The 288,358-nt window shown below is 39.4% G+C and overlaps 2 protein-coding genes across 5 annotated transcripts; one reads left to right on the top strand and one right to left on the bottom strand.

Moving 5' to 3' along the window:
• Positions 1 to 63,718: 63,718 nt before the first annotated feature.
• Positions 63,719 to 224,707, top strand: PHF21A (PHD finger protein 21A). Of its 4 annotated transcripts, none has more exons than XM_063289666.1 (18): positions 63,719 to 64,270; positions 108,133 to 108,174; positions 108,848 to 109,003; positions 121,291 to 121,323; positions 122,869 to 122,934; positions 184,988 to 185,164; positions 188,901 to 189,152; positions 190,348 to 190,434; positions 192,438 to 192,737; positions 194,813 to 194,911; positions 203,988 to 204,039; positions 204,980 to 205,059; positions 205,724 to 205,784; positions 210,247 to 210,269; positions 216,253 to 216,408; positions 218,506 to 218,581; positions 218,862 to 218,965; positions 222,767 to 224,707. In XM_063289666.1, exons 3-18 carry the CDS (start codon positions 108,950 to 108,952, stop codon positions 223,019 to 223,021), a joined length of 1,875 nt encoding a protein of 624 aa, XP_063145736.1. In that variant the 5' UTR covers positions 63,719 to 64,270; positions 108,133 to 108,174; positions 108,848 to 108,949; the 3' UTR covers positions 223,022 to 224,707. The 4 variants fall into 4 exon arrangements, with proteins under 4 accessions (XP_063145736.1, XP_063145735.1, XP_063145734.1 ...); XM_063289665.1 differs by having other exon boundaries at positions 63,720 to 64,270; positions 190,345 to 190,434; XM_063289664.1 differs by lacking the exon at positions 210,247 to 210,269 and adding an exon at positions 210,321 to 210,484 and having other exon boundaries at positions 63,723 to 64,270.
• Positions 224,708 to 231,183: 6,476 nt separating this feature from the next.
• On the bottom strand, positions 231,184 to 269,137 carry LARGE2 (LARGE xylosyl- and glucuronyltransferase 2). The gene is made up of 15 exons (XM_063289662.1): positions 269,074 to 269,137; positions 248,006 to 248,151; positions 247,196 to 247,455; positions 246,074 to 246,156; positions 245,581 to 245,704; positions 243,273 to 243,444; positions 242,675 to 242,779; positions 241,688 to 241,800; positions 241,351 to 241,476; positions 241,027 to 241,173; positions 240,437 to 240,600; positions 238,482 to 238,760; positions 238,122 to 238,268; positions 235,739 to 235,934; positions 231,184 to 235,635 (listed from the first exon to the last, which is right to left on the bottom strand). The coding sequence occupies exons 2-15, from the start codon at positions 248,091 to 248,093 to the stop codon at positions 235,438 to 235,440; spliced, it is 2,202 nt and encodes a 733-aa protein (XP_063145732.1). The 5' UTR covers positions 248,094 to 248,151; positions 269,074 to 269,137; the 3' UTR covers positions 231,184 to 235,437.
• Positions 269,138 to 288,358: the final 19,221 nt, after the last annotated feature.

Here is a 288,358-nt window from a genome sequence, read left to right as displayed (position 1 = left end):
GGTGTCACAATTTCGAGACAGAAAATCTTGGAGTCTGACCATTCCATAAGAATGTAATAAGTATGTTATCAATTTATATAAAATATCTAAGTAGAATTAACATAGACATCGCTCTTAAAATATGTACTAATCATGAGGTTACATTCATTTTCACAACATTTATTCTTTCCCATAAATTCATGGGTATTTTCAAACCTCTATTAATTTCATAATTAATTGGTTTTATACAATTTAAATATTCACTTGTAGTAACAAATTTATTTTTCTAGAAATAATTATTCACCAATATTTAAGAGAAACCAAAACCTCATTTTGTACATATTATTATTGTTATTATTATTAGCCTAAATCAGTCTCCTAAATGGTGAATGCCTCTTCACTGAAGAATCTGAATCAGCCATACTGGTCCAACGGTGGTTGGTAGACCGATGTTTTTCAACTTTCTAGTCTAGGACTGAGAGGGAACGATTGGCCCAAAATCAGCCAGTTTCCATGCATAAGAGAGGACTAGAACCTGGGTCTTCCTGCTCCTGGTCCAGTATTTTAAACACTACACCACACTAGATCTCCATTTTGTGCATATTTCCATTGAAATCTTATTACTAATTAGCAATGTACTAGATTTGTTCTAGACTGTAGTATAACCAGAAAATTTATCATATTGTTAAATCCACAAAATTTAGTAAAGAAATTTAATAATAATTGATAAAACCCAAAATATCATCATATATTCAGTTGCAGCCACCTGTAACTATGAATATTACCAGACTGTCTTAATAAGGCATGGCAAAGGAATGAAATTAAATTTAAAGGGAGATAAAGGACCTTGATGGGTTCTATGATACATCTTAATTGGTGGGGAAATAATCCCTTTTGTAATAACTCAAGCAGAAGGCTACAATAATACATTTCAATCCAAGAAATAAAAGATAAAGAAAACATACTCCAAAAATTTAATTGTACCATATCACAAGCTTTTTCTATGACTAACGAAGTGAGTACAGCAGTTTCCTGATTCTCAAACTGAATTGCTAAATTATCCACAAGTAATCTAAGATTATTAGAAGCTCGACATCTTTTCACAAAACCAGATTGTGCAGGATGTATTATTGATTGTAACACTTTCTACATCCTACACACTTAAATTGCAGTCAAATTGTTTGCATCTACATTTAACAAAGATACAAGCTTACCCAGTTTCAGAATAATTGTTACATAGGCTTCATAAACTAAGGAAGGATTGCATTTTTGAAAGATTAATTATCTAACACTAACAAAATAGAGGCCAAATTTTCTTTATATTTTTTAAACTATTCTGTAGGGAACCAATCTGTTTTATAGAATTAATTGTATCTACTATTTTCTACACCTTTAAAAGATATGGCTAGGTCCTTCAAATGAGTTGGAGAAATCCTTGGAAGATCTATTTAATTTTAAAAACCTTTTCATTCTGCTCATCTGGTGTTCCTACCTTGAAATGATATAACTGAGGATAGAAATTCAAAAATTGAAAACTGATTGCCCCTGAGTAATTTGAACTATATCTAAGGAATCTTTAATTGTAGATATATACTATGCAGTTTTAATTTGTTTTCCTTCTTGTTCCCTATAAATCTGCTTAATATGAATATTAATGAATGAATATTGTATTTCAGAAGCATTTAGTAGTTCGAGTTCCAACTTAGCGGACCTGAACCTGTTATAAAGTCTCAAAGTGCATTAAATTTGTAAAAAGTCTTTCTCCTCTTAGACATCTATGATCTTGGAAATTCTATGAAACAAATGTTGAAATCATTCAAAATATAAAGGGGTTTTTTTTTCTGTTCAAGTCCAGGACAAGGAGCTGCTGGCAGATACAGAAAGGGATGCCAAGTCTGGATCTAAAGTATCTTTACCAACTTTTGATATGAATACTGCACACCTCTACTGATCAATTAAAATGGATTGGAGAAGTCTGATCTATACATTTGTGGCTGTAATTACAGAACACCATTAATCAGGTCAGGGAAAGATCAAGGAACTTCAATTAATTAAATGTGCAAAGCTCATTTAATTTTTACTATATTGGGAAGCTTAGAGTGTTACATACTGTATATCCTTCCTATCTGGTTAGTTTATGGTCTAATGCATTCCATAATTTCAGAAAATGGGTTTATTGAGTAACCAGGTTAAAGGTGTTGCATGAATGCAAGAAGTAGTTTGATCAGACTTTTAAGGGCCACAGTTTTACTTGAGCACACAAACAAACCAAAATAAATTAGTTTTGATCATTCATCAAAACTTGTTATACTCACTTTAATGCTCATTAATATTTTTGGCATAAACTGCTGAAAAGAACTAGCAGGTCCATAAGAACCTTATGGCTTTCAGGTGAATAAAGAAAAGGTCCCAGGGTGTATGAAAATTGAACTTTTTTTTAGAGGACATGGCAAGCAGAATCTGCTAAGAATATGTCTTAGTAAGCTCAAGGATAAATATATCTGGTTTGCCCAGTCTCTCCAGTAGCAAATCAATCAATGATACAGAATACATGTCAAATGAAGAAACAGAATTATATTTCTACAGTCAAAACAAAAACTAACATTCTAATTCATCTTGGGTACTCATAAAGCTTGACGTTGCAAAGGACTGTGGGATTCCATAATTATCTCTAATTGGAACATTGCTTCAACTTTTTGACCCATCACCTCCAACAGAGATTGACCATTGCTTCTTTACAAGCCCCCGGCCATGTTTTTTCTCCTGCTTTCTTCTTGACACTTCAGTCATCTTCCTGACTATTTTGAAGAAGCATACTCCTTCCTCTTCTTAAGTAAATGAATGCAATAAATATATGGAATTTCTTTAATTTATATAAGCTAATTCTAACATCAGCAATAGGAACCAATCTCATGTCAGCTTCCCCAGAGCAGGACTCAGCAGTATATCTCAGTTCCTCACCTTTGCTTGGCTTAACTAAGCTGCTAGGCTTGGACACAGCTATAGTCTCTCTGTCACATGACATGGCTTAGCTAGATAAGAACATTAATTGCAAATTATACTGAAGCCTTATTAAACAGCTAATTACCCTCTATCAGTGTGAGAGTACAAATCCCTTTTATGCTGATTGCAGTTTAAAGCTATTGCTTCTTCTTAGTGTCCTTTCTATGGCAGTAATGGCCTCCTCCTGCCTTTTAGATACCCCCTAACTGAGAATGTCAAGATCCCAAACAACTGTTTGGGATCATGTTATGGTTGCAATTGTTTCCTTTTGGTTCATTTGCTATAGATGTGTGTGAAATATTGTCCCTGTGACATGAATCCACTATTCCAGTCATATGCCTATCCTTACTTGACTCTTGGGGGGATAACATCCTAACAGATAATGCCTATGCTCACCATTAATGTGATCCAGACAGCTTAACTGATTCTTTGAACAAAATTATCAGATAAGAAAGGTGCCGGAAAAAGCCTATATTAACCTACTTACAAGGAGATTCAACTTTAGCAATTGAGCTTCCTACTTTATCTTACCTTTGAGATTCCTAGCATCTTACCCTTGTGTAATTGACCAAGCTGCAACTTCTCTTTGGCTCACAATAGATAAAAATTCAAGGGTTCTTTTCAGTCAGACTGCTTGATAGGGTCAAGGAGATAGCATATTGTATGAACAGGTAACCCCAGTTAGGGATGGATTAAAGAGAGATAATTTCAAACTGAAACAATCCTGGGGTTAAAATTAACACTGTCTAAGAAGCCATGCTTTATAAACAGGCAGAAGAAAATTAAAGGATCTAGCTTCCAAAGTCCTAAAAAAAAAAAAAATCTCTGGAAAGATGGGCATTACATCTCTGTGTTCTGTTTACTTTTACTTACTTTACTCTGTGTCCCCACCTGGATAAGACATCCCTGATGTTGGTGATTCATGCACAGGTAACCTCAGTGTTAGATTTCTGTTACCCCTTCTTTATGGGATGGCTCTTGAAAATGGTACAAAAATTGCAGCTGACACAAAATGCAGCAGCATAGATTTGGGTATCTCATGATAGAAATGGTGTTGATATTAATATTTGGCATTTATCTTCTCATAAATTAAAAATCAACAACAATTATTTGCTTTCAAGCTTTCAGAGCAGTTTCCACAACCATGTTATCTTCCAGATGTGTAGACATCCGTTTTCAGAATTCTCAGCAATGCAGAGTGTCCAGATTGGGGGGAAACTGTTTCTGAGTATTTCGTGCAACCTTACCCAACTTCTGTACCTGATTTGCATGTCTGCAAAGTCCTCCCACATACCAACTAAGAATGTAACATCGTACAGACTTGGCTTAAATAACAACCACTTTTCTCCCCTTGCTTACTGTCATTTTCCTACTTTTTAAATCATTTTGCCTGAAAAAAAGTGTGCTTTGAAACTATAAACCTTCAGTTGGCCAGATGAATGTATTTCTTTCATATGGATTTGGGATTTTTTTTCCCTCACCATCACGGTCAAAATGGCTGCTTCTGCTGTCTTAAAATATGCATTTATTATGCACATATATCCTGCTCCCCGAGGGCTCAGAACCTGTTTCAGTTGGACTGCAGTATCTAGTGGCAAACCACTCACGGTAGTGTTGGTTTTGGTGCTTGGAAATGCACCACACAAATATCCTAGAACCATAGTGGAAAAAGTAAGACAAAGGGGATATATCAGAATACTGTATCCCTCCCTCCGAGGAAAAAAAATACAAATAAGTGAAGAGTTTGCCATACATCTACAGCACCGATCAGCAATGCATCAAACTAGAACAAGGTTTTTGTTTTAGTTACAGTACAGATATGCCACAAATCTATCCTTTTGCACTGTTTAATTTAAAATCATTTCTCCTGGAAAACTGCCAGACAGCAGTATTAGTCTTCTGTTCCCTGAGCCAAAACATATTTTGAGTCTTCAACTTTTCCTCATATCGCCTGTATCCTGCTCCCATTGCCTCTTAGCCTATTTTCTCTTAGCCTATATTGTAGGAGGAGAGTTGTGTTAGACGGTGGTAGCCAAAAATCAGAAGTCTGGTAGCACCTTTTCCAACTACCAGATTTTATTAAAAGGCATAAGCTTTTGTCTGCTCCAGCTCCCTTCATCCGATGCATCAAGTGGCTAGACTGATGTAGGATTTCAAGTGGAACGAGGTGGGGGAGGGCAACGGAGGGGAAGACAGGTTGGTTGTGCAGATGAAGGTTAGACGTGAGAGAGATTACAAATACCTTATCAATTAATAATTTCAATGTGTTAAAAAGCCATTGTGTCTGTTGAAACCTTTTGAGAGAGCCTGAAACCGTTTGAGGTATGTGAGGTCAGCAATCTCTCACTTAGTTCTGCTGTTAAAGACCTGTTTTTTTCCAAAACAATCACTTTGAGATCAACACTAGAGTATTCTGGGAGGCTGAAATGCTCAGATATTATTTTGTCCTTGTTCTGAGTCCTGATGTCAAATTTGTATCCATGAATTCTTTTGCTGGAAGGGAAGAGAAGAAGAGGACAACCAGCAGCAAGGTGGATGGACTCAATTACAGTGGCAATGGGTGCATTTTTGGAAGATCTGAAGGACCAGGTTAGGGACATATTATCATGGAGAAAATGTATCTATGTGCCTGCTAAGTGCTGGCAATGACTTGATGGCACATAATCAAATTCTGTTGCACAAAGTTTGTCCCACTTGTCCTATCTAGAATACAGAGGGCATTGCTTGCAGATGATAGCATATATCACATTAGAGAAAGAGCACATGAGGGTGCTTTTAATCTTGCGTGTAACGTTGGTGCAGGGCCGCAACTAGGGGGGAGCAACTGGGGCATGTGTCCCGGGTGCCACACTGGGGGGGCACCAAAATGAGCACGGGGGGGGGGGGGCGCCAAAATGGGTGTGGAATCCATGTTTGCCCTGGGTTGCAACCCTAGTTGTGGCCCTGCGTTGGTGTAGATGTTGGGGCAAAGTAATCATCTGGGTAAAGTTTGTTGCAGGGTATGGTGCTCATGTTAGCATCACTGTCCTGTTGTTTCTTGTTGCTTGTGATCTGCTTCAGGTTAGGTGGCTGTCTGTATGCAAGTATGAGCATGCCACCCAGTGCTTGAGAAAGTGCAGTGTCATTTTTCTTAGCCTGCATTTCACTCAGGACACCTTAATCTATCCCACCTAGCATAGATTGCCCCATGGATAGTATGGCTGTGACCAATTCATATTACAGCCTCTTAGATCCTAAATCCTCTGAAGATTAGCTAGGCCTCAGAGCAACCTGATCTCAGGAGACCTCAAAATGCTCTTCTTGTACCAGACATCCTAGAAATCCTCCATTATCGAGATGTGTTCATCAGGACCAGCAGCTGTTGGTACCAGCTAAGGCACACGTTCTTTTTTACTTCTTCGTTCTGTATATTTTCTAGCAATCTACCCATCCTTTCATCCTCTCATCTCATCTCTATCACAAGTGACCAGACCTGCATCAGCACTCCCAATATATATGTAAATTGAAAACCTTCAAATTGAACTTGTATTAACAATAAACATACTGTGAACTATAAGAAGATACCATGGAATGAAGTGAATTAATGTTGTCTGAATAGTACAGATAAATAATAGAGATTTTAGATCTACATTCTCATGAGGTCAGAACAACCTGTCATTTAGGTTTTCTCACCACCTTGATAACTTAACTTTTAAAAAATCCTTTCCAATGTGCTAATTTCTAATATAGCTCTTAAAACTGAACCCCCAGTACTCCAAATGAGCTTTTAGTAGACTAGTGTAAGATTGCTGAATGAACCAATACCTCCAATTCTTGAGATATTTTCAAATAGAACATATATAATGGAGGGCTACTATTTACTACACTATTAACTTTATACGTTTTGATTCTTTATTTATCATTACTTGCATTTTATTAAAATATCTTTGCCACCATGTTATCTGAAAAATACTAGCAGCAGTGTACATATGGACAATATTTCACAGCATCATGTCCTAGGATTGATTCTGTAATGTTTTTCATTGAATCATCATCCAGATTTCCTGGTGCAGTCATATGTTCAGCCTGAGTTACCAACAAAAATCTGCATGACTCATGAAAGCTGGGATGATGGCAAATCAGCTGAGGTAAACTTCAAATGTGAATTACTAAGCCCTCAAGAATGCAATGTGTGTTGACTATCCCCTGTGTCATTTGGAATTCCATACCCTGGAAAGGCCAATTAAGTGGAAAAAACCCTGCACACTTACCCTGCTGGATTGTACAATGCAGTTCTGAGAAGTTACTGATGCAGTGTAGATATTATTCTCAGTGCAAATAGCAGCTTGGAAACTAATGGGATTATGCCAGGAAAATAGTGAATGAAGGTTAATTTATACACTGCTTTTCAAATGCAGCATCCCAAGGCTTCCTAATAAAATTGTTGTTGTTCTTTATTCGTTTAGTCACTTCTGACTCTTCGTGACTTCATGGACCACCCCACACCAGAGCTTCCTGTCGGCACCCCCAGCTCCCCCAGGGACGAGTCCGTCACCTCTAGAATATCATCCATCCACCTTGCCCTTGGTCGGCCCCTCTTCCTTTTGCCCTCCACTCTCCCTAGCATCAGCATCTTCTCCAGGGTGTCCTGTCTTCTCATTATGTGGCCAAAGTATTTCAGTTTTGCCTTTAATATCATTCCCGCAAGTGAGCAGTCTGGCTTTATTTCCTGGAGTATGGACTGGCTTGATCTTCTTGCAGTCCAAGGCACTCTCAGAATTTTCCTCCAACACCACAGTTCAAAAGCATCGATCTTCCTTCGCTCAGCCTTCCTTATGGTCCAGCTCTCGCAGCCATATGTTACTACGGGGAACACCATTGCTTTAACTATGCGGGCCTTTGTTGTCAGTGTGATGTCTCTGCTCTTAACTATTTTATCGAGATTTGTCATTGCTCTTCTTCCAAGGTTTAAGCATCTTGATTTCCTGACTGCAGTCAGCATCTGCAGTAATCTTTGCACCTAGAAATACAACGTCTTTCACTGTAATGATTGCCTATCCTAATAGACTCAGACTCACAAGCAGGGGCTTAATAATATCTGGTTTATTAAAGAATAGTATGCAAATACAGAGAAAGCTGAGAATGAGCAAAAGCACGCCAAATACAAACTAAAAACCCTCGGTGCGAACGTGATCCCTCCCCTCGCCCAACCGTTTCAAATTCCCCATCCCAGGTGCTGGCAGCGAGTTCTGCTGATCTCCTGGGAAGAAAACCTTGAACACACGAGATAACCCAAACGCATTCCATTCAACTGAAGACAGATAACAAACCCCAGAGAAGGAGTCCCCGCAACCCCTCCCAACCAGAACACGCATCAGCAACTTGGCATGCGAAACGTTACGATGTACAATGCACATTGAAACGGTGAACATGACATTCACTGCTTCTACATTTTCTCCCTCTATTTGCCAGTTATCAATCAAGCTGGTTGCCATAATCTTGGTTTTTTTGAGGTTTAGCTGCAAGCCAGCTTTTGCACTTTCTTCTTTCACCTTCATCATAAGGCTCCTCAGTTCCTCTTCACTTTCAGCCATCAAAGTGGTATCATCTGCATATCTGAGATTGTTAATGTTTCTTCCAGCGATTTGAACTCCAGCCTTGGATTCCTCAAGCCCAGCATGTCGCATGATGTGTTCTGCATACAAGTTGAATAGGTAGGGTGAGAGTATACAGCCCTGCCGTACTCCTTTCCCAATCTTAAACCAGTCTGTTGTTCCATGGTCTGTTCTTACTGTTGCTACTTGGTCGTTATACAGATTCCTCAGGAGGCAGACAAGATGACTTGGTATCCCCATACCACTAAGAACTTGCCACAATTTGTTATGGTCCACACAGTCAAAGGCTTTAGAATAGTCAATAAAACAGAAATAGATCTTTTTCTGAAACTCCCTGGCTTTTTCGATTATCCAGCAGATATTGGCAATTTGGTCCCTAGTTCCTCTGCCTTTTCTAAACCCAGCTTGTACATCTGGCAATTCTCGCTCCATGAATTGCTGAATCTTGAGCATTACCTTACTGGCATGTGAAATGAGTGCCACTGTTCAATAGTTTGAACATTCTTTACTGTTCCCCTTTTTTGGTATGGGGATATAAGTTGATTTTTTCCAATCTGATGGCCATTCTTGTGTTTTCCAAATTTGCTGGCATATAGCATGCATTACCTTGACAGCATCATCTTGCAAGATTTTGAACAGTTCAGCTGGGATGGCATCGTCTCCTGCTGCCTTGTTATTAGCAATGCTTCTTAAGGCCCATTCAACCTCACTCTTCAGGATGTCTGGCTCTAGCTCACTGACCACACCGTCAAAGCTATCCCCGATATTGTTATCCTTCCTATACAGGTCTTCTGTATATTCTTGCCACCTTTTCTTGATCTGTTCTTCTTCTGTTAGGTCCTTGCCATCTTTGTTTTTGATCATACCCATTTTGGCCTGGAATTTACCTCCGATGTTTCTAATTTTCTGGAAGAGGTCTCTTGTCTTTCCTATTCTATTGTCTTCTTCCACTTCCGCGCATTGCTTGTTTAAAAATAATTCCTTATCTCTTCTAGCTAACCTCTGGAATTTTGCATTTAATTGGGCATATCTCCCCCTATTGCTGTTGCCTTTTGCTTTCCTTCTTTCTTGGGCTACTTCTAGTGTCTCAGCAGACAGCCATTTTGCCTTCTTGGTTTTCTCTTTCTTTGGGATGTATTTTGTTGCCGCCTCCTGAACAATGCTGCGAACTTCTGTCCAGAGTTCTTCCGGGACCCTATCTACTAAGTCCAGTCCCTTAAATCTATTCTTCACCTCTACTGCATATTCCTTAGGAATATTAGTGAGCTCATATCTAACTGATGTGTGGGTCTTCCCTAATCTCTTTAGTCTGATCCTAAATTGTGCAATAAGAAGTTCATGATCTGAACTACAGTCAGCTCCAGGTCTTGTTTTTACTGACTGTATAGATGTCCGCCACCTTTGGCTGCAAAGGATGTAGTCAATCTGATTTCGGTGTTGTCCATCTGGTGAAGTCCATGTATAAAGCCGTCTCTTAGGTTGTTGGAAGAGAGTGTTTGTTATGCAGAGTGAGTTGTCTTGGCAAAATTCTATCAGCCTATGTCCTGCTTCGTTTTGTTCTCCCAGGCCATGCTTACCTGTAATTCCAGGTGTCATTTGACTGCCCACCTTAGCATTCCAGTTTCCTGTGATGAAAATAACATCTCTTTTAGGCGTGTTGTCCAGTAGGTGCTGCAGATCCTCATAGAACTGCTCTACTTCAGCTTCTTCAGCATCTGTGGTTGGGGCGTATATTTGGATCACTGTGATGTTAGATGGCTTGCCCTGAATTTGAATTGAGATCATTCTATCGTTTTTTGGATTGTATCCAAGCACTGCTTTAGCCACTTTACTTTTAATTATGAAGGCTACTCCATTTCCTCTGTGGTCCTCTTGTCCACAGTAGTAGATCTGGTGGTTATTTGATGTGAAGTGGCCCATTCCAGTCCATTTCAGTTCACTGACACCCAAAATGTCTATCTTTAATCTTGACATCCCACCAATAACCACATCCAATTTGCCCTGGCTCATAGATCTTACATTCCAGGTTCCAATGGTGTGTTGATCCTTAGAACATCGGATTCGCCGTTCACCACCAGCACCGTCGGCCGCTAGCCGCCCTTTCGGCTTTGAGCTAGCTGCGTCATCACGTCTGGAGCTAGTTGAACTCATCCTCTGTTCCTCCCCAGTAGCATTTTGACCATCTTCTGACCTGGGGATCTCATCTTCCGATGGTATACCAACATATCTTTGGTTGTACTGCTCCATTTAGTTTTCACGGCAAGAATACTGGGGTGGGTTGCCATTACCTTCCCCAGGGATCGCATTTAGTCTGACCTCTCTGTCATGACCTTCCCGTCTTGGGTGGCCCTTCACGGTTTAGCTCATGGCATCATTGAGGTGCTCAAGCTCCAGCACCACGACAAGGTAACGATCCTTTGCTGAAGACATAACTCAGTATCACTTAGAAAATGCAATCACTGAAAAAAATGATATTGGTCTGAAGAAAAAAAAATATTAAGGGGGATATAGTTTGAGAAGAATAGTTGGTGGCGATACCAAGTACTGCGTGAATGAGCAGATGTCACAGAAACCAGGAAAAAATACAAGTTCAGATTGGTCCCTTACCTCATTTGGTCCTTGGGGACCTTCTGACTCCAGAATCTATCTTAGGTTATTCTTGTAACTGTGCTTTCGGTTGCAGGAGAATCAGCCACAAAGATGTGCCTTTCTCTCATACGGCACCTCCGTGTACTTGCATTACCTATCAGAAGAGTAGCAGCACAATAAAAACAAGCTCAGACCTAACTGAGCACTACTGCAATTGTTATGCAAAGTAACCTATGGATTTCTTTCTTCCAATAAAGCTTGGAAATGGTCTCACAAAAGAAATGTATAGGATGCAAAACAGCATAAACATGGAGAGCTCCGAGGTAAAACTCTTTTAGCCAACAGCAGTGAAATAATGAACAGGCCAATTCAGCATGGCAAAAGAAACACACACAAAATAAACTCTGTATAAATATCAGACCCCCATTATATATAATCCATATAATTTAAAGCTATAGAGTTTGCATTGCACTGAACATTCAATCTATATTTATAGGATACAATTTCAAGAGAGTCATGGTCTTCCTTGGGTGGGCCTCCCTATTTTTTTCCAAACATTCATCTTTGAGCACCTGGTCCCAGAAAGATATGCTGCTGCTTTTATGCTGTTTCTCCTTTTCATGAGGGCTTCTTTGTCACATAGTATGTGAATGTAGACAGTGAGGGATATGATGATATTGCATGACTATGTGACCAATTTCAATGGATGCTCCAGTAGACCAGATCACTGAGGAAGAATAGTGTGTAGATCAGTGTTTCTCAACCTTGGCAACTTTAAGATGTGTGAACTACAACTCCCAGAATTCCCCAGCCGTCCAGTCTCTAACCTCTCCTTTTTAGGGAAGGTTGTGGGAGAGTGGTCACATGGCAGCTGCAGAGGACCTTGGATGAAGTGGATTATCTGGACCCTTTTCAGTCAGGGTTCAGGCCAGGTTATGGGACTGAGATGGCATTGATTGCATTCTTAGATGACCTCCGGTAGGAGCAGGGCGGGGGCAGTGTGACTGCCTTCCGGTGACAAGATTTTTCCACTGTTGGTCCTGGATGCGGTGGCATTGCCTCAGATGAACCCAATGCACAATCTGGGGGTCCTCATGGACTTACGGCTCCTGCTTGAAGAGCAGGTGGCAGCCATGGCTAGGAGGGCCATTGCACACCTTCGGGTTGTGCACCAGTTGCACCTGTTCCTGGACTGGGAGGCTTCGCTCACAGTCACTCATGCCCTTGTGACCTCTTGTCTTGCTTACTGCAATGCGCTCTGCATGGGGCTGCCCTTGAAGAGCATTCAGAAGCTTCAAATGGTGCAGAATGCAGCTGCACAGGTAGTAAATGGTGTCAGATATTCAACACATGTAACACCACTACTATGTGAGCTGCATTGGTTGCCGGTGTGCTTCTGGGTGCAATTCAAGGTACTGGTTGTCACCTTTAAAGCCCTTCATGGCTTGAGACCAGGTTACCCACAGGACCATCATCTCTCAGTTGTTTCTACCTGTCCAATTCAATCCAGCAGGTTGGACATGCTACAGGTCCCGTCAGCCAAGGAATGTCATTTGGTGGGGACTGGAAGGCATGCCTTCTCTGCCATAGCGCCTGCCCTCTGGAATATTCTCCCTTCAGAGATCAGGATGTTGGTCTTCTGTAAGGTCATGAAGACCCAGTTATATGCCTGGGCCTGGAGCCCCAAGCGTGTTAAGGGCCCCAGTTATAGAAATCAAATAAATAAATAAATGTGCTGCAGCAGGTTTTTAAAGTGCTGTCACTACTTGCTATTTAATTTAATACAAAGTTTTCTCTTGTTTGCTTGTCTGGGTTTAGTTGTTTTAGGTGCTACCCCTGAAGGAACAGGCTGGTCCTCCTGGTTTCATGGCTATTGCTGGATGGGCAAGTGAAGACTGTGGCTACCGACTTAGTCCAGATTTGACTGTAGCACCAAGTGAGGCCTTACCTGGGAAGTCCTTGTAACGGTATCTCCTCCTCCTCATCATTTGCCTGGACTACTGCAATGCACACTCTACATGGGGCTGTCTTTGAAGACCACAGAGAAAGAGCAGTTGGAGCAGTATTCAAAGGCCTGCTTGTTAGTGGGTGTCTGCCTTGAGCATATTACACTAGTATTGTGAGTGTATGGCTTCTGGACACATTCCAAGTGCTGGCTTAAACCCAAAAGGCCCTATATGGCTTGGAGCCTAGATACTTGTAGGACACCTTCTTCAAGTAGAAATCAGTTAAAAAATGTTTGGGGATCCTACTTTTGTAAGATGATATGGCCTGAGGCCCAGAGATGCTGTTTTCAGTGATGGCACCTTCCATGGAACAGTCTTGCCAGGAAGTGGGACTAACGTCCTACAAGCATGTTAAAACTAAACTATTCTGGATATAATTTGGGGATTAACTGGGATGCTACTATCTTATTTTATGTTTTTTCTTTATTGATCCATTTTTATTATATTGTTACTATTTTTATTTTTTTTTAATGTGGATGTTCTGCTATTTTATATTTGATTTTTGTTACTGTTTTGATTACCAGGAATCTTGGATTAATATATAAATATAATGAATAAATAAATAAATAAATAAATAGATGTCATATTGATTTTTTTAAAAAAAACTTTGAATAGTCCCCTAGTGGAAGTTTAATGCATCCTTTTTGCCTATAGAAATGAGTGAAATGTTGGAAGTAAATTATATAAAAGGTTAGTCCTGTTAGTGTAACTCTCTAAAATTTGAAAAGAACAGGGCCAAACTGGAAAAAGATAAATCAACTTTGAAAATGAGCTGGATCGGGCCACAGGCTGCAAAGAAAAAACATCCAGGAAAAAAAAATGGGAAGAAGCTTGGAATGTGGCCAACTGCTCCATTTTAAGCCCCGTACTACTTCCCTCTTGATCACATCACCCAGAGCAGAGCTTATGCAGCCCATCCTGTACTTCCCACTGGATACATATGGACAAAAATGGACAGATGCAACACAAGGAGAGAGCAGAAATACATGCACACACACATACAGACAATGCATATACACTTGCCTTGATCAGAACTCAAAAACACATATAGGTGCACACAGGAGCAACACATACGCACACATCCTGATTGGTTCCTGGGGAGAAAGTCAGTGTAAAGTACTTGCGTTCACACACACATACACACACACACACACACACAAAATGCGACATCTGACTTTGTGATACAGAAGAAAATAGATGATTTCTATTTTTATATTAATTTTATTTGTTAAAATGGAGGAGGAGGAGGAGGCAGCTAGTCTAAATAGTGATTCTACAGTGAAGAAAAATAAATGCCTAAATATGTAATTAAATGAACTAAAAGTAACAAAAATACCTTTATTTAACAGATAAACTGGCTCATTCATATTAATAAGTATAAATGAGCCAGTTTTGTGTAGTGGTTAAGGTACCAAGCTAGAAACTGGGAGACTAGGAGTTCTAGTCCTGCCTTAGGCACAAAGCCAGTTGGGTGATTTTGGTCCAGTCCCTCTCTCCCAGCCCTGGGAAGAAGGCAGTGGCAAACCCCTTACAAAAATCTTGTCAAGAAGTCTGCAGGGACTAGTCCAGACAGCCCCCAGGAGTCAAGGCTGATTCATGGCACAAGAAAAGAAAAGAAAAGAAAAGTAAAGTAAAAAACCAATACTAATACCAATACCAATCCAATTATTAAGCTTATCATTTAGAATCTGGATCATATAGCAACATATTATGTCATTTTCTCATTTTTAGAGCACAAAGACTTTTTTAAAAAAAAAATAACAAACTGGATCTAATCCTTAAAACCAGGAGTGATTTTTCTGTCCAATTATATAGAACTGTCCTCTTTGCCCTATCCCAGGATCAATAACACCAAAGCCATAGTCCATGTTTTAGAAATATAACAATGTTACACTGAGATCCTATAATATTTCTTCCCAAAATTATATTAGTATATGTATTGATTTAAATTAAAACAAAGCTATAACAAAAGTGGACCAAATCACAAGAGTTAAAAAACCTTCACATCTCTTACATCAGAAGAAATCTAATGCCATCCCTTTTTAAACATTTCTTGAGCGATCTGATAATATTTTCTGATTAATTTCATTTTTAAATCGTTGGAAGTGTATTTTACATTTAACATCTGGACCCATGGATTTTTCAAAAGTAAATATTCCAGTTTTTCCTTTCACAGATCAAATATATAACTGATAGAGATGTTTCCTATAGCCACTGCTAATTAAGGGGTTGGAAAGAATTCAAGAAGACATGCTCGGCATGCTTTCTGTCATGAGTACTGATGGCGAGCAGGAGGGGGCCTCTATCCAGGGGGGAAAACGCATGCATAGTACTGAGGAATTAAGCAGCCATTCAAGGAGACACAGATCAGACCCGCCTTAATTTTCGGGGTTTATCGGTCTGGGTTTTCTCACGCTTCTTCAGTTTGTTAGGATTTTCTGTCTAATGTAGCAGTAATAAAACACTAGAGACCTACTCCTCGTCTCAGCGTGATTTCTGACTGTTAGGACACTTTCCCTGCCTTGTTTTATTTTTTATTACTGAACTGGCTTTTATCCTATAATTGCCCTTGTATTGTTTTAAATACATGAGAGATGTCACAGGATGGTCATTTGAAGAGCATGATATCTCCCTGTAAATTGACTTCCATCCCAACCTATCTGCCATAATCATCAGTCAATATAACTTTTGGATATAGTTGAGGATTTATATACAACACAACTCCATTTCTTTTTTCCATTCCTGCTGAAATAAATTCTTCACCCAATTTTTTGTGACTCAAATATTTTATATCCTTTTTCCTAATATACGTTCCTTGTAAGCAAATCACATCTTCTTTTAACTGTTTCAAATAATGATTTTTTTTCTTTCTTTTGAGAAGCATTTGCTCCATTTATATTCCACGTTAAGCATTTATAATCCATAGTTATGCCATGGTTTAGAAAAATCAGTACCTGTAGCGCCCAGCATGGTAGCATCTTCAGGGTCCTGTTGTATCTGTTGTGGCATTTGTTTAGTCACATCTGTCAGCGTCACTTCCATTTGCACTTCCTTCAATTCTTCCTTGAAATTTCCTAGAAGGTCTCTTGCTTTATGCACAGAGTTCAGTCTGACTCTCTGCTGTTTAAAATTAAAAATCACCCCTTCCAACTTATCCCATCTAAATGGAATCTTTTTTCTGTTTGAGTTTGTCAGGAAAAAAAAAATCTTTTCTCTTGTGCAGTATTCTAACTGGAATTTCCTTAAGTACAACTACATCTGTATTATCAGACTTCAATCTAGTATTAAAATGCTGCTGCAGAACTTGATCTCTAGTCTTCTTCCTGACAAAGTGCACAAGGACTTCTCTCGGAACATTTCTTAATTTTGCAAATTGTGTATTGATCCCATAAACTTTATCAGTCTCTGCCTCGGTGTCATCTTCACCCCAATCCAAAAAGTTAGACAGGGACTTAACAATCTTTTCTCTGATATCTTCCCCATTCTCTTGTGAAATTGCTCTAAATCTTAAACAAAATTCTTTTTCTCAATTCCAGTAATGCCAAGTTATCTAAATCTTTCTCCATCTCTTATAAATTCTGTCATACTTTCCAAAACTTCCACTTTGTCATTAATTTGTTTTACATCTCCAGCCAATTGCCCTACAGATTCTTCAATCTTCTTAACTTTTTCTTTCGTATCCTTTTTTTATCCCTGCAAATCCTTCTTCCATTTCCTTTTTAAAAGCATCCAAACTATTAGCAACTGTTTCAGTCATCCTTTTGCCAAATCCCTCAAACATTTTCTGCAATAAATCTGGCGTGATGCCCTTATCTGTAAGTTGTTCTAGCGAACCTGTCCTTCCTTCTCCTATTTTTGCTGCTTTTCTTGTGATTGCCATTGTAATATTTAAGGCCCCAAAATGAAATTACTAGGGTGAAAGTAGAAGGCAAGCTTCTCCTCCCCCACCCCGCCCATTTTGCTTTTCTCTGTCTTTAACAACTTAGTCACAATTAGCTCTCCGTAGCTACAGTCACACAGTCTGGCTCATATTACTCTTACCTTCTTATTTTGTAACATCCACCAATTATCTACTTTCCTTAAAAATAAACCATCAACATTCCAACAAAGGTCTGGTCTGTTTGTCTAGTTAATTTTACTATTTTCAAAGGCTCTTTCATCAAAGAAAAAAAAAAATCTTCTGTTTGCTTAGTGTCCCCTTTATCTGTTTAAAACTTCCTTAAATCACAGTCTTGTTAAGCTTTTTGCTTTTAAGTCAAAATCCTTTAAGATAGTATTTTTTTTTCCTCTTCTTAATTCCAAAAAGAAGGCAACTGGCCAAGTGTTTTTATTCTTTCTTGCTGGTTGGAAGATGTCTCTTAAGTTGTAAATTAATTGTATCCAGAAGTGAGGCTTTTGCAGGTCATAAAGGCTGCACAGCGGTTTTGAAAGCAATGGTAATCCTTCAGCTCCCAAACCGCTCAACCCACAGTCAACTGCAAGAAACTCAGTTCCTGTGGTCTCCTTGTGAGGAACAGCTATCCAGAGCACAAGCAGGTGATCTCTCAATCTCTCCTTCTCTGGAGAGAATTTTGTTGGCCAGACCTTGCTGCCTGGCCACCAGTCTTCACCACGGTGCTGTCCCCACTTGCAGAGACACTTGCAGGAACATCTAACCTGGCATTGGTCCTCACCCAGAAGAGGTAGAGTTAGAAGGGCATGACCTGAGGTTTGAATGGATATTTATGGTACAATAAAGTTAAACTTAATGTGGATTTTAAAAACCATTTTATTAGATGTGCCATATTGAGAATATGGAATAGATATAAACCCAGGCTGTGCCCGAAAACATCTTTATATATCTCCGCACAAGAAGCATTTTACAGAAGAGAAACAACAGGCAAAGACAAATACATACCGTATGAATTAACATACCAGCAATTATTGGAGAATCACCAAGGGGAATATAAAATTAAATCAAGAGAGCAACTAATGGCAGAAGGATATAGTTGTCAATGGTTTTCCCATTTACAGTTATCAGAAAGATTTAAAATGGATAAAAAGACATGGTATGAAGCAAAGTAAGAGCTATTGTGTACCGATGATGAACATGTAATTGCTAAAATGTATAAACTTTTGATGAAATTTGAAATGAAAGAAAAGGTGAAATAATGTATGATAAAGTGAGCTAAGGATTTTGGTTATACAGATGGATCAATGGGAAAATATGTGGCTAAAAGGGTGGAAATTTACATTATGTTATGATCTTAAAGAGAATTTTTATAAAATGATGTATTGTTGGTACCTGATGCCAGAGAAATTATCTAGAATGTATACAGGCATTCCAAATGTATGTTGGAAATGTGAACAACGTGAAAGGACATTCTATCATGCTTAGTGGACATGTAAAAAAGCTTTAAAAAGTGGATTCAAATACACACATTGCTACTTAGGATTCTAAAGATTAATATTCAATTGAAGCCAGAACTTTTCCTTTTAGGACTGATGCATACACCGTTAAAAAAGAATCGTGGAAGATTATTTCAGATATGATTACTGTGGTGAGATTATTATATGCACCAAGATGGAAAGATTCGGCATTACATACCATGGAGGAATGGTTGCTGAAATTGACCGAACTTGCTGAGATGGCCAAACTGACTTCGTTGATTAGAGAAAGGTCATTACTGATATTCGTCAATGAGTGGAAACCCCTTGTGGACATTTTGCATAAAAAAGAAAATGATTTTATGACTTACGGTTTTGATGATTAGAAAGAATAGGTTATAGGAAGAAGGGAATTATGATGTAATCTTACAGAGAAAGTTTGATTGTATAACTGCCAAGAGGAAGATCGAAAGCCACTTCTTTATATTTTTTCATGTTTTCATATTTTTTTTTATTTTTCTTTTTTCTATCTCCTTTTTTCTTTGTCTCTTCTTTTTTTTCACACTTACTATATTTTTCTTTGAATGTGTTCCTTATTATACTGTATATGTAAAATCTTTTAATAAAAACTATTTTTTTAAAAAGAGCATGATATCTTTCTCCTTACTATTGTAGTCATTATTGTATTTATTTAATTATGAACTAACAGATGAAGGATTTCTACAGACAACTGATACTCGCTTATAACTTGGTGCCTCATGAAGAAGTTGCAGAAAGAGGTCCAGTGTCCAGCTGCCATCAACCATGATGGTCTTCATAAAGTTTCTAGATTACCATCAGATAATTGACAGCACATCAGAATAAACAAGGCTTTCTATATGGCAAATCGTATCATATAAAAATAATTTTGTAGATAATATGTGTTCATATATTGCAATTCTTATACATATAAGAACTGAAGAGGGGCAGTTCTAGGGTAGTTTGAGGTTTAAGAAGTACAGAGATGTGATTTATTGTAATATTAATAAAACATGTTTTTTAAAGATTCCCAGGAGAAAGATACTCAAGATTGCTAAAATCAGTTATATATAAAAATATTGATCTTTATAAACAAAATCCTTCGAACACTGCGTACTATAATGTAACTTAGTAAAAAATGAAACCATTCTTGAGCCTTTTCCATTACTGTACTTATTGTCTGATACAATTCATATGGGCCTGTGACAGAATGGAGTACGTGAACACTATTGGCCATCCTGCTGTGTGACTGTCTAGACATGCAGATTATAACTGGGTCTGATAATCTGAGGAAATAGCTGGGTTAAGAACCACATAAGGGACTTTACAAACCAAAAATCTCTTGTAGAGGAGGAAGATTGTAATAGACTAAGAAGCTGGCAGACAGGTTTAGAGTCGAGAAAGAAGGAAAAATGACTAGCAAGCAAAGGTGGAATTAGGCAGTTTCAGTTTGTTGAGCAGATGCAGGTTCCTAGAAAACTCAAGGCCACCAAGGAGGCATTGCAATGCAAGGAGGACAACACAGCATGGGAACTATCCATCCCATACAGATATCCAGAGGGAGAAGAGGAATTGGAGGCATCAGAAAGAGAACCCAAGTGTTGCTAACGGTGAGAGATGGCCAGTTCTGTTTAACTCAAGCCCTTGATTAATGCTTTAGGAATGTAGCAATGGCAAACCATCCCACTATAGTCTGCCAAGAAAACATCGCGAAAACGGCGTCCCCCCAAAGGGTCAGACGTGACTCAGTGCTTGCACAGGGGACCTTTCACCTTTCACCTTTTAGAATAGGCAACCTGTTTTTTTAGCAGAAGTGGTACTAGAACCAGCAGAGAGGGAGTTCATGTCTGTACTGTTCAGCAGTTAGGTCATAAAGTAATTTATTACATTTCAACCTCCTCTGAATGTGGACAAAGGAGGGTGGGAAGAACTGAATGTTTGTTTGAATGCACTAGATCAGTGTTGTTCAAAACTTGGCAACTTTAAGATGTGCGGACTTCAACTCCAGAATTATCTGGCTGGCTGGGGAATTCTGGGAGTTGAAGTCCACTCATCTTAAAAACATTGCATTAGATGAATTGTGCTCTCTTAATGGTCTGACTGGAAAAGTCATTCAGAGAAACTAATGTCTTTCTAGTCTTGTTATGCTATGAATTAAAAAAAAATGGAATGTTTCACAATAAAGTCCTTGTGTGCTATATTTTATCTCATTAGTCCTGAGACTAATGAGAAAATGGTGGTAGTTGTGTGGGAGTGAGCAGATCAACAGCAATTCCTTGTGAATGGGAAAGCCAGGAAAAACAGAGCATTTGGGCTGAGATCCAGAGGATGGAGATGAGATCACACCTGTGTCCTTTGGGAAGGAAGTCAGCTGACATGAGAACAACAAAAAGCAGGCACGGCAGGGTTGAGGGGAGTAGTTTGGAGGGTGAAAGACCCTGGTGTTCAGGCAATGGCTGGCAAAATCCTTTCTGCAGTCAGTGAGGAAGGAGAAAAGCCCAAAACTGACAAGCCACTTCCTGCCCACAGGTCAGACATAAAAGCAGTAGTTGGGGCAGTGACAGACCTGGCACTAAGAAAAGCTGACCAAGAACTTCCTCCAGTTGATGATGGAAGCCCATAGTTTTTCCAAATGCTGTAACTCCAGCTCTACCAGAAGTTGCGTGGACTGGGCAAAGGAATCCTTTACAGGGAATCCTTAAACAGCAACAGAAGGAAAAGGAACTTACTAGGCAGATGGTTCAAGAAGAAAAAATCCATAGGAAGACAGAACATAAAGAGTGTTCGAAGAACAGAGAGAGAGAGAGAGAGATGCAGACTGCAGTATCAGGATTTAATCCATGTTGTGAAGTTCAGAGATAGACAGGTAGGGCAGTATAAGAATGTGAAAAAAGTTTTTCTGCACCAGTATGAAATAACCAAGTGCACACACCAATAGAGATGCAGGGAACCCTTGAGGGATTACAGAACTACAGGTCAGGTTCATGGACTTACAAATCAAACAGCTTCAACCCAGCTTAAAAACCAGTCAAGAAGCAGTAGAAGAAATCGTCCTCAAACATTTCGTGCATCTCCTACCAAGTCCAGTCACGTTCTGGATTCAAATGCATCATCATGGGAAGGGAGAGCAAGAGAACTAGTTGAGGAAGCATGCTGGGGGATGTCTGAGTTTGGCAAAAGCTCCAAAGCAGAGGAAAAGCAAAGGCTCAGAAAGGAAAACCTCTTCAAGTGGGTGATTCAGAGAAAAAAAGAAACCTCAGAAAATGAAAGGACAGCGAAAAGACCATAGTGCGGCCAAATGCCTACTATACTTATGGTAAACTAGGATATTGGGCAAAAGGTTTTCCTAGAAAAATGTCAAAAGCCACAACCCTACCTGTCCTGCACAGTTCCCAGTTTGGTAAAAGTATTTTTGCAATACTATTTAATAGGGGAAAAAATCTAAAGTATTTTACAACCGTCATGAAAAACATTAAACAATTTATGACCATAGTCATATAAACATTGGCAAAAGCAGGAAATAAAACCAAATAATTGAGGAACAAATATTAGGAGGAACTGATGGTTGCATAAAAAGAGACTTTTAAAAGAGACACCTAAAATGCTTCATTGTTGGGGTCATCAATGTGTAAATCACCTTAGCCAAACTATATGGGTCCTGGTATAAGCAGAGGTGATACACCAACTGATAGGTGGTGCTCCAAGCTTCTGATCTCCAGTGACAATCAGGGGTCTGGGAACACCCCTATGTTGTGAACTGCCTCCTTCAAGGTACTGCCATTTTACCTACAGCATGCAATTCCCATAGATCCCCACACCAGAAAACTGACCCCCAGTGCTTTAATCTAACTAGGATTCAGCTTACCGGCCCTCATCCAGTCCATCGCTACCTTATAAGTGCTAGCTTAAATGTAGCAAGGCATGTCTCTTGATTTGGTTTAACAGAGAATGAGAACTGAAATCTCTTCTCCAATCCTCTAATGATCACACCAGCAGCTTCATATAGATATTAAATAGCAGTAGAATCTGAGAACAAGACTGCCAGTAGGAGAGCAGAATCACTACAAACACCTCTAAGTGCAAAGCTGACCCAGAGGATACCATGGTTCATGGTATCAAAAGCTGCCACAACAGAATTGATAGATCAAATAAGATTAACTGATTCATACTTCCTCTGCTGTCCCTCTCCTGATAAAGGCTGTCCATCAGACTGACCAAGGCCAAACTCTCATATGAAGCCCAGACTAGAATGGATCCAGATGACAGTTATTAGGAACATTCTCATTGACCTCCTAAGCACAGCCTGTTCTGTCCACATACAACCTCTTGAAGTTTCTGAGGCTCTAGCAGGTGACATACTGTATATAAAAAATCATATTTTATAAGAGTTCTGCTTAAGACTCTCACCTAATTATCTGATAGTCAAAGAGCTTCCCTCCCTCCCTCCCTCCCTTCCATGATGCTAGGAATTAATATATTTCCTTTGCACGTTGAATCTTCAGGTAACAGTAGGATGCAAATGACTTTCTGTAGAAATTCTTGAGCTTACAAAGTATCTGTTTACCGATGTGTGTCATTCCTCTTATAAGGCAGAATCTTGAAGGCAAAATGATCTATCTCATTTGAAGGAAAGCAGACCCAGAAGTTGTAATTTGGAGCAGAAAAGCATGTGGAGAGGGCGGTATAATGCCTAAACCTTCCGTTCTATGTTGCTTGTTGGCTGCAGCTTTTCTCTTTTCTTTTACCAGTAATCAGCCTATAGGGCCTATAGAATTCCATGTGCATGTTTACCCTTCCAAATACATATATAGATCTGTGGGGGGGGGGGGGAAATCTTGTAATGGAAATGTGATGGGAAAATAGAAATCTGCTAGTTTTCTGTTGAAAACTGTTGCCTTTCAAATGTGCTTTTTCTACAGAAACATGGTTGAGTGTAACATCAGATTCACAATACTACTCCTGAACTAGAATTAGATCTTATAAATTATTGGGGGATGAAGGGGTGTTCTATAAATAAAACTGGGTGTAATTCTGCCTTTAAAGAAATGCCTGTGTTCAAATAGGTAAGCTTGTGAATCAGGCAAAGCCAGAGAATCTTTATTTCCAGTGATGGAGGCTTAGCATTGCAGCCTGCATCAAAAACGTATGCTAGTTTTTGATGTTTGATTTATTACTGTTTTTATGATGCCACAATTGTATATCTTTTACAGTGTTACTTCACTGGCATGAAATGCAGTAGAATATAAAATAAGTAAAAGCAATGAGCTCTTAGCTGAAGAAAGCTAAAAATCATAATTATATATTTATGTTTAGTGCCTTTGAGTCAGTGTTGACTCCTGGCAACTGCCTGGACAGGTCCTTGCAGTTTTTTTGGAAAGATTTTCAGAAGTGATTTGCCCTTGCCTGCTTCCTAGGGCTGAGAGAGAGTGACTGGCCCAAGGCCATCTAGCTGGCTTTGTGCCTAAGGCAGGATCAGAACTCACAGTCTCCACCTTTCTAGCCTGATGCCTTAACCACTACACCAAACTGGCTCTGTATAATTATATTAAAATATGCGCAATGAGCTGACATTCAGCATTTGTTTAGTTATTTCTGAACAGATAGAAGCATGGAAGAGGTTGAAGTTTCACATGGAAGTTATTGTTCAACAATTGCAGTGTGAAGGAACTTGAACCGCCATAGATCAAACCATCATAATTTCATCTTTGGCACACTACACATTAAAGGGAAGAAATGCAAAGATTCAGATGCAAGTTATCAAGAATATTAAGTGGGGAGATCAAGTATCAATTGTATATGTGTGAAATAACCATGGTTAGAAGCTCAGAGCACCAAAAACTGGCATACTTCTTTGATTTTGGACCATCATAATACATAAAATAGGGTTTAAAGATCCTGGCACAACTCTTATTTTACTTGCAAAGGGTCATAAAGTTTCAAGCCTCAATAATCCTCTGCTGATTTTTTTTCTTGTCCTGAATATTTCCTTTTAAAAAATGTGGTATGTTGTTAGGGAGAAGGCTATGGGAAGGAGTCAATGTCCAGTGGTTTCAGTGCATGGCTGTTCTATTTGCTTCAGAGTGGGAGCCTTTTGGACACCTTCTCCAATTCCTCAAAATATATTCTATTTTAGCAGCTTCAGCATGTCCCCATTTATATTGCTGCTGAGATCTTTAGGATCATTCCTTTGAGGCTCAACAAGCAGGGCAGATCTCAGACATTTTGTGATGCCGATTTTAAGGATGGTAAATCTGTAGACATAAGCCCCCACAATACATATGACATTTTTCTGTGAGTGCTTCATGCGGTATTTATTTTTGCAAACATAGAAATTAATCTCTGTCATGAAGAGGAGAGTATCATTCATGTCTGTATATGTGTGTTGAACTCTCAGTACAAATCCTGAATGAATTGTGAATAAAATTATATTTAGGAAATCAAAGCATACAGAACAGCCCTCCGGTTCAGGCAATAAAGTTTGCAAAAGGAGGTCAGACATTGACATCTCAGAAGATGGAAGCAGATGGATGAAAAAATGGCTGTGCAGAAATGAGGCAAAGAGATACTGTATGTAACGTTACAATTATGTCCCAATTATCCCAGGAGTGGATAATCTGTGACGTTCCTGATACTGCTGAACTACAGTGCCCAGAATCTCCCACTGCTGCCAAGCTGACTAAGGCTGCTGAAATTGTAGTTCAGCAACACCTAATCTCCTGCCCTAGGCCATAGAACAGGGTGGTAATAGCACAATAGAAAGAACGTGGATTTCTAAGCCACAGAAAGTTCCTGGCTGCAAGCAGTACATATTCCTAATGTTTTGAATATGTTTTATGTCTGACTCGGGAAATATTTGATGATAACTTTCCATCCCAGTTTAAAGATAAAAATAACTGATTCTAATACTGTGCCCATCCATATTCTGGATACTAACCTCAACAGAACAGAAAATCAAAAACAAACCCAAACCAAATGAAACCCTAAACACAGTTCTAAAAAGTCTATAAAGCCATTTATAACATGTTGAAGTGAATTAACATTGCCCTTTTAAAAAAGTAGTTAAAATTACCTCATTGCACCACTGATATGCAAAGCTGCATATTTGCTCAACACCTAATTGTTGCTGTTTTCCTCTCGGAATGGAATGGAGTGGGGAGATATTCTAACCCTCTATTCCTAGATTCTGGCCTATATTTCAGGAGGTTTATATTTTCTTCTTAGCTCAGGAACACATTTTTGTAGAATTATGAAAAAAAAAACTGAATCCTGCCAACATTTTCTTGGAAGTAAATCTCACTGATTTCAAGAGTGCATTGGATTGTAGTCTTAATCACCTAAACTCCTCTTATTTGAGTTCCCTACTTATTCAGTACTGATAAAATTTGCTGCATTTGTGATTAAAAAAAAATCAATGTTTAAAATATATGTGAATTAAAGAACATTAGAAATTAAAGAAGTGAATTGCCCAGAAACAGAACAGCCAAGAAAAGGATGAGTTTGGAGCAGGTTGCTATGTGAAGGGTCTAATGACAAAGAATCTAATATTGCTCATGGTTAACAAAAAGAAAAGTCAAGTGTGTTTAGGTTTTCACCTGTGAGGGAAAAGATAATGTTCACATGTGGTAAACAAAGACATATTAACAGAAAGAAACTAGCATGACACACTTTATTTTAAATATTTTCATTCGGCTTTACATTCCAAAGTTCTTCAAAGGAAGTTACAACACAACCTAAATCAATCTACGATATTCACTCACTAGGAGCAAAAAATAGTAGTAGTACTTTAAAATTTAAGACCATCTAGTACATTTAGAATAAACAGAATAAACAGAATGTGGAAAATATCGAACAATTTCATTTATTTCACATGCTAGCAAAATTTTGCTGAAAATAATTCAATGTTTGCAGCCTTACATTGACAGAGAACTACCAAAAGTCCAAGCTGGATTTAGAAGAGGATGTGGTATGAGAGATATCATTGCTGATGTCAGACGGATCTTGGCTGAATGTAAAGAATACCAGAAAGATGTTTACCTCTGTTTCATTGATTACGCAAAGGTGTTTGACTGTGTGGACCATAACATGTTATGGTTAATATTACGAAGAATGGGAATTCCAGAGCACTTAATTGTACTCATGCAGAACCTGTACACGGATCAAGAAGCAGTCGTTAGAGCAGAAAACGGTGATACCGAGTGGTTCAAAATTGGAAAAGGTGTGCGGCAAGCTTGTATACTTTCATCCTACTTATTCAATGTGTACACTGAACCAATAATTCAAGAAGCAGGAATGTATGAAGAATAATGGGGTATCAGAATTGGTAGAAGACTCATTAACAACCTGCGATATGCAGATGATACAACTTTGCTTGCTGGAAGTGAAGAAGACTTGAAGTACTTGCTGATGAAAATCAAAGATTGTAGTCAGCAATACGGACTACATCTGAACGTGAAGAAGACAAAGATACTCACAAATAGATCAACGATCAATGCCAAGGGAAGTAGTAATCAAGAAATCAAACGACGTATCGCTCTGGGAAAATCTGCAATCAAAGACCTATCTAAAGTTTTCAGAAGTAAAGATGTCAGTTTAAAAACAAAGGTGCGTCTGACTCACGCCATGGTCTTCTCAATTCCACATATGCCTGTGAATGTTGGACATTAAAAAAGGAAGCTAGAAGAATTGATGCATTCGAACTGTGGTGTTGGTGAAGATTATTGAAAATACCATGGGCTGCCAGAAGAACAAACAAATCTGTTTTAGAAGAAATACAAACAGAATGTTCCCTAGAGGTGAAGATGACTAGGCTTAGACTCCTTCAATGCGATGGACTGATACAGTTACAGCAACAATGGATGCAAACATTGGAACAGTCAAGCATAAGGTGCAAGACTGAACAGCATGTTGTTCTGTTATACATAGGGTCGCCATGAGTCGTAAACGACTTGACGGCAACTAACAACAACAATACATCTAGTACATCATACTAGTAGAAAGAAAATTTAACATCATCTGTCCCAGAGCTATTTCAGGAGATACATGAAACAACTGAGTTGAGTAAACTGAGTATGCACAAAAGAAAAAGCTCTTAATAGCATATGCACATACCAATAAGGAGGAGATCAATAAACTTCCTTGAGAATGAATTCCATACCCTGGGGACCAGTATACAGAAATGTATGTGGGTGAAACAGTAATTCACATATCCTGCCCTGATCCCAAACTATTTAGCCTTTCTAGGTAATAACCAACAAGTGCTGTCAACAGTGGCTGGAAATTTTCTTGGGAGCAATATATATATTTAGGGATCCCTGGTTAAGTGGTTTGTTTCAGTGAATCTTAAAAGAATGAAAGAAGACAAAATCTCTGCATGATACAAAGTTAAATATGACAGTTTGCTGCAGCTTTACATGGTACTATTTAAATTTACTATTTATCTGAAGTTGTTTACAGATTCAAAATAAGAGAACAATGAATATGACAGATGCAGAAGTTTAGACAACCTTTTAGCCACTACTTCATAATACGTCCTTTAGCAAAACAACAGCTTCCAAACATTTCCTGTAGCCAGCTAAGAGTCCTTCTATGGTTTCTTTTAGAATTTTTCCCTACTCTTCCTTGGAGACCTGTTCTAGCTCAGAAATATTCTTAGGTCTCCTTGTATATACTGCATGTTTGAGATTTCCCCACCCATTTTCAATAAGATTCAAGTCTGAAGATTGTAAAGGCCATCCCAAGCCTTTATCTTTCCTTTCTGTAAGTATTTCATGGTTGATTTGGATATATGTTTCAGACCATTATCTTTTTTTCAGAAGCTCAAAATCAAATAATTGGATTTTATTTCCATTTTCTCATGTGTTTTTTTCAGCACAAATTGTACAATTACTTTTCTGTGAGTAGGAAATACTTTCCAAATGAAGTAAGACAACCTTGGAAACAACTCTATTATTCTATGAATGGATTAGCATTAACTGGCTATCACTAATGTATGATTCTCAAAATTCTAGGTGATGATCACACATTTAGATCCAAAGTCTGCTGGAGTGGGCAGCCATAACAAACTTAAATAACAACAACAAAAATAATTTAAAACCAAGCTTATTGTATTTTATATGAAAAGAGATATGAAAAATGCTCAAAGGTTCCAGAGTTAATTAATTTGGATATCAATATAAAGCATCTTGGGCTTGCAATTAACCTCATTAAAGTTACTAGCCCCTAAAATTATTACAGTTTTTGCTGCCTTCACACAGTATGTTAGTCAGCCATAGTAATTAACCATGACTGAAATTTTTGGGACTTCTGTCTCAGGTCACATTTGCCACAAGTAATCAGGCAAATACGGGTAGTCTTCACTTAATGACCATTCATTTAGTGATGGTTCAGAGTTATGATGGTGCTGAAAAACTGATTTACAACAAGTGCTCACACTTATGACCATCGCAGTGTCCCTGCAGTCACGTGATCACAATTTGGGCACTTGGCAACCGGTTCGCATTTATGACCATTACAGCAACTAAGGGTCATGTGATCACCATTTTAGACCTTCTCCGCCAGCTTCTGGCAAGTAAAATCAATGGGGAACTGCGTGATTCACTTAACGACCATGTGGTTTGCTTAATGGCTATGGTGATTCACTTAATGACCGCTGCAAAAAAGTTTATAAAATCAGGTCAGATTCATTTAATGATTGCTTTGCTTAGCAACCAAAATTCTGGTCTCAGTTGTGGTCATTAAGCAAGGACTACCTGTAGTTGTTTAGAAGCTTTGAATATCTTAAAGTTTCTACACACATTGATACTCAATGGTATATCTTCTTACTTTTACTCTGCCTATATAACTACTTCTCCACAGCACTTACAATATTACTATGCCAAGATTTCCATTTAATAGTATTTTACTAGGAAATTCCTTCTCTATTTTCTACTTTTATATTCTACCTTTTTCTCAAGAAATTCAGGTCAATCAAAACAATAACATTCCCCCAGCAGTGGCAAATTTTAAAAGTTTCAAGTTCCAAAATCTCAGATATTGAAAAGCTTCTAAGAAGCCACTAAAGACCTCTCCAGCATGGGGAAAACCTCACCAAGATCTCCCTGTGGTGCTGGAGCAACTACAACGTAGTCCCAGGTAAGAGCCTTGCAGCCTTGTGTTGGATTCATGGGTGTTTCCAAACCATTTTCAAAGAGGGACCTACATACAATGCATAATTTGCATGGATCTTAAGTAAGGTTTCCAGAGCATAAGTAACTATGGCCAAGTGTCATGTTCTCCGTTTCAATGTCCTGTATACATCGTAACGTTTCACATGTCACTCTTCTAATCCGTGTTTCCCTATTGGAAATTTCCAGCCCTGCGAGGCTGTAATCTCTGGAATGCATGTTTGGGTTGGTGACTCTATTCAAGGTTACTTTCCCAGGCCGGTGTATGACGATGGTTGACATCTGGGATGGGGTGGTTGCTACGATGAGGCACGGGGCGGAGTTGGACTGAAGCAACAGTATTTGATTTGTATTTCGCGCGCTTTTGGTTTATTCTCAGCTTTGTCTGTATCTGCACACTATTCCTTTATTAAATCAGTTATCTTAAAGCTCGGGCTTGTGAGACTGAGTATATTGGAGTAGGCAACCATTACATAAAGCTGAGAATCAATCCCTTTAACCTTTCCGCTAGCCCCATCCAAGTATTTGGTGAAGAGGGACGCTAGCGATGTCAGAACCCGGACTGCAAGCGTGCGAGGAGGGCGAAGGAGAACCAGACACCACAAGAGCGCTTGTGGTCCTGAGCTCCCGAGCTCAGAGGGCAGCCCGACGGGATAAGCAAGGTGCCCTGACAGAGGAACGGGGTTTACCGTCTGAAGTGAGCAGCGCTACAGGGGATGACTATCGAACCGGGGAGGAGGGAGACTCCGAGGTCGAATCACCCCAAGCATCCTGGGAACCGGAGATCCCGCTGTCGCCGACAGTGGTAGTGACTACGGGTCCATTGGAAGCCCCGGTCACCCCTGCACGTATGAGGGCATTGGAGGAAAAAATTACACCAAGCTCATTCCACAGATAAATTGCAGTGGCTGAGAGAGTCACCAGCCCAAAATCATCCATAGGGATTCTTCTGATCAACTAACTATGCCTTGGTATAATTAATGCACTGATTAATTAAGTATAATTAATATACTTAAGAAGGATACAATAATTTCTAACAAAATTGAGTGTGCTAATATGCTAAAAGTAACTGTGGGTAGTGAAAAATAAGAAAATAGCTTGCAAGATGACTCTGATTTATTCAAAAGTTAGAAGAAACTGTCTTTTTTGTTGTGGCTTTAAAAGGTTATTTTACCCTCGAAGTGCAGATTCATAATCCAAAATATGATCATCAGATTTAAGACAGCTGCATTCTAGTATTTTTTTCTCTGACAAATCACTGGATGCTGGATATGTTTTTATGTACACTTAGTTTGGGGTTATTCACACAGCTGGCCTCCTTTATAATTTATTTTTGTTCCTTACCATATCCACCTCAGATGAAAAATGAAGTCAAAGAACTATCTGCAAAAGAAGAGTAACAGTCATGGACAACTTCAACTATTGTCACACAGACCGAAAAATGTCTTGATACTGTAACTGACCACCCTAGAAAAGCTATTCAAGGAATCAGCTACAGGGGAAGTGGCCTGTATTCAATCCTAAGTGATGCCCAGGATATTCTTCAGAGCATTGGTATTACTGAACCAGGGAACACAGCACTATTATATAAAGCATAAAAGTGAAAAATCATTGAAAAAAATCCAACAAAGTCACATTTGATTTTAAAAGAGCAAAGTCTATCTAGCAGGATTTGTCTTACATTATTGTATTCTTTTACTTTCAGGCAAATCTAGAATTAAAATTTACTGTGAATGGTTGCATTGTTGCCTTAAGAAAGGGGCAACTAATTTCATGTGGCATAAAATCATCCTAGACAACCTCAATGTTTTGACAGATATTGCCTTCCTCCCACCCCAGTTTCGTGTCACCTACCAGATCCACTCAAGAAATACTGCTAATGAGTTTTCTTTCCCATTTTCCAGTCATGCAACATTGCAAGAGTTGTGTAAAAAAGGCAAAGACTAACACTGAGAATCATCCACAAGCCTTTCACGGTCTCATTGATAGAGACCAAATGACAAAAGTCCAATGTCAGAGTCTTCAGATAAACATTAAAACTAGTCTAAGGGGCTGCAAGAGACACGCAAATGTTAGATGCAACAACAGTGTTACTTTTTTGCAGGCAGCCCATCCCACAAACATCTGAGTATCTTCAGCAGTTTGGGGTTTAGAAATAGAAATTGACCAGATAGTGCCTTGATACAACATAATGCTTTAACACGATTGCATGGTTGTAATATTGGTTGGGTTAAACCGCTGAGCTGCTGAGCTTGCCGATCGGAAGGTCGGCGGTTCGAATCCGCGTGGCGGGGTGAGCTCCCGTTGCTAGTCCCAGCTCCTGCCAACCTAGCAGTTCGAAAACATGCAAATGTGAGTAGATTAATAGGTACCACTTCGGCGGGCAGGTAACGGCGTTCCGTTTAGTCATGCTGGCCACATGACCACGGAAGTGTCTACGGACAAACGCCGGCTCTTCGGCTTTGAAACGGAGATGAGCACCGCCCCCTAGAGTCGGACACGACTGGACTTAATGTCAAGGGAAACCTTTACCTTTACTATGCACAGGTGGATCCTAAACTCAGGTTGGTGGTCTCCAATATAGGAGTACTTTGACAGGTTTAAAGGTCAGTCATCTACAAAATAAAAATGAAAAATAACAGCATTCACCATCTTTGTTTCCACTGGAGAAAATGTATTCATTGGAAGTGATGGGAGGGAATAGATAAAACCTTCTCAAAGGATGGCCTAAATTGATCCCACCTACTCCCATCAGAGTCTTTGGTTTCCTAGTTTTCCACCATGCTCTGAAACTGGAAACATGAATGTTAAGCTGCCTAAATTAGTCTTCTTCCACTATTGGCATTTGGAAGGAACATTTTTTAAATGTAATTTAAAAAGAGCTAACTTTTCTTTCAATTGAGATTAGAACTATTTTTTTAAAGTCTATTGTTTTACATTTTATTTCTAGTTCCATAAATTGCTTTCAGTCTGGTTTCCAGTTTTTACAGTTTCCTTATTATTTATGTAACTGTATTTTTCTCTCTCTTTTTCTCTCTCTCTCTACACACAAACATGCATACACAGATACCCACACAGACTTTTAGGATGTGAATCCTACTAAAGTGTCTTACAAGAAATTTTAACAGTCATACATACTTAATATTTTTAAAATTAACTAATTGCAAAAAACAAAGAAAAAAGACCACACAAAATTATAAAAGAAAAAACTAAAAAAAGAAAACTAAAACATGCAAATATGTATTTGTAGACATACATATATCAATAAAATGAAGCTATGATTCATTATAGTCATCCATGGTTGATCTATATTAATTAATTCTGCAAACCACTAAATAGTTAGAATCATATATTTGTGTTTCCAATGCTGAACCATATGTCTTTTGATTATGCATTCATTTTCTCTGTCCAAAAGTCAACTCCCATGTGATTGAGATAAATCTCAGGTTGAGTTAATACATGTAATTGCTTTTCACCGAAATGGAACAAAATATTTAAATAAAGCATTAGTTTCACTGCATCTCCAACAACATAAATGCAATATGATCATTTCCAAAATATTGTTTCTTGTTTAATCTAAACATCTATTGAACTTTTTGTTTTTAACCTCTTTTTTTAATTGGTTAAATAAAACATTCAAGCAAGAAAAACAGACAAAAAGGAAAAGATACATGTAAAAAGGAATTAGAGAAAAAAATTAAAAAGCTATGTATGTATGCATATATGTATGTTAGCTCCCCCCCTTTCTCTCCCTCCCCACTGCCCCTCTCCCCCAGGCACTAATTTGGATTGGATAATTGGATTTTTTTATACTTTACCTTGATCATTATTACTCATTTCTATTCAGATCATTTTAATTATTATTGTTGCTATTATTATATTATTATTATTATTAAAAAGGAGTTTCTCTTTTTCTTCAAAACCAAATTCTAAGTATCTTGCCTTGCTGTGTGTTATGTTGTATGTTAGGGAACCAATCCCACTTAAATTTGGTTAGGCTTCTGCTGTGGATCGTATACCATCAATTTTTCTATTGCCGCATATTCTTCAATTTAGTCTCCCAATCCTGTACTGATGGCAAGGTTTCTCTTTTCCAATTTTGTGCCAGATTGATTCTTACCACTGTCCCCATAAATTATGATGCTTTTCATTTATTTTCTCTGGGATCATACTTAATATTTGTGGTTTTAATTCAAATTTTATTGTCAGAGTGTTTTGGATGTTTTGGCATATTTCTTTCCAGAACTGTTCAAAGTTGTTCTAGCAGTCAGGACAAGAAACAATCATTGGATATCTGCAAAAATGTCATAAGAAATATTCAGCTGGACTCTCCTTTGCTAGCAGTGTTCAAGAGAGGCTGGATGGCCTTCATTTGGGGATGCCATAATAGATTTCTGCACTGGAGAGGTGGTTGTACTAGTTATCACCAACGCAGCTTCCACTCCTTATATTTCATGATTTCATAAATATTTGTTTAAAGCAAAAAGAACAGTATATGGGGTCACTCCAAAGAGCAGTTTGTTGGTAAAGGTCTAGAGGAAAAGATGAGTCTAGCAAGAGCAGGTTTCTGGGGTGGTCCTGGCCTGCCTACCTCCTTCTATCGAATATCATGAACCTAAAATAAAATTCAAATGGCCACTAATTTACAGTAATCCTTGCTATTCGTTATACATATTTTGTTAACTCATTTTTCTATAGCCCATTATGTAGATTTTAACACCCTGTCCACATGAAGAACAGAAAAAGAGGGTTGCCCTTCTCTTTGTCTACTCTTCCCATCCTTTGCTGTCCAGTAAGATGTGGAAGAAATTAGAATTACACTATGCACCTGCGAAAAATCAAGACTAAAAGATGGAATTCACCTCATTACTAGCCGAAGTACTAAAACAAACAAAGAACAAGTTTTGCACAAGTGAAAAACAAATTGAAAGACAATCCTTAGGAAGGAGAGACACCAAAACTAGCACCATGAAAAAAGTGTCTGTTGGTGCGTGGGAACAGAACAGAATGGAGAGAGGAGCAGAATGTGTATTCTGAACGAGGGCTTCACTGGCCGGCTGGCATGCCAATATACAATATTTTATCGCAAGTCTTCTATGTAAACCATAATCTAGAACTGTCACTTATACTCTTCAGCTACCTTGTATGTTCAAATAAGAATCCACTACCCCAGTTTTAAATCTAATCATCATGTTCAAACACATAAAAGAACATAAGGAAATCAGGAGGAGAGACAAACCATCCTCGAAGAAAAGTCATTACTGAGTCATATGGGACACTGTGCAACAGTGATTCATGTATCTCAGTCTACAGTCTTCAAAAAATTTACATATTTGGGGATAAAAAATATCTGGTGATGAGCTTTGGAAACATGGGCAGTGGTGGCTTATAAGGGGATGGTCATGATTAGGAACCAAAGCGCTGGCTGTGGAGAGGCTGTGGGGAGGACTGGGTGGCAGTTGTCTTCATTAAGGTTAGGTTTCCTATAGAAGAGAAATCTATAAATCTGAAGTGGGTTATCATTGAAAATGCTATTTTATTATGCTGATCCAAGCTATTTGACCAAGCTGAGTGGCAGGAGGGATAACCACTTCTTTTTTTTTCCTGAAGGGCTGCTCTACTCTTTGGATGGTGACGGTGGGAGTTAGATGTGTCATTTGCAGTATGAATCACATGAGCCAAATATTTCATGGCTAGTCAGTATTCATAATCAAGCTGGCATTTCACAATTAAGGAGTACATGCATTTGCACATTTTACTAGAAGGCTGTACTAAAAATTGAGTGCTGATTTCAAACCATTATCTTGATGCCAGTCAATTTCCCCCTGCATGTTGATCTTTGGTCTCCCCATGTCCTCTGTGCACTGCTCCAAAACCTGCTCCAGACATGCACAGTTCCACACTGGGTGGTGGTGGTGGTGGTGGTTTTGTACACTAGGCAACTGATTATTTCTGATCCAGCCATGGCACATCCAGAATCACACTGAAGGCAATTTCCCATTAGAAACCCTGAAGCTCGCCAGAGCTTGGTGAACTGTTTCCCTGCTGGTGGAAACTTTTCTCTCAACCTACCTCCTGGCACTTGGCTCCAGCCAGTCTCTCCCCTTTCCCCACAGCTGCCAAGTTTTCCACATCTTTAAAACGCAGTGAAGGGATAGTGCCTTGGTGTTTGCAAATCCCTCCTTATTGCAACCAGTCCAGCTACCATTACTCCCAACCAATGTGACCAAAAGTGGGTGATACGAGGAGTTATAACAGTATCTGGAGTGCCTAGATTTCTTACCTTGCAACCGTATTTTCTGTAGTTTACAGACTCCTGGTCCCTAGCTTTCTAACTCTTCCTTATTTTTCTGTCCCCCCCCCACCTGTCATGTTCACTGTTTCAATGTGCACCGTACATTGTAACGTTTCACATGCCGTGGTGCTGATGCGCGTTTCTGTTGGGAGGGAGCTGCTGTGAAACCTTGTGCCAAGCTCTGTATCTGTGTTCCTTACAATGGAATGTGTTTGGGTTATGTTCTCTGTTCAAGGACTTTTTCCAGCGGACCATCAGAAGCCGTTAGGAGCACCTGGGATTGTGAGCCTGGGAAGATTCTACGGGGGGAGGGATCTCATTCACACCGAGGGTTTTTAGTTTGCATTTGGCGCGCTTTTTCCATTCTCAGCTTTCTTTGTGGTCTTGCATACTATTCTTTAATAAATCAGATATCTTTGTGATCCTGCTCATGAGTCTGATGGTGTTCTAGAATAGGCAATCATTACATAAAGCTGAGAAACACCAAAGTTGTACCGTTAGCTCCTACCAAGATTAGTTTCTTGTGAGGGAAAATAGTTAACGATGGCCGAGTCCAAGCTCACAACCGGAGGACTTGAGGAGCTGGCTAGCTTGATGCCCAAGTCGACGGTCAGGAACGGAGAACTGAGTCTCCCCCCTGAACCTTCAGATTTGAGTTCCAGCCCTGAGGTGGAGGAATCTAACGATGGGGGAGAACCAGAGCAACTGGCACCCAGCGAATCGCCCGCAGAGTTGATCACCTGGGATGAAATGGGAGAATTGCATTGGTTCCCGCTGACCCCAGACGTAGAATTTACCACGGTGTCAATGGAGAGACAGCCTAACACGCAAGGGAGGGAGGAATCTCAAACCCCTGAAAGGCTAAGAGTGGTGGAGGCCAAAATAGAATTGATGGAGTACATGTTAAGAAACCTGTCTCTATCATTGGGGGGCAGGGGAGGCACGACGGAGGTCTCAGCTTCACGCAACCATCCCCCATCCTCCCACCCGGACCGGTGGCGGAGCAGGGCTGGAGACGGCTCTGGGATGAATCTCCACCCCGCAGAGCGACAACTACCACTCAAGCAGCCCCCAGTTCTGCTCCAACAGGAGTGGGGGTGAAAGACTTCTCTGTTAAGTTTGATGGGAATCCAACCAAGTTATCTTTCTTTCTAACCAATGCCAAAAGTTACATGAGGCAGTTTGGAGCATACTTCCCTTCCGAAGAGGCTAAGATAACTGCCATTGCCACCAAGTTGAAGGGCCGAGCGGCTGACTGGTATGTTCAATTAAGTGAGGCTGACTCCCCTGAACTTGAGTATTTCGAGGACTTCTTGTGGGCATTAAAGCTGCATTTTGAGGATCCTCTGGCCAAGGCAAGAGCTAAGAAGGCGCTGAAGGATCTTGCCCAGGGCCAGCTGTCTGTAGCTGATTACGCCCTGGAGTTTAAGGCTTTAGCGGGGAAAATCCCCGACTGGTCTGAGTCAACCTTAATAGAACGGTTTAAAGAGGGACTCAACCAGGACGTCCTATGATGGGCGTTGTGTAGAGATGACCCAGAGTCATTGTAAGAATGGATCTGTCTGGCCTGCAAGGCTGAGCATGCCCAGCATACCTTCATGCAAACCAGACAACCTGAAAAACCACCAGCCACCATGAGGGGACCCCAAAATGCTGCAACTGCTGCCCAGCCAGGCTATAGAGCCTGGGAAGAGGAGAGAGATCGGCGCTATGTGAAGGGTCAGTGTCTCTGATGCGGAAAGGAAGGGCATCGAGCAGCGAATTGCCCAAAAGCCAAGGCTGGAGATCGAGCGGGCAAGCCGCTGGCCAAATCCCCCCCCCCTCGCGGCGGATGACAGCAGCCAAGGGGGCAGCTGATGCTGAGGAAGTATTCTACTCCTCGGGAGAGGCTGACTCTAAGGAGCCAGCAGGAAACGCCAGCCACCTGCCATGAAGAGCGCCTGCGGGCAGGTGGGGGAGGATGGGCACGAGGATGCTATGGTGAGTGCTGACTGTCCCACTTTAGCAGTAAAAGTGAAATTGGGCTCCCGCACAAAGACTACAGAAGTCTGGGCTTTAGTTGACTCTGGGTGTTCCAGGTGTCTAATTCACCCTGATCTGGTTGCTGCTTTGGACCTGCCTAGCTTCCCCCTCCAGCAGCCTTTGATCTTCACACAGTTGGATGGTTCAACGGCGGGGGGGGGGGGGAGCAACCCATTTCACTGGAACTGTCGCAATGCAAATAGGCAGCCACTGTGAGACTTTAAAATTCGTAGTGGCACCTGTTGGCAACCCCTTGGTAATTCTGGGGATTCCCTGGTTGACCTATCAAAGCCCACATATAAATTGGGAACACAGAACTCTGACTTTTAAGGATGAGTTTTACCAAGCCCCTACCATGGAGAGAGCTTCAAGTGCGGGGGTTGGAAGGGCTGCAATTGCCACACCGCACCCTAGTTTGGCACGTTTAGAAGGCTTGCCCGATCAATACCAAGACTTTGCAGACATCTTTGGGGAAATGGAAGCAGATCAGCTACCCCTCCATCAGAAAACTGACTGCAATAGAGTTGGTTCCCAACGCTCAATTGCCCAAGCCAAAAATTTATCCAATGACTCAGAAGGAGCTTGAGGCATTACGGGACTTTATTGACAAAAATCTGTCAAGGGGATTTATTGAACCTGCAAATTCCCCAGTTGGGGCCCCTGTGCTATTCCGGGAAAAGAAAGATGGCACGCTTCAACTCTGTACGGACTATCGGGGGTTAAATTCCATCTCAATTTCCAACAAGTACCCTCTGCCGCTCATGAAGGACATGTTAGCTCACTTGTCTAAGGGCAAGATTTTCTCCAAGCTCGATCTTCATGAAGCCTATTTCCGCATCCGCATACGAGAGGGAGATGAGTGGAAAACCGCTTTTAATTCTCCACTGGGTTCATTTCAGTACAAAGTCCTCCCTTTTGGGTTAGCAGGGGCACCTGGAGTCTTCATGCAATTGATTAATGAAATATTACATGATCATTTGTTTAAAGGAGTCCTGGTTTATTTAGACGATGTTCTCATTTACACTGAAACCGAGGAGGAACGCGAATGCCTTCTCAAACAGGTGTTAAGTAAGCTTAGAGATGCTAAGCTTTATGCCAAGCTTTCCAAATGTGAGTTTCACAAGACCCAACTTGACTATCTAGGCTATAGGGTGTCTGACAAGGGCATTGAGATGGACCCTGAAAAAATTCAGGCGATTTTAAGTTGGGAACATCCCCACACCCGGAGGCAATTGCAAAGTTTCCTCGGGTTCAGTAATTACTATCACCAATTTATCCAGGGGTTCACTGAGATTGCTTTGCCCCTTACTGATTTACTCTGCACCAAGGGCTTGGAGGAGACACGCAAAGTAAAAAACCCTGGGGCAGTGCTGAATTGGACGCCTGAATGCCAGGCAGCATTTGAGAAGTTAAAAACCCTCTTTACTGCTGAGCCTATTCTATAGCACCCTGATCCTGAACGCCCCTTTGTGGTCCAAGTTGATGCTTCTGACTCCTCAGTTGGGGCTATATTGTTACAGAAAGATTCTGAAAATCACTTAAAACCCTGCACGTATTTGTCCAGAAAATTTTCTGAAACTGAACGCCGGTGGCATGTTTGGGAAAAGGAGGCTTTTGCTGTAAAAGGCGCTTTGGAAGCCTGGCATCACCTCCTGGAAGGCACTAAATGCCCTTTCGAGGTTTGGACCAATCACAGGAATTTGGAAGCCCTCCGCACCCCCCGGCGTCTCGGTCCTAAACAAATTCGCTGGGCTCAATTTTTCAGTCACTTTAACTTCCAGTTAAAATTTATTCTGGGAAAGAAAAACTTTCTGGTCAATGCTTTGTCACATTTACCTCAGGACCTCAACCAAGTAGCAGATGTGGTTGGGACTGTTCTCACTGAACCACAACTGGGCTTAGTTGCTGTCACCTGGAGCCAGACTCGTGCGCAGGCATCCCCACCCCCAGCCCAGTCTGGGAAGCAGAAAGTGCAAGTTCCTTGCCAATTACAGAAAGACTTTCTCCAGGCGCTGAAATCTGACACTTGGTTGCTAGCTAATAAAGACACAGTTTCTTTTGAAAACAGTCTGGCATGGGTGGAACACTGCCTTTATGTGCCTGAAACTTTAAGAGCTGATGTTTTGCAGCGTTCCCATGATGATAAACTTGCTGGACACTTTGGTTTTGTCAAAACCTTGCATTTGGTTCGCCGTCAATTTTGGTGGCCAACCTTAAGGCGTGGTGTAAAAGACTATGTTACTTCCTGTCCTGTTTGTGCCATGTCAAAGCGAAAAGGAGGGAAACCACAGGGGCTTCTACAGCCAGTGGCCAGCCCATCCCGTCCCTGGGATGAGATTTCTATGGATTTTATTGTGGACCTACCTCCCAGTCAGAAGAAAATTGTCATTTGGGTTGTAAATGATTTTTTCTCCAAACAAGCCCATTTCATTCCATGTGCGTCCATCCCGTCGGCTCCGCAAATGGCCTATTTCTCATCTACATCTACCGTCTCCACGGTAGCCCCTCCTGTTTGGTCAGCGACCGCGGGACACAGTTTACTTCCCAGTTTTGGAAATCATTTTTAAAATTGATTGGCACCAAACAGGAGCTATCCGCGTCGTCCCATCATGAGACTGACGGATCTACTGAGATTTTGAATTCTGCCCTTGAACAATTCCTTAGAGCATACATTAACTACCATCAGGACAATTGGGTGGACTTGCTGCCTTTTGCTGAAGTGGCTTACAAAAATGCTGTCCATCAAAGTACCGGGCAAACCCCTTTTCGTGTGGTTTCTGGTCACGACTTTGTTCCCATCCCTGAGCTGCCACAACCCCCTCCCCAATCCTGTTCTGCCTCTGACTGGGCTGTTAAGCTTGCTGATTCCTGGCCGGTGATTCAACAGGCTTTGGCTGATGCCCAGGCTGCTTACAAGTTTCAAGCCGATAAACGTTCTTTGCAACATGATTTCAAAATTGGGGATCAAGTGTATCTATCTACCAAATTCATCAAGCCTCCACAACCCTCTAAAAAACTTGCTCCCAAGTTCATTGGTCCTTTCCCTATTGTTGGTGTTATTAATCCAGTTACTGTTAAGTTGGACCTGCCTCACAATTTGAAACGCTTGCACCCTGTTTTCCATTGCAGCCTGCTCAAGCCTGTCCACCACTCTTCCCGCTGGCATCCCCAACCTCCTCCTCCTGCTCCAATCATGATTGACGGCCAACAGCACTTTGAAGTCAAGGAGGTTGTTGATTCTCGCAAGCTTCGAGGCACCCTCCAGTACCTGATCCGCTGGAAACGCTTTCCTCATCCTGAATGGGTGCCTGCTTGCCATGTTAACGCTCCTGATTTAGTTAACCGTTTCCACTTGGCTTACCCTTTGAAGCCTGCCGCTTAGTGTTTTCTTTCTTTTGGGGGGGCAGTATGTCATGTTCACTGTTTCAATGTGCACTGTACATCGTAACATTTCACATGCCAAGGCGCTGACGCGCGTTTCTGTTTGGGAGGGAGCTGCTGTTAAACCTTGTGCCAAGCTCTGTATCTATGTTCATTTCAATGGAATGTGTTTGAGTTATGTGCTCTGCTCAAGGATTTTTCCTGCGGACCATCAGAAGCCGTTAGGAGCACCTGGGATTGTGAGCTTGGGAAGATTCTTCGCGGGGAGGGATCTCATTTACACCGAGGGTTTTTAGTTTGCATTTGGTGTGCTTTTTCCATTCTCAGCTTTCTTTGTGGTCCTGCATACTATTCTTTAATAAATCAGATATCTTTGTGATCCTGCTCATGAGTCTGATGGTGTTCTAGAATAGGCAATCATTACACCACCCCCATTTAAGGTTTTGATCTAAACCTATTTTATTCCCTTCTTTGAGGGCTCCAGTTCATTTTGTTCATTTAGTTCCCTCCTCTTATGACTAGCCTCTTGATCCCCCTCCAACAGGCAGCTCCTCCTGATTTTAAGCATTATATTAATCTTCTAAATTTCATTCTTGCTACAATATTCTATCTTCTGTTCACATTTCCTCATACCCTGTTCCTCACATTCCCTTTGCTGCATTTCTTTTTTCCTCTGTTAATGCTTAACTGAACCCTTCTTCCAGCCACCTTGTTTCTGGTGTCTTTGTTCCTTATATTCTATAATCCTTGAGATTCCTTTTTAATTTGCTGCTGGCTGCACAAGTTAACCCTGTCCCTAAAACCTGTGTTCTTGACAACTTTCCCTTTCCTCACAGAATTTGGATTAACCTTTTTGTAAATATTTTTTTGCTTCCTGAGTAGTCAGAATGTTTGTGAAAGATAGTCCATTATATTATGTTAGCTATGACTTCACTATTACAATTGTTGACATAAAAGTAATGCCTTCAGTGTTATACATTGGCAATAGATGGCAGTATTGATGTGCTAAATGCTCTGACATGTTCTTTATTATCATCTATTCTTTCACTTCAGTTGGTGGGGAGTTTCTGTGAGAAAAAAATTGTGTTGCAGTTATACATGAAATGGAAGCCTTTAGTGAGAACTCATCAGTATGCTTTAAGCAATGCATCATGAATGAACTTTTTTAACTGCCGTAGAGTCCCTCCAATTGAACTTTGCCTCTGAATGCATGTTGTTTATGATTATTACTATGTTGCCTGAGTACTGGGCTTTGCTGGGCCAAAAAATATAAAGATGGTGAGCAAGGAAAAGCTGATTTGTATGATCAAGAACAAAGTGGATGACCTGTGACAGCAGCTAATGAGTTTCACATGAGAAAGGTAGATGAACTGATTAAGGATGATCGGCAGATCACTCAAGGGGAATTGCTGTCAAAGTTGGCATTTCTCAGGAATATGTGGGTCACATTACTGATGTTCTTCAATATCAGAAGATTTGTGAAAGATGGCTTCCTCACATGCTGACAGGAAAGACAAATGCTTCAAGAGCTGAAATTTGTCAGCACTTGTTGTGATGCTGTGAGAATGAAGGTGAGGAACTTCTTCATAACATTGTGACAGCTGACTAAACATGGGTCATCATTATGACTCAGAAACCAGGCATCAGTCATGGAATATCACCACAAAGTTTCATCTGCAAAAAATAAAAAATATTTAAAAATTGGTGATAAAATCTCTCCAATCCGGTTCAAGTTGGACTCCAAGCATGAGACGGGGTCTGTGGAGGTGCCTGGGGAATGTACTTACCCAGTTAACTGGGAAAAGTTTGATCCTGTTGGGCCCGAGGAAGTGGACAGGATCCTCCAGACTGTAAATGCCACCACTTGCCAGTTAGATCCATGTCCCTCCTGGCTGGTGAAGGCAGCTTGGGAGCTTACGTGTGGGTGGGTCCAGGCAATGGTTGATACATCCTTGAGAGAGGGGGTGTTTCCGGCTGCCTTTAAGGAACTGCTGGTCCGCCCCCTCCTCAAGAAACCATTGCTGGACCCTACTGTACTGGACAATTTTCGTCCAGTCTCTCACCTCCCCTTCTTAGGGGAGGTGGGTGAGAAAGTGGTGGCATTGCAGTTCCAGAAGATTCTGGATGAAACAGATTATCTAGACCCCTTTCAGTCAAGTTTCAGGCCCAGTTATGGGACGGAAACAGCATTGGTCACACTTATGGATGATCTTTGGCGGGAGTGGGATGGGGCAGTGCATCCATCCTGGCTCTTCTTGACCTCTCAGGGGCTTTTGATACCATTGACCATGGCATCCTTTTGGGGTGACTCAGGGAGTTGGGGGTGGGCGGCGTGGTTCTGTGCTGGTTTACCTCCTTCCTCCAGGGCTGGTCCCAATCGGTGTTGATAGGGAATGAGAGATCCAGCCTGCGGCCCCTTCTTTATGGGGTACCGCAGGGCTTGGTACTCTCTCCGCTCCTTTTTAACATCTACATGAAACTGCTGGGCGAGATCATCCATCACCATGGGATAAGGTATCATCAGTATGCAGATGACACCCAATTATACATCTCCATCCCAGGTAAAGCAAGTGATGCTGTGACCACCCTTTCCGGATGCCTGGGTGCTGTGGTGGCCTGGATGGGGAACAATAGGCTTCAGCTGAACCCTGGTGAGATGAAGTGGCTGTGGATTAATGGCTCCTCGGTATCTGGGAAATTGTCATCTTTAGTTCTGGATGGGGTGGCACTGCCCCAGGCAGACCCAGTGCGGAGCTTGTGGGTCCTCTTGGACTCACAACTCCTGCTTGAAGAGCAGATGGCAGCTGTGAGGTTTCAGCCCACTTCTGACTCTGAAAATGAAACTTATCCGGAGTCAGAAGGGGAAAACGAAACTCATCAGGAGAGAGTTGGAGAAGCTGAACCAGGAAGTGACTCAGCAGAGTAGGAGAATTCGCAAATGTGGATTGGACAAACTCCAGAGGGGGATTTGAACTCTCCAATCAGCTCTCAAGACAGGAGAGCAGAGCAGCACATGAATCAGAAAGCAGCTCAATTGGCTGTTGGAGAGAAAAGGCACGGAAAGGATCATCTTAAAAGGCAGACATGTGAAGAGCAAGCTGCTGGAGACAACTGATTCTTCAAGCTCACAGCACTTGAGAAAGAGTCCTTACCTATATCAGAAGCCTTGCCTGTAGCCAGAGTGGAACCAGCACCAGTGTCTTCTACCTCTGTGGAACCGCCTTCTGCACAAGCTGCTCCAGTCGAGCCTCTCCTTGCCGTCCCTGCCAAGCACAGCCTTGCGCCTAGCTCTGGACCTCGTCGCTGCATTCCAGCATGATCCAGGTATGCATCCAGCCTTGCCTTTAGCTCTCAGCCTTGCCTAAGTTCTCCAGCCCAGTCCAGCCTTGATTCCAGCTCACAGTCTTGCCTAGAAATTCCAGTCCAATCTTGCCTTGCTTCTAGATCCCAGACTGGCACAGAACCTCCAGTCCAGTCTAGTCCAGCCTTGCTTCTAGCCCTCAGCCTTGCCTAGGATCTCCAGTCCAGTCCAGCCTCGCTTCCAGCTCTCAGTCTTGCCAGACTCTCCAGTCCAGCCCAGCCTTGTTTCCAGAGATCAGTGTCACCTTGACTCTCCAGCCCAGTCCAGCCTAGCCTCCAGAGCCAAGCTTCGTCTAAAGGTTCCAGCCCAGTCTTGCCTAGCCTCCATGCTCCAGTCTGATCCTGAGTGCCAGTCCACGGAACCCTGCATTCAATTTTCTCCTTGCCTCGCATTCTAGCATCACCAAGTCTGACAGCTTCAATCAGAGAGTTAGCTGAATTCTGCCTTGTGGTTCTGCCTCAGTCTGACACCACAGCATTGCCTGTTCATCTGCCATTGCCTGGGTGGCCTTGATTGAACTTACTTGCTTAATCGTTCACAGACTTTACTGTTGTAAATAGTCATTTTTAATAAAGAGTTTGGTAATACTGCTGTCTGGCTGCCTCACAGTCTGAACAGGACAGCAGTCGTGGCCAGGAGGGCCTTTGCTGTTGTGTACCAGTTACGCCCTTTCCTGGATCGAGAGGCCCTTCAGTCACTCATGCCCTGGTCATCTCCCATATAGACTATTGTAATGCACTCTACATGGGGCTACCCTTGAAGAATATCCGGAAGCTACAACTGGTCCAGAACGCAGCTGCGCGGGTAATCTTAGGTGCCCCAAGGTCAGCACGTGTAACACCTTTGCTACGTGAGCTGCTGTCATGAGTACTGATGGTGAGCAGGAGGGGGCCTCTATCCAGGGGGGAAAGCGCATGCCTAGTACTGAGGAATTAAGCAGCCATTCAGAGAGACACAGATCAGACCCACCTTAACCTTTGGGGTTTATCTGTCTGGGTTTTTCCCACGCTTCTTCAGTTTGTTAGGATTTTCTGTCTAATGTAGCAGTAATAAAGCACTAGAGACCTATTCCTTGTCTCAGTGTGGTTCCTGGCTGTTAGGACAGCTGCACTGGCTTCCAGTTTGCTTCTGGGTCCAATTCAAGGTGTTGGTTATGACCTTTAAAGTCCTACATGGCATGGGACCAGGATATCTGAGGGACCGCCTCATCCCTATTACATCAACCCGCCCCATCCGGTCATGCAGAGAGGGCATGCTACAGACCCCATCTGTAAAAGAATTCCATCTGGCAGGGTCTAGGAAACAGCCCTTCTCTGCAGTGGCTCCTGCCCTCTGGAACATTCTTCCCCCAGAGGTGAGACAAGCCCCCTCGCTCCTGGACTTCCGCAAAAGCCTAAAAACCTGGTTTTGCCAGCATGCCTAGAGTGGGAAGGGGAACAGTCATTCCTGGGAATGGCAACTCCCTAGAATGGCCCTAGAATGGCCCTTTTACTCACGGACTGATAGAGAACCTTTAGCCATCTGGATTGTATCATATTTTATATTTTTATTGTTTATTTATATTTATATTTATTGTATTTATAATTGCACTGAATTTTAAAATTTGCTTTTATTGTAAACTGCCCAAAGTCCCTCCTTTGGGGGGAGATGGGCGGTGATAAAATTTGACTAAATAAATAAATAAATAAATAATTTTTAAAATCAAAATCAAAATCCAGGTTTTGGCAGAATTCATGGTTACAGGTTTTTGGCACCGAGATGGCATTATTCACATGGATTTCCTTGAACCTGGCATCACTATCATTTCAGAGCACTACATTGCAACACTCAAAACTATGAAAGAATGATTAAGCAGAGTTTGGAAGCACAAGAGAGAAATTTTGCTGCAATATGACAATGCTAGCCCTAATACCTTACAAACAATAGTGAAGTTGGGTTTCACTGTCTTACCCCATCCATCATACAGACCAGGCTTGATGCCATGATACTTCTCCTTTTTCCCAAAATTGAAGCCATATCTTTGTGGGACTCAGATGAAGAGGTCAAAAATATTGGCTGGAGAGACAAAGTGAGGATTTCTTTTGTGATGGCTTTAAGAAGTCACATCCATTCTTGACAGAAGTGTGTAGTGAATAATAGTAATCGGTGATTAGTGAGGTGGTGTGCCTTTTCCACAAGAGACCGTCCTTGGACCCAACTATCTTAGACAAGATAGTCCAGTATCCAACCTTCTCTTGTTATAGAACATGGTTGAGAAGATGGTTGGGTTGCAGCTGCTGACAACTCTGGAGGAGGTGGATTATCTAGACGTATTTCAGTCCGGTTTCAGGCCAGGATTCAGTACCAAACAGTCTTGGTTGCACATGTTGATGACTTTGGTGGATCCAGTTTGGAGGTAGTGCATTCATCCTTGTGTCTTTATCTCTCAATGGCTTTTGATGTTGTCAACGTAGCATCCTTCCGAACTGGCTCCAGAGGTTGGAAATTGGGGGGGAACCATATTGAGGTGGTTCTCTCCCTTCGAGGCTGGGTCTAGTCAGTGTTGGCATGGGGGAAAGACATTGTTCCCTAGGGGTCTCCTTTGTGGGGTGCCAGAGGGTTAAAGGATCTCTCCCCTCTTGTTCACCATCTACATGAAACCACTGGGTGAGACCATCTACCAGTTTGGGGTCTGTTTTCATCTGTATGCTGATGATGCCCAATTACATATTTCAACCTCAGGCTGGCCAAGTGTGGCTGTTGAAGTGCTGTCCCAGCACACAAAGGCTGTGTGGACCTGAATGGGGAGAAACTGACTCCAACTCAATCCTACCAAGACCAAGTTGCTGTGATTGTTAGGACCACCTAGATCAAGAGATCTTTCACCTTTATTCCTGGATGGTGTGCAATCTGGGGGTCCTCTTGGACTCACAGCTCCTCTCTATCTAATGCACCAACTGTGCCCCTTTCTGGGTCGGGGAGCCCTCCAGACAGTCACTCTTGTATTTGTTACTTCACAGTTCTGCTACTGCAATGAGCTGTACATGGGGCTACATTTGAAGACCACTCAAAAGCTTCAGTTGGCCCAGAATGCAACAGCATGTGCAGTGGATCTGTCTCAGCATGCCCATGTAACACCCTTGCCTTGTGAGCTGCACTGGCTGCCAATGTGCTTCCAGGTGTGATTCAGGGTATAGATTATCACTTATAAAGCCGTTATATGGCATGGGGCCTGGTCATCTAGGCAACTGCCTATTTCCTGTGGTTTCTGCCTAGCTAGTAAGAGCTGACAGAGTGGGCACACTCTGGGTCCCCTCAATCTAACAGTATTCTCTTTCAAGACCCAGGATGCACACTTCTCTGTTGTGCCACCTGCCCTCTAGAATGAGGTCCCCCTGAGATCTGGATGGTTCTCAACCTGATGGTGTTCTGGAAGGCTTTAAAGATCTGACGTTTCTCCCAGGCCTTGGGGTAGGGTGAATAGAATCACTTATTACATGTGTTTGATATATGGTGCATATATTTGGTGTTAGCTTTCTGGATTTGCCATTTTGTTTATTGCCTTAACTGTATTTTTATTTATCTTATGGATTTGTGTTTTGTTTTTTATATTGTGAGCCATCCAGAGTTGGCTGGAGTCAGGCAGACCATAGATAGATAGGTATATATCTATCTATGGTCTAGATAGATAGATAGGTAAAAAAGCTCATTTCAAGGATTATTTGCCTGTTTTATTATTAAGATATCCTTATTTAAAGTTATGGAGGTGGAGTGTTACTTTTCATTCAATACTCATGGATGAACACTGAACTACAGAATGTCTCAGTCTGTCAAAAATTTAAAAACAATGTTATTTCCTAAAGGAGTTACATGATAGGCAAAAGCATTACCATGCTCTGAATTAATTCTGGAAGGCTACTAGAGAATTTTAAAATTGTTTCAGTCCACAGTGTCAAGTGTCCCTTCCTTTCTACATAAAAACCTATTAATTATTTCAGAATGTCATTATTCACCAAAAGTCTGTAATCATATTACATTCCTGTAGAAAGAACACTCAGTGTCTCTAGCATGTCCTTCAATTTGGTAATGTTGATTTAGCTATTCTAGCAACTTTAATCAGGCAAGATGATACAGAAAAGAGAGAAGCTGACTTAAAAGCAACTACATGGCAGTAATTGAAAAATCTGTGCACTATGTTTTATGTTTGTGTGCTACTTCCTATTGATTTGTTAATTCTGGAGAAAGCCCTTACCCTCTCAGATGCAGAAGTAAGGACATGAACTGAACTACTTTTTAATAGCTTTAGATTTATCAATATACTAAGGATGGTAATGCCTCATGGAATTGGACTCTAATTTATCTGATCATTAAAGGGTGATTAGAAAACCATAGGTATAGTTGAACCCCATGTCTACATCTGGTAGGGCCAATCTACAGATCTGACAGTTGCCCCAGCCAAGGATATATTTAGTGACAGTCTTCACCTAGACTGTAACTGGGGCAGATATGGCTTTAGCACTAGCTACCCCCCTCCCCTAATATCCTGTCTGATGAAAAGTTCTTGAAAATTAGGAAGTTCTATCTTGAAAATATTACAGAATGTTGATCCATAAGGCATTTTTTTTCATTTCTTTTTTAAAAAATTGTCCCAGAAAAAGAAAAGAGGAGAAAAAAATCCAAATGAACAAACTAAACGAAACTCAACTACTAACTCAACTATCTTACATATTAAATGTATCAATAATCACTGGTTTACTGATAAATGCCATATAATACTATAGTACAATCAGATACAAAATATTATTGTAAAATATCATAAAACCTCTGCCATAGTCTTTCATACAGCTTCATCCTTTGATTAGTGGAGAATATTGCCTTTTCCAGGATGAATAAGTTACACATTTATAAAAGTCATTCCTTAACATCTGGAATAATACCACTTTTCTAATTTCTCAGTTTAACTGCCCACCCCATCATGTTCAGTACAACCATAATTCCAAAGCTTTGGTATATAATTCACCATCACATCTTTAACATTAAAAGGTTTTCCCACAAATATATCAGATGGGTCAATGAACCCTCAAATTTTTTACACCTCCAATAAAGAAAATCTGATGCCCATTCTTTCAAGTACATTGTTTGGGGGAGTCCAATACACTCTGAATACAATTTTTGATGAATAAACTTTAATCTCAAATCCAGTGATACCATTTAAACATTATTTAAAATGTGAAGCCATTGATATATATTTTTTATTTCTTGAATTTATGTCATCCCAATCAACATGAAGCCATCATAAAAGCCCTGAACTTGCTGTACTTTTACAAGAAAAATTCCCAAACAATGGACACTTTCATATTTTTCTCTGTTTCTAACACCCAGGCCTTCTGTGCCAGTTCTGTACTTCATTGCAGTGTACTTTATGTGGATTACACTTGAAAAGTATCCGGAAATTGCAGTTGTCGTGAGAACTAGTTTGCTAACTGGCACAAGGTACAGGCCTAACATAATGCCTGCACTGGATTGGTTGCCAATTGCTTACTGGGTGCAATTTAAGGTGTTGGCATTTGGTCATTAAACTGTTCAATGGATAAGGGCCTGACCATTTACAAGGCTGCTTCTCCTGTTATGAATCTGTCTGGCTGTTAAGATCAGCAGGAGAGCCCCTTCCAAAGATGCCTTGCTGTCAGAGATCCAATGTCATGTTCATCGTTCCAATGTTACTGCTGTATCGTAACGTTTCGCATGTCATTTTGCTGATGCGTGTTTCCTTTGGGAGAAGAGGAGGATTCCGTCTCGTGGGATTGTTATCTGTTGGCAGCTGGATTGGAATGTGTTTGAGTTATCTCGTGTGTTCAAGGTTCCTTTCCCAGGACATCGGCAGAAACGGTTACCAGCACCTGGGGGGGGGGGGAGTTTGCAACGGCCGGGCGAGGGGAGGGATTACGTTTGTGCCGAGGGTTTTTAGTTTGTATTTGGCGCGCTTTTGCTCATTCTCAGCTTTCTCTGTATTTGCATACTATTCTTTAATAAACCAGATATCATTAAGTTCCTGCTTGTGAGTCTGAGTCTATTAGGGTAGGCAATCCTTACATCGAACTTTCTGGCTTAGGAGAAAGGCCCTTCTCCTATGCTGTTTCCAGGCTGTGTTTGTGGCCATCTGCTCCAGGGTTCTATGACAGAGAGATATCTGTATAGTGTTTGTAAAGCACTGAGAGTTTTACAAATTCTATACAGATACAATACATCTCTGTCATAGAACCCTAGAGTAGATGGCCACTTGGGTGCCATCCAGTCATAGAGCATATGGCCATTTAGATGGCCATCTAGTTTTCACCTGGATTCACCCAATGAAAAGGAGCTCACCACCTCTATTCTTATTGTTAGAAAGTTTCTAATATTCAACACAAATCTGCCTTACATAATTTAAATTCAATATTGTTTTGTATTTTGGAATGAGACAGGTCTCTCCTGACATCCTTTCAAGTGCTTTAGAAGTGCTATTATATACATTTGTTAGATTTATAGCCTGCTTTTCCTTCAGGATGGCATGCATAATGCTCTGTCCTCCTGTTTTTCCACACTAAAAAACAACCCTGTGAGGATGATTAGGTTAAGACAGAATGATTGGGATAAAACCACCTTGAGATCTTCCATGGCTGTGAGTGGAGTCTTGATCATCTTTGTTGAGTTTCTCAGTGGTTTAAAGATAATGAAAACAGGGAAGGCAGGTAATTCAAGGCCTGCAAAGACAGGAGCATCTGCTGGGCTGTCATTTGTTACCCATTCCTTGCCCATGTTTTTCACAAACCTGATCACTCAGGGTAGGGCTAACATATCTGGGCTGCAAAAAATCTCAACAGCCACAAGGTAGAAAAAATTAAAATTTTCTGTATCATCTTGCTGCCTCGTTTAATGGGCTGCCTGTAGTTTGATGGATCTGTTTTCCACCCTTTTTAAAGCTTGGGACAACATTTGTTCTCCTCCAGTCATCTGGCACTTCACTAGTTCCCCAGGACTTCTCAAAAACTTCTCAAAAACCATCAGCAAATTCCTCTGATGTGCAAGGATGCAATTCATCTGGTCCTGAAGATTTAAACTTGTTCAGAGTAAAGAGGTATCCCTTGATTTTGCTCCTATCCATTTCAGACTTGAGTCTTTCCTGTTTATCCTGCCATTAACAATGTCCTTGTGGGACACACAGGGTTGTGGTTGTTGTTGTAAACTGAAACAAAAGAGGAGTTTTGCTTTTTTTTTATTGCTTGTGAGCATTTTGCCTTCTTTGCTGAACAACTGATATATTATTTTTCCTTTTTTTCTAAATTATAACATTTAGCAAATGTTAGCATCATCTAAATGGTTTGTTTTGTTTTTATCATCAGAATTAGCAGATCTCTTTCGTTCTTGCACACACATGTGTGCACACACACACACAAACACACATCTGGCACTTGAAAGCCATTCGTGTAGGAACTAGTTATGTTTTCTAGCAAGAAAGTTCTCCAAATGAGATGCCAATATAGAGAAGGTTCTCTCTCTGGTTGCCACCTACTTGACTTCAGAAAATAAAAATACCCACTGTTGAGCCTCCAGTAATGATCAACTGCATTTTGCTGTAGGCTAAGGCCTTTCAATTTTCTCAAAGCTTTTTATCTAAGATACTTTATTTTGATGAGATTTTTATTCTGCTCTTTTAAGATTTTGCATCCTGCTGCTTTTAGTCTTTAGGAATTTTATTTTGAAAAGTGATTTTTATTGTAGCTTTGATACCATAAAGCCACACAGTAAATTTATCTGAAGGGAGGGATGCATATACTTCGTTCATTCCCTTTTGAAATTTTATGCCCGTGCATTCTAGGATGGCTAAAGCATGAGCAGTAACTAGAATCATACTTGGGAGTCATTTGGAGTTAGTGTCATTTAGGGTTGGTCAGGCAGTATGTACATGCAACAAACAACATGACAAAGTCCTGCAGGACCTGGGAGAGCTCCCAGGGACACTTTTTAAGAACTACTGATCAATTAAAACATGATGGACACATGTCGTGCGCACACGCACACACATACACACATTCTCACCTTGCTAAACCATAGTTTTGAAGAGTTTTTGCCAATGGGATTTTAACACTATTCAGAGCAGCTGCTAATTTTTAAAATAACCTCCATAGCTACACCATTTATAGTAACCTGAGGTTACTTGTCTCTGCGCTATGAAGCGTTGGCAAGGTCTTTTTCTTAGTTATTTAGGAACTTTAGTTTTCAGTTATACTTTGGAGCTTGTGAATTATACAACAGCAAGTGTTATATTGGGCAGTGATTTTACTAACAGTACTTTTTTTTTCTTAATACTGTGATCAGAATTGTTTTAACATAGTAAATATAACAATCATTAATTGCATTAACATATTGATTTTTATTTAAATTATTTTACTTGTTTGGAAGTATCTGAAGCCTTAACATGCAGGGGACTTATTTTTAAACTATTTGGATTTTAGTTTTTTGCAATTTAAATTCAATACTCCCCCATCCCAGCAAAGTAAGTGATTTATATTTATCCACTCATGAATTAAGGATTGGTATAAATTATCCCAGAATACTTAATGTTGATTGACTAAACATTCTGATACCACCTGCAAAATAATAAATGGCATCTCCTGCAGTGGGGTGTGAACATCTACAGTAAGAAATGGCAGTGTGAAACAGAAATAGTTGTGACCTCAGGTCAAGGGGAGTTGCATCTCATAGCCATCTTCTTCCCAAGTAATACCACTATTTGTTATTTCTGCAGCCCAGACCTGGGCCAGATAGTTTATAGCTCTTACCTATCACACAATTAATGAGTGACATCTTTTCTCCAAAGTTGCTCTGTGTTATCTACTGTGGAAGGACGGCTAGGTGCAACAAATTGCCTTTTTTATTATTGGGGAAAATTTTCATATGCTGAATTTTTGTCTGGCCTATAGTTGCTAGGCACACACAGTTATTTCAAGGACAAAAGAGGAGCTATCCTGTAACTGCACCCATTCATCTGGTCACTAGAATTAATAGTTACAGTTTGCCAATTTATTACTCCAACATTTACAGTACAATCCCATATATGTCCACTAAAAAATAAAACCCCATCTAGTTTGGTGGGGCTTACTCTCAAGAAACTGAGCAAAGGACTGCCTCCTAAAAAGGCCTGAAATAATTCTCTTGCTGCACTTTAATAAGCACTGAATGGAATAGGAAAGATACCCAAGCTAGCATATAAATTGATCAAAGTTTAGCAAAGCATTGTATTTTGATAGATAATTTAGCAGTAACTAAGGAAACTACATTCCTCCTCCTCCTCCTCATCCCTGCCACAGCATAAGCAATCTGAGGCCTAAAGGTTGCCTGAAGCCTTAAGGCCCCTTTTTTGTGCCCTTCAACCACAAATGCTATAAACCAGCAGCATGTTTCCTCTCCATTTTGAGGCAGCCTCTCCATCCCAACAAGCCATTTCTCCCTAAAAACTCAGTGGGAAAAAAAAAGTCCAGAAAATCCAGGCTCCTCCATGTTACATCATTCAACGTGAATTAAATGCAATTCCCAGCTTACTAAAAATGGTGTATACACCATTCTACTGTCGTTATTGGATGCTTTAAGGATAATATTGAAGCTCTCCATAATATTGAATGCTGGATGGGGAATTCTGGGAACTGAAGTCCACAGATCTTAAAGCTGCCAAGGTTGAGGAACACTAGACTGCAATGATTGAGTTACCTTGAGAGAGTTTTACTTCCAGACCTGCCAATGAAATGGATCCTATCATTGGACTGAATGAGGTAACCACTTCAGTGGCACAAGCTAGGGGGAAGCAGCAGCTCCTGACTCATTCTTATGGGTCCTCTTGGCTATTTTCCTCAGTTGGAAGACTGAACAGTGTGAGCCACATGGCCTGTCAGTGCTCTCTTGGCTAGGTTTTCATCAGTGGTCTTCCAAGACAATCACTTCTAATGCAGTGTATAATTTAAAATGTTTCAAAAATATACTACCACCAACAGAATTACTTAACAGAGATCAGTTTTGGGATAAAGCAAGAGCCAGAAAGAAATTCATACAAACCCTAACAAGCAAAAACAAATACGCTGTAGGCTGTGTCAAAACTTGGTAGTGGGGTATCAGGGGAGAGGGATAAACAGATTTCTTCAAAGCAGGAACTCAACAGATACGGGTTTATCAATAGGTTTCTGTTCTCGATACTCACCATAAATTACTCTTGTCCCCAGGATTTCTCACATCAGTACCTGTATTTTGCATTTCAGATGCAGATTTTCAAACATAATTCAAGCACAGAATCTGAAGATGAGGATTAGTTTAGATCTCTGCTTTTGCCAATGGCTGGATATACACCTTGCATGAAGCCATGATTTTCTCAATCATTGTTTGCTCAATAAACCTAACTCCCATCTAGTCTACCTCCTTTCTTTTTTAGCTTCTGCACAAGCTGTTTGAAAGTTCTCCCCTGGGTTTCTAGTTTTCTTTCCCATTTCCTTTGGTCTTGCTCAAATTCCTCATGAGAATCACCCATCGCTGCCTCTCCTCCCTTTGAGTTGCTACCATGGCATACGTGGCATCTACCATTTCCTGCATGCTTTGCATCTGATCTTCCATCTCCCTCCCCAGAGAATACCAAATGCCTTGGCAAACTTCTGGTAACAGGTTTGTTTGGATTCAGTAGCTTGGCAAGCACTCCCCCATCTCATTCATCCGCTGTCTGTGTACACAACTGCCACCTTAATACACAACCAGCCCCATGTTGGGTACCATTTATATGTCACAGTGTGACTGGGTGTATTTTGGTTTGCAAGAATGGCAATTGACACAGACAATCCAAGACAGTGGAGACTTTTATGCTTTTTTCTTTTACTATATACAGTGAACCTATTTACAATAGATAATTTACAATAGATATTTACAAGATCCCAGCTTTTACCTGGTGTCAGGTTTACTCTTAAACCTCTCTCCCAGAGACCATTCCCCTCTAACTCTCCTGCTAACTTTATTTCTTCCCCTTCACTTCATCTCCCTCCCATTTCTGAGCATAACCAGAGAGAGTGAAAAGAAAGAAATGTGCTGGAGTTACAACTAAGGTGCTCAGCACCGCTTGTCTCCTTTCTTGGATCTGTTCAGCCAAACCATCTGCATCTCCTTTGTTGGGGAAAGAACCTCCTTCAGGTTCTTCTGCCCAGTCCTTCCCAGAGACCAGGGCTTCTCCAAGGACAGCTGTCTCCCTCTTTCCCATCTTGGGTCTTGGGTGACAATGCTGTCTCTCTGGGATTTGTCTTCTTCCAGGGAAGCTACCCATGGACTCTTCTTCCTCTCTGACCAGGAACTGACAACTGTTCCGCACCCTCACATAACTACTTTCCAACCTTTCTCTCCTCTCCTTCTCTCTCTCTCTCTCCAATTTTGGGTCAATCCAGCAGCAAGTCCTCCAGCAACTGAGGAAATGGGTCTAGTCTCTAGCACCTATATACCAGGCTGGGCCAATGGGACTGCTGTCTCTACATCTCCTCACAACAGCCCTGGCTAGCAGCCAGGTCAGCTCATCAGATTGTGTGACAGCACAGCCGTAGTTCAAGGCCAGAAGTGAGCTTCTTCTCCCCCTCTCTGTCTCCATTGCCTGACTCACACCAGCCCAACAATACCCATGCTAGGCCACTAAAAGCCATATGCCACATTGGCATATCCTGCTGAGGCATAAAATATGGCTTTTAAATCATCAGAGATGACCTCACATGTTCCACTATGCCACAGTCAAGCAAACTATCAACAGAATATGTGAATCTAGACACTCTATAGAAAGAATACTTAACCAATTTAGAATGTTGTAATATTTTGATGTAAAATCTGTTCTTCTTATGGCTTTCAACCAATCTATTAATTTTAAAAAGTTACGAATAATTGTCTCTGCCCTTGGCTTGGATGCTTTTCTCCGATCTAGTTGAATGGTATCATTGCAGCAGTTATTACTTGATAGAGAGAAGTGCTGAAACTCTTTGATCTGCTGTTGTTTATTACATAACCCCATTTAGAGAAGTGCAGTATGAGCTCAGCCGTATGAGAAGACCTCTGCTTGTGCCATAGGATCTTACCATGTCCTCCAACCCCTGTACCCCAGAGATGACATGGGGATGGAAGAATCCCATCTTCCTACATTGTCAATTCTGATAGCAGACATGTGTCTTTAGATTTAAGCCAAAGTGATACACTGTCCTACCTTAAACTCTGAAAGTTAGACTGGTCACAATTTTTCATTGGCTGAATTTAAACAGAAGTTATATATAACTAACTGTCCCAACACAATACAAAGCTATGTTTATATATTACTCTCTCTCTATAGGCCTTCAGATGCTGATTAACTACAACTCCCATCACCTCTGCCCTTAAACAAGGGCTGATAGGGTCTGGAGTCCAAAGATGTCTGTAGCATCACCCTGCAACTTTAAATACCTATAATACCACCCTGCACCCTGTAGATCCTCACCCTGCAACTTTAAATACCTATAATACCATAATTAAAAATATATTGGAACTACATGTAAGTTTAATGGAACTAAACATAATTAAAAGACTTAGTTTTTTATGAAGATGAAAAATAATTTTTGCTCCCAAGCTCAAAGGAAATATTGAAGATGTCTGGAAATGCAAATTTCTTATGAATTTCTGTGCTGTTCTCACAATGTACAACATCACAACATTGCTTGCTTTTGGTTTAGCTTGTTAAATGAACCTAGTCACTGTAGCCTGTAAACTTATTTTTCGCTGTATTATGTAAGCCTATTTGGGCTTATTCAACAAATTATGATTAAAACATATTATGGCTTAGTGCAGTATGTGACCTTAGTCTGAGAGTTCGACACAAGGGAGGAGGAAAAAAAGATCGCAATAGGAACCTGGTATGGAATGCAGACTTCTGGGGAAGCAATGGCAAACTGAAGACAGCTCCATGGAGAGTGGAGCCAGTGTCCATGAAGGAACAAGGAGCCAGAGAATGGATCAGCTTCCTGGAATTCCTCTCCAGACAAGGAAAAGGGCTTGGAATCACCCACACGAACTCCATATAGCAGCTCCCCAAAAGGAGACCATAAAACAGTGGTCTCCAGTTTAGAGCGTTAGGAGCTGAAGGGCTGCCTTCTTGCCCAAGCTGCAGTTTGGAGCCTTCAAATGGACACTGAGTTCGCAAACTTTCTCTCATAATCACTTCTGCAAATTGCTTGTTAACGTTTTTTTGGATATTAAGAACCTTCAGAAAGGCAAGTTTCATCACACCAGGCGAGCCTCCTTCAATCCTTGCTCAAAAAAGTTTTATGCAAGTTTTAAAGACTTAAAAGATTATTTTGGAATAAACAGCAAAAGGGTGATTAGAACGTTGATTTTGGAAAGTTATAAATGGACTAGGGGGCCAGATAGAGTTGAAATAAGACTTTTGAGATTAATTACGAAAAGTCTCTCTGTGAGTTGTTTTGAATTTCATAAAATAAATATATGAAGAATTTGAAATTTATTATAAAAAGTCTTCCCATGGGAAAATGTTGTTGATAGAGAAAAATGTAATTAGAGGGGGTATTGAAGTTTGGACTCCAGAGGGAACCAGAAACAACTAAAGATTATAATTAAAGGAGAAGAGACCCATTCATACAGAATGGAACACAATACTCTTAACCGTGGAAGACCTCAAGGTTATTTGGGAACAATGCACACAAGTTTCTCTCAAGATTGTCTGCTACTATAAAAATGAGACTTAAAGAGGTTATAGAAGAGGAATGGATCTCACTGGATAAAACTGAGACTGATTCAGATGCGGATATAAAAACAACAGGCTACAAGAATGATACAATAACAAGATGTTACACTGAATTTACAAATGAAACCAGCTGATGTCTTAATAATTAAAAGGGATATACAAGTAGCATACTAAAGGGTGACTTGGATAACCTTTTTGTTTTGGATGTACAAATGAGACCTGTTAAAATTTTGAAGGAGTTTTTGAGAAAAGAGAAAATGAAAAGAAATCAAGTGCTGAGACATTAAAGGAGTTAAATATCAAGATTGTTAAAAGCAAAGGGGAAGAATATAAAGTTGGGTTGTTCAATCAAGGTTAAAATAGGTATGTTATTGTTTCTGGTAACTCTTAATGGACTTTTGCTGACCAGGACCAAATGATGAGGTTTTAAAGATTTGTTCATACATAAGAGATGAGATATGGGAAGGCAGGATTTTTTGTTGTATTTTTAGAGAATCTGATAAGTGATTATGTTAAAAGTAAAGGAATATAAAATTGATTTATTGGATTAAGGTTACAATACACATATTGTTATTTCTGGTAATGAACTTTTGCTGATTAGGAGTCAATGACAGGGCTTTAAGAATTTGTATAATGATAAGAAATGAGATATGGGCAGATGAGATCCTTTGTTGTAGTATCAGAGGAGGTGATATGTTACTCAAATTGTTTGTATTTGTCTTGATGGAGGGGGAAGTCATTTCTTTATACATCCTTTTTCTTTACTAGATATATTTTTTTCTTTTTTGCACTTTTTAACTTTTTAAATATTTTTCTTAGTATTAGTTTTTTTTACCTTTGTATTTGTAAACTGTAATAAAAATTATTATAAACTGTGTATATAAAAAGGAATCTAGTATGGAATGTCTAGGTATGTTTTTCCATATATGTCCATAAGATTTTAATAAGAAAGTAGAATAAAACTATCAATATAACATTGAATATCTAGCTTGCCTATGCTTCATCTAGGAAAGGAAATGCCATAGAAATTACCTGTATGACTTTGCAAAAACCTCCTAGATGCAGAATGGCATTACAGAATCAGTGCACTAGATAAAGGGCCTATAATGCAGTAATTATATTTGAAAGAAAACTTCAGAAATAAAAGGAATTCTAGTGCAGGTCTGCTTCAGCTTGCGTTTTTATTTATCTTAGAAAGGTCCATTAAAATGAACTATGGTTAAATGCAAATAAAATGATTAAAAAATTGGAACTGTGTGTTCCTTAAAAAAATTAATTTCAAGCAAAGACTAGCTTAGTACTTATTTAAAGTACTTTTATACTGCCTTATAATACATTTTCTGGGCAAAATCCTCTACAAGTCTGTGTGTGTGTGTGTGTAAAGTAAAGGTAAAGGTTTCCCTTGACATTAAGTCCAGTTGCGTCTGACCCTAGGGGGCTGTGCTCATCTCCGTTTCAAAGCTGAAGAGCCAGCGTTTGTCCGTAGACACTTCCGTGGTCATGACTACACAAAACGTTGTTACCTGCCCGCTGAAACAGTACTTATTAATCTACTCACATTTGCATGTTTTCAAACTGCTAGGTTGGCAGGAGCTGGGACTAGCAACGGGAGCTCACTCCATCACAGATTTCAACCGTTGATCTTCCGATTGGCAAGCTCAGCTCAGCAGTTTAACCCGCAGTGCCGTGTCCCGTGCGCACGCGTGTGTGTATATATATACATATATATTTGTATGTATGTATGTATGTGTGTGTGTGTGTGTATATATATATATATATATATATATATATTTAAAGAGCAGAAATCATTACTGCAGAAATTATATCAAGAGATAGCAAAAACATAAACCTATATACTAATTGGGAAAGGATTATATACTTTTTTTTTTAATCACCTGACAAAATATACTTACAGAAAATTAACAAATATTCACTTAAAGAAAACCTTTATATTTATTAACCTATTTCCCACCAATATGAAACAACACAGGAATATTTTCTAAGATTATTAGTTCTTTTGGGATCTGTGGCTTCCCCTGTACTTGCACTTGTGATAAACAAAACTGAATCAACATGCCTGTAGTTTCTGGAAGCTTTACTATCACAGAATGCCATAAGCTACTATTTTAAACATCAGTAGAAAGTCTAAGATTATAAAGTGTTCATCCTTTACTCGTTATAATTGCATTGTAACTAGTTGCACAATTAAATAATGAATTCATCCCGGTTTCCTGCATAATGTATTGATTGAATAGAGGACACAAACTTGCAAAATCTATGATGAAGGCAGCTTTCCCTATTGCAGCCCCAAAAGGCAGTGGGCTGGATCCAATCTTTGGAGATTTACTGAAATTAATAAATCTATCTGGGAGATGCCCAAGCCTGCTTTGTGTTAACCAGGGTAGTTAGTGAGAATGTAAATGTCATCATCTCATCCCTGTCTCATATAGCTCTTTAACCAGTTTGTAGCTTATCTAAAGCTGAGCATAGTATCTGAAACATTTTTGTTAAGTGTGAAGTTAACTTAAATTTAGTCACTGGTGCATTCTAAAACTGAACCCAGCTCAATTAAGAGGTTTACGCATCTTGTTAAACAACTACAGCAGTTCGGGATAATATGTATTTTGTGACCCAAAGCTTTCTGATTTATAAACCATGGTATATGGCTTAAGGTAATGTGTGAATCCAACCATGATTTATTAACAAAACACTGTTGTATTAAACCATAGCCTCTTTAACATGTGAACCACTATTATTCCCTAGTAGCTGCTACTCAATGACCTACTGCCTTTGAAGTTGATGGCTATATGATCTAATTATTGTTTATTATTTATTTATTTTTATCCCACCTTTATTATTTTTTTATAAATAACTCAAGGTGGCAAACATACCTAGTAGTCCTTCCTCCTCCTATTTTCCCCAACCACCACCCTGTGAGGTAAGCTGTGTGTGTGTGACTGGCTCAAGGTCACCAAGCCGGCTTTTATGCCTAAGGCGGGACTAGAACTCACAGCCCCCTGGATTCTAGCCCAGCACCTTAACCACTAGACCAAACTGGTTAAATGGTTAGTAATTAACCATTTGTTAGTAATTCATGTTTTATCACACTCACAACAAAAAACTTTAAATGTTCTCATTTCAATTTGTGCGTATGTTAAGTATATTAAAGTTTTAGCTTTCTATTAAGAATCATAATCATAATGCATAGTTGAAACTGAAAACAAACCACATCTAACATTATTCTAAATACATCTGCTATGTAGTAAGTTCTGTATGTACTGCAAATAGTTTGATACAATTTGGCAAAAATTATGTATGAACTGATACTTTATTCATAACATAAACTATATGAAATGTCACTGATCTCTTTCATGTGAATTTTAGCAATATATTTAGAACCCAAATATTAGTTTAATCAATATTAAAATTGTTCTTTGAGTAATTAATTCAAAATATACAAGTATACAGTCTATGTAAAATATATTTTTAAATTGTGAGTTATAATAAAACTCTCTATTTTATTGCAATTCCAACACACAATTTCAAACATATAAAACATTGTGTATCAAATATAAGTCTTATTTTCACTTTTTGTTAATTTAATTTCAAACAATTACAAACATTTTCTATTGCTCAGAGGACCCTATCAACAAAAAAGGCTTATAAGCTTCAATTAAAACCTAATATTTAGATAAATAAAAACATGGCAAGTAAGAAAAGAATCTTAAAACCAAATAAGTAAACATATATATTGATTTTACACAGTACACACTGCTTAGTTGTGCCTGGGATGCTAATATTATACGTCTTTCTTTCACTTTGGTATACTAGGAAGGTATCTCCCCAGTGGTGTTTGCACAAGATGCTTTCCATGGTTTACTAAATGTTCCAACTGCTTAGGTTCACACAATACAACCATTAAATAACCCCACTGGCTCAGTTCACACAATACACTCAGCTAAAACATGGTTGGCTAGTTTGTGGTTGGCCACGGTCCTATAACCTCAGCTTATTATGCAGTCACTCAAGAACTCGCCCTCTTCTTTTACATAGCCACCCTAAATATATTAACTTCGTAGCAATGACCTCCATTAATTGCAACGATATTTTCTTTCAGCTAGGTAGCGTCTGAGGGCTCTTTCCATTGTTAGAATGGTGCATGTATAGTTATTTTTCTCTCCCTCCCTACCCCCCCAAACCTTGCAGCCCTTGCTGCCCTGTTGCATCAACTTCCTGTACAAGCTCCTCGCTTTGGGATGATGCTGAGAATTCTTGGTCTCTCACACCCCTTTCCCTCCTCCGGTATGTCAGCTTCCTGTGCAAAATCCCGTACGCCAGGCTAAAGAAGCCTGTGTGTTGCCGCTGCCCTTGGTGCATCAACTTCCTGTGCAAAGCCCCTTGCATTGGGGCGATTGTTCTTTTTTTTTTATTATTATTCCTGCCCTCGGTGCATCAACTTCCTGTACAGATTCTTTTGCAAATGGGTGAAGAGCATGTTTGCGAGGACACTACCAGCTTGTTCGCTGCTGCTGCTGCTGTTCTTTTCCTATTGCCCTGGTGCATTCGCTTCCTGTGCAGAATCCTTTACATTGGGGCGGGGTGGGGGGGTGAGCGAGTGAGGATGCTCGGCTGCGTTTCTCCACATTCCTTAGTGTATCCGCTTCCTGCGCAGAGCCACTTGCAATAGGGGGGAAAAAAAGATGCTCGCAGTTCTGGTTTCCTTTTGCTGCTGCTGCTCCCATCGCCTGCCCCAGTGCATGAGCCCTTCTTCGTTTCCTCCCTCCCTCCTCTGCCTGCCCCGGTGCGTGATCTTTTCCTGCCACCGCTGCTACTGCTGCTCTGCGAGAGTTTGCTGCCCTACTTCACTCTACTTTAGTTTCACTCACTTTACATCCGGGTTTTTTCCCTAGGCAATGGGTGCCGCACCACAGCCCGTTCCTTAGGCAAAGGGAAATAAATTCGCTGCACCGACACGTCAAGTAGTCCCTCTGGAGAAGCCTTGAGGCGCCCCCTCCTCTCCTCAAGCAGGCCGGCCACCCCTCCTCCCTCATTCATAGGGAGAGAAGGTGGGGAGCCCGGTTGAGGGGGAGGCCGCCTCCTCCTCCGCTTTTGTCCCCACCCTCCCCTCCTTCTTCGCTTCGAAGAGCGGCCGAAGTAGCCGCGTTTGTGTGCGAGAGAGTTGTGTCGGGGGCGCGCGGGCAGCGAGGGAGTCGGGAGCGCGCGCCGCTGGCAGGCCAGGCAAAAGCAAAGCAAAGCAAAACGGAGGCCGGTGGCGGAGGGATTCAGGCGTGCGGGTGCTGCGGCCGGGCCGGGTGAATGGGATTGAAGAAGAGTTCAGCTTCTCGGCTTGTTTTTGTGTCACAGTTTCTCTTCTTCTGCGCCTCTTCTGCTTCGTTCCTTTCTTCCTGCCTGTCCCCTCCTCCCCTCTGCAGGAGGAGCCCCCCGGGGAGAGGGGAAGGAAAAGGACCCCTCAGAGGAGAGAGAGAGAAGAGAAAAGCAGAAGGAGGAGGAGGAGGAGAAGGGAGCAACCAACCAACCATCTTCCACTCCCAGCTTAGATTAAAGAAAGTGAGAGGAGGAGGAGAGAGAGAGGAGCCAAGAAGAGGGGGACAGGGAGGCCCAGAGGAGCAGCTGCACCGCCTTCTCCCTATGAAGAGGACTCCTTTCCCCTCAAAGAGAGGTCCTGCCAGGGGGACCCCAGCCAGACCACCTCGGCGGCAACATCACCACCACCAGCAGGGTGTAGTATCCCACCTTTTGGATATTCTCTCTCCTCCTCCCCTCTTTTCCCTTTCTTTCTCTCCCCTTCTCGGCCCCCGGTCCTCTGCTGCCTGCCTCGGGAGTTTCGGGGGGGAACAGAGAAAAGGGTGGATGGTGTGGGTGCGCGCTGGGAGGAGGGAGTCCACCATGGAAGACTCCGGAGCCAACTTGGAGATAAGGAGCCACAACTTCAGGGTAATCCCCCCCCCGGAGATATAACGCCTAGAGATGCGGGAAGGGGGCATGTCCTTTCTCTGTCACCTGTGAGGATTGAAGTAAGTTTCTGTGAGAGGAGGAGGAGGTGGTGGTGGAGCGGGAGGGGTTAGGTGACACATTGGAGTGTGTGTGGGGGGGGAGAGAAATGACACATTTGCAAAGAGAGGAAGAGAGAGGACGATTTTCCCCACTCCTTCGCCTTCTCCCCAGGATGATCTTTTCTAGGCCGTTTACTGTGGGGTTCATTTTCTTCCCTGATGCTGCCACCGAGGAAGTTTTATTACCTTGAAGATGCTTCTGCTTTGATGATCGAGGCTTCGTAGTAAAGCTGCTGCGGCGGCGGTTTTTCCTCTCCTCCCTTCTTTTTTCCCCTTTGCCTTTAATTTGTCTTGGTAGCCCGAGTAGTGCTGGGAAAATTCCGTTTCTTCAGCAACTTGTTATTCTGAAGTCTCTCTTGCCCCCCTCACCCTGGGGCAGCCCTTTTTGCATGGATACAAAGCTCAGTGCAAGGACACCTTTGGGATTTCACACTCCTGCTCTGGCACATGTTTGCAGTGACTGGAGATGTGTACCTTCTCTCTTCTCCCTCTTTCCCTCCCATCCTCCCATTTCTCTGTATTAGGTACAAGGAGTAGGGTGTATGTGGGACTGCCATTTGGTCTGGTTGTCTTGTGCAAGTGTATCTTGTTACTTTTCTATGTTTTTGTTTCTTTGTTATTCGGAGGTTACTACAGATGGGATTCTGTCCCTCCCCCTCTTTTCATCTCTGCAGTTCAGTTGCTACTTTCAGGATTAAACAATTAATACTTTTTGTTGTGGATAAATATGAATTAGATCAACACAATTAAACCAAGTGACAGAAAATGAGGTTTTATGATCAGTATGTATTTATCTGTGGTGCTTTTGGGATACTGTAATGAAGAGGTTTGCTAGTGACAAGGATGTTCTGAAAGGTGTGAGGATGTCACTCCATTTAAATTGCAAGTTATAAGTCCTTATTTTAAATGACATATTTATGTAGAGAATAAATTTTTAATAAAATCAGTGAAAATTGCTCCCAAATAAAGGTGCCCTTGCCAGTTACTTTGTCACGTTTATAATGAACTTCTCTAAGTAATGATTTGCACATTATAATGAATTAATACTTAGTGAAACCTATGTTCTTGATTATGAATACTGCTGTAGAGATTGGGTTCTTCAGATGTATTTTCAGTAAGGAGGTATTTTTCCTTAAAAAGTTAAGACTTTGTCATATAAAACATAGTAATATGAGGTAGGATATTCTAAACAAAATGATAAAGCTATGTGTTTTTCCACTGAATAACATTAGATTTGAAATTAGTAAACCTAGAGATGCAAATCAGAGTAGATCACTTATTATTATAGTACAATGTTTAGTAAAAAGTGCAGTTGCAACTCATTATTGTTGAAATATTATTACTCTGTAAGACTAAAGGGTAGCAACAGCTTTAGGACAAGTGTTAACAAACAACTTTCAAAATACCTGTATGATAATTCTGTTAATATCATAGGCCAGTATTTTGTCATACATACTGTCCAGTCTTAAACAGATTTCTGATGTATTCTTGGAATTTCAGCTTTTTTGAAATAAAAACTTTGAAGTCAGAAGGTTTTATAGGAGGGAAATAACAGTTTTAGGAGCTCTTTTTAATAGAACTGCTTGCTTGCATTTTATTTATCATTTCCTTTGGCAGCACTTGGGTGTCTGGTTTCACTTTCTAACTATTTCTTTCCTTTTTCCTTTTTTTTTCCCCTTATGACCCAAGTATAGTGACCACCACAATCTAAGTATATTAGTTATAACTATAAACTATAAACATACAATATTCTGTGTTTCTTTCTTATTGAAAGTAAGGTGAAATAGGATTGAAAGTCTTATTTAACATGCTGGTATTTAAGGAGAAACTGAAGTGAACTATCATGAACACTTTAAGTGATCTTGTTAAACATGTGAGGAACTTTGCAAATCTTTAACTTTGAATATACTTTAGATTTTAGTTTTTTTTAAATGCTTTTCGCAAAATATAGTCTCATTATATAAATGGATACTGATTTTAAATAAAAGCACCATTTATTTTTACCCATTCTAAGAATTTTCTCTCAATTCTGAATTCTTACTATAGATTTGAGTAATGTACAATAAGTATTCCATGGTCAGAATACTTTGGAAAGAATTGTTTATCTCTAAAATAATAGTAAAAATACATTGTAGCAGCTGATATAATTGTTCTTGAATGACAAATTCAGGCTTAACTTCTCAGATCTATTCTACAATAGTAGCTGTAGTAGTCTGGAGAAATGAAAATAGTACATTGCTATGCTACTTTTAAAAATGGACCATTTGGCCGGAGGTTGCAAGTTTTGTTCTTTCGGTTGGTATAATAGCTGCCAAGAACTTAGGCTACTGGCCTAAGCTGGGGTGTTTACAGGAAAATAAGGGGCAAAAGCTATCCTAACATTTCTCTGATACACAGCTTAGAAGATTTACTTTTTAAGTAGAAGTGCATCTTGACCTGGAGTTCAAGATGCAATATTCTGTTTTACTACTTACATATGATGTTTTTCAAAACTGAGCAAATTGTTCGCTTCCTTAAGGTTGTACTTCTATATAAGCTTAATTCTTTGGGTTTGTCTTCTGAGTAGACATGTTTTAAATGCAAGGAAACTGAGGCAGACTTTCTTCTGCTTTTTTTGTTTATATTCTTTCAAATTAAATATGGTGAATTATAACATTTTACATCAAGGTGCATAGCATAGTGCTTTTGCACTGCAAACACAAATGTATGTGATATTTGCTATAAGCTTTGGGGCATGTTTTCAAGATCAGCTTCCTCAGACTGGTTAGATCTCGACTCCCACTGGCCATGCTCACTGGGGTACTAAGGCTGTTGAACTCCAACAAATTTGGAGCACCAGTTAAGTGGAGGTAGATCTAGTCTGTATTTGAAACAATAACTGAGGGTGGAATCAGCTTAGTTTCTTTTTCAGTGTGTTGAAATTATAACCAGTAAGTTATTTTGATATTGAAACACTTGACACTTTTGAAGTAAAATGTTCTGTAGTAGTAAAACAGAATATACTGAATAAGTGTTCACCATTGGGCTTCAATATTTATTTCTTGTAAAAACCAAAGTTGTTAAATTCCAAAAATTACTTTGTATCTAATCCACTTCTTAAACTCAGTTCAATTTTAGTGGGAGAAGATTTGACTGTGTGCTTAAGTATCTAATTGGAATAATGCAGCTTGAATATAAGTTCCGATGGGGTTTTTGTTTTTTAACTTTAATTCTGTAAGGAAAAAGTTTTATTTTTGGATCATATATGTCTTATAATATAATATTAAAGCAAAGTTGTACTATTTCATTTCACATGTGTATGGAAGAAATAATTATTCTAAGAACTCATACCCTAATTGTAAGGGCTGACACTTAGAATTTAAATTGGGGTTAATTTGTTAATATTTCTGGAATAGCTTTAGCACTAAAATTTATTGTGAACTTAAATATGCAGGGCATTTCTTTGCATAGCTTAACTCCATTCCATATTAGTCCTAATTAAAAATTATTAAACTATATATGTACTTAACTAGAAGTCTGCTGAAATCAATGAGAATTATTTCTGAGTAGACATGTATAGAATTGAAATATGAAGTTAAAACTCATACAGTTAAAAGACACATGTTTTCATTCTTTCACTTTTAATGAATAATACAAGTGGGCAAACTTTCAAACTTTTTAGAGAATGATGTGATTTATAATCTTTGTAGTATGTGGGCTAACTTAATAGAGAAGCAGTAGTTAAGTCTTTGTTTCATCAGAATGTTTTAACATTTGGACATTTAAATTCATAGTGCTGTTATAAAAATACAGCTGAATGTAATTTTATAATAGTTCTACAGTGCTGTTTTACATGGTTCCTTGGAAATTTTGGATATGAATCCAGTTCTTCCTCACCTTGTAGTAGCCTTTTGACTACTTTTTCTTTTTTAAGCATGCATGGTGTAGAGAGAGATCAGTAGTTCTTCACCAACCCAAGTTTCACATTTTATTAACAGTTGTTGAAGTCCAGAACTTGAAGTGATATGATCTGATATAAACTGATAACAGTTTCAAGGATTAAGGTATGTTTTGGGAAAAGATTTTTATTTATTTACATATGTTCTTTATGTTATCTACTTTTGTAGCCTCCAGGTGGTAGTCTTCACAATATTAGCACCCAAAAGCTCTATGGAAAAGTCAAGTTTTGAGAGGGGTGTTTTGAAGACCAGGAAGTTAGACTTATTCCGTACTTCAGGAGGCAATCACAGCATAGGAACCTCAGGAGTCCCTCTTTGTGAGAATCCATGGGGTAGGTTAAGTCCTGTTGAGAGAGATGGTGCTGAAAGTACATTAGTTGCAAGGAGAAATAATTGCTTAATTTGTCTCCAGCTGAAAGTATTTTGGGGATGGTATATTTTAAGTGCTGCATAGATATTTAGAGAGTGATATGTCTGCAGGTAATTGGGTATGCGGTAGGAGTATATTGACCACACATTTATCAGGGAAAGAGAATGAAGAAATTCCTAAGTTATTTTCTGTATTGGTTCTGATGTTAGACTGGGCACCATAAGTCGCTTCTTCACTATTAAACTTACAAGTATTGTTGATTTATTTATCATGGTTACAGTTGCTGCTCACAAATATTAACTTTGTTAAAGTATTTAAAGAATTAATTAAACTTACCTTGATTTGTTTATAGACCCATGGATGATTAAAAAGAGGGCCAGAAACAATTCCAACAGTAGCCATGGTATTTAAAAATCCTGTGATTGTTAACTTGTGCCATTCATGAGGAATCTTTTAAGAAGAAAAACCTCTTTGCTGGGTTTTTGCAAGTTCTTAGACTGAGCTGTTTCTGAGAGCCTTCCCCTGATTTGATTTGATGTTGTCACCTTTTTAGTTTGTTTCAATTCTTGTTTTTTTTTTTGTATGGAGCTTGTGTTTTTTCTGTGTGAGCTTCTAAGACTCATTTTTGATTGTGGTGATATAGAAATGTTTAATAAATATGGAGAGAAGTGAAATTTTTAATATTTATCTTTGTTACGTGTTCTAAAATTTTAATCTTATAAGTATTTTTATTACTTCTTTAAAACTAAGAGCTTGGAAATGACTTAAATGTAAGATTTCAAACTTTTAAAAGAACCTGAGGCCTGTATAGAAATGACTATGTTTAAATACTGTGAAACTGTTCATAAAACAGACCTTTAGATTTAGAGCCAATAAAACTGAATCAGTGGATTATACTGATCAATTTTTAAAACATTTTTTTAAAAAAAAGAAAAATACAGGGCAGTTATTTGACATGTTAGTACAATGATTTTGTATAGGGTATTGTTTATAGGAAACTTAACTTTGGAAAATGTGAGGAGTGGCCTCATAGTTAGTGCTTTACCTCACTACCTTCTATAATCAAACTCTGGCAGTGCTTTATCTAAAACCAGAATCCATCTCATGCTGGAAATTAAAGCTGGGAATTTTAGGATTATAATATGTAGTACATCCAAGTTACCCAGAGTGGACAATAAAAGTGTGCATTTATGAAAATGCTTCGCCGATTGGAAACTTATTCCGTACAGACTGTTTTAGTTGCTCAAGACTCAACTAGTATTTTATCAGTCTAGATAGATAATAGATTCAGTATTTATTTTCAATATAGAAATGCAGGCATCTGGCAGTCAAGTGATCATTGGCAAGGGGCTGGTCCATTCCTCCTGCAATGTACTCTCCAAATCTTCTCTATAAGATAGAAGACTCAAGCAAATGTAGAATGGGCTTGGGAAATGTATATGGAGAAAAGGGAAAACTAGTCTTATATGTGGAATTGCTTGTCAACACTATATCTAATTTGCTGCAAGATGCTAACCATTGCTGTCTTCCCATTTCACTTCTAAATGTTATACTTCTCTTGTCTTTTGGTGGTAGAACAAGCAATGTATGGCAACTGAGTGAAGTTTAATTTCTATCCTTTCAATGAAATAACACAGTTCTCACCATGAAATTAGAAATGGGTTTTAAATCCCCTCTTGTATTGAATATGGAAAACAATGAGAAAAGATGAAATGTATAAGTGGTAAAATGAAAAATTATGAGGCCTAACACTCTGATCACTCTTTTTGACTGTCAGGAGGGAGGGAGGGAGATGTGTGTGTGTGTGTGTGTGTGTGTGTGTGTGTGTGTGTGTGTGTGTGTATATATATATATATATATATATATATATATATATATATATATATATATAAACCAACCCTCACATAAGCTGAAAATATGGTGTGTGTTTTGTTTTCTGACTGCATATGGAACACAAACTGTCAGTACTTGAAGAGAAAGAGCACTAGCAGAAAGGCATTGATTCTTTCTTTTCCCCTCCTGCTGTGTATCCAAGTATTGTTAACCATGGCTATTCGAAGACAATATACTTGGATGGAGAATCATAGTTGATCTCCTCAGTCAATTAGCCATCCAAGCTTAAGCATCTTTTAAACCCAAACTTCTGAGTAATCACAATATTTTTTTCTGATAAACTGACTTATAGTAGCCATGGCAACAGCTGTCTTGGCTTTTTATGGACAGTTCTGTTGCTGCATCTGCAGGCTTCATCAATACTTCTGCTGCCTACAGAGGAAAGTGCAATAGAATGTCTCCCTTATGGGTTTAACAGCATTGCACATTGTACTGTTGCAATATACTGCTATGTACTTTCCATGTTCCAAAACTTTATAGATGGTTCTTCTTTTGCCAAATAATTGTTTAAATGCTGGAGTTTAAGTCTGCCACTCTAGTGAAATGCTGTGACAACCATGTCAGGCTTTTGATCATAGATTGTCTCTAGGTTCTTCACTAGCCCTGAGGGGGTTATATTAAAGAAATAGATACTATAGAACAGGCATTGCCTGTTGTCATCTTAAAGAAACTACTTAAAGAACTTCCCTTTCCTAAACATCATGGTGAATACTTTCAACATGTCTTTCTGTTGGAAAAAATACAGCTTCCTATTTTAGCATATGATGAAGGGGAAAGAGGAATTTAAACATGTGTTTTAGCATGGGAGCAACACATGTCTTTAAGATACATGTTTTAAGTGATGTAATTGGTATGTTTACCAGAAAACTTTAAATTGGAGACATTTCTACTGCCCTAATAAGTGGAAATAAGATTTAGTATTTTACATGGCTTTCATTTAATAAACAAATTTTAAAGTATATCCTTCTGATTTTATGTGCTATATACTATAAATATCTTAGAAATTCCTCAGTGAAAAGTAATATTTCAGTTGAAATATTTGATGATGAAACAGTCGAAGTGTTGCTGTGGTAAAATGTTTGTTTTCATACATATACAAGACTTTACTTAGAAATTACTTTTATTGGAATATTTGATATTTTAGGGCTTGAGAACTTAAGGTTTCATTTATAGCAGGCATATATAATTGAGTGTATAAACTTCTGAATTTCCTAGGAAATATGTTGATTTTTTATTGTGGTTGTCCATTCACAAGTAGAACAGATTCAGGATATTCTCCCCTCCATATAGGTCCCAAATTGACTCCAAATGGTATGCCCAGAATTTTGTCCATCTGATAGACATAGGGTTAGGTAATTTGTCTTCTCCTTGCAGCCCTCATCTCAAATCTGGAGCAGATTAAGCTGGGTGTAAGGAGAGGAAAATAAAGGGACATCTGATGGCATCCACGTGTCATATGGACTGTAAACTCTGGCATATATGCATTATGTTGTGAATTGTTTTAAAATAATAACATTTTAAAAGTAGAAAATTCCAGAATGTAGTTGCTTATGATCCGTTTTTCATTTTGTAAATGTGATAGAAGTGCAGTGATCAAAATTTATGCCAGCTAAGATGCTATTTTAGTTATAATTATCTAGTGCTGTTTGGAAAAGACAATGTCTCTTTGAGGTAATTCATATTTTGATATGCGTGATTTATTTGGTAATTTATCTATGTGAATATGGTTGAAGGCAAGCCCTTGCACCTGAATGTAAGTGTGTGTGTGGAGAGAGGTGAGATCCTTAAAAATGAATTTGGAAACATTGAAATTTGAAAATCAGTGCTTTGGATCTATTAATTACTTTGATTTTTGCTCCCTTAGAACAGGTAGTTCTAATGTTCGCTAAAATGTGATTATAAAGAAAGCTGCAAACTGAAGGGTAGAAACTTGAGTTTCATTTTCAGGGACTCTTGGTTTGGTCATAACACAAGCCACATAGTTCTATTGGGCATGTCACTAACCTCAACTTCAAGGTGGAAAATAAAAATTTTCAGGTTGTAAAATGTTTTAGGAAATAATGTTCTACTCAGAATAAAATGTGAAAGCCCTGAGAACACCCCACCCCCAATGATGCAAAACTCTCAAGATTGGAGGGCTGCTGTGCTTGTCGGGTAACTTGAATTTTTCTGGGTAGTTCTGAATATTCCTTAATTCTGGCCTCCAGTCTGCCCTTTCACATAATTGTGTTACTTTCTTCAAAAAACTATGTGAATATATACCTAAGTAGTTATGGTTCTTTTGTTCAACATTATCCATTAAACTGAGTTGCTTAATTCTCATTGGCTGTTTTGTTTGAAGCATCTGCACACACAAATTTTGAATTAAGATTATATGGTATTGATTTACATGCTTGATTCCAGAATTGCATATGACACTTGTCACTTGAGTATTCTTTTATTATTGATCCTTCATTTACTGCCCAGAGTCCCTGTTTTGGGGGAGATGGGTGGTAACAAAATTTGAAAAATAAATAATATAAAATAAATTTAGCTTGACTTCAATTTTGGAGGGTATAGTATATAGATAATTCCACACTTATACATACAATCAGAGATAACTCCCTATTATATCCCAAACATATTTTATGTGGAAGGAACTGATGATCATATTTAGCTTTTATAGATGAGCTAAACACAGGTTCTTGACCTATCTCTAGCAGATTGAAGGGTTAATACTCTCACCTATTACAAATGAGGAGTTGCACCTCTGTGTGTTTAAACTTGCTTTATTAATATAGAAAATGTTTCCATTTAATTACTTTTCCTGTAAAGGTAAACTTGCATTATATGTAAACTGTAATGTACTTTGTATCAGTGCAGTTATTTCAGTATCAGCAAAATTGTGGTTTAGATAATAACGTCTACACATCCATAGAATAAATGTGGTTTTGTGCTTATAGCTAGTCCTCATTTAGTGACTTCCTTATTTAGTGACTGTTCGCAGTTACAGTGATGATGAAAAATAACTATGACAAGTCCTTGCATTTATGACCTTCACAGGTCTGTAAAGCAAAGGAAAGCTGAAAAAAGATCATAAGCACAGTTGTGGTTTCACTTAGTGACCTCTTTGCTTAACTGAGTTGCCAGTACCAATATTGGTTGCTGAACAAAGACTACCTGTATTTTGTCTGCCCATCTCTACCTTTATTTTTATTTTATTATTTGTGATAAGTTGAGAATTTCTTTTATGAAGAATGGGCAACAAATGGTAATAATAAACAAGTTAATAAATTTCATATCTAAGAACATTTACAATGTCATTTTTGGTTTGCATTAACCATAAATTAATACCTAGATTGTGGTTGACTTTCTGAATATATAGCAAACAACCCTGTATTGGAGCACAGATGGAAAGGTATTTGAACTTCAGTTCCCAATAGATTCAGCTGATGTGGCCAATGGTGAGGGATGCTGTGTAGTGTAGAGTAGGAATGTGCAAAATGTTTTGAACTGAATTGGCTCAAGTGCAACACCCATTTTGGATGCAAAATAGGCTGTTTCAAGCATTTTGAAGCTGTTATGAGGTACGAACAGTGCATCTTGCACTCAGAGCTGTTTCAAGCTGGAAAAAACTCCCAAAATGTTCAAGAAAGACTATTTTGCCCTCTTTCCCCCAAGCTGTTTCTCATTTGAAACAGGGCAGTTTGAATTTGCTGTATTCAAAAGTTTTGCATATCACTAGTTCAGAGTTACCTTCCCACTGGTTTAAATGCTCATTGTTTAGTTTTTTTCCTCACTGCTTTGTAGTTCACTCTGCAGAACAATGACTATAATAATAACTGGACATCACAGGCATTGAACTAAACTTGAGATAAAAGCCCTTCCCTTTATTGTCTGTGCATGTTTGCATATGTAATATTGTAGTTTTATGTTTGGAATCTTTGAGGAAAATGGTTTATAAAGACTTAATTTAGAGCAAAAATTATAGTGAATTATTTTTCAAATGCCAAAGCTAATACACTGTATGTGTAAAATATTTTATGTACTTATTAATGGATATAGAATATTGCTTAGCTTTTAAAGGTTTCACATTGAGAAATTGTTAATTGTCTTTCTGCTGAGTAATATGGTGAAAACTCTGATTGCTAGATCACATTTGGTGTGATAAATTCCTTGCTATGTATGTATTTATATTAAATCAACAAGAAGCTTCAAGTTTCAGGATGACAATGTTTTAAAAGTTTTTTTTAGTGCATATTATATTGGCTGCTTTCAAATTTCTTTAAATAAAAAGCCAGATGTGTTTGTGTGTGTGTGTATGTACATATATTTAAGTGGTGAAATACAAAAAAGTCTACATCAAAAAAATAATGTTTAAACAATGAAGAATATCAAAGCTAAATATATTATAGCCGCTAAAATAAAGTAAATGTGACAAAAAGGAAGAAAAAATTAACAGGAAAAAAATATCCATATAAAACTATAACTAAATAAAGTTAATTCAGTTGTTAAACTAATTGTTTAATTAGACTGTGTTGCAACACATTGTGTCATCTTCTCATTTTTAGAATGCAGATACTTTTCAAAAATAGATAAGTAATACATTCATATCCTGGATCCATTTTTTAAAATCAGGAGTTACGTTTCTTTCCAATTATGTAAAATTATCTCCTTACGGTACCCCAAGCTCACCAAAGCCAAGCTCTTCGTGAGATGAGAAATTCCATGTTTTAGAAATAAAATTAAACATCACATTGAGATCCTTATCTATAATATTTCTTCCCAAGATTATATTAACGTATACAGTAACCTTAAGCCAAAACGAGGCTGTAACAGAATAAGACCAAATCATATGGGCTAAAGAACCCTCACATTTCTTACATAGCCAACACAAGTAATCTAAGTGTCCATTTCTTTTTAAACATTCTTTTAGGGGTCCAACACAAAGTAAGGCTTTGAGTTGAATTAATTTCTTTTTTAAATCATAAGAAATTTATTTTTTAACAACTAGACTCATTGATTCTCCAAAATTGAATATTCCATTCTTCATTCCAGAATTGGAATATGTAAGTAATACTGATTTTCATTCTACTTTTTAGTACGTTATAAAACTGAAATGTGGATTTCCATTCAAATGCTGTTTCTCTTAAAGAAGCTAAAATTTCATCTACCTTGAAGGCTGTAAAACATCTGGGCCACACTATTTGGTTAATATGTATTTCAACTATATATATTGTCAAGCATGTATTGCAGGTAGATCAAACTAAACATGCAATCTATCAATTGTTTAAATCAGTTGATTTCTAATTGTTGTGTTAAGTATTAATCCTTTGTTTAGCCCAAGCATTACAATACAGCTTCCCTGCTATTTTCAAATTTGAGTTATACCACAACATTAATTTCTCATGTGATTTGGGATCAAAATATAACTGCTTACCAATTTATAACCAGTTATGACTATCAGTTTCCAAATCAGGAAACAAAGATCTCAGTTTAATATATCTGGACCCTAAAACTTCCAAAGATTTCAAAGGTGTTACACACTTGTTCTTCAAATGGGTCCAAAGGGGAGAGTAAGTCTTATTTTAAAAAAGAAGATAAAAGCAGAATGATATAGTTGAAAATCTGGTAGGTTAAAGCCATCATCATAAGATAGCCAAATTTAGCTAAAGATATTCTAGGGGCTTTAGTCTGCCATAAAATTTTTCTCATTAACTCAACTATTTATGTAAAATATCTAATGGAAATTATCACTGGAATCCCTTTAAGTTACACATTAATCTTGATGTAATGTTCATTTTGGTAATATATATTACCCCAAAGATACATAGTTGAATAAAGCAAAATGACAGTAAGAATATTAGATTGAAGAAACATTGTATCTTACTGTGTTAAAGGGAAAGGTTTTAATTTCAATCTTGTTGTCAGTAATAAATATACTAGGATCTGTGCATTGTTTTAGCATAAATTATGATCTTAAATGATTATGTGAAAAGCCTCATGAAGACATTTAAAAAAAAAATCAAGATTGCTTTTATTTCCAAGAGATCCATTTATGCTGTTGTGATTAGGATATGGCGAAAACATGGATTTAAAATACTAAACTGCTGACCTATTGAACTATTATGCTATAATAGGATATTATAGCACAATATTACGTATCTATAGGTATGTAGGTTTGGTATGGATTTCTTTTCAGTTTTTAACACCAATCCATGAGCGTTTATGTACTATATCTTGGGATCCAAAGAGGTGTCAGTATACCTGCAGATAACTCCCTTGATGTTTTGCCAGATTGCTGCCCCATTAGACTTCTTGTATTTTTCATATTATGTATTGTGAAAGCTGTTTTGATTTTTAAAACTGGGAAGCTGGTAGGATGCATCATCTTCATATCTTTTTTTAATAAGAATTTTATTAGATTTAAGACAAAAAACTACAAAAACGCAAAAAACTACAAAAAGAAAAAACTAAAAAAGTGAAAACACAAGAGAAAAAAATATTTAAGTTACAAGAAGAGGTAACTTCCAACTTTTAACAGCAAAGATATACAACAAATTTTCCATAATCAATCCCTTACTCTATATTAAACCAAAATCTCATTATTTCTATAAATCATTCCATTGGCACATTATAAAAATCACTAAATACAGTTGCTTCACCCCCTTATATTAAAAGAAAAAGAATATATATATATATATATATATACACACACTATACATTAACAATCTCAGATATGCAGATGATACCACTTTGATGGCTGAAGGTGAAGAGGAACTGAGGAGCCTTATGATGAAGGTGAAAGAAGAAAGTGCAAAAGCTGGTTTGCAGCTAAACCTCAAAAAAACCAAGATTATGGCAACCAGCTTGATTGATAACTGGCAAATAGAGGGAGAAAATGTAGAAGCAGTGAAAGACTTTGTATTCCTAGGTGCAAAGATTACTGCAGATGCTGACTGCAGTCAGGAAATCAGAAGATGCTTAATCCTTGGGAGAAGAGCAATAACAAATCTCGATAAAATAGTTAAGAGCAGAGACATCACACTGACAACAAAGGCCCGCATAGTTAAAGCAATGGTGTTCCCTGTAGTAACATATGGCTGCGAGAGCTGGACCATAAGGAAGGCTGAGAGAAGGAAGATCGATGCTTTTGAACTGTGGTGTTGGAGGAAAATTCTGAGAGTGCCTTGGACTGCAAGAAGATCCAACCAGTCCATCCTCCAGGAAATAAAGCCAGACTGCTCACTTGAGGGAATGATATTAAAGGCAAAACTGAAATACTTTGGCCACATAATGAGAAGACAGGACACCCTGGAGAAGATGCTGATGCTAGGGAGAGTGGAAGGCAAAAGGAAGAGGGGCCGACCAAGGGCAAGATGGATGGATGATATTCTAGAGGTGACGGACTCGTCCCTGGGGGAGCTGGGGGTGTTGACGACTGACAGGAAGCTCTGGCGTGGGCTGGTCCATGAAGTCACAAAGAGTCGGAAGCGACTAAACGAATAAACAACAATATACACACACACACACCTCTCCTAATCAACTTCCCCCCCAAAGATAACATTTCGTTCCTACTACTATTCTATAAATTTCTGTCTACTATAATAAAAATCAAACTAAAAAGCATATAAATTGCCTGCTATTATAATTAATAATACACCAATTATAATAATCTTAGTCATATTAAGCCTAAAACCAAGCATTTATTATACCTTGTTAATCTTAATCCAAATCATTAAAGATGAATGAAGTCAAACCAGCCCTAGAAGCAATCCAGATAAATATTCTTAAGCCCTGACCCCACTTCAAAATAAACCAGAGCATTTATATATCCTCATAATACAGAGCTTTTTAAATAAATCTGAAAGCCCAACTGCCCCCCCTTAAGAACTCCGACTTCTCAACAAAAAGCCTCCCATACATAATAACCCCTTCTTTTCCATAGCATTCCATCAATTCAGTTCCATTTATGGCTTGCAATTCGAACCCTTTAATTTCTTCAACTTGACTGTTCGATCATCATCCAGCATTTTGACAAAAGCCCCGATCATGCTATTAGAAGAAAATCTCTATCTTTGTTAAGCTCTTCAGTTTCTTCCACGACATCCCCAACCAGATGACACATTTTAAACCTCATGTTTGCCACAATGTCCTGAATACCTTGCAGAGAAGCTTGGCAAGACTCAGAAAGCATCTCTTTAAGGTCTCGGTGAAAGTCGGAAACAGTCTGATTGAAACCCTCCATGTCTCACGCAGTAGATTATGGCACCCCCTAGGTACTTATCCAGTGAAAGTGGGAGATAATAGAAAAATTCTGAGATGTTTACAGAAGTGAAAGGATGATAACAGGCCAAGTGAAAGAAAATTCAGTCCAAGTATTGCATCAAACAAACAACATAGCAGTCTTTGAGGCATATGTAGTTATTTTGTATGCTTTGAATATTATTATATTCAAATCAGATTTATTGGCATTTACATTAATTTAGGATTTTTTGCTTATGATATATATTTATTAGGCGAATTCACACATCATGCCTGGCCATGTTTAGTTTTCCAATAGTTCGTTGAATAAGCTTTAATGGCTTGCTTCACACATGTTACTAAAGTATAAATTATTGTCTACAAACCACAAGGGCTGATTGACACACATCATGAAGCCAAAATCAATAAACTACATTATGACTTTGTACAATGTGTGAATCTGCTTATTAGTCAACACTGTAGCTAAGAGGGACACTATTTTCACTGGAAAAATTAAAAAAGAGCAAGTGGACTATTGTCTAATTATTAGAACTAATAATTCAGTCAGTTTTTGGAAAATAGTCCAGGGTTTCCAGTGAAGGAGTATGGCGGCAGGTCGAGCTCTGTAAGAGCTCGGAAAAACTGACACAACGCGGAGGTCGAGAGTTCTGTGAAGTTGGAGAGACGGGCAGACCTCGTAGGCAGCGTTAGAAAAGGAGCGCTGCCGGCGAAAGACTCCAGCGGCTTCGGAGCGGCAGGCAAAAGCTTTGCTTTCTCTTTCAACACTTTCACTTTCGCCGCAACAACAAAGCCGGGAAGCCTGGAGGCACATCTGTAGAACCCGCATGAGTAGCCTAGCTTGCTAGGCAATTCTGCAGCCCCCTTCATTTCTATTACAAGAAACAACAGCTTTTGACCACAGAAGAGAAAAAGAAGAAACTTTCTAAGCAGAAAAAAAAACTTTACTATACTTTGGAGACAAAAAATCTTTACTGCCAATCCTCACTTAAAAGGAACTGAATTAATTAATTAATTTCTAATGCCATATTGGACTATATTGTGGATGTTTAGAAGATTGTTTTGAATTGTATGTTCTGTATGTTTTGGTATAAATATTATACATTGCTTTATATAGATAAATATAACATTAGGTGTAGTGATTAAGATAAGTAAATAAAGATTTCTATAAGAACAAAATGAATACAAGGAGACAGAATAGGAGAGGCTCAGAAGCCGGGGAAGGAGAATGGCTGAAAGCCATGTTTGAAGATTTTACGCAAAAAACAATCCAAAATATTACTCAAAATTTAACGCAATTATTAGAGGAGAAAATAGATGGATTTGAAAAAAGGTTAGATCATAAGTTAGAGACAATGGACAAAAGAATAAAAGACATTCAAGAGGTAAGAGAAAGAGTGGAGAAATTAGAAGTAGAGAATGATATAGAATTAGACCGATTAACTGTGTTAGAGTTAAAAGAAAAAGAACATTGTGTTAGACTTAGAGGTGTACCTGAAAAAAAAGAGACAGAAATAAGAGAAATAGTGGTTCAAATGCTTGCAAATTTAATTGAATGGGAGGAAGAAAGGTTAGAAGAAGATATAGAAAAAATATTTAGAATTAACTCGAAATATGCAAAAATTAATCGGAAACCAAGAGATATAATAATTGAATTTGTTAGGAAAAAGACCAAAGAATTGATAATACAGGCCTCCTATGGGAAAAAATAATAATATTGAAGGAGAGGAGATTATGATATTGAAAGATATACCACTGAGAATATTAAAAAAAAGAGACTATTTTTTTCTCACTGAAGTCCTTAAACGAAATAAAATTGCCTTTAGGTGGGAAATATTGGAAGGAGTTAATGTTACATTCCAGCAACAAAGATATAAACTGAATACTATTTTTAAGGCTCAGGAATTTCTCAGAAAATATAAGAAAGATTTAGAACCAGAAACAGATAGAAGGGAAAGGTCAGAAAGTAAAGAAAGTAAAGTGAAACGTTTAAATATAGAGGAACAAAGTGCAGAGGAACTAGCTTCAAGTTCTAAAGAATTTGCAATACTCCAATGAATGAATTAAAGTGCCTTTCATGGAATATAAATGGAGTCAATACCCCAGCTAAAAGAAAAAAAGATTTCCACTATTTATACAAATTAAAACAAGATATCTGTCTTCAAGAAACTCATATTGCGAAAAAAGATAGTAAATATCTGGTAAATAACAAATTAGGAAATGAATTTATAGCAGCAAATGAAAAAAAATGGAACTGTAATATATGTAAAGCCCCATCTAAATCCTAAATTAATAAGTGATGATAAAAATGGGAGATATTTAATAATAGAATTAGAACTACAAAATTCTAAAGTAATATTGGTTGGAGTATATGCCCCTAATGATAATCAGAATAAATTCTATCAAAATTTATCAAATGAACTTTCTGAATTATCCTATAACAATTGGATTATGATGGGAAATTGGAACGGAGTTAACTTACCAATTATTGACAGAAAATCTGAACAACAAATAAAAAAAAATCAAGGAAAATTGCCCCAATCTTCTTTTGATATGTCAGAAAATTTGGCTATTATAGATGCCTGGAGATATAAAAACGGTATGGCTAGAGATTATACATTTTATTCAGACATTCAAATCGTTCTCCAGAATCGATATGATATGGTTATCTAAAAATTTGGCAAATAAAATTTTAAATGTATCAATTCTTCCCCGATCTTTCTCAGACCATAATCTAGTTCAATTGGTTATAAAACTCCACTCAAAAAGTTATAGGTGGAGATTAAATGAAACCTTGTTGAGAAACAAAGAACTTGTGGAAGATTGTCAAAAGAAACTAAAAGAATTCTTTGAATGGAATTTAAATAATGAAGTGAGTATTGGGACAGTATGGGATACTAGCAAGGCATATATGAGAGGATATTTTATGTATTTAAATAGTTGCTTAAAGAGGAAAACACAAAAAATTCAAATAGTTCTTGATCAAATTAAGATAAAAGAAAAAAATCTTCAAATAAGACCATCAGATGAAGGTATAAATCATCAAATAAAAATTTTACAGCAGCAACTAAAAATACAACAGATGAAATTGAAAGAAAATTGAGATATATTAAAGAAATTTTGAATATGCTAATAAAGCTGGAAAATGGCTAGCATACAAATTAAGAAAAAAGGAAAAAAAATATTACTAAAATCCGAGAAAATGGGAAAGAATTAGTTGACAATGAAAAAATTAAAAAGGCATTTCATAATTTCTTTACAAACCTATATAAGAAATAAGAAATTTCAATTGATAAAATTGAAGACTATTTATTAAAACAAAATTTAAAGAAATTAACTAAAGACCAAAAAGCATTAATTAACAATCCCATCACAACCCAGGAAATCATAGAGGCAATTAGAAAATTGTAAACAGGCAAAGTTCCAGGTCCAGATGGATTTTTAGCAGGTTATTATAAATATTTTCAAGATCAAATTTTGCTACCACTTAAAGATTTAATGAATGCAATTCTGTTAGGAAATCCAACACCAAAATCTTGGTCAGAGGCAAATATTATACTAATCCCAAAAGAAAAACAAGACCCGTCACTATGTAAAAATTATAGACCTATTTCGTTATTAAATAATGATTATAAAATATTTACTCTAATTCTAACTGAAAGATTAAAAACAATACTTCAAGAAATAATTAATTATGACCAAAATGGTTTTTTACCTCAAAGATATATAAAAAACAATATAAGAACGGTTTTAAATATAATAGAGTGTGCTCAATTTCATAATGAAAAACAGATTATGTTGTTATTTTTAGATGCTGAAAAAGGTTTTGACAACCTAAATTGGAATTTTATGCTTAAGACTTTAGAATTGATGGATTTTGGCGATATATTTATAAAAGCAATAAAATCAATTTATACATTTTAAAAAGCCGGAATTGTGATCAACGAAGAGATAATACAAGAATGTCAAATAGAAAAAGGAACAAGGCGAGGTTGTCCGCTATCTCCTTTATTATTTATATTGGTATTGGAGGTGCTAACAGAAGCTATCAGAAAGGATCATCGAATTGAAGGGATAAAGATTAAACAAACATATAAATTAAGAGCCTTTGTGGATGATTTAGTTATTACTTTACAAAACCTGTTAATATCAATTGATTACTTATTAAAGACAGTACAGGAATATGGAGAATTAGCTGGTTTTAAAATAATCAAAAAATGAAGATGATAAATTTAAACATGTCACAAAATAATCAGAACGTATTAGAAATTAAATCAGGATTTAATAGTGTTAAAAAATTTAGATATCTAGGGATAGAGATTTCAGCCAAAACTAGTGATTTATTTCAAAACAATTATGTTAAAATACGGAAGGAAATTAAACAAGATTTATTGAGGTGGGAAAAATTAAACTTACCACTTATGGGACGAATCTCTGCTATCAAGATGAATATTTTGCTGAAGATGCTATTTTTATTTCAAACCATTCCAATATTTATAACTGATAAAACTTTTAAATTATGGCAAAAAGATCTTTCAAAATTTATTTGGCAAGGGAAAAGACCAAGAATTAAATTCAAATTACTACAAGAGGATAAGGAAAGAGGAGGCTTGGGTCTTCCCAATTTCAGGTTATATTATGAGGCATGTGGTCTATTATGGTTAAAAGAATGGATTACCCTACAAGATTATAAATTATTAAATTTAGAAGGACATGATTTAAAATTTGGATGGCACTGCTTCTTACGGTATAACAAATTGAAAGTAAATAAAACATTTAATAATTGTATTAGACGGCCCATTCTTAAAATTTGGGAAAAATATAAATCTATTTTAACATCGACAATACCACTATGGATTTCCCCACAAGAAGCTTTTGTAAGACGAGAAACAATAGGAAACCATAAGTGGTTAAAATATTCGGATTTAATAAAAAGGGACCAAATTTACAATGAAGACAAGAACTGGAAAATGAAGGATATTCATGTCAATGGTTTACATATATTCAGTTAAAAGAACAATTTAAAATAGATGCCAAAAGTTATAAATTTACAAAAAAACTACCTTGGTGGGATGAACAAATATATGCTTATAATGACCACATGATCTCTAAAACATATAAAATGCTATTACAAATGAGAATATTAAATGTACAAATTAAGCCATGTATGGACAAATGGGAGAAAAATTTTGGATACAATATTGAATATGATGTTTGGGAAAGAATGTGGACTAAGGGATTAAAATTTACATTAAATTATAATTTAAAAGAAATTTTTTATAAAATGATGTACATGTGGTATATTACTCCTGAAAAATTATCGAAAATGTTTCGAAATACGTCAAATGTTTGTTGGAAATGTAAAAAAGAAATTGGAACTTTATACCATATGTGGTGGACTTGTAAAAAAGTGAAAAATTTTTGGTCATCTGTACACAATATAATTTGCAAAATGTTGGCAGTAAACATTGATAAATCACCGGAACTCTACTTATTGGGCTTTATGAACAAAGATTTGGGGAAAAAACTATGGAAAACTTCTACTGTATTTGATTACTTTGGCCCGAATTATTTATGCCGCAAAGTGGAAAGAAGAATTAATCCCATCTGTGGAAGAATGGATACTTAAATCCCTAAACTTGGCACAAATGGCAAAACTAACGGACCAACTAAACGATAAAAATATGGAAGACTTTCAAAAGGACTGTATACCCTTTTTTAAATATGTGGAATGGACTCAAAAAGTTAATATGAACATATAATATGTAAATAGCAAATTATTTTAATTATATAATCTTTTATTAGAGTTAATGTAGGCAATTTAGAGAATTAAGGAAAAATAATACACTAGGATATTAAGCTGTACCGTCTAGAAAGTTGGAAACCCAAACCTTTCTATTTATTTATTTTTCATTTTTTTCTTCTCTTTCTCTTTTTTTGTATTGTAAGATATTATTGTTTGTATGTAATTTTATGTTTATTTAAATAAATTAATAAAGATTCCAGTTTTTGGAAAATAGTCCAAATTTATAAAGTTCTGAGTGTTTAACTTTTTTAAAAAGTTGTAGACTGGTGACTTATTATTTTTGTCTTAAGGAAATGGACTGTACATTGTAGTAGAGGGGACTGTACATTGTAGTAGAGGGGAGTTGCCTCCATCTAAAATTAAACAACCATAACACTGTCAAAATCTCATTTGTGTTTAATAAGGAAGAGTCTTGTATCATTGATGGCATAGCTGTTTGAGACAACCTATAGAGGATAGAAGTAATCACAAAGAAGGAAACACAAAAATAGTGTATCAAAGAGTTGACTGTTAGTGAATAAAAGAGGAATCATCATCTTGTCAGGTCTAGCAGCCAAAATATTAGTCAGAACTCCAGTCAAAGAATGAAGTCTCATTATCTTCAACAATGTCAAAAGAGAGAACTCCTATGTAGTTTGTAGAGAAGCTTCTTATAGCTCAGCAGGTTTGTTGTGTTTCAGTGTGTATTTCTTGAATGTAGAAAGTTATATTTTATTTGTTTGACAGTTTAGCCTAAAGAACTTAACTAGCTAATCTCCCCTGAACTTTTGGGAACCTATTTAAATTTTACAGTCCTGTCGTTTGAACTTGCTTTATTTTTTGTTCTTAAGTGTTCTGTGTTCTGTAAAAAGAAAAAAACCATGTCCAATTACAAAACAACACAAATACTTATTAAAGGAATTATTGCTCAGTTTATGCAAGATTTATTTGACACAGAAGTTTAAAGCATACAGGTAGTCCTAGGTTAATGATGGCAATTAGGACTGGAATTGCCATTGCTAAGTGGCAACTGTATAGTTTTGCCATTCTCAGACTGAATGCTCTCCAGATATGTACATATCACAGAGAATTTCCAGTCAGATGACCAGTACTAAAAAGTCTGGAGTTGAAATCTATGTATCTGAAGGGAACTCTAGAGTAGTTGGGGATATTTGGCCTAATTTAAATCTCTAAATATGACTAATTCACATTTGATAATCCAGAATGGCTTTTAAAAATACAGTTACGTACATACAACTGAAATTAAAGTAGATATTGTACACAACAAGTTAAAAGCAACATAATCACGAAATCAACTTCCGGAGAAGAAATGGCGGATTGAAGATGGCTCCACAAAAAGAGCTGATGACCACAGTGGAATGAGGAGCCGGTGAGTAAACTGGCTCTTCGATAATTCCTCTCTGGACAAGAAGAGGACTTGAGATCACCCACAAGTGCTCCAGACAGCTGCTCCTTGTGAGGAGACCTCAAGATAGTGGGTCTCTGGCAGGTTTAGAGGTTTGGGAGACGAGGGAATAACCATCTTACTCAAACCACAGTCGGCACAAACCAGCTAATGTCTTAATAATTAAAAGGGATATACAAACAACAAACCAAGAAGGTGACCTGGATAATTTTCCTATATTGGACTTACAAAAGAGGCTTATTACAGTTTTGGAGAATTTTATGAGAAGGGACAAATAAAAAATGAAAAGAAATCAAGTTCTACAACATTATTTGAAGGGACTAAAGATTAAGATTGTTCGAAGTAAAAGGAAGGAATATAAAGTTGGTTTATTTGATCAAGGGTTAAATAGATAGGTTGTTATTTCTGGTAACCCTTAATGGACTTTCGCTGACATCAGGACTGAAATTACGATGCTTTATGGATTTGTTTATAGATGAGACTTGGGATATGGGAAGAAGAGATCATTTGTTGTATTTTAAGAGAAGGTGATAAGTTACTAAAATTGTTTATACTTGTTGGGATAAAGGTGGGAATATATATTTCTTTACTATATTATTTTTTCTTTTCTATTTCTCTTTCTGTTCCCCCCTTTTTTTCTTTTCTGTACCTTCTACTCTTATTTTTTTCAGTTTGTATTTTAATTGTTGTAATTATAATCTTTAATATATATATATATATAGAGAGAGAGAGGGAATATCTTGAGGAAGATTGGGACATACTTGCTAGCTCAGGTCCCTCTATCCCACTACTGTGTCTGGTTCTGTAGATCTAGCTCTGCAGAGTTCTAAATTAGGAGGGGTGCACTGTTGAGTACCTCCCTAATGGAGAAGATCACTATGTCATGTATCGTGGAGCTAGCCTGTTGATGCAGTGGAGAAAGGTAGGAATACCCACTTTTTCCCCATGAGTGTTCTTTGCCAAATAGCTTAAATTCATGGATATAAAGATCAAAGGCAGTATCTCTGGTCTATGAAAGCATGCAGGTAGATAAACGTAATATTTAAATATTATTTCTTTATTTGCTTGCTTGGCTTTATAAGGGTGTAAATCATAATTTAGGAGAGGACATAATTGATGTATCAGATGAAATTTGTGAAAGATGTAGTAAGCTAAAGATACTGCAAAATACAAAGAGGAATTTTAAAAAGAGTTTGCAAGTGGGCAGTCATATAAATAAAATAAATAAATAAATAACTTAAATAATTTAAAAACACGCTGTACTGGGAGCTTGCTGTTAATGGTATTAGCAACTCATCTTGTAGAGGATACAGACCAGCATTTTGGAGTCCTTTAAGTTGTTAGTCATGCTCTGTGTGCCATACTCTGTAACATAAATACTGGTGAGAGAGATTATGATTGAATATAATACTTACATCGATTATTTTCCTACTGTGGCTTGTTGGTATTCTTAGCTGGGTTGCTTCCTACTCACCTGGAAGACATAGACAGGGTTTTTTTTCCCCCCCTAGGATCCCTAGGTGATATTTGAGACCAATTTCCCAGTTCTTTGATACTGTCTACTTTGTTAAACAGGTTGTTCTAGCTCCCCAGGTACTTGTTTTCTCCTTTACATGTCTTTATTGTTCTGGGCACTGAAGGCCTGGGAAGTCTTTCACTCTTCTTGGATACATTGGGAAAGCTCTTGGATGGGCTCGATTCTCAGGACTCAGCTCTGCAAGCAGCAACTCACAGGATGCATAACACCATCCCAGGCAGCTCTCTTTTGTGCTCACCCAGCAACTATCCTTCAAAGATAGTTCCACATCAAAGATGACAGAGTTGGCTTGATTTATTTTCTTGAGGCCTCTGGGGTCATCTTCAATCTTTTTGGGGAACAAGGAACCCATGATTGGAAGGGATGGAGCAATGCAAGAAGCTCAGCAGTTCTGCTTTCCTCAGCCTGGCCCCTCTCTCTATATTCTGCTTAATAAAGCAACTGGTCCTTGCAGAGCTTTCTCCCTTCCTATTCCAGTGGTCCTTCAACTCCCTAATGTCTTTCTCCTTAAAGAAACATAACCATGCTCATGTAGCCATGCATCTAGCAGCCTTTATCTTGTAGAAGCCTGGGAGAGTGTTGTCTAACTCCCACAAAGTCTCCTAGCAAGAGTTGCTTTTAAAAGTGCCTTTGGCACACATGATACTTCTCCTCTGGATCTTAGTTGTCTTCCTAAACCCCAGATGGTTGGCTGGTGCTCATGCTCTCTCTTTCTCATGTGTCTGACCCTTGGCCACCTATGAGTGAGGGGCAGTGCCTTTTCAGAGCTTATATATAGGTTCCCCAGCCTTTGATACTTCCACTGTCTCTATTTTCCCCAGCTTTTTGATAGGGAAGGAAGTGATCTGACTATGAAGAAATGATATCCATTGATTCTCTGAGGATGTTTTCTCACAGCAGTTTTTGCTGATGGCCAAAAAGACCTGTAAGACCCCCTTCTCCAAGGGATTTCAGTGATTTACTGATTCTTTCTTGGACTCATATGTCAGCCTAAAATTTTCCTGGTAGCTTCAGTTCTGGGAAGTAGGATTCTATTCCTCAAAAAATCATAGTGTCAGTCCACCAAAACATTAACAAAGGCCATGGCTTTTGTAGGTGATTCCAGCCTAAATGCATTAGTGCTCTTTTCTAGGGCCAGGCCACAAACATAGCCATGCACAGATACCTGTGACTTAAGTCCTGGAACATGGATGCAAAGTCAGTATTATCTGCTAGTGCCTTCAGGGGTACAAACTTTGGTGACTCTTGGAGGAGGTCATGTTTGAAACCAGAGAAAGAGAGAAAGCCTTTCAGCCATCTCTACCGGAAGGGAGGATAGGCAACTAATTTCCTTTAGTGCTGTCCAGTTCTAGAGATGCAAGGGGGCATTGAGCCTTGTTGTGATGCTTGAATTGCCAGCTGCAATAGCAAGTAATCCACCAGTAATCCAGGGGTAACATCTCTAACTTGCCCAAAGAGTGTCACCAATTACAAAATAAAATTCCACCAGACAGCCTACTTGCTGAGCACTGGGTGTTTCGCAGAGTTTCTCAAGCTGTATCATAGAATTCCAAAACATACCTCACTATCAGTTTATATTTTCCTCTATGTAATAGCAAAAGGATAAATACTTCTAGATGCTCCAAGCCATTATTGATTTGTTTTCCAGAGACTCAATTCTATATCCCAATAGAACTCAATACTCAATATTTTTCTTATTTTGTAGTACCACAAATGAAGAAATTGGAGAACCATCCTAGACTACTTGTGGGGCAGTCAGTATGCACAGCACTGCAAGTTTCATGTGGAAAGATCCAAAAATCCATTTGAGATTGCCTTCAGCTGAGGTCTAAATCTCATGTAAGCTTATCTCTAGTAGTGGCCTCTACAGACATGGAGTTCACAGCATTCCAACTTAAGTGACCTCACCTATTCTTCTTTTCAACAGGGACTGCATGGCATCCAAACAGTAATCTAACATTTGTTTTATCTACACTTCCACATTGATTAGGTGAAGAGTCATTTGTCCACTTAACCATGCCTTTGATTTTGCTGTGCTTGATGATTTTGCATATCATGATAGTCCTGGCTCTCCTTGTAGAGCCCAGGAAACAAAAGATACAGGACTTGATTGGTATTCCGTCCACTGTACTCATAATGCCAGACAATCATATTCCTGGTTGGTTCCAAGGTCTTGTAATTTCATGCCTGGGCTCATTCACACAACTTATAATGGATGGTATTTCTCTTCCCAAGGTAGATAATGATGTTATGATATCTCATTAAATCCAGCCATCAAGCGGTCCTTTCAGTAGTGGCCTTCCAAGGTCTTAGATTGAAGAAAATCCACTTGGCAGGCATCCCTACCCATTGTAGTCATGACTGATGTCAGCCTTCAGGATTGGAAGCCTCACTGTTTGGGTTGCATAATCCAGGGGTATATACAGCAAGAGACTCCATAAATTCATATTGAGCTCTTACTAGTATTTTTTGTCCCTGAACTGGCTGGGAGGTTGCCCTCTACTGTCACTTAGAGATGCCAGTCTTGGCTCTACCTGCTGGAGTGAGTAGGAGGAACTTCCCAACTAAAAATACCTACCAACTTCTGTAGAAAAGAAAACTACTTGGTAAGCCTAGTGTTCTGTGTTAGTTTTCCCCTTTTCCTAGCCAGTACAACTACTTTTGGCTACTGAAATCGTTGATCTCTGATGCTTTTCCAAGATGTAAAACTAATTGTTTTGCTTAACAAATATGTCATATTAAATATATTACAATAGATTTGATTTTTTTTTAACCTCCCAGGAATTTTTCTGTAAATTTTTTTCTGGGAAATATCACTGGCTGTAGACAATAATTTTGAAATATTCTGAGAGGGCCGGGATAAAAGGAAGTCTTGTTCAAGTATCTGTCTCCTGATGTAGATTTCAGCTAAAACAAAGATAAGAAAACTTCAGTAACAAAAGTAGGAACAGTTTAAGAGATGTCTTTTTCTAAATAGTCTATATTCTATTGATTAAGGTTAAGATATATTAATTTTAGTATCTTAACTGTAAGATGGAAATTTGTAGCTTTCAGTTGATGTCATGATTATTGACCTTTGATGAAGATCCTATTTTAAAATGAGTACAACTGTGCCCTGCTTCACTGAATGTACAGTTGAATGGACTTAATAGGTACACCACTTTAATAAAATGTAATTTAATAAAGATAGAAGGTAGACAAATCATTAAACCCCAAGTTTTTTTTAAAACAGGTTGTAACAACTTTATCCAACTTGGATATCTACCTTTCTCCGTTGTGGATTTGCCAGCTGGGAATTCTGGGAGTTTGATGTCCAGACATTTTAAGGGCACCCAGTTTGGGAAAGGCTGGGTTGCAGTAACTGAAATTACTGCAGAACTGACCAGATGGGATTAATGGATATTTGGATTCAAAATCAACAGCAAAGTGCTAAACAAATATATTACAACAAGGTGTTAGATATTCCATGTGATCTCCCCAAGACTATGTTCCAAGTATGCTTTTCTTTTTCAATGTTTTATTGCTTTAAAGTGAAGGCACTCTCCAAATATAAAATATTTTTTAGAGAATGCAAAAAGAGAAATTGATAAGAAAAAATCAAACACACAATGACGTATTTTCTATCTATGTTTGTGAGTGGTGTATGTATGTATATATAAACAAAAACAAAAAACCCACAGTTCTTAAACCAGCAATTTTCAGCCAAGTATGCTTTTCATTCTTGAAAATAGTTCTGCATCTGGAAATTCAGTGAAAGCATAGTCACAAAATGGAATCTAATGTAAACAGTGTCAGTTAATACCATCCCAATCATCTACCTACTTTTAGGCTGTTTTCCCAACTTTTTAACTTTTTCATCTTTTAGCCATGATTCCCAATTCTTTCCTCTTCGCCCTATATAAATTTTTTCTCTTAATTTCTCTTTATCAGTGTTAAGCAACTATGATTAATACCAGATTTTGCAAACCAGTGTCAAATCTTAGTTTTAAACTCTAGTTGTAAACCAATGATAGGGTAAACCAGAGAGTAAGTGGAACAATTATTAATGGCAAATAGAGAAGGATTTTGAGAAGAATGGGAGCTATAGTGAGTGTAAGGTCATAGGATTCTCTTATTATCTTTATGTGCTTTAGAAAGGGATGGCCAACTTTTTGATGATGAAGGGCTATGCATAACATTTTGAGTGGCCTCAGAGTAGGTGCATAATTTCACATATGGATAGGGCTGGGTTTTCATACTATAGTATGGAAACAACTATTTCTATTGTTTCCAAGAATCAACTTGGGAATTATTTTTGTCTTCTGCCATATAGATGCCATCTTTGTGGAATTATTGTTCCATTGTGTGTACCATTTCTTAAACAAAATTGACAAAGCTCCTCTTGAATGAATGATATTATATGTTCGATGCTAGAAGGAATGCTTATCAGGATAGCAGACTTGTGCAAGCTTTTATGGTAAGAGGAAGACTTGTTTGGCAGTTGTTGAGTTGTATTTGAAATATGAAAATTCATTATCCTCATGTAAATGTTTTTCAGTGAAAATACACGTTTATTTCAAAATGCATTTTTCATGTCCAGATCTAAATCTCAGCTCTAATCATAGCCTGCAAATGGACTCATTTTTAGGACTTTATTGTATGTGTGAGATTGTTAGTTTAGTTAAAGGGTAATGTCAGAACAGGTATCAGTCAATCCCTAATGGTCGTAAACAGCAGAGAACAGTTTCTTTGCATGAGTTATTTGCTCCTTTTTTGGTAGTTCACTGGGGAAGGGTACAGAGAGGGAGGAAGTGGCCTGTAATAGATTAATCTTGCAGGAATACTTCCCTTGACAGAAAAAAGTATCTTCCATTTAAAGGTTAGTCAGAAGGTAGACTTTTAAAAGAAATGTGTTCAAGAAATCTATTACGTTTCAAAAAATTAAGGGAATAATTTGATTTAGGCCAAGTCAGGGTAAAAAAAAGTTGCAAATCTGAGTGCTCCAGAACTCTTCATCAGGTAAAATGTGCTAAGTACATACATACAAAAGGAGGGGAGGATGAAAAATATGGCTAGTGTTCAAGTAAAGGCTTGCCTTCTTGGCCTTAAGATGGTATGTGGAGTAAAACATAGAAATTCAGAATTGATTCTCCCAGAAATTTTGCTAGGGATATTTGGATGAAGAAACTACAGTATAGTTCATTTTTTTAAAATAGAGCTCATCTCTTACTTGACAAATATAACTTCAGTACTTAAAATCTTTAGGTAAACTAATACAGATACTGACCTAGTAAGAGTGTTGGATATTTTCTTACTACCATTACTGTCTTTGGTATTTTTATTTTCTGATGGAGAAAGGAGATACTAGCTTATGGCTTACTGTATTTGACTTCTATATTACTTTTCCTACAACTTAGCTATTTTCCTCATTAGATAAATGGAGGTGTTTGAATTTTGAAAAATCTCTTCAGGTAGATAGGGAAAATTGCTAGAAATATGACATCTCCACTTGTTTAATGCTGCTTTTGCTGTGTTTTCAGCTTTAGCCTTTTGTCACTATATTTTTAAATAATGGCCTGTAATTCTCTTCTCTGACTTGCCCACTTGGGACAGACATTACTGTAAAAGGTTAACAGCCCTTTTTCATTATTTTCCCAAAGTTTACTATCTCATTTTCCTCCAAGAAAAATAAAGCATATGGATGACTTACACTGGACAACTTTAGGCCACAGTGCTGCAAGTGGCTCTTGAACACCTTCAGTGCAGGCTTACAGAGCTCCAGAAGTTGCTACCAAATTGTATTTTTTAATGTAAGTAGGGATGGATCATATTAAATATATTTAATTAAATTTAAATTTAAAAAGAAATGATTTTAAAATTAGTTTTTCTTCTAGCTCATATATCACTCTTTGGAGTGTACCGCCGCCATACCACTCAGATGGCAAGATGTCCCTCATCCCATAATAAGTTTTACACTTCTAGCCTATGTATACAGCTACCATATGTCCTTTATTTTAGAAAGCTGTTCTTTATATTTATTTAATTTAATTATATATTTTCTTGGTTTTGCTCTTGAATGTTCCTTTGTAGAGCAGAATTATCAACTTAAACATTTTTTTTTTATCCTTATGAATCTCTTTCAGATTTGTCCCTTTTTCAGGTTTGTCCTTCATTTTTTCCAAGAAAGTATGGTCACTGTACCTATGTAGGACAGAAATATCTCAGAGGAATTTCATATAGGGACATTTGCACTGAGAGCATGCAGTTGAAATACAGTATAAAAAACTTTTGGTACAGACAGGTTTATTTAGATTGTCCTTCACTTCCAGGTTGCAACTTGAGAAAAATTGGCTTATATCGTTCTGCTCTTACTATATGGACAGATGAACAAGAATTCAACACAAGTGAGATCTCTGAATTCATTATCCATGCTGCTTTTTGCATCACCCCAAAAGTTTACAGAATTAAAAAAAAGTCTTCCATTGATTTGATCAATGTTTGTCAATAAACAACACTGTTAAAGATTTTAAAAATACTGATATTGAATTAGCATATATAGAAACTAAAACCAGTGTTTTAAAAATACAGGCTGATTCATATAGTACTATTTTTTTTTCTTTGTAGGTTTCTCAGGTGTTTCTTAATTTGCATTATCATCCTCACTTGGGAGTGGGTGTCCCTTTGCAAGATCTAACCCACAGTTAGTAACTTGTTAGGTACAAAAAAAAAGTACTGTGATTTAGGACTAGGGTGATCATGTTAATAATTTAAGAATGTCCATTAGCTTGTCAATTTTATTTGGAGTAGAAAATACTTTTAGATATAAATTCCTCCATTTAACAGGTATTCATTTAAACATGTTTCATTGTACTTAGTTTCCATGGAAATAGTGTACAGTTAATGTTATTTATAAGGTGGAAGTAAAATAGGGTGTCTAATGGGACCCCCTGTTGCTCTGATGAGGAGACTTTGGGAGGAAGGATGAAGGCTCATGGGATTTTTAACAAAGTTTAATGGAAATCTCTTGTAACTGCATGTAAGAGATCAGCATTAACAATAAACAAATACTTCTCCACTAGAAAAATATATCACAATGTTTCCTGTCCCTTTCATATTTGATTTTCTAAATGTTAAATGTATATATAATACTAAAATATTAATAGAAAATTTGAGAAAGCTTATAGAAATCTCCATTAGTGTCTGGTTTTCACATATCTATAATTGTCTGAAGCAATTTTTATGGCATTCTCAATTACTGGTTTTCTTTTGAATTTTTTAGTCCACAACTGATACATAAAAACTATTCCATTTAAAAAGGGTTAGATTATTTCTGCCTCATCAGCCTTATATCAAATGGTTTTTCTGAATATAAGTATTTAGAAAATAAGTAGTATTTTATGACTTGTTCATATTCCCCAAATTGCTTGCCATGCTGTCCCAAATCCATACTGCCATACAGTAGTAGAGTAACTTGTTTTCTTTTTGTCATTGCAACAGAAAGGGATCTTTATGACCTTAATAGGACCTCTTCCTGAATGGAGGCTTCTTCTCATCCAGTTTGTTTCATTTTAGCATTTCTATTCTAAGAAGCAGTGTTTTAAGAAACCTAATGATTCCACCTAATAACCCTCCTGTATCTTGATATTTTCTCAGTGCTTTTGTACACCAGTTCCTCTTGCATAGACCACATATCTAGGTGCTTTGTTGATTTATGTGGTGAAGTATGGATTCTATGCAGAGTAGTTGCAGTTTTGCTCAAACTGGTTTTTTTTTGTCCTAAATGTGGCATATGTTCTGCTGTGATTCCTTGGTGACTCCCTTTCTAAATTACTTTTTACACCCAGGGACTGAATGGAGATTCCCAGTGCAGGGATACCTTTGAAAACATTACAAAAAGGTTAGTGTGTTTCTTTCCAACTTCCCTAACAAATAACTCCATAGCTTCCCCTAATCTGAAGTAATGCCATTACTTACATGCACAGTTTCTAGTTCATTCCTATTGTGGAACATTTAGAATGCTTTTAAATGAAAGAGTGCAAAAGTTTATACAAACTGGTGATCTCGTAGTACATCTGCAGCATTTAAAATAATGAAATAATTATTCCTGTCTATATTCTAGCTCTAAAATATATGTAATTCTTGTGCTCAGATTTTAATTATTGACACTTTGATTTTTTGATTTGGTAGATTGTTTTGTACTCAATGAGATCAAATTCAGATTTTTTTTTTAGTTGTGTCATGCAATATGATGTTACAGTGGTCTCATTTTGATTAGAAATAACTTTTTCTTCCTGCCCTATGGCTAAATATATGTACCTAGTTCCTGATTTGCTACTTCTGTGAAAGTGCTTATTATATGCACTCAACATTTCCCATTTGCCCAATGGTCCAAAAAGGTGCTGGCTCTTGATCTAACTGGTATTATATTTTCCATCTAATGAAAGAAATAACATTTCTGATTTAAGTCAACTCCAGTTGAACTATCAAGTTGAGTTAGGGTTGTTAAGCAAAGTGTATGAATACCTTGAAAACTGTACATCCCAAACATATAATTTGTGTCATTTCTGCAACTTCCCTGAGAGATAGCTGTGGAACCTTTGATTAGATACTTCCAAGATAGAGAAGCTACCATCTTCTGAGAAGACTCTTCCACTGCTGAAAATACTGAAAGATTTAGAAAGATTCTAGTTCCTTCAATTTTGTACAGGAACTCAATTATTTTTCATTTAGAATCAGCCTATCCTCTGTATATTAGGGTGGAGACTTTGTATTATCTGATGTGGATGGGGTCTTTTCACTGATAATAAAGAAACTTGCAGTTGGCTGTGGGCATAACAATTTCCTGAACTGGATACAAACCATTACAGGTAGTACTTGCTTAGTGACCACAATTGGAACCGGCAACCTGGTCATTAAGGGTAGCGGTTGCTAAGTGAAACCGTGACTGTACTTATGATCTTACTCCAGCTTTCCTTTGCTTTACAGACCTGCGAAGGTCGTAAAAGCAAGGATTGATCATAAAGTTACTTTTTCATCATCGTAATTGTGAATGGTTGCTAAATAAGCCAAGTCGCTAAACGAGGACTACCTGTACAAGTCAAGGACTAATTATCATAATCATCTGTCCTGTTCAGACTAAGAGATGGCCAGGCAGAATTACTAATAAATTCTTTGTTTACAACAACTATTTACAGCACCAATAGATTAGGCAGTGCAGTTCAATCAAGACCACCCAGGCAGTAGAGGACAGCCAGGCAAGGCTGCAGGATCAGATCATGGCAGAACAGCGAGGCAGAACTCAGCTAATTCTCTTAACGAGGCTGCAAGACTCGGTGATGCTAGAGCATGCGGCAAGGAGGAGGCTTGAGTTACGAGTCTCAGAACGGGCACGGAGGCTAGACTAGGCTGATCCACAAAGGCTAGGAAGACAGAACTGAAGCATCAAGATGAGGCTCGGGTCTGGAGACAAGACTGGACTTGGCTGAAGCATCAAGGCAAGGCTCGGATCTGACGACAAGACTGGGCTTTGCTGGAGCATCAAGGCAAGACTCAGATCTGACGACAAGACTGGGCTTTGCTGGAGCATCAAGGCAAAGCTTGGATCTGAAGACAAGGCTGGACTTGGCTGGAGTGTCAAGGCAAGACTTGGAGCTAGAAACAAGGCTGGACCTGACTGAAGCGTCACAACAAGGCTGGAGGCAGGACTGGACTGAACTGGAATGACAAGACGTGGAGCTGGAAGCAAGGCTGAATCGGGCTGGAACAGTGAGATGAGGCTTGGAGCTGGATGCAAAGCTGTGCTCAGCTGGAACGGGAAGAACAGACTCGACTGGAGCGACGTCTGCAGGAAGCAGGTCCATGACAGCAGATGGAGCTGGCTCTAATTCCGCATAGGCTATAGGGAAGGCTTCTGACTCTGGTAAAGACTCTTCCGCAGGTGCTGTGAGCTCGAAGGATTGGTTGTCTCCGGCAGCTTGCTCTTGGCATGCTTGCCTTTTTAAGCAATCCTTTCCGCATTGTTTCTCCTTTGCAGCCAATCGGACTGTCTTCTGATTTGCGCGCTTCTCTGCTCTTCTCTCTTGAGCATTGACTGGAGAATTCAAACTTCCCTCCGAAGTTTGTCCAATCAGTGCCTCCAATTTCTCCCACTCTGCAGAGTCACTCCTAGTATCTGTTTCTCCAATTCCTTCCTGATAAGTTTCGTTTTCCCCTTCTGGCTCAAAATAAGTTTCATTTTCAGAGTCAGGATCAGACTCAAACCTCACATCATCATTTTCTTCCATGGGGTACTATGAAACAATCTTGGGCCTATTTTGTAGGAGTCTGGAAGTCTCCCACACTAATCCCTTCTTCCCTCAAAGCCCCCCCCCCCCAAACCCCTAACAATTCAACCATACCTGACCTGGTGATGTCACAACATCACTGGATGATCTCTTGTTGCTTTTCAGAAGGTTGGAAGCTGAGTTGCAGCTTCAAATTGTTCATCCCTGTCACATATAAATAATTTATTCATTTTTGTACCTATTCTGTTTCATTTCTGTATGTTGTGTGAGCCATTGTAGTCCGTAAACCATAGTGTATGATTTAACATGTTTGGATCTGGCCATTGTAGCTAGTTCAGAAACCATTGTTAAAACAATGTCTTAGATGCTATATGAAGTAGTTCTGTACTATTGAGGTGATTATTTCTCCAGAGTATAACAGAAGCAAAAGCAGATGTCTATTAGCTACTAACCCTTCATTTTTGTCATATTCTTGCCATTTGGCTTAATCTTACTAGAAGCTAAGTTTACTAATGAATTCTAGTCTTGATATTAAAAATATGCTACATTTTTTCCCAATGTATCCCAGGACCATTCTCTCACAAATGATCTTTCTTAAGCTATAACTATCTTTGTAAAATTGTCCCATTAAGATTATCACTCTTCCATCAAGTGCTTTTGTAGTAATTTCAAAGAGCTGCTTAGATGAGCAGACAATGGAATAATCATTTGCAGCCTTTTAATAAGGGATAGTTTTTTTTCTGAAAGAATCAATTCCAGAAATATTGAATATTGGTTTTAATCAATATTAAAGAACTTTTAGAAAGCTAGTTTTAAAGGTAAGGGTTTTTTCTTAAATCCTTCTGATATTTTGTTGTGTTCCTTGGTTGTAACTTTTATCATAGTAAGGGTTTTAGGAAGGGAAATATAAATACATGCTTGAATTTCAGAAAAGAAAATGGAAGAAATAACTACTGAACGATTTTATAATATACAACCTATTGGTAATCCAATGCTCATATAAGTTTGGGGACCTGTATATAATTTTTTATTTTTACTATTTTTACTCCAGAGAAGAATTGGACATTTTTGGTGTAGTAGCAAAGCAAACAGTGGGTGTAATAATGGGGGGGGGGGGGCTTTCAGTTTCACAATTCTACATTTCTTTTCAGCCTAACATTGTTTGTACTTCTTAGAAGCATGTGTTCTGTATGACTTAATCCTGGGTATGCTTGCATAATGTTAGTTTTGTATATACCTTCCTATAATACGGCTTCCCAAATTCATACTGGATTTTCTGCACAATCAAAATTAAATCATCCTCAAATGCTCCTTATCTTGGATCATAATTCTTTTATCTATTGCATTTGTGCCAAATGGGTTACATCTTTTTCATTTTGAACAGTGTAGCCTTAATAGAAGAAACTACCTGTCTCTCTGGAACAATCTTCTCCAACTTAGTGCCTTCCAGTTGTGTTGAGACTACAGTTTCTAGAATTCCTAGTCAAAGCTGCAATTGGCTGAGTATTTTAGAAACTGAAGTCCGAACACAGATGAAGAAGGCTGCTTTAGATATTGGTTGGCTTCCTTTTGAACAAAGCTTAATTAATGATATTAAGGAATAAGACTTCTACGAAAGGAAGGAAGTATTTATGAAATTTATATGACCCCTTGAAGCTACCAAGACTAGGCAGCTTACAGAAGTTGGCTTCCTTTCTGAAATATACATGCTAGGTGCAGTAGATGCAGAGATCTGGATTCAAGGAGCGAAGTGTGATTCAGAGTGCGTTATCACTGTGCATATAGCACCTCTTGAGAATCCTGGAGCAGCTGCATTGGTGTCTGGGCTTGTGCAGCTACCTTTGCAGCTGATGTGTATTTGTGGTAAAAGACACATTTAGTGCTATGCATGCTCTGAATTACATTTTGCTCTTTGAATCTCTGCGTAGCCAAATATATAGTACTTTGGTAAGGTATTCCATGAATTTATCAACAGAACTATGCAAGTGTTCCATTATAGAACATTCAGAATGGGTCCATTTGAGGTTGGACCACAAGTGAGTTCTTGGAATAGCCTGTTTCAGGATTTGTACTTTCATCTAGTAAACAGTTCAGAAGAGTCTTCATTCCTGTTCCCCATGTGGTACTGTTAAAAGGATTTGTATGTGAAGTACTCTTTTCCCATCTTTACTTGCAGCATCAAGATGATAGAATTTATTTTTGAAGTAATAAAAGATATGATACTTAGCTTAATCAGGATTATTACTTTAGAATTACATTTTTATAGTTTGATATCCATTTAGAAATAACTTGATTTAAAGCAGTCTTTGGGATTGTATTTAATAAAAAAGATTAAAAATAGTTATGAATAAATAAAAATAAAAATTAAATTACATGCGATATAAACAAAATTGCAAAATCCATGAACCTCAGTCAGACATATACAAGTTTAACACTTTTTTCTATGTAAAAGAATGAGCTTGGTAGAAAAGTTGGCTGGCATTAAACATTATAAATATCATTTTTTTCCTTTCATTGTTAAAAATACAAAAAAATGGCATCAGTTTATAACATCATTATGAAACACTGGCTCTGTCCAGTAACTGCCAACTTTCAGCATCCTTCTACATGCACATGTTTATGTGGAAGGGAAGAAGGAGGGAAAGAATGCCAAATATATACCCTTGATTTTATAATTGTTTCAGTTAGCAGATATAGATTTATTTTAAGCCTTTTTTCTAACTTGTGGAGATTGTTTTGAATTCTGTGTTCCAGAGTATTAAGTTTCCCACATAATTTTGTGTCATCTGCCGATTTGATAAACATCTCTCCCCCTCTTCAAGCAGTTAATAAAAATGTTGCGTGGCAGGCCATAGGACTGAATCTAATGTTACCCTGTTTATTCGACTTTGCTGAGAAGCTATTAATACTCTCTGAATATAGTTTTTGAGCCAACTACATAACCAATGAATTGTCATTTCATCCAGCCACATTTAACTAGCTTGCGAATCAGTATCTCATGGGATACTGTAGTAAATGTATTATTTATTTAATTATTACATTTATATCCTCCTTTATTTTTTTTATTTTTGGCAGTTTTGCTGAATGCTTTGCTGAAGTCAAGGTACATCTACTATCATCTGTTAAGGAAGTTGTCTACTCAAAAAAATACAATTAATCAAAGATTTGCTCTTGACGAATCCATGCTTATGAAGTGCTCTAGAATCTTCCCAGGTATTGATGTCAGACTGATTAGTCTGTAGCTTCCTGAATCCTCCTTTTTCCCCCTTTGGAAATCCCTCTGACACCACAGAATGAAATTCATCTAAATCTGGAGATTTAAACTAATTCAAAATAAATACATATTTCCTGACCATTTTTCTATCAAATCTCAGGTTCCATTTTACCCCTTCATTCTGCATTTCACAACTGCTTGATGGGATACATACAATTTTGTTGGGGATAACTGAGACAAAACAGGAGTTGAGTCTGTTATTTCTGTTGAATCGAGTTCTAATGGAGATGGGAAAGAATTATTATTTTGTTATATTGAACGTAACATATGGATATATGTTATACTGAATGCAACCCGAGGATCTGCTGCATGTTCCAGCGGAGGCCCTGGCTGCCACCTGGAATAGGGAGGCAGCCAGGACCTTGGACAAGATTGCGCCCATGCGACTTCTCTTGTCCCATAGAACCCGAAACTCACCATGGTTTACGGAGGAGCTGAGGGTTCTGAAGAGGATTAAGAGACTTCTGGAGCACCGCTGGAGGAAGACGAAGACTGAACCTGACTGAACACAAGCTAGAGCTGCCATTAAGGCCTACCTTGTGGTAAGAGCGGCGAAACGTCAATATTTCTCACACTTACTGCATCCACAGAATGCTGCCCAGCGGCTCTGTTTAAGATTGTTTGATCCCTTTTGGGAAAGATGGGCCCAGTGACCGACCTGCAGGGCCGCGCAGAGGAGTTTTCCGGGCACCTGGAGAATAAAATCGTTCAAATCCATTCCAAGTTGGATTCCAAGCATGGAGATGGAGATGCCTGGGGAATGTACTTACCCGGTTATCTGGAAACAGTTTTATCCTGTTGGTCCCAAGGAGGTGGACAGGATCCTCCGGACTGTAAATACCACCACTTGTCAACTAGATCCATGCCCCTCCTGGCTGGTGAAGGCAGCTTAGGAGGTGACGTGTGGGTAGGTCCAGGCAATGGTGAATTCATCCTTGAGGAAGGGAGTGTTCCCAGCTGCCTTTAAAGAGGCTCTAGTGAGCCCCCTCCTCAAGAAACCGTCACTGGATCCCACTGTGCTGGACAGTTTTCATCCAGTCTCCCACCTCCCCTTTTTAGGGAAGGTGGTTGAGAAAGTGGTGGTGTTGCAGGTTCAGAGGATCCTGGATAAAACGGATTATCTAGACCCCTTTCGGTCAGGTTTCAGGCCCAGTTATGGAACAGAAACGGCATTGGTCGCGCTTACGATGATCTCTGGTGGGAGCAGAATGGGGGCAGTGCATCCATCCTTGCTCTTCTTGACCTCTCAGCAGCTTTCAATACCATTGACCATGGTATCCTTTTGGGTCGGCTTAGGGAGTTGGGGGTGGGTGGCACAGTTTTGCGCTGGTTCACCTCCTTCCTCCAGCACCGGTCCCAATCGATGTTGATAGGGAGTGAGAGATCTGGCCCGTGGCCCCTCCTTTGTGGGGTGCTGCAGGGCTCGGCACTCTCCCTGCTCCTTTTTAACATTACATGAAACTGCTGGGTGAGATCATCTACCATGGGATGAGGTATCATCAATATGCAGATGATACCCAATTATATATCTCCATTCTGGGTGATTTAAGTGATGCCGTGACCACCCTCTCTCGGTGCGTGGAGGCTGTAGGGGTCTGGATGGGGAACAACAGGCTTCAGCTGAACCCTAGTAAGATGGAGTGGCTGTGGGTTGGGGGCTCCTCTGTATCCAGGAATTTACCATCTTTGGTTCTGGACAGGGTTGTACTGCCCCAGACAGACCTGGTGCGTAACTTGGGGGTCCTCCTGGACTCATGACTCCTGCTCAAAGAGCAGGTGGCAGCCGTGGCCAGGAGGGCCTTTGCTCAACTTTGTGTTGTGTGCCAGTTACGCCCTTTCCTGGATCAGGAAGCCCTCCGTTCAGTCACTCATGCCCTAGTCCTCTCCCAATAGACTATTACAATGCGCTCTACATGGGGCTACCCTTGAAGAGTATCTGGAAGCTACAGCTGGTTCAGAATGCAGCTGCGCAAGCAGGCTTGGGTGCCCCAAGGATGGTGCATGTAATACCTTTGCTGCGGGAGCTTCCGGGTCCAATTCAAGGTGTTGGTTATTACCTTTAAAGCTCTACATGGCATGGGTCCAGGTTACCTGAGGGACAGTCTCATCCCCATTACATAAACCTGTCCCACTGGGTGAGGCAGAGAGGGCATGTTACAGACCCCGTCCATGACAGACTGTTGATTGGCGGGACCCAGAAAGAGAGCCTACTCTACTGTGGCCCCCGCCCTGTGGATCACTCCTCACCCAGAGGTGAGGTAGGTCCCCACTCTCTGGCCTTCTGGAAAGGGGTGAAGACCTGGCTCTGCCACCTTGCTTGGGGTGGGAGGAGGGACAATCCTGGGGGTAGTTGGCACCTTGAAGATGCCCCCATGAATTACATGAATTTAATTAAGAACTTTTTAACACCCCCATCTTGGATTTTATATTTATATTGTTATTTAAGAATACTGTTTTTATTGTATTTTAACCTGTATTTATTTTAGTTTTACGGTAAACCGCCCAAAGTCACACTCGAGTGAGATGGGCAGTGATGAAATTTGAAATATAAATACATAAATAATAAATAAGCATTGAATTCTGCATCTATAGGAAATGTGAGCCTTAGTTCTCATTAACGTAAGAGAAATCTGATTGTACCACTACATATTGCAGTTAGGGCTCAAATAACAATTACGTCGTACAGAATATTAACATATCAAACAGAAGGGTTTTAGCTTTGCCATTTCCTTGATACGCTGGTATTCTGTTCATATGACTAAGTGTTCATAGGAAAACCTTCATAATCTGAGCTCACATCAGTAATCTGAACTGATATAACCCAATCAGAAGTTTATCACCTTTGTGAAAACTAGTTTTTTAATGTATCCGCTGAGGAGCTCTTTTGTTGTATGGATGAAAAGAAATCATTTATTTAATAAAATTTATCTTTTATTTTAAAGTAATAGGTTTACTTTTTTTACAGGTATTCAGATTAAAAAAAAGTTTTTTAAACTCCTGATTTAGTCATTGCTGAAAATAAATTGCTTGTTTGTAAGATAATTAGTTAACTTAGGAATGTGTGTTTTTTTTATGTTGTGTTTGAATGAAAATTGAATGAAAATTTTGTTAAGCATGAACTGACAATGATAATTAAAGGAAAAGCCTTGTTTGAACAAAGAAGAAGAGTAGAAGTTAAAATACCTTTTCATATGCAGGTATTATATGTAGTATGTGTGGTAAAAAGATAGGGCTGAAGATGCCCCTCTCAAGCCTTTGAAAAATCACAACAGGGCATTTGATTTTCCTATGCCTTTATTTAATTTCTCACTCAGTTTGCCATAGATTTACTCACAAACCCAAATTCTAATCCAAAATCATTTTTGGGTTTATGTCTTTCAAGACAGAGTAGCATTTGTTAAAGTTATTTTGAGAGAGAGAATGCTCAAGAATATAATGCCCAGCTTTTTTTTTAAACAAAGTGGATTTCAAAAATATTCTCCTAAAGTTTGTCATTATTATTATCAATAGATTTTTATCCCACCTTTGTGTGTGTGTGTATCAATAAACTCAAGGCAGTGAACATACCTAATACACCTGTGTCCAGTTTTTCCCCGTAATAACGCTGTGAGGTGGGTTAGGCTGAGAGACAATGACAGGCCCAAAGTCACCCAGCTGGCTTGCATGCCTAAGGGAGGTCTAGAAGTCACAGTCTCCTGGTTTCTAGGCCAGCACTACAGGTAGTTCTCATTTAGTGACCAGAATTGGGACCGGCACCTTGGTCATTAAGTGAAACAGTTGCTAAATAAAACCGTGATTGTGCTTATGGACTTCAGCATTCCCTTGCTTTACAGACCTGTGAAGGTCATAAATGTGAGGATTGGTTGTGAAGTTACATTTTCATCATTGTCGTAATTGTGAATGGTTGCTAAACAAGGACTGCCTGTACACCAAACTGGCTCTCTCATAGTTGGAATTTAGATGTGTATTTAAATATTATTTAGATTTATTTTTTATTTATTATTTTTAGACATGAGAATTTAGAATCCTCAAAATCAGAATGTAGATGTCACATTTTAAGAGAAATTATGCTATATTCTCTATTAAGTATTATACAAGGTATTAAAAGAGGTAAAAATTGTAACTTTGTTTTATTCCTGTGGCTCTAAAGCTCACAAATAATAGAAACTGCTTGAAGAAATAGTAAGTACTTTGAAGATATTAGGCATTCAATGCCTTTTTTGTGTCCCGTCCCTCTATAATTATGGAATACTTTATTTCTACATACAGGCTCTACCTGTATCTATTAATAACTTGCACCTGTTGTCCATTTCAAGGGTTACAATATGGAATTAAATTTTATATTTTTAATTTGTTGGTGTCTAGTACATGCATTTTGAGGCAAGATGCTTTATAAATCATTTAAATAAATACTGTAACATGTTTTATTGTGATTTTCAAATACGGAATATAATATGCAGAATTAATAAAGAATTTCACTCTGCTTCTTTGCTTGGGTGTACAAAGGTGATAATTGGTTGTGAGAATGGAATAATCAGGATTAGATCATAGATTGTTCAGGAAGTTATATGACCCTTGGAGCAGCTGGCTTTGTTTTTCAGCCTAATTCAAAATTTCTCTTATGTTTTTGTAGTTTGAAAACATGATAAGCAAATATGCACACTGTAATCTAGCATTGAACTGAATAGTGATAATATCTATCTTTAGTTGTACAGTATGTGTAATGTCATTTTAAAGAGTTCCAATTCAAAGTTAGCTTTCCAAATATTTCCTGGTTTGATGTCCTGTTATGTTTTAAATTTGCACTAGTGTTTTCAAAGTTTGAGTTACAGGGATGTAGAATTTCAAACTTCAATAAGCAAAGAGTTCTTAAGGAATAAAGAGAAAAAGAAGTATTCGTAGAGCTATTTAGGTGGTCATTATTCAGCATCTTAATCAAAATAGACTCAGAGTTTAAATGTAAGCCTCACAAAAATGAAATACCTTTATTAATTGCTTAGATCTTGACTACAGTTATAAATAGTGTCTAGAGGCTCTAGTCCAGTGGGGTGTATTTGGACAAATTGCATGTCTATAAATAGCCCCTAGCAGGACCCAGGTTTGTTGATGCATTCTGGATAATTGAGAAAACCAAAGAATACCAAAAAGAAGTCAATATGTGCTTCTTAGATTATAGAAAGACTTTTGATTGTGTTGACTATGTCAAGCTGTGGAATATGCTTATTAGGAAAATGGGAATTCCAGATCATCTCATAATCCTCATGTGAAAGCTATACATAGGAAAAGAAGCCACAGTCTGGATGGAACATAGCAAAACACACTGGCTCCAGATCAGCAAGGAGTAAGACAAGGCTGACTCCAGTCAACCAATATGATAGATATCTGTTGAGAATGGTTGGATTGGAAGAGGATGGGGATGGTTTTAAAATTGGAGGAAGAAACATCAATAACCAGCACTGTGCTGTTGATACTACTCTTATAGCTGAAAATGCAAATAATCTAGAGGCTCTAGTAATGAAAGTCAAGGAGCACAATGAAAAAAATGGGACTAAAATTATTAAATATAAAGAAGACCAAACTAATGACAACAGGTACAATAACAGACTTAGAATTGAAAATTCAGATATTGAATTTGCAACATGTGGACAGCTTCTGCCTTTTGGATCTGTCAGTAGTGTAAGAACCAGCTATATGCCACAGACTAGCATTTGGTAGAGTAGCGATGAAGGCCTTGGAAAACATTTGGATATAACGTGTCTATCCCCACAAAGATCAAAATTCACAGTGGTTTTCCCTTTGATACTCCATGATTGGACATTGAAGAAGCAGGATAGGAAGAGTATTAACATTTTTGAACTCAGGAGAACACTCCTGAGAATACCATGGGTGGCCAAGAAACAAATAGATCATAGAATGAATCAATCCAGAATTCTCATTTGCGGCACAAATGACCAGGCTCAAATTATCTTACTTTGGATAAATTATGCGAAGAACTAGCTCTCTGGGGAAGTCTATAATGCTGGGAATGGTGAAAAGAAAAAAAAAGAGGACAACCAGCAGCAAGGTGGATGGACTCGATTGCAGAGGCAGTGGGTGCACTGTTGGAAGACCTGAAGGACCAGGTTGAGGACAGATCATCCTGGAGAAAATCTGTGTGATCTGTAAGAGTTGCACTGACTCGATGGCTCCCCCTCCCACTCATCTGAGTTCTATTTCTGTCCCTTACCAAGATGAGTTTAAATGAGAAATAATTAAATAGGATTAGGTTTAATCCTAATTTAAGGTTTAATTTGAATAAACTTTATCCATTTAAATCAATTGGAGTGTAAGTAACTAGAGCCAAGAATTGTTTAGAAAGTTGAAGTTATAAACTGCAGAGATCTGGGTTATTTAGGAATATTAGGGCATGTTGGACTTTAGTAAATTGATCTAACAGGGTTATTGAGCAAAATAAAATAATCCCAGTGAACGTTACCATGAACATTTAATTTTAAATTAATTCTTGTTTGGAGTTTGGCTTTGCTTTCACATGTTTTTAATAGGCAAAAGGGAATAATGATTAAGTTCTGTTTAAAATCTTTGTCCATTTGGAAGAAGTTGACCCCTGTTCTGATTTAGCATGATTTCTTAAAGGTATTTCCCCCATTTCCTTGCTACTCTAAATTTCCTTCCGTTCCTTATTAATTTATATTGTCATAATTTCCTAAAAAGTATTTTTGACAGTTGTCTCGTAATTGTATTTTTATTTAAAAACTTAGTATTAAATATATTGTCAACTGATTAATTCCTCTCTCTTTTGTAGGGGGACTAGAGAGCTGAAGAGGACACTTGTTTAGCAAAGTTGGTAAGCTGCTTTACTGTTTTGCAGTTCCTACACAAGTGAATTTAGAAAGTTCACTTTTTAGCTGACATCAGTTAAATAAGAAATCAAAAAATATTGTGTGAAATATTAATTCCAGAACGTAATATTCTCAGAAGAGGATCTTACAGCACCAGTATAAACTTGCATATCACACTTGAAAAGCTGGCAAGAAATGGTCTAGATACAGTAATTTTTAATTATAGGTTTTTTAATAGTTATTTTATGGCTTTTAGAATGGTTCTGAAAATAAAATGTCACAGATCTTTTGTAAATTAATTATTGGAAGAAGTGGTTTAATTCCTCAGTGTGATCTTATTTTCATTTAATACTAAGTTATTTTGCTTAATAACTACTTGAGTATATATTTGTTTAGTATTTGTCATTTGTTTTAATAGAAGATTTTAGAAATACAAATTTTCAATTTTATGGACATTGACTAGGAAATAAGTTACATCAAACTTGTTAGGACTTAGTACCAGATAAGTATGTGGCTCTTAGTTGTTGTATTGTGTAGAACAATTATGCTGCAAAATTATTAAAAGTTTTGAGATAAAAAATAGGATTATGTGCTTACATGTCTTGATCCCATGACTAGTTGTATGAATAGGACTTTAAAAAATTTTTCCCTTTCTTTCATTAAAACACATTTTTATAGGAATACTGTAAAGAACAAAGATTTCCTTTTCACTGAAACAAGCATCTGGAGGTGTGAGGATTTAGTAACCTCAACAGCTCAAGAAAGTGGAGAAGGCAGAGAATGGAGTTGCAGACTCTACAGGAGGCTCTGAAAGTGGAAATTCAGGTTCACCAGGTAAATCACTTTTTTTCTTTGTCTCACTTGCAAAACTTATTAGAAGTGGTTCTAACTTGGCTTCCTGTGGGGAATGGCAGACTGAACAGTACAGCTTTTTTAAGCAGCGTCAACAGTGCAGCATTTCTGGGTGCAGGTTGGGTCCCTGCAGCCTGAAGAATTCTCAGGGTGAGGAGAATCCAGGAAATCACCCCTTTTGTTCTCTGGACAGCATTTTCTTGCCGGGGGTGGGGGGTGTCACAGAAAGGAGTCTCTGTGATCAATCTGTGATTGAGAATGCTGGGAGGCATGGAAGTCATCAAGTTCGGGGCTGCATCGAAGCCATAAAATGGACACTAAATCTTCCCACCCCATTTCTAAAACACCAAGGGTTTTTGTTTTTTTGTTTTATTTGTAACCGAAGAGAGGCCTTTTGCAACAAAGAAAATGTGAAGCTCTTGCTGATTTTCATTATTTTTGGAATTTATTTATTTGAAAAGTTGGCCTTTTTAATATTTAAATTCTAATACTGGGATTTAAAGATTTTTGCTGTTTTGTTGCCATTTTCTTAATGTTTCGAGGATTATAAAAGATTTATCTACATTGAATCTGTGGAGTTGAATTTTGAGCTATCTGCCTCTGTTTTCCTGTGAGAACAGCTCTTGTTTACATCTTTTTTCTCCTGATAACACACTGTGAAGAGACATGGAAGAAATGAAAGCGATCTTTAAAGACATCTATCTTGACGTCACCCAAGCCCTGGATCGTCTCCTAGAGCTTGTGGAGTCTAAAGCCTACCAACAACTTGAAAAAGAAGACGGAGTGAAAACTACTTTGAGAGTAGTGCTCCTTCTTTAAAGAAGAAAATGAGGATTAACGTTTCTAAGTCAAAAAGTGAAGGGAATAAAATTGGACTGTGGAGAGTTAACTTTGATTCTGAAGAAAGAAGCGTTTCAGGTGCAAAGGGAGAAATACAATTCGCTGTTTTCCTGGAAAATCAAGACCAAGAATCAAGGCTGGCTGCTGAATTTGAGTCTTGTAAGGGGAAAGCTTTGTGTGTAATACTGAGATACGTAAATGTCTTAGTCTATTTTGAAGTTGGGTAATTGTTTAAATGTGTTTATCAGGATGGTCTCTTAAAGGTTTAGACTGATGTTTCTGTTCTGGTGATAATGATTTTACCTTGGGTAAAAGGTCATTAACTAAATGTAGATAACTTATCTTTTGTTATTTTAGTAGGTAGAGAGGAGTAAAATTTTAGTGAAGTAAGATAATATTTGAGTATTTGCTTATTAGGTGTATAATTATGCTACAAAAGGTTTTTTATTTTTTTACGAGGGAGAGTGAGTTTGTTTTAGAGGAGAATGTCATATAGAGATGGAAATGCTTTATAGAAATAATGTTTATCTTAGTTTAAATTAGAGTAAGATTGATAATGAGTTATATATATTTTTGTTGTAGAAAATCGGAAGCCACCATGTCATAGTCTTCTCTGTACGTTTACACTTTTTTAGTTTTCTTTTTTCTTGTCGTATTCTTAGTTTCATTCTTTTTAGCTTTTATGTATTTTATGTATATGTTGAAAAAATTAATAAAGCTTTGTAAAAAAGAAAAGTGGTTCTAACTTCAGGAGATCAGGCAGAGAAATACTAGTTTTTTGGTAAGTTTTTGTCTGTTTGTAAAATCAGCATTATAGTTGATATTCATCTGTTTTCATTTCTGGTGTTTGTTGTCTACAATATTTCTGGGTCTCAAAGTAGTGTTCATTGGTTTTCCATAAAATATATACTTCACATACATATGAAGCTTAAAACTGAAATTAATTAGAAGTCTTAGGATGTAAAAGAGGTAGAAAAAGCATAGAGATGAAACAAAAAATATATTTAGTTATCTATGCTCTTTTAACATTTCCTAATCTTCAACCACATTTTTTTCTCAGCCAGCTCAGTTCTTGACCTCTTTCTCAACTTTCTGAAACCATGTATGTTACTAAACTATTTCCTTTTCAGCTCATAAATTATGGTTATTGAATCTGAGTTGATCATAACCAATCCTTCCTTACAGTCCATGCAACACTAAAACAGAAAGAGTGAAATTGAATCACAAAAATTTAGGCCTGAAAACTTTCTGAAATAATTTATAAAGTTTACATTCTAACTGTGAAAGCAGCATGTATACAGATACTACAAGATACTGTAACTGACAGGCATGCCTTTTTTGTCTGGTCTTCCAACTGCAAAGCTGTAAGGACATAATCCTACGATTTTAACCATTTTTTTCTCTAAAAGGTACAGTAATTTGGCTTTGAACTGAAAGCCAATGCAGTCACTCTGGTCTGTATTATCAAGATTTAAGTGGATGAACTTTGAGGAATTTCTTTTTCAGCTTTGTTCATTTGAGTTCTTGGTGAAGTCCTAACATCAACAAAAGGGATTCCAGCTTCAGCTGGTAACCAGAGGTGAACAGAAGTTGCCCCTAGGCTAGTGCTTGAATGCCAGTGAGTAAATAGCTTGTATATTCAGCAGGTTCCTGCAAGAGGGGTAGAACTCTTTTTGTCTTGTGTAAGCTTCCAGTAAGTTAATAACTTTTGCAGGTTTATTTCCAAGTTGCCTGTCTTTTAAGAAGGCATTGGCCTTCTAACTCCAGACATTTTAGATAATACTGACTGGATTATTTCCAACTGACTTGTTTCAAACTCTTACGGTTTTCTTGATAGTGGACCTATAATGAGTAAAAGTCAGGGAGAGTACAATCCTGTTAATTCATTTTAGACTTTTCACTTTAGAAAACTGAGTTTGATATCAGTTATTTTGAGGATGAACTGGCTATACCCCAGAAGCTCATTCTACACCTGCTGCCAAAGTTCAGTGGCAAATTACACTGAAATTTGATGGCAGGATACTAGGAAACAGCCTGTTTAATAGTGGTGCTTTTTTTCCTGTGCGTGTGTATGCCTTCAAGTCAGTTGACTCCTGGTGACTTTATGGACAAGTCCATGCAGTATTCTAGGCAACATTTTTGTAAGTGGCTTGCCATTGTCTCCTTCTTAGGACCAAGAGAGGTACTAGCGCAAAGGCACACAACTGGCTTCCATGTCTAAGGCAGGACTGGAACTCAGTTTGCCCTGGTCCTAGTCCAGCACCTTACCATTAGATTAAACTGGGTCTTTTTGAAAGAGTTAGGGATAGAAGGAAGAAATTAAAATATCCCAGATAGCATATATTTGAGATTTGTGATTACAGATAAACTTTATATGAAGTTTAAAAATACCTTTAAATTAATCCACTTACATTTAAATTGGTGACAAAAGGACGTAGGTGTATGTATGTATGCATTTTACACATTTTAATATACACACACACGAGAGTGCATCATAGAATTAGTACTCTGTGACTGGTTCAGACAACTTGAGTTTGTTAGGCAATGATGGCAAAGGTGTGCTTTGTCTGCTAAGATCTTCCAGGTCTTTCTGAAATACAGGTCAGGCAATTGCCAGTGGAAGAATGTTTGTTTATCCACAAATATTTAACTTGTGGTTTGTTTGACTTTGTTCTGATCCTGACCACATTACTCTTCCACTCTCACCCTTGGCATGCCACACAATGCTGAATGCTACCTCAACTTGGTATAGCATACCTCTTGATATGTGGCTTCTGGGGATTGGGGAATTCCTTTAATGGTTGCATTTGAACCTGGATCACTGTTTCCACAAGGTGGTGCTAGGAGACTATTACTCTGTATTGTGACACTCACGATATGAAGTTGGCCTCTATTTTATCTCCCATAATATTTAAGAACATTGGTTTCTTTTTTATTGTATGGCATAGCAGCTTGGTGTTCATGCTGCTTTTTTTTTTTCTTGCTGGGAAATCCTTGTGAGGTCCAGCAGCCAGATGTGTAGACTATTTAGCCATGACAAGTCACGTTGCCCGGGCTGCACTACAAGAAGGCTAGTCTACATTGCAGAGTTGGGCTGAGAGAGAGTGACTGGCTCAAGGAGAGAGAGTGACTGGCCCAAGGTCACCCAGCTGGCTTTCATGCCTAAGGCAGGACTAGAACTCACAGACTCCTGGTTTCTAGCCCAGCACCTTAACCACTAGGCAGAACTGGCTCTCTAAGAACATTGTGAAATCTTTGAGATCGTCCAGTGATTTGGGGTGATACGTTACCATTATGCTAAATAACATCTAGCTCTGATTTTGAGTGAGTTAGTAAATTAGTAGGCTTGTATATCAATGCCTTATTTAATGGAAAGACTGAATAAGAGCCAGTGCACTGTACCCATGGAAAAGCTAGATTTGACAGTAACAGATTCATCAGATTGTACCAGCTATGTTTAGGGTGCCATTTGTGGCCCTCCCAGTACATGGCATCTGGGCAGAATAAACATCCGCAATATGCTGTATGCAGAGGTCTCTACAAAGACTTCTCAAACTTCAGTTTTTAGGCTTTTGAGTAGGAAATAACATTGCCCAGTTGGCATCCAGAAAATGCTTTAGAAACTGGATTGCCTTAAAGGAGGCATGCATATCAGAACAATTGTACGTAGGATGACAAAGAAGATTTGACGGATGCCTTCTTGAAAATGATTTTGATGGCCATTTTTCATGATTACATATGGCTTGGATTACTTTTGGAAAATTGTTGCAGCTCTTAAAATCCCAATATCTGATTATAAGTGAAATCATGACTATAAATAGGAGATGCGGCCATGCCTTTTAAAGCAGAAGTAAGCTGAAAACCATTTCATGTAAATAGAGCTGATGCAAATTTGAGTTGAGGGCAAACAATAGTTTTCAAAATGTAATGATACAAAGTTCATAAATTAAGTCAGTATCTAGTTACCACATGCATAAAGAGTACACGAGAATTGTTATACAACATACTTGTAGCCATAGTCAGCCATACATTTCAAATTTCAAGCTTCTTTTGTTGCATTTTTACTTTTGTATAATTTGTTCCAAAAAGTAGACAGATGAGATAAGTTTGTTCAGATCATTGGTAACAGGCTCTTTTCTTCCATGCAGGAGTAATTTCTTTGCCTAGTAATTAGCATGCTTAGTTCTGAGCTCAAAAGGATATGATTAAAATATTTAAGACCTTGCAAATACTTGTGTTAGTAGCTGTTGGAGGACATATGAAGTATCTTTTTCAATTTTCTAAAGTACCTGCGTCTTTCCCCAGGTTTGCACAGCTGCTTCAGAAGTTACTCCTGGCTCTTTCCACATTTATGTGCATGCACATTTACAGTACTGTGCTTTGATGGAGAAGAAAAAAGGAAGTGGTGGTGCACATGGAGAGAATGCCAGGGACAGCAGCTGAAGTAACTGTGAAGATTCTTTCGGAAGTGGCTGCTTCAACAATTCAGAAAGAGTTGCTTTGAACATTCTCCTGCACTTTCTGGAGCATCTCTTTTGAGGACTTTTACAAACTAACAATTTTTTCCTTTGATAAGTAATTGTACACTGAAGCAGCCAATACTTTGCTATCTAGGGTACTATACTTATGACATATAAATGTCTGAGTAAAGCTCTTCTCATCTAATATCCCATAGTTATCTTTTCTAGCAGAACTTTTTTAGGGCTTTCAAGGAATTACATTTTTTTGCAACCTGCTCACTTAACATTTTTTAGCAAACTTCTTTATATGTGTTTTGACAGGCTTACGACAATAGCATATAAGGAGTAACACCTTAGTTGTTAGAGATTATCCATGTTTTAATTATTTTTGTGATCAGGCAATGCAACAATAAAACACAACATGTTTATAAGCTGAGATGACTTTAACTTATTTATAGCATCTTGGAGTGGCCTCACAGATACAGAAGATCAGTGGTGTATCAGCCGCCTTGTGGTTTCTTTGAAAACTATAGCAGTCTTTCCTAGGCAGTCATTGTTATGGCAAGGGTGGGTTTGTTTAAATGTTAGGCAACTACACCTTTTGATAGCTCAAGTCAGCATGGCCGATGATGAGAAATATTGGAAATTATAGTTCAGTTGTAATTTCAAGTTTATTTTTCAGCATACTTTTAGGTGTTAAGTCAGGAAGTTTTCAAAGTTTTCTTTGGGCTTCAGTGTCAGCACTACTGTTTGACATTTTGAAAACTTGTTTGTCCTAAGTATCTTTATTCTAGATATTTTTCACTACCTATGCTCCTGCCACAAAATCTGAGAAAATATAGGGTCATGGGCATTGTTTTAATATTTTACTCTTTAAAAGCTTGCACTGGGCAATACTCCACCTTGCTTTATCTCATGAATTTTCTCCTTTTGACATTCATTCTTTGCAGGGCATCATGTGCTACCCAGTACTTTTCTAACAGCATTTGTGTGTCTTAACATTTCTCCATCCATTTTCTTATCATGAAGGTACACAAATACACAGATTAATCTACTCTAACCTCTCTAATTTTTCACCATTTATAACTTGCAAACATTCACTCTTTTTTCTGTTAAACATAACTACTTCAGTCTTTAATACATTAATTTTCAGATCCATACTTCTTGTTGCATGTTACGATATTATTACTATTATTAAGTAAGCCAGATGTTTAGACTGGATTTGGCATTTTTGTCTACCTGTCGAGTGCTTCCTAAGGACCTGGGATAGGCAGAGGTTGTTTCATAATATTAAAGGTATCGTTGCAGGATGTAAACTATTCCAAGCAAAGCTGCCTTTTGCAATTGACTGATGGTGATTTTGTCAATGCCGATGGTGTTCAAGTGGTGCTCTGGATGTTTTGGAATTGCGCCCAAGGTGCCTATTACTATTGATACTATCTTTGCTTTCTTTTGCCATAGTTATTCTATTTCTATTTGCAGGTCTTTGTATTTTGTGATTTTCTCCAGTTCTTTTCTCTTCTCTTCTGCTGCCTCCAGGTATTGCAATGTCCACTATCCAGACTTTTTTGTCTTTCTTATCACAATTGTTAAGTCTGGGATGTTGTGTGGCAGATGCCTTGTCTGTTTAAATTTAAAATGTCCACAGGACTTTAACTTCTTCATTTTCTATTACTTTGTCTATTTTGTGGTCCCACCAGTTCTTGCTTGCAGGCAAGTGGTATTTCTTGCAGATATGCACCATTGTTATTTGTCATGCTGTTGTTTGTAATCAGTCTGTGAGATCTTCTTGCAGCAGCTAACTAGTTGGTCCGCTGTTTCTTCAGCTTCTTTGCAGAGACGGCATTTGCTGTCTGTTGCTGTTTGTTGCTGTCTTCTCAGTTCTGGCTTTATATATATTTGTTCTTGAGGTTTGGTCTTGTTCAGCCAGAATTAGCCCTTCTGTTTCTTTCTTCAACTTTCCTGCTGTTAGGTGTTGCCAGGTCTAGTTGTTTTCTGCTTTGCCTGCTAGTTTTTTATGTACTAGCCATGTGATACTTTGCCTTGCCATGTTGTCTCTTTTCTGTTCTTCATTTGGTCTTTCTTATAGGCCAGTTTGGTCTCTTTGGTATTCAGTAAGCCTTCATGGTGTACTAGCTTAAGTGCATCTTCTTTACTGTCCTTCAGATATTCTTCCAATGACCCTTTTTCTTCAACTGCCTGGTATACTTGCAACATTCCATGCCCACCTATGCTCCTTGATAAATAGTTTGTCAGTGTCACTTCATGGATGAAGGGCATGATTCATTATTTTTCTGGCCTTCCTATCCAGGGCTTCTATTCAGCTTGAGTCCAGTCCACTATTTCAGCTACATGTCTAATGACTGGAATTGCCCAGGTGTTAATCACCTTGATGGTATTTCTGCCACTGCATTTGGACTTTAAGATTTTTTTCACTCTTCTGATGGTATCCACTACTAACCTTCTTGACTTCAGTGTGCTTGACGTTGTGCCTGAAGGATGCCCAGGTATTTGTAGTGATCTTCTTCATCCAGACTCTTGATGTTATTTTCACAGGCCATCTTGATTCCTTCAGTTTTCACTATTTTTCCCCTGTTGATGGTAAGGATGGCACATTTGTCCAGTCCAAACTCCAATGCACTATCTTGGCTGTATATTCAGACAGTATTCAGCAGCAATTCCAGTTCAGATGATATTTTTCCATACAGCTTCAGATCATCCATGTAAAGGAGGTGGGATAGCCTGACAGATTTTTTTGATGTTTGATAGCCATGGCTTGACTTTTTTAGTATTGTCAGAGGAATCAATGCAATGACAAACAGTAGTGGTGATAGTGGGTCTCCTTGAAAGATTCCTCTCTTGATGTTAACCTTTCCCAGTCTATCACCATTGACCACCAATTGTGGGGAGAGATGAGCGGTGATAGTAATTTGAAAAATAAATAAATAAATAAAATTGTATCTTTCTTTGTGCCATTGATCTTTGCACAAAGTTTCTGAGGTTTCTATTGACTCCTGTTATTTCTAAGCATTTGATTATCCAGTCATGTGGCAGGGAGTCGAATGCCTTCTTGTAATCAATCCAAGCTACATTCAAGTTGGTCTTCCTTCTCATACAGTTTTCCAAAATCTTGTCAATTAGGAGCTGATCTTTTGTCCCTCTGCTGATTAGGCAATTTCCTTTCTGCTCAGATGGAAAGAGCTTGTTTTCAACTAGATGCTATTGGACTCCAAAAAACTCTGGGCAGCTTACAACATTGGACTGCATCAGCTACAACACCAGTTGGCAATTTGAAAGTTGTTGGTAAGCAGGTAATTGGCTTGTAGTTGCCTGGTGCTTCCCCTTTTGTTGGATCTTTCATTGTCAGGTAGTTTTTGCCAGATGTTTACAAGCCTTCAGTTTCACCCCCTTGCAGTATGTTGTTAAACTGCTTGGCAGTGAATGGGTGCAGACCAATCGGATGTTTCAACCAAAAGCCATGCAGTTCATCTTCATCTGGTACTGACCAATTCTTGATTTTCCTTGCCCATTTCATCACCATTTCTGCTGTTACTACAAGTTCTTCCATTTCAGCTTTTTCTTCCTTCTTCACCTCCTTTATCCAAGCTGCATTCTTGCTATATTTCTTTGGGTTGTCCCATAGCTGCACCCAGAACTGCACTGTTTCTTCTTTGTCAGGTGTTGGCTGGTCCATTGTTGTCTCTCCATTGATGGATTGGTAGAAACATTTCTGATTTGACTGAAATTGGAGATTCTGCCTGTAATGTAAGAAGAAGGAAGAGGAGGAGGAGGAGCTGCTGCCCACTCCAAAAAAACTCTGGGCAGCTTACAACATTGAAATATACAATTAAAACAATTAGAAACATGACAACAAAACATGACAGCCCAGACTAAAAAACAACTATAACAATAAAAAAAAGTGACAGGAGCTCCACAAATACACTAACCCCAGAACTGGGAACAGAGCCAGGACTTAAGGGCTTTCCAGAACCCCAGGAAAGTGGGTGCCATAAGGATCTCTGGGGGGATCCTGTTCCAGAAGGTAGGGGCAGCTACAGAAAAGGCATATTTCCTGGGGATCTGTAGTGCACCCACTCTATGTGAATGTACCAGTGGGCACAAACTATTGTAACTAGGTGTTCCCACAGATAACCATATATGTTGAAAATCATTTGGGTTCTCAGCCAACAACGGGATGTCGGTTACATACAAAAGTACATTCATGTCCCAAACTAAGACCCCTATGATGTTACCACATGCATTCTTTGTATGTTTGTCCATCAATACATCAAACAACTAAGAAGATGTCACACATTCTTCTTCACTGTTTCCCCATCCTATTTTGTTACATCCAATTTCCATTTATGTTTTCAATATATATATATTTTTCAGTGTGTGTATATAGTGTATATGATTATCAAAGAAGATAATCTGTCTTCTAACACATTTTATTAAAGAGTAATACTTTCTGTCCCTGAAGTTGTTCTACTTTAACTGTTCTTTCTTTCACTTGTCCCTTTATTCTTTGTCTACTTTTTGGCAAAAACCACTCTACACTACCAAAAACTGTCTATTTCACACTCAAAATCTCTCATTACCTTTGTATCCTTCACATATTCTGTCAGTCTTTCATCATAAACAATTAGATCGATCATGCTTTTAGATTTATGTTTATTCCATTGCTGCATATATGTAAATTGTGCATATATAAACATTTTCAACTTAAATTATTTGATCCTGATGCTGTTGTGACTTCTGACATTCAGTCTTTGATTAAAGTTTGGTGTTTTTTACTTGAATATTTTAAAATAGTATCTTTATTAGAAATTGAAAGATGTAAAATGAAATTCATGTAATCTATATGACCTTTGGAAAAATAAGCTTGAATGCCTTATCTTTTTAAATTAATGGTGGATTGTTTTAAAACCATGAAATAAGATTCTTTTGACCTTAAAATATGGTTAATTCAGCAAAATAATCATACTTTGGGTACTTGAGATAATGTTTAATTAAGGCATTCTTTTTGTTATTGGAGATATAATTCAAAAGTTGGAAGATGAACTTAAACAATTCAGGCTTATAATACTTTGGCTACATTTTGGACTGACTGAAAGGCATAGGTTTGTAAGTGCAACTCTATAAGGATTGCTGCCAGTCAGAGATGCACACATTCTTCTAAATTATATCTCTAATAATTGGAATCTGTCAGCGTACCAAGATTAATGGACACTTTGTGCTGGGGTGATAGTTACCCAAATCTTCATCTGACTTTGTTGATGTCTGTTCTTTGTCACCCATAAGATGTAAATTTGATATTGCAGTTGTGATACTGAGGAAGTGTCTAGAGTGCTGTTGAGTTAGATTTTTGGAGTTCCATTTACATCATTGTAGCCTGTGGAAATGGAACACTTTGTGTTGGTTTGATCCTTGCCTATCTTGGTTGATAAGATCTAGCAAAGCAATTATTGACGTGGTGAGCGTAAGTGGCAGTGAATGCCTCATAATCACTTATGAAGAAGACAGTATATGCCTTTTCCTAAAGAGGATCTCCTTGGGTCCAAAATACTTAATATGCTTGCTTTGACTATAATTCCTGGAAGTATGATAGTCAACTTTAATTGCTGTTAAATTATTCTAGCTATCATTGACCTTGGTACTATACTGCAAGGGTAGGCAATTTGGGGGGACTTAAAGGCAAATTACTTTTTAGTAGATTTATATGGCCGCCCGTCTCAAATACATGACTCTGGGTGGCTAACAACATGAAAAAGATAAAGCATGTACAAAAAACATAAAAACATACAGCAGCTGGGAAAACTTACAAAAACATCAGTCAACACAGGCTTGAGCACAGAGCTAATTCTTCAAGGTCTTATGGAAGGTCAACAGGGACAAGGCCAATCTAATCTCTGGAGGGATGCCACAATAGAAGAGGCTCTCCTGGGCCTGCCAGCCTTAACAGATGGGACCTAGAGTGTGCCCTCTTGTGGATCAGATGGGATAGGTAGAGACAACTGGGGAGAAATGGTCCCATAAGTAACCTGGCTCCAGGCCATGGAGGGCTTTGAAGGTGACTACAAGCACCTTGAATTGCACCTAGAAGCCTACTGGTAGCCAGTACAGCTTGTGGGGCAGTGGTGTCACATTTGCTGAAGAACAGGCACTGCTAACTGCGCCCATCGCCATATTCTGCATCAGCTTCCGAATGCTGTTCAGGGGCATCCCCATGTAGAATGCATTGTAGTAGTGCGATCTTGTGGTCACTGGGCCATGAGTGATATTAGTAATTTTGAAAGCATATATTGGGCACTCTCACAAAAATTCTACAGTAATGGGTTTGGCCAGTTAGAATGCTAGTGGTGATATTCCCAGCCAGCCTTCAGGTTGCTTTCGCATCCCAGCTTTTATTTTCCTTTCTTATTTTTCCTTAGGCATTTCAAAACAAAGCAATCAGCTGCAGCTGCCTGCTATATTTATATATATTTTTAAACGTTATGGGGCCATGTTGGGTCCTGTCACATATTCTCAGCCCAACCTACCTTACAGGATTGTTGTAGGGAAAAATGGGAGGAGAGAGTACTATCTACACCACTTTGAGCTCCTACATGGAATACAGGATCTAAAACAAATAAAATGAACAGGCTTTCTTAAAGATGGTTCTGGATGCTGCCTGTAGTGTTGAGAATGGTATCTCTGGGTACACTGACTGACTTATTTTTTTTCTTTTATTTTGTTGATTAGCTTCTGTATAGAAAACTATGGATATAGGATAGGTAAAATATTTCAGTAAATAACAGATTTCAGTTTTCCTAGTAACTTTTTCTACAGCTTTAGGATTCACTTTATAGCTTTATAAATGCACACATAATTTAACATTGTTTCTGAGAATCTTACCTGGGTTAAACCCCATCTTTACTGGACCTTAGTAGGTCACAGAAAGTACTAATGAAATCTATCTTCTGTTTTCAGAAATTGGTTGCCCAAATGAAACAGGATCCACAGGTAAAATATGTTTTATTTGTACTCTTCATTGTATTATTAAAGTTTAATGTAAAAAAATCATTTTTTATATATTTCACTGAATTACTTTTTGGAATTAATTTAAAAAGTACATAGAAATTTATTTAGTATACTGTATAACTGTAGTAGTAGTATGTTTGATACTGTGTTCTGCTCTCAAGAAAACATACTATGATTAATTTCTGGTTTGTGTTAAACCAGTGACTTCACACTTATGCTTGCTTTAAATCATGGTTTCTAATTCTTGTTTGGCAGACAAGCAAAATCATAGTTCACTACAGCTGGGTGAATTATAATTTGCTGTGAACCCAGAAGTAAAATTAAACGAAGTAAAGAGCTAGAGTAGGGAGTGCAGTCTGATGCTTAGTCATGTTACTTCAGAGTAGACTCCTAATTTGTTGTTATGCATGGACTAGAAATGATATAAACAGTATCAAATTCTATAACTAACTTAGTTTGTTGTTTATAATTTTTCAAACAGAAAAAACTCCCTTGAAGCTATGCTCTGTGTAGAAGTTAATGACAGATTCTATAATTCATGTTGTTGAGTATTCTCTTATAAAATAGCTGTTCATGCGCTGAACGTTAAAGGAATACTTCATGATTGTAGCTTTATTAAATATCCTACAATACAGTGTACATACTTTGCAGTAGTATCATGAAGAACAAGGCTATGCAAAGAATTTAATGAAGTGCTTGGTGAAGCACTGAGTCTCAGGTAGTTTGTACTCACTTGTGTACAGATAACTGCATCACCAACAGTCCCAATGGAAGCATTGTCTGTACAAGTACAAACACATGCAGACAGTCTGGGAAGGGTCTTCAAGAAGCTAAGCTGTTTGGAAGCTGCAATTGCCTCAGTGTTTTGACAGGGGTGATTTGCCATTGTTAGTGTGCTTCACAAAGCTCCCTTTCAAGTATATTGAACTGCTTTAGTAATTTATTTCAGAATTTGAAATAAAAATTCCAGATTAATAATAACTTTTATTGAGTTTATCACCGTGCCTTAAATGTAGAGAGTAGAATCCTAGTGCTCTTGATTTTAAGGCACTTGACAAAGTTAATTGAATTTACATAAGTGTATCTACTAACACTTCACTTTTTGAAGGATATCTGCTATTACCTCATGTATATCATCATTGTAAGACACAGGCTGGGGATCAGATTTAGGCGTGGATTATAGTTTTGTATTAAATGTCTTTTGAAATAATTCCATCTTTTTTCTTTGCAAAGAACAGTCCATAGAGCTTCCATACTGTATACGCTTTCATAGACCATATGTTATAAAGCCTTCTTGATGTCCTTATTAATCAATTTTCAGTGAATGACACTTCATATTTTGCCTTCTTCATCAACTCTGACAGTATCCTAAGAGTCACTCAACAAATATAGTACCAGGAAATTCAAATGTTCTTTGTACGTACAGGTGCTTTGTTATTTTAGTATATTTTTGCTTTATTAAGTAGTCTTACTGCAATTCTGTATTAATAAGTGGAATTGTTTTTAATACACTTTTTTTCTAAGCAGAATGCTGATTTGAAGAAGCAGCTTCATGAACTCCAAGCCAAAATCACAGCTCTGAGTGAAAAACAGGTAGGGAACTGGTATATCTTTGACACAGATTCCAAACATTTCCTACCAGTTAGCAATTTTTTGAGTGTATAAAAATAGATGTGGCAAGGTAGCATTTTGGATCTTCTTCAATGTATGTACCAAAGCAGAAATAAGTATTTGGTATTGTGTGTGAGAGAGAGAGAGAGATTGTGAGTGTGTGTATGCATGCCCTTGAGTTATACAGTCTTGACTCCTAGCAACTACATGGACAAGTCCATGAAATTACCTTTGCAACATTTGCCAGTTGCCGCCTTCCTAGGGCTGAGGGAGTGACTGGCCTGAAGTCACCCAGTTTTTTGTGCCTGAGGCAGGACTAGAATTCATAGTCTTCCAGCTTATAGTCCAGTGCCTTTAACCACCAGACCAAACTGAATCTCATTTGGTACAATATTCAAAGTGCAGTTTATCTGGTGCTATGTGGTGCTGGAATCTAGCTCTAAAACTGTAATGTTGTAAAAGAGTAACATGTATAATCTATAAGGTTCAAATTGGAAAAGATTGGTCATATTAAGAGTTTTAAATGTTAGAAGAAGGGTGACTCAACCAAGGGCTGCACACTGCCTCCAGTTTGCCATTGAATTTGAATGTTGATGGTGAACTGCTAAGAAACATTGTCTAAATATTTGTTAAAAGTTAAAGATAGGGAAGAAATGACAGATGACCAACATCCAGGCTGTCACAGATTTATATGAAGATCATCCATAAGTTGTTAAAGTGCAGAAATGTATGGGATTGATCTATTTAACTTTTTTTATCCATTCAATTGTGTCCAGTTCTTGGGGACTGCCTGGACAAGTCCCTGCAGTTTTCTTGGCAAGGTTTTTCAGAAGTGATTTGCCATTGCCTTCTTCCTAGGAGTGAGAGAAAGTGACAGGTGCAAGGTCACCCAGCTGGCTTTGTGCCTAAGGTGGGACTAGAACTCACAGTCTCCAGGTTTCTAGCCTGATGCCTTAACCACTACACCAAACTGACTCTCTTTTACCTTTTATTCTCTCTGAAATAGCACTTTTTCTCATTTTTGAAAGCCTTATTTAATAAAGGATGGTTGAATATTTGAGTTCCCATTGTCTGTGCGTATGTAATCACCTGAATCTGTCAAAAGCATCTGGCTAGCCATTGCCAGGAACATGTTTTTCTCTGTTTATTTAGACATTTATTTAATATATTACTTTAATATATTAATATATTATAAATTAATGTATTATTTTTCCTTTCTGGAACAGCCTTTCCCAATCCCCTCCCCCTGAAAGATCCATATGGTGCCCACACTCCCACTATTTAGGAAGGCAGTGTTTATTTTGTCTTTTACTATATATTCTATGCTGTACATTGCCATGAGTACTTTGGGACTGTAACATTAGGTAGGTAGGTAGGTAGGTAGGTAGGTAGGATCTCTTAACATGCTGCATAAGGCTGAATGTAACTCTTGGCCTCAAAAAAATTGCCCACCCATTTAAAATGAGCATTATCCGACAATATATCTGTTGAAATTAGTCTTATTCTTGAATTTCAAGTTTCTGGTTTTATAACTTCTTCTAACTTTATGTTTCGAGTGCGTTACATTATAGGCTCTAAAGACGCATCACCTGTTTTTGAAATATACTGTACATCAGCCCTATATTTCTGACTGATATTGCAATGTGTTTTGGGGCATATATGTGTGCATAAGCATTCAAGGAAGAAATCTCTGATATGAATAAAAAATCAATTTGGCTAGGAGGGCCTTTGCACAGCTTCTTCTTGTGCGCCAGTTGTACCCATTCCTGAATCAGCAAGCTCTGCTTACAGTCAGTCATGCCCTAGTCACCTCCAGATTGGACTACTGCAATGCACTGTACATGGGGCTGCCCTTGAAGAGTATCCAGAAGCTTCAGCTGATAACAGAATGCAGTGGTGCAGGCAGTTATGTGTGCTCTGAGAACAGTGCATGTTACACCTCTGCTCCTCAAGCTGTATTGGTTGCCAGTTTGCTTCTGGGTCCAATTCAAAGTGCTGGTTTTAACTTTTAAACCCTTCATGGCATGGGACCAAGCTATCTGAGGGACTGGCTCTCCCTGATTACATCAGCCCACTCCATCCGATCTCGCAGAGAAGGCATGCTGCAGGTACCATTGGCTAGGGACCTGAATTTGTTGAGTCCCAGGGGATATGCCTTCTCTGCCATGGCACCCACCCTATAGAATATCCTCCTCCCCATAGATTACAGAAAGATGAGTAATATGATGTAATTTTAGAGAGAGAGGTTAAAATATATTTGTACTTATAACGGCTGTGAAGAATATCAGAAGCGACTTCTTTATATCTTGTTTCTTTCTTTTTTTTCTCCAACTTTTTTTCCTTTCTTGCACTTTTTACTTTTTATTTGATTTCTTTCCTTTTCTTATTTTTTCTTTCCTTTATATTACTTTATATCTGTGTTAGTTTTATTTTCTTATTTAAAAGTTTTAATAAAAATTATATACAAAAATAAAAGGAATATCCTTCCTCCCAAGATTGGATCACCCCTATCCCTTCTGATATTCTGAAAGGCCCTCAAGACCTGGTTATGTGATCAGGCCTGGGACTCCCGGGGAGCCAGAGACTTGCTTAGATGGCTCCTTTGTTGAGGGGGCCATTTTTATCCTCCTTTTGCCTATGGTTTGTATCTTGGTTTTTTATTATATTTATTAATACGTTTTTTTGTATTTTTGTCTGTTGTTTTTATATCGGCCGCTTTATCTGATTGTTGAACACTACCCAGATTTGCTTTTGGTGAGATGGGCAGTTATATAAATTTACTTAATAAATAAATAATAAAATTTAGAACAGATGCTAAATGAATGATTGGAAGTCAAAGGCTACCTGTAATTTATATTTATTTTTTAAATTTGTATATAGGAAATATTCCTAGATCTGTGTCTCTTCATTAGATTTCAAGGCAAGAGACATAATTTTTCCAACTGGTAGAGTCTCTGGGCACTGAAATTGCTTAGCTTTAGCAAAATTACTGTATTGTATGCATTTAGACCTGTTAATATATTGAATGCACCTTGGCTTGCTAAGGGAAAGCAGCTGCTTTCAAAGCAATTGGAGATTTTTGGCCAGAGAACATGAGATGTAGAAACACTTATAGAGAGCATCAAATATCTAACAATGACTAGCATTTGTTTTTCTGTATACTTTTAACTAGTTGTGTTTTTTAAACAGAAAAGACAACTTCATAATGACTTTTATCTACTGTCAGTACATTTTCATTTTAACTTTAAAATGTTGCCTTGTCTATTTTGCCAGGAATTTTGAGAAAGCATTTCTCTGGATGCTCCCACTACAGTTGGCTTTCCTCTCTTCATTTCTCCCTGTAAAGCTTCTCTAGAGGATCATAGGACCCTCATGAATAGCAATCACGAGCCATAGACAGGTGCTGGAAGGAGTGAAATGCCCAGAATGGAATAAAAGCATGTTGGTCATGGATGTTCCTCAGGATAATAATAGTTTTTCTTGATCGGTAGTGTAGAAAAAGATCCAAAGATGTAAATTTGCATTAGGTTAGACCTTTTCTGCAGTGTGTTTATCTGAGAAAAATATTTTAAGGCTGATACTATTAGTCAAGTCTTCTTAAATATGTCAACAAAAATCAACACAGAAATTTGGGAAATGAATAGACTTCTTTATTGTGGTGCATTTGGGAATTTCAGGTCTCGAAGGGGAATTGTAATTGACCTTTAAAGAAAAGGAAGAGCAGCAAGTATCAGGTTACTGCTCTGGGAAGGATTTGGCAGTATCAAAAGTGTGTGTTACATTTTTGCTTTTCTTGGTTGCCAAAGATTGAGCCTACTGGGAAGAATTAACAAAATCCATTCTAGTCAGGCATGTTTCCATTAGAAGAACTGCCCCTCCCTTTCATTCTTAGCTTTGCTTAGCTCTGTCTTCTAGAGAAGAATGGCTTTCCTCTTGACTCGAGCATCAGCCTCTCTCCTCTTCTCAGAAAAGAATGGGCCATTAGTCTTTGATAAGAAGGTAGCTCAGCAGCAACAGGCTATCCCCTTCCATTTCCCTCTACACTCCAGGACAAACCAACTTCCTCCCCAATTCATTGCACTAGCATGGCAACAGAAGGCGTAAGAAGTGACAAAATGGGTATTTTGTTGGAAGGGTGGGAGGATTCCAGCCAGCCTCCTTAGGCCTAAATAAAGGAGCACAGGATGCACAGATGAATGACTTTCTGGCTTCACTGAGGCAGGTGTGCACAGCACCAATGGGACATGACCTGTCAAGAGTAGGAGTGTCTACTTGCTCTACTAGCACTGCTGGTTGTCAGCCAAAGAAATAATGAACTGAATGCCTGCCACAGTCCAGCAAAATAGGAGTTCAGTCTTTGGGAAGAAAAAAGTCCTCTATCAGTATCTTAGGATGGCAACTATAAACATGGTCAACAGGCTTGGCACTGGTCAAGTTAAGAATCCTGTAATCAAACAATCCAAAGGGGATGTCAGGAGACATGATGGGGTGGTATCCAGAGTACTAAGCACTTCACAAGGTAAACAAAGCATTGCTGACGCTTGAAAAGTTCTCAGCATTTTCTTCCCAGGAGTGAGGCCAATAAATCAGCCATGCTGAGCCTCCACCCAAATGTGCAGCTGAGGCACGTTACTCATTAGAGTCTGTTCTTTCCTTGGCCTGTTTTTTGGCAAATTTCTCCAACCTGTGGAGCTCAGCTCCCTGCTGTTGGATCTTTATCGCACCCCTGCTTAGGACTATCTGGATGAACTTCAGAATCTGAGATGCTGTCAGTGAGTGCAGGCAAGGGGTCCTGGGAACTTGCTGGATATGCCTCAGTCAGATGGAGTTAATTGGCTTTAGTTCTTCTGGAATCACCCACTCCAGGACTATTTTCACTAAATGCCCCTGGTTCCACTTTCTTTCCCTCCTCCTCATCTGAAGACATGTCCATCAGGGGCATAACACTCTAGGGAAGAGTTTAATTCACCTTAAGCCAGGCAAAGATTAAAGACTCCAGCCCTAAAAGTCTTTGGTATTTTTCTCGCTCTTCTGTTGCCTCTTAAATAAATGTGTATGATTGCAAGAGGGTATAAATATGATAAATAAATTAAATTGAACATTATTGGCACCAGTATATGCTGTAAAACAAAGGAAGTACAGTATGCAATAAAAATATTCCCATGTACCTTCAGTTCAAAGTAAAATTCTTTTCACAGAAACTAAAAAGGAATCAGGAGAGCTGACTAAGCACAAAGGTTGCATTTCCTTTCACAGGAGACTGAAATATCTTGTGGATCCTACAGAACGTAGAGCATATGGAGTATTAAAATGTATACAATAATGTCTCTTGTTCCTTGCCCTGTTCTAAAGCCAGTTTCAATATCTGGCATCCCCCTGTCCATGTAGGGCTCTAATCTGCATTGGATGATCCTAACCATTATTTTGCTAGCATGTGAAATTAAGGATATTGTACAATAGTTGCACACACTATTAAGTCTCCTGGGCATTGGTAAGTAGACTGACCTCTTGACCACTGTGTCATTCTCCAAATTTACTGGTTAAAATCTTTACAGATTCTTCTGTTTGTCATACTTCTGTAGATATTCCAACAATTTCCGTAGCCTTCTGACTTAGTAATGATCAGAGTTCTGATTTAACTTCATCTTCTAGTACTAGAGATTCTTGTAAATATAGAATATCTTCAAAGTTGGAAATTGTCATCTCTACTATTTTGAATTTTCATATACTCCTTCCATCCTTGTTTTATCATAGTTAACACTTAAAACTGTATAGCCTGAGAGGGAGGTGTACCATTTATAGCATCTGTAGACTTCCCTTCCTATAGGCTGCTGACACCCAGCCAAAAATAGTTCTAGAAGGTAAATGCACTGCATCATATTAATTGAAGTACAGGGCCTCTGAGTTCAAATTCTGGTAAAGGGTTGAATCTACAATATGTAAGACCTAATATATGGAGGCTACCTATCCTGACAAGTTCCAACAAGAATGAAACTAGTCATATTGTGCCTCCTAGTAGTCAGTAGTGAATATAATCATTGTAATACAAAGTATATAAACCCCTCGGAGGTGGTATCTTAAAGCTTCTAGTATGAACTCCAAATTAATACTTAATAGCTCTCTAGCCTGAGAGTACAAACAAATAAAAAAGGAACGTGTATCATTCATAATGTCAGTTACTATTTATCTGTTGGCATCCTTTAACATACTAATTTGAGATTGAAACCTCCCTCTAACTTCAGAGATTTTTTGTAACACTGCTTCTGATATTTTCTAACATTCTAACAACTCTTCTGAAATTCTTTGTTAAGTTCCTTCCTGAGATCTTTGTTTTTCATGTCTTTGTCTTCTGTTGCCTTCTTGGCCATTTCCACTGTTTGTACTGATACCCAGTTTACTTTTTTCTGTTTCTTGGTCTTTTGCTGTATCGTTTTACATTCATCCATAACAACTTACTTTATTTCATTCCACAGTTCCTGTGGTGCCCTATCAGAGAGGTTCAGAACTTCAAAGTGATTCCTGATGTTTTCCTTGAAAACGGTGGATATACTGTATACTCAAGATCATACTGTGGATACTAGTTGGCTTTCTTCTTCTACTTTAGTTTGACATGGAACACGAGCAATTTGTGATTTGTTCCACAGTCAGCCTCCACCCATGGTTTTGCTGTTAGTTCTTCCACCTTGTATCAATAATATAGTCAATTTGATTTCTGTATACTCCATCTGGTGACATTCCTGTATATAGGCATAGTTTTTGTTATTGGAAGACTGCATTAGCAATGAAGAAATCTTTGGGCTAGCAGAAACCAATAGTTGTTCTCCTGCTTCGTTTCTGTTTCCTAGGTCATACGGTCTAACTACATTTTTCTTCTTACTGTTTCCAACTTTGGCATTCCAGTCTCCAACCACAAGCAGCACATCTTGTTTGTACGTTCTATTTAAACATACTGTACACTATTATTGAACTTGACCATTAAGCTCATTAACCTCTTTTTCTGCATCAGAGGTTGGAGCATAAAGTTGGATAATCATTATCCAAGGGTTATCCACCAAGTCCAGTTGATATTATTTGGTCGCTGATTGTATTGTATCAAAGTACTTTCCTTGCTATATCTTCCTAAGTATGAAAGCAACCCTGTTCCTTCTTCATTGTTCAAGTGCTGAGTTGTAAACAGTATGATCTTCTGACTGAAAGTGTCCAATTTCAGCCGGTTTCAATTTATCGATGACTGTCAATGCGTAGTCAATTCATTTCATCTTCCACTGTGTTGAGCTTTCCCATGTTCATGCTTATTATGTTCCCATTGTAATTCTGTTTTTGCAGCTTTGGATTTTCTTATCCGACATGGCAACATCAGCAACTAGACATCCTGAAAACTTTTATATCCAGCCACATTAATCAAATGACTAATTAAATTAGTCAAGCCTAACATGCATGATTCCACTGTAATTCTGCAGCTTCAGTTTTTCTTTTCCTTCATGGCAAGTATTATAGCAACAGTAAGGGTAGTGAAGGAAAACCCCAGAGAAAACCAACCTCAAACTGATGCCGCCAAGGAATAGCCATAGAGATTTTGGCACACCTGGAAACAGACTTGCAGAGACAACTGAGGGCTAGAAGAATTTTGATGGGGATATGTGTCAGAATTCAGAGCATTGCTAAAGAACAGGTTCTCACCAGCAACAAGCAAATCCCTGGTGTCTTAGAGAAAAAGTAACTTTGGCAGTAGAGATTCTGCTAGTAGACATCAGGGTGGCAACCTGGATGGAGGCAACATTGTTTATTAAATTTGGATGCTGCTGAATCATTCCAACTCCTGGTGGTTTATTGTAAAATAAAATGCAATAAAAATATCCACCATAAGAAAACCAAAAGCGAACTTAATTAAAATTCCATGATAAAAAAGAAAAAAATGCTAATGAACAATTAAAAAAATTCTTCACAGCTTCCATAACACTAGAGCACAGAGCAACTCAAAAAACCCAAAACCAGCGGTAAAAGTAACAACACCACCCCCCAACCCCAGGATTTAACACATTCAAAAAAAACCCAGGACCTAATGAGACAAAATGTAGGACAGGGAAGGGGAAAAGTAAATAATTTATGTCCAGATGTTGCTGAGCTGTAATTTCCAACAGTACCATTGAGTATGGCCAATGATGAGCAGTGCTGGAAATTGTAATTCAGCAATGTGGGGGAGCACATTTCCACACCACTTTGCTGCTGAATATTAATGAATAGCTATTTTTGTTGGCCTTTTCATATTGTGCTACATATGCAATTGCATATATTCCAACAGTTCTTACCTGCAAATTTATTTATTTAAAATTTACATGCTGCTTTTCCCTTCCAAAATGGAGGGACAAGACCTAAGGCTAGAAGATCATCTTCCCATTTTTCTCAATTAAGTCCTATCAAAATACTTTTTCTCCACTTCATATTAAAGTCTTTTGTTTGTTTTACCTTTCTTACTGGGTCTCCAGAAGATGAAATAAAACGTTCAGTTTACAAAGCAGATCTTCCTTATTTTTAACGTACTTGTAGTTGGAATGAAATGGCACAGGAACTTGTTGACCAAAAAGTATTTGGAAGGAATATATTCCCAGAGTGAAAGGTAGATGCTGATTTGAGTACAAGGGTTTTTTCCTGTGATATTGGTAGGGAAAGCAAATGGCAGTATAGCGTTCCCATGGTTTTGGGGAAGAAAACAAGAGACGATGTGAAGAAAGAAATGTTGCATACTAAAATGGAAAACATTAACTGAATAGCATTGAGGAGAAACTGTGGGAGTACTTGAGCTGTTAGTCAAATTTGTAGTAGTCTAAGGAAAGTAGAGTAAAGGAAAGCCATTCAATTACAGATATAGGCTGTCCTTCTAAAAACCTATTGCAAGTTTTCCTGCCAGCCTAATTTAGCTATTGTAATGCAGTTTCCATTCCTGGATGTATTTGTGTACTAAGATGAAAGATTTTCTCTGAGATAGTTTTCTTGAAGGCTGTATACTTGGCTCTTCTGTTCACACTCTGAGTGACTATCTAAATATACTACATAAATAACAGTAATTATAGTAAAAGGTCAGAGGTCTGTCATGTCTTTTTATTCCCCCCAAAAAATCATGTTGACTTCACAGATTTTAATATACCAGCTTTTGTTTTTTATTAAATTTATCATTTTTCATGTTTGTCTATATTCATTATTGTAAAATGCAACACATGAGTTAGTATGCACATATATAGGTACACACACACAGGCACCCACACTGATGCAAACCACAGTATAATATAGCATTTTCATGAAACCAGATCTGGAATTGGACACACTAGATCGAGTCCGTATTGGCCTGCTTTATACTCACGTAATTAGGCTTCTGTGAGAAGTAAAATGATTGATTGATATCAAGAACAAAAGTATCTACAAATAATGACTTGTCTTCCAAAATGTATTCTCCTGTCTGTAATTATATTAGTCGATTTAAACTTATGGTTGAAAAAGACCCAGTACAAAGTTTTGCCTGCATGTGGAAAATTAATTTTAAGTTAACTTAAAGTTAAAAGAAAAATGTTTCTTCTGTCACAATATTTATCTAAAGTAATTATTAATACTCTAGGAGAGAGCAACTCTAGGAGTTGCAACTCTAGGAGAGAGCAAGTTACCCAAATAAATTTATAATACTCTGACAATCTGCAACTTGTAAAGTTTCAAAGGTTATAATTTTTGATTTGTCTAAAGTTTTTTTCTTGTGTTCTCCCCTCCTTTTGTGATGGGGAAGAAATCCTTTTTTTGTTGTTACTGCAAATTTATGCTTTATTTTTTAGATAGTAATTAAAAATACTCTAGCTTATTGCAAATAAATGTAAGATTACCTGAAGTCACATTGTATTGTAAATTATGTTTTCTTTTTTGATAAGAATTTTATTAAGTTTCAAGCAAAGATAAAAACTACAAAAAAGAAAAAAACTACAAAAAGAAAAAAAACTTTAAAAGTGTGAAACACAAAAAGAGAATTTTTTTAAAGATTACGTAAAGAAATGACTTCTAACTTTCAACACCAAGAATATACAGCAATTTCCATAATCAATCCCTTACTTTATATCAGACCAAGATCACATTATTTCTATAAACCATTCCATTAACACATCATAAAAAATCACTAAATACAATTGTTCCTTTCCCTTATATTAAAAGAAAAATATATAAACCTCCAAATCACCTCCCCCCAAAAACATTTGATTATTTCCTTCCTACCACTATGCTATGTATTTCTGTCCACTATAATAAAAATCAGACTATAAAAACATACAAATGGTCTACTTTTATAATTAATAATACTGTAACAATCTTAACCTTATTAAACCTAAAACCAGGCAATTATTATACCTTATAAATCTTAAAAATCAAACAAACCTTAAAAGCAATCCAGTAAATTTTAATCCAACTCATTAAAGAAAAATAGAATCATAAGCCTTAAAATCTATCCAGATGAACATTCTTATTTCTTTAACCTACTTCAAAGTATACCAAAGCATTTACATATCTCCATAATACACATAGGGCATTTTTCATACAGAAATCAAACAGTCCAACTGCACCCCTTAGGAACTCAGACTTCTCAGCAAAAATCCCCCCACAGAGCAAAACCTCTTCTTTCCCATAACATTCCATCAGAAAAACAACTCCATTTGTAATTTGCAACTCAAACTGTCCTGTTAATCCCTTCAACATCAGAATGTAATCGTTCCCTGTCATTTCATCAAAGGCATCAATCTCACTGTCAGTGGTAAAATCTTCAACTTCTTTCACAACATCTTCAGCCAGATGACACATTTTAAAGCTGATATTTTCCACAGTGCCCCAAATATCTTGCAAGATAACTTGACAGGAATCAGAGAAAATCTGTTTAAGATTTTCAGAACAAAACTCTGAGAAAGTCTCCTTGAGATCCTCCATGTTACAGGCATTAGATTATGGTACCCCCTAGATACTTGACTGGCAAATGTAGGAGTTAATGAGTTAATGGAAGATCTCCAAAAGTTGTTGACACAAGAGAAAGTATGCTAACAAGCAGCTCCCAGGGAAAGTAAACAGAAGCTGAAGATTCAAAACAGCAGATTCAACATGTACAAAAATATTAAATCTTTCAAATTCAATACAAAAATAATAGGCAATTATTTATTCTCAGTCCTCCTTAGTGTTTAGATGGGAAAACAAGCCAAAGCTTAAAAAGGTTTTTAAAAATTAATCCGGAAGTAACAGTAGGCACCAAGAGAGTTCACTTCTCCTTGCTGTAGAAAGTCTCTCTTAGGGTACATAAACTTGAAAAAAAATATGAATGGGGTGGTTTAGAAATGGGGTAGCTTTAAGGCTACAGCGTGGTTTGGAAATGATGACATCCTGGACTCCCGGCATCTCTTACCGGATTAGCGCTAAGGCTGTTTGCAATCCTCTGGCTGTGAGGTGCTATTTAGGAGTTCAAATGGGATGATTCCAAGCGTTTTCTGTCTATGAAATCACTCTAGGGCTTCAGGAAAAGCCTACCTGAGCCCAGAAAAAAGGCTGCGTCGTCAGATCTGCCCATGGAGCTAGCGGGCACATCTGTTCAGTTGGCCATGTTCCCACTGGAAGTCGTAAATTATGTTCTCAAAGCACTTTTTTTAAAAAGTAGAACAACTTTATTTTTACTTCTTTATAGTAGAGAAGAAAACAAGCTATCTATTTTTCTATTTTACTTTCTTTTGTTTCTATATAAATAGTTTTTGAAGCTTGTTGTTATGAGCCATAAGTATAGGTATAATATAAATGGAAAAACACAAGAGATAAAGGAATGAAGCTTTTTCTTCCCAGTTCACATGCCTTTGTTTACATTTGCCCAATAATCCACATGCATTTGAGTGATATATGTCTGAACACATACATTTTGGCAGTAATTGGGGATACTTAAGTTACAAATTATCAAGGAAGCATAGAGATCAGAACACTTAGAATAAAACAGTTTTATTATTCTAAAGTAAAAATGAGCATATGCATGAGCACTATTCAAATACAATTAGATAAATAGTATTTAAGCAGAACTGACAACTAAAGCAATCTATAGTATACAAATGCTTGTGCTACAATATACTGGTTAACCTATAATTTTCATTTATTCTTTGTTTTATTGCAATATCTATCCCTCTGGAAATTCCAGTCTTGCAGATAATTTTTAAACTTATGGCTTCATTCTGCTTTCATAATTTTGGCTTTCAGTTTAGGTTTATATTTATACTGCTGTTTTAGATTTTGTAAATGGATTGAAGGATGGTACAAAAATAACTGATAAATCCTTTTAGGTACAGGTACACATTTTTAAAAACGGAGGCCTATATACGGTATATGATAGAATAAGTCAACAAAACATCTTTCAGTCATTATATTAAGAGAGAGAGGGAGACAGAGAGGGGCTTGTTTTGAATATAATATAACAGCCTATGTTTTCAGAGTAAAATACATAGAAGTTACTTTGACACATTTATTCTGGAGACATCATGAGAGTAGATCTATACAAAATTGGTTTACACGAGTCACTGACCTGTATGACACTCTGCAAGTGAAGAATAATTTTTTTTCTACTTCTATTTGCAGTTTAAAGGATTATCATTTTTATTGGATTTTTCCTTCCCTGTAGTTCAGGAGGAACTTTAAAGAGTAATGGAAGAAGTGTGACATTAAGCAGACAGTATTTGCACTCTATTTTGCTTTCATCTGTATATGGGGAAGGACAAAATTCAGGGAGGTATGGCTATACTGAACTATGTCCAAAAGTAATACTCTGCCAGTAGAACAGTTATTTGTTTGCAAATTAAATGTTCTCCTCCTCCTGTAGTTCCCTTTAACTCCCAATCTGCTCCAAGTGATTCAAGTGAATCATTTTCCCACATGAACAGCAAATGGAGAAGCTTCAAAGAAGATGGGGAAAGAATGCTGAATAGAAAGTGCCTATAGATTGTTTTTTAGCTTACTAATCTTTCATTTTCAGAAGTTCTAAATATTAAAACATATTCTAACTTTTGGTTGCTCATTTGGCTTGTACACAAGCAGAAGTTATTGAGTACTTGAAATGCAAATTACATAAATACTGAGGGAACTTCTTTTTAAAACTGAAATATCAAGTAATCCATCGACTAAATGTAGAACCGTTGGTCCTTTGAAGTTTGGAAGAATACAGAATGAATTTGTACATCCATTTTTTAGTCTGCTCCAATTGGAGAATTGGATTGAATCAATTCTGAAGTCTAGTCAGGATGGTAGTATTGATTGATTGATTATATGCCATCAAGATGGTGTTGACTCTTAGGGACAACATAGATAGATATTTCTCCATGACAGTCTGTCCCTAACTTGGTCCTTCAAGTCTTCCAACTGTGCACCCACTGCCACTGTAACTGAGTCCATCCATGTTGCTACTGGTTGTCCTCATCTTCTCTTTCCTTCCATCGTTCCCTGATTAGAGCCTTCTGCAGAGAGCTCGGTCTTTGTATAATGTGTCCAAAGTAGGATAATTTGAAGATTGGAAAAGGTACAATTATCACTGTTTGGAAGAATTTCTGTGGTAAAAATGAATGTGTTACCTAGAATGATGTTTTTGTTTCAAACAATATCTGTTTTGAAAAATGATGCATCTTTTAAACAATGGCAAAAATATATATCCAGATTTATATGGCAGAGTAAGAAACCAAGGGTTGAATATAAAATTCTTCAGGATGCAAAGGAAAGAGGAGAATTAAGATTACCTGATTTTAAATTGTATTTTGCAGCCTGCTGTTTGGTCTGGATGAAAGAGTGGATTCTACTGAGAAATAAAAGAATGCTAGAATTAGAAAGGTATAATCTGAGGTTTGGTTGGCATGGGTTTTTATGGTATGATAAAGTTAAAGTTAATGTAGATTTTAAAAATAATTATGTGAGAAGTGCCATATAAAGGATATGGAATAAATACAAACCCAGGTTGTACCTGAAAAATACCTTTATGGGTCTCAGCAAAAGAAGCATTTTATAGAAAAGAAATAGCAGGCAAAGAGAAATGGTTAACATATCAAGATCTATTAATACAGGAAGATGGAGAACTTACGATGAAGTCAAGAGAACAATTATCTGCAGAGGGATTTAGTTTTCAATGGTTTTCATATGCACAATTAAGAGAAAGATTTAATATAGATAAAAAGATAACCGGAATTGAACAACATAAGATGGAATTTGAAAATGAATTGTGTATAAATGATGAACATGTGATTGCAACTATGTATAAACTTTTGTTGAGATTTGAAACAGAAAAGGAACAAGTTAAGGATTGCATGATAAAATGGGCTAAGAATTTTGGTTATAACATACAGATTCTCAACCTTTTGACCCTGGAGGAACCCCTTGAAATGCTTTTCAGGCCTTGGGGAACCCCTGCACATTCAGGCTCAAATATAGGCCACAAGTTACAAAATTACATTAGTTTCATGTGTAGGCCTGTATATATGTATTAACAGTGTTCTTAAACTAAACATAATGAAACTTACCTCTTTAAAGTGAAGTTGCCCAAATTCGAAATAATTTTTTAAATAAATCATGATCTCCCAGGAAACCCCTAGTGACCTCTCATGGAACCCTAGGGTTCCATGGAACCGTGATTGAGAAACCCTGGACCGGTGGGAGAAAATGTGGGTAAATGGGATGAAATTACATTTTGTTACAATTTAAGAGAGAAATTTTACAAAACGATGTACTGATGGTATATGACTCCAGAGAAATTATCTAAGATGTACAAAGATACTTCTAGTCAATATTCAAAATGTAAAAAATCATGAAGGGACATTTTAGCAATGTTTTTCTAGTCAATGTTGGAAATATAAAAATCATGAAACATTTTACATTAAGGGTCATTTTACCATGGACTTGTGAAAAGGTAAAAAAAAAAAATCAAATACACATAATGATACAAAGAATTTTAAAGAATAGTATGAGAAGAAACCAGAACTTTTTATTGGACCTTATGGATAGCCAATTAGAAAAGACTCATGGAAGATTGATTCTGTGTATGGTAACTGCAGCAAATCCAGTAGGAACCTCAGGTGCTGATGCTACCAGTAGTGAAAGCAAGGGTCTGTGCTGCTCGAAAACCAATGAATAGCAACTTGGAATGTCAGAGGAATGAGCCAAGGTAAATTAGATATTGTAAAACAAGAAATGGTCAGATTAAAAATCGACCTCTTTGGCATTAGTGAATTGCACTGGACAGACAACGGCTATTTTCAGCCTGAAGAATTTACCATCTATTACTTAGGACATGACAATACACATAGGAATGGAGTAATTATAGCAATTATCAGAGCTCTGTGCCAGAAAATTTGGGAAACCAACACATGGCCACATAACTGGAAACAAACAGTGTTTATTCCATTGCCAAAAAGGGGGGATTCAAAGGAGTGTTCCAACTACTGCACTGTTGCTCTCATATGTCATGCTAGCAAAATTCTACTGAAAATCATATAACAACGCCTGGCTCCAGTCATTGAAAGGGAACTGCCAGATGTCCAAGCTGATTTCAGACAGGGTCGTGGCACCTGTGATCATATTGCAAACGTGCAGTGGATAATGGAAAAATGTCACAAATTTAAAAAGAACATTTATATGTGCTTCATTGACTACAGGAAAGCTTTTGATTGTGCTGTCCATGACAAACTATGGAGATCCACTGTACGAACTCAATATGGAGACACTGATTGGTTCAAGATTGAGAAAGGTGTGCGACAAGGTTGCATTCTGTCACCTTTCTTATTCAACTTGTACGCCAAAGTGATCTTCGGGAAACTGGAGCTAGATGAATCAAAAATTGGGGTAAAAATTGGCGGAAGAAACATCAATAACCTTCGATATGCAGATGATACAACCCTCCTCTCAGAAACCGAGGAAGGCCTAAATCACCTAATCATGAGGCTCAAAGAAGAAAGTGAGAAGTTTGGCCTCTTTCTGAATATCAAAAAGACCAAACTGATGACAACTGCAAGGGATGGAAACATTGAAATAGTAATTGATGGAGAGGAGGTGGAATGCGTGGAAAAATTCACCTTTTTAGGATCACTGGTCAATCAAAATGGCGAATGAAGCCAAGAAATTAAATGCTGAATCATGCTGGGTTGCACAGCAATGATGAGTATGAATCAAATTTGGAAAAACAAGGATGTCAGCTTGATGACTAAGTGTAGACTAGTCTGCACTATTGTGTTCCCCATAACTACATATGGCTGTGAAAGTTGGACAATGAAAAAGTTGGATAGAAGGAAAATCGATTTGTTTGAACTGTGTTGTTGGAGGAGGCTCTTCCGTATCCCTTGGACTGCAAAGATAATGAAGTATTGAAGCGCATAAAACTGGTCATGTCACTAGGAGGAAAAATAACAAAACTTAGACTTAGTCTAAGTCTAAGTCTGCTTGGTCAGGGATAAAACAGTAAGTACTTTTATAAAAGACTAGAAACTATGGAAGTTTTGCTGAAAATGGAAAAAAATGAAATGATCATTTCTGGATTTGACAATTGGAAAAGGATTGAATAAGGGGCTGAAGGGATTCTTGTAATACTTATGATGGAGGAGAGACAATGAATTTCTTTATAACTGTTGAAAAGAAGGTCGGAAGTTGCTTACTTTTTATGATTCTTGTTCCTTTAATTTTTTTTAATACAGTTTTGCTTTCTGCACTTTTTCTTTTTTTCTCTTTCTCTCTTTTCTTTATATATTTTCATATTTGTCTTTTAACTATGTAAAAAGTCTTAATAAAAATTATATTAAAAAACAAAGAATAATTTTAACCTGGTTTTTTGTGCTTTGAATGAGTGAAATCTAGTGAATTTAGTGAAGTCCTATATGTATGATCCCATGGATAGAAAATATAAAAGATTGATGATATAGTGCTAGATGGTGGTCCACTCAGATTCGATGGCACTCAAAATGTTATTGAGGAAGAGCTGAGGAACTTTCAGTGTATTAATAGAGTTATGATGTGACGTGACTAAAGCCTTCAGGAAGTCTAGTTGAAATCTGAACCTGCAGAATAACAGTGGGATCATGCATGTTAGACTTGACCAATTTGATTACCAGAGGATTCCATATTGGGTTGTAACTGTAAAAATGTGTTATTTTTAGTAATCAATGAAATTTTCAATTACAAGTAAACCAGGAGCCAATTCTATAAAGAAACACTGTTGCTGTTCTTGAGATCGTTGAATCACAGATTTGTGGAGTTGGAAAGAACCATGAGAACTATTAGTCCAACCCTCTGCAATGTACAGGAAAACCCAGTTAAACTATCCACAAGAGGAGGCTTTCTAATCTCTTCTTTGGAACTACAACTTCCAAAGGTAGACTGTTCCACTGTTATATAGATCTTATTGTCAGGATTTTTTTCCTTATATTTAAACAAAATTTCAGATGGCAATGAAAAAATTTCCTGACATTCTTCCCAGTGTTACTTTTTACATACCTGAACACTGATATCATGTGTGCCCCCCCCCCCACAGTCTTTTCTCTGGAAGGAATATCCCAAGTTCCCAAGTTCTTTTAGCTAGTACTTTTGTCCTTATAGGCATGCCCTCAAGTTCTTTTAACATTTTTGTCACCTTTTGCTAAACGTCTTCTAACCTGTTAATATCCTTTTCAAAATATATTGCCCAGAATTCTTCACAGTACTCTAGTAGAGGGAGGATAAGGTCTTCACATATCTTTGGTACAGTGCTTCTTCTAATGCAATCCAAAATACATTTACCATTCTAACAGCTATCTCTCAATTATGGCTCATATTCACCTTTTTGCCAGTTACTACCCTCAAATTGTCCTCTGATGTGCTTCCAACCATGAATTCCCCATCTTATATGTGTGCCCTATATCTTTCTTCCTTAAATATAATACCTTACATTTCTCCCTGGTGACGGACATTTTATGCCTCTTTGCCAAGCTTTCCAACTTGTCCAGATTAGATTGCAGTCTCAGTTGGCCAGACCTCCCAATTTTGTGTCAACTGCAGATTTGGTAAGTGCTTCATCTTTCCTGTTGTTCAGCTCATTAATAAAATAATTAAATAATGCTGTGGCCCAAGGCAGTTCCCTGCAGGACCCCACCCACTGGTTAGCCAGCCAGTTGTCCACCTTCCATGATAGTGTTTCCATCCTTACTTATTGCCATCTAAGTCAAACTTTGTGAGTATCATGTGGAACCTTGTCAAGAGCTTTGCTGAAGTTATATCCATACCACTTGTCCACTAAAGTAGTTACCTTGGCAAAGAAGGAACTGAGATTCATCTCAACTATTTTCAGCAAAATCATGCTGATTCGTAGCAACAACAGCATTGTCTTCAGTATATTTACAAATATTCTTTGTGCTTTAACATCTTTCCAGGGATTGATTGTAGGTTTACTAGTTAATAATTATCAGGGCTCCCCTTTCCTTTCCTTTCCTTTCCTTTCCTTTCCTTTCCTTTCCTTTCCTTTCCTTTCCTTTCCTTTCCTTTCCTTTCCTTTCCTTTCCTTTCCTTTCCTTTCCTTTCGACTAGATTTGCTTTTCTTCAGTCCTTTGACACTTCCTCAGTACTCTAGGACTCTTCAGAGATAAATGACAGAGATCCCAGTTGGTTGTCAGACATTGCCCTCAGCATTCTATGATGTATTTCTTTTTTCTTCTTGAAAGCAATCACATTCACCTTTACCACATTCTTACTGACCTGCACCCTCCTCTATTGTGTTCATTCACAGTCAATCCTACACAAATCACTATTTCATGCATTGTTAAGACAGAGACAAAATAGGATATTAAATACCTTTGCTTTTTCTTCATCAAACATTAAGAGTTTCCCATTTTGAGTAATCAGTAAGTCTACTACCTTGTTTTTCTCATTCCTTCATTCCTGAACATCTCCTGTATTGTTTGTACTGACGTTGCAACCTGGAGTTTGCTTGAAAAATGTTGTTTCTCTTGATGAACTTGTGCCATCAATGGGAAATATTGATGAGATCTCCCTGACCCCACGATAATTCAACTTGCTCCCTAAAGCCATGTGGTCATTCTTGATATGCTGGACTTATTCCTTGCAGTGTCTTTTGTTCCTAAATGGATGAGTAGGGAAGATTTGCGATAAGCAAGTCACGTGAGCCTTCTCAGTCTTTCCGTCACATCTGGGAGAATGGAATTAACTTTTATTGTACCGTATAACTTTAAAAGGTTGTGAACAGGTTTCCCTCAAATTTCAGTTCAGGTTAATTTCTTTAGGATATTTTCCTAGCTTTTGCAGTAAGATGACTATTGGTAACTTAGATTATATAAAGTATATATATGCTGGTAATCTTTTCCTTCCATTGCAATAAATACCTATTCTAACCCTGCCACTGCCAACTGGAGGATTTCCTTGACCTAGAATTCCAAGCTTCTCTCTGACCCATCCTCCTGTCCACATCTCCCAATCCATCTCTCTTCGGTCCCCCTTCCCTCCAGAACTTAAGCTGGGTGATGGTACCCTTTGTTACTGTTTTTTCAGTGACAGTTCTCATATCCAATTATCACAGAGCTCCCAGGCAAAATTTGGAGAACTTGCTTCTTGTTTTTGTCATCCTAATCAGGTACTATCCCCAAGCTGCTACTATACCCTGAGCAGAGCCACAGTGTGCCAAAAAGCCCCTTTGTGTCACGCTTCTGGGCTGGGCTGGGGCTTGCCATTTGTGCTGCAAAAAGAACAAAAAAGCAAAAAGCAGCCTCAGAGCACTGGCGTGCCAAAAAGCCCCTTTGCACCACACTCGTGGGCCATGCTGGGATTTGTGCTGCGAAAAGAAAAGCAAAAAGCCCAGTCCCAGAGCCATGAGGCATCAAAAAGACTTGGGTTGGGCTTTTTGCTTCCCCCACTTCACAGCACAAATGGCAAGCCCCAGTCTGGCCCAGGAGTGTGGTACAAAGGGGCTTTTTGGCTCACTGCGGCTCCAGGGCTGCAAAAAGCACCCTTGGAGCCGCAGCACAAAGCCCAGACCCAGCCCAACCCAGCAACCAGGTCGAGCGTGCCTTGTCAGCAGCAGGAGCAAGAAGATGGCAAAGGCCAGCTAGGGCGATGGAGTGTAGGGTGACGGGTTTCAGAGTTCAGGGTGGTGAGGGTAACTGCGGCTGGGGCGGCTGCAGCTTCCCATGGCAAGCAGCCACAGAGCTATGCAGTTCTGGGGCTGCTTGCCACCCCTCAAGTCAGGGTGCAGGGTGGCCAAAAGGGCAGAGATGTGGGGGAAGATAGGTGGGTGGGGGGAGGTGGAGGCAGTCTCTTACTGAGGCTCAGGGCTGGGAGGGACCAAGCCCAGAATGGCTTGGATTGGGGTTGGTCCTTGGCTAACGATTGATAAAATTTGCTTAACAATGGCAAGTGGAATTGCCAGTCACTAGGTGATGTTAAAAGGAGGTGGAGGAGCTCAAAGATATGGCCAATGCCGAATGTGGAACAGATCAGTATCTACTTGTGCATGTTTCAAGTTAAGGTAAAGAAAAAGAAGAAAGGCCGTCAGTTTCTACAATATGATCTTGAACATATTGTATACCTAACATTTTTGAGGAGAACATCAGGAATTGCTTTGAAGTCCTTAACCTCATTGATAGAGGACCAGAGGAATTATGGGATGAACTTAAAGATGTCATTAAGGATGAATGTGAAAAGTGACTGCCAAAAATAAAGAGAAGAAAGCAAACTGGATGTCGGAATAAACCATGGAAATTGCTGAGAAGAGAAGCCAAAGTCAAGAATGAGAAAAAAATCTCAGAGAGGAACTTAAAGAGTTTCAGAGAGCTGTTAGAAGAGACAAGAAGCCATATTCCAACAATATCTGTAAAGACATAGACGATGCAATCAGACATGGAAAAATGAAGTCTTTCAAAAGATCTCTGAACTCAGGAGATTCCAACCTTGAATTGATATGCTCAGGGATGCCAATGGACAGATAGTGACTGATTCAAAGGAGATCAAACTAAGATGAAAGGAGTATACTGTACAGTAGGGGTGTCAACATCTAAGATACCTTAGAAGATATTCTATACTTACAAGAACCCCTAGTACTACAAGATGAAGTTAGATCAGCGCTCCAGTCATTACCAAGTCAGAAGGTTATAGGAACTGATGGAATACCCACTGAAATAAGGGAAGCAACAAAAGAAGAATCAGTAAAGATTCTGATCAAGCTCTGCCAGCAGATCTGGAGAATCGCCCAGTGGCCAGCAGATTGGAAGACATCATTCTACATTCCAGTACAAAAAAATGAGACTTAACAGTGTGTGTCAACTATCCTACAATATCCTTAATTTCACATGCTAGCAAAATAATGCGTAGGATCATCCAACATAGATTAGAGCCCTACATGGAAAAAGAGATGCCAGATATTCAAGATGGCTTTAGAAAAGGCCAAGGAACATGAGACCTTATTGATGAAGCACACTGAATAATCGAGAAAGCCAAAAAATATCAAAAATATGTGCATCATTGATTACGGAAAGGCCTTTGATTATGTCAGTTATGTCAAGCTGTGGAATGTGCTCAGAAAAATAGGAATTCCAGAACATCTCATTGTCCTCATGAGAAACTTATATACAGGTCAGGAAGCCACAGTACAGACAGAATATGGTGAAATAACTGGCTCCAGGTTGGCAAAAGAGTGGGACAAGGCTATATAGCCTTATTTACTCAACCTATATGCTGAATATACAGTATATTAAGGGAAGCTGGATTGGAAGAAGATGAGTGTGTATTAAAATTGGAAGAAGAAAGATAAATAAGATGTGCTATACTGATGACAGTAACCTGATAGCTGAAAATGCAAAGGATCTGCAAGCTCTAGTAATAAAAGTTAGGGAGCAAAGTGAAAAAATGGGACTAAAATTAAATATAAAGAACAAATTAATAACAGATAGAACAATCAGTCTTAGAATGGCAGTGAAGATATCTGAGTGATTGATAGCTTCTGCCTTTTAGGCTAAACCATCAACAGTAAAGAATAAGCAGTCAAGAAATACACTGCAGACTAGCACTTGAGCAGCCATGAAAGCCTTGGAAAAGATATTGAAATACCATGATCTGTCTATACCTATAAAGATCAGAATCGTGCAAGCCATGGTATTCCCTGTGATACTTTATGGAAGTGAAAGTTGGACTTTGAAGAAGCAGGATAGGATAGTATTGATGCTTTTGAACTTTGGTGTTGGAGAAGACTCCTGAAGATACTGTGGACAGGCAAGAAAACAAACAAATTGATCATTGAACAAATCAACCCAGAGTTCTCACTCAAGACACAAATGACTGGGCTCAAATTATCCTACTTCTGATATATTATATCTAGATTTCTGGAAAAGGCTGTAATGCTGGGAAAGGTAGAAAGAAAGAGAGTAGGCCAGGGGTGGCTGCTGCTGTGTGGAGGAGGGTGCAAGCAAATTACCAGAGCAACATGGGACCTTCTCTGCCAGCTTCTCCATTGCGGGAAGCCGGCAGGGAAGGGCTCAAATGGCAATTGCATGACTGCGGGATGCTGCAAATGATGTTTGTGTGAGCTGGTTTCCAAGTGCCCAGATCATGATCATGTGACCATAGGGTGCTGGGGCAGCTGGAACTTTTAGGACTGTTCATAAGTCCTCCTCATTCGGTGTTGTCATAACTTTGTCGTAATGAGTGGTCATTAAATGAGGATTACGTGTAATGGCAAAAACCCATTTCTGAATTAATGAACAACTGACTGTTTAATGGGGTTTCTTTTCATAAGAAAAATAATTTAACAGTGCTGCTGGTATAAAGACATTGAATCATAAAACAATACCTTCTTCTGTGCCTTTAAAATGTTTTTGGCTATGCATTGCAATTGTCTGTTTCTTACAGTTTTCAAAATATCCAGCTCTTGTATTTTCCAAATTTAAGGTAGTTTCACTCCCATTTCACTTGTAGAAAGTACCTGGGAGGGAGGGATGAATAGATAGATTCTTTAAGAATAGTGATCAGAGTGGCAAAAGTCATCGCCAGTTCTTGAATCTGCTTTTTCTTCTAATGTTTGTGGGATTGCTTCTGAAAATGCAATTTCTTCATAAAGAGGATATGAGATGGAAATCAACTGTAAACCAAGTTTTATCCTTGCTCAATAATTTGGTTTCACTTTGCTTTGCTTTTTTGGTTTCACTTTGCTTTGCTTTTTTCTTGTTCTCATTTGTGAAAACACTATTGATGGAATTGCTGGTTCAATACATGAGAAAATGGCTGTTACTTGTTAAGGTTCTTTGGGGATGATGTCTGGATCACTTATTTAACATCTGTTGGTTGAATCTTTGTAATGTTTATGGAGTTATGTCTGGATGGTCCTGGAGGCCAAATTTCTAAATTATTACTTTGGTTACTATCATTAGAAAAGGCTGGTCTTCAGAAACAATGAACAAAGGGAAATAATGCTAAGCATAACAGTAGTACCCAAAAGTTAAAATAAGCCATACTACATTTTAAATATTAAGATGAGTATGGAATTTCCCAAGCTGATATTTTAGAAGCATGTAATACATTAATCAAATGGTAAGGCATAATTAAAGATCGGCACCTTTGGAAGTTGTCAATTTTGTGTTTTAGGACTAAAATTACGAAATTTGTGAGCTGCTGTTGTTTAAAATTTCTTACGGAAGTTATGCAACTTTCAGAGACTCAAAATAAAGCAGGCAGTATGGAACAGTACAGGCTCTATTGATGTTGCAGGTACTCTTTTTTTACCATCTTGTGCTCAAACAAAATTTCATATTCAAATTGGGCAGCTTTTGATAATAGGTATTTGTAATAAGGCATGCAGCTTTATTGAGGCTATGATAAATCATGCCCTGTTTTACTGCAGGCAGAATGTTATCATAAGATATACTTGTTACTTATATTGCCAGTAAGTGTTTACTGGCTTCAATGACCACTTGTTGAAAGCTGCATCTAAAATAAGTGGCCATTTATACTGGACAGCACAGCAATTCAGTCCATTACTCAGATGTTTAAAATAGTTATAAGCTTTTAAATATTTTAAACTTTTTTTTCCTGCTGTTTCATTGCTTTTCTGGTTCATGTAGAGAAACTTTTTAAAAATATATTCTTTGAGATGAAGAAGAGAGCTACTACAGACCTTAGCTGGGCAAATGAAGACTGAAATGCAGTTCATATTTCCCCCTCTCCCTCCCCCAGAAACTTTGGATGACAAGAAGTTCATGGTTTAAATAATTTCTCTGTACTAAATATTTGTGAGACTACCTGCAAACCCTGCAAATACAAATTCCAATGTTTATTATTCCCAAATTGCAGGATGGAAGAGTTGCCCCTGGAGTGTGCAGTTAACATAACCTTGCAGCATAGTTCACAGTGAATACTGCAGATTAGATTCTAAGTCATTTCATCAATCGTGCAATGTTGTCCAGTTGTATGAGGCCTTTATTTTAGGTTGCCGTAATGTGCTGAGCTGCATATCTCATAGCACGGTGGGGTTATTATAATTTTATCTTTTAATTATGACGTTGCTCACTGAATTGAGAGGGCTATTCTTAGTGTAGTTTTACATCAGCTGTAAAATATAGCCCATTTGAACATTATAGGCCACGGATTCTGAGAGAGCTGTAGGATTGTCAGATTCTAAGAAATCGATTGCATCATAGCTGGCGTGCATCAGTTTAAATGTATTTCACTGAATTGCAGTCATTCTTGGTCCATTTTCAGTATGTCTCTATTTTTTCTTTTGCTATCAAAAACTCAGGGAAATAGCTGTTCTAGGTATTAGCTTTTTCACATAAACATAAAATGCACCCATGATTTCATATTAAAAAAAAACTAATGTAATCGGCTAAATGTAATAACTGGATGATGTAATGTATGTACATTTTTCATCTAGAATATAGCAAATTGAAGTATGTATAAGTAGTAGCAAAGGTAATAAATACTATAGCGTATGTGCCTGATTTGGTGTAATAGTTGCTGGCCATGTTAGTAACTAATATGAAATGGTTAACCTTTTCCAAGAAGAGTTTGTTTTTTTTATGGAATATTTTGTTTTAGTAGAGCATTCACCACCATAACTTAATTGTGGTGGTGGACAATCTTCAGTAGTGCAATGAAGGGAATTTGAGCTTTTTAGTAGTTTCCATTCTTGTAGTTCAGTAATATACATGATTTAATTGAAAACCTTAAAAAGCCCCACTAGATGGCAGTCTCAGCAACTGTTGCTGAAGAGCTTTCATACTTTCCGCACAAGTTTGTAACAATCCATGGACAAAAGTTTATCTTAGACTATATCCAGTGATATAATGGATTTTATGAGCTGGGGTAGTTAAGAAATTGTTTTGGTTTTAATGGGATTTTATTGGAATTTTACCGTGTATTTATTTGAGTTTTTATTGTATATTTATTCTGTGTTGTAAACTGCCCAGAGTCCCTCCGGTCGGAGGAGATGGGCGGTGACAAATTTGATAGATAGATAGATAGATAGATAGATAGATAGATAGATAGATAGATAGATAGATAGATAGATAGATAAATCTACTGATCATATTCAACTGATCTGAAACTGATCTTTCTCCCACTTCCACTCTATACAGCTACTGAGTTTGACTCTCTACATGGGCCGTGGAGAGGAGAGCAAAGAAAGCCCCATCCCATGACTGGAAGGCCACTTCCCTAATATTTGTTGAAATCCACTTTCTCACCCCCCCCCACTTTTTTTTTTGCCAATGAACAAAGAATAAATAGCTTATAATATGAACTATTTACATTTTTTCTATTTTAATTTTTTCTACCCAAAATTGTTGATATAGGTACTGAACTACAGTTATGAAAACAAAATGAAGCTGTTTTTGTTTAGTTTCATGCAGTTAAAAATACATTTCTTGACTGTAGGTTCTGTTTGCTGAATTATATTTATGAATTTAATTTAAATGGACTAGGAAATCAAGATTACCCTATGAAATAAACAGTCTACATTTAAAATTGATTGTGTTCCCTGTATCTTCTATTTTTTATGAGTAAGAAATGAATTACTTATTTTGAAATAGATCCTGAAAGTGGTTTATAGATACTTTGCAGCTATTTTTTTCTTTGTAGATTTTGTGTTTATGTAGTTATTCACTTACAAGATTGAAAAAGTTACGCTATTTGAAAAGTAGTATGAGAACTTGGATGAATGAGAATACTAAAAAATGGAATTATTTCTGAAGAACATCTATCTGAAGATTTTAATAAAACATTTCAAGGCATTTGTCCATTCCATAATCTTTCAGCTCTTTCTCCCAATGTTAATGTTACAATATCTTCAATTGAAAGCATTATTCTTTACTTAAGCCATTAATCTGTTTTTTAACTAATATCACTGTGCAATTTGCTGAAGCAATATAGTTAGTAGAACATTTTTGCTAATGTAAGTACTGTAGTACTGTTTGGTCCATAATTTGATGGAAATAAGGGGGGAAATTGGAGAAAAGTGTGAAAATAAGCTAGTACCATGTTACCTGCAAAACAAATCTGCAAAACAAATTAGTAAGAGGATCTTCCTATAATAAATGTGAAAAAAAGTTTCATGATATATGGGGAAAGGCAGTGTCCATTACTCCTGTGTATTCGTTAACTATGCAAATGACTCAGATATGTCATTTACATCATTTGTGTAATGGCATAATTATGCAAATGACAAAATTGACATAAATGACATCATTTGTATAATGTCATTAAACAAATGAAGGAATTCACTGCAGGTGTTGTAAAATTAAAATAAATTTAACTGCCTTGTTCGGAATGTTTCACATGCAGTGGACTTGTCCATTATTTGGGAGGAAAGTCCAGATGGAAACCCAAAATCCACTAAATTGTGGTCATTAAATTGAGGTTTCACTAACCTTGTTTGCAAGTTTTATTTTCTAATGAGGCTTTTAATCTGAAAACATGTATCACCAAGTATAATTTATATTTGTTTCTTAGGTCTTGAATTTGATGACCTACAGATCCTATGAGACATCATACAACTTCTGTATCAATTGGCATAATCACAAGTGCAATTCTTTTCCATTGGATAACTTCATATTTGGCATCAGTGTTCTACTGATAGGAAATCAAATGATTTCATGTCCGTATATGAAGCTACCCTTTGTTTGCATTTGTCCACCTGCTGTACAGCTTCTTATCATTCTCTTTGTTTTTGATGTGGAGGCTTACCCAAATAAACAAGATGTATATACAATACAGTGTGGTCAGTATATACTAGTTCAGTTCCTTTTTTGCTGCCACTGACACAGCATTCTCTGTCTTCTGAGCAAAGAAATCTCTCTCTCTTGTCTTAATAAAGCTTATATTCCAAACATAAGATGAATAATTTCTTTAAAAAACTCAGGTATAACTGTATGTTTTCAGTGGTGCTTGAGGAAATAAGCTTTTTTAGAGCGAGAAAGAGGATACTTGGATACTGAAAAATTAAAGCAATAAGGGACAGTCCCATGAAATGGACTACCACTTTACTTTTCACTGCAAGTCAGCAGTGATTCTCAATCTTGGCTAATGCAGCTCCCATTTTGTCAGTCTCTTCCAATTTCTTGCTGGGTACCCTATTGGTAGTGTTTGTTTTCCATGATGGCTTTCTTTTGATTGGACACACTCTGTTAAGTCTTTTTTTGTCATCATTGGAATGTAGATTGACCTCATCCAATTGGTTGGCCACTGTGTTGTTCTCCAGATTTGCTAGCAGAGTTTGGTTAGAACCTTGACTGATTCTTCTTCTGTTGCTTGCCATATTTCAGTGGGTATTCCATCAGCTCTTATAGCCTTCTGACTTGGTAATGACCGGAGTGCTGATCTAACTTCATCTTGTAATACTAAAGGTTCTTGCAAGCAGGGTTCTTCTAAGGTATCCTGGATTTTGTCATGTGTACTGTACAGACATTTAGTATACTCTTCCATCTTTGTTCGATTTTCATTGAATCAATGTCTATCCATTGGTGTCCTTTAGCATACCAATTTGAAGTTGGAAACTTCTGACTTGGAAGATTTTTCTGAAGATTTTCCTTTTTTTTTTTTTTTGGTGTCGATTTCCAGCTTCATTTTTTACCACTATTATTGCAGTCGTGTTTCTTGTCTCCTCTAACAGCTCTCTGAAAAGCTTTGTTCAGTTCCTTCCTGAGATCTTTGCCTTTCTTGGCTTTGGCTTCTCTTCTTAGCAATTTCCATTGTTTGCTTTCTTCTGTTTGTTGGTCTTTGGTGGTCTCTTTTCACATTTATCCTTAATATGTTCTTTGATTTCATTCCATAGTTCCTATAGTAGCATATCAATATGTTTCAGGACTTCAAACAATTCCTGATGTTCTCCTTAAAAATGGTGGCATATGATCAAGATCATATCATGGAAACTGGTTGATTTGTTCTTCCTCTCTAGCTTTGCTTGGAGTTTACACATGAGCAGGTTGTGATTTGTTCCACAGTCAACCCTCAGTCACATCTTTCTGTTATAACTGAGCTCTTTTACTTTTTATACCAATAATATAATCTGATTTCTTACTCCATCTGGTGATGTCCATGTACAAAGGCATTGTTTTAGTTGTTGGAAAACTGTATTAGCAGTGAAGAAACCATTGGATTGGCAGAAACAGGTAAGTGTTTTCTAGCTTCATTTCTGTTTTCTAGGCTGTACAGCTGAACTACATTTTCCTCCATACTATTTCTAAGTTTGGCATTCCAATCTCTAACAATAAGCAGCACCTCATGCTTGCATGTTTGGTTGATTTCGGATTAAGCATGACCACACAACTTGTCAGTTTCCTCTTCATCTGCATCAGTGGTTGGAGCATAAACATGAAAAACGGTCATATCTGTGAAGTCTAGTTGATATTATTCAATCGCTTTACCCAAATAGTCTCTTTGCTGTATCCTTCCTGACTATGAAAGCAATGCTGGTCCCTTGTTTTTCATGTCCTGGGTAGTAAACAGTGTGTTCTTTTGACTGAAAGTATCTAATTCCAGTCCATTTTAATTTGCTGATGCCCAAGATGTCAATGTATAGTTGATTCATTTCATCTTTCACTGTGTTGAGCTTTCCAGTGTTCATGCTTCTTATATTCCCACTGTGATTCTGTCTTTGCAGCTTTGGATTTTCTTTTCCTTTATGGCAACAACAACAACAACTAGACATCCCAAAGGCTTTGATATAATCACATCATAAATACCATTAGTATTCTGCTCCTCAGCTCTTCCGTAGGTTAGCATGTTGAGTGCCATCCTACCTGAGGGGCCTCTCATCAGTCACTGTATCATCAATCATTTTATATTGTCTATCCATGTTTTTTGGGGGGTAAAATATAGGAGTGGTTTACCATTTCCTTCTCTAGTGCCATATGAAATGATGCCTTTGTCATCATTACTAAAGTGATCACCTACCTCCAGCATGTGTAAAAGCTTATAGTAAATGTGTCTTTAAAGTACCACAAGACCATCTATTTGAACAAAATGTGTTTTATTATATTTGCTAATCTAATATGCTAGCTGGGATACTTAAAGATTCAGAGAAACTGAAATAAGTGTAAAAGAGCACAGTGAGGGTGATTAGATAGCTGGAAACTTAAGTCTAACAAGGAGAGACTGAGGTAACTGTTATGTTTAGCCCTGAAAACAGATGATTGGGTGGAAGTGTACTTGAGGGAATATGTTGCCAGTTTTCAATTTCATAGTGGCATATAAAAGATTGTCAAGATGTGTTCTCAGCTGACCTAGAATGCAGGATGCAAAGTCTTAGGCTTCCAGGCTTCCATGGAGGGGAATAAAAGTTGGATCCTGGCGCTGGTCAGAGGTAACCAATTGCCTTGAAAAAGGTGCTGGTTTGCCTGTTTCTTAAAAGCCTGCCTTTGATACAGCAGTTCCAGATAATTAGTGTTCTCTATAGATCTACTCCAGACCAAAGCAGAGATACAGTAGAAGTCCTGACCTTATGCCTGGAGATGTCAGGGTCTGGATTGAGAGAAACAGGCTCAGCCTAATCTGGACAGAATGGCTGGTAATTCAGAATTTTCCTGTTTCTGCATTAATACCAGCTTTGTGTGCAGATGGAATTGAGCTCCCTAAAAGAGCAAGTCCTTAGTCTTGGAATTCTCCTGGATTCATGGTTCTACCTAGAAGAGCAGGTGGAGGGCATGGCATTTGCCCAACTTTGGTTGGTGTGCCAAGACAGTTATGCCTTGAATGAGATGCATTAAGAAGAGTAACTCTTGTCATTGTCACCTCTCATTTGTGTTATTGTAATTGGATCTAAATGGGATTGTCCTTGAAGACCACCCAGAAAATTAGGCTGTTGCAAAATGTGGCTGCTTGTGTGCTTGTATGCTAGATCTGTACCATCACTGCTATGAGGCTGCATTGTCTACTGGTTTGTTTCTATGTGTTATTCATGGTACTCGCTTGAGATCTGGATATCTTCAGCACTGCCTAAATCTGGTAGAATATGCCTATCCATTGCATAACAACTGAGTGTGCTTGAGGATCCCCACCTATCAGGATGTTCAAATAAAAGGAGCATGGAAGTGGGCATTCTCTGTAGGAGTTCCCCTCCTGTGGAATGCTGACCCTCAGAGATGAGGCTGTCCTTTTTCTTCTGGAGACTTTCTAAGACTTGGCTACTCTGGGATACCCTTGAAGTTTGTTTGTACATTTCTGAGAGGAATGTAGGGTGATAGATACTGTACTAGAAGATACTCTGTTATTTTTTTCTTGCATTACTTTTACTGTATAACTTGCTGGTTAGATTTGATATGATTGAAGCAATATAATAAATATTAGTAATAATGAATTTAAGTTCCATTATAATTCATTGAGTGGAGGGTTGGACTCAGTGGTCTAAATGATCCCTTCCAACTGCATGATTCTATGATACTTATTGAAAGGTAGCATCAAGCACTTCTAAAGGGCATTAGACTAGAGAAGCTTGGCTTAAAGTGTTCTGTATCAGCTATCTTGCAATAAAATGTGAGAGCAAATTTTACTGTTGAAAATTAAGTGAATTTAATTAATTTTTACCCATTTCTAGTGCATTCTTTAGAGAAATAGCTTCTTCACTATGTTTTTAACAACAGGAAATATTCTTACTTCAAAAGACTGTCCACCTGATAGATTTGTTTACAAGATATTATGCAGCTTCCCATCCTCTTTGTATATGTCTGTGGATTCAGCAGTATTTTAGAGAATATTAATGCCTGGTCTCCATGACAGAGAATCGCTGTAACTTAACCACTGAATGCTGACTGACTCAGCTGCCTTTGTGCCTTAAAGTGAATAGCTAATATAGACTTTTTTTAAAAAAAAGTATTTTCTAAACAGCTTGCTCATCACCAAAACAGCATGCTGAGCCAGCACAGTGTGTGAAGATAGGGCATTCTTAACTTTGTGTGGGGAGCCAGATATTCCTGGAGTATTTCACCAATTTCTGTGATGGATAAAACACAACGCCATACTCAGACTTACATTTCTCTTAATACAGAGCTGGGCAGTATTTTGATAGCTGCTGTCCACACCTGACATGTTTTGGAATGGTGGGGGCCTCCGGATGAGATAGCATTGCAAAATAGGCAAGTCTACATCACATACAGTGGAAATGGAATATTCTCTTTTTTCTTGAATGTATGTTGATTTGTTTTTAAAACTATCTTATGCCTATTATATAACTTTTTTTGGAGGTTTCACACAATTCCTGCCTCTAAATGAAGGAAGACAATTTAGCCACTGAATTTTAATCAGCTTTTTCCTTAATTTAAAATATTTAAATTTAATTTTAATTTAAAATATTTCTGGATAGAAACCTGTTTTTTTCCCTCACATCATATAGTGTAGCTTAAATACTTAGGCAAGAGCCAGTTTGGTGTAGTGGTTAAGGCATCAGGCTAGAAACTGGGAGACCGTGAGTTCTAGTCCTGCCTTAGGCACAAAGCCAGTTGGATGACCTTGGGCCAGTCACGCGCTCTCAGCCCTAGGAAGAAGGCAATGGCAAACCATTTCTGAAAAACCTTGCCAAGAAAACTGCAGGAACTTGTCCAGGGAGATTCTGAGAATCAGACATGATTGAATGGATTAAAAAAAAAAGAACTTAGGCAGACTAGGGATATGAATATGCTACTTAGATTCATACTTATTTGCATAAGGTTTTTTTATGGAAAACACACTTCTCCAGCTCTAACATTTAGGCCATATTCTGTACCAGTGAAAATGTGTTACACTATTTATAGATCACTGAGTCTGAACAGGCAGGTTATAACATAAGATCATAAAACACAAAGCATTAAAACATTTCCTCTGAAAAAGAAACAACAGAATCCCTGACATTAGAACAATTCCTCCATTATTCAAACATCAAGTGTCCTGTGGAAAAGCTGTTTTGACTGCCCTCCGAAACACTGTAAGGGAAGGGACTATCTGTATCTCCAGAGGCAAGGGGTTCCACAAAAGAGGGTGTATTACATGAAAAATAGTGTGTTCTCTCTCTCCCCCTCAATCTCATTTGGGTGCAATTCTCAATAAGCCCCTTGGGGCTGAATATGCTGTATGGATTGGTTCTTTCTGAAGCAGGCATCCCTGTGAATACCTATGTGCTACATCATAAAAGGTTTTATAAGTTTATAAGTACACACTCTGAATTACGCTCAGAAGCCTATTGATAGCCAGTGCACAATCAGCGCCATTGCTGTTATATGGCAATGCAAGACTATCTTCAAAAGCAGTCCTGTGTAGAGTCTATTTCAGTAGTCTAGCATGATTTCTAGTGCATAAATAACTGAGGTAAGGGTCACAGCTGATATATCAGCATATGGTAATAAAAAGTGCACCTGATCACAAGAGATTTCCCGTTAGCATCATAATCTGCAGGATCCCTACTTCTGTCAAAATGACAAAAGCAATGTTGCAGTGCAAGCTCCTCCCCTTTTGTACATGAGTGTGATGTCATGACCTATACACAAAAAGGGCACAGCTTGCAACACAGCACAATGCTACTTTCATCATTTGCCCTCTCCCTGAACGCTGCAGCCAGTTAGTGCAATCTACCTAAGGTTACTTTTAAACTTTTGTTTAGAGTAGTAAGCTTCCTTATATCAATATCTCTGTCGTATTTCCATTGCCCTCATCCATCACAAAATAATATATAGATATTGGTTCATGAATTCCATACTTCTTTGAAAGGTGCAAATGACAATGTGAGATAGAACCATGTGTTATAAGCATACTGATTACTCTTCAGCCAAAACCTAAGGATGATTTGCCATACTGATTTAATGTAGATGTTGAAAAGGATGGTGGAAAAGGATGGAATCTTGCCTAAGGCAAGTTGCTTGCACTGTATTGAAGATTAAACAAGTACAATCTTATCAGTGTAATAAGAAGTGAGTGGTTTTGGCAGCAGAGCACTGCATAAATGTGAGGTGAGCCAAAATAAGTTATTAAAAAACTACTGTAGAGGGGAGAGCATTTTGGTAACCTAGGCAAAAGATGATAAGGAAAATCTACCAGTGTTTGTTGAAGGAATATTGGGGAAGTGCTGTAAAGGGAAAAGCAACATGATTTGGTGACAGGTTGAATATTCCATATCTAATTAAGAGTACTGGCCTTATCTAAACATTGCTTCCTTTCATAAATGGAGGTATATATGCTGCCTTCATTAGAGGTGCCTTTTGCTAAGTCCTGTCCCAAAGAAATATGAACTAGGAGTACACGTGAGAGAAGGTTAGGGTTAAAGTTACTTTATCCTTTCAGTTTTGTATATAACTTCATCTGTCTTTTGTAGACAGTTTTTTTTTTTCATTTTCAGCACATTTTGTCTGATATGCTTTATTGATTGTAATTATTTATTTATTGAATGTAATTTATTTATTTATTTATTTATTGCTTATTTATTGATAGTTGATGAAAAAGACCATCAGTTGTCAGCTAAGCTCAGACTCTGTATACATTGCCTCTATGAATATGCCTGGAGGTCTTTTTGTTGTTGTTTATTCGTTTAGTCGCTTCCGACTCTTCGTGACTTCATGGACCAGCCCACACCAGAGCCTCCTGTCGGTAGTCAACACCCCCAGCTCCCCCAGGGACGAGTCCGTCACCTCTAGAATATCATCCATCCATCTTGCCCTTGGTTGGCCCCTCTTCCTTTTGCCTTCCACTCTCCCTAGCATCAACATCTTCTCCAGGCTGTCCTGTCTTCTCATTATGTGGCCAAAGTATTTCAGTTTTGCCTTCAATATCATTCCCTCAAGTGAGCAGTCTGGCTTTATTTCCTGGAGGATGGACTGGTTTGATCTTCTTGCAGTCCAAGGCACTCTCAGAATTTCCCTCTGACACCACAGTTCAAAAGCATCGATCTTCCTTCTTTCAGCCTTCTTTATGGTCCAGCTCTCACAGCCATATGTTACTACAGGGAACACCATTGCTTTAACTATGCGGACCTTTGTTGTCAGTGTGATGTCTCTGCTCTTAACTATTTTATCGAGATTTGTCATTGCTCTTCTCCCAAGGATTAAGCATCTTCTGATTTCCTGACTGAAGTCAGCATCTGCAGTAATCTTTGCACCTAGGAATACAAAGTCTTCCACTGCTTCTACATTTTCTCCCTCTATTTGCCAGTTATCAATCAAGCTGGTTGCCATAATCTTGGTTTTTTTGAGGTTTAGCTGCAAACCAGCTTTTGCACTTTCTTCTTTCACCTTCATCATAAGGCTCCTCAGTTCCTCTTCACTTTTAGCCATCAAAGTGGTATCATCTGCATATCTGAGATTGTTAATGTTTCTTCCAGTGATTTTAACTCCAGCCTTGGATTCCTCAAGCCCAGCTTGTCGCATGATGTGTTCTGCATACAAGTTGAATAGGTAGGGTGAGAGTATACAGTCCTGCCGTACTCCTTTCCCAATCTTAAACCAGTCCGTTGTTCCCTGGTCTGTCCTTACTGTTGCTACTTGGTCGTTATACAGATTCTTCAGGAGGCAGACAAGATGACTTGGTATCCCCATACCACTAAGAACTTGCCACAATTTGTTATGGTCCACACAGTCAAAGGCTTTAGAATAGTCAATAAAACAGAAATAGATGTTTTTCTGAAACTCCCTGGCTTTTTCGATTATCCAGCGGATATTGGCAATTTGGTCCCTAGTTGCTCTGCCTTTTCTAAACCCAGCTTGTACATCTGGCAATTCTCGCTCCATGAATTGCTGAAGTCTACCTTGCAGGATCTTGAGCATTACCTTACTGGCATGTGAAATGAGTGCCACTGTTCGATAGTTTGAACATTCTTTAGTGTTTCCCTTTTTTGGTATGGGGATATAAGTTGATTTTTTCCAATCTGATGGCCATTCTTGTGTTTTCCAAATTTGCTGGCATATAGCATGCATTACCTTGACCGCATAATCTCGCAAGATTTTGAACAGTTCAGCTGGGATGGCGTCGTCTCCTACTGCCTTGTTATTAGCAATGCTTCTTAAGGCCCATTCAACCTCACTCTTCAGGATGTCTGGCTCTAGCTCACTGACCACACCATCAAAGCTATCCCCGATATTGTTATCCTTCCTATACAGGTCTTCTGTATATTCTTGCCACCTTTTCTTGATCTCTTCTTCTTCTGTTAGGTCCTTGCCATCTTTGTTTTTGATCATACCCATTTTGGCCTGGAATTTACCTCCAATGTTTCTAATTTTCTGGAAGAAGTCTCTTGTCTTTCCTATTCTATTGTCTTCTTCCACTTCCGTGCATTGCTTGTTTAAAAATAATTCGTTATCTCTTCTGGCTAACCTCTGGAATTTTGCATTTAATTGGGCATATCTCCCCCTATCACTGTTGCCTTTTGCTTTCCTTCTTTCTTGGGCTACTTCTAGTGTCTCAGCAGACAGCCATTTTGCCTTCTTGGTTTTCTCTTTCTTTGGGATGTATTTTGTTGCCGCCTCCTGAACAATGCTGCGAGCTTCTGTCCAGAGTTCTTCCGGGACCCTATCTACTAAGTCCAGTCCCTGAAATCTATTCTTCACCTCCACTGCATATTCCTTAGGAATATTAGTGAGCTCATGTCTAGCTGATCTGTGGGTCTTCCCTAATCTCTTTAGTCTGATCCTAAATTGTGCAAGAAGAAGTTCGTGATCTGAACTACAGTCAGCTCCAGGTCTTGTTTTTACCGACTGTATAGATGTCCGCCACCTTTGTCTGCAAAGGATGTAGTCAATCTGATTTCGGTGTTGTCCATCTGGTGAAGTCCATGTATAAAGCCGTCTCTTAGGTTGTTGGAAGAGAGTGTTTGTTATGCAGAGTGAGTTGTCTTGGCAAAATTCTATCAGCCTATGTCCTGCTTCGTTTTGTTCTCCCAGGCCATACTTACCTGTAATTCCAGGTGTCATTTGACTGCCCACCTTAGCATTCCAGTCTCCTGTGATGAAAATAACATCTCTTTTAGGCGTGTTGTCCAGTAGGTGCTGCAGATCCTCATAGAACTGCTCTACTTCAGCTTCTTCAGCATTTGTGGTTGGGGCGAATATTTGGATCACTGTGATGTTAGATGGCTTGCCCTGAATTTGAATTGAGATCATTCTATCGTTTTTTGGATTGTATCCAAGCACTGCTTTAGCCACTTTACTATTAATTATGAAGGCTACTCCATTTCTTCTGTGGTCCTCTTGTCCACAGTAGTAGATCTGGTGGTCATTTGATGTGAAGTGGCCCATTCCAGTCCATTTCAGTTCACTGACGCCCAAAATGTCTATCTTTAATCTTGACATCTCACCAATAACCACATCCAATTTGCCCTGGCTCATAGATCTTACATTCCAGGTTCCAATGGTGTGTTGATCCTTAGAACATCGGATTCGCCGTTCACCACCAGCACCGTCGGCCGCTAGCCGCCCTTTTGGCTTTGAGCTAGCTGCGTCATCACGTCTGGAGCTAGTTGAACTCATCCTCTGTTCCTCCCCAGTAGCATTTTGACCATCTTCCGACCTGGGGATCTCATCTTCCGATGGTATACCGACATATCTCTGGTTGTACTGATCCATTTAGTTTTCACGGCAAGAATACTTGGGTGGGTTGCCATTACCTTCCCCAGGGATCACGTTTAGTCTGACCTCTCTGTCATGACCTTCCCGTCTTGGGTGGCCCTTCACGGTTTAGCTCATGGCATCACTGAGGTGCTCAAGCTCCCGCACCACGACAAGGTAACGATCCTTTGCTGAAGGTCTTTTAGTGCCTACTAAAGATTTGTTTATTTATTCATTTATTTAGTAAATTTATATGGCCGCCCATCTCACACAAGTGATGTGCACATTTTGGTGAGTAGCCTTGGGCTTTCTTGAGGAAAGACAAAGTGGAAATATATTGCAGAAATACTGTATGCCAGACACTTGCAAGCAAGTGGCTATAAGTCTTATAGTGACTGCTGCTTGTCTAAACATAAGTGCTCTTAAAAAAATATAGCCACAGTAGCTCCAGACTACTCTTCTCTATGACACATTGGGTTTACAGAAATCATAAGTGAGGCATTGTTTCTCTGTCAAAGTGAGGAAAATCCCTGGTTGATAGTTGTCCTTTTAATTAATAATTTAAAGAAGCTATTGTTAGATTGTTGCTATATTGGTAATCTATGGCTAGTGACATTGAATTAAGAGGCCCTGAACTTCTGTGTTTTATGATTATAGCATTTTTCCCCTACTGGCTTTTCTCTGTGGATTTCAGATTTCACAGTTCTAAGGGGTACTTTGGGGGGTAATGTTCTAAGTTCCCTTTTTAAGAATTTAAGAATTTATGTTTTGTATAAATATTTCCTTTACAAGAAGATTATATGATCTGTCTGAAGTCCCTGTATTCACATGGAATATTTACTCTGACTTTTAATTTGTGAAAGTGAACTTTTAGAAGGTTTTCAGATTGTTTTTCTTTGTAGAATATATGTATACATGTTTGTACAATGAATAAACCATTTAAATATAGGAGAACAGTGTTGATAAATGTTGCTTACATATGTCACAATCAACACAACACAGTTTCTACAGCAAGCTAACCTCTGAAACAATGGGAGCAGAATAAATGTTATTATAAATGATAATGCTCTACCCATTTGTTTTTAATTGGTTATATGCCATCAAGTTGGTGCCTATTCTCAGTGACGACATAGATAGATTTTTCTCCATGACAATCTGTCCCTATCTTGGTCCTTCAGGTCTTCCAATGGTGCACTCATTGCCACTATAACTGAATCCATCCACTTTGCTGCTGGTCATCCTCTTCTTCTGTTTCCTTCTACCTTTCCCAGCATTAGAGCCTACTCCAGAGAGCTTTGTCTTTCCATAATGCATCTCAAGAAGGATAATTTGAACCTGGTATTTGTGCCTTGAGTGAGAACTCTGGGTTGATTTGTTCGATGACCCATTTGTTGGTTTCTTGATGGTCCACGATATTCTGACTTTTCTCCAGCACCAAAGTTCAAAAGTGTCAATACTTGTTCTATACTGCTTCTTTAAAGTCCAGCTTTTGCTTCCATACATGTTCACAAGGAATAACATTGCTTGCACTATTCCAGTATTTTTGGATATAGACACTCTTGCATCTGAATATCTTTTCCAAGACTTTCATGGCTGCTCTACAAAATGTTAGTCTGTGGCATTTTCTTGACTGCTTGTTCCTTTACTATTGATGGTTGATCCTAAAAGGCAGATGCTATCTACCGCTTTGATATCTTCATTGTCAATTCTAAGGCTGGCTGGTGTACCTGTTGTCATTACTTTGGTCTCCTTTATATTTAATTTTAGTCCCATTTTTCACTTTGCTCCTTGACTTTTATTACTAGAGCTTGCAGATCCTTTGCATTTTCAGCAATCAGAGTAGTGTTATCAGCAAAGCACAGGTTATTGATATTTTTTCCTCAATTTTAAAACCACACTAATTTTCTTCCATCCATTTTCCCTTGATATGTATTTGGCTTATAAGTTAAATAAATAAGGGGAGAGTATACAACCTTGTCTGACTTCTTTGCTGACTTGGAGCCAGTCTGTTTTGCCATGTTCTGTCCATATTGTTGCTTCCTGACCTGTCTGTGTTTTTCATGAGGACAATCGATTTCTGATGTTCTCCTTGAAAATATGGGGTATATGCTCAAGATATTGTGGAAATTGGTTGGCTTTCTTTTTCTTTAGCTTAACTTGGAATTTGCACATGAGCAATTCATGATGTCATCCGCAGTCAGCACTCGGCCATGTCTTTGATACTATAATTGAGCTCCTCCATCTCCTTTTAGTAATAATTAGGGCGAGAATTTCTGTGACATGTCATATTTTTTTTTGGAACCTTTATTTGAACTTATAATTAAGTTAAAACATGTTTTAGAGTAATCTGGTGAGAATTAGATGCTTTTTATTTTGCCTGAAAAGTCATATTTTGACTTTTTAAAGGTGTTATGCCATATTTCTGCTTAACTTTGTAACAAACATCATATTTTGGTTATTGGCAACCCTCCAGATAAGCCAGCAAGTTCGAGCCAGCAAAGAAAGTGAGAATTTGCCTGGTTTTTTTTTTTTTCCTTATTTGCTCCCCAACTCAGGGAGGGGTGTGTGTGTGAGAGAGAGTGAGAGAGAGGTGGGAACAACGGCTTCTCCCTTGACCAGGACTGGGGGAAAAAAAGGTGAGAATTTGCCTGTTTTGTTTTCTTTTTCTTATTTGCTCCCCAACTCGGGTGTGTGTGTGTGTGTGTAAAAGAGAGGGAGAGCAACCATTTTTAAAATGACTTCATCAGGCACAGGGTTCTCCCCTGACCAGGCCTGAAAAAAAAGTCAGAATTTGCCCTCCCCCCCCCCCTTTTTCTCATTTGCTCCCCAACTCAAGTGTGTGTGTGTTCGAGGTGGTGGAGTCACGTGAGAGCAGCAATCTGATTTCAACATTTTAAAAAATAGTTGTTCAGCAAGTGTGAAATTACGGCATCTGGTTCAAGAATTTGGGGAGCAGATTGTCATGAGTAAGGATGGCGAGCAGGGGGCTCCCATCTAGGCTGTAAAGCACATGCATAGTACTGAGGAATTGGGTAGCCATTCAAAGAGACACAGATCGGGCCCGCCTTAGCCTTTGGGGTTTATATGTCTGGGTTTTTCCCACGCTTCTTCAGTTTGTTAGGATTTTCTGTTTATGTAGCAGTAATAAAACACTAGAGACCTATTCCTTGTCTCAGCATGGTTCCTGGCTGTTAGGACACAGATTTTCAGTAGCGATGGTGATACTTTGTTTTGTAAATTGTGTGAAGTTAAGGTATTGGCCCAAAAGCATTTTAATGTTCAACAACATTGTTACACCGCAAAACACAAGAGTTGTTTAGCAAGATTTACCTTCACTGAGAACAGCCAACATCTGCTTTTCGAGAGAGCTGCTTCTGCAACTGCAGGTTCATCAAATACCCAATAAGAATTTTGTAAGGATTTCTGTACAATGATGGTTACTTCATATATTCCCTTAAGGAAATTAGGTAGTGGTAGCCTCAGGCACTTTTTGGAAAAGTACACCAGTCACCCGATTCCAAATGAATCCACTGTAAGGAAAAATCACATCTCTGCCTGCTTTGAAGGTGTGTTAGAAAAGGTAAGATCTGCTGTTGACAACAATAAGATATGGATTTTAATAGATAAAACAAGTGATGTAAACAGAAGATATGTAGCCAGTATTATTTGCACTCTGAAATGTGACAAGCCTGGTGAAGTATTTCTTCTAATATGTGAAACTACAAAAAGTAAACAGTTCCACTATTGCTATGCTCTTTGACGATTCTATGAAACTACTCTGGCCGGATGGTGTAAAAAGGGGAAATATCCTTCTCTTTGTAACAGATGCCGCTCCATACATGACTAAAGCAGCCAAGGGACTTAAATTTATTTATCCAAAAATGATCCATATCACGCCTTGCACATGGTTACACAGAGTGGCTGAAGAGATTCAAAGCAACTATCCTGATGTAGATAAGATAATTTCAAAGGGAAAAAAATGTTCATTAAAGCTCCATTTTGAGTACAAAAGTTCAAAGAAATTGCTCCTACTTTGGATGCGGCTATGTATTATTTCACAAATTATGCTTCCTTGCAGCGGATAGTTAACGAATTTGACTGTTGTGACTCTTCATCAAGATTGTGCAAGATTCCTTTTCTGAAACCTTGGCTGGAAACTTAGCATATATAGGGTCTAACTTCAGTGGATTTCCAAGAGCAATCACCCGCCTTCAAACTGTAGGAATGGAACTTAGTGATGCACTGAACATTGTAAAACAAACTGAGGGTGATTTAAAGCAAGCAAAGGGGAAAGTGGTTGAAAAAAATAGTGATAAACTGCAAAGAGTGCTGCAATCGAAACTGGGTTATTCAACACTTTGCAAAATAAGTAATGTTCTAAATGGACTTGAAGCAAAATTTGAAGACTTCGAGCCAGAATTTTTTCCAGATGAGTTTGCTTTTTTCAAATTTATTCCTATAACTTCTTGTGTTGTCGAACAGAGTTTCTCCAGATACAAGAACATACTGGTGGACAGTAGAAGGAGTTTTGAGTTTGATAACCTCATCATCATCCAATGCAATTCTGCTGTTAATGAAAACTAATCCAGGGATGACCATTTTACTCTCAAAATGTTCATTTGATTCCTTCAATACTAGCACTTCTGCACTGGAAGTGAAAAAGAATAAACCTTTTAGTGTGTGTGTAAGCACAGATTTTTAAAAATTGGGTGCTAATTTCAGAAAAATTGTAAAGTCATATTTTTGCTTTAAAAGTTGTACTTTTGGTTTAATTGGTCATGTGTAAATAGTTTTAAGGTCATAAATGCTTGCATATTTCTAACATTTTTAGGTCATAGAAATCCTCACCCTAGTAATAAGTCCTCACTTAACCGACTGCTTCGTTTGGTGATCATTCAAAGTTATGAGAGTGTAAAAAAAAAAAGACCAGCTTTGCAACCAGTCCTCACATTTCTGACCATCACAGTGTTCTTCAGTCACATGATTGTCATTCATATGCGTCAAAACTGGCTTCCAACAGAGTTAGTGGAGAACCCGGAAGTAAAATCACAAGTCACAGTCACATGATGTCTCACTTAAAACCACGATGCTTCACTTAACAACCAAAGGCAACATAAAGTCATAAGCCTGTCACAGTCACATGATTTTCCACTTAGCTACCGTGGGGCTCAGCAATGGAGTTGCTGGTCCCAATTGTGGTTGCTAAGTAAGGACTACCTGTAGTCAGTTTAATTTCTATGTAGTCTAGGTATAGAGGCATTATTACGGTTATTTGAACACAGCATTAGCTATGAAGAAATAATTGGAGTGACAGAAATGGGTTAGTTGATCTCTTTCATTTTGGATTCCTAAGCCATACAATCCAACTACTGTTTCCTCTTTAATGATTCCTACTTTGGCATTCCAGTCTCCAAAGACAAGCAGCCCATCGTGTTTGTATATTCTGTTGATTTCAAATTGAACTTGATCATAAAACTCATCAACCTCCTCCTCTTCTGCACCGGTGGTTGGAGCATAAAATTGAATGATTGTCATATTAATGGATTGTCCACAGAGTCTAATTGACGTTATTTGGTCATTGATTGTATTGTAGCCAAGTACTGTTCTTGCTATCCCCTTCCTAACTATAAAGACAACACCTTTCCTTCTTTGATTTTCATGTCCTGAGTAATAAACAACGTGACCTTCTGACTGAATGTCTAATCCTGGTCCATCTCAGTTCACTGATGCCTAAGATTTATAGTCATTTCATTTAATCTTTCACTGTGTTGAACTATCCTGTGTTCATGCTTCTTACGTTCCATTTTCCCGCTATAATTCTGTCTCTACAGCTTTGGATTTTTTTTCCTGTATGGCAGCATCAGCAACTAGATGTCCTGAAGCCTTTAATCTAGCTATGTCATAAACAGCATTAGTACTCCAAAAGTCCCTCTTCTCTTCCTCAGTAGCATGTAGAGTGCCACCAAACTTGAGGGACCCATCATCTGGCACTATATCATCAATGATTTTGTATTTTTTATCCATGTGGTTTTCTTGGTAAAAGTACAGGAATGGTTTACCATTGCCTTCTCCTGCACAGTATGAACTGATGCCATTGCCATTGTCACTAAAGCAACCATCTGTGTCCAGCATCTTCCTATATCGCTGCTGCCCAATGTAGGTGCCTATTTGCTTAAGCTGGGCAGCTGGGATAACCTATGTGCCTTAGGTGACCCTGCTGGGAATATAAACTCTTGGCATAGTCTCCTGACATTCTTTGCTCATTCCTCCCAGGAACAACCCCTCCCAACACTACAAGAAAAGCAGGACTTTTGGGGGGATCTAGCCATACTTGCATTTAAAGAGTTTGGAAAGCTTATTTATGTTTCCCATGTTCTAAATGGGACATGTATTCATTCAGAGTATATTGTGTTTCTATTTTAAAAAAAGGTTTATTGTGAATTATTTTGCTCCAGTTTTACTAGAGTATTTACCAGAGGGGTGCTGGTGGTTGTAAATCAAATTAAATACTGTTTCATTTACACAAGAAGAAACCTGAATATGATAGATAGATTAGCATCAGGCAAAATAGCATTTGGAATAGCATTCCACCCAGGGTTAGCTTAGTACCAACTCTGTTGCTATTTAGAAAAGACATTAAGACGAGGCTATTTATTTTATTTATTCTGGATCTGAACTCTTTGTTGTGTCATCTTATTCATTGTTGCATTTCCTGTATAAATGGCTCTGATCATGCTGAATGTCTTTTTTGTGGGAAGGTTCTACAATGAAAGAGGATCATGATTAATATTTTGGTATGACATGTAATTTATATTTTGTTTAAATTTTATTTTAAATTTTTCTTTATATGTATTGAAGCTTTACAGAAAGGTAGGTAGCAGGAGATTGCCTTAAGTCTGTTCTAAGTTGAATACATATGCTATTAAATTATAGAATTGTGCTTAGCCCATTCTTAAGTTTTCAGTATTGAACTGATTCTTTGTTATAATTCCTAGTCTTGCAAACTCCATACAGCCTTATCAGACATGGGCAGTTGGTGCTGTTGGTATGAAAGCACAAGGGAACTCTCATGTAGAAGGTTAATGGAGTGTAATTATAAAGAAAAATGGACTGTTCACACATTCTATCTCACTGTACCTGCTCTGAGAGTGACAAGTACTTGATCTTTTTTAAGCCCTAGTCCAGAGGTACCACAGTCTATAACTGTGACAGTCAAATCGTCAAACAATTGTTCTACAAGATATTGGTGGGCTTGGTAGGAAAGTTTTCATTCTGCTATGTAGCATTTATTTTTACAATAATATGTGAAGTAAAGTTCTTATAATACGGAACAACACATATATTACTTTATTTAAAAAAAAATTCTTATATAATCACTGTTGGCATTCAAAAGCATTTTGCTCCATCAGATGTCAAAATCCACACTTCCTCTTCAAAACTGTTGTTTTGACAGTTCTAGCTGAGAAGAAAGCCATTCATTTTTCCAAGACACTATGCCCATGACCTTGTAGATTAGGTATTAGTTGAAACAATATAGTGGCAATAGTGTCACTCCTCAGGAAGTAAAGTGTAGGTTCTCTCCCCTGCCCCCCAGTGAATACCGCTGGACAGAATATGATACTTAATCATAAGATTAGGAGCCTTTGAGAACCTTTTTCACACAGCATTTTTTCAAAATAGTATTCCATTACAGATTATAGAAAAAGCAAGGAAAGAGAATAAGTAAAGGATAGATAAATGTTATTTATTTATCAAACTTTATCACTGCCCATCTCCCCCACCTGGGGGGACTCTGGGTGGTTTACAATAAAACAGGATTAAAAATTCAGAACAATTACAAATACAACAATACAATAAAAATAGAGATATAATAGTCTAAATGGCTAAAAGATTTTAATCGGTCTGTGAGTGTAATAGGTCCACCAAAGATCACTTTAGGGTGCTATCCAACCCGGGTATGACTGTTCCCCCTCCCATTCCAAGTCTGCTGACAAAACCAGGTCTTTAACCTTTTTCGAAAGTCCAGGAGTAAGAGGGCCTGTCTCACCTCTGGGGGAAGGATGTTCCAAAGGGCGGGAGCTACAGCAGAGAAGGCACGCTTCTGAGACCCTGCTAAATGAAATTCTTTTATAGATGGGGTCCATAATATGCCCTCCCTGCATGACTGGATGGGGTGGGTTGATGTAATAGGAATGAGACGGTCCCTCAGATATCCTGGTCTCATGCCATGTAGGGCTTTAAAGGTGATGACTAACACCTTGAATTGGACCCAGAAGCAAACTGGAACCCAGTGCAGCTCACGCAACAAAAGTGTTACATGTGCAAACCTTGGAACCCCCAAGATTGCCCATGCGGGTGCATTCTGGACCAGCTGTAGCTTCCGGATATTCTTCAAGGGTAGCCCCATGTAGAGTGCATTACAGTAGTCTATATGAGAGATGACCAGGGCATGAGTGACCGTTTGAAGGGCCTCTCGGTCCAGGAAAGGGCGTAACTGGCACACACATGAAGTTGCGCAAAGGCCCTCCTGGACATGACTGCCACCTGCTCTTCGAGCAGGAGTCTTGAGTCCAAGAGGACCTGCAAGTTACGCACCAGGTCTGTCTGGGGCAGTGCAACCTCATCCAGCACTAAAGATGACAAGTTCCTAGTACCCGGCGTGCCATTAATCCGCAGCCACTCCATCTTACTAGGGTTCAGTTGAAGCCTGTTGTTCCCCATCCAGGCTCCCACAGCCCCCAGACACTCAGGGTGGTCACAGCATCACTTATTTCACCCTGGATGGAGATGTATAATTGAGTATCATCAGCATACTGATGATACCTCAACCCATGGTGATGGATGATCTCATCCAGCAGTTTCATGTAGATGTTAAAAAGGAGCGGAGAGAGTACTAAGTCCTGTGGCACCTCACAAAAAAGGGGCCGTGGGCTGGATCTCTCGCTGCCTATCAACACCGATTGGGATGGCCCTGGAGGAAGGAAGTGAACCAGTGCAAGACTACACCACCCACCCCCAACTCCCTGAGCCACCCCAAAAGGATACCATGGTTGATGGTATCAAAAGCTGCTGAGAGGTCAAGAAGAGCCAGGGTGGGTGCCCTGCCCCCATCCCGCTCCCACCAGAGATCATCCATAAGTGCGACCAATGCCATTTCCGTCCTGTAACCAGTCCTGAAACCTGACTGAAAGGGGTCTAGATGATCTGTTTCATCCAGGATCCTCTGGAGCTGCAACACCACCACTTTCTCAACCACTTTCCCCAAGAAGGGGTGGTGGGAGACTGGGTGAAAGTTGTCCAGTACACTAGGGTCCAGCAATGGTTTCTTGAGGGGGCATACCAGTGCCTCCTTAAAGGCTGCCGGGAATATCCCCTCTCTCAAGGATGCATTTACCATCGCCTGGACCCAACCACACGTCCCCTCCTGAGCTGCCTTCACCAGCCAGGAGGGACATGGATCTAATTGACAAGTGGTGGCGTTTACAGTCCAGAGGATCCTGTCCACTTCCTCAGGCTCAACAGGATCAAACCGTTCCCAGATAACAGGGTAAGAATGTTCCCCGGGCATCTCCACAGACACTGCCTCGTGCTCAGCGTCCAACTTGGAATGGATCTGAGCGATTTTATCCTGCAGATGCCCAGAAAACTCCTCAGCTCAGCCCTGTAGATGGATCTCCGAATCCCCTTTCCTCAGAAGGGATCGGGTAATCTTAAACAGGACTGCCGGGTGGCGTTCCGCAGATGCAGTAAGAGTAGAGAAATACATTTCGCTGCTCTTACCGCCACAAGGTAGGCTTAATGGCAGCTGTAGCTTGTGTTCGGTCAGATTCGGTCTGTCTTCCTCCAGCGGTGCTCTAAGGTAAAGGTAAAGGTTTCCCTTGACGTAAAGTCCAGTCGAGTCCGACTCTAGGGGGCGGTGCTCATCTCCGTTTCTAAGCCTTGGAGCCGGCGTTGTCCATAGGACACTTCCGGGTCATGTGGCCAGCATGACTCACGGAACGCCGTTACCTTCCCGCTGAAGCGGTACCAATTAATCTACTCACATTTGCATGTTTTCGAACTGCTTGGTGTGCAGGAGCTGGGATTAACAACGGGAGCTCACCCCGCCGCGCGGTTTCGAACCGCCGACCTTCAACCCTCACCTCCTCCGTAAACCACGGGGAATGTCAGGTTCGATGGGATAAGAGAGGCAGCACAGGAGCGATCCTGTCCAAAGCCCCAGCCGATTCCTTATTCCAGGCAGCCGCCAGGGCCTTTGCTGGACCGTGCAGCAGATCCTTGGGTATAACCCCCAGCTCCCTCTGAAACCCTACTGGGTCCATTAGTCACTGGGGGCGGACCAATTGAATGGGTCCTGCCTTCCTGCGGAGGGGAGCAGCATAGGAGAATCTCAGGCTCACCAGGGCGTGATTTGACCATGACAAAGGGGAAAGATGTACTTTTCCCCTCAGATCACGTTGCCACTGCTCCGACAAGAAAACTAAGTCCAGGGTGAGGCCACTGTCCCGAGTTGGGTTTAGAATAATCTGAATCAGGTCCATGGCCGCCATGGTGGTCATGAACTCCCAAGCTGCCTCCAAGGCCCACCCCAGGAACAGCAGATTGAAGTCCCCCAGAACCATAAGCCTGGGGAACTCCACCGCCAACCCCAAGATGGCCTCCAGCAGCGAGGTTGCTATGCAGCAGGGAGGCTGGTACAATAGCAACACCGTCAACTGTTCCCGAGAACCCAACTTGAAAAACGGTGTCACACCCAGTCACTTGTGGAGCATGACCCCTGAAGGCCACAAGAGATTCCCGGATGACAACAGCCACTCCTCCTCCCCTGCTCTGAAGTCTCGGCTGGTGCCATACTCGAAACCCAGCTGGGCAGATCTCTGAAAGAAGAACACCTCCTTCCAGGCCGAGCCAGGTTTCAGTAATGCATGCCAGTTCAATCAGCCCCCTCCTCCGTGATTAAGTTGCAGATGAGGGGGGTCTTGTTAACTGACCTGGTGTTACAAAGCAGCAGCCAGAGATCAGGGCCACCATGGGTCTGCTGACCAGGGTCTGGGTCTGAGAACAGAGGGCCGGAACACACCACCGGTAATAAACACCGGGGGCATCTTTCCTGTAGATGGCCTGCCCTCCAGCTCCCGTCATAACATCCCTGACCCGTCACCACCTTGATCCTCTGTCCGGCCCTACAATCCCTAGAGTCTTGCAGTCCATTAGCCCCCAATCCTGGATTCCAAAGACCCCTGGTTAAAAATAGAGATTCCTCCATTGAAGCACACGTTCACTCACTGTCACACACTCAATCGATCGCGGTGCGATGGCAGGCCCTTCAAGCACATCAGCTCATGCTCTCAGCGTTGTCAGGGCCTCCCCATCGCCCACCCACTTATTCATTGTGCCCCCTTTCGGCTTCTCTTACTAGTCAGTAGGGGGCCACCAGCCACTACTACTCACCCCCTGTCTCTCACTCAGGAGGTGAGTGTTTCCATACAGTCATTCTCAATCAGTAACCCATACTCCCTCTCACACCTGGGAGGGAGTACCCCGTTCACCTTGGAGGAACCTTCGCAAAATTAATGATGACTAATGGTGACTGCAAGATTGTGGGGGGTGGCCAAAGTTAAATCCCAAATTCTCAGATCTTAAAATTTGTGCCCATTAACCAGTTCTTCTACAGACCATCAGTTACCCACTTGGTCCAATTATCCAGGGGCTACCCCAGTCAAGTCGCTGCCTCCCAGGCCTGCTGCACTGTCATTGTCCACGCCCGTTGAGCTGAACCAATGCCCCCCACGTCCGTGGGGCTCCGGCCAGAGTTTCAGGAACAATTCGGGCAGTGGCCCTGACGGCAACCTTAGGTCTCCTGCACCGTCGGCGTCACCATAACCAATCTGTTGCCCAAGCCTGGTGTGCCCTCAAGGCCAGTTCATGGCCGTGTGGCTCCCTCCGTTGCCGGTTTGCCGGGATTCCCATGCCAGGAAACACACCATCACCTGGGTCCACAGCACCAGCAGTATTTGCCGGTGTTCACCGCTCCCCACAACTGCTGAGGTGGGCTGCTGCCCCCCAGTTCATTCAGGGGGCTCCAGCAAGCTTCCTGGCCATACCTCCAGTTGTAACTCTAGCGGCCACTTGAGGCCTGCTACACTGCCAATATCCCCTGGATCCTGTCACTGCTGAATCCACCGTGCTGCTGGGTCCCGCCGCCGTCGCAGTTCAGCAAGGCCCCCACCCTTCATTCAGGGGGCTCCAGCAGCAGCCCCAGTAGTGGTTCCAACCACCGCCATTCTTAACAGAAAGGCTCCGGCTCCGGCTCCAGCCCCGGGTCGCTCCAACTTCGCGCCCCACCAGGACCCACTGGCCTCTGCTGTTCCCTCCAGGGGGCTCCACACAGTCCCACACCAGCTCATCAGGTAAGGGGAATTATACACCCCCCAAAACCTCAACAGGCAGGTAGGCTGGGGTAAAGGGTCTAAAAAATTGGAGTTCACACCTCAGAGCGTTCGCTCACAGCCGCCATATTGACTCTCTTCAATTCTTTTCGACTCTTACCCTACTTTTTTCAGTTTATGAGAAGAGTCTCTTTCACTGAACTAATTTAGGAATGGGCAATTTATAGGGAGATTGGGGCTGTATTCAGTCTTTGCATGCAGGCTGAAGGCCTGCATGCAAAAATGGGTGGGTTGAAAAAAAGTGGGCAGAATAGGATAAAAAAAGATGAATATGATGTTGAGTCCTGCAAAATAAAAGAAATAAATGAAAACACTCATTTAAGTGCTCCCTGCTATGAGATGAGATGTTCTATAAATCATATAAATAAATTCAAAACTGCTCTACTATATTCTTTAACTATTGTGCCCAATTACTAGTTTCCTTAGGACAGAATTAAGTAGTAGTATTGGATCATTATAGATCCAATTATTAGCAATAACTTTTTTTGGCTCAGTTCTATATTTTATTTATTATTCATCTACCCTGCCACTCTTGACAGCTTACAAGAAGAAAACAAAAAACAAAAAATATAATAATATATAAAACAAAATGCCTTAAAAAAGCCAATGCAAGGTGTGCTATTTCTTTCTTTATAGATACTGTAAGAATAGTAACACTTGTTGGTGCATTTACTTGGACAGCATTTTAGTCACCATTCTAATATTCTTCACTGCTGCAGTGACTGATTATGGAGCCTTTTGTAACAGAAACCAGAGTATTTGCTGGTGGCCACTCTGGTCCCTAATTTGTTTACTTAGAAATCCTGGGGAAGGCTTAGCAGACATAGCAACACAATATAGCAAATGAAATGACAAACTCTGGAGCATCTGAAGAGGGGTATTGTGGGACTATACAAAAACCGGAGAGGGGGAGGGGATGCAAACAGTTTGAGTTGCCTTTTATATTTCCTCAAAGTCCCAAAACATGTGAAAATTTAATATGAAAGATAAGTTGAGGAATACATTATTTCTAGCCATGTTAAATTGGTTGCAGCAAAAAGACATTGTGGCTTATTAATGTCTAATAAATTTATTATAGCATAAGGATTCATAGAGTAGGCTACACTCTATCAAATCTACACTTTGTCAAATCTGTGATACTCATGGACTTGAGTTTTTCTCAGTGAAAATTGTACTTCCATCAGTTGATGAACTGTAATGGTATCTGAGAAAGACCTTGGGAGACAGGACCAAGAGATGCTGCCTAGCGAACAGTCAGATAAGAGACAGCATAGCCTGCAGCTGGGCAGTGGGCAGCCCAAGAGGCTCAGAAGAGACCCTCCTTAAGTTCTTGGGCTGTAAAGGTGATAGGGGAAGAATTGTACTTTCCGACTTCAAGATTCTGTTAATGTAGCTTTCCAATAAAGTAAAATTAGCTTATCTGGTCGTGTTTCCTGTCTGGCCTACATACTAAGGCTGACATGAACTCTGTTTGAACTGAGGTTATTTTTGAAAGCAGGTGTTAAAAATACATCAGCTCTAGAACATGCAATATCCTGAAATTTCTTGGCTCTAGAGCACTCTCAGTATCCTGAAATTTCTTTGCTTTTTTAACTTTTCCAGAACTTTATATCATTCTGAATTTTTAGCCTATGTTTTTTGTTTAAACTTTAATCATTGTACCCTGAGTTTTGCTTAATCAAAATTAACATTGTTCATATGAGTATTTGTAGAATTTTATTTATTTATTTATTTAATTTTTATCCTGCCTTTATTATTTTTATAAATAACTCAAGGCAGCGAACATACCTAATACTCCTTCCTCCTATTTTCTCCACAACAGCAACCCTGTGAGGTGAGTTGGGCTGAGAGAGAGTGACTGGCCCAAGGTCACCCAGCTGGTTTTCATGCCTAAGGGGACTAAAACTCACAGACTCCTGGTTTCTAGCCTGTTGCCTTAACCACTAGACCAAACTGGCTCTCTTTTTAGAATTTTATAACTAACCACAAGCAAACTTTTTTTTCCTTTGTAAGAAAACTTAATCATATCACTTTAGACTCCTAATTTTCTGTGGCCTTTTATTATTTTGGCTTTATGTGGAGTTACTTCAGCTTTCTTGACAGAAGTGACCATAATTGCAAACAGTACTTTAGATTATAGCTCACCAGAATATGCTTATGTAATGGTTTCAATTTTTTTCTTCCTTATTGGAAATTTTGTTTCGCAGGTAGGATAAGTCAGATTAAATAATTACTATGCAGGTTGAAGACTTTGTCTAACTAATGAAGTGCAGATTTAGCAAAACAACAAATAAATGACATTAAACAGCTAAGTCTTACTTAAGTTGATATCCAGAACAGGGCGCTAATAACTTTTAAACATAAAACACAACAAAGAATGTTTAGAAACAGATTTGGAATAATTTCACATGAAAATATAACTATGTCCAAAATAAATGGAGGATCTAGGTACCACATCTATTAAAGCTCATAGCTAAAGATATCAGGATGAGAATTTCAAAACTCAATGAGGATTTATATGGGAACATAATCCAATGTTGCTACTGTTGGTTTGTTTATTTATTTAATATATTTATATGGCTGCCCATTTCATATACATGACTTTGGGTGGCTAACAGTTAAATGCTTTAGTAGTGATAGATTATATTAATTTTGGTGGTCAATTTATAAAATTGATCACAATTAAAAAGCTAATCTATTTTTAATTGTTAAGCATTTATAATCTTTCACTGTATAATGTTTTAAACTAGGCCAGTATTCTAATATTTATAACATGTGAGAGCCGAGACTGGAAAATTTATTATTATCCCTCTTCTGATCCCAAAGCACTCAAAACAGATTACATAAAAAGATAGAACACAATTAAGAACAATAATTGTAACTACCAGGACATACTTTTAAAACACTATAGCATAAAAGCAGCAATTGCAGATAGAGGGACATCCAACAAGTTTATATGATGTTGCTTTACATGAAATAAGATCATTAGTCTATCCAGTTTAGTACTGGTTGGCTTATTGGGCAGTGATTGGTCAAGGGTTCTGTATCACCTACTCCCTAAGAACCTACTAATTAGAGAAGCCAGGATTGAACCTAGGGTCACCTTTGTTTAAACAATGTATTCTAACCATTGTGCAATATTCTTCCTAGTTCAAGTCTAACCTGAGTTTTGAATTGTTTCAAATAACAATAACAAAATCAACAACCAAAAAACCCAACAGATACTTGTGCAACAGGTTATTTCATTGAATCATCCATCGTGTGCAAATATGATCTCCCTTTCAACTATCTACCCTTCCCTTTCATAGAGACAATTATAGGCCAGTTTCTACACTTGGTCCCATCACAGAACGCAGAAAAGTGAACCTCTATAATATACTATTGGCAACCATTGGGATCTTCTGCAACATTACTTAATCTTTTTACTATACTTTCCAGTAGTGTGTGGGAGAGTGCTGGATACAAACATAAAATTGTTAGAGCTGTGACAGCATCACCTTTGACTCCCCAGAATGTAAGACTCCCAGTATGCAAAGATTTACGGTAGATAATACATTATCGACTGTTTCACAAGAAGTAAATGCTTTCCTAATGTTTTAATTATAAAGATGTTGTCAGGATGTGCAATCCTGCCATCAAGTGATGGGATGTGTAGTAGTTAGCCAGCATGCTTGCACTAGCAATTAGAAATGCAATTTGTAAGCTAGTGAAGACGGCAGGGCCTCTGCTCCAAGGCCAAGTTAACCAGCAATATCAGTAACTGTACAGCTGGCAGTAGATGAATATAGAAAGTTTCTAGAAGTTTGGAAGGGGCGAGGGGCTTTTTGTATTAGAAGTTTGGGGTTTTTTTTCCAGTCTGATCTTTGAACCGATACTGCTCACTGCATTATAAAGATTACTTTCATATCTAACAATGGCTTGTGATTAAGAATTCCTGATTTAATGTTAATGACCAGGATCATTACAGATGTATTTGGAAAGGAGTCTCTACTTTCAGATCAGTTTTAATTAGGTTGCTCTGTTAACCTAATTCTTGGCCCAAATTCTAGTGATATGTCCTGACCCAATGTCAACTGTAGAGTTGACTGCCCAAAGAAACTTATTGATGAGGACTTACAGAATAACTTTCTCTGTCCCTCCTCCCCAACTAGCATACCCATCATTTTTGTCAAAAAAAAAAAGTGTCTTTATGCGTAATCTATAGTTACAGGCATCTGAATTCCCTAATCTTATTTCTAGTCCTTATCATTTACGAACTCTTGGAACAGTTACAGAGATTTAAGAATGTACGAATCACATTGTCCATGGTTTTCTGGATCAGTTCTTGGTAATTTATTTAGGCAATGTTTATTTAGACAACTGCTTTACTATGAGGATCTCATTTTCAATAACAACCAAGTTCTAGGACTTTCTTCAATGCTGTTGTGACAATGGCCTTTATGTTAATCTAGAGGAATGCACCTTTAACATGTTTGCATTTTCATTCAAGAAATTGGATTGGTCCCACTAAGGTACAATCTCTTTTGTCTGGGGAGCTCCCCCACCTCCATTTGTATTATCATACAGCATTTCTTGGGCTTTGCCCATTTTTACTGTAAATTTATTTCCACTGTTACTTTGTTGGCAGCACCACTGACTTTTCTTGACAAGAAGGCAGTTCTCTTTCGGTGGGATCCCAAAAACCTATAAGAGGCATTTACTTCTCAGCGATATAGATTCCGGCCCATGCCTTTTTAGTACAGGCTGATGTCTCTGATTTCAACTTGAGAGCTGTGCTTCTGTAATCCCTTCCAGAGTTTTCAAGCAAACACCTCCTCTGCACATTCTTTTCTGGGCAGCTATTACCAGCCAAATGAAATTATATTTTTAACAAAGAGCTCCTGGCCATTAAAGAATCCTTTCTGCATTGATGCCACCTTCTGGAGGGTATGTACTACCTCATACAGGATTGAACAGACAAGAACTAGAATGTCTACAGACTTCTCCCAAGCTTATACAATGCCAGGTCAGATGGACACTTTTTTTTTCACTATCAAATCTTTTATATACTTAGCATGCAGAACAAGCAGGCTGATACTTTTTGTATAACCCATAATAATAATTGTCTTATGACCCAGCCTCCATTCTGTGCCCAGGGAACTTTGGAACTCCTCTAATACCTTACTTGTTTTGTGAAGCTCTTGGAACTGGGGTGCAGGCTCTTTCCTTAACTCATTGCATCTGTATTCAGTAGGAGAAGGACCTTTACAAGCAAGGTGCGTGATTATTGGAGGGGGTAGGGGACTTTAATTGCTTCCACCCCCTTTTTCTTTGAGCAGGGAAAGATGTACCATAGTGGCTGGTTATACAGTCTCTCTTATGGATGGAAGTCTTACAACTCTGTCGTGATAACTGGCTAACTAGGCATTTTCAAGTACTTAAAGTTATCCATATTCTCTGGGGCTTTTAGTAGTCTTGTGGTGGGACAAATGTCAAGAATTACGTGTCTTTATGCCATACTTGCTGTCATACTAAGCCTCAGTCCAGCAAAGCTCCTATTCTCTTGCAGCTTCTCCCACCCTGCAAGGAACTTGGGATAAAATTTCCTTAGATTTTATAACCCACCGATCATATGTCAAGGGACTTGATGCCATTTTGGTGATAGTTCATCTTTTCTCTAAGATCACCACTACGTTCCTTGCTGTGGCCTCCCCTCAGCCTCTAAGATAGCTTGTTTGTTCATTTAACTTTTCTAGAACCACAGTTTTATCTAGTAGATCACTAAATAAAATTTTGCCACTTGCCAAGTAATGATCTTAAAATTCTCCAGCAAGTATCTGCCATAAACATTATTGGAATTTCAAAGAAATGTAGAGGTCAAAAGGGTTAAATGGCAATATGTGTATCTCTGTAAAAAGAGCAGTATAAAAGGATGTGTGATGCAGATTCCATCATTCCTATTCTGCAGGGGCAAAGTCTTTCACAGATGGGGATCTTCTTGTATCTCCCCCTGAGAATTGCTGAGGGAAAGACATTGAAATGAAAAAGAATAAGCATCCTGCAGTATATCAAAAGAGCGAGCTGCTTGAAATACCCTGCTATATTATGAACATTATTTGATTCATCTGCTTATCTTTATCAATAAGCGTATGCCTCAGTATAGCCTTGTTTGTTTGTAAACCTTACATCATCAGTGAACAAGAGACAGGTGCAATCAGGATGTTCTAATTACACAGGGACAGTTTTCAAATATAGGGTTCATTTCTCATGCTCAGAATGCACAAAGGACTTCATCAGCTATTTTGGTTTTCTTATACAACAGGGAAGCCCATTTGTATCAGTTGTTATTTACCTTTTGGTTGCCAAATCTTTGGCATAATTCCTGTATGGTAGAACTTCGGTTAAGGCTGCTATTCTGGAAATCATGCAGTCCAGGTGCTTGAGGAAAGTATTTCAAGTGGTTTCTTGTGTCCTAAAATGGATGGGCTAAGTTACAGTGGCAGTGAGTGCATTGTTGGAAGGACTAGGTTAGGGACAGATCCATGGAGAAAATCTATCTACGCGGTAACTAAGAGTCGACAACAACTTGATATGTAATCAATAAATCAGTCAATCAATCAATCTTGTGTCCCAAATGCAACACTCCACTTAGAACTTAGCTTAATGAAGGTAGAGACCAGGATCTGGGTAGGAGTACTCAACAATTATCAACAGAAATTTTATAGTGACAGTTTTATACGTTCTGGCAAAAGTTGATATTTTTACTGTAGTTTCTGAATGAAAAGAAACCAAGCCCACAGTAGAGGCCCAGTAGAAAACAAGTACTCATTGTGAGTGCATGTCATGTTCACTGTTTCAGTGTGCACTGTACATCGTAACGTTTCACATGCCATGGCGCTGACGCGTGTTTCTGTTTGGGAGGGAGCTGCTGTGAAACTTTGTGCCAAGCTCTGTATCTATGTTCATTTCAATGGAATGTGTTTGGGTTGTGTGCTCTGTTCAAGGACTTTTCCCATAGACCATCAGAAGCTGTTAGGAGCACCTGGGATTGTGAGCTTGGGAAGATTCTACGGGGGGAGGGATCTCATTTGCACCGAGGGTTTTTAGTTTGCATTTGGCGCGCTTTTATCATTCTCAGCTTTCTTTGTGGTCCTGCATACTGTTCTTTAATAAATCAGATATCTTTGCATTCCTGCTCATGAGTCTGAGAATGTTTTAGAATAGGCATTCATTACAGTGCATCAGTTTCATGAGCTTTCATTTAACTATAAATAATTATTAATAGGTTTAATTATATCCTTACATGTCTGAAGTTGCATCCTGAAAAGTCAGAGATCCCTATTTCTGTCCTAAACCTATACTTTAAAATTGTGAATTGTTTTCAGTGGATGTTAGAATTGTAGGATTCAAAACATTTTTAAAAATTTGGTCAGAAAGTGTATTTTCTCTAAGCAGAAGAAATAATGGATTGAGAGTAGGAACAATAAAGTTCAAATCCTCAGGTATGAAGTGCACTGAGTAAGTGAACACAAACACACATATACACACACTAGATGACTGTGATCCATTGGGTCATCATTTCAGAGTTATTTCCTTACCAGATTCCTCAATGACTTCAAGTGGCAGAGCTTCTAATGTACTGCCTTCACTAGAAAAGTTCTTAAAAATTCAGGGAGATATTCAGAGATGTATCTGCCTTGAAAATAGCCCATGTCATTCATATCGAACTGTATAGCACAGTTAAACTTCAGGAGCTGACCACAGGAAATGTTTTACGACATTTTGTGTTATGTCATAAAATGTTTTATGATAAGTTTATGTCATGTTTTATAAAATTTGCCAAATTTCAATTTCATAGGAGTCATGGGTCCTGGATTTTGGACACATTCTGTAAATTAGCCTATTTGAGGTACCTTGGTTCAAAAACGGTTGGCTTGTGGCACACTGTTTTGCCCAGTTAAAGGTTACAGACAAACTCAAGGGTTTTAGTAGTGTGTGTGCTCGTATGTGCACACGTACATGCATGCACACACACAGACACAAACATGCTGTCCTGAGCATCTGGGAGAAGAAATGAAAAATAAGTTGGCCAATTACAAAATAAGAGTTGGGCCCCCCAAATCTGGAGGGCTTCAGATTGTGTACACTCAATGTAAGTCAACTGACTGAAGTATACTTTCTGTATCCAGAGCCAAACCATAATCGTATAGAGCTTCTAGATTTAAGAGAGGCTTCAATGATTAAATGGAGTGGGATAAGCAGATAGCATGATGTTGTAGACAGGTGTGTGGTGATGCTTGAGCTGAGAAAAATTCAGTGTGCACTAGAAAATGATTGAAAGTAGCTGACCAAAACAGAAAAACGATGTGATTTATAGTATGTCAAAAGCATATTAGAGAAAATGGATCCTCAGTAGCTGGGTAAATTAAAAAATGGGCTGGTATTTCTGGCAAAATATTACCTACATGATCACAGAGAATGCACACACCCCCCCCCATTTATTTTGATTCGTATGGCTGCCCATTTCATTGTCATGACTCTGGGCGGCTAACAACAATTAAAAAATACAACCTAAACTTCACAACAACAAATACATAATTGGCAGCTGGGATAAAACTAGAAACAAACATAAAAAACCAAGATTGTATGTACACCCCACCCAAAAGGCAAAGTAGGACATATTTGCATTAGAAACATGTAACAGATTCAGTCAAAGATGGCATAATAAAATCAGGGGAAGGCTCTCAAAAACAACTCTGACTTTGGTAACTTCTGAAAATCAAGAAGGAGGGACCTAGCCTTTTGTCTGTCGGGAAGGTTGTTCCACAGTGTCAGCACAGCCACCAAAAACAAGGCCACCTTGCTTCCCTCAAACCTCCCAATAATGTGGGATCAGTAAGTTTCCCATTTGATCTGATTGGTTGGGCCAGTACTAGTTGGAGTAGACAATCTTATAAATATCTGGTTGGAATAGATGGTCCTGCAAAAATTTATTTCACTGTATTCCCATGGAGCTCTTTTCAGGCATTAATTTTATTGTTATCTGCTGAAATTGAAGATGAATGTAAGCAGTATCACTTTTAAAAATAAGATTTCAGAAATTCCAATAATTATAAAATCATTTAGCTTCCTTGGAACAAAAGTTCAGGTAGCTAAAATTCCTACTGACCATCAATAAGATATGTGCATACAGTGCATTTGGAAAGTATTCAGACCCCCTTCACTTTTTTCAATTTTGTTATGTTGCAGCCTGATACTACAATCGTTCAAATTCATTTTTTTTCTCATTAATCTACACTCAGTACCCCATAATGACAAAATGAAAACAGAATTTTAGAAATGTCTATAAATTTATTAAAAAGGAAAAACTGAAATATCACATGTATGTAAGTATTCAGACGCTTTACTCAGTACTTCGTTGAAGCACCTTTGGCAGCAATTACAGCCTCGAGTCTTTTTCGGTATGATGCAACAAGCTTTGCACACCTGGATTGGGGGATTTTCTGCCATTCTTCTTTGTGAATCCTCTCAAGCTCAGTCAGGTTGGATGGGGACTGTTGGTGGACAGCCATTTTCAGGTCTCTCCAGAGATGTTCAATAGGGTTCAAGTCAGGGCTCTGGCTGGGCCACTCTAGGACATTCACAGACTTACTAAGGCTCATTCTGAGTTGTCTTGGCTGTGTGCTTAGGATCGTTGTCATGTTGGAAGGTGAACCTTCCGCCCAGGCTGAGGTCCTGAGCGCTGTGGAACAGGTTTTCATTGAGGATATCTCTGTACTTTGCTTCATTCAGCTTTCCCTCAACCCTGACAGGTCTCCCAGTCCCTGCTGCTGAAAAACACCCCCACAGCATGATGCTGCCACCACCATGCTTCACTGTTGGGATGGTATTGGGCAGGTGATGAGCGGTGCCTGGTGTCCTCCAGACATAATGTTTAGAATTATGGCCAAACAGTTCAATCTTGGTTTCATCAGACCAGAGAATCTTGTTCCTCACAGTCTGAGAGTCCTTCAGGTGCTTTTTTGCAAACTCGAAGAGGGCTTTCATGTGTTATGCACTGAGGAGAGGTTTCCATCTAGCCACTCTGCAATAAAGCCCAAGTCGGTGGAGGGCTACAGTGATGGTTGTCCTTCTGGAACTTAGTCCCATCTCCACACAGGATCTCTGTAGCTCAGTCAGAGTGACCATTGGGTTCTCGGTCACCTCTCTTACTAAGGCTCTTCTCCCCTGATTGCTCAGTTTGGCCAGGCGACCAGCTCTTGGAAGAGTCCTAGTTGTGCCAAACTTCTTCCATTTGAGAATTATGGAGCCCACTGTGCTCTTGGGAACCTTCAGTGCAGCAGAAATTTTTTTGTAGCCTTCCCCAGATCTGTGCCTTGCAATAATCCTGTCTCTGAGCTCTGCAGGCAGTTCCTCTGACCTCATGGCTTTTGCTCTGGTACAGTATGCATTGTCAGCTGTGAGGCCTTCTATAGAGAGGTGTGTGCCTTTCCAAATCATGTCCAATCAATTTAATTTACCACAGGTGGACTCCAGTCAAGGTGTAGCAACAGCTCAGCAACTATCAAGAGAAACGGGAGGCACCTGAGCTAAATTTCAAGTGTTGTTGCAAAGGGTCTGAATACTTAAGTACATGTGATATTTCAGTTTTTCCTTTTTAATAAATTTACAGACATTTCTAAAATTCTGTTTTCACTTTGTCATTATGGGGTACTGAGTGTAGATTAATGAGAAAAAAATGAATTTGAACGGTTGTAGTATCAGGCTGCAACGTAACAAAATTGAAAAAAGTGAAGGGGGTCTGAATACTTTCCAAATGCACTGTATATACAAAATACTGTATTTCTTGGATTTTAGACTTGTTGCTAAAGTAGGCATACATAACCACATTAATTTTATGAAGTAATTAAAATAAATTCAACTTATGTCTTTCTGTATGTATCTAGTTTTGCAACTCAGAGATATAATTTATATCATCTGTTCTTTTATAAATGGGAGGCAGTAGGAAGTGTATTTTGCCAAAGTGTTTTTTCTGCAAAAGACTAAAGGAAAAGTGCAGAGAAGCAGCCTTTCTCTCACACATTGTAGGTAAGACCCTGGTTTTATTTAAAAAACATAGAAAGTTTACAGAATTTTCCTTCCTGTTTTTATCCACAATTTTCCTGAGGAAGAAGACCAGGAAGAATTGTAAATTTGATATAGTGCACTTGACTTTTCTGTTCCCTAATTCCTCTTCTGATTGGTTTATTCTTTTTATTGCAACTTAGCTTGTGAGTATTCAAGCTTAGCATCTCTTGAATACTGTTATCCAGTGAGATAAAATAGCATATATTCTTCTGCTGTGAATAATTAGAGTAATTATTGGATAGGTATAACTGGTTTCTATTCTGTTATTTTCCTTACGTTACACTGCTTCCTGCAAATGATCCTTCTGTTCCTGCCTATACTTGCTGACACATCATTTTGTACTTCAGAAAGAAACAATAAATAATAGATTGGTAATTGAATGTATAAATAAAGGAAAATATGGAACTTCGTTGTCCAGTTCTCTGGACAAATACATTCAGCACTTGATTCCATAAAATAAATGCCAGGGTTTTAAAATTGCTAAATGTCTATTGCTTTATAAGAATACTGTAATATAATTAAGTGAACTATTACCATCAGGTAAACAAGAAATAAAGTTTTTGTGAAATGAATTATAGAATTGTAATTTCTGTCAGAATACCACAAATGACCCACATAGGCAGGTATGGACAAGTGGGCTGACAAAGTCAGTGGTAACTTAACAGTATGGTATGTATACTCTTCAAAATTAAAAAGGTCAGAAGTCACTGAATTCTAGAAAATGTGACTGCGGTCTAAAACATGCACCACTCTTATGCAAGTGGAAAAGGCCTGGTGGAATAAAGGCCAGGGGCATCATGTTTGAATAGTTTTGATGACTGAAGGATTGGAGGCCACCCAAATTGGGGAAGAGCGTTCTGCTATATTAGCAATATACAGAGCTCACATATGCAGGAATTGGATATTATGATAATTGCTGCTTACAACACTTAACTGACATGCCATAGAAGTTGGTAAAAGGTTTGAATGATGAGTGCCCTCATTCTGCTCCACATTTTTGTCTGAGCTGTGAAAGAGCAATAATTCCTGGTGGGAGGGGGTGGTCTTCATTTAAATGCCCACAACTTCTGATTTTAGTGATGTATTATCCTTGCTTAAATTTGATGGTCTGACAAAGTTAACAGTCAGCAAAAAATGAATGTGCTTTTTTTTAATTGAATGTTTTATAGCTTATAGTGAGTTTAACAAACAAGAATAATAATAGTGGTAATACAATCAAATATAAACACATACACACACATGTAATGGTAATTAAAATGAACTAGAACTTAAAGAAAAAGGGAATAAAAAATCCATAATATGTTAATATTAATACAGAACTGGACTTTTTACTATAAGTCCATCTTATAACCAATTACATTACTTCTAATTTTTTTTAAAAAAATCTTGAAATGTATTTTGCTGTAATATAAAAAGTGTATGATACTATTTTTGTTTGTATTCTCTTGCTAGAAAAGAGTGGTTGAACAACTGCGAAAGAACTTAATGGTAAAGCAGGAACAGCCTGATAGTAAGTTTCAAATACAGCCATTGGCACAGACAGAAAATAAAATACAAACATCACAGCCACTACAGCAGCAGCCACAGCAGCAGACCACTGCACCCTCTCAAAACCTGCTTGGGTCACAGGTAAAGTGTTTGAATTATTGTTCTCTTTTTTCTTCTCTTGAAACTCAGGTTTGGACTACTAGCTAATATTTATTACAATAAGACTAGGACAAGTTTTATGAATGAAATCTAGTCAATTTGGTAAAAGCAGGTTTGTGAACTAGACAAAATAAATTACGATTTTTCATATAGGAACATTTTTAGCAATTTATTGTGTGATAAAGGATGAGAAGAATATATCAGCAGGAAATATATGCATTTCTATTTTCAAGTATATATACTTTGGGATTAAAGAACTTGGTAAATATAGTACATTTTAGAGAGGGTGTAATGGTACATTACAAAAAAATTATGGGTTAATATTCTCTATTCTTACCAAATTAACATAAGACTCTAAAGCACCAAAGACAGTGCTTCACTAAAAATTATTTTGCTCGCTAAGCAGTCATGGAAGAAGACAAGAAATTAAACCTCTTGCTTATAGGTGTTGCAATTTTTCCCTAGTGGCTCTGATGCATTGCAAGTAGTAGTAAACAGAGTAAAGGACTAGAGCCGCAAAACATCAGTAGCCCTTTGTGTAATTTACTTTATGTTAAAATATACATTGTATATCCTGCTACTTACAATAAAGGCTGGTTTGCAATATAGAACATCCCAATTCCAGACTCTGGTGTCTGGAGAGTTGTCATTGTCATTACTAAGCTAGATAGGCTGTTCTTGCTGATGGCCAACTGGAGTTTGTGCAGTGTAATATTCCTTTGGTGAGAGCATATCAGTGCCCCATTACTATTAGAAAAAAATTAGTCAAATTATATGTACACTGATGGTAAACAAAAAAAAGTCTTATTTGATTTACAAAGTTTAATTCTAGAAATCAGTTGCTATGAAGTAGGTATTTTACTGGTTAGGCCAACTTCAGGTTTGAAATTTTAATTTCAGATTTGTCTGAAATTATGAACACTCTTCTGACTGTTTTGATTAATGTGCTGTTGAAAGTAATTGACACAAAGTAAGTAAAGTGGGAGGACAGCATTAATACTATAGAAATTTTATTGATTAAGTAGATTTTGAATCATCTTGTATGATTTGCATCAGCTGGTGTTAAAAAATTCTGACTATGAAAGAATGCAATTCTAATTTCTGTATTCTGTTCTATAATTTAACTTTCAGGTTATATGCCATATTTGAACAAGATTATATTTAAAACTAAAGAGCCCTCTAGTGAAATTGCCTTAAAATTGCTACATTTTTTCCTCTTTCATTATTCAGTTGCATTGCTTCTTAAAAAGCATTAAACTTGCAACCTATTTCTTTAATAAGAGAAAAACTAAATAAATCAACATCCAGAAAATAAAATAGTTATCTAAAATTGCACATGCACATAACTCTGGTACATTACAGTACTTCTCAAATTATTCTTTAATACTTTCAAGTCTAATAATTTGGAATAATTAACATTAGAATTAACATTATGAAGCTACTTTACATGACACAGCCTTAGCAATGAATTTTAGAGGACTTTTAAAAATTAATAGATTTGTACAATAATTAAAAGGGGCTAGAAGGTAACACTATCAGTAACAAATTACAATATTTGTAAAATTCTTAATTGTAGTAACCATATTGAAAATTCATAGTTTTCAGATGTTGAAATGTTTAGTAGTAGTGAAAGATAAGTGTTAATTCATAATCTGAAATAATTCTTAATAAAACTTTGACTGTTAAATACTGATAGCATGTTCTTTTTGGAATTCTTGAAGGAATGATTCCTTGTATTAGGACTTTATCTCTAGATTCCACTTATTATTGTTGTGGTTTAGCTAATTAAGAACATATTTAAATTATATGAATCAGCTTAAACATAAAATGGGGTCTCATGCATCTGATGTGAATACTACATCAATAAGTGGGCATCTTATTTTAGAGAAAAGCAACATTTCAGTGTTATACAAATCATGGATTTCTGTGAATGCATAGGTGGGAGAAGCTTGGAAGCTCCCAGTTCTAGTTAATTGTAGCATACCATATGAATTATAATTATTAACTATTAATTTCAGCAATTCAGTAGTTGATTGGTTTCCCATTAGGCAGAATTAATAATAACCATGTAGTTTTACTCCAGACATTGTGAGAAACTACTGTTAACAAAAAGTGAAGGCTTCCAAATTGCATCTCATGGCTCATTCTTACTTACGTTATTCTACATGTTCTAATGCAAATGGACAGTTAGTTATGTTTTAACTGATCATATAGTATTTCAGAACATTGATACGTTACTGATATTTCTCCTGTCTTTCTGTAAAGTTTAATGTGGAATGACAATATACACTTACATATATTGACTCTGATAGAATAATCCCATCCCAACTAAAATGATAACACTGCAGCAGTAACTCTAATATTAAATACTTGGAAACTTCTACTAAAATAAAAATACTTTGCCAGTGAGGATTCCTAGATGATGTTTGCTCTGTTGCTTTCAACTGCCAACGACTGGGAGTTTCCAAACCCATACATTTAAATGACCTTTTCATTTTCTGGACTTTCTTGTCTGGACTGAATTTCACCTATTAACCTTCACCTACTTGACTGCAGCCTCCAAAACTTGGTTCAAAACAAATACCATTTTATGCCATTTTATAGGTACAACAACATTTCCATATGCATATTCACATTAATATTTGTTGCATTAAACATGTAAAGAAGAGATGGAAAATGTGTGTCATGGATGCTTGGCTTGACTGTCCTAGGCAAGTCATGCTCTGGATGAACCTGAAATCTGCAACATTTTAGTTATTCCTTGATGTTTTCAGCAACAATCCCCAAGGCTCTGGGAGTAGAGCAAGGCTGACACAGCTCACCCCTCTCTCCCCTTCTCTTCATGGCCTGGTTACCAGCCTGCCCAGGGACCTTCACAGCACCTTATCTCCCTACCACCATTCTGTATTTGAGCACAGTGTATGTGACTGGTCCATCCCACCTTTTCTCCATCTTTCCATAGCTTTCCTTCCCTGCAGCTGCTGTCATCCTACGTGACCAGGCCACTTGCCCCTCACCTGGTCTTCCCATTTCCTCCTTCCCTGCGGCTCCCATTGCCAAGCCTGGATTCAAGAATGGGATACTCATCTGGCCCACCTACCCATCCCTCCCTGGATCTTACTGTCACCTTCCTTACCCTTAATCTCTGCTTAGCTGCCACACACACTGCCACTGATAGCTATTATTTTTCCATTCTGTCTCTTGCCCTAGAAGCCCTATGTCTGGAACACATGTGTTCTGGGTCCATGCCTGGATGAAATATATGTGTTAACGATCCAAACGTGGACTACCCAGTCCTGCCTGTTCCATATCCAGTATAGTCTGTGCACTGAACATTCTGGATATTGCTAATATAAATGGTTAACAAGAGACACGCCTTTCCAAAACTCGGGAGACATGGTAAGGACATATTCCAAGGAGATGATAGGCAAATACTGAAGGATGCATACAAAAACTTGATTACTCTTACACACACTTCACCATCTCTGGGATCAAATCATGACTTAGTGCTTCTGTATGATTAGATATCAACTGTATAGGAGATTTGCTGTTAAGAATTAATAAGTATGTTGATTCTAGGAATAGGGTATCAGTGTATAAATTTTCCATAGTTTTCCCATTGTGCTGTATTGCTTCTATTTTCTCAGTTCTCAATAATAAACTTTTCCTAGTGGGTAGTGTAGTCTTCTAGCAAAAATGTATTTTCTGTTTCTCTTAGAAAACTGTAACTACAGCTTCTATGATCACCACTAAGACACTACCTCTCGTTCTGAAAGCAACAGCAACCATGCCTGCCTCTGTTGTGGGTCAAAGACCTACAATTGCCATGGTGACTGCCATCAACAGCAGCCAGAAAACTGTCCTTAGCACTGATGCACAGAACACGCCTGTCAACCTCCAGACAACAAATAAAGTCACTGGTCCAGGAACAGAGGCAGTACAAATAGTGGCAAAAAATACAGTCACATTGGTAAGCGAGCTGTGTAGCTCACCACTTGAACCATTTTCATAATAAGCAAATAAACCTCTATATGTTAGAGAATATAGTATATTCTCTATATACTTTGAGAATATACAGTACTTTATATTTTGAAGCTTTGCTTAAATTACAATTAGAAAATACACTTATTTTAGAAATTTTCAATTTTAATTACTATTCCAACAATTGATTAATATTGTTACAGTACTATACAGTTTTATATCCTTAACGTGTTCCAGTAATAAGGTGTAAAGTTGTTCCTTTATGATTCTTACTCTACTTGCTGAAAGGACACCGATTTCGTAATCTTGATTGTAGAAGCTTATGCTTGGACATTCTTTATCTGAATGGTATAACTTCCGATATAGATTATTCTCTCAATTTTGTTGCTTATGAAAAAAAAGACTTGCTTAACTTTGTTAAATATTATTGCAACTAGGTCCACAAAAATGGTACCTTGCACAGTGAGTTCTTGTCAGCATTTTTTCAACCGATTTCCTTAGCAATTACAAGCACTGTTATGATCAAGGATCCGTTAACAAAGTAGCAAGCAATTGAAACTTGTTAAATGTAAATTTTAATTTTGAATGTGAAGTCAGCTATTTAAGCAGATACAATTTGGATTAGAAATATAACAATGATTATCAGTATACTTTAAGTATCTGAGCCATGTGAATGTAAACATTTGAGAATTAATCCAGAAATGCAGCTGTAGGTAAATCTACTTACGGCTTTAGTATTCTACTAATAAATTATTTCCTACGTGTTCCTGGACAATAAAGAAAACAACTCATTATGCAAAGCAGTGAACTTTTGGGCTATTTTGAATCTGAATGCTTATGCTCTTAATATAGTTAACCTTCTTGTGAAATACCATTTGAATGGGCAACAAAACTGATAGTATATTCTAATATTCATAGAGCAACAGTATAAATAGAATTCAGAAGGTTCAGATGACTGATACGCTTCTGAAGTAATAGCATAGATTTACATACTTTTGAGAGAAGCAGAAAAGGATTAGCTTCATACTTTCTAATTAAGTAAGCAGTTTCACTCTTCAGAGTCAGTTTATGGTGGAAAGGCTGGCTATCATTATGTAACTTTAAAGTAATTCATCATACCTATACCTTTGCTTAAAGCTTCTTTAGTTCCATCGCCACCTGAGCTCACTCCTGTTGTTTAGCAGGTTCAAGCTACAGCTCCTCAGCCTATCAAAGTGCCACAGTTTATCCCTCCTCCCAGACTTACTCCTCGTCCAAATTTCCTTCCACAGGTGAGTCTATTCAGAATAGATGGTAACTAACCAAACTTTGTAAAATACAACTTTGATTTGAGGTTTGAAAAAGACAACATTAGATATTTCACACATTTAGTAATAATTAGGGCTGTCAAATCTAGGCTGCAAGAATCTGAATGACCAAGAGTGTCATTCAGATTCTTGAATGACAGCAGTGAGTTAGCACTGTTGTTACACTCCATTGTTGAGTTAGATTCTTGCAGCCCAGACATGGTAGCCAGTAATAAACTCTACTCAATGAGTTGCTTTTCAAATTAAAGCTCCATCTTTGCCATCATACTGCTGGCATGCTATAGAACCTTGACATTTGTGGAACTGCTTTATTCCAATTGTTTCTACCTACCCCATTAGGTCTGGCAAGAGACGTATGCTTCAGGCCCTGTCAATTAAAGAGTGTCCTCTGGTGGGATTTAGGAAGTGTGCCTTTTCTGTCTCTACACCTGTCATTTGGAACACCATCCCACCCAAGATCAGATTGGCTGTGTCCCTGCTGGCCTTTCAGAGAACCTTTAAGATCTGGCTGTTCTCCCAGGCATGGAAGTCAGGAAGTTAGCTGAGACTGTGAACGTGGTTAACTTATTGTTGCTGGGCTGTATCCAGTTGCCCCCCCCCCTTTTTTTTTTTTTGCTTCTCTGTATTTAATGTGTTCTTTTTGTTTTGTTTCTTTTGGTATACTGTTTTTGCTCTTACTGTTTTCTAGAAAGGATCAAATTTGTCATTGGAAGATTGGTTGAGCAAATAATTTTTTGAAATAAATTCTCTCCAATGATTAAAGGCAAATGTGTAAAGACAGTATAGAAATCCAGATAACCACTGAATTGCAGCAGAAAGCTAGAGTTTTCTTATCACTTTGCTGCAATGTAATGGTTGTCCAGAATTTTGCACCCCAGATGTGGTAGCGGTACATATAACAGCTTATACACAGTGCTTTGGAAGTCTAATACGGGTAGTCCTTGACTTACGACCATTCATTTAGTGACCGTTTGCAGTTACAACGATGCTGAAAAAAGTGACTTTTGACCAGTCTTTGTGCTTAAGACCGTGAAAGCACCTCCACAATCATGTGACCAAAATTAGGGCACCTGGCAACTGGCATGTATTTATAACAGTTGCAATACCTGGGGTCATATGATCACCATTTGCAACCTTTCCAGCCAGCTTCTAACAAGCAAAATTAATGGGGGAAGCCAGATTTGCTTATGGCCATATGATTCACTTAACAGCTGTGGTGATTTTCTTAACCACTGCGGCAAAAAGGTGGTAAAATTGGGTGCGGTCATGTGATGCTTCACTTAACAACGGCATTGCTTAGCAACTGGTCCCAGTTGTGGTTGAAAGTCAAGGACTACCTGTAATACTGTTTCTCTCAATAGATGATTCTTATACCTCACTGAAATTATGTTTCTCTTTTTCACCTCTACTCCCTGCTTTTTTAAGAGAACCAGTTTTCCAGACTTTGAAGCATAAAGTCATGAACGTTATATAAAGAACACCCAAATAGGTTAGATTCAACATTTAAAATAAGTTATGAATTCCCTTGATTAATGCATACATGTAGGGTTAATATAAATGCTACTGTATTTAATTTGTATTTACTTTGCATAGATAATTCCTCTTATTGTAAATATTCTTCAAGAATATAGCATTGGAAATCCAGTGTATTCTAGGGCTACCATATCAGGGCTGCAAAAAAAAACATGACCACTCTAATTTTTTATTACAAGCTAATTTATGAACTAATACCCCTTTAGTCTGCATAATAGGTATTGAAGCCTTCCTGATGCAAAGACAAACAACAGTGTTTGGTAATATTTACAACCATTATAGTTGGAATTAACCAAGTCTGAGACAGGTTTCAAATTAAGTCCTTTTGTGCTGATGTGTAGGTCTATGTAATACAAGTACCGTTCTGTACTATATCATGTTTGTTGGAAATAGTCTGATATGCTGTTATTCTCTCTCTCTCTCTCTCTCTTTAGGTTCGACCTAAACCAGTTGCCCAGAATAACATACCTATAGCCCCAGCCCCACCTCCTCCTATGCTTGCTGCTCCTCAACTTATTCAGCGGCCTGTGATGTTGACCACAAAGTTCACACCCACCTCCTTACCCTCTACACAAAATTCCATACACCCAGTCCGTGTTGTGAATGGGCAAACAGCAACCATAGCCAAAACTTTTCCAATGGCACAACTCACCAGCATTGTTATAGCAGCCCCAGGTACCAGGCTTGCTGGACCTCAGACTCTACAGATCAGCAAACCAAATGTTGAGAAGCAGGTACAGATAGAGGAATGCTGTTTGGTTGGTCTGTATTTTTATTTACAGCCCATCAGAGCCATTACAATTTGCTTGCTTTGTTTTACTTCTACCTCAGTATACAGCTTTCATCAGCAAAATTATGTTTCCATTATCTTGCTAACATTCATAATGAAACTGACTTGTAAATGAGATAACAATTTTGCAACAACATTTAATTTATCACTGGTTACAGAAAAGGTATTTAAATAGTTTGCAACCTAGATAGTCAAAAGAACATAGCCCTAACATCATATATCAGAATTGTTTGTTTATTTATTTATTTATTTATTTTCTATTCTGCCTTTATTACTTTTATAAATAACTCAAGGTGGCTAACATACCTAATACTCCTTCCTCCTCCTATTATCCCCACAACAACAAGCCTGTGAGGAGAGTTGGGCTGAGAGACAGTGACTGGCCCAAGCTCACCCAGCCAGCTTTCATGCCTAAGGAGGGACTAGAACTCAGACTCCTGTTTTCTAGCTAGCACCTTAACCACTAGACCAAACTGGCTCTCTTAGTAATCATTTTTTTTCCTGGTAATGCATCTTCCCTAAGCTGATTTTGAAGCCTGATTTTAATTCTCAAAAGTTGTTTTTAAGCTTGACAAATTTTCCATTGATGCATGAGGAAAGTAACCCAAGGTTTTCTCTATTTTAGGAAGTTGCAGCATAACTTTTATTTTTAAGCCGCCCAGAGTCACTATTATAGTGAGATGTGTGGTGTATAAATTTAATGATTGATTGATAGATAGATAGAATATTTGTGCATTAATTCACAGTAAAACGTGAACAGAAAATCACCACATACCAAATTATTCGTCTGGTTTGCAAATAAGGAAAGGGGTAGTGTTTCCTTCCATTTTGAACTAACAGAAAACCACTATTAGTGTTAACTAAGACTTAGTTGTATATTTAATACCTTTAACCATGATTGACTTATTCAGTAAGGAGTGCCAAATATTTCCAGTGCTGTTTCACAGCCATGCCAGACTAAACTATAAGACCCTTTTATATTAAACTGCAGTTCAAACAAATATTTTAAGACATAGCCGGTGTTCACCCATAACCATAAGCCAGATTTTAACCATAGGTAAAGGTAAAGGTTTCCCTTGACGTAAAGTCCAGTCGAATCCGACTCTAGGGGGCGGTGCTCATCTCCGTTTCTAAGCCTTGGAGCCGGCGTTGTCATAGACACTTCCGGGTCATGTGGCCAGCATGACGACTCGGAACGCCGTTACCTTCCCGCCGAAGCGGTACCTATTGATCTACTCACATTTGCATGTTTTCGAACTGCTAGGTGAGCAGGAGCTGGGACGAGCAACGTGAGCTCACCCCGCCGCGCGGTTTCGAACCGCCGACCTTCCGATCGACAGCTCAGCGGTTTAACCCGCAGCGCCACCGCGTCCCTTTCAGAGATTTTAACCATGTTTTGTTGAAAAATCTATAGCAGCTTAGTTTGTATAGCATGCTAAGCCAAAAATGAATAGGCCACAATATGGATTACTATTAAGTACAAACCAATCCATATCCATGTTGCATGTATTGCTCATATAGCATACTGAAAATATCATTGTCTCCTTGGAACAGATTGGTAACATTTCATGACTTCACATCCATGTCATAAAGAGATTGTTGTGTCATTGTGGAGGCATTTATGATGCTATATGCAAAGGATTCTACCATATAGTTGTAAATATACTTCAGGAAAACCCAGTCTTTCAGGCATCAAGGAGAACTAATTTTCAGGCAAATTTATGTTAATACTATAGCATGAAGAGAAATGCAGAGTACCTCTTCCTAGCAAAATGGTGTCTAAGCAAGCTTTTCAGGGAGATCATTCTATAAAATATCAGCCCATCTGTAGTTCTGCTTCCCAGGTCTTTCACTTAAGTCTTGGACTTTATGGTGTTTCAAAAAATTATTATTATTTGAGATATTTTCACATAATTAAGGCTTTTCATCATTATTGTCATTCTGGTTAATAAAAGGCATTGTATCTTTTTTGTTTTCTGGCTAAAATAAGAAATATATATTTAGTTACTTCTATTTCAGACAGTCAAACCCCAAGTAGAAACAGAGGAGAAGCCAACAGAGATTCATACTGTTACCCCTCCTGCACCTCCCAAGCCAAAACGAGAAGAAAACCCACAGGTACTAATAGTTACAATATTATTTTCTGGCAGGCAATCTAATATATTGTCAATTAGTAATATGTTAAAAATTGGGTTTTGTTTATTGTCTGAAATCTCTTAAATATCTGGGAATAATTCTTCCAAGAAAAATGCCTTTGTAGTATATGTAAATACAGTTGGCAGTATAATTCAGATTAACCATATTAACAGACAGTTGAAAATATTTATGAATTTTTGGGGAAGGATAAATGTAATGAAAAGGAATTTAACTTCAAGATTAGTATATAAATTTAAGACAGATGTCTCTGTGTTAATTCCAACTAGATATTTTAAACAGATCAATAAGCTACTGATGACTTTTTAATGGAATGGTCAGACCCCAGGGTTCTTTCTTTCAAATTGTAATTACCATATGAAAATGGGGCTTCTGATTTTCCAGATTTTTAGTTGTACCATTGGGCATATGTATTACCTTCTGTTTTTTTTTTTTTAAGTTAAATGAAATTGAATATGAGCCACTATGGCTACAACCACAGAGTTACTATTGGCTTGTTTGAAATCCTGGCAGATTCTATTTTTAATCAGAATTTAGTTGTATTCCCAAGTATTAAAGGCAGCCAGATTTATTTGGATGTTAGGGAAGGAGATTCAAATTTGACCTTGTTCTTATAAAAATGTGTAATTATATTAACTGATTTTTGTTTTTAACATTACATTAATATTTCCTCTGGAAATGGAGTGACATGTAAGTTGTGGTAGGTGGAAGGAAAGGAAGGAGGGAGTCTGTGAGATAATGCCTATTTAGAAATGGCGGGTAAAAGTGTTCGTTTACTTTTAGTTTTTGAAAACTTGGACTGAAAAAGGGGTTAAGATCATATTACTAACGAGTTTATTGTTAATTATATTTTTATAACTTAAGAAACACAAAAAGAATATAATCTGCCTAAAGAGGCTAAATGGCAAGGTATTCAGTTAAAATATTGGTTATTTTCCCAATTTGGACCTGATGCTTTGGTGGCCCCAGAAGCCCCTATAATTCTGAATATATTAGAAAAGCTTTTTTCTTAGAAATCAACAATTGAGTAATATAAAAAAATTGAAGGATCTTTCTAAGATAAAAAATTGATTTATAAAGAGTATGGAATCAAGAATTGAGAGTCTCCAATTTTAACAAGTCAGTGGTCTCAACTTTTTAAAAAATGTTAATTGTGTCTTACAATCTTTAGAGGAGAGTAATTCATCAAAACATTCTTCAAATGTTGGGACAACTCCACAAATATTCAAAAAGTAGTGGTTATCTATTTTTCTAGATTGGATATGCAGTAATTTGAAGATACATTAACAGATACATTTTGGACACAACTCTGAGTGTTCCATAGTGTTCCATAGTGGCGGAATAGTCTTAATATTGTTAGTAAGGTTTTAGCAAGGGAGTTAAGATTTAAAGGTGCCAGTGTTTTGTTGAATTGTATTAAAAAAAACCTGGAGTTTTATGAAGAAATTTGGATATATCATACCTCAGTTGTTGGAAAAAAAATACTGTCAAGTTTTCTTGGGAAAGACACTAGTTCACCGGACGCCAAAGGTGGTTTGAAGAAATGTGTGCACTTTCAGCGTTTGAATTAACTCTTTATTAGTACAATGTGAAGACTGGACAATACAATTCTATGTTGCCATGGTTTAATTAATTGTTTAAAACCAAGCTGTAATTCTTAATTATAACTGCTTGCTATTTTTTTTAAGATTGGTCAATCTATTTTTTTCTTCTAACTTAGATTTTGTTTTTTTATTTTGTACTTTGGTACTTTATGTGTTGAGTCACTTGACAGCAGCCTCCAAATTTAAAACAAAGACTACATTTATGACATTTTATAGGTACAGTGATGTTTGTGTGTGTGTGTGTATTCACACTAAACTTTGTTGCATTAAATATGTAAACTAGAACTGTACATGAACTGAAAACTCTATCATGGATATTTGGCTGGACTGTTCTAGGCAAGTCATGCTCTGGATGAACTGAAATCTGGAACATTTTGGTTGTTCCTGGTTTTGTCTCTCTCTGGAATAACCTGTCCCCCAAAGTTAGGATAAACCCTTCTGGTTGTCATTCCAGAAGGCCATGAAGACAGTATTTTTTAATGAGCCTGTAGCACAGAGGGTATCATCTAATCAGAGCCAGCTGTGTGTGTGTGTGTGTAGAACATAGCCAGTTTATGATACTGGACGTTTTAAGACTGTTTTTATGGGTGTAACCATCCTAGAGTTGGTACAAGGATGCAGCATGCATATTGATGTAACTAAATATTAAATCTCAAATGTAAGTATGTACTTAAACTGGATTGGATTCAGGTTGTCATTGACCTCAGAGAACACCCACAGTTGTGTCTCAAACATCTTTCTTGAAAATCGAATATTCATAACTAGATAGTAGTAGTTATCATAAGCTTCTGAGTGAAGGGAGGGCTTTTTCAGGAGTGCTTGGCAGTCAGCTTCTTAAAATTAATATTGTTACATGTGTGTGGTATCTCCTTTGACAGGTAAAGGGAAATGTGGTCTGCCACATTACAGTGAGAATCTTGTCTGCTGACTCTTGTTGGATAAGGCAGCACACTGAACATCTTACCAAGACTGCATTGCCCACTATGTTCAGATCATTATGAAGTTGGGATTATTTTAAAATATCTAGCAAATCTATCACTCAGGGCTTCTGAGAGTTCCAGCATACTACTTGCTGGGGCAGATGACAATAAGCTTTATTCCACTTGGGGAATAAAGGAAGGTAGGGAGCAGTGGATAGTTAGTTTAGGACTTGCGGGGTGGGGAACAGATAGTTTAGGACACGATGGACTCAGCAAAGTAAGTTTTCTTTGCTACTTTTACTATCATTCAGTAGTTACAGCCATGAGCTCTACCACAAATTTAGATCTCCCTGTGCAACTTCTACCAAATGTGTTTCAGGCAATGTCTCACCTGGCTAACTGCCCTTCAGCTGCCATAGCCTTAGACAGGTGCTTGGGATATTGATGACAAGTCTTTTTTCATTTGTTTCATTCATTTGTGTCATAGTTATGTGAAGGCTTTTGATATGATTATCAGTTCCAATTGCTAGAAACTTCCCCTGAGTGTTCAGGAATCCCTCAAATGTCAAATTTCAGTTCACTCTGAGACTGTTTTAATAGGATGTCCATCCCTGCAAGGGAGGGTAGTTGCCAGAAAATGACCTGCCCGTGGTGATTGGATTTTTTAAATGTCACTTAACCATCAGATCATTATATACTCAGGGACAAAAATCAGTGGTATGCTAATTCTATGTTGTGGGTCAGTAATGCATTGAGACAGTCCCATAGTTGCCATGGAAAGTGGCATCATCCAGTTGTATATTTCAGTATCCCTGTTCAGGAGAGAGGGGGGGGGGATAAATTGCCAGACGTGTACTTCACCATGCAGAGAAGCAGCATGGTGTAGTGGGTAAACTGGTGGCAGGGAAAACAAGAGCTAGTTCACACTCAGCAACAGATGCTCACTGAGTGACTTTGAGCCAGTAATTATCTGTCTGCCCAGCCTACCTCACAGGATTGTTGTGGGGGAAAATTGGAGGAAGGAGAATTACATACATATGAATTATGTACAGAATTATGCTTCAAGCTCCTGAAGGGAAGGTAGACTATGCATGTAACAAATAAATAAGCAAACATATAGTCTTGTCTACCTTTAAAATAATTTATTTATTTTATTTATTTATTAAATTTATCCCAGCCCATCTCCTCCCATTGGAGGAGAAATAATCTGTTAACAGTATGGCTATGTATATGTGTTCCTGCTGTTTCTGGGATTACATGAGGTTACTGAATTTTTATTTTGAACCTTTTTTATTAGGGGACTTACCCAACACCACAAAGATTTGAGTTACCATATTCAAACCCAACATTTTAAGAGCTATATGCTACTCTGGCATTAATTCCTACACATTTTTGTTGGCCACAGCTTTGATTAATTAAACAAAGCATTATCATTTATATGAACCCTAATTTTTGAAAATATTTCATTTTATGTTCTTTTGTTTATATCATTTTTATCCCACCTTTTCTTAGGATAAACTGGAGAAAATTTGTTACTTGCTACTTTATTTCCAAGATGGAAACAAAATATACTATAATTAGAATTGTAACATATTTTTTAGTGAGTGATTTGGGGCAGCTTCAGATGGCATACAGGGAAGCCATCTCCCTAGAGAATGAGTTTACTGAGTGAATAAATAGGAGCTTGGCAAGGACGTTTGGCTAAGAAGAGGGAAGAGGCAGGAGAGACAGAAGAATAAAAAAGAAAAAGCCAGGGAGGAGAGACTGCTGATTGATTGCTTCTGCTGACTTTTTTTCTGATAATCCATTGGACTGCTGATTGCCCATTGTGCATGACAACACGTTGCTTGCTGTTGATCTAGTTGGGAGGCAGCTTGAGGGGAAGCCAGCTCCCCAACAGCAGGCAAACAGATTGGTAGAAATCAAGGAGGGTGTGTGTGTGTGTGTGTGTGTGTATCATTCTTTCTTTTCATCAGAGGAGCATGAAGGCAGAAAAAGTTGCTGTTGTGATCAGTATGAGATGTGCCATATTTGTTTTCTTTGCTGAAGGCAAACTCCAGTGCTACAAATGCAAAAAGATTACCATCCTGGAAGAGAGGTTGAAAGGGCTAGAGATGAAATTTTTACTCCCTAGCTTATTAGGGAAGATAGGGAATTTTTAAATAGGTCACAGGAAGTGCTTGTGGAAAGACAACTGAATTAAGAAGCCTCTTGGAAAAAAGCAAGAAGCAAAATGGAGGGACTGGAGAGATGGAGGAAAGTAACACAGATGTCCAAGCCTGTCAAAAAAGACTTTAAAATTTTAAAGCTACAGAATAGATTCCAGAGCTTCACTGTTGATTGTATTTCTGGACTATTGAAGGAAAAGCAGCTGCCACACATCTCAAGAATGGAAGAAGAGGGTGCTTCAGGTTCTACAAAAGGAAGGATGCTTGCCTCTTCCCTAGAGAGCAGGAAGCAAGTGGTGGTGATGATCTGTTAGCCAGCCAGTCTATCAAGAGCAGAGTGGTGCTTTTCTGGGGCACACTTTTGGAATGTGACAAAAAGATTTCCAAGACTCTAAGCCAATGACAAATATCCCTTCCTTGTGATCCATATGGGAACAAATACACTGCCAAACACAACCTTGAAATCACTGCAAGGGACTAGGAAGCACTGGACAGGAGGGCAAAGATACTTGGGGCTCACTTTGTGTTCTCTTCCTTCTTTCCTGTGAAAGGATACAGCTCTGAAAGAGAATTCCCCAAAGGAACAATTAGATATGCAGATGATACCAATGGGAATGGTTTCGTTGCTTTGATAATGTAACGTATTATTAGAGACTCCTAGCACATCATTAGAAATGTGTTGGAAGAGACCTTGCAAACCTGATAAGGAGGACTGAATCCTATAGGGGAAGGAGAGGAGAAAATGGAAAATAGTGTGATGCTGGCAAGGAAATGCTGAATGTGGAGGTATCAGAAATGAGCATGTAAATACTGGAAGGAATAGGTCAAGTTATGTGACCCAAGTGTTCCAGCATCTTTACACAAATGCACAAGTGTAGGACACAAGTGGGAAGAACTAGAACTCTTAATGCAGGAAGGAGAATATGATTTAATTGGTATTATTGAAAGCTGGTAGGATCAAACTCATGAGTGGGAGGAAAGATTGAATCAAGGAACTATTAACTCAGGCAATCAACCAAGCAGCAAACAACAGCCCAATCAAAGAACTCCCAAGGAGAGAACAACACCCCTACCAACACAAGCAGGGCAAGCCACGGTATGTAAACGGAGAGCAAGGCCCACTCCCTCCTCGCACTGAAGATGTTGCCTAGTCTGGCAGTGAAACGTCTGCGAGAAAGCAACAAGGCTCGGAGAGCACCAAGGACTCAACAGTTCAACCCTGAGCTACAAATATTTGCTTTGATAGGAAAGATTGAAGTCTATAACATATTCAGAAGGAACCAGGAAGACAAAGGGGGAAGAGGAGTGGAAACTCTGAGAAGGAGGTACACACATGTATTGAGATCCAGGAATTTGGGCATGAGATACTCTGTAACTGAGAGCATCTGAGTAAGAATACAAAGAAGATGAAATAACCAAAATACTACTGTGCAAACGTGTTATTGTACCAGGCCAGACAAGCCAGGGCACACAACTTTCAGGGAGAAAAGAGATAGCAAAAATGAAGGATTTAAACTGTCCAGACCTATGTTGAAAAACTAACTCAGCCAAAAATTCCTTAAGAGGTTTTGCTGGCCATTGCATTTCCAGAAGGTTGAAAAAGAGACCTTCTAGAATTAGTATTCCTTGATCTGATACTAACCAATTAGGAAAAGTTGATTGAAGAAGTAAAAGCAATGAGAGCTACTTTAATAAGCTTAGAGAAGTATTAGGTAAGATGCCATAGACAGAAATCCTGAGGTCAAAGGGTATGGGACATGGTACCTGGCTTCAAGCATCCAAAGGGCTGTCTTGAAGAAGGTAGAACAAAATTACTCAGAATCATTCCAGAAGACAGAACAAAAAACAGAGTTTTAATTATGAGGAAGTAGATTTTTATTGGACATCAGGAAAAAATTCTTAATGGTAAGAACTGTTCAACAACTGAATAACTTCCTGAGGAGGTAGTGAACTATCCTGTGATTAAACAAAAGTTGATTGGCTGTCTGAGAGTTGCTGTAGTAGTGCGTTACTATACTAGGTGGGAGGTTAAATTAAATGATCCCCAGATTGCTTCCAGTGTTTACATTCTATGATTTTGTGAATTTATTCTTCATTGACAGAGTATATAAAGAGAGAAAAAGAAAAATTATAAGAGAGTAATAGAAAGAAATTCAAACAAAAATAATAAAGAAAAAAGAAGAAAGACATAGCATATACAGTATATAATAAATACATAAAAATGACTCTGTTAGGAAAACTTGCTTTCAAAACTTGAATCGTATTGATAATTATTTCCATTACATTCATAAATAGCCAGTTCAAAAGCTAAGGGTGAACAGATTTCTTTAATCCAGGATTGTAAATCCAGAGTGATAATTTCTTTCCAACAGCACACTCCAAACTCATTAAACCCAAAGTTCTTCATAAATGGATACATTCCAAGTTTCTGAAAGATAATTTAAAATCACATTAACATCTTCAAACCTTATTTCTCTTTGTAAAATCAGATTAACAATATGAATGCAAAATGGGACAACATATTCATTAGAGTCCCCTCAGATATAATTACACCTCCAGCATAAAAAAGTTGTAATCCTTCTTAAACATCTGTTGAGATGTCCAGTAAACATGAACAGGATACTTTAGATGAACTAGTCTTACCTTAAGGTCACAAGAAAAATATTTAACATTCTTTAAAACACAAGGCTTGATTGATTGATTGATTGATTGATTGATTGATTGCCACTCCCAGAGACTTTGATTTGTTAAAATAAGTTATTTGAACTCAGTACTCTGAAAATATTTTTCTTACTAATACTGGTTGCAAATACCTACCTTAGTATTATTCTTCAGCTGTCTATAAAAATAAAGAGTTCGGAGTCTTCTAATACAACAATAACGTAAGAGTTTCAGAAGCTTCTACACCTCAGATTGAAAAATCAAAAGATGACTTCACTGTCAGTCACCAGTTTTAGGCAATCCAAATTCCTTCTGCATTGCATGAAACATTTTGAAGGAATAATTTACAGTAAGCTGCTGGTCTGGAGTATTAATACCATTTTCCATCCAAGTACTTTAGAAAAAAAATCTTTACCTGCTATTTGTAAATTGGTATAATTCGAATTATAAAAGTGATATAAGTTTTCCCAGAGAACCTGAAAATAAAGAATTCTTACAGTGCATAATATGGAAGTTTCAAAGCAATTTATTCAGAAGATCATCACTTTTGCCATATATTTTAACAATACATCCACATTGTTTGGTTCATAGATTTTACAAAAAAGATTTGTGCACAAGAACTGCGCTTTTATAACAGTAATTTGTCTTTATTCAGTGCTAGAATGGATCCAGGGAGGCCCAGATTCAGATCCCCAGTTGGCCATGAAGTTGAAGAAATGAGTAATTTGAGGCCACTTTCAGGCCAACCTACCTCACAGGGTTGTTGTGATGATTAAATAAGGGACAATCTGAAATATGCTGCCCGGAGCTCCCAAAGGATAGAAAAGATATAAATGTAATAAAAATATAAGTCATTGCAGGATCTTCTCTTCGCTTCAACACATTTTAACAATTCAAACACATAACGGGCCTTAAGTTAGTTTCATTTACTATTGTCACATGCGTTGCATTCAAGGTGAAAGAACTTCCTGATGCAAGGATTAATCTTGATTATCCTTCACCCCACTAAAATTTTGAGGTAAACTACATCTGAACAAGCCCTGGGGAACCTACAAGCAGTTAAATCCTAATTTTATTGCTAGATTTTTTATAGCTTATTCCTCTTGGTTCTCATGTTTTCAGTGTAATTTCCATGTTAAACATGTAATAAACCAAAGGTAGTTAAAATAGCACTGCTAATTTTGAGAATTTGAACTTAAATTCTGAAATGGTTTAAAAGAAGAATAGTGCTGTATTTTATGTTGCAGCTGTTTTCTGAATGATCACAAGTATTAAATACAACATGGAGCATTATATAATGTGAAGTATACACTTGCATCTCTGTAATTTTAAAATTATTACATACCTGAGTTGGTTGACTCTTTAAAGAAATATGTTGCCTACACTTTACAAGGTTGGTATAGATAATAGCAGAGTACCTCTAGAGAGTACGATTGCTGTATGATCCATGGAACTGTCTTAAGTGTCCTAAATCATCAGAATTAGAGTTATTAATTCTTATTTCTTGAGAGAATGTAACTGTTATATCAAGATGCATGGCTACCTTTATGATTTCTGCCATAATTTTGAGATAAACAGTTGATGCAGATTGTTGAAGAATCCTTTGTATTAAGAAATGAATATTGTATCAGCTTATTTGATTTTCTATAATACTGCGTGATTTCAATTTTTTCTTTCTTTGATTCAGAAACTTGCCTTTATGGTTTCTCTTGGACTTGTTACACATGACCATCTGGAAGGTAAAAAGATAATCAAGATGCATTTTCATTGCTTTTTTAACAAATAAAACATCAAGATCCATTTATAGGGAAGTTTCATTTCACTTTATTGGGATTACTTTCAAAGAAATGCCTGGGATTTAGTGGGACTGTAGCAAAGTAACAGTCTTATACTACACAGGAAGCACTATATTCTTTATGTATTCTAAGAAAATCTCAAACATGATAAAGTGTATGTTCTCTTATGGTTAAAAATGGGAAAGCTATTGTCTTATGCCCTGCAACATAGATTTAAAAAACTGACTTAATAGGTGAACCTAAATCCTAATTGATTTTCAGATATGTTTGATTAAAAAAGGTGTCTTAAATTTAAGACCAGTTAAAATATTTCAGCAATTATTTTCATTTACTCTTAAATGACAGTGAATGAGATGTTTACATATATTTGGATGCATTTTTCTATGTACTTGTTTGCAGTTTTTAAGATTGTAATCCTCTGTTGTGCATTGTAATCTGTCATGGACTTATTGCATAGAAAAGAGTTGAGATATATATATTGAGCAATTAAATAGATCTTTACACTTCTCTGTAGCTGTTGATTTTGGCTTTAATGCTCTTTGCTGTCATTAATTTGCAGTATGTATGGCAAAATGTAATACACTATAATGAATGTTGCACTAATTGCCAGTTGCAAATTTTGTGTGATTCATATACTTGATAAAAATATAAAATGAGAGTTTTGAAGATATAGGCAGCAATCTTTTAAAATGAATTGGTATCATGCTTTATTGATGTATTTTCAAGCTATTTTATGTAATACAGATGTTTCTTTAGCATTATCTTTGTGCAAAGAATATCAGAAATGATAGATTCCGACTCCTAGTTTGCTCAGACTCTAGAACAAAATCTTGTGTGCTTGGAAATGCTTGTGTTTTCTAACCAAATTATTTCTTTCCCCAAGAAATACAAAGTAAGAGACAAGAAAGAAAACGAAGAACCACAGCAAATCCAGTTTACAGTGGAGCTGTTTTTGAGCCTGAGGTAGCAATCTCTTGTTTATACATCAGAGATAAAACCTGATTGAAAAGAATTTGCTTTGGTGCTCTTGCGTCCACCCATCCAGAAATGGCACTGGCCAGACTTGTCTAAAGAGAAGAATGAAATGACTTCCCTTCCGAATTCCATGTACAGCAGATGATGCTCTTTGAATTAAGGCTGTCCTTACTGCACCTGAGGGAAGCATGCTAGTTTGGGAAGGCTTGGCTTTCCAACACTCAACTGCCACTCCAAGTCCTCCAGCATTTGCTGCTGGTGTTGCCTAATGGTATAGCCAGGTCCATCCACAAAGATACTAGAAAACTTTGACCGTTCAGGATTGCTCTGATATATTTATAGAATCTATATACTAGTTGTGGAATGACTGAAGATTTAGTATTAAATCATTCTCTTGTTGCTAATGGATCTCACCCTGTTGCTTTCTGTCAGTGTTTCATGAAAGTCTAGCTTCTCTGGAGGGGGGTTTCTAGTAACACAATAGATAATGAATGCATTCTTTAAAAAACTAAAAGCTTACTTGAATCTTTAGAAAAGATTTTAAGTAGTAAACCATGTTTGTTTATGTTATATATGGATATGCATTTGTGATTCTATAGCTTTCAGTTAACAAAAACCCTTAATAATTACTTTGTTCCTATCTTCTACAAAGCGCAAGAAGAGTGCAGTCACATACCTGAACAGCACAATGCATCCTGGGACACGTAAACGAGGTAAATTTGTAATTAAGAGAAAGTGTGATACATAAATAAAATATATTAAGTAATAATCATACAAACAGAATAATAGCTCTGCTTGATTTGGCCAAGGCCCATCTTAGTCCAGGATTTTGTTTCTCACAGTGGCCAACCACATACTTCCAGGGTGGTTACTTACAGGAGATAGAGACATTCCCCTCTCCTGCTGTTTTTCCTTTGCAATTAAGATAATATTTTGAGGTACACTTTACCCAACACAGATGTAGCATAGAATCTTCAAGATTAATACAGTAGTTTATCCAGTCTTTTTTTCAAACTATCCAAGTTAGCATCCATAACCACATATTTTGGTAAATGAATTCCACAGATTAATTTTGCACTGCGTGAAGAAGTACTTTTATCTGTTCTAAATCTCCTTCCTGTCAGCTTTATTAGCTGACCTCTGGTCTAGTGTAGGAATTAAAGCAGTATTTTCTACAAACTGTTGCTTGGCCAAAAACCCCAGCATTGGAAATAGATGTAAGTGATATATATATGTTTGCTGAATGTTGATATACAGGTAGTCCTTGCTTAATTATCACAATTGGGACTGGAATCACTCCCAGTTGCAGTTGTTAAGCGATCTCGCAGATGGAATCCCAGGTAAGGAGCATGGGGTGCCTTGGGGGTGGGGGACACCTTTGGAGGCCTGGCTCACCCTGCCCATGAGTGTCTCTCTACTCAGGAGCTGAAAATCCTGCTTGGATTTCGGCTCCCTCTTGTCTCTGGGGGCTGCTTAAAGAGCTCCCTGCTGAAGGATTCCAGGTCTGTGCAAACAGGCACAAAGGATCTTTCATGCCTCTTGCACAGCGCTGAAATCTCAAAGGATTTCACCCACCCCCCTGAGGCACCCCGCATTCCTTACCTTACCACGCTGCCTTTCTGCTCAGGGGCTGAGAATCCTGCTTATATTTTAGCTCTTGTTTCTGGGGGCTGTTTAAAAAGGTCCCTGCCAAAGGATTCAGCTGAATCCTTCATGCCTGTTTGGATGGAATCCTTCATCAAGGAACTCTTTAAACAGCCCCTAGAGACAAGAGGCAGCCCTCTCAGCAGGCGGCAGCGGCTTACAACCTTCTCTGCTGGCTTCCCCATTGACTTTCTGGGGAAGCCGGCAGAGAAGATTGCAAATGCCGATCATATGATCACGAGGGGCTTGGCAGCTGTCGCAAGTGCAAACAGGTTGCTGATCGCCCAGATTGCAATCACGTGACTTCAGGGTGGTGGTGCGACTTTTGCAACTATCGGAAGTGCACTCCTTTTGAGGCTGTTGTAACTTTGAGCAGTCGTTATGTGACCGGTTATTAAGCAAGGACTATCTGTACTACTTAACGGCAGACACACACATACAAATAAATGAGTCATTAAAAAAAATCATACAATTAACAATACTAAAAAATTAGATTAAGCTCTCATGGTCTATGCAGGACAGTATTTTTGTTTCCTTGTTACAAATAATTACATACATATGACATACCATGTGCATTAATACAACTCCAGTCAGGACCAGGGAGTTGTTCATTGAGGCTTCCTGATACACCTAACAATACCCTGAATAATATTATCTAAAATAGATTCCCTTTGACAGCACATGTCCATAGAAGACATATCAATAAGGGCATATCTGAGTTATAGCTCCCCTGTGTTATAATGATCATGAAGTGGCAGTGTTTGTGATCAGTTTAAAAATAATAATGGATGTAATTAACTCTGAGCATATGTGGAAAAAGTGATTCTTCTTTCTTGATGGACAGAGCATGTTGACTTAAAAAAGATACTGCAAGGTTTCATTTCCCACATACTATAGGTAACCTGGTGATTGCTAGGTATATGAAAGAAGAAACATGTAATTACAGGTATATATTCTAAAGGTGCAAGTTAATAGGGTGAGTAAAATATGGAAAGAGCTGCACAAAATAATCTACCAGTTGCCTTCAGCTGGATAGAATATAGCCTAGCATAGATATTTCATAAAATCATAATAGAGTGAGAAGCCTAAGCTTAACTGACAAAGACTAGAATGAGGTTGGAAGGAATGACTTGTCCAGGTTGGCCCCCAAGGATCACAGGGGCAAGCTCAGGATATCAGCCTTCTACCCAAAAACATGTAGGTATTGATTTGAGGGCTGCGTATCTTAACTGTCAGGTCTGTAAGGTGCCAGGCAGATGGTGAAAGGGAAGATAAAACATTTTGGGGTCCCTAAATCTAAATCAATGGAGAAATTGGCACACAGCCAAACAACAATGAACAAAGCTTTCTAATTCTTAATAAGGCTAAAATGTAGAGATGGCATTGATCCAAAGAAGAAATAAAGGTCCATCAAAAAAGGAAGGCTTTGAGCTAAGATAAGGAACCAACAGAAAGCAAGGTCATGGAGATTTATCTAAATGGCCAACAATGGAGTCACTTGGTGAATGAGTGTGTGTTGTCTCATATGGTCATAAGGAAAGATGAAAATTGAGACGAGTGAAGAAATGTCATGCTGAACAGAAAGTGGAACCAAACTCTGGTTGCTAAGTCTAAGAGTTTCCAAAATTAGAGTTTTGAGAGAAAAATACCATATTTTTCTATACCATGCATGCTTTTATGAATCATATCACTCCTTAGTTGCTTTTTTTCCAGGCTAAAAAATTCCAAATATTTTTTGAGCTCCTTGACAATTTTAGTTGCCCTCTTCTGTACTTTTCCCACTTTTTAAATAACCTTTTTCAAATACAATAACCAGAACTATACACAGTATTCCAGGTAACAGAGATAATTATATTTGTACTATGGCATTTCAGTGTTGGCAGGTGTTTTTCAATCCCTTTCCTCTGGGGGACAAACCTCTCCCATTCTGACCCTTAAAAACCCCAAACTCAGAATAACATTTTTTTTCAGGCTGATTTCAGATCTTTTGGGGGGATAGTACAGGATTTAAGAGTGAGGATGGAAGCAGCTGTCTCCCAGAGATCTGCTGTTCCCATTGCCCATTTGAATTTGTAAAAAGAAAGTGTTCACTGTCAACAGTTGACAATTTGATGGCGTAGTCACATGGTGCTGAGAAGCTGCATGTGGGCTGTGGATGGCCCAGCCCTGGTTGTTTACATCATGTACTCCTTAAAATACTTCCTTGATGAGATGCCTAAAAAAGCTTCTTCAAGCACTTAGATTTTGTTTTAGATATAAAATACTGCTGATATAATCCAGTGTGATGGGTGCTTTTTTTATTAGTTGCACAATAGAACTGAGTGAGCATTATGTAATATCTGGCCCTGATTCTCCTTAATGCTTTTTAATAGTTCCCCTGCTGCTGGGTTTGTTTAAAAATAAAGTTAATAACTTCAAAATAATACAAGCTGTAATTTTAGAACAATACTTTGTAATTAAAATGTGTAATTATGAACTTGAGGCATTGTGCTTATAATAGTGTACATGAATGTATACTGTATATGAGTGTAAGTAATTAAAAGGCTCAAGCATTCATTGCAGGTTCCATTGTGTGGGTTTTTCCTTTTCCAAAAGTTGTCATTATAACTAAAGTGGATTTGGTTTACTTTTTTTTTTTCCATTGCTATTGGCATTTTGTTCTTGATCATATAAAGAACCTTTTATGTTTATTTCTACCATGCTTCACCTGTTTGGTGTAGCCAAACTAAAAAAAAAGATTTCCTATGAAAGCTTAATTCCATGCTTCAATCTTCCAGTCTGTAATTTTGTTTATCAGTCATCAGAAAACTGTTAGAAAAAGACTATAGTGTTATGTTTTCAGTTAGAATAATAGTTTGCATGATTGTGAGCTCTACATCCAGATTTGCTCTGTTGAAGGGCTCCATCATAGTCTGCTATATTGATCAATCAGATAAAGAGTGGATTTAGCTGGGCAATTTTATGTCATAGTTATTTTATGGGCAAAAATGCTCTTTAAATATATGATTGATCTAGACTCAGAATGCTTTGTGATTTTTAAAAGATTATTCAAACTTTAATAAACCAACAGTATTTCCCAAGTAATTCTGGTATCAGTATTCTTGCCTAAATGTAAACATTATGGATAGCCTCCAAATGATGTCTTGAGTTTCTCAGATTTCTAAGAAAAAGAAGAAATGAGGCTTAGAAAATGAATCAAGTGTTAGTAGGTACTGTTTTAAGTATTACGAAGATACTTCAGTCAATCTAAGGGTATGAATCATGGCAACTTTTGATATAAGCCAGTTGGGGGCTTGATGTAGAAGGAAAGATTGAACTTCCAAGACAGTAAAACTGAAATGAGCATACAAATGTTAGGAGTAGCCACCTTTACCCTTCTGAAGAACTGTGTTTTTTTCTCATAATATCCTTTTTGCAATATTCTTGTAAATGTCTTAAAATTAAAGTTAGAATCTTTACTTGGTTTCCTTTCACTTGTGACTATTATACTAACTACCTCTCTGTACCACATCACTTCCTTTTTCATGCTAGCCAATGAGGAGCAATGTCCAAAGGTATGTAAGATTATTTTCCTCCCCTTTTTGTTCCCTTCTGTTAATGTGTAGGTCGTCCACCTAAATACAACACTGTGCTGGGATTTGGGGCTCTGACCCCCACATCCCCTCTGTCCAGTCATCCTGATTCCCCTGAAAATGAAAAGACAGAGACCACATTTACTTTCCCTGCAACTGTTCAGCCTGTGTCCTTGCCCAGCCCCAGCTCCACAGACGTAAGTAATTCTTGCTGAATGATACATTGTTTGAAGCAGAGCTACTTGTGTAAAAACTTCAGAATTTGTGTTTTTTAGAAATACTGTAAATTGCACTGAAACAATCACTCCTCTTCTGGGCTCTGCATTACTGATAGTTGTACCTGTTTCCCCTCTCCTTGCCATTTCTTCTGTGATAGATGGATTTTATAATTAGCTCCCTAGAATCCCTAGGATATTCCAGTATCATGAATACGTTTTCCCTCCATTCATCTTTTCAGATGCACAGGGAGGTTGATGCAGTGTGTGCACATTTTAACAATGGAGTGGCAGGAAGGAAACCAGGTTTCTTTGGTTTCCTGTCATATTCAAATCATAAGAAAAACTAATAATAAGTATTAATCATCAGAAAAAGGATGAATTAGTTCCTCAGGCTTCACAAAACAATGTATGGGGAAATATTTTCAGTGGCCTTTGTCAGTGTCTTATGCTTTACAGATTCCTGGACAATGGATTCTGCTTTCTCGCTGTATCCTTCAGTGGTACAGAGGGCACTGTAAAATTGGTCATTCTTCTGCTGGCTACAGATTGTTGTTGAGTAAAAATTGTTCTAACCCTTCACTGATATGTATAATTAACTTTTCATTATTCAAAGGAACAAATACGTCCTCATATTAACAGCTTAGAACTGGGGGTTCTGGATTCATAACTTTAATCAGGACTCATCATTTTCTATTTCTTTGTTTTCTCAATTTAAGTAAGTCCTTTGTTGCTATAAAAACCCAGTTAATGAACACATTCTACTCAGAACATGTATAACTTACATTTTATATTCAGAGTAAATATGTCTTGAGAATATTTATGTACATCTAACTTGCTAAATAAACAGTTTGAAATTCTTGTAACACACAAAGCTTCATTGCTGTAGCAACTAAATATCAACATATTTTCTGCACCATGAGATATGACAAAAGATAAAATTAAGATGGAATCCTATAGAGAACACATTGTTCATGCTGAAACCCATAGTCTATGAAAATGTTATTATGAATGGAATCTTCTAAATTGCCAGAAGGCAGTAATGAAAGCTGATTTGAACAAAAAGGGAAAAAAATGATAACCTATTTTATACTCATGCATGCATAATATTTCTTAAAATTGTAACAGGTTAAGAAAAGGTTGCATGCTTATCTGAGCCTTTCTGCTTTAAATAAAACAATGAGCTTTTTGTCATTGTTTTTTCAATGTTCATAGATAATATTCTGAACTTTTCATAGTGATGTAGTTCCTATTTTATTTCATTGTTCAAACCTTGAACGAGTTTGTTATATAGTCACAAAGCATTTTTGTGTGTCCAGTTTGCATGCTATGTTAATCATAACATTCCAGGAGTGGGGTGGGGGGTGGGGAGCATTATAACTGTTCAGCAAAGACCTGAAAATTTGTGTTACAAGTTGTATTGAATCTGCAAACAGTACAATATTCTCTTTATAGCAATAATAGCAGCTAATGCAGATTTTATACAGTCATGTGAAAAAGTACATCCCACTGAAACTGTCCTAACAGTCAGAAATCACACTGAGACGAGGAGTAGGTCTCTAGTGTTTATTACTGCTACATTAAACAGAATCCTAACAAACTGAAGAAGCATGGGAAAAACCCAGACAGATAAACCCCGAAAGTCAAGGCGGGTCTGATCTGTGTCTCTTTGAATGGCTGCTTAACTCCTCAGTACTACGCATGCGTTTTCCCCCCTGGATAGAGGCCCCCTCCTGCTCACCATCAGTACTCATGACAGAAACTTGATTTTTTTCAACATATTTCAACATACAAATATTTGATCTTCACTTCAACAATATTGATAGATAAAGGGATATAATATAACAAATACCATGCACTATTTACATTTTGTAGTCTATTGTGTAATTTAAATAAACATAAATGCAAGTTTCACATGTGGAAAAAGTAAATACACACCTACATTTAACATTTCCTCAAATACCTAAAATTAAAATCAGGTGCACCAGATCAAGTGCAAATGATTAGAAGATTGTTAGAGAGGATCTGGGCAGAACCTGTCTTATTGAAACCTCAGACATTTGGTTTGATTTGCTCTTTGTTGTTTTAAGTGTATGGTATCACCATGTCTAGATCAAAAGAGATCTCTGAGGTCTTCCAAAAGAAATTTATAGATGCCTAAGTCTGGGAAGGGATTTAAAAAGATCACCAAACAATTGGACATCAATCATTCCACTGTCTGGAAGATCATCTACAAGTGGAGAAGATTTCAAACAATTGCAGACTTGCCTAGGCCAGGCCATCCCAGCAAATTCAGCGTGAGAGCAGAACACAGAATGCTGAAAGAAATCTCTAAGAACCCCAGAATTTCATCACGTGACCTACAGGTTGCTCTCGCCACTACTGATGTCAAAGTGCCTGAGTCTACCATTAGAAAGAAGCTGCTTGTGTTAAATCTACATGAGAAGTATGCGAGGAGGAAACCTTTGCTGTCCAGAAAGAACACCAGGGCAAGACTGAAGTTTGCTCATGAACACCTAGACAAAGACCAGGACTTCTGGAACAATGTGCTCTGGACAGACGAGGCAAAAACGAAAGACAGCATTTGGCCACAGTATCAGAAGACATGTTTGGCAAAAACGAAAGACAGCATTTCGCTAGAAGAACCTGATACTAACTGTAAATCGTGGTAGAAATGTTATAGTTTGGGGCTGCTTTGCTGTATCTGGGCCTGGGCAGCTCACCATAATAGAATCCACTAGAAATTCTTCATTGTATCAGAGGGTACTTGAAGATAATGTGAGATCATCTGTCAGAACATTGAAGCTCAACCGAAACTGGAACTTTCAACATGACCCTAAACATTCCAGTCAATCCACCAAGGAATGGCTGAAAAAAATAAAAAGGAAGATTCTGGAACGGCCAAGTCAAAGCCTGGATCTAAATCCCACTGAGATGTTTTGGGGTGATTTGAAACAGGCTGTGCATGTAAGAAACCGCTCAAACAGCACATAGCTGAAAAAATTCTGCATGGAGGAATGGGAAAAATATCTTCCCAGTCTATGTCAGAGATTGGTAGAGAGTTACAAGAATCGTCTACCTGAAGTTGTTTCTGCCAAAGGCAACAATACCAGGTATTAGAGCCAAGGTTGTACTTACTTTTTCCACAGAAGGAAATAGCATATCTGTTAATTTTTTGTTGAATAAATGATTGCAAAATCAATTTTTCATAGTTCCTTTGTTCAATCACATCACCTTTATATACTGTTTGAATAAAGATAAAATATTAATATGTCCACATGTTAAAAAAGGGAAAAAACTGTACATGGGTGTACTTATTTTTTCATATGACTGTACAAATTAAGAGTGCTGAGCCCCCTATAATTTGAGCACTGCCCAACGTCCATTAACTTCTGTGAAATTGATTTTATGTAGTGTTTTTAGGAGTTTACAAAGGGTCGTGTGCATCATTTGGCTAAAATGGGGGGTGGAGGAGATCAAGGATGGGCCTGAGGGATTTTTTAAACTCTCACCCCCATATTTCATTACTTAAATCGAGCCCTAGAAATCCATCACTCATCTGGTACACAGAACTTGTGGGACCAAACTATGACAATTTATAGGTCAAGATAGCATACTCATGCTGGAAGTTAATGATGTTACCTGCAGAGTGTAAAGCCTTGAGTTTCATGCAGTTAGAAAGTTTAAGCATTAGCCAGTGCTTGAGAGTAATCCTCTCTCCCAAATGGTTGATATTCTGTCATGATTTACCCATAATAGAGGTAGCCTACCACTGTTTTGAGGATAATGGGAAATGGCTTACATAATTCAAAATCAGTTTGTAAACTGTTAATAATCTCATTTACCACTACTCAAGTTGCTGTGGAATGCCATATTTTATGGAGAATGGGATACTTTTACAGATCTTACTATTCGTTTCTAAATTTGAAGAGAGTTTTAGAAAGTGGGATTCCATTGTAGCAAGTTGTCAGAATTGCCTTCAGCTCATCAAAAAGAATACTGCATAGAAATATCTTTTACATTCCTCTAATCTTGTTATTTTTATGTCTTTAATCTTTATCTGTGCAATGTACTAAAATTAAAATGTCTGTGAGGTAAAGATATCCAGGAGTTAACACAAAATCAATAACTCTAGCAACTTAACATTTTTCAGCTGAGAAGTATTTATCATAGAGATCTGTTTTGGCTGCTGGTTTTCTTCTCTTTTACCAAAATCCCAGATTAATTAAAACAAATTGGAGACAGGTAGATCTGTTGTTGGACTGAATTTATAAAATGCACATTGTCACCAAATGGAGACTAGAGGTGGAATAGATTTCCCCCTTTCCCTTGTCCTATGCAAACCCTTCTGAGATCTGCTTCAGAAGTTGAAGGATACTTCAGACCTATTTGGGTGGTGTACAGGGTTGCCAAAAAGAGGAAAAGGAAGTCCCTTCCTCTAAGTAGAAACTGAAAGCATTTGATTTTCAGAATATTAATGTGAAGCTAGAGTACTTAAAGTATCCTTTTATAGTTAAAATGGTGGTCTGTCTACATTTCTCAGGAAAGGCTATGGTAAAACCTAGAATTAAATTATGCTTATCCTCATAAATTAAGACAAGCCAATATTTCAGTCCACTATGGTTTTGCCATTGTTTTATAGCCAGTTATATTCAGATGTTATCAATGTATTTGAGATAATTCAAATAATCTCTATTTCAGGTTACATTTATCTAGCATACACATGCTTCTTAGAGTAGATATTGGTAATTTTGTCCCCTTCTACCAATAATCCTACCTGTGTGACTATATAAAATGGGTTGTACAAATGGCACACTTGTTAATGACACTGACATCACTGAGTAACCATTGTACTTCTTTGCCGCAATATATTTTTAATTCAGAGGCCAATATTGTAATGTGTTATCTTGGTGATTTAAAATAAATACAACAATGGCAAACACCAGCAGAGCTATACTTGCTCCTCCAACAATGCAAAGCATTCTCAGACCACATAAAGACTGTTTCCTTCAGTAACCAGTAAGCAGAAACCCACATACTTCGGGCATGTGATGTGAACAGATGAGGTGGATCAGAAACAATTGTGGTGCAAGAATAGAGGGAGTTAAAGAAGGGGAAGGCAACCAATAAGTTGCATGAAGAGAATCAAAGAAAAGATTGGACTGTCCTTGGAAGAGCTGCAAGTGTTATATATAGGTTGAGATGGTGAGCATTCATTGGTGGAGTAACCAGAAGTTGAACCTGATTCAGTGGCACATAACTAACTTACATGTTAGTTCTAGGCTGAGTGGTCCCTCTCCCAGCATGAAAATGTACATATTCCCTCAGTCCTTTTTTAAATTTTGAGTGTCAAAAATTTGGTAGTTCCACACTAATACTATTATTTTGGAACATACCATTGGGCTACTAATACTACATTGATCTAATGTTATTACAGTACTTTAAAACTACAGATGACTGGGATTTTCACCCTGACCTTAACTTCATTTCCTTGGAAACAAAAGAAATAATGTTCTTGTTTAAAATTGCTTGACAAGTCTACTAGAAAAAGCGGTGTACCTTAAGAAGCTATGTAACAAATTTTCATAATAACTTACCTGAGGAGAATGGAACAGGTTATACTTCATGGAGTTTTCCGTCTGTATTTCGTTCACGTATCACTTACATAGGATTGTCATAGGCTTTACTTTGATTTTCAATGTAGATTGCAAACATTAAAAAACTTTTTCCCCCTTTCCTTTATTTTATAGGGTGATATCCATGAAGATTTTTGCAGTGTTTGCAGGAAAAGTGGACAGCTACTTATGTGTGATACCTGCTCACGTGTATATCACTTGGACTGTCTAGACCCGCCTCTGAAAACTATTCCCAAGGGCATGTGGATTTGTCCCAAATGTCAAGACCAGGTATTGTTTGGCACAAAAAAGAAAGCACCAAAAAGGGTTGTCTGTAGTAGATAAAACAAGTCTTTATAAGGCTTTCGAAGAGTTAGAGGAACTAGCCAGTAGTCAAGCCTATCTACAAAACATTAGGCATTTCTAAATTAAATGAATTTTTGAACTCCGCAAGCTTATTCTTTAAAAGTTTGCTTTTGTTTTCTACATTGGAGGATATTTTTCTGCCATTGCTATGTCATAACACAGTACTGTAGTTGGTTGTCAGAGGCAAAGTCCAGAAACATTGACAAAAACTTTTTTTGACCCATAAATTCTCTTTTGCATCATTTCCCATAACTATTTCTTCGCTCCCCACCCAAATTAATGTTTTCATTTATATCTTAGAAAATCCATTATTTTCAGGCCAGTTAAGGAAATCTGTATGTCAAACATAATGTTAATCTCACAACAAAGGGCATTTACGGGAGAGGCAGATAGCAGAAGAATGCCTAACACTTCCCCATGCGCCTGTCAGTTCTTCCTTGCAGTCCTTCATACAGTATTTGGCTCTCCAGGCAACTATAAATCCTATTATGGGATGAAGATCATTAAGGAGTGATTGTGATACCTAGGTGTGACTCGGCTCCCTTCTCCACTTGCCAGTTCAGTTTGAGAAATGCATCACTATTCTGCATTGGTGGAGGTAGCACCAAGGGGAATGCTGTTTGCTCATTCATTTATAAATTTAAAAGTGTCTGTGATGCAGTTAACCTCCAGGCAATATACAGAGGTTAAAATATATACAGAATCGTGTAAAATGCAATAAGCATAACAAATAATGAAAGATTTAAAAAGCACAAGTGTTAAGTGGGAAAGTGAAATTGCTGTGAGATCACTGCTTGCTTTGTGACTAGGGAGACAGTGTTCCAAGAGTTGGTACCACAGCAACAAAGGCCACCCTTCCCTGAGTGACTGCCAAATTAATATCCACAGGACGTTGACGATGACAATGGTCAGATGCAGCTACAGGACAAACTGCATTCTTTCCTATATTGTAACGTTACCTTCTTTCTGAAAATCCAGGGCATTTGGTATTTGAACTACTTAAATCAGCAGTTTGTGAGTCAGAAAGTCGTCATCCTCTTTACTGAAAATGTAAGATCAGATATATTGGTTTTTCATTCCTGTTTGATTTGTTAAAATTCACAGCAGAAAAGGTTTGTAGACGCACAGGAATGTACAAAATTGCTGAGGCTGTGATTAAACTGGCCTCCTTTGTGGGAGGTATAGCACAAAAGAGTATTTCATACTGTTAATATTTTAAAGGCTTTTCCAGAACTGAATATGGAGGAGTTTTTTTGTATGCAGTAAATGAAATGTTTACTAGCTTGGGGAGAGTGGTGAGATGGTTCAGCTGTCTTCCCCCCCCCCCCCGAAAATGCTTTATTAAGAAATTTAACCAATACTCCAATTGCATTAATTCACTTATTTTGGGTGGGGGGACCTCTCTTCCTTGGCAGAGCAGTTGTGGATGTCATGCAAAGCATGCTTGTTGCTATCAGAGGCACTTAGGGATCAACGTTTAATAACACAATTCCTTCCCTCCTGCCAATGTCTTGTTACTTTCAGACTGTTTTATAATTCAGAGTATTTACAATTTGTGTCCTTATTGAGAGGCTGCAGTATGAATCTAAGCTCCTTTAACAACTTAATAGCAGCAGGACTATGTCTTCCATCCCCCTATTCTCCCCCAAACACAATAATATATCATTTTACTGCATTTATTTTTATTTAGTTTGTGAATTGTGTGTTCATTGGCAGAGTTAACACCTTCTATGCAACCAGGGTGCTTCTAGATATACCCTTGCTCATTTCTTCTGCTTACTCAACCCTCTACCTCCTGCCATCCCAATCCAGCTGCTTATCCAGGAGCTGGCCTAGAAATAAATCCTACCAGAAATTTAAGGTGTTTAATTTTATATGACAGTTCTAAGAAGAGAACTATGAACGTACATTGTGAGAGTGGTTTTCGTGATCACTATGAAAGGAACTGTTTTATGTCTACCTCTCTGAGTCTTCCCCGGAGGTAGAATGTGTCTGCCAAATGTTCACCCTCCTTCCTTTCAGATGCTGAAGAAAGAAGAAGCAATTCCATGGCCAGGGACTTTAGCAATTGTTCATTCATATATTGCATACAAAACAGGTAAGTTAAATAGTCTTTGGCTTGATTTTCTTTGGAAAAATGAACAGAATGTTTGTTCTACTCAGTTATTAAATAAAAAATTAATTAATAGTCAAATTAATTGATACCCCTAGTAGTCAAATTAGTAGGACAGTGTGAGATTATTTTTTAATGAATCCATCTGCAACATCAGAAATAATCCAGCATCACAATGACTGCTGTGTAATGCTGGTGGTCCATTGTGGAAAAATAGGTGAGAGAACACATCTATAGAGCACAATTAATAATCTCTTTTTCACAGCAAAAGAAGAGGAAAAACAAAAATTACTGAAATGGAGTTCAGATTTAAAGCAGGAAAGAGAACAATTAGAACAGAAAGTCAAACAACTCAGCAATTCTATAACAGTAAGTATTAACCATTGCCAAGTAATCATTTATTTATACCTTTTGTTTTCTACTAGGAGCTATGATTGTGAACCACCAAAAGATTATATTTTTTTTTACTCCATATAAATGTGGAGATATTATTTACTATAGAAAGAATCTCAACTACTTCACAGATACTTATTTAGATAATTTATATGGCACCCATCTAGAACAAATAACTCTGGGAGGCTAATAAACAGTACAAAAAACCAATATTGTAAAACCAATATATGATTAAAAATAAGGATAATATAGCAATCAAGACACACATAAATAACTCACAGTGCCAGAATACATACAGGCTCCATTAATACCCTGGTCCTAAAATGCCCAAAGGAAAGCCATGTCTTTGTAGTCTTACGGAAGGCCTGTAGAGTCAGAGCCAGCAAGATCTCAGGGGAAAGGCTGTTCCAAAGTACAGATGCCACAAAGGAAAAGGAACATCTCCCAGGTCCCACTAAATGACATTGTTTCGTAGAAAGGACCTAGAAGATGCCCACCCTAGCAGATCTGGTGGGATGAGCTGAATCTATTGGTCCTTTGTCCTGCAGGCCTTTGAAGGTGATAGCCAGCACCTGGAATTGCACCCAGAAGCCTGTTAGGAGCCAGTGCAGCTTGTGCAGTAGTAGAGTGACATAGACAAATCTTGATGCATACGAGACAGTCCGCACTACTGCATTCTGGACTAGCTGAAGTTTCCAAATGCTCTTCAAGTTCAACCTCAAGTAGGGTGCATTGCATGAATCTAACTGGGAGGTGACTCAGGCACGAGTGACCATGAGCAGAGCTTCCCAGTCCAGGAACAGGCACGCTGGTCCGGTGCAGAAGGTGGATGTGCGCAAAGGCCCTCTGAGCCACATCTGCCTCCTGCTTCTCAAACAGGAGAAGTGAGTCCAGGAGGACCCCCAGATTTCAAACTAGCTCTGTCTGGGGAAGTGTTACCTCATCCAAAGTTTTTTTTAAAAAAATATTTTTTATTAAGATCTTTTTCAAAGATAAACATGAAATAATATAAAGATTAAAGAAAAGAAGAAGAAGAAAAAGTGGTATGAAGTGAAAAAGTAAGAAAGGTGTGAAAGGAAATACCAATAGAAAAAAAAGAAAAGATATATAAAGAAGCAACTTCCAATCTTCTTTATAGCAGTTACAAACAAACTTATCCTCTCTCCTCCCTCATTAAAATTACATCATTATTCTCTTCTTCCCATTATCGACCCTTTTTAATCAGCAAATCCATAAATCACCTGATTTTCCATTTTCAGCAAAAAGGTTTCCACTCTTTAATAAAATACTTGTTGTCTTATCCCTGATTAGACAGGTCAGTTTTGCCACTTCTGCAAGTTCCGTCATCTTTACAATCCATTCCTCTAGTGTGGGTATTCCAGTATTTTTCCATCTTTGTCATACAATAGTCTCACTGCAGTTACCATATACAAAACTGATATTCCATCCTATGGATCTTCCACTGATCTTTACTAATTGGTTATCCATAAGTCCCAGTAAAAACAGTTCTGGTTTCATCTGAATGTTAGTGTTTAGAATTCTTTGTATCATTATACTTATTTGTATCCTTTTTTTTTTTTTTTTTTTTTGCTTTTTCACAAGTCCACCATTGCATGGTAAAGTGACCCTTCATTTTTCACATTTCCAACACTGATTAGAAGTATCTTTATACATCTTAACTAATTTCTCTGATGTCATATCCCCATGATACATCATTTTGTAAAAATTCTCTCTTAACTTATAACACAATGTGAACTTCAGTCCTTTTAACCACATTCTCTCCCACTGGTCCATCTGTATATTGTAACTACAATTCTTAGCCCATTTTATCATGCACTCTTTAGTTTGTTCTTCTTCGCTTTCAAATCTCAGCAAACGTTGATACATTTTAGCAATCACATGTTCATCATTTGTACACAATTCAGTTTCAAATTCCTTTTTACGTTTTTCAATTCCAGTTACTATTTTATCTATATTAAATCTCTCTCTCAATTGTGCATATGAAAACCATTAAAAACTAAATCCCTCTGCAGTCAGTTGTTCTGTTAACTTCATTTTAAGCTCCCCACGTGCCTGTACCAGCAGATCTTGATATGTTAACCATTTCTCTTTGCCTGCTCTTTCTTTGCTATGAAATGCTTCTCGTGCTGAAACCAGTAAAGGCATTTTTGGCACAAACTGGGTTTGTACCTATTCCATATTCTTAGTATGGTACTCTTAACATAGCCTTATCCAAAGCTGGTAACTCTCAAGATCCAGGACTACCCAAAACCCACAGCCACTTAGTCTTGCTAGGGTTGAGTTGTAGCCTGTTCTTTTCCATCCAGATCTTGGCACTGGATGAGAACATTGATATTTTAACATTTCCACTCTTTCTCCATATTAAAATAAAATCATACTATGTTTGAATTAATTTTAAAATATATAAATGAAAAGGCTATGTTTTCCTTTCTCTACAAAAAGTAGCCATCTTAAGGTACATACCAGCTTTACTAGATTTTTTGTATTTAAAAAAACAAAACAACTCTTTGTTTGCAGTCAGGTAATGTAGTAGTTCAACAGGGACTTGGGGAGACCCAGTTTCAAATCCATCTTTAGCCATGGAAAATCAGTGTGACTGTGCCAGTCGTTTGGTCTCATTCCAGTCTACTGCCTGAGTTTTTATGGGGATAAAGGAAAGGGAAAACTCATGTAAACTGCCTTGAGTTCGTGGAGAAAAGGCAAGTTATATATTTAGCTAACAAACGAGAACTTTGTATGCTCAAAGATAATAACTTTTCACATTCTGTATTATTTTAAAATCTCTTGAACCCCACCCCATTTCAAGAAAACACATATGCTTCACACACAAGGAACTTTGATTATGACTCTGGTTTGATCGATCGATCGATTGATTACGTACCATGAAATTGTTGTCGACTCTTAGTGATCACGTAGATTTTCTCCATGACAATCTGTACCTAGCTGGTCTTTCATTTCTTCCAGTGGTCTCTGGTTAGAATGTTTATGTTTTTACTGTTCTGTGAGAGGCCCAGGTTTATGGTACAGAAGATGGGCAGTTATATGCATTTTTTAAATAAATATAAAAAGTATCTGTTTGCAACTGCTAGCAGCCCAAACCATCAGTTCTGTTGTTTCCCTTTCTATGAAACTTGTAACAATTGAATCAATTTATGTTTTAAGTCAGAGATGTACTGCAGGGTAATCTTGCCAACCAGACTTAGATTGTACTTCTTCTACTCTCTAAAGCCAATGCCCATCATAGTCATAATGGACTGTGCTTGTTGTCCATCCAGTGATTAGACATAATGTAGAAATATATATCATATTCCACCTTTGCAGCTTTTGTGTAGAAACTTATTTTCTTGCACAGATTGTTCCTGTTGGATCAAGGTGCACATAAATCAAAGGTATGCCACAGGATGGACAGAAAGGAATTTCAGCCATTCAAAGGGAAGAATTCAGTGTTTACCTTCCTCTTTAAAATTGAGAATCCGGGATTGATTAGTTCACATTACTGAGTATGGCATTTTTCTATCATCAGCTAGAGCATAAACATGGTTTTAAACCATATGTACATGGAGCTGCATGTAAGCCACAAAAAAAAATCTTTTTTTTAAGGATCTTTCTGCAAATGTAAGTCCCTTTGAGCTAAATGCAGTTAGTTCTGCCTGTTAAAATCCCACATTCAAATTATGCTTTCTTTATTTTTCTTTGTATTAGTTCAGGCTTTTTCAGCAGTGTACTCACTAAGATTAATGTTCTGATTTGCTTCAGAAATGTATGGAAATGAAGAACACAATCCTGGCAAAACAGAAGGAAATGCACAGTTCCTTGGAGAAGGTAAAACAGTTAATTCGCCTCATCCAAGGCATCAATCTGTCCAAATCCATAAACTCTGAGGGCGGTTCGGGAGCCATCTCCAATGGCATGGACTCCACCAGTAACATGACAGCTGCCACCTCCACCCCAGCATCTTCCCCCTCCCAGAGCTGCATGGTGAACTGTAAGAAGGGCAGTGAGACTAAATAACAGAGCACAATAAGAAGGAGCCAGAGGAGATGGCGGCAGAGAAGAAGAACATAACAGACCCTGTAGAAAAGGAAAGCTGGATTTCTTCTGGAAAGTACAGGAAACTCTTTGTTTCCAGAAAGAGTATGAAGATGCTCGTGCCGAGCGGCACCAGATTTGCCAATTGATCCTTCTTATTCTGTGTGTACGTGCAAAGTTTGGACCATGTTACATGAATAGTGCCAGCTGGAGGTTCTTAGCCAGCACCATGCCAAGTTAAATAAGATATTTACTCTCTCTATATTTTACACCAGAGTGTGCCTGCAGCAGCCTCCACAGCCACTATAGGTTTGTTTTTATTTTTATTTGGGGGTAGGGAGCAGGGAGGAGCAGGTTTCAGACTTATCTACAGACCAGTTTTTGTTTAGCGGGGGAAACTTCAAATCCAAAGAGCCTGTGGGCTTTTCCTGTTTCTAAATTGTCCATACTACTAAACCAAAAATGCAGAAATAAGAATTAACAAATCCTAGTATCCTAAAAAGGGGGTGGGGGAGGGGATAAAAACTTATCCAGTAAGCAGTATTCACAGCTGTTTTTACAGAAGACACAACAAAGAATGAGGAAGGGTTTTTCAGTGAGTATCCAAAAGGCTGAAGATTACTAGTCCAGCAGCTTTGGGTTGTCCTCTCTCTCTCTCTTTTTTTTAATGCATTCAGAAAATATATTCAAATGCAAATGAAATGAAATGCATTGTTGATTTAGTTGCTACATTAAGAAGGAAGCTTTTACTGAGGTAGGGAAGGAGACTAATATGATCAGCCTGCATTTTTGGAAAGCAGGTCATGAGTGAAAAAAAATTCTTTTTCTCTTTTTGGTACATTTGTCCAGCAAAAACAGTATCCCAAACAGCACAGCACATGTCCCTAATGTATTGCCCAAATAGTTAAAATGCCTGTTTCCTTTGTTTCCTTTCTCTTTGGTTACAAATGTAAGGAATAGAAAAACTTTTTTTCAGGCTGACAGTCCAATTAAAAAGGTAGATGGGACCTTGCATGGTATAGATTAGAAGTAATAGTGTCAGTGAGATACAGTGAGTCTTTGTGAGTCCGTGTGTCATCGTTTTGGGCACTGTTTTTTATGCAAGGGCAAATCTTTGTATCTGGGGGAAAACAACTTTTTTAAATTAAAAAAAGAAAAAAGATATTGAGGTCTTCCTAGTGTTACTTAAAATAAGATCAAGGTAAGAAACATTGTAAAAAATTACAAAAGTGCTATTTGTTTCCTAAACAAGTGATTTCTATTAAAAAGGTGTCAGAACTGGAGTAAATGCTGTGTACTTAGATTTTTTTTAACACAGATTTTATTTCTGGTATTGCCATAATGCTGTGGTTTCAGTTTGAAAATGCCTTGGATAGATGTCTTGATATTGTCATGCCATTGAAATAACCTTCAAGATTAAAACTGAATCTGAGCTGAAACCATTTTTTAAACTAAGGGGATTTCTTCTCTGTAAAAGCACAGAGAAAAGCATTGACAGCATTAATCATTTTTATTCTATTGCAATATAGCACCTAAGCTAATAAAGAGTTTTATGCTGAGGGATAACCCTTCTTACCTTACATTTTAAGGCAATTGTCAAACTAATCCTGTAGTGATCAAAAGGCTGATGCTGGACATCAAATCTGTAAGCCTGTAATAGCCAGTTTTGTTTATCAATGCAACCACTCAACATGTTTTTTGTGGCAGAGCTCATGCCACTAAATCATGATGGCTCAAACATTATATAGGTACATGTTAGCAGAACTCTTATTTCTGCTTGTCAGTGATGGCACAGGTGCGCTTATTCTACATTGAAGAACTATGCATCGTTATGCACTTTATTTGTACACTCATTTGAAGTTTGCTCATTATTATAGCAGTTCTTTTGCTTTCTTGTACCTTCCATTCTTGTCCCTGAAGGCTCAGTCATTTCCAGTTAGGCTTCTTGCTTTTAAAGCCCAGCAACTGATGGTTCATTCTCATAGTTAATTAGTAAGAACTAAGAAAAATTCCTGTCAAACAGAACTTGCTTTACATTTGAAAATGTCAGGCTTTAGCTTCTGGTGTGAGTCATGGCTGACTGAAGACGTCTCAGAACAGCAGAGACAACAACTGCTATGAAGAACGAAAGACTGGTGAGTAGACCAGTCCTTCGAATCTGTCCAGAGAAGGAGAGATCGGGAGATCGCCCATGATCTCCCATCTGCTCTGAATGGCAGCTCCTCATGAGGAGACCGTAAAACAGCGGTCTCCCCGGGTTTGAGCGCCAGGAGCTGAGGGAGACGACAACTTTGCTGTCAGCTGCAGAGCCTTTCATAAGGACACTAAGCATGCCAAAAATGTCAGGCTTTACTGTCAACTCTTGGTATTTTGTAGTGAAGCTAGCACATTTCCAAAGATTAGATGTCATTAATGGGTATAAATGCAAGACAACCAATCAGTCATGTTGACAGCTGCTCTGAGTATATAATATTGTCACAAGAATGCACAGAGCAAAAATGTTTTGGGATCACAAGCTTGTCCATTTTCTGTCTTACTAAGCCAACCATTTAATAAACCACCTGATACTGCTGCCTGCCTGGGATGTCCTAGCAAGCCAGATTACATGCCTGATGAGGTGCATTTGACCTGACAGGTTGCAAGATGCTTAGCCCTGTGTTAAGACACCTTTTAGAGGACAAGGAATGAGTGAAACTGCCCAGTTTTCTCTACTGACTGAAAGTCTGTTGTTTGCTACTGATGGTGGCAAACAAGTAAGATCTCAAATATGAGCTATTCCCATATGCACCTGGCCCTTCCTTTCCATCGCTTTATACTGTGGACAGCATTATATTTCTTTTCCGGTGGTCCCTGGAGCATGAATTGAATTTTTGAATTGACTGGAATATAGTGGTCATGATAGTCTCTTACACTTCACTGAAAAGTGGAATAAATGCAGAACTACTCTTTCTGCTAAATGTGGCACAAAGGCTAAAATAGTGACCCCAGGGGAAGTTATTCTCTTCCTTTATATGCTGTAAAGTGTGAATAGCAAATTGTCAAGTCAGTTCCTCAGAAAGGATGGGTAACTTCTTGTTTTTATGCTCCCATAAGGAAGCGTAAAAAGAAAAGTGTCGGGGTCCAGTTTCTTACTGTGCAAAGGATATGATTTCTTAAGGCAAATCTCCCATTTATTGGAAACCTGTTTTGGATTTATTCCGATAAAACAAATAAATCTTTTGTCTTGATCTCTTCTGACTAGTAGGATTGTAATGGACATCCAGCACTTTTTGATGTTATGAATAAGGCTATTCTCTGGATACCCTCTGTTTATTACTTTGCAATTTTATACATGCATACTTTCCTTTACATCTCCTGCCCTGGTGGCGTAATCAGTTAAGTTGAAGGAAAGAGAGGAAAACAATCAGCAGCATACTATTCCCATTTCTCAGTGTCGCAGAAACAGAATGTTGTTCCTAGATTTGAGTTTTGAAAATACAGCACAAAAAATAAAACAAAGTTTGGGCTTTATAGAAGGATCCTTGCCTATTTACAGAATAGATAAATACATGCTTTAGTGAACAAAAAATGCAAAATGATCTGTAATGGATGTCAGATTTTCTTGAATGCAAGGGGTTGCTCTCAAAATAAAAGGGAATCACAGAAAAGAAAAAAATTCCTGTTAGATAAGATAGCTATTGTAAATTACTTTATTAGCTAGAATTACCAAGATCAGTGCTTCTGGTAACACTTCAAATCAGGAATGTGTCAGAGAAATACTCAGAAACATCATTAGAATTAGGAGACAACCATGCTTATGGTTGCTAGTGGCTTGCAATTAGTCTTGTTTTTGTTCTCCTCCTCCTAAACTTTCTACAGCTTCTGCCCAGTGCCACATTGGCTGTTTGTATCTTGTCACATGTATCAGCGTGTCACAATATGTTCTCTTATAAATGTGTGGTGCTGCATATCATGGAATTCGCTGTGAATGTGTGAGGAAGTAGCTTGGAGTTTAAATCTTTTGATCTATATTGTAAAAAATAGAAAGAATGGATTAGATGGGCAGGTCCTTTATGGGACTTGATGCAGTTAATCTGTTGGGGAATTGTATCGAATAATTGTGATTGCAAATTACAAATGAGCAGATTGTAGTTGCATGAATACCACAGATTTGTGATGCGGCTACAGACCAGCAACATGCCTCCCCTTGGCTTCGCATTGTGATTCCCCCTTATTTCAAGATTTTGATCCTATTTAATCCATTGAATTCCTTTAAAATGTGAACACATAGCAAAGCATTATTACAGTCATTCTACAATCCTTTTGTTTGTTTAAAGTTCCTACATAAGGTATGTACTCTTGATCAATTCAGAATTGCAATGCATAGTTAATGTATGGCTCTGGCTACAAATCCTAGAATTACAAATTATATTCTTAAGTATAGTTATTTCCCCCCCAAGCTCAACTCTGACAATAAGTGAAAGAAGGAAGGTCCCACGATTTGGTTCAGAATTGGATTTGGTTTGGCTTTGGTTCAGAAAAAAACATAAATGCCTCATAAAGAGGGGCTTGATTTCCCCCCCCCCCCAGATTGATTTATGTATTTTGTACAAAATTTGAAGTTATGCTAAATTCCTGGACTCTACCAATGTGATACAGGTTGAACACAAAAGAAGACTGACCTAAACGTAGCTGAATCATCTCAGTTCCTTCCCAGCCTGTCTTCCCATTAACAGATGATCATGAGAGATGATCTTAAGGTTCTGTAATGCTCTTCAAATGTTGAAGAATTTATTGCATATCTAACAATGGACAATAACTGGCTGTTGTCTTATCTGCATGCCTTGCCAGTTTTAGGGTAGCTCTATACAGCTCTTCCATTTTTAAAAATCGTTATTACTGAAATAAGCAGCTATTTATTCAGCATTAAATATCTCCCTGTCTCCAACACTTATTCTACCTCAGTTTATCCAAGGTCTCCTTTGTAAAGTACAAGATCTTTGAAATGAAAGGTTGGGATTATACATCTCACTAAACCATAATGTGGCTTCGGCTTAGTTACTTAGCCAGACATTGTGACTCACTCAGCAAGATTTGGTTTAACGTGAAGTATGAACCCTGCCAAAGAGTCAATTCTGTTCCACTAGAACTAAACAACTGTCTTTGGATATTTGCAAAACTTTCTCTAAATACTTGGGGGGAAGCAGTGATAAGCATGTTAGCTTTGTTTCCCCTCTGTAATCCTTTTCATCATTCTTCATGTGTAGAGGACTGTTGAGAAAAAGCTCCTCTACCCACAAAGGCTCTCCGTGCAATTTAAAACTCTGATTTAGAATCACGAAGGAGTCTCTCCTTTGCAAATTTCCCTTTACGGATGGAAGGTGATAAAAGCACTGATTGGGGTGTGTGGTGGTGGTGGGGAATATTCACATCCTCTCCCCATTCTTTAGGTATAGAAGAGTGCTCTTTGGAAATGCCTGATGAGTTCTTACCTTTATTTCCCTTCTTCCCCAATCTGTTAGTAATTCTTGCACTTTGCAGCTACATACTTATGTCAGTCTTGATGTTAAGAACATGGTAGCTGGATTACTGTGAAGGGTCTTGTTGTAAGGATCTTCTACTTTAGTAAGGAGTACCCCAAACTTTTTAGTTAACTGTTCTAATCTTGTTACAGAATAAAGGTAGGTCTTGGGGAAAGAGGTACCCACGTGATGGTTGTGTCCCTTAATGCACCCATGAAAAATCCCATTTGCACCAATCTGTGTTACGATTATCAGGGCAACAGGAATTAAACCAGGACTGAAATTTGGGTATCTTAAATAGGAAACTCAATTTAGTAAAAAAATTTAATACTAGTCTGTTTAGGCTTTCTTGTCAAGTACTCATGGGGTATTTAATATTACACTAATTTGTAGCTTATTTTGTATTTCATTCAGTTTTGCAGTCACAGAGATATTCCTGATTTCCTTATCAACCACCTATGCATCTTTATTTTAAGACATTCTATTGTTTATAACAGAAACTTTCTGATAATTGGAACAGGACTCCTTGCAGTAATCTGTGTGTGATAAAATGTGGCTGACCTCACAGAAAATTCCATTTTTGCTTTTCCAGCAGTGAATTTCCAGTCCTGAATATCCATCTTTGGATGCAGGAACACACAACCTCATGCAACCAGCAGTCAGCCACTCCATGCCATATTGTCCCTTCCTTTTCCAATGTATGTTCCAACTAAACTGAACTATACTTGTACTGCCTCTACAGCCCAAGTCCTCATATCATTTGTAAGACTTTCTTTAAATGAATTGGTGCAACCTCAGTTTCACAGATCACCACCCTGTGAATGGCATAAAGATAAAGACTTGGTTTGGCTAAGGGTTTTGCTTGGTTTTGTTTTTCTGGTTAAGAAAAAAGAAATAGCCTGGTGCTCATAGTGATTTTTCAGTCTCTTTGCTGCCTTCTTTCTGTAGCCTTCCAGTCCCTTGTGGGTTTGGTAACATTGTGTCTAGATTTTAGTCTATTAAACCGGGAAGAAAAAGAGGGTGCAGAATAAATGATCAATTTGTATTTATTTAACATTTTACTAAATAAAACAATAAAATCTATTGTCTCAAAGTTGTGTTTGTCATGGGAGGGTGATATCCTACATCCATACTGAAGGGTTGTGAATTAGGAGAAACAGCTTTTTAAAGTGGGCCTGAAAAAAGATGCAGCTGCTTTAAGGGGTTAATTAAAGTTAATGTGACTCCTATAGCAGTGGCACCTTAATTTTAAGTTTGTAACCGAAACAAAAAAAGTTGCTTTAATGAATGGCAAAGAGGTCCTACATGATTGTGAGGTTCAAAGTATTTCTTCCAAATCATGTTTAAACTGCACAGGTCTATAGTTTTTTATAATTTGATGATAGGTCATCAGTGGAGTTTTAAGAGCTGGTAAGATTGAAGGCTGTTTGAGAGTTGAGGAAGTTTGCACTGTATGTTTTTAGCCTGTACATACGCACAACTCAATTACCTATACTCAAGCTGGTTTTCTATTTTTCACATGTAACATATTGGGTGTCTTCTGCCCCTTCTTGATCTCCCTTTTGTTCAGGCCTAATCCTTGTTAGCTTCAATTCTCTGTCTTCTGACTTATTTTTGGCTCGCAACTTAGCTCCTTTCTCCAAGCCCCATTTTCCTTTACCACAGCCTTATGGATAGGTCATGCATGAAAAAACAGTGCTTTAGTTACTCTTTCTGCCGTGTTTGTTCTCGTGTTCCCAACTAGCTAATTGGAGAGTTCTTTCCCCAAGCCATATTTTCTTGTTCTCAAGTCTTACATGACATTTTTGCCTGCCATGCTAACCTTGTGCTATATTATAATCAGTCTTTGATATTATATATATATTTTCCCTTTGTAAGCTGTTACAAAAGTTTGAAAAAAATCAAATAATAGCTGTTCAGCAGAGGAATGAGGGACAACTTTAAAAGACAGCATGAGTAAAAGCTTATTGTTTTCTGCATTTCTACTATCTCCTTGTCAAAACAGTGTTGCATGTGGGAGTGGGTGTTTTGTTTTTGTTTTGTCCAATTACAGTTGCTTGAAAATGGCTTTTGGAAAAAAAAGTATATGAGGGCAAAAAGTTGGAGGCTCAGCTCCCCATGTTCTATATGTACATGGCACTTTAGAACTGCCTTCTATTTTGAAAAGAGTGGGCAGTGGGCTGATCTCAGCCAGGTTGTTTGCCCTTAGTTTGAAACCACATTCTGGGGATAGTTTCATCTTGAAGGCAGAAGTTTTCATGCCTTCCTAACCTGTGGTTTTATCCTTCCAGCTGTTCTCACTAGTTCAAGGACAGGCAATTATGACCCCACAGATGATGGACTTCTACTGTCAGCCCTAGCCAGCAGTGTAATGGGAGCATCTGAAGGATCACCAGTTTCCCAACTATAAATTATTCTTCCTATTTTTTATTTCCATTCTCTTGCCTTAAATTTAAAAGTAATGCATTAATGAAGCAGGAAAACAGCTGAACAAGGATCATCTAGCACCCAGAATTCTTTGTGCAGCAAAAACCACCAGATTTTCCTCAAGGAGAAACAGGAGTAATTTTAATATTTGTTGTTTCAGTCATCATTTAGATCAGGGAACTTTAGCAAAATAACCACACAACTCCAATCAAAGGCTTGAAAAGTAATTTCTAAAAACTTTATTTTCTTTAAAAAGGCAGGAAATAATGACCAGTTCTCTATATGCTCAGCTTGGACTAGGTTCAGTATTTATACGAGTCCACCTTAAATTAGGATGGAAAGCTTCATTCCCATCACTTTTACATTCCAGCTTAATACCAGAAAAATCAGAAGAAACAGCCTAGCAGCAGAAGGTACTGGAAACTCCCCAGAACACAAAGATAAAAAGGAACCATTAGAAAATTCAAGACACACAATTTACATTTAGCGAGAAATCAGTTTAAATTATATAAATAGTAACTGAAGAACCTACTCTTTGTGATCCAGTGTTTGATAACCGTGGACAAGTGCTGAGTTGAAACTGCTCCCAGCACACAATCCAGCTACATTAACAGCACACTGTTACAATGTTTGTGCAATCCTTGGACTTGGTTCAGAAGATGGGTTTCAGAACACACAGCAGTACAAATGTAGCAGCTGTCTGTGACTCATTAAAGTAGCTATTTCTATTTCCAGAAGACTTCTGCTGCAGCGACACTATCCTGAGGACATTGCTGCTTTAATGAGTGGAAATTGTTTTTGTGCTCCCACATGTTCCAAAGCACCTCTTTTTAATAAAATCTGAAGCACTGCAAGCTAAATGTTTTACTACCTTTAACTTGCAGCTCTAGGTTTCTCCATTCAAAGAACAGAATTAACCCTTTTGACAGTCATGTTTCCTAGGCGCTATACAGATGGCAACGTGCAGGGGAAGGCTGGCCATCTTCCAAGTCTGCAAAGATTCAGCTGCCTACAAATTAAGACAGTAGCTCCATCCCTGAAGCAGGGAACAATGTCATAATTTAGGGATGGGGAACATGAAGGACCTTGACTGAACTCTCTCCTCTTATCAGAGTATCTGGAATGCGGAGTGTTGCTTTGGCCACTGTACCTTTCCATAAAGTTAAAAGTGAGGCGTGGTCAAAGCCAGTTCTCCAAGTGCCCACAGTGGGAAGCTCCTTCAAGTTCTGCCTGCTCAGCTTCATCTGTCCAACATCTGTCTCATAGAGGAAAGGCACTGGGTAAGTGAAGCAGGTTCCTAAAAAAAAAGCATATAAAGGTTTTCCCCACTGGAAGTGGGCTCCCTGGGAACAGCCATTTCAAAATTCTCCTTGGACCTGACTCCTTTCTGCAAGCTGGATAATGGAAATATCTACAGAGCACAAGAGATGGCTTTCACTTTGGGCTGCAAGAGAAGCTTTGGGGAAGAATTCCTTGGAAAGAAGAGCTTCACATTCCTTCATGGAGGAGAACGAATTTGCTTGACAAGGCTCTGCAACACCCAAATTACAGCTCTCTAAGGTGATTTGGTGACTGCAGAAGTCAAATAGAACATCTGTGTGGCCCATCGGCATGACTACTTTTTGATAATGGAACAGTAAAGAGAGGCAACAGATGACTTTACCTCAAAAATACCTTATTAAATTTTTCAAGAGCACTTGCCTGGCCAGACCTAATTCAAGAACTCTAAATTACAGTGGTGCTTAAAAGTTGGTGAAACCTTTTGAATTTTCAGTATTTCTGCGTAACTGTGACCTAAAATGTGTTGTATTCTCCACACATCCTAAAACTAGATAAAGAGAACCCAATTAAGTGAGTGAAAAACATTGTACTTTTTCATTTACTCATTGAACAAAATGATCCAAATCTACATATTTATGTGTGGCAAAAGTATGTGAGCCTCTAGGACGATCAGTTAATTTCAAGGGAAAATCAAAGTGAGGTGTTTCAATCAATTGGATAATTGGGTGAGTGTGGGAGGTCCTGCCTTATTTAAAGAACAGAATTCTGGGTATTCACTATGAAAGTGTGATTTTCACAACACAGGTATGTGGAAGTGTGTCATGACTTGAACAAAGGAGATTTCTGAGGATCTCCAAAAAACAATTGTTGATGCTCACCAGGCTGAAGGTTACAAAATTATTTCCAAAGAGTTTGGATTCTACTAGTCCACTCTCAGGCAGCTTCTGTATAAATGGAGGCAATTCAACACCACTGTTACCCTCCCCAGGAATGGCAGACCAATCAAGATCACCCCAAGAGCAAGGCGTGTAACACTCTGGAGGTCTTAAAGAACCCCAGGGTAATGTCTAAGGAACTAAAGGCCTCTCTTGCATTGGTGAATGTCAGTGTTCATGAGAACACCATCAAGACAGCACTGAACAACAACGGTGTGCATGGCAGGGTTGCAAGAAAAAAGCCACTACTCTCCAAAAGGAACATTGCTGCCTCTCTACAATTTGTAAAAGACCACATGGATAAGCCAAAGGCTACTGGAAGAATGTTCTGTGGATGGAGGAGACCAAAATAGAACTTTCGGGCTTGAATGAAAAACATTGTTTGGCAAAAGGCAAATGCTGCATTCCAGCAGAAGGACCTTATCCCATCTGTGAAACACAGTGGTGGCAGTATCATGGTTTGGGTCTGCTTTGCTGCCTCTGGACCAGGAAGGCTTGCCATCATTGATGGAACTATGAATTCGGAATTGCAGCAGCAAATTCTAAAGGAAAATGGCATGGTATCTGTCCATGAACGGAAGCTCAACAGAAAATGGGTCATGCAGCAAGACAACAACCCAAAACACACAAGTTGTACAACCAAAGAATGGTTAAAGCAGAAGAAAGTTAATGATCTGGAAGGGCCAAGTCTCCTGACCTTCATTCTATAGAAATGTTGTGGAAGGACCTGAAGCGGGCAGCTCATGCAAGGAAACCCACCAACATTCCTGAGTTGAAGCTGTTCTGTAAGGAGGAATGGGCTAAAATTCCTCCAAGGCGATGTGCAGGACTGATTAATAGTTACTGGGAAAGTTTAGTTGTGCTTATTGCTACTGGTGGGTGGGCACACTAGTTACAGAAAGCAAAGGTTCACACACTTTTGCTACCACAAATATGTAGCTTTGGATGACTCCCCTCAATAAATCAAGGAACAAGTATAATATTTTTGTCTTGCTTGTTAATTGGGTTCTCTATCTTGTTTTGGGACTTGTGTGGAGAATAGATCATGTTTTAGGTCATATTTATGCAGAAATAGAAAATTCAAAAGGGTTCACAAACTTTTAAGCACCACTGTAGATGCGGCTTACTTTATGCCATATATTCTCAGCAAAATATGTAGTAGGGACATGGATTTCTTTTCATTTAATCTTTTTCCCCACATGGGATCTGGTCCTTGTTTTAGAATATGGTTAAGTGCAAAAAATTATTCAATCAATATTGCCATAACCAAAAGGCAAGTAAGAAACGCGTATTAGAATAGTTCCTCTTGCATGTGCTGAGAAATATTTGGAGGCAGGGAGGAAAAGAAAAAGATCAACACCTACACTAAATTAATTGTCTTCCTTCAAATTTGATTTTCAGGGAACTGCAAAAAGGAGGAGAACAGGGATGAAGCTAGAAAGAAGATGATCAGACCAGAGGTTTATCTAGTTCCCCATACAGTTTCCATAATGGCCAACTGATGCCTATGAGAAACCAGAAGAAAATCAAAGAGCAGAACAGCACCCTCCTAACTCGTGTTACCCAGCAACAGGTTCTGTGAAGTAGGTTGCTTCTGAAGGTCACTTGACAGTCCAAATCAATTACTCAGAGATGTAGTGGGCTCCCTTAACAGAGTGGAGACTAAACAGCCATCTGTCTGTTTACTTTGGACTCCTGCACTGAACAGGACAGCCCCTTTCAGCTCTATGATTTGAGCCATTAGGCCCGCTTCTCTTACAAAACATGTAGGAACAAAGAATAGAGAACGGGCAAAGAGAATACACTGTAGAAAACAGTAATAGCAGCCCTTGCCATTTGATTAACAGAAAGAGGAAAAATGCTATAATTATGAACTAAAATCTTGCTTTCCATCACTGAATGTAAGTGAACACAAGCACTGTATTAAAACAGAGTGCATGTGAGTAAGGGAGGGCACTTAAGCCACACACCTTCCCTCTCTTTTCCTCTGACTTCCACTTAATCTGGGAACAATCTGTAAAAAGAGGCAGATACCTACAAATGTAATTTGCCTAGTTAATCTGAGAATAGAATTTGCCACAAAATATTTGTAGCCCTGAACAACAGCACCAGCTATAATTCCATCTGCAATCTAGGCACGGGCCGTACCACAGCCAGGAGGACTGGGCGACTGATGTGAGCCTCTCCAGGAAGTCTGAGCCTCATCCATCTGCAGGTCAGATAGTCCTTTGGTATTTGGTATTCTGGTTGCCGTTCACCAGCTCCTCTCCGCAGTGAGGTATTTAAGTGCTGCTGCACCGTACTTGCGGGACAGGTCCTGATGGAATTCTTCCCTCAGAGTCTGGAGGCAGTTCCGGTAGCTGGCGCTCTGGCGGAATTTGGAGATGTCAAAACTGGGAGCGTGAGGCATATGGATCATGAAGGCGTTGGGCAGGACAAGCAGCTCATATTCCTGTGAAAAGGCAGGAAGGTGCTGACAGGACCCATTCCCTTCGGCCCTGGTCTTCCTCAACAGAAAGGACAGCCGGTGGACTGTTCGAAAGCCACATACTCACCTGAGCATCAAGCTCCATGACGTGAGACACCTTGTTCCAGCCAAAGCCTACAAACCTCTGGTCATAGAGGGGACAGTCACGCCTTACTACAACGTAAGGCTCAAACTGTGGTTGCCATTCCACTTGATATGGCACTGTGGCTGTCCGCCATTTGGCATAGTCTGTGGGAGCATGGCCCTGGGGCCACACGTGATACCTGTACACAAAAACATACATCATTGGGCAAACACTGTTAAGTGAAAAGACTTCAATCTGCAGCTGGTTCCCGTGCTGAAAACTAAGAGATTGAAAAACAAGCTCAGGTTAATCAGATGGCCTTATTCCTTCTATCAAAAGTCACGCTTCTTGGATAGTTCATTCTTTTCTACAATTATTTATAGGTCACCCACTTCCCAAAGGACTCAAGGTGGCTTACAATGCCGTACAATAAATACATAGCAACTAAAAACTCCTGACAATCGAACTAACTTGTTAGGGCAGCTCAGCACCATCAGCAACCAAACGGTCTGCAAAATAAAAATGTTTTTAAGGTCTTCCAGAAAACCAGGAGTTTGGGGGCATTCCTTATTTTGGGAGGCAGGGTGTTCCAAAGATCAGAGGCAACTACTGAAAAGGCCCGCTGTTGAGCTACCAAACCCCTCCCTCCCATGGGGTGAGAACCTCAGTACTCCTTAAAGACTGCAGAGGGCAGGGCAAACAAGGGCAAGATAGATGGCCCGGTCGGCACCCAGGCACCAAGCCACGCCTTTAAAGGTAACAACCAGCACTTTGAATTGGGCCCCCAATTTTTGGGAAGATAGTCAACTAATTACCATATTCATGAGCAATGGTTTAATTTAATATCTTACTGCTCCTTGCCAAAATCCTAGGTAGCAAACACATCCTTCCACCTCTACCCACAAAATATATAATGTGTTACTGAGGGGAAAACACTGACCCAGTAATATCCAGTGAAATTTTGGACAGGTGGAGAGTTGGGTAAGTCACTCCCTGGTTCTAGTTGAAGATTTTAACACAGCAGTAGGCAATGAGTGGCTTCCAAATGTTGAACTCAACTCCTACTGTCTGCAGCCAGAAAGGTCAGTAGAATGGGACCTGGGACTTGTAGTCAAACAACACCTGAAGAGCCACAGACTGGCCAGACTTCTTTGACCATTAGACTACACCAAATGGTACAGAAACCTAAATACAGCCACTTCTTCATACAATTGTCTACAGTCAATATGGATAGAGCTGAATCTCAAGGAAGAGGACCTCACTTCATTTCTCTGCCATCAATTCACCATACATTGTCTGATGTACCTCAACTTCCCACACATATGGAAGAATAGTGCAAAGACACTTTGTCTAGGGAAGGAGGTATGGAAGCAATAGGCTAAAGAAAAGTGTCTCTATCTTACTTAAAACATTTAGCACTGACTTTTCTGACCTGCATATTCCTCCCAGATCCAAAGGAGGTTCATAACCTGGGAGACAAATCAGGAGCTTCCCATGTGAGAGAATACCACAATCCCAATGAAATTGGCTCTATCTCAGGTCTCATGCCTTTGCAAAAACAAAAGTGGAAGACTCTAGGAAGAAAGCTCCCAACCCTCTACCTGCAATCCAAACAGGTTGACATTGTGCTGAAGTTCAGATGTTTCCCACTGAATTTCAGCAGGAGAGTTGTGAAGTTTTCTTGGGTTTCACAATGATTTGAGAGTGAGGATGGAAATGTTTTCCAAACAAGCCTCAGATGATAACAGGACATGAGCAAAGATTCTAATCATGACCATTTAGGATTAATAGGCTTGTACAGGAGAAGCAGCCCTTCTTCTGGTATATATCCGGGTCCATGAATGTTACAGACAATAGCCAGTAATTTTTTATTGTGCCCAGAAACAAATAGGAAGTAATATTGGGGGGAAAAAACCCTAACAGATTAACACGCTCTAAAGTACCGTATGGCAGCCAAGCCACTAGCAGATTTATTTCATTATAAAGAAAGAAAGGCAACAGAAACAGAGTAGTAGATTTCAGGGCAGAAATTAGGAAGACAAAATGGTGACGAGTAAAGAAGAGAAATGGCTTAAACAGTCTGAGAAATGCAGAGCAAGGAACAGTCATGAGAAATGGAAAAAAAAAATTTTTGAAAGGAAATGGTGCCAGAAAATGAGAGGGCTGAACGTAAGTGGAACTGGGAGAAGAGGAGATACATTCATAACCAGGGATAACAGGACTGAATTCATACTTCAGTTTCAAGTAACCAGCTAAATCTTGGTGCCTAAGTTACTAGAGAGAATTGTGAAGCTGGTTTTGCCCTTTAGTTGCTAAAGACAATCCAGCAATTGTTAAACCCAGAGCTTTGGCTCTTGAAAATGGACCTTTTCTGATCAGCACCTACCTGAAAGTATAGAGGGAGCCCATGTCCAGCATGGTGAGCAACTCCGCTTTGGATCTGGGAAAGTTGAAGCGGTAATGCAGAGTCTCAAAAGCAGGCACTATGAGTGCTACCTTCTTTGGAGGCAGCTCCAGCTGCACGATGGAGGACCTGGAGACAAAGGTAAGCAGAGCATTTCAAGACTTCAACCCTCCAGAGGGTATTAGTACCGACATATTTCTTAGCCCAAAGTGTATGTTGGAATAAAACTAACACAGGCTTATGGGCTCCTACTGGGTTGATATGGACAAAAGAGACAACCGTGACATGAGTGGAAAGATGAATGAAGGTGGCGACAGCTTTGGACCTCAAGAAGACACATACCTGAGATAATCGTAGAGGCCATACATAGGCAGAAAATCAATGTCCATTAGAAAAACGTGAGAGGTCTGTGCATTCTTCAATGCTATGTTGCGCAAGAAGTTGACTGGATAAAACTGCCCTTCCTTGTACACAATGTGATAGGCAACATTCTGACGGTTACTCAGCACCTCCGAAGCCTGAGCATAGCGTAGAAATTGCTGGGCTTCTGCATCAGACATGTACAAAGCCAGGCTAATGGGGCCTGTCCAGTGTTTACATATTGCCTCCAGCATCTGCAACCTGCAAATCATCAATAAGACAAATTGAGAGCATCACACATTATCATTAATCAACGAAAAGCTATAGAGCCAAGACATCCCAGGTCGAAGAAAAGCTTCTAAAATACTATTTAAATGCTCTTGAACCCCAATACATAATGTTTGGGTGATGTCCCGTTGCTCCATTTTTAAGGTTTTCTTTCTTCCCTCCCTACTGCTTTCCCAGTACCATACCAGCCCTTGTCTACGTTTGAGAAAAATGAGCCATCTGTTACAAAAGTTAGATACCATAGAAGCAGGCATTTCAGGAAAGCTCATAATATGCCAAGCACAAGGACTTGTATTCAGACAATCAGGTTTTCTGTGACATTTCCAAAAAGGTGCAATCTGCACTATATCCTAAGATCAATTACTATTTACACGAAATTAAAAATTAAATTGTCCTTATTTTAATATTAACAAACTTTTATTTTGATTTTAAAGAGTACACAAATTTATACAATCTGTCTGAAGAGAACTGATTTTGGGTGGCCTCCATTTCAGTCTCAAAACATAGTCTCTCACCAACCAATTTGCATCACTAAGCCCATTTAGTGACTCATGCAGCCATTTTGTTAATTGGGTCTGATCATTTCCTTTCATAATTGATTCTGTCTGATTACTTCACAATTTTGGCTCAAGGTAAGGATGCAAAGCTACAATCTCGGCATTTCCTAACAAAATATTTTAAGGATGCCTCAATTCAAGGACACATCTGAAACCCAAGAAAGAGGTTAAAAGAGACATCAAATACTTGAAGCAAAAATGTGTTAAGGTGCAGCCCCTCTACTCAGTTCAGGATTCAGGAATGGGAGAAATTAATTCCTCCCCTCCTGCCCACTGAGATCCTAGCATGCTATCCTAATGCCAAAATGGCTGACCTTGGGAACCAATGCAGCACTCCTTAACTAGGCTTGCGGAGGATATTGCTTGTGGGGCAGGGGAAGAAAATGCAGACTGAACATGGCTGGTTATAGAACAACTATAAACTCTTATAGATGGTCTAAAAATATTAATATGGTGTCCTCTGGCAATGGAATTTACTAGCCTCACATGCAAATAGATGCAAAAGTAAAAAGGAACCTTGTAAACATTGCAGGTAAAATCATTTAGCATCTTGTCTTTCTTCCGTGATGGAAGTAAAAAATGGCCTGCACAGGCCTCCCAGATGGTCTGCCAACTGGGCATGGGCTACATCTATCTTTATCAAGACTTTCACTTTATGGAATATGGTTGCAGTCTGGTGGGACCTCAAGTACGATATACGACCAGAGAAGGAAGGAAATTATACGGTCTGGAAATTTTAAGGTTTACGTATCTTTCACTCCATGTTTTCCAAAAAGAAAATAATGCTGGATTCCAAGTCTTGCTGGATTCCATCTGGTTTTAATCTTTACCAGATACTGGTCACATGTCACGTTGCTAAATATTTCTCCGTAAGCATGAGTGCTTATTAGACTGTGTTATTAAATTTTGTTTTGAAAAGCTGAATACTACTATATTTTTGCATATCTTGAAATTATAGTAAATTTTCTCACTTTTAGGCCAAAAGCCCTATGTGAAAGCACCACAGTCTGATGAAATTCCATTCTAGAGCAATGAAAGGAACACCCGAAAGCACAATGCCTCCACACCCTTCTGTTTTTCCCCATCTGGTACCTGTCCATCGACAGCTGAGCTATGAGAGTTACTTCTATTTCATCAGCCGACCCTGAAAAATCATACTGCAGGAAGAAGAGATGGACGCGGTGCTGAATAAGGCTTTGCCTCCGAAAATCATAGCAAGGATCGTCTTCATCCAGCTCCTCCAGAGCTTGCTGGAGCTAAAGTTCACATAGGAGTGTATTGAGAAACAGAATGAGATCTAAAGGCAAGACAGTTGTCAAGAATGACATGCAGCCCTTGTGCAGCCTTAATATGCTACTGCCGGTGGCACAGGTGAACCAGGAACTTCTAAGGCCCCTCAGGCATTCCCCAAGTAGCTCAGAGGGTCCTCCCCAGTTTTCCTCCTTGCCTACTTGATCCTCCAATAGCTTGGCAGCAGTGATCAAGACAATTTGAGGGGGTGGGGTGGGGTAATCTAGGCTAACGCAATCTATGTAGGTGTGATAGCTCCCTCCCAACAATCCCCCTGATAACCTCTTCCTCCTCCATGATTTCACATATGCAGATTAAAGTAGCTAAATGAATTAGAAGTCTCTCAATCTCAGACATGAGAAGGAGGCAGGAAGACAGACGGCCTCTCTCACCTGGCCACTGGGCAAGCTGGCACAGCCAAACAGCTCTCTGCGCAGCAAGTTGCCATCATACTCTAAGAAGGTCAAGTAAAGGTTCCGAAAGAATTCCACATGCTTATTCTTGACTCGCAACTTCTTGGGAGAGTTCCAGTGAATCACCTGAGGATGGAAAGCGAAAGTGACGGATGCTGACGCCTTCCGCAAAGCACAGGCCTTTCCAACGCTTCCTTTACCTAAGCTAAAGAATGCTGGAAGGTTCAGCAAGGGAGAAATCTGAAATCTTCCCAAGGTTACAAAAGAGGGCAGGAAAGCTTCAGCCAGGAAGGAAACTCTCACCTTAAGATCAGACACCTCCGTGTAGCACTGCTCTGAACGGGTATGGTCAGAGAGTTGCACATTCCAGAAGCAAGGGAGCCGGTAGACAAGAGCTGGTTTCTGTTTAATCACCGCATTAAAGATGTCCTAGAAGAGAGATTGCAGTTGGCACACTGGGCACTCTGGAAGAGGAGAAAGCTCCAGGATAAAAGCAAGTGTGGAGTCACATCAGAAGGAAACAAATTAGTGTTTGTCAAATGGCAACATCTAATCTCTCTCTGCCTACGTTGAAATAAAAGGCACATGGTGAGCCTAGACTGAAAGGATAGTAAAGCACAAAAAACACAAGAGCACTCGCCTGATCTGCTAGTGAGGTGGACAGCATGCTCATGAGTTCTTGCTCTGCTGTCATCCGCCACAACTGCTCCCAGCCAAGGTGGCGCAAACGCTCCAGCAGCAACAGGATCACTCCTGTGGGGAAGAGAAGACCAGGTCAGACAAAAACGCAGCACTGAAAACTGTTCTCCAGAATACAAAGGGTGGTGTTTTGTTTTGTTTTTTGAGATTGCTCAATTTTCTTTGATCCCCAAGCTTCAGTTTCTAGATCACTGCCTATGTTATATCATTTATTTGTTTTCCTAAATATTTCTAAGCCACCACCACCACATCCACTTGCTAATGTAACATTATCAGGGTCCAGCTTAAAGACCCACACTTTTCATAAAAACACCAGTTGACTGTCCCAACAGGAGGACAATTTTTAGGCAGCATTACTGGGGTACAATAATGATTTTCCTTTTGCCTCTTAATCCCAGCCTATCATGCAGCTGCAACAACCTTCCCCAATGCACATGGAGAGCACAACTGGAGGGGGATAAACTACAGGTAGTCCTCATTTAGTGACTGCCTCATTTACTGACCATTTGCAGTTATGATGGTGATGAAAAAGTGACTTTACAATCAGTCCTTGCATTACATTATGACCTTCGCAGGTCTGTAAAGCAAAGGAAAGCTGAAGTAAGATCATAAGCACAGTCACAGTTTCATTTTGCAATCACTTTGCTTCATAGTCAAATTGCAGGTCCCAACTGTGGTCGCTAAATGAGGACTACTTGTACAAGTGATACAAAGCTCACTTCTGGAGTGTCTATGCATCTATCCCAAAGGGTTGGCTTGCATTCCTTTTTGAAGTTTGATAGTACAAAACAAGTTAAGCCTTTCGAAGCAAAGTTAAGCCTTGCCTGCCCACCTAGGATCATCACTGCTTAGCCACAGCCTTAAAACAAGAATAGTTTGTATGGTAATGGTCCCAGCTGAAAAGAGATATATCTATTGTGGAGTTTACCTGTATTGAAGCCACGACCCAATGCTGGCCATGGTTTATGGTTCTTCCAGAGATTCCCTAGGTACCAATCACTTTGGTTTTCCACTAGCCCAATCACCTGTTTATCTGGATTAAAGATGACACCAATCAGATCCAGTGTAAGGAGCAGACTTTCCCCATTCTCGAGATAAGATCCCAGCTCAATACACTGGACCCCAACAATTATTTGCAAATAAGTCTCCTTCCTATCTTCTAACAGTCTTCAAAAGAGCAGCACAACTGGATGGATTAGAAAACAAATCCATATTATGTCACATTCCATAAACCTGCTCAAACCACTGTGCCAATAGACTTTAAGCTACTCTCTACAGCAGATAGCCAAATGGTATAAACCAAACTGGCTAGTTAGGAATCCTGAACAGAACACCAACTCATCAGGTTAGGAAAGATAGTCTAAACTTTAGACCAAAGTGGCAAAATTGTGGGTCTCAAGAAATTCTTGAACAACTTGTAGCAGCTATATTGGCTACACTGATGTTGCTGTAATTCATCAACATCTTGGAGGGCTACAACTTCCATTCTGAGGAGCTCTAAAAATTCCCCCCCATGCCTCCCTTACCTGAGAACTTCCCAAAGACAGCCCACAACTCTGCAATGTCAGTAGCAAATGTGATGTCTGTATCAAGGACAATGACCTTGGAAAGGTCAGAGGGCAAAGCTTTAGTGAGTGTCAGCTTCATCAACCCATAGATTCCAGAGTAATGCTTGTTAGGGATCCAGGAAATGTCCGGCTGCAGCAAGGAGAGAGAAAGACACTGAGGAATAAAATAGCAAGATCACATGCTTAACCTAGGAGCAAGGTCAACATCTAACCTATATTGCTTCTGTGGCTTTGCTAATGAGATTCTGTTTAATACAGGAATACAACAAAAAGAGACTGCTCTGTCTCCACTGTGATCCAGAGTCACAAATGAGTGCTCTAGAGATGCTTGCAAAGAATACTGCCAATGTGACTTGTATGCAGGCTATCATTAGTCTCTTATTGAACAGCAACGTTAAGACAAATTACATATGACCAAGTCATTGTAGCCTGCATTCAAATGGCAGCTTCCACAAGGAAACTATTCAAAGCAGTGCCCATGCTAGTGAATGTTGTCAGAAAGCAACCTACAATTCTGCACAAAAAAAGATGTACAAGAGCTACAAGTTTTTCATGTTCTTAAGGGGTTCTGGGTCAGAGTGGGGAACCTATAGCATTCCAATTGTTGCTGAACTAAAATTTCCAAAAGCCACAGCCAGCAGAGCCATGGTGGAAAATGTCAGGCGTTTAAGCGACATCTGGAAGACCACAGGTTCCTTGTCCTGGAGGCTAAACTTCAAAATGCGCATTGATTCAGTTCTCTTCCATCATTTGATGATATCCTGGCAAGAGATCTATATTGCTACCTCCCACCAAAAGCCACTAATTCCTCCTACCCAACTGTTTTCCCAACTATCAAGACAAAACTACAGACAATGAATTGAGGATCACATAATAGCCACAGTGTGATTTGACGGGTCTTAGAAAAGAATCTGCTTTAGCGTTTTCTTCTGTCAGTCATGCAACTTGCTTTTGTCAGTTGTTGGTAATGTAAAAGGGTCACAGAGAATGCATCTTCTCCTATACTAGTTTGGTTTTTATTTTATTCTAAGTAGTCAGTGCAAAAGACGTAATACCATCAATAAAACAGACCCTTCCATAGCACCAGAATAAAATAATCCATGTCTAAATCCCTTAACTTTAGTCTAACTCCCCTACAGTTTTAAAACTAGAACTGTTACTTTCTATTTAGCAGTTCAGTATCAAATAATCCCTACTACACCAATTCATAAACTGGCTCCTTGCATAACTCAGTGTTTCTAGCTCTTTTTGATTATGGAGAATAACACGTATGTAACAGCTGGCAGTGGCTGAGAAACTAAAGTAGTACTTTTATGGTGACCAATGGGTATTAAATATCATGGTGTGTCTTTGGACAACTTCATAGCTCTCCTATATGTGAACTGCTCAAGTGAACCTTCTAATTTCTTGCCCTTGTTTTAGTTTGCCAAGGAGATTAATCTTCTTAGAAGCCCTGAATTGCAGAATGGCATCCTATATAGATGAATTACTTCAACTTTATATCCTGGATGGCTGACTGCTGCAGCCTTGACACATTATTCATTATACTCAGTCTTGAAGACAATTCATTATCATTTGGATCCAAGATCTAACCCTCTTGCAATTATGGAAGTGATTTTTGCTGAAACAAGTATCTTTTCTGCACTGACAAAGAGACAAGCTTAACACCCCTTCCTTCTGCAACAGATAAACTGAGGAATACCAATTTATACAGACTTCCAATCACTCCCCTTCAGCCAGGGGTTCTCAAATTTGAGAGAAGGTCAGAAGTGTTAAGGGGCTTGTGCAGTTAAGGCACTTGTCCAGGCAGAGTCAGAGCGCAATTTGGGTGGGACAGGGACATTTAGGAGCACATTCTTGCTTTGGGCACCCAAAGCATGCACACCCATGTTTAGATTGCTGCCTGGACAAAGTGTGCAGGGGGAGGGGCTAGAGTGCATTCCCACAGGGTTCTAGCCCTGAGTACCCACAGAAATTGAAATTTAATTTTTGAGGACAGGCGAGGTGTTTATTTCATGGCCATATGCAGCCCCAGTGATATCGCTGGTGTGGTTCAATGGGGGGGAGGTCCCTGGGGACTTAAGTAATTCAGTTAAACTTAAGTAAGTTGAACCCAGCCAAACAGTGTTACAAATTCCCACCCAACCCTCAAAAAACAACTGAGAAAACAGCAACTGGCACAAGCACATACAAAAAAAAGTGGGGCAGAGAGAAGATTGGTGGGGGGGAGGTGGGGACAACTCAAGTATGGAATTCATTCCCCTACCTTCAAGTCATCAGCATTGTAAAAGCTAACATGAACCGAGGGCACCATCCAGGTCTGGAACAGAGTCTGTAGTATCCGTCGGGCCACTGAGTCTGTGATGAGATGGAAGTGGAGAGGGTTCTTCCTAACATGTGAGAATAAAGTTCAGGCTCACAAGAAATTGGAGCAAGACACATAAGAAAACAGTCCTATCCCACCCTCCAAACATTTTTCATCATCAGATGATAGCATAATAGCTTACAAACCCTGGACTCACTGTAGTCCCTTCTACTCTCCTGGGTAGGGCAGGGTACACTGCATAAAGGGCGGAAGACTAAATCCAAATCTTCCCTGCTCTACATCTCTTCTCCTACATCCAGAACTGCAGCTTGGAGCCAAGGTGCAGAACAGCATCACATCTGAATCCCCCAAGTTCCAAAGACAGAAAGAGCCAAAAACTTCAAGAGCTGCTGAAAGAAATAATAATAGCATTGCGCCTCCATGCTCAGGTTACCTGTGGAAGAGGATGGATTTCACCAAGGTAACTACATCCCGGCTTGCATTGTATCCCGCACAAACAATGGCAACATGGAGGAGCTGTTCAGAAACACAAAAAGCCATCAGGCCTGACTCCCAACTAAATCCTTCTCCACTTTCTTCTCCTTTATGAATCAGGTTATTAGATGTTGCTCCACCCACCATTCTAGAGGCTCCCATGGATTTCTGTCCCCATCAATAATAAGCCCTTAAAGAACCAAACAGAGTTGGAGACATAAATGGAAGTGAGGCACAAACTAATACTGCCTCCTTGCCTGTACTCTTTTTTGTGGTCCCATTAAGCCTCCTCCAGATACAAGTGCTGAAAATTGGTATCACAATTTTTTGTGGTCTCTTTGAATCCAGAAGCACATCACAACAGTGGTATAAAATAGGTTTAATATATATATTTTTTAAAAAGATGAGGGCCATTTGGTGTAGTGGTTAAGGCACCAGGCTAGAAACCGGGAGACTGGGAGTTCTAGTCCCACCTTAGGCACAAAGCCAGCTGGCGGACCTTGGGCCAGTCACTTCTCTCAGCCCTAGGAAGAAGGCAATGGCAAATCACTTCTGAAAAACATTGCCAAGAAAACTGCAGGGACTTGTCCAGGCAGTCTCCGAGAATTGGACACCTTTGAACAGATTAATTTAAAATAAATAAATAAAGGTATCTACCCAAAAGTTAGGGAGACAGAGAAACAGGGAGTCCTGACCCTATCCATGGGTGTGATGTGGCCCTCTCTATTTGCATCTTCGCTTTGACTACTGTGACCCTCACATTGTTTATGATTCCTCAAACAATGTTAACAACTATCCCATGTTACTAGAAGGCTGCCAACTTCTTGCTCTAGTGAATTAGAACACAATCACTTCTGCAAAGTAAATATCACAGTACTTTTAAGCAAGAAGGGGCCAGAAAGGGAACACTATGAGTAGATTCAATAGTTTAGAGAATTAATTAATTAACAGAATTAATCAAGGAGATTGGTCTACATTATGCCTCTTGTTGTGACCACTAACCCTTTCCTAATTTAGGCAGACTTCTTTGTTCATGAACATGCAGTCCACAAGATGCCTTGATAAGAAGTTTCATCTTTACCTCACACTTCTGAACCATCCTCTGTTTAGGGCAACCACTGTAGCTGCTCCTCCCTTCCTGCTCTTTGATGAACTGTAATCCCTGTTGGCTGAAGTCCGTTCTACCCCAGGTCTCCTCCTGCGCTTGAGAGTGGCTGAGTTGCAGCCTCAACAGCTGGTTCTCCTCTTCCATTTTTCGCACCTGGGATGCCAAGGCTTCACGGTCAAGGTACCGGCTTGACTGTTCCCCAAAGCAAGGGGGCAGCATAAGGGAACATCCATCTACAGAAGGAATCCCCAAAATGTAAATGGGGGAATGGGAAGAACACTACATCTCTGACCAGTGAGCTCTCAAGTCATGTCAAGAAACCAGAATAAGCAAGGATCTTAAATGCAAATCACAGCAGGAACACATAATTTGTTCAATTCATACAGATAAGTTAAAACTCCGTATCTTTTAAAATATTCTTTTTTTTTTCATTGCTTTGCAATCTACCAGTTCCTTTACATTCACTATACCTGTCACTTTTCATTATGGTCTAAAGACTTTCATGCTTAAACCAAAAGCTCTCTCTCAAAAAGGGAGAGAGTGTATCAAATTGAATGTTTGAGGAGACTGGTAATCCACATCACACTATAGAAACCTTCCCTACCTTGATGTCTTCCAGATTTCAGGCTTTAAATCCCATAATTCCAAGTCAATGTGGAAGAAAACAAGGGCAGACTTTGCCCAAAGGTTTCAACTGCCACCCTGTCTATCCTTGCCACGATCCACTCCCGCACCCAGGCCCATTTTTAAGAATCACCCTGTCCCCTTCCCACTCCACATTACCCATAAAGAGGTAAAGCCATGAGATGAGAAAGACCAGTGTCACTGTAGCAAGCAGCAGCTTCAGCTTCACACGCCAAGGACACAGCATGATGGTGGCAAATGTCACGTGGGCAGACCTAGCCTCAATGGAGCCAGCATTCTCTAGCCTGCAACATAGAATATGGAATACACAGGAAGTGTTACCAGCATCCTCCAACCCCAAGGACTCTTCCTTAGTTCCAAAACTGATACAAAGACTTTCCAGAGCCCAAGCAGGAAAAGTTGCTAGGACCCCTATTTCACATGAGCAAGCCCCCCATATCTAGCTCTGATGAAAGTGATCGCACCCCGTGCATTCTGTACTGGTGAGCTCTCAACACTGCTTCTTGATCAATTCAGAGACCAGATGGCTTGAGTCACTGTTTCTTCCTCTCTCTCGGCAATAGTGGCTTCACTAACTCTCCAAACAGCCATGTTGCTTCATGCAGAGATTGGGCTGATGGTCATCAAGACTGATAATATGATTCATGGTTAGCATTCATGGTTAATGATGGCAAACTGACAATCACAGTTATAGATGTGATTGTCATCTTTTGCCCCATCAGTCAGGCAGCAGCTGGAAAAACAGCAAAGGTACTTCCTCTTCTATCAGTTCCCCGAGTTTGGCTGTGGATAATGGCAAGCTAAATCTGCAGCGTGCAAGCAAAATCCTAACGAAAGGAATGAGAGCTATGCACACGTAAAAAATTACTCTGAAGAAGTGTTTGGGATCTTCTAGAATGGTGGCACCACTCTGCTATTCGTTAGAGTGGACAGATTTTTTTCAGGCTTCTGCACCAGCCTGAAGAAAGGCATATCTGCTTTAAGGAGTTTGTTAATTAAAGTTCATGCAACTCTTAAAGCAAACACACTGTTTCTTCTCTGGCTGGTGCGGAAGATTTGAAAAAAGATTCCTTGTCTTAAAAAACATCAGAGAGATGCTTTTGAAACCTGAATGGTCCTAGAATGCAGTCCCTTTAAGAGCAACTAAGCCACCCAATTTTAAAACAGCTATGGACATAACACTATAAGAAGCCTTATCAAAAATCAATATCCAAGGTGATTGACATGCTATTAAAAATAGTGTTCACCAAAGGACAGAAATGTATTTTATTGTTAGCTATTTTTCTTTATTTATTTGCAGTCCTTATAACCTGCCCTAATTCCAAATACTCTTGGCATGCAACTTCATAATAAATAACTAAATCCAAATCAGTACTGAAAACAAATATTAGCTACAGAGGAAGCCCAAGATATATGCCAAGTCAGTCAGTCAGATGGGACAAAAGCAGGTTGAAATGAAACAGCTTTAACTTGTTTCCAGAACTGCAGCAAGGTTGGGGCTGCACAAATTTCTGTGGGGAGGGTATTCCATACAGTGGGAGCTATTACTGAGAATTCTGCCATGTCACTCATGCCCTGTGAACCTCAGAAATTTGGCAAAATCGTATTTGCTTTTACTGCCATTACATCTTCAGGAAAAGCTTCTGACTTCTTCTGAGGAGAGGGAATCCTCCAAAGTCCCAGCTCTCCACACTTAGAACAGGAAGGGCCTCCCTGGGCCATATGCAGTCTCTTGCAATGCACCTGAGATTCTCTACTGAAATTCTCTAGTAAAATGGCTGGTTTTCACCAGCATGAAGTTTTTTTATTTCTAAAACAAAGGTGGGAGGAGAAGGCTTTGGGAAGCAAATTAGTTAAAACACACACACACACACACACACACAATGTCTAGCAGCCAGGCTGCTGAAATCCATCTATTTTACCACCCAATTTCATTAAGAGTAGGAGAGAGGTTGGCTTGACTTGAAAGCTGGCTGGGTGACCTTGGGCCAGTCTCTCTCTCTCAGCCCAACCCACCTCACAGGATTGTTGTTGTGGGGAAAATAGGAGGAGGAAGTAGTATTAGGTGTGTTCACTGACTTGAGTTATTTATAAAAAGAATAAAGGCGGGATAGTAAGTAGGTAGGTAGGTAGGTAGGTAGGTAAGTAAGAATAACCAGTGTGGGTGACTGGAAATAGTATTTGGTCTGAAGATACAGGAGGTGGACAGCTAGCTCTTTGCTCAGCCCTAACATTGCCAACAGCCAAACTTCACCAAGCTGAATCTGTTCATCCTCTGCATGCTAGCTCTAAATCCCTAACCTGCAGATCAGCAGGGTGGGAATTTGGGACTAGCCTTCTCAGCTGTGTTCTGTGGAACACCCTGTCCCTGACATGAGGATGGCCCTGCACCTTGCTAGCTTTCAGAAAAGTAGTCAAGGTGATGCTTTGTCGCCATGAGACTTGAATGCACTTCACATCTTGTCCGGGCTACTAGTCTACAGGTTTTTATACTTCATGTTGTTGATTTTTAATTTATTTTTAAGTTTGTTGTTGTTGTTTATTCGTTTAGTCGCTTCCGACTCTTCGTGACTTCATGGACCAGCCCACGCCAGAGCTTCCTGTCGGTCGTCAACACCCCCAGCTCCTGCAGGGACGAGTCCGTCACCTCTAGAATATCATCCATCCACCTTGCCCTTGGTCAGCCCCTCTTCCTTTTGCCCTCCACTCTCCTTAGCATCAGCATCTTCTCCAGGGTGTCCTGTCTTCTCATTATGTGGCCAAAGTACTTCAGTTTTGCCTTTAATATCATTCCCTCAAGTGAGCAGTCTGGCTTTATTTCCTGGAGGATGGACTGGTTTGATCTTCTTGCAGTCCAAGGCACTCTCAGAATTTTCCTCCAACACCACAGTTCAAAAGCATCGATCTTCCTTCTCTCAGCCGTCCTTATGGTCCAGCTCTCGCAGCCATATGTTACTACAGGGAACACCATTGCTTTAACTATGCGGACCTTTGTTGTCAGTGTGATGTCTCTGCTCTTAACTATTTTATTGAGATTTGTCATTGCTCTTCTCCCAAGGATTAAGCATCTTGATTTCCTGACTGCAGTCAGCATCTGCAGTAATCTTCGCACCTAGAAATACAAAGTCTTCCACTGCTTCTACATTTTCTCCCTCTATTTGCCAGTTATCAATCAAGCTGGTTGCCATAATCTTGGTTTTTTTGAGGTTTAGCTGCAAGCCAGCTTTTGCACTTTCTTCTTTCACCTTCATCATAAGGCTCCTCAGTTCCTCTTTGCTTTCAGCCATCAAAGTGGTATCATCTGCATATCTGAGATGGTTAATGTTTCTTCCAGCGATTTGAACTCCAGCCTTGGATTCCTCAAGCCCAGCATGTCGCATGATGTGTTCTGCATACAAGTTGAATAGGTAGGGTGAGAGCCCTGCCATACTCCTTTCCCAATCTTAAACCAGTCCGTTGTTCCGTGGTCTGTTCTTACTGTTGCTACTTGGTCGTTATACAGATTCTTCAGGAGGCAGGCAAGATGACTTGGTATCCCCATACCACTAAGAACTTGCCAGAATGTGTTATGGTCCACACAGTCAAAGGCTTTAGAATAGTCAATAAAACAGAAATAGATGTTTTTCTGAAACTCCCTGGCTTTTTCCATTATCCATCGGATATTGGCAATTTGGTCCCTAGTTGCTCTGCCTTTTCTAAACCCAGCTTGTACATCTGGCAATTCTCGCTCCATGAATTGCTGAAGTCTACCTTGCAGGATCTTGAGCATTATGTCATGCGCTGCCTACCGTTGAATAATGCTCAGACACTGGTTCGGTGGATCAGGCTCTGGTTTATTCACAGCGCAGGTACAGCGTCGGGAAAAAAGCTGAGAGTGACAGGAGCGCGCCGGTGCGGGGTTTAAATACCCCGCGCCGGTCAGCGCCCCCTCACTCGCGGTCACGTCACCCCTCTTTGTCCAATACGTTGCCCTGCCGGTGGGTGAGGGGTTGCGAGGCCCCGCTGGCGTTCCGGGATCGCCCATCATCGGGTTTTCTATTCATCCGGTGATTGCTGTCAGCTGGGCGATCTCCGTTGTATTAGCGCTGATGGCTTGGGTGTGCTCCGTGATCCGTTTAGCTATTGTTTGTTGGCCGTTAGTCATTGTGAGTTGATGGCTACTTATCTTGAGCCCCTTCTCCTGTTTCCTTGCTATTGTCATGTGTGCCATTGCGCTGATGGCTTCAGCTCAACGGCACTCATGACATACTGCCCTCTGTCCGAATAGTGCTCCCCCCCGGTTTTCTGGTTTGTTCCTTTTTCTCGGTGGAGCTGTCAAACGGCACTTTTTTTTTTTTTTTTGAAATTCCCGCCGGAGTAGTTGTCGCCCCTCCCTTTGCTCCTCCCTCTACCACGTGCCTTCCCAGGGTGTGTCCTTAGTGCGCATGCCCGGGTCACGCCCTGGCGTGCGCATGCTCCAGCCACACCCTGTTTGTTTGGCTCAGTGCGGCGAGGAGAGAGGCGTGGCTGGTCGGGTGCTTATCAGCTCCAGGTAGGGACCTTCTTTTTTATTTAAAGTGCGTCGCTTTTGTTATTTGTGCTCCTGGGCGTTGCCCCCAGGTTGCCCTGTTGACTTGCTTGCCGCTCCCCCGTGGCCGGGGGCGGGGGGAGGGTGCTGGCGAACGCTTGTCACTGCCTCGTGGGCCCGGGGCGGGGGGAGTGAGTCCCGGGGGGGGAGGTCCACCCAAGTCGCGGGCTTGGGGGGGCCCTTTCCCTTGGGACACGGTAAGCGGGGGGGGCCCGCGGGGGGGGGTTTTGCAGGGGACGGCTTGCTAACCTTGGTTGTGGCTTGTCGGGGTATGCCCGGTGAAATGCCCGGGTCAGGTCAGGCGCGTTAACGTTGTGCGCCGCCACCCATTCCGGGTGGGGGAAGTATTTCCACCTGACTAAATAGTGTAGAGTTCCTCGTTGCTTGCGGGAGTCGAGTATGTCCCTTATCTCAAAGTGATGTTGCCCGTCGATCATCACCGGTGAGGGCTGTGGCGTGCTTGGGTGCCATTGAGAGGTGGTTGCCGGTTTCAGGAGGCTGGTGTGGAACACCGGGTGGAGTCTCCGTAGGTTGTGTGGCAGGTCCAAGCGTATTGCTACCGGGTTCACTATTTGCGTGACTCGGAACGGCCCGATGTACTTAGGCCCCAGTTTTTTCGAGGGTTGGGGTGACTTTAGGAATTTGGTGGATAGGTAGACCATATCCCCCGCTTGGAACGTCGGTTGTTGGCGCCGGTGCTTGTCGGCCTGCTCTTTGTAGGCTGCCTGTGCATCCTTCAGCGCCGCCGTGATTATTGGCCATGATTCCGCGATCTTCCGTCCCCAGTCGCTAGCGTCCACCTGGGGTTCCGGGGGTTGAGGTAGCTCCGGTATGGGGACGAAGTCGCGCCCCAAGACTACCTCGAACGGAGTTTTCCCCGTGATCGTGTGGATCGCGTTGTTGTATGCGACTTCGGCGAACGGGAGCAGTTCCGCCCAGTCGTCTTGGTGATAGTTAGTATATGAGCGTATGAATTGCTCTAAGGTGGCATTGAGGACCTCTGTGGCTCCGTCCGTCTGGGGGTGCCAGGAAGTGGATAGGGCCTGTTGGGTCCCCGTCAGCTTTAGGAAGGCCCGCCAGAATTTGGAGGTGAACTGTGTGCCCCTGTCGGTCACCACACGTGCGGGACATCCGTGTAGCCTGTACACGTGGATGAGGAAGAGTTTGGCTAGTTGTTGTGCGGATGGGACCGACGTGCAGGGGATGAAGTGGGCCTGCTTTGAGAAGTAATCCTTCACCACCCAAATGGCCGTTTTCTTCTGCTGGGTGGGAGGTCCACTATAAAATCCATAGAGATTTCCTCCCATGGGCGGGAGGGTTCTGCCACCCGTTGTAATAGCCCCGCGGGTTTGCCTGGTGCCCGTTTGGCCCTAGCGCACGTTGGGCAGGACGCTACGTATGCTTTTACGTCTCGCCTGAGTGCGGGCCACCAGAATTGACGCCGTGTTAGGTGTAGGGTCTTGAGGAACCCAAAGTGTCCCGCTTGTTTGGCGTCGTGTGACCTATGCAAGATCGCTTGGCGTTGCGAGTCCGGGACATAGATTCTGCCTTCCCCCCATGCCAGGTCCTGTGCCATCGTTACCTTGTCGGGGTTTGCCAGGAACCAGGGGTCGGTTTTGAGGGCGGCGGCGAGGTCCGTGCGCATTCCTCCTGGTAGTTGCGGTTGGCTTCGTCTGGTCGCAGGTTGTCCCGCCGTCGGCTGCGCCGTAGAGTCGAGCTGCCTCCGAGCGCCGCTTCGGGTGGTCACGGCCATCCCCAGTTGCGAGGCGGATAGGACCGTCCCAATGGTGTCTGGGGCGGGCTCTTCGTCTTGGGGCAGTCGGCCAGGAAGTTCTTTTTGCCCGGCATGAACTTCAGCTGGAAATTAAAGCGGCTGAAGAATTGGGCCCAGCGGACCTGTTTTGGGCTAAGGCGTCTGGGCGTTCGTAGGGCCTCGAGGTTCCGGTGGTCGGTCCAGACCTCAAATGGTTGGGTGGCTCCCTCGAGTAGGTGTCGCCATGTTTCTAGCGCCGATTTTACCGCGAAGGCTTCTTTCTCCCAGACGTGCCATCGCCTTTCTGTCTCGGAGAACTTCCTTGACAGGTAGGCGCATGGTTTCAGGAGTCCCGTGGGGTCATTTTGGAGTAGGATGGCCCCCAGGGAGAAGTCTGAGGCGTCGGCTTGGACCACGAACGGCCGTTCTGGGTCCGGGTGCGCGAGGATTGGCTCCGTGGTGAACAGCGCTTTCAGCTTGTTGAATGCGGTCTGGCACGCGGGAGTCCAATTCAACACTGTGCCCGGGTTCTTGGCGCGTCGGGTGTCCCCCACCCCTTTGGTTTTGAGGAGGTTCGTTAGGGGGAGGGCTATCTCTGCGAACCCCCGGGCGAATGACCTGTAAAAATTCGCGAAGCTGAGGAAGCTCTGGAGTTGGCGTCTGTTGCGGGGGCGCTCCCAGTTTAGCACCGCCTCGACTTTTGCGGGGTCCATTTCTATGCCGTCCCCGGAGATTCGGTACCCCAGGTAGTCTAGGCGCGCTTTGTGAAACTCGCACTTTGTAGGCTTGGCATAGAGCTGCGCCCTTCTGAGCTTGTCGAGGACTTGCCTAACTAGGTTCACATGTTCCTCGTGCGTTTTTGTGTAAATAAGGACGTCGTCGATGTAGACCAGGACCCCTTTGAACAGATGTTCATGCAGTACCTCATTGATGAGCTGCATGAACACCCCAGGGGCCCCCGCGAGTCCGAAGGGCAGCACTTTGTACTGGAAGGCGCCTAGGGGGCAGTTGAACGCAGTCTTCCATTCGTCCCCCTCCCTGATTCGGATGTGATAGTACGCCTCGCGAAGGTCCAATTTGGAAAAGACTTTGCCCGTGGACAGGTGGGCGAGCATGTCCTTCACCAGGGGTAAGGGGTATTTGTTGGACAGGGAAGCCGCGTTTAGGCCCCGGTAGTCGGTGCAGAGCCGTAGGGTGCCGTCTTTCTTCTCCCGGAATAAGACGGGGGCTCCGACCGGTGAGCATGCTGGCTCTATGAATCCCCTGTCTAGGTTTTTATCGATGAACTCCCGGAGGGTTGCCATCTCCTTCGGGGTCATCGAGTAGATCTTTGGTCTAGGTAAGGGGACGTCGGGCAGCAGGTCGATCCGGCAATCCGTCTTGCGGTGGGGGGGTAGTTGGTCAGCTTCCGCCTCTCCGAAGACCTCGGAGAAGTCGGCGTATTGTTCCGGGAGGTCTGCTATGGTAGCGGCGTTGTCCTGTGTAGTCGCCTCCGCTCGTCCTACAGTGGGGTTGGTTCTGCCCGCTGGAACTGGTGCCCGATACTCGCCGTCGCCGAATGTGAAGGTGCGGGTCTCCCAGTTGATACGCGGGTTGTTTGTCGCGAGCCATGGCATCCCCAGGACTCCAATGGGCCGTCCGATGTGAGTGACGACGAACGATGTGCGTTCGGTGTGAGTGCCCATTTGCAGGGTGACCGGCTCGGTTTGCAGCGTGGCTGGTTTCCCTCCCGCTGTAGAGCCGTCCAGCTGGTGGAATGCCAACGGCGTGGGGAGGGGGAAGCAGCGGAGGTCGAGTTTGGCGACTAGGTCGGGGTGGATGAGGTTTTTTGAGCACCCCGAGTCCACTAGTGCCGCGGCCGTGGTGGCTCCGTTGCCGGCAGAGAGTTTGATTGCCGCCATTATTACGGGGCTTTCGTCGTTCCGTCGAGGTGGTCCGCGTTGCTGTCCCACCACCTGCCTCGCAACGCGTTTCAGGGCAGGCGGGGAGCTTTTCCCGCCGGCTGGTCGGGGTCTACGTTATCCTCTTCCCCCCAGTAGGCGTCCCAGCCTTCCTCTGGTGTCGCTGTGGCCACGGTCATTCGGCGGTGAGGGGGCGGCCCCAGGTTGGGTGGTTTGGGGCTAATTTTCGGGGTGGGTTTAGGCACACTGGTCGGCGGTCGGTTGGCGAAGCAATCCACCGTCTTGTGCCCTAGTTTGCCACACTTCCCGCAGGGCTCCCGATTGAATTTCTTTTTCGGGTATATGGGGCCGGCCATCCCCACGTGTGGTGCGGGTACCTTTTTGCAGGCATAGTTTGTGTCTTCCGTGGTTGTCATGAGGAAGGTGCGGTGCGCGTGTTCGGCCTTCCCCGCGAGGTGGATCCACCCGTGTAGCGTTTCTGGGTCGTCGCGGTAGAGGGCCCATTGGAGAACGTCGCGATTGAGCCCCCTTTTGAACATTTCCAGCAGGGTGGTCTCGGACCAGTCGCTGACCTTCCCCGCGAGGGCTTTGAACTCCAGGGCGTAGTCTGGGACAGTGCGTGTGCCCTGTTTAAGTCTTTGGAGTGCGCTTTTCGCCCTCACTTTGGCTAGGGGGTCTTCGAAGTAGGTTTTCATCTCATTGATGAAGGCAGGGAAGTTGGCGAGGGCGGGGGAGCTGGACTCGTACAGTTGGACGTACCAGTCCGCCGCCCTGTCTTGTAGTTTGATCGCCACGGCGGCGATCTTGTCGGCTTCGGAGTCGTAGGAGTGTCCGTGCCTCCCCATGAACTCCCTGGCGTTCGTTATGAAGAACGACAGTTTCGTGGGGTTCCCATCGAAGAAGATGGGGAAGTCCTTTGGGGCCCGGGCGTTTTGCGCGGCCCTTCCTCTCGCTTCCCGGCCTGTGGTGTCGTCCGCCTGGGCCGTCTGCTGACCTTCCGCTGGCCCGTGGGGGTTCGGTGCTTCGCTCGGGGTGTGGGCCTGTGCGGGGACGTCGTTGGGTGGCGCGGGGGGCATAAGCGACTGGAGCATGGTCCGGAGTTCCGTCAGTTGGGCCCGCATGGCCGCGAGTTCAGCTCGTGCCTCCTCGTCCACGGTCCGCGCCGCCGCTGGGGCCGGTTCTGTCGGTGTGTCGGCGGGGGTGGGTTGCCGGCGGGGTTCATCCTCCCTCTGCCGTTGGTCCGCTTGCTCCGCTGTCTGCTGGGTGTCTCCATCGTCCTCCTCCGTGCTGACCGCCGTTGGGCTGTCGCTCCACGTCTGTTGCTGGGGTGCGATGTGGGGCGCGGGGTCCTCCGCTGGTTTCGGAAGGTATGTTGCTCCCTCCCGCGGTCGGGTCGCCTCCGTCGCCATCTCCCCTTGGGGTTGGAGCTGCGGCTCGGGTCGGATGGGGTGGGCGTCCATGGCTCCGGGAGTCCGCGGTGCCTCTGGCCTCGGTCGGTCCTCCTCTGTTTCTTGCCGTGCGGCTCGCCCTCCTTGCCCGCGTCGCTCCGGCTTCATCTTGCTGGTCTTCTCGCCGTCTATTCCTCCCGCGGCTCGTTGTCGTCCGGTGGGGCTCGGCGAGGCTGAGTTTATGACTCTCAGCTTTATGTCATGCGCTGCCTACCGTTGAATAATGCTCAGACACTGGTTCGGTGGATCAGGCTCTGGTTTATTCACAGCGCAGGTACAGCGTCGGGAAAAAAGCTGAGAGTGACAGGAGCGCGCCGGTGCGGGGTTTAAATACCCCGCGCCGGTCAGCGCCCCCTCACTCGCGGTCACGTCACCCCTCTTTGTCCAATACGTTGCCCTGCCGGTGGGTGAGGGGTTGCGAGGCCCCGCTGGCGTTCCGGGATCGCCCATCATCGGGTTTTCTATTCATCCGGTGATTGCTGTCAGCTGGGCGATCTCCGTTGTATTAGCGCTGATGGCTTGGGTGTGCTCCGTGATCCGTTTAGCTATTGTTTGTTGGCCGTTAGTCGTTGTGAGTTGATGGCTACTTATCTTGAGCCCCTTCTCCTGTTTCCTTGCTATTGTCATGTGTGCCATTGCGCTGATGGCTTCAGCTCAACAGCACTCATGACACGTTACCTTACTGGCATGTGAAATGAGTGCCACTGTTCGATAGTTTGAACATTCTTTAGTGTGTCCCTTTTTTGGTATGGGGATATAAGTTGATTTTTTCCAATCTGATGGCCATTCTTGCGTTTTCCAAATTTGCTGGCATATAGCATGCATTACCTTGACAGCATGATCTCGCAAGATTTTGAACAGTTCAGCTGGGATGCCGTCGTCTCCTGCTGCCTTGTTATTAGCAATGCTTCTTAAGGCCCATTCAACCTCACTCTTCAGGATGTCTGGCTCTAGCTCACTGACCACACCGTCAAAGCTATCCCCGATATTGTTATCCTTCCTATACAGGTCTTCTGTATATTCTTGCCACCTTTTCTTGATCTCTTCTTCTTCTGTTAGGTCCTTGCCATCTTTGTTTTTGATCATACCCATTTTAGCCTGGAATTTACCTCCGATGGTTCTAATTTTCTGGAAGAGGTCTCTTGTCCTTCCTATTCTATTGTCTTCTTCCACTTCTGCGCATTGCTTGTTTAAAAATAATTCCTTATCTCTTCTGGCTAACCTCTGGAATTTTGCATTTAATTGGGCATATCTCCCCCTATCACTGTTGCCTTTTGCTTTCCTTCTTTCTTGGGCTACTTCTAGTGTCTCAGCAGACAGCCACTTTGCCTTCTTGGTTTTCTCTTTCCTTGGGATGTATTTTGTTGCTGCTTCCTGAACAGTGTTGCGAACTTCTGTCCAGAGTTCTTCCGGGACCCTATCTACTAAGTCCAGTCCCTTAAATCGATTCTTCACCTCTACTGCATATTCCTTAGGAATATTAGTGAGCTCATATCTAGCTGATCTGTGGGTCTTCCCTAATCTCTTGAGTCTGATCCTAAATTGTGCAATAAGAAGTTCGTGATCTGAACTACAGTCAGCTCCAAGTCTTGTTTTTACTGACTGTATAGATGTCCGCCACCTTTGGCTGCAAAGGATGTAGTCAATCTGGTTTCGGTGTTGTCCATCTGGTGAAGTCCATGTATAAAGCCGTCTCTTAGGTTGTTGGAATTTTTTAAGTTGGTGAGTTTTAATTTATGTGTTTGGTTGTTTTAAGGATTGTGCTATTTTATTGGATATAAACTGCCTAGGGTTGTTGGATCTGGGTGGCACGTAAATTGTGTAAAAAAAGTAATGGAAGAATTCAAAAACATTTTTATTATTTAGGTATGTATTTATTTAAATTTATTAGCCATCCAACTGCAATGGACTCTGGGCAGTGTACAAAACTAGAAAAACATAAAAACAGCTAAGAACATTCAATCAGTCCAGACTAAAATGATGTAATAAACAAAATCAACAAAACAAAAAGGGGTCTTAGACAAATAAACATCAACTTTTTATATGCCAAAAAACTACAGAATGAAACTTAATAATTACATTTAGAATGAACACCTTAATTGGTAATTTTAATTATAATTTCATAATTTTCCCACTTGGGGCAGGAAAGTGGGTAACCATTCTTGAGGGTGGCTTGCACCCTAGAGCCCCTCCCACCAGCATGGAATTTTATAGCCTCTTGGATTTTATATTTATTTATTACATTTTATATTTGGAATGTACTTGATTTTTATGGGATTTAAACGTTTATTGTTGTAGCTTGATTTTATTGTAAGCTGCCCAGAGTCCCTCTTTCAGGGGAGATGGGTGGTAATAAAATTTGAATAATAAATAAATAATCAATCTTATATTTCTAAGCTTAAGGCTGATTTAAGTCAGATGGGGGGGGGTGTTTTGTTCTGTTTTGGCTTGGCTCTGTTGATATTCCTGTTCAAGTCTGATTTATAATTCCAGGCCTCCATTCTCTGAGGAATTAAAATGGGAGTGGAGAAGGCGAATCTAAACCTAAAATGTCTGCATGAGTGCATGGAATGACAAAGTGGCTTCCCACACATATATGTTTAAAAAACTGGGGACTCCCCTATAAGAAATGGAAACTAATGTATAAACTAAAGCAAAAAACTAAGAAATGCCTGCTTTTATGCCAAGGACATTTTAGAAACTATCAGACTGGATCACATTTTGAAAGCTCCCATTTTGTGTGGGATACACATTTTCTTTATATTGTTCATGAAAGGTATAAACCAGTTTGTCCTAGCTTTCCGCTTGTCCCCATGGCAGACTGACCAAATAAATTTGTATAGAGCAACATGGGACACTTTCCTCTGACTGCTTTCTGAAGTCCAAATTCTGTTTTTAAAAGCACATGCCACTAGAGGAACCAATTCCATCATAGAGTGATGCAGGCAAACCGAAACAGGGTGCAGAAGTCATGGCCACCTTTTGCTTTGCCCTTTAAATCAATAGCAGGGAAAAGATAAGAAGGCTTCTTGAACAATCCATAGGCTGACTTCACTTTAAATCTTCCTTAATGTAGAACCGCAGTGCAATTTTCACTGTGCCAGAATTAGGTTGCATGGTCCATAACTAACACATGATCTGTATCCTGGCACCAACTCCAACGCCTTTGACACACTGGCATCAGCCTGGCATCAGAACATAAGTCATGTTCCACTGTTGCCTATTTGAAGATACTTTTGCTGTTTCCTATAGCTTTGGATTTGCAGACAATATCTTCGTCCTTTAACTGCAGAATCCAGATTTGGTAGCTACATTCTGTAAAGTTAAATAGTTATATAAAGGTAAATCTACACCTTAGTATAATCAGGGTATTGGAGTCACATTTAGATTCAGGTCAAAGTATTTCCATGTTCAAATTTTCTTAAATAAAGCATTATTTAAAAGCCAACCTTGGATGAAAAGACTGAACATGCTTTAACATGACCTTTTTGTAAGCTATTGTGTTGATGCCAAAAAAAGGGCTGGGCTTTTGATGAATTCTGCGTATTTCAACAAACTGGATTTAAGAACAGGTTATGATTGTGATGTGATTATTTGCCTTGCATTTCGCTGCTTTATATTTTGCATTTGGTCTGGATAGCTCACACAAAAGTGATCAGCCCACATGATGGTTTAAGGTTTAAAACAAAGACCTAAAGTAATAAAAAGTTCCACTTGGTGACTTTGGGAATAGAGAGTTAAATCTGGCTACGATGAACAAAATTAGGAAAGGTGAGATTGATGCTGATTGTTCCTAATGTGGCAGAAAAAGTTACATTTCTAACGGCGCTGTTTAAGGTGTTTTTAGTTCACATTGCTCTCCTGATGGCCTACTCAAAGAACTAAAGCTTTAAATCTCAGTTTGTTGTCAATATGGAGGACTGCTTTCAATCCAGCAACATACTGTCAGCCTTCCCTGCCCCACCTCCCCAAGAGGAAAATCTCTGCATCTAGTCAAAGGCTCTGTGGTTAGACCTTTCCTGCCTGCCTGGAATACACATGCAGAGCTAGAGGGTGATGTAGGATTAAGCCTCCCGACACTAATAAATAAAAAGAAGACCCCCCTCCACCAAAAGATGGGGAAACTAAGAAAATAAGGAAAGGAGAAGCAGGGCAGGAAGGGAACTTTGTTTGTAGATCACATCCAATTTTTATCTCTGTTTATAGGTTTATGCTGTAATTATTACAGGTTTATTACAGGTTTATGCTGCTTTTATTATTTTGTTGTTAGTGTTTTATTTTAAGTACTTTAATGCTTTTTATTTGTTTCTTGATAGATAAGCCACCACTATAATTGGTTGAACGGTGGATTGCTGACATTCCAGAGGTGAGGTAGTCATTTAGAGGGTTCCACTGGGACCAGGGCACCCCACATTAAAACCTTATTCAATAACTGAGCTCACTAGATGGGTTTGCATTAGAAGCTTTCTTTTAGCCCAAACTACCTCACAGCATCTTAAGGATAAAATGAGGAGATCCCATCTATGTTGCTCAAATTCTTTAGCAGAAAATGTATGTATCTGTCTCTATAGGTAGAAAACAAAGCAAATTCAAGATGCTGGTTGTCACCTTTAAAGCCCTTCACGGCTTGGGACTGGGTTACTTATGGGACTGTCTTTCCCCAATTATCTCTACCCGTCCTACCCAGTCCAGCAGGAGGGGCATGGTCTGGGTACTGTTGGCTAAGGAGTGTCAGCTGGCAGCACCCAGGAGCGCCTTTTCTGCCGCAGCGCCCGCCCTTTTCACCATCATCCCCCTGGAGATCAGATTGGCCCTGTCCCTGCTGGACTTCTGCAAGGCCTTGAAAACTTGGTTTTGTGCCCGAGCCTGGGTCCTGGGTATGTGACAAAGCCCATCTCCTGGCTGTGTTGATAGTTGTTTGGATGATGCCTAGCTGCTATGGGTTTTAATTATATTCTGTATTTTCTATATATTCATTTATTTCACTGTAAGCCGCCTGTAGTCGCATGCGAGAGATACATCAAATAAACAAACTGCCGAAAGCCGCAAGACTCACACCTGGTCTCAAAGGATCCAATGCAGTGCTTAAGAGCCCGGGTGGTGTAGTGGTTAAGATGTTGGACTAGGGAGACCCAGGTTCAGGTCCATTCCCAGCTGGGAAAACTCCCTTTTGGGCCAGTCTCTCTCTCTCTCTCAGCATAGCCCACTTCACACAGTTATTGTTGCAGGATAAAATGGAAACCTCCCTGTAGGCTGCTCTTGGAGGAAAGGTGAGACGGAAATAAAATACATAAATAATGCTATAACAGTTATACAGCTATACCTGGCTTTGGTTCTTTAACTAAGGAGAGCCAGTTTGGTCTAGTGGTTAAGGTACCGGGCTAGAATCCAGGGGGCTGTGAGTTCTAGTCCCCCCTTAGGCCTGAAAGCTGGCTGGGTGACCTTGGGCCAGTCACACTCTCTCAGCCCAACTCACCTCACAGGGTTGTTGTTGTGGGGAAAATAGGAGGAGGAAGGAGTACTAGGTATGTTCGCCACCTTGAGTTACGGTATTTATAGAAATAATAAAGGTGGAATAGAAAATAAATTTTAAAAAAACTAATGCTGGTTTATACATTTATCCCGCTTTTCTATTTTAAAACCCACAAGGGCTACATCATGGCCTCTGCTGAAAGGGAAAGAAACCAGCAGACTTTGAGTTTTTGTCCACTATCCAGGCAATCATGAAATACTTTCATCCCAGCAACACTGCCAGAATTGGCTTTTTTCTTTCTCCTTTTGCATTCTTTTCATCTTGCGTGCTATGTCTTTCTGCGGCATGCTTACGTATGAGCAGGAATTATCTTACTATTACTACTGGTCTATCATTCTGTTCACTTCCCAGATGAAAAGATTTTAAAACTTTAAGTAAGTAGCCATACTTTTCAAAATCATCCATGAAGGAGAGAAGATGTAGGAAGTGGCAAAAAAAAAATATTAACACAGAAATTCACCTACAGTATTACGATTTGGAAGCAACTTTTCCCATATTTTCAGTTGGCTACACCTGACGTCTTTCGCCCGCAGCTAGCAAGTGTTAGAGAGAGAAGCAAGAATTTCTTGTCTGCTTTCTCTAGCTTAATGTCCCACTTTACACAGAACAAATCCTTAAGCCTTCAGCCCGCAGTGACCTACTGGACTCTCTTAGTGACCGAAGGTAATTTTCAACCAGACCAAAACTCCATTTAGGCAAAAGGGTCACTAGCTAAACCAAGTGGAAAGCCTATTATGAATGCCTATTCCTTGATTTTCCTGCTCACTAGAGGGAGAAAGCTTCCGTGTCCCTTCTTCTCTATTTACATAGTGCCTCTGCCAAGGGTCCCCAGCTCAGGTGATCTCTAGTGGTTCCATTTTGTATTTTACTGGCACATGTATATTCCACACAAAGGAACTGAGAAAGCCCCTGCAATGCTTTAAGGGCCAAAGGAGAGGATACTAATAATTAAAAGATGTGCCTACATTTCCTTAAACCTTTGGAGAGCCAACTGTAAGAACCACAGATTTTTTTTTTTTTTAAGACGAAAACTACATTTTTGCTGTATGGGACTTTGCAGTGCAACTCTGGAAGTTGTATGAGGAGATAATCTCCCATAAACAATAATTCCCTCAGCCCCACGGGTTCTATATACAGTATTTCTATACTCCTTTTTCTTTGAACAACTTATTTATTCTCCTGCCTACTTTACCTGCAGAGTACTGAAGGCCCTTCTCTGCTGAACACCAAGCGTCTGGGCTTATGGATCAATTAAAACCTTAATTACCACATGATGGAGATAAGCCATGCTATCTCTTCTTCTCTGGCAGGGATCAAAACTGCTCATCTTCTGAGAAAGCCCAGTTTTCCTTAGAAGCTTGTCCGGGGGCTCATGAAGTTGGAATTAAAGGCCAAATCTCTCCAAAAAAGAGAACTGCCTATTAATTTTCTGTAAAATGCAGGTGTGTTCACCCATCATGCTAAGCTATGATTTGTTTTTAACTAGGGTCTGTTGAACAAGCCAGATCAGTCTTAAAGACAAGCAAAGTATGACAGCTTATTCAAACAAAACTTGTTTTGTTTTCTTTCCTTTTCTACCAGTGCCCAGATAATGTACTAATCATAATAGCATGAATAAAAGGTTGTTTTGCCTATATGTTTCTGTTTATTCTAGGAAATGTTTGTACAGAATGTTTTTTTTCTCTCTCTGGTGGATGCAAATTGCTTATAAGTTTGTGTGACAATAGTGTTGCTGGATGGAATAAAAAATCCAGGAAAAAAGCTTGAGAACCAACACCTGTTTTGGTGCTTTTGCCTTGCGCCTCTGTGGCTTGGGCAAAACACAAAAGCAAACAAGGACTAAGTCAGAATTTGGACAGAATAACAAAGATTAGAAAAAGGTAGATTTGTAAACCAAACTCAAGCCATAATTTCAAACTTGGATTTGTTGAAAAAATAAACCATGGTTTGCTGCCTGAGACAAAACAAATACTGGCTTAACGTTATTTGGGCAACGAGTATAGGAAATTTGGAAGCTACCATAAATAATCTGTTTGGTTTTTTTAAATCACTCCTGTATTGCCTTTTCCTCAATTTGGTATGACCTGTCAATCCCATATAATCAAGATGGCAGGACTTTGGAGATAATAATCTCATTATGTGTTTCTACATGGCTATCACCTGCTCCAGACTTAAACAGAACTGGCTGTATATCTAAAATAAACTTAGAATAGAAAAAAGAACACCCAATGAAACTGCATGTTCCTAAGGTGAAAAAATGGCTACAGCCTTGGAAAGGGTATCCCGATTTTAAGTGAGAACTGTATTATTTAATGCAACTGCAGAATTATGCATGCAGTTAAACTTACCAGTGATGTTTGACTGTTTAAACACATCCTTTATTTGTTTGTTTGTTATATATATATGGCCACTCATCTCATAAAACATGACTCTGGGCAGCATACTCTCAAACCATTAAACTATTTTTTTTTAAATCAACAAATACAAAAGTTGATATTATTAAAAAACTAGGAGAGTGTCACAATATTGTCATAGATAATTGGGTTATGGAAAGGGATTGTATTTATTACTAAAGAAATACAATGGAGTGGGAGGGAGATGCAACTTGCTTCTAACTCAAAACATGTAAGATTCAGATGGACATTCTCACTCTCACTACTCGGTCACTCTGCGTAAGGTTTCACAGCAAATACATTGAGCCTCTCACCTCAATCTCACGCAACAAATTTTAGCATTTCATTATGTACATGCCAAGGCAAAGGGTACAAAAAGAGAGACTTCAGATATCTGGAAAACCAGATTCCTGCTAGGTTGGCTATGGACTACTATTTTTATCTCACAATAACAACCAGGATAAAAACAATGCCAGATACTCCTTGCTAAATGCCCTTAGCTTTGATCACTACCATCCATCCAAATGCTGTTAATAAGAAAGGACAGCAAAACATTCACGGAGGGCACCCTCCCCAAGAGCTTATCCCAGAAGAAAAGTAATGGGCATCCATCTATTGAACATGGCACTCAAAATGAAGATCTTCCAAAATCTTCCAAAAGGAGAGCAGAGGATTTTCCATGCCAGCTTTTTCTGACCTGGATCCCTCCCAGAAGCAGGGACTTCAACTTCCAAAATTACTTAGCTAGCCTAGCCATTGCTGAGAACTTCAGAAATTGAGATCCAACATCAGGAGAGCACCTAGGCCAGGAAAGTCTGTTTTCATTGTGGTGGGGCAGTTTACCCATTAAAAAGTAAGCCATCACATAAACACTTAGGAAAAGGAGTTAACAAAAACAGGAAAACCTGAGTAGAAAACCACTGATGTGCATTAGCATTTATCCACCCACCCACCCATGTAAATTCTGAACAACTGTTAGAAAACTGGGAATCCTGCCTGTGTTCTGCAGAACAGCTGGAGGCTATGCAACAGCCTCTTCTTTTAGTCATCTGATTAAAAAGAGTAGAACCATTAACCTCCCTTTCATTCTGAGCCTCTTGTTGCAAAGAGCTTTCCATGAATCTCTAGCAGAGGAGAGGAAAAGAAAAGGGAAAACATGGCCTGTGGCCCAGGAAACTACTGTCCACTAGGAATAAATAAATCTGCAGCATTGTCTTCTCCCACATTCACTTATTTAAAAAAAAATAAAAAATCTCAAGTTCTTTCCATTCTATTTATGGAGGAATGTGCTAATATAACTTCTTTTAAAATGAGGCTATTATCTTTCCAACTCTTTATAAAGATTATTTGATAAGGAACATTGCAGAGCTGCTGTTCAACCAAATAGCAAAGTCCATCCCACAGCCATCCAACAGCAAATAGGTTACTATAACAAATGTAACACTTGGATCAAACTGTGCCTTGCAGAGGTCACTGACACTCATACAACCTAAATGTATGGAAAGCAACTAATAGCTTTTCTGTAGCACTGCTTGGATTTAGACTAAGTCCCAAATGTAATTTCTTCACTGATTTCAGAGTAGCAGTTCCTGACACAGAAAACACCAACTGCTAGGGAGACAGTCAACTTCTAATTCCCATCTCCACCCATCCCACCTTCTCAATTGCTGACTTCTTTCTTACTACAGAACTATTTGAAGCCTTACTTTCTTGACCTTGCCTGTGTTAGTCTATGGCAGCCAAAAATCATCTGATGAAGTGAGCTACGGCTTGTGAAAACTTATTCCCTTTTAATAAAATTTGTTAATATGAAAAGGTGCTACCAGACTCCTCCTGTTTTTTGAATGGATCACAGTAAGCTTATATGTAAGATTAGGAGAGTCATGCTACTCAGTATAGACAATAGTGCACTAAAAGCCACCTTATTTCCTGCAGCCCACTAAAGGTGTTGGGCTAAAAATCTCAACATTTGCAGTTGGAGTCTGACATGTCTAAAGGGCAGATTGTCAAAGCCTCATTTAAAAGGAAAAGGGGAAAAAAAGACAGAGAGGAAAGCAAGCTAACTCAGCTACCTACTTTCAAAAAGATGTTTTAATGAACTGCTAAACTGGAAATAATTTAGAATAGATCACAACATTCCCATGTTGAAAGAAGCATGCTTCCTGCTTGTTGCCAGTTGTTTTCTTGATACAATCCAGATAGCTCAGGGCTTATCAGAGAGACTTCCCAATGAACCTTCCTGGACAGGGAGATGCGAAGGGGGCTACCTTTCAGAAATCCAACTTTCACTGTCAGGGGCCCATCTGAGGACCACCTCCTGTGCTTGGAGCTAAGTAGGGTCATACCTGGTTAGTACTTGGATGGCTGACTGTCAGGAAATCCCAGAGATGTAGGTTAGATCGGGAAGTGTGGGGGGGGGGACGCCATACAAGTTCTGTACTGATGCAAAAAAAGGCTACCCAGATGTCTCCATGGAGTGGCCAAGAGAGGAGCTCAGCTGGAAGGAAACTTTATCTTCCAATCCTGTGTGGTTCTAGAATTAAGAAATGCACTCCCCTGGGAGTTGCATTTGGTCTCCACTATTTTAGAAAATGAGTTAAGACACAGCTTTTCAACCAGCATTTTACAGAACACTTTTACAAAATGTGCTTTTCTTTAGGATCCTACTAATTTTTGTTTTTTGCTATTTTTGGCTGCTACATTATACTGCAATTGTGAGGGTTCTTAAAAACAAAAACAAACCCGGTGCCTATCTTTAACTGCCCAAATTCTCTTACTTGGAAGGAAAAGTAGGTCATATATCTAATAAATAAACAATGCAGGAGTTGGGTGTTTTGTTTCGGTGACCGTATGTTAAGGTCGCCACCAAGATGGCCATTGTCCAGCCGGTAGATCCCCTCTATTCAGCCCGGCTCCAGATGCCCGATCTTAGTTTAAGAAGGCCATTTGCTCCCTCCCCTAAGATCGAAAGGCCGTCAGTAGATCGTCCCCAGAACGAGGTCTCTACGTGTCCTTCACGGGCTAATAAACAAAGCCGTTCAAATAGAGGCACGGTATTTGTCACGGGTTCCGAGAACTCATTTCTTAGCCAAAAAAAAGGAAGAAAGTTTTACTCGCCTTGGGGAGAAGTCGAACCGTGACCGCAGGTTCACCGGACTGGCAAAGAAACGAGAGTCGAGAACAGCTCTGCGAATCTCGCCTCCCCAAATGGGGTCGATGTATCCATGCCCTCCGAGAATCGCGCAAACTAACCGCGACCACCAGCCTGCCACCCGCCTACACGCAGGGATGCGGGAGGAGACGGGATTTTCTACCCGGGGAGGAACGGCCGATGTTCTACTTCGTAGATCTTTGCCGGATCTTCCACGTTCCCACTTCTGGGCGGCCGCCTCTGCCTCCTCCCTGGACCCTCTTCTTCACACCTGCTGCTAGTAGCGGGCTTGCGTGCCTTCCCCTTCAGCCTCTGAACTTAGGGCGCAGCCGACCCTCGGCAGCTACCTCGTCTGAACTTCTCCCCCCGTTTCCTCTCTCTTTGGGACCGATGCGCCAAGACCTCCCGTTCCCTCCCCGGAAGAACAAAGAACGGCCAAGAAAGAAAATGCCACACTCACTTTCTAACGGCTCAATGAACGCAGAGTCCTTTCCCAATCGGCCAGGGCAAAGGGCCTCTGCCCGTTCCGCCTCCTATATACCCTGCTCCCTCCCCCTGCTCACTCCCCCACCTACCTTGACTCCTAGCCTTTCCTTCCCACGAAACAATCTCCTCGGAGCGCCAGAACGCCCTTTCCCAAAGGGCTGGTCCACCGTGGAAGTCGAGGAAGGCCAACGCGGCCCTGGAAAGAAGGGGTTACGCGATCACGGCGGCCGAGAGGTTCGCAATTAATTTGGCTTAGACTTCGCTTGAGTCTTGCTGCCGGAGTCCTGACGCGGCTCCTCCGAAGCACGAAGGCGCATCCCGAGAGCCCACCCCATGCAGTTTTCCGCAGCTCCTTCCCCCGGAGGGCTTTTGAACGCTTTAGGAGCACGTGCCCAGGACTATCAGTTTCTTCTCACGCTCTTCGGAATGCACGCAAACGTTCCCTTCTGGGCACGTTTGTAGAAATTAACACAATTCCCTGCATGCTTAGTAGTTGTAAATCCCAGGGAATTCTGTGAGACTGAGATTGAAGTCAGGAGAAAGGACCAGCGAGTAAATGGAGAGGCGCCCCCATACTCAAGAGAGGCTGGGCTGAAAGGCGAACTAGCAGGGGCCAAGCGAGGGGCCTGCTGGAATGCCAATTATGCGGAGGCTGCCTCTACCTGCAGCCCCTGCTCACGGCCCCTGAAGAGGGGGGTTTGCCGGACCCCTGAAGGCACTGGCAAGTTTCGGAGCGGGCTGGAAAAGCAAGCCAGTCTCAGCGCCCATTGCGCTGGGGCAAGTGCAGACCAGCCCGCACTGCACCTCCATACCCGCCAGGCACGTCTGGGCCTGCGTGCGCATTTGGTAGGCGGAAAAGCCTGCCCTGAAGCCATCATTTCTTTCCACTGCAAAACGAGGAGGCATCCTTTGGGAGTGACAGCTCCTTCCCTCTGCATTTCCTTCTCTAAGGGTGTGGCGGCTTCCCTGAAAAACTGTGCCAGTCTTTTCTACAGCTACTGCTTTAAAAAAGCCTTCTTCTGGAATAGGATATCCATTTAAGCAAGCTTCCTTTGGGTGAGCTGTGCTTTCCATTAAACATGGGAACTTGGGCCTGAAGGGAGGTGAAAACTCATTAAGATTAGCCTTGCAGGATCAGAGGGCTCTCTCAAAGGGCCTCCACTAGTCCACTGATGGGTTCCCAATACTGCAAGAAGAACTACACACTGGCTGCTCAGGAGTTGCAATCCAGTGTCCTACTGCCTCTGCTTCAGGAGTTCATAGTTCATGGCTTGTGGCCACTGTTCTCCATAAATGTATTTAATCCAGCTTTTAAAATTGCCTTGTGTTGGTGGCCATAGCATCTTCCAACACTGAATGTGTAAGTGGACTATGCACCGTTTTATCTATCCCGAATCTTCCTCAACTCAGTTTTGTAACAAACCATATGGAATTGTCTATGTAGTTGCCAGGAGTCAAATTTGACTCGAAGGCAAAACACCGTCTTAACTGGGCAAGAGAGGCCTACTCATGCTTCCACTTATGCATAATGTTATACACCTCTATCATGTTCCCCCATATTGACCTATTTGAGCTCAATAATTCCAAACATAACTTTTCCTCCTGATGGGGTGGTTCTGGCTCTCCAATCATTTTGTTCATCCACTTTTTGCATCTTTTCCAGCAAAATGTTATCCTTTTGGAGTAGCAGCATTCCAAGTACATGGATGAAGACAATGCAACGTTGACCTCTTTAATTCTTTTCCTAATTATCTTCTATATGCAATTTACTTTTTCCCAGACAGTTGCCATGCATTTGGTTAGAGTTTTCATTAAGAAATCCACTAGAATCCCAAGATTACTTTTTTGGTTGGTCACTGCCAGCTTAAACCCCAGCAGTAGAGAGAGAGAATTAAGATTTTTTACCCACTTGATGTTATATTTGTTTATACTAAGTTAGATATACCATTGTAATACTAATTTCCTCAAGCTGAAAAATATTTTTTAAAAATCTTCAGTGTCCCTTTTTGTTTTAATTTGTAAATAATACCTTGTTGACTAGCCACTTTTCTCCTCACCTCAAACTCCTGACCACGTACCAGGTCCAATCTTTATTTTATGTCCCTTAACTGTCCAAATTAGTCCATTCATCCAACATTCTTTTGTTGTTTGTCAGACAGTTATTGATCAAGAAGACACAATTTCTTTGTACTCTTGTCTTATGCCTTTTGGTATTGCTTGCTTATTAGTGCTTGTTTTCATTTGTTTTCTTGCTTTTATTAACATTAAAGAGATAAGGTTCTATTCTAGAAAGAACCAGTGGCTCTGGATCATCTCTCAGCAGTCAGGAAGCAGGAGAAGCAGCTGCTGTGCTGCAAAGAATGCTATCCCACCAGTGGTAAGATGCAACAGACAGCAGGGTTGAGTTTTGTCCGTAAAACAGGATGCGAAGCATCCTTGCCACTGGCTCCAAGCAACTGGCCCAACCCTATTGAAGCATTTCAGTTATAGAACACACAGTGTCAGTATAGGCTGATTTTCCACCTGCATATATTTAGATCTTCTATTGGGAGGGAAAGTTCAGATGGAGGACTAATAGAGCAGATAACACAACAGAACTTTTTTTTCCCTTTCATTATCACTTTTGTTCAGTTTTGCAGACATTCAGCTCTGTTCTGCAGTGATGCAACTCTATTACATCAGCACTGAAATATCTCTTTCACACGTGTGTGTGCTTATGATGATGTAACTTTCATCAGTGATGAAAGTTACTTTTTCATCACTGTTATAACTGTGGTCGCTAAATGAGGCAGTTGCTAAACAAGGACTACCTGTACTGTCTTTTTTTTTTCTTCAGATATTTCCTTATGCATCAGATAAAACAGAAAACTGGTATGATCTAGTTCTGGAGGTAGAAAACAAACAGCCCAAATAAAAGAGGGCTGAGTTTCCCCAGCCCGGTACTTTCAATTGTGACAATCTTTTGGCCATAAGGAAAAGTCCTTCTCCTCCCTTACAATATGACTAGTTCCCTTTGTCTTTCCAGGCTTTAAGCTATCTTCCTCAGCAGTTCCTTGCTTGCTTTGGACAAATATTGGCAGCAATATGATTGGAGATTTCCTAATAAGGACTTTGTTACCAGTTTACCATTAGAAGGATACAAGGCAGTTCACTCTGTCTTGCTCCCCTAAAGCTAATGTCCTCTTATATTATGTACTTTATATATTCTTGTGGCAAACAGCCGGCCAAAGAAAATAAGTAGCTTTCTGTTATCTTTAAAAATTCTACCTTCAGTTTGTCCTTAACTATTATGTTGCATAAAGTTCTGTTCTGCTCAAACACACAGAACAGTGCAGTCTGGGGAATCGTTTTGCTTCCTTAAAAGATTTTAACTCCAGCTCTTTGTCAAATCAAAGCCTCAACAACCAGCAGCACCTAACCAACTTTGGCTGATCCTGGAATCAAAGCAGGGTCAGCTCTGGTTAATACCAGGATGGGGGACCATCTGGGAACATCATGGCTGTAGGCAAGACTGGGAAGTAAAAAAAAAAAAAATCCAGAGGAAGACAGTGGCAAAACGCTGCCAAAAAATTTACTTAGCTTCTTTACTTTTTATTTGCTAAATCAGGTATCTCTAAGCAGCCGTCCTCTGCTTGCCTTAACATAAAATAAATTTTCATTGAGGAACTAGAAGTCTTCAGGTAGCACTTGGATAGCTGTTGGTTGGAGATGCTTTAGTGCTCCGTCTCCTTCACAGTAGAGTTTAAACTAGAATGGCCTACAAGATTCTCCCTTTCAACTCTTTGGCCCTGGGATATGGGATCATCTATGGCAACCTTCCTCAACTTAGTGCTCCCCAGAGGATTCAGACCAAGTCATGGGAATTGCAGTCCACCATATTTGGACGGTGCCAGAATAAAGAAGGTGGCTCTTTTCTTGCTACCACAACCTATTCATCCTCTTCCCAGAGAAAGGGCTGCACTTAGGTTTTGTCTGTGAATCTGGAGCTAAAACTCAAGTTATTTATGATGCACATGACAGGGCTCAATTCATGCCATTGCAAGACCCAAAAATGGTAGTAAATCCATTGTTAGTCATAGGTCAATGTTTATTTTTGCAGTTGAGGTCTATGTCATAGAAAAAAATGGAAGGGCATTATTTTTCTGAAGTACTATTAGCTCATCTTCCTTTGGCTTACTGTATCTTTCCTTTTTTCTGTATTTGAGCCTAAGGGACTTTTCATTTGCCTAAAGCATTATTTCACAGGGGAGACCATGAGGAAATCTCAGAGCTGTATGCTAGATTGGATAGTTGAAAGAACATTCCAGAAAGAGAGAGAGAGAAGACAGATCTCTTCCTTATCATTGCCAAAAAAAACTACATGGACATAGCCAGGAAGCGTCTAGGTGTCAAACTTAACTTGAAGGATTAAATTAATAAAATCCATAGAGAATACAGCATTTAGTCGTTGCACTTTTCTTCAAGTAAAAAAAGCAAAAGACTTCCTATGGGTACTCAGAGAGAGATGACAATCCAGGATGGGAATGCAGGGTGACATTAATCCCCTGTGCAATCGCTTGACAGTACCTTTATTCTCACCCAGACTGAACACAGCAGTGGCTCCCTCTTTTAATGGTCAGGGCTTGAGACCTCTTTCATTTCTACTCTGAGAACCCAGCCATCTCATGTGAATTGTGTTTTAAATGCAAAATAAAGTTTTCAGTGGGAGGGAGGCATGGATTCACACTGAAATTTGCAGGGAATATGTAAAGTAAACTGCAGGCATAAAATCTATAAAGCTTAAATAAATGATCTATAACCAGGTAGTCCTCACAATTGGGACTGGCAACTCCATCACTAAGTGACATGGTCATAAAGCAAAACATCACATGACTCCGCCAGACTTACATCAGTTCCACTGCAATCGTTAAGTGAATCACTGCAGATCATTAAGTGAGACGTCACCTTACCAGGACTTTCGACTTCCTGCCAGCTTCTCCATTGACTTTGCTTGTCGGAAGCTGGCTGTGAAGGTCACAAATAGAGATCACATGACCACAGGAAGCTGCAACTGTCATAAATGCACACTGGTTTCAAAGTGCCAGGGGATGCTGCAACAGCCACAAGTTAAAGACAGTTGGTAAGTAAGAACTACCTGTATTTGGATGAGAGTGGCCCTACATAAATCTTCAAAGGAAAGGAGATGCCTGTCTTAGCTGCACCATCTAACTCTTAGCTCTGCTCAAGACCTAGCTTTCCTCTACATCATACACATACTGTGTTCCCATAAAGATGACAGATTTTAGTCAGGCTCCTATGCACGTAATTGTTGTGCATGGACACACTTGGCAGGTGTGGCTTCCCCCATTTTTATGAAATGGGGTAAATTGGCAAGATCAGAGAGACCAGGGCTGTAATTCTGTAACGCTATCTGAGCTTGCTTGAGGCTGTGTTGATGCCACGCTCTCTTCAGAAACTCTCCTGCACATGGCTAGTTTGTTCTTCCACTATATCCAGTTCTTTTACACCTTAATCATTCTTTTTGCCTTCAGGGACAAAAACAAACCTTGTACTCTTCAGGGGGATGACCCCAAATAGCTCACTTAAAAAAAAAAAAGAACTAAGAGGCTAACTATCCAATTACACACACACACAACTGGCACCAGCAACATTCCAAAATGCTGCTTAGGGTGGGAATTTTGTTTGGAGAAGTGACCTGAAAGACACAAACAATTGTTTAAACAGCCCAAATTAGGGCTGCTCACTCCTCAAAATATAATACCAAGACGTCACCTTGGAATGCAGTGTTCCAAGCTGTCTAGAGATCCTGCTGATAACCTGACACCCAGGCAAAGACAGAGAGCAAGCATAGTTGGTGTTTCTTTCCATGTGCAATGGCACAAATACACCATGCAGTGAATGCCAGTCACCCACCCTAGATCCTTGTTGGGCAGAGTTATTTCTGGCACTGTAGTATCCTAGCAATTCACAAGTCTCCTGTTTGGTCTAAAGAGAAGCAACCATGCTAAAAATAGGGGAATCTCTATGAAGAAAGGTAACTGAAACAATTTGCACTGCCAATTTGCTCTCCATTTCTTTCCACAGCAAAAGTATCAGCTGTTTCAGAGATGTGTATGTGTGAGTCTCTCTCTTTGTGTGTGTGTGTGTGTATGAAATGCAAACCCAGCTTACAACAAATTTGACCAAGGGGGTCATAGAGATCTGAAACATGTATCTTCTATTGGGCAAAGGAAAATCACGCTCTGGTAAGGACTGGAAGCAGCTATATTTTGAACCATCAAAATGTTTGAACCAAATGTTTGGATAGGTATAGTAAGGATGGGGGTTCAGCAGCATTACCACTTCAGATCCCCTGATGCATTTTAGATTACAGCTCTCACAATTTCGTGCCATCAGCCATACCAGCTGGGATTGACATGGACTGAAATCCCATCCTCTAGGAGGTACCAAGTTGTCTTTATACGTAGTTTTCAACATTACCCTAGTAATGGTACTAGAGCACATCAAGGAAATTGATTTTACCTGAGAATTAAGCAGCTTTGTGTCCATTAAAGTTGGGCAGCTATAAGGAATTCGAATAAATAAATAAATTCTGCTGAATCCTTACTAATAAACAAAAAAAATCCCCAGAATTCATGAGAAAGATATACAGGTAGTCTCGTTTAGCAACTGCCTCATACAACAATTATTTGCAGTTACCACGGTGATGAAAAAGTAACCGCCCAGAGTCCCTCTGGTGGGAGGAGATGGGCAGTGACAAATTTGATAAATAAAATAAAAATAAATAAAACTTTGTGAGCAATCCTCACATTTATGGCCTTTGTGGTCTGTAAAGCAAAGGAAAGCTGAAGATCATAAGCACAGTCACGGTTTCACTTAGTGACTGCTTCACTTAATGACCAAGTTGTCAGTCTCGATTGTGATCGCTAAAGAAGGACTACCTGTATACCAGCAAAACTACTCCTAGTAGTCAGTCAAAATTTTGTCAAGAAATAGTTAAAGCAGGAGATGACAAGCACAGGCTGCAGTTTATCATTAGGGCCACCAGGGATGTGGCTGGTCATGTAACAATCACTCAAGTAAACAGGACTAGCAGAGGATGTTAGTGTTTGTGGAAAGACTAAAAAGGGGTACCTGAAGCCTTGCACAGAATTCAGCATCCATTTTGCCCCTTAGTCCCCCAATGGGGAAAATCAATCTGGCATTTTAGGACTTTTGAGGTTTTAAGGAGATAAATGTGTGGCTTAAACCTCTGCATACTTTAAGGCACCTCTTCTTCCCTTTAACCTCTGCACCCTCCCAACCCGCCCACTCCCCCCACAATTCTCCCCAATACAACCAAGTATAGAAATAGTTTGGCATTGCTCACTGGGAGAAAGCCCTGGGGGTTGCCAATGTTGCTGGAGCAACAAAAGTTGTGCTTATCTGATGAAGAGGAAGAACTAAAAGAAGAAATCTATTTTACTGTGCTTTCTATGAAACAGATTGGTAACTCTGCAAAGGATCCACTATAACCTCTTCCCCACCTTACCTTTTGGGGCAAGGAAAAGGGAAAGCCCAGGAGCTGAGCAATGGTCATGCCAATGTGAAAGATTCCCACTTTCCCAAGGGCCACAGAGCTCAAATATCTCAAATTACAAAGTGGAAGTTTTGTGAACTGAGATTTTGGACAGCTGGTGAAAAGCTGAAAAAAATTGGCTTGGCTATCCAAAGATGTTACCAATGTGGGAAGAAAAGGGTACAAAGAAACTGCAGGACCGCTCTGTGTGGAAGTGCCCTAAATCCATCCTTGCTACAGAATTACATCCTATGTTCACATTAGAGCCTATGATATAGACCAGTGCTTCTCAACCTGGGCAACATGAAGATGTGTGGACTTCAACTCCCAGAATTCCCCAGCCAGCCAACTCTGGGAGTTAAAGTCCACACATCTTCAAGTTGCCCAGGTTGAGAAGCACTAATATAGACAGTTAAGTGTTGTAACCTGTTTAACATGCTTTTGAACTAGGCATATATGCACTCTAGTCTCACAGATATTTGGAAAACGTCCAGGTCTCAGTCTTCAGCAAAGGATCGTTACCTTGTTGTGGTGCTGGAGCTTGAGCACCTCAATGATGCCATGAGCTAAACCGTGAAGGGCCACCCAAGACGGGAAGGTCATGACAGAGAGGTCAGACTAGATGCGATCCCTGGGGAAGGTAATGGCAACCCACCCCAGTATTCTTGCCATGAAAACTGAATGGATCAGTACAACCAGAGATATGTCGGTATACCATCGGAAGGTGAGACCCCCAGGTCAGAAGATGGTCAAAATGCTACTGGGGAGGAACAGAGGATGTGTGCCTCAGTAGGACACTGAACGCATGAATGAACCCTGAGCATTCTGTGCGGTCTCTTATGGAATAGGGTCCCTCGTAACTGAAACACAGTATCAGCCTCATGTAGCCCACCCTCCCAACTATGCAGACATGCATACGAAAATGTTGAACCACTGAGGTCAAAAAGTCTTTAAATGGAAATAATATAATATATGACAAAGAAAGCCAATGTCTTTAAATGAAGTACTGAAAAATATATTGGACAAGATGTCATGTTTTAATTGTATTTTTGCATATTTCACCATACTTCCTTAGTGGAGGACTTTATATCACTGTTCAATATCATGTTTTTTAATGATTCATTACCTTGTCTCACCTCCCCCATGCAAAATATAATGAGGAGGGGGATGTTTTGCTCAAATCTTACTGAGGTCAGCATGAATTCCTCTCTGCAGAGGTTTTTGGTATAAGCAAAAGCCAAACCCCTATGCTGTATTCTAGCAATCCTTTTGCACTCCTGGGGCAATCCAGATGAGGCTTCCAGAGTGAAAGGTTGCTGCACAGAAGGCAACTGCTCAGTTCCTTATCTAATTAAGGGGGGGGGGTCCTTGTGGTGAGTATTCTATGCAATGGACAAAAGCCATCAGAATTCTGTGCTTGCTTGTTAATTTGCTGAAAGGAGAGACGGTATTTCTGGTGCAGGCAGCAGGGGAATAATACAGCAACCTCAGAGCATACTCAAATGAAACAGTAAAAAATAGTGGCAATTCAAAATCCATTAGGGAACCTTGCACTTTAGTGTGTTTACTGTCAGGGGGAAAACAACAATAATTGTATCTGCATTTCTTGCTCCAGTCAATAATAATTCTAATTGAATAAACGGGATAGTCTTGGGTCTCAAGATAGTAATTCTGCTTGAGGCTAGCACCTGAGCATCCTTCAGCAATTTTCACTAACTTACTAGAACATTAAAACCCAAGCTAAAACTTCTAAAGACAATGTCACTAAAGGGGCCCAGCGTTTAAAGGAAAGGATATTACCACAGATTTTAACTCTCTCCCTTTCTTTCAGTTCTGAAAATAATAAAGGGATCAGAATGTCTTCAACAACTTTCTCTCTCCTGGATCAATCCCCCTCTTAGGCTCTTTTCTTCCTGCCATTCCTTTTGTTTCAAAGTTCAATAGACAGGGGAAAAAAGGGAAAGGTCTTGACAAATCCCATCAAGGCTCAGGGAAAAAAGACAGGCGGGGGGGGGGGGACGACAGGATGCCTGCAGCAAACATGCCAGGTCCTGCACTAATGAGAGGTAAGAAAGCACCTAAGGAGAACAGGCAACCACAAATTTAAAGGAAGGGCATTATTCATTCCTAGTGAAATGAAAAGCTGCAGAACCAGGATTTCCCATTCAAAAATCTGGCAAGCATCAAATCCTCCCCAGGTCAGAACAGGGCTTCTAGTTCTTCTATCCCAAGGGAGGCAACCAAGAAGTCAGAAGTCAACAGATAACATCTGGCTACTGGTATTTGCAGCTGAAAGGCTTTTGTGCCCTGAAGGTCCCTTTACAATAGCTAGGCAGGCAAGCACGAACATAGGAGGGCTGGGGTTAACCTCCCCCAACCCAATGTTGCCAGGAATAAAGTCTGCCCCCACCCCTCAAATCTGGAGTTCCCTCATTCACTGCTTCTGACCAGATCTTTGTGCGGTTCTGCTAGATTTTTGACCATTTTATTTTACAGTCCCCAAACCAAAAACATGCTACTTTGGAGCTGAAATCAGTAATGAACTCCAATACCTTCTCCACACATTACATTGCAACTAGCTTTGATTAGTGGAACTCAAGGTTTTAATGCAAAAAACAGATGCTACAAGCCCAAGGATGCCCATCGTTATTTCAGGTAAGGATCACAGCCTTCCTACAAAGCAATGCTGAATATATACCAATAGACCATCAGGCAGAGAATAAGCTTTCTTAGTCAAGCTCTTTTCCAGCATTTCCATGCAACTTAATTTCTGAAATATATTTCCACAACCTAATGCTCTGTTATTTTGTTGGATAGTGTCCCCTAACCCCAGCTAGCAGGAATGTGCATACTGAATGTGTTTCTAAGAGCTCACACAATTTAATTGGCTTGAATTTTCATTCATTATCATATAGTAAGGATAACAACTTTCAAGCAGTCCAGTAAATTGTATGCAGTGGGGAGCCAGTCAGCTCCTAGTATTGCAAGCAATTGCTTCTGATAAAGCCAGTAGGGCAATAGCTGAGAACATCCCATAGTGAATGTTACTGAATATTGGTAGGAGCATACCAGTGTGCCTATTACACAGCAGCAAGGAAGCAAATCAAGCTGATTTTGCTGTATCACTTAACTCATCCAGCACTAGCTCAAAAGTGCATTGTGAAAACCTGCAAAACACATTTGTAACACGTATTTCTGCCAAATTAAGGTCCATTTTATTGTCTAGGAGGGGAAGTACAGCAAAGGGAAACAGGTCTGCAACTAGGGTCTGTGTCACCTGGGGCAAACATTCTTATTTATTTAGTCATTCATTCAATTTCTATAGCCACACATCTCAACAAGAGACTCTGGGCGGCTTAAACATGGATTCTGCACCCATTTTGCTGCCCCCCAGTGCTCATTTTGGCACCCCCCCAGCGCAGCACCCAGGGCACATGCCCCGCTTGCCCCCCCGCCCCCAGTTGCGGCCCTGAAGGGAAACATCAATAAGACTTTATTTGCTGTAGTATCCTAAATGTGGAACTTACCCAGAGTGTGGCTGGTACCAGTTCTACTAACAGTTTGGTAGTGGACCAAGACCCACCTGGTTTACAGACATTTATGCGTGAATGGTCACTGCAGTGAATGTGATAAGATCTTGGTTTTATTGGTTTTTCTCATTTTTATTACCATGCTACTGGTCATTAATAAAAATGCATATTGTTCATTCAGTTCAAGGCCAGTTACATGAGAGTGTCTTCTAACTTCATGGCTGTAACAGTAATCCTCTGAAATGCATTATGCTGACAGACAGTAACTGGCCTCAAGTCCCTCCAGTGAACTCCATGGTCAGAGTGGGGGCTTGAGGCTCCCCAGTTTACTACGCTATGCTAGGTAGAGAGCTATACAAAAGAACTCAGAAATAAAATGGGTAATGCCAGGAATACAAGGAGCAACTGAAAGAAAATGTGTTGAAATTTTGGTGTTTGCATACTTTTAAATCACCAAAAGCAGTAGGAAATATATCACTGTAGCATCATCACTATAGAAAAGTGCTTTCAAAAACATTTGTTATTTTGTTCTTTAACACAAGTGAAAACACAAGTGAAGTAAAATATTTAAAGTATGTAATAAACATTTCTTATACCTTCCTTCTCGTAAAATGTTGCAGAAGTCTTAATGCTTAATTCTTAGTCTCCGAATAATTTTATCCATTCATCTGCAGAAGTTTCTAAGCTTTTATTCAAGCAGGAATCATAAATTTCAGAAAGTTTATCAATACTGTTTTTTTAAAATAAACTCAGCAATTATTCCAACCTCAATCATTATACTATTCAATAATTTCCAGAGACCTGCAGCAGCACCATGCAAATTTTACAGTGGAATTCTTTTCATCAGTTTCACAAATCCCCTGAATCATTTATATAGTATTATGGCTGGTATATGGACTAAACCTCACAGCCAGACTTAATGATCACATCTCCATTTAGCTGCTGGAACTAAAAAGATGACACAATCTACCAAACTGAAATTGCTAACTATGGGCTTTGGAAAGCCAAATAATTGCCCCATTTGCCTGAAAACTGCAGCAATAGCAAAACCTACCTGTTAGCTCACCTCCTTTTTCAGAATAAGTTGGCATTTTGGATCTTGAATATGAACAGAAAGACACTAATCTTTACTGCTTGTTGTTCAAGCCAAGAATACAAATTAAGCAGTTAAGGAATGGGATAGATATGAATGATGATACCACTAGGAGATATTTCAAAAGCCACTATTATTAAATATGTTAAGGGAATCATGGAAAAGTTCTATACAGACATGTCATAACACACAGCAGGCCATATTGAAGTTGTTGGATGTCACTACCTACTAGAACACAAAGAAATATTGCAAACCTGTAATGCTGTATTTAGCTTGAACTAAAATCCAAGGTCCACACTGTTTTTCATGAATGAATTTTCTCTTCAAGGACATAGCAATACTGACAATTATTTTCTGCAGTCATTAAGAATGAGTCAAGGTTGGATCGACAAGCACGGACTTTCACATGTCTTTACTGCTTTTCCTAACCTAGTAGGCAATGACTACTATAATAGTTAATTTTAAGTAACAAATAGATGAGAGCTGCTTGCAGTTATGGTAAACATTTACATCTACTTGTTACATAAGCTTCACAGGATGTTTGGTACAGGTAGTCCTTACACTTGGTACCCAAAGTTATGGCTGTGACAGCACCCCCGTGGTCATGGTAACAACATGATCAAAATTTGGGTGTTTGGCAAGCTGCCTGCACTTACAACCGCAGGGGTGCTTCAACTCCCCCCATCTCTGGCCTTTTGGTCACTTTGCACTCTGCCGCCTCTGCTGTCCCCACGGGAGTCTTGTGAGAAGGGCCTGTGTGGTCTTGGGAAGAAGGCCTCGCATGGTTAGCAGCTGCCTCAGGAAGGGCCAGGCTTGGCGTGCCTTGTCAGCAGCAGGAGGCAGAAGACAGCAAAGGACAGCTGGGGGCAGCAGGGCCGGTGGAGCGCAGGGTAGTGGGGTACAGGACAGCAAAGGCTGCTGGGGCTTTGAGCCAGGGCACTGGGTCGGCTGGCCACTGTGTGGGGCTTGAGGCAGGACTCCTTGGTGGTGGTGGTGGCACTGGTGGTGCTGGGGCTGAAGTAGAGGCCTGGGGCGGTGGCGGCCAGCTGAGACTTCTGAAGACCCTGGGCCTCTACTTCAGCCCCCAGGCTCGGGCTGGGAAGGACCAAACCGGGAATGGGTTGGATCGGGGTGGGTCTTTGCCTAATGACCAGGTGAGATTCAGTTAACGATGGCAACGGGAACCGCCAAGGTTGCTATCACTAAGTGATGCGGTCATGTGATGTCGCGCTTTATGACCGCATCATTTAGTGACAGAAATGCCAGTCCCAATTACCATTGTTAACCAAAGACCACCTGTATTTGAAACTGCATGGCAAACGAAAGGGAGTAAAAACCCATTTCCATTCACAGATCTTGATCTCAAGATGCATGCCCACATATCTAATTTCAGTGCTAAAATATTCACACCAGCAAAGTATTGATTATACCTACATTGATCTAGTTATCATATAAAGCAGGAAAGGCTATGACAGGTAGTCCTTGAGATACAGTGGTAATTGAGACTGGAATTTCCATCTCTAAGCAATGTGGTCATAAAGCATGACATCACATCACTGCATTGCTTAGGAATGGCAATCCCAGCAGTCCCCATAGCTGTCATTAACTGAATCCCACTGGTCCTCAGGCAAGGACCCATCCCAATCCAAACCATTCCCAGCTTGGTCCCTCCCAGCCCTGAACCTTGGTAAGGTAAGGGAGTGCCTCCTCTGCCTCCTCTTCAATTCCCCCCACCTGCCTATCTCCCCATCTCTGCCATTTTGGCCACCCTGCACAGTGGCACTCCTTGGTGGTGCGGGGCTGAAGTAAAGTCCCAGGGCCTTCAGCAGTCTCAGCTGGCTGCTGCTGCCCCCAGGCCTCTACTTCAACCCCAGCACCACAGCTGTTGAGGACTGCCGCCTCAAGTCCCATGCTGTGGCCAGCCACCCCAGCGCTACAGTGCAAAGCCCCAGCCGGCCCTGCCGTGCCCAGCTGACCTTTGTCATGTTCCTCCCACTGCTGGTGAGGCACACCCACCCTGGCCCTATGCGAGGCAGCTGCTGGCTGCACCAGGCCTTCCTTCAGAGGTCAGTCACGCCATTCTCCAAATAGCATGCGCTGTTCTCATGATGCTTCAGAAAGCCTTTGGAAAGCTTCTGAAGCCTTCCAAAGCACTGCGAGAACAGCATGCATGATTTGGAAAATGGCACATGTTATTTGGAGTACAGCATGAGTGGCCTCGGGAATAAGGCCAGGTGCAGCCAGCAGCTGCCTCACATAGGGCCAGGCTGGGAGTGCCTCACCAGCAGCAGGAGGAAGATGGCGAAGGTCAGGTGGGTGTAGCAGGGCCTGCAGAACGCAGGGCTGTGGGGGTGGCTGGGGCTTTGCGCTCTGTCGCTGGGTGGCTGGCCACAGCACTGGGCTTAAGGTGACACTTGGTGGCAGCGCAGGGACTGAAGTGGGGGGCAGTGGTGGCTGTCTGAGACTGCTGAAGGCCTTGGGCCTCTACTTCAGCCCCAGTGCTGCCACTGAGGAGTGCTGCTCTGCGGGGCAGCCAAAAGGGCGGGGGGTGGGGTAGATAGGTGGGTCGGAGGAATTGAAGCACCCCTGCAGTTGTAAGCACGGGCAGGCTGCCAAGTGCCAAAATTTTCATAATGTCACCACGGGGGTGCGGGGACTAGGTGTAACTACCATTTGTTAGCGCCACTGAACTTCAAACGATTGTTGAACAAATAGTTGTTAACCGAGGATTACCTGCAGCCTAATGAGAGAATTGGGAGATACTCCTAAACGATGTAGTTTGGGGCACAGAAGTTCCCCTTGCTCCCCCACCTTGGGATCCCTGACGGGGCATAAGCATTTTGGAGCTCAGTTTCGTCGATTACAAGCAGGGCAGGGCAGTGCCAGAAATCACTCAGGGATGGGTGTTGGATGATCTAAGGGGCCACACATGGCCCATGAGTGACAGGTGTGGGAGGCTGTGCACTTTTGGAATGGAAAATAATTCAAAATCAGAGAGAGACAACTTTTTCTTGCATCACCCATTCTGGCTGTTCGTGCTTTAAAATGCTAGCACGGAGGACTGGCATTTGGATGGGATACTATACGCTTGATCTTTCTCTTAGTTGTCAGTTCTCTGAAAAAGACCTTTAGGCTTCTCGATGCCCAGAAAAGCACTTGCTGGTAAGAAATGTCAGGTATTGGTAAGATTAGGCCCACACACTCTGCTGCAGTCTGCTAATTACAAGCCAATCCCACACTCCCACAAATAATGGGGCTGGAAGGAAGAATTTGCCATTGTAATTTCTACTTCTGCACCCAAGGTAAAGGCTTAATATGTCACAGAAATCTTGTTTTTTCCTGAATTATCAGCATTGGCCTATTATAAACAAAGAGGGGTAGATGTTTACCTATCACATCAGACCAACACCAGAGATATTAAGAAAAAGAATGTAACCCTCAGGCCCAACTTTAGTAAATTGCCCACACCAGTCCTATCCAGCAGGATAAACTGCAGCTGTATTACAGGGTTGCTGACAACAAAGCAAGTTGTATTAAAGTAAAGAACCCCCTAACTGGATCTGCAGAGTCATCCTGGGCTTGGAAATCTCAACTCCTGTGCAGTATTACCATTGATTACCCAATTTCTGAACATGACTGAAAGGTTCTATAACCAGCACTCTTGGGCAGATGGCCAAAAGAAGTATGGGATATCACAAAACAGGCAAGAGACAGCAATTTGGCAGGCCTCCCCAACTTTGACATTTCCATGAACAATCCTCATCAAAAGCATAAGACTATTAATAGGACACCACTTTTTTGTTTCCCCCCGTTCTGTGCTTTCATCTGCAGACCCCACTGGGCTATTTTCCAGTTAGTTGTGAACCAAAAGCAAAACTAGCCAGGTCCTACCACTTTAATCTATTGCCAGACAACATTTTAAACTTACATAGGCTTAAATTTCTAAGTTGCCATCAAAGAGGTGGATAAAAAAAAATATTGAGTATAATTGCAGATAGATCCAGGAAGGGTGTTTATTAAAAACGTGAAATTGCAGTCTGCCATAATATGGTATCCTCCTGAAATTGGGTACTACAAATTCCATCGTTCCCAGTTGGCTGGGAAACATGGGCAGTGTGGTTAAACAAATTTAGCAGACACCTGACTGGGAAAAACTATAGAAAAGTATATTTTGTTTTATTTATTTATTTATCAGATTTGTCACCACCCATCTCCTCCCACCAGGGGGACTCTTTATGATTAACAGCAGGGATGCAACCCTAAGGCTGAATCAGCCTTTGGCTGAATTTCAAAAGCTCTTTATCCCTGACCAATTCATACCTCTGGCAAAAGCAGCCATTTCCTGTCCCAGCAGTTTGTTGGATGAAGAAACAGAGAATGGGGTTGCTATTACAAGACAAAAAATATCAGAGAGAAAGAAGAAGCCTTTTTTATTCTTTGGCAAATGTAGCCTCTGATGGAGGGAGGGCATCTATGGAGAAAGAATTTTAGTGACCACTTTAAGTTGGGTTTCAGTCTGATTATAGTACTAAGACAGCACTGATTGCAATTGTGGATGACCTATGGTAGCCCTTCTTGAACTCTTGGTCGCCTTTGATACACAAATCATGGTATCCTTCTGTACTGGCTCAGAGGTTTAGGAGTGGTGAGCATATTGTTGCAGTCATTATCCTTTCTTCCTCTGTGGCCGGTTCCAGTTGGTACTGGTATGGAAGGAGAGATCCAGACCTACACACCTGCTGTGTGTGGTCTCTCAGGGATCTTCCCACTACTATTCATCATCTATATGAAGCTGTTGGGTGAGGTCATCTACCAACATGGGGTTAGGTATCATCAGTATGTTGATGATACCCAGCTTTAGATATTAACCCTAGGTTGACCAAGTAATGCCATCAAGGTTCTGTCTCAATGTCTGGAGGTTGTGGGAGTCTGAATGGGGAAAAATAGGCTCAGGATCAACCTGAGTGGCTGTGGATTTGGGGGCTACCTGGATCTGGAAGGTCCACCAATAATTCTGGATGATATCACACTTCCTCAGACAGAACTGGTTTATTTGTTGATGACTGTCTTTGGGAATTGTATAGCTGAAAATGCAAATGATCTTCAACTTTCAGTAATGAAAATCAAGGAGCACAATCAAAAAAACAAGAGTACAATTAAATATAGAGAAGACCAAACTAATGGGAACAGGTACAGTAAGCAGCCTCAGAGCTGACAGTGTAGTCACTGAAGTGGTGGATAGCTTCTGCCTTGTAGGGTTGACTATCAACAGTGAATGAACTAGCAGTCAAGAAATATGTCACAGTCTAGCACTTGGTAAGATAGCAATGAAGGCCTTGAAAGATAATATTCAGATGCCATGATGTGTTTATAACTACAAAGATCAGGATCATGCAGGCAATGTCTTTTCCTGTGACACTCCATGAAATCAAAATTTGGACTTTGAAGAAGTGGGATAGAAAAAGTATTGATGCTTTTGAACACTGGTACTGGAGAAGACTCTTGAGAATACCATAGTGAATAAAACAAAAAATGGATAATAAATCATTAAACAAATAAATCCAGAGTTCTCGCTTGAGGCACAAATGAACAGGTTCAAATTACTGTATTTTGGCCCTGTTATGTGAAGATCCATGTCCTTAAAGAAGCTCACAATGCTGGGAAAAGTGGAAGCAAAGAGAAATGGACAATTAACAAGGTGGATGAATTTGATTAGAGTGACTACTGGTGCAATATTGGGGACAGATCATCTTGGAGAAAGTCAATTTATCTGGTCATTAAGACCCTAACTTGATGGCATATAATCAATGAATGATTATTTATTTTTCTCTGTGAAAGTCCACAACTTTTTTTTTCCCTCAGTGTTACAATTTCTTCAGGGAAGAAGAAATGAATTTTATTCTACAAAATGTTCTATGACATAATCCTAAGGAAATGTCCCTACTTGATCACACCTCTCCGCTCACCCCCAGGGGAATGCACAGGCTATTTTGTACTAATTTAAATCCTTCATCAACCTGGGTGCTCACTGAGCAAAAGTTATTGCTTTTCAGACTCATAAAGTTATTTAACCCTATATCTGTAAGTTGTAAAACACACAAACTCCAAATTGTACTAGCATACATAGAAAGCATTTTTCACCACCACTGATTGTCACTTCACCCCAGATCCTGAGCCAGAATCCTCAACAACCATATTCATTGGTAACCGCTAGCACTGGTGCTGCGGAGCTTCCTAATCCAAGAGATTCCTTCAATAAAAGGCCCAGTTTATTACATCTGGAAGCAAATTAAGCCCTTACATACAGGTAGTCCTCACTTACCGACTGCAATTGGGACCAGCAACTCTGTTGGTAAGCAATGTGGTCATAAAGTGAAAAATCATGTAACCACACATGGCTTATGATGGTAGTCTGTCAGTTCCAGCTGCAGTCATTAAGCAAATCACTGCAGGTTGTTAAGCATGATGTCATGTGACCGTGACCTGCAACTTCCTGCTGGCTTCCCCATTGACTTCGCTTGTTGGAAGCTGGCTGTGAAGGTCGCAAATGGTGATCATGTGACTGTGGGACACTGTGACTGTCGTAAATCTGTGCCGGTTGCCAAGTGCCCGAATCACAATCACATGACTGCGGGGATGCTGCAACAGCTGCAACTTGAGGACCAGTTGTAAGTCTCTCCTTATTCAGCACCGTCGTAACTTTGAAAGGTCGCTGAACAGTCAGTAAGCGAGGCTACCTGTATTATTCTCTAGGGCAGGGGTTCCTAAACTTTTTGCCATCACAACTCATTTTAGTGTAATCTTAATGTACACACCTCTCCTAAAAATCCAAACACCAAAATGAACATAAATGAACAATGAAAACAACACAATGAAACTTTGGGAAAGGTGGATTTATTGTAACAATGTAACTAAAAGGTTCTTCACACCTCCCCTGGACTCTGCCTGCACCTCCCCAAGGGAAGCACACCTCACAGTTTGAAACACCTTGCTCTAGGATGAGATATTCCCAAATCAGTACGGCCAAAGTCTAACATTACCTATCTCCGCTATTTACCTCTACAGAAGAGTCAAAAGC

The sequence above is a fragment of the Candoia aspera genome, chromosome 1 (assembly GCF_035149785.1).
Source record: "Candoia aspera isolate rCanAsp1 chromosome 1, rCanAsp1.hap2, whole genome shotgun sequence".
NCBI lineage: Eukaryota > Metazoa > Chordata > Lepidosauria > Squamata > Boidae > Candoia > Candoia aspera.
The sequence above is the reverse complement of the archived record's forward strand: the minus strand, read 5'-3'. Positions and strand labels throughout refer to the sequence as shown.

What these genes read in the sequence shown, in the direction of transcription:
- PHF21A (XM_063289663.1), top strand. Translation starts at nt 108,950, where the DNA reads ATGGAGTTGCAGACTCTACAGGAGGCTCTGAAAGTGGAAATTCAGGTT. An exon ending in CAGCTCTGAGTGAAAAACAG is followed by an intron (nt 122,935 to 184,987) that starts GTAGGGAACTGG and finishes TTCTCTTGCTAG; the next exon opens with AAAAGAGTGGTTGAACAACT. An exon ending in AACTCAGCAATTCTATAACA is followed by an intron (nt 218,966 to 222,766) that starts GTAAGTATTAAC and finishes GATTTGCTTCAG; the next exon opens with AAATGTATGGAAATGAAGAA.
- LARGE2 (XM_063289662.1), bottom strand. Translation starts at nt 248,093, where the DNA reads ATGCTGTGTCCTTGGCGTGTGAAGCTGAAGCTGCTGCTTGCTACAGTG. An exon ending in GGGTCGTGGCTTCAATACAG is followed by an intron (nt 241,801 to 242,674) that starts GTAAACTCCACA and finishes TCTTCCCCACAG; the next exon opens with GAGTGATCCTGTTGCTGCTG. An exon ending in GGCCTCTACGATTATCTCAG is followed by an intron (nt 238,269 to 238,481) that starts GTATGTGTCTTC and finishes CTTTGTCTCCAG; the next exon opens with GTCCTCCATCGTGCAGCTGG.